This window comes from Lynx rufus, unplaced genomic scaffold, assembly GCF_022079265.1.
Source record: "Lynx rufus isolate CCGP_SWC_20201006 ecotype Redwood Valley unplaced genomic scaffold, mLynRuf1.p SCAF_4, whole genome shotgun sequence".
Classification (NCBI taxonomy): Eukaryota; Metazoa; Chordata; class Mammalia; order Carnivora; family Felidae; genus Lynx; species Lynx rufus.
In genome coordinates, this window is record NW_025814856.1 from 116,087,077 (window position 1) to 116,375,434 (window position 288,358).

General features: G+C 39.9%; 4 protein-coding genes, 1 non-coding gene and 1 pseudogene across 6 annotated transcripts; 4 read left to right on the plus strand and 2 right to left on the minus strand.

The window, feature by feature from the left end:
- Positions 1-27,870: 27,870 nt before the first annotated feature.
- GPNMB (glycoprotein nmb) lies at positions 27,871-53,305 on the plus strand. Of its 2 annotated transcripts, none has more exons than XM_047094452.1 (11): positions 27,871-27,943; positions 36,142-36,294; positions 37,421-37,564; positions 39,949-40,113; positions 42,566-42,724; positions 43,022-43,333; positions 46,773-46,907; positions 47,681-47,783; positions 49,094-49,308; positions 52,591-52,684; positions 53,130-53,305. In XM_047094452.1, the coding sequence occupies exons 1-11, from the start codon at positions 27,871-27,873 to the stop codon at positions 53,281-53,283; spliced, it is 1,707 nt and encodes a 568-aa protein (XP_046950408.1). In that variant the 3' UTR covers positions 53,284-53,305. The 2 variants fall into 2 exon arrangements, with proteins under 2 accessions (XP_046950408.1, XP_046950409.1); XM_047094453.1 differs by having other exon boundaries at positions 46,809-46,907.
- Positions 53,306-68,516: 15,211 nt separating this feature from the next.
- Positions 68,517-78,790, plus strand: MALSU1 (mitochondrial assembly of ribosomal large subunit 1). Its single transcript, XM_047095909.1, has 4 exons — positions 68,517-68,804; positions 70,527-70,705; positions 76,711-76,792; positions 78,226-78,790. Exons 1-4 carry the CDS (start codon positions 68,549-68,551, stop codon positions 78,405-78,407), a joined length of 699 nt encoding a protein of 232 aa, XP_046951865.1. The 5' UTR covers positions 68,517-68,548; the 3' UTR covers positions 78,408-78,790.
- Positions 78,791-79,020: 230 nt separating this feature from the next.
- IGF2BP3 (insulin like growth factor 2 mRNA binding protein 3) lies at positions 79,021-231,236 on the minus strand. The gene is made up of 15 exons (XM_047095908.1): positions 230,743-231,236; positions 229,317-229,377; positions 183,405-183,453; positions 124,694-124,745; positions 124,539-124,602; positions 115,010-115,291; positions 110,882-111,016; positions 109,514-109,636; positions 107,264-107,399; positions 105,566-105,691; positions 88,679-88,795; positions 85,470-85,544; positions 82,398-82,529; positions 81,615-81,728; positions 79,021-81,336 (listed from the first exon to the last, which is right to left on the minus strand). Exons 1-15 carry the CDS (start codon positions 230,915-230,917, stop codon positions 81,238-81,240), a joined length of 1,740 nt encoding a protein of 579 aa, XP_046951864.1. The 5' UTR covers positions 230,918-231,236; the 3' UTR covers positions 79,021-81,237.
- On the plus strand, positions 186,602-186,705 carry LOC124525199 (U6 spliceosomal RNA). Its single transcript, XR_006965422.1, has one exon. It is a non-coding gene; the product is annotated as a U6 spliceosomal RNA (small nuclear RNA).
- Positions 192,411-192,653, plus strand: LOC124523961 (small nuclear ribonucleoprotein F-like; annotated as a pseudogene).
- A 35,116-nt stretch (positions 231,237-266,352) lies between the features above and the next one.
- On the minus strand, positions 266,353-287,989 carry TRA2A (transformer 2 alpha homolog). The gene is made up of 8 exons (XM_047095104.1): positions 287,824-287,989; positions 277,592-277,725; positions 273,799-273,964; positions 272,075-272,263; positions 269,503-269,618; positions 268,313-268,438; positions 267,509-267,576; positions 266,353-267,351 (listed from the first exon to the last, which is right to left on the minus strand). Exons 1-8 carry the CDS (start codon positions 287,857-287,859, stop codon positions 267,341-267,343), a joined length of 846 nt encoding a protein of 281 aa, XP_046951060.1. The 5' UTR covers positions 287,860-287,989; the 3' UTR covers positions 266,353-267,340.
- Between the last annotated feature and the right edge of the window lie 369 nt (positions 287,990-288,358).

Sequence of the window (288,358 nt, forward strand, 5' to 3'; positions counted from 1 at the left end):
TAATACAAGATACCACTTCTTGCCCATCAAATTGGCAGAAACTAAAGTCTGACAACAACAGGTATTGAAGAAGATGTGATGTTGTCGAGACCTTGTGAGCTGTTGATATGAGTGTGGATTGGTGCAAGCACTCGAGGCAACAGTTTGGCAAAAGTCCACACCATTTACAGCCTAGTGGTTCCACTCCTCTTTGCTTCTCAGAAATGGTTCTAGGACCAGCAGCATCAATACTTCCTGAGAACTTGATAGCAATGCAGAATCTCAGGCCCCATCCCAGACCTATCGAATCAGAGTCTGCGTGTTACCAAGATTTGCCAGATGATTGGATGCACCTGAATATATGAGAAACAATTGCGTGTGGAGAAAAACGTGCAAATCTACGCACAGTATTGTTTGTAGTACAGAACATTGAAAACAGCCAGAAGTCCATTCATAGGATAAATATCCGGTGAAATGGCGTTTATCTGTACAGCAATTCCAGTCATATCTACAAACAGCCAAAAAAGCACAAGTACAAATTGATATGTAGGGTATACCCTTTAAAGTACAAAATGCAAGAATAATATTCTGTTATTTATGAATATATAAACATAATAAAGGAAGAACTGCGTGAGAATAAGCACCAAATTCAGACCCAAATTGACTTAGGGAGGGAAAAAAGGAATGAGATTTTGGAGGCATGTGACATTTAAAATTTTTTTTAAACATTTATTCATTTTTGATAGATGGAGAGAGACAGACCATGAGTGGGGGAAGGGCAGAGAGAGAGGGAGACACAGAATCCAAAGCAGGCTCCAGGCTCTGAGCTGTCAGCAGAGAGCCCAACACAGGGCTCGAACCCACGGACCACAAGATCATGACCTGAGCTGAAGGCGGATGCTTAACCGACTGAGCCATCTAGGCACCCCTATCTCTGTGACATTTACTCTAAACTTAATATGACAGTGGTGACATTTGAAAGTACAAATGATGAGTACATAGTTATACATTATATTATTTTCTATGTTTTTCCATATATTTGAAATAAGTTTACACATTTATAAAGATTTAATTTAGGGGGGGGAAAGGAATGCCTTATTTTCCACCCTAAATTGTGTATTATCAAGTAACTTTTAGATTTCTGAAGTGATCACTATGGATCAGCTGGTTTGTCAAACTGTATCCAAGTCTTTTGGATTAAATATGCCACCCTGATGAAGCTTGTCTTCAAACACCTAAGCACAAGAAGGAAAACTACTCTAGGAAAATGACTGTGGATAGAGACAATGTAATTTTTGCTGCCAGACTATGAAATGTTAAGGGTACACAGATTCTTATGGAGCAAAATGAAAATTATATTTGATTCACTAGTTTGGGTATGGTCATGTGCTTGTCTCTCTACTTATACCAGACAAGGTAGATAATCTAGAATCTATGTTAACTAGCTACTTTGAAGCTCTTTTCTCAACCACATGTCATCAACCAGCTGGAAGTCTCATCTTATTTCCTTGTCATTTATAATGTAAACAGTATTTAATCCTGTCATCAGTAAAGCCGTGGAATAGAGGGATTCTCTGCCATTAATACTTCTTTTGACATGGTGGTTGTCAAGCTTTTTCCATTTGGAGAAGTTCTAGTGACTGCATGACTCACATCTCCTTTCCACCAAAAAAAAAAAAAAGGTCAAGAGAAGACAGTACTGGAATTATTTATTAATCAAGAAGCTACTCAGGGACATTTACATAATTCAGTAGAGAAAACACAGTCTTGTATAAGAAAAAGATTGCCTGGTCTATTGGAATTGTTGCCCTCTGATATTAAGGACCCACCGAATGCAAATGCTACACTAAGGATTCAGTCCTAAGACCTACTGAGCAGGTTTGGAAATGACCCTGAAAGATTATGGAAAGTTTCAAAGTATCAAGTCTCTCAAGGAGCTCATCATCAAAATGAAGATGAACAAGAATAGAATCATCTATGCAAATTCAGATGGTAACGTATATTCAAAGGCGCTGCAGTGAGAACATCAAAAAGCCACAGAGTAGAGTTAATGGAGCCATCATCAGCTGGTGGTAATTTCCCAGAGGAAATGAATTTTAATAGTGTGCAGAGGGAAATGAAATCATAATGGGAAGGAGAAATAGCCAAAACAGCCAGGAGTGAGCTTCTAAATAGAGATAAGCTGAGCCTGGGAAGATCACATTAACTTTATTATATAGAGTTTGAAAAGCTTCTTTATCTCTTTAGGTAAAGAATCTTTACTAACTGGGTGAACTTGGGCAGGTTAACTTTCCCAATCCTCTTGTCCGTAGAGTAGGTAATATCCACCATCTAGTGACTGTGTGAATCAGTAATGAATGTAACATGCTTAATTGAGAAATTATGTTCAATGATTACATTATTTGAGCAAAAATAATGCTTGTACACAATAGAGAATTCAAACCACACAGAAATTCATAAAATAAAAATTATTGTCCTCTTTCACAATAGCATTGTCTTTAACATTATTGGGCAATTCTCTCATTTTTATATATATTTTAAATATTTATTTATTTATTTTGAGTGTGAGGGCAGGAGCAGAGAGAGAGGGAGAGAGAGAATCCCAAGCAGGCTCTGCACTGATAACTCAGGGCTTGATTCCACAACCCCAAGATCATGACCTGAGCCGATATCAAGAGTCAGATGCTTAACCGAGTCACCCAGGTACCCCTCATTTTTGTATTTTATACATATTCTAGTAGTTATTATCATTATCAGTGCTATATACTGTTTTTCATCTTGTTACCTTAACAAAATGTCTTGAAGAGCCTTCCAAATCAGCGTGTATAGGTTTACCTCACTCTTTTTTTTTTTTTAGTTTATTTATTTTGAGAGAGAGAATGAGTAGGGGAGGGGCAGAGAGAGAGAGAGAGAGAGAGAGGGAGAGAATCCCAAGTTGGCTCCTCACTGTCAATGTAAGGCCTCACTCAGGGCTCAATCTCACGAACCATGAGATCATGACCTGAGCCGAAATCGAGAGTCAGACACTTAACCAACTGAGCTACAGGTGCCCCATAGGGAATACTATTTTTAAAAAGAGTGGGGGGGTGCCTGGGTGCCTCACTTGAGCCTCCAACTTCAGCTCAGGTCATGATCTTGTGGTCCATGAGGTCTAGCCCCGCATCAGGCTCTGTGCTGACAGCTCAGAGCCTGGAACCTGCTTCAGATTCTGTGTCTCCCTCTCTCTCTGCCCCTCCCCTGCTCGTGCTCTGTCTCTCTCTCTCTCTCTCTCTCTCTCTCAAAAATAAATTAAAACATTTAAAAAAATTTTTTAAAGAGTGAGGTAGGGGTGCCTGGGTGGCTTAGTCAATTAAACATCTGACTCTTGGTTTACACTCAGGTCATGATTTCACAGTCTGTGGGTTCAAGCCCACATCAGGCTCTGCTGACAGTTCAGAGCCTGCTTGGGATTCTCTCTCTCTCTTTCTCTCCTTCTCTCTCTGCCCCTCCCCTGCTTATGCACACTCTATCAAAATAGTAAAGATAAAATAGTATTCCACTGTATACATTAAAAATGTATAGATAAAATAGTATTCCACTGTATGTCCGTTACTTAATTTATTTAACTATGTCTATTCATGGGCTGACAGTGCTTCAATAGGACATTCTAGAGCGTATATCTTTGCACCATTGTGCAAGCGTTTTGTCAGAAATGAAAATGCTGAGTTGAAAGTATGAATCGTTTTTTATTTTAGTAGACTTTGTTAAATTGATCTTTGACATGTCTTACTAATTTATCCTTTCTTCCCCCATCCCCCCACCATGTAGGTCCTGAGAACAGAAGACACAGCCTACTTACATTTCAGAGGTAATGAATTTGTTGTCATTGAGTATATACAGCATATGACATATATATATGCCACTGAGTATATGCAGTATATACATTCCCTACCAATGAGCCCCCTGAACCACTACTGTACGGACAGTGCTTCAGGTCTTGTTGGTTTTTTTCCCATCAAAGTTAGAAAAACCCAGAGAGGCTGGATTTCCAAGTGCTCTGAAGATGCCATATGTCCTGTAGACAGGTTTGCATAATGTGCGATGGTTGAGTGTACAAGCCTGTCATTGACCAGAGAGATGAATCTCATCAAAACACAAAGAAAACACAGCGCACCCATGGGAGCAGAATTGAGAGAGGTGATTCTAAGAAACAACTCCAGCTTCCTAACTGGCCAAGTAGTTTCTAACAAGCCAAGTCTGAGACCAAAATGGGCAAAGGGAGAGGAAAATGAGGCTCTGTAGGGGTGAGGAGAACTATCCCCAAGTGTCTGAGACACCTCCTGGCCTCACAGCTTTCTTCTTCTAGCTTAGATTCCATAGTCCATGAGTCCAACCACTCTTGAAGGTATATAATTACAACTCTTCTGCGTTCCTTCCTCCAGGCAATTCCCTGCCAACCTGAGACACTGGCCAGCTGTCTTCCATGGCCAGCACACCTGCAGAGCAGTGTAGCTGCTACCGAAAGCTACACCATGAAGTCACGACCTTCCCTCTCAGTAATGCTGCCCAGAAAGCCACACAGTTCCTCCAGGCACCTGCTCCCAACTAAGTTTTTCTCCCTTCCTTTCTTCCTTCCTCCTTCCATCCTTCCTTTCCTTCCTTCCTTCCTTCCTTCCTTCCTTCCTTCCTTCCTTCCTTCCTTCCTTCCTCAGTAATCTCTACATCCAACATGAGGCTAGAACTCACCACCGCAAGATCAGGAGTCGCATGCTCTATCGACTGAGACAGCCAAGCACCCTGACCTAAGCTTTTTTTTTTTAGCGTTTATGTATTTTGAGAGAGAGAAAGAGAGAGTATGTGCAGGTGGGGGAGAGGGGCAGAAAGAGAGGGAGAGAGAGAAAGAATTCCAAGCAGGCTCTGTGCTGTTAGCATGGAGACTGATGCGGAGCTCAATCTCACCAACCATGAGATCATGACCTGAGCTGAAATCAAGAGTCAGATGCTTAATTGACTGAGTCACTCAGGTGCCCCCACATAAGCTTTTCTATACCTTTTCTATATCATCTCATCTGTCTTCTCTCTGAAGAAATGATCTTCCTCATCATTCATTGAGAGATTAGAAGCCTCAGAGAGGACATTGGTCGTTCTCTTCTGTACTCCAAAGCCAGCCCTTCACACATGCTATGGGACACCACCAGTGGTCCACTCTTCTCTTGAGTCACCTGTTCTTTACCTTCAGTAAGTACCCCCATAAACATTTCACATGCTGTAGCATCTCCCTGCTGGGGGAAAACAAATACAGAATGCTCTTGACCTTGTCTTTCAAAAACCACTGCCCCAGCCCTCTGTTTCCTGCGAATGCCACACTTCTCTAAATGTTGTTTCACTCGACCACTCTCCTCCCCCACCCATTCTCACCTCACTCTTCAACCCGTCCCAATTTGTCTCAGACCTCATTTCACTGAAACTGTCCTTGCTAAGTTCTCAGTACTGGTCAGGCCTCTTTCCGGCTCCCTTTTCACACTGACAACATTCCTGCAGCAGCTCCAGACCCTACGTCTCTCAGAGAGTTAGTGAAGAAAAAGAGTCTCTCCCAGGATTCCCAACAGAATCCTCACAGCCTCTCACTGGCTCTGATCAAGACCATGTGTCCATCCTGGGTCAGTCACAGAATACACAGAGGCTCTTCTGATGACCTGACCAATCTCTGATACAAAGGTCTACCTTCTCCTTTTTAACAGCTGCATAATATCCAATTGCATGAATGTATCATAATTTATTTAACCTCTCCTTTGCTGAAGGACATTAGGGTTTTTTTTAGCAATTTCCTAACACAAATAAAGCCATTCCAAGTTGCGCATTCTAGGACCCTGTCCCCCTACGTACACACTCACACTCACACGGTTCTTTCTTTACCAACCTCACCAAGCACATGACTGCTGAATTGTGCTTTTTATGCTTTTAAGGAACTTTCCATCACACCACCAGCATGGCACAATGTAAGTTCCTGTGACCACTCTGAGAAAGAGGAAGGGGGAGGGGACCCCGGAGTCTGCAATGTCTAGACATTTTCTTCATTGTCTTCAGGTCACCAAAGGTAGTCCAGCTGTCTATAGAGGGGCTCTTTGAAGCTTCCCCTAAAATTAGAAGGAAAATAATTTTTCAAATTTCTATGGAAGCCTCACTTGCCTTCCGATCTTTCCGAGTCAACCTTTTGTGGGTGGTGGGGTAACATTTCTCCTAATCTGTTCTACCTCTGCTTCTACCTTAACAGTTCAAAAGAACTGTAAAAAATCTTGGAATTTCCAATTGCACCTCTTTTACCATTGTCTAAGGGCTGCTTCAACGCAAGCCATAGGAAGAGCCACTACCACGACCCTCCTACCTCCATCTTCAAAGAGGTGACATTGCCCCCAGTCCACTACGTGACTTCTCAGCTCTTCTCTTGATCCTCTGGCTTTGTGGCAAAAGCCCTTGCCTGTCCTATGATGCCCTTATCCAGCCAACCCACCACCTTGAAGCCATGAATCAGCACTTCTAGCTAAATGAATGCAGCATGTCTCAGAAGCATGTCATGTATCCTTTCTGCTTCTGATGCCTGATTTAAAATAACAACAACAACAATAATAATAATAATCACTTTACAAACCTTTCTGGGCTAACCTCACTTTTGAAGTTCTAGTATGCAGCTCTACCACTGACCAGATAGATCTCCAGTCAATACCCAATTACACTTTCCGTCCTTGTTTTGTTGCTGATAAATAAGCTTTCTCTTCCCTGACCTTGCAGAACATTTATTTTTGCAACTGTTTTCTCTTTTGCCTTTATATCCTCTATTGCGCCATGAGAAAACACCACCAATGCTATTGCCACCCCTTACAGCACAGGTCCTCTTCCTCCTGCCCTGCCCCTCCCACATCTGCAGTATGGAGTGAAAACACACACTGAAAATACTCTCTCTCCAGCCTCTCTCTGATGGGATCCTCACCCCACTTCCAGTGTGCTCAACTCCTTGGGGGCTCCCAGAGGAAGTCTCAGCCCACATTGGAATATGGTCTTCCCTCAGGCCACATTTGCCGATATTTTAAAACAAAACTTCCTTTTACTGGTGCTTGGTAAGCTGAATGAACAAGTACCACTCATAAAATAGAGAGAGAATTTATTATAACTGCTGGCATTGTTTCTAAAGGGCTCTACAGACGCTGCACTACTGGCATTAGTAAACGTATTTGTTTTAAAGACAATTTTACCCAAAGAAGCCTCGGTATAGAGGCAGGAAAGGTGTACAAGTTATAGATCCTACCTTGTGATTATTTTGATTATTTTCCAAAACCCAATTTTTTTCAGGCTATAATAACGTGTGTATGTACATCTGGTGCTTAAAACACAAGTTCTCTGCTCCCCTCAAGTCCCATCACAGACAGCACTGCTCTGGGCAGTCCCATGAGACCCGGATCAAGTTTCTCCTTCCGTGTGTCCCAGGATGTGGCATGTCTACCACTTAGAGAGATGTACGGAGATGACTTTACAGTACATTATCTTTCTATAGATAGAAAAAGACACAACTAGTGTATCAAACCCCTGCATTTGGAGTACTATTGTTCAGGATGAGATTAAAGTGTTGATGTAGATTCAAAGATAAATATTAAGTAAAAAGTACACAGAGATGATAAAAACCATAAAGGTGGTACGAGAATGAAGTTGAGGACCCTGCTCTCTCTCATGCTGCCTAAAACATGGTGCTTCATCCGAGTTCATTAATGTGATGCCTGACCGTCGTCCATGCTTCTTCCAGCAATATTCTTTTTTACATTTTTCAATGTTTATTTATTTATTTTGAGAGAGAGAGATAGCACACAAGCAGGGGAAGGGCAGAGAGAGGGAGAGAGAGAATCCCAAGCAGTCTCCAGGCTCACCACGGAGCCCCATGTGGGGCTCAGTCTCATGAACTGTGAGATCATGACCTGAGCCAAAATCAAGAGCCGAATGCTTAACTGAGTCACGCAAGAGTACCTTAAATTATTTTTTAATGTTTAAGCAATTTTCTTTTTTATTTTTTTATAATTTTTTAACTTTATTTATTTATTTTGAGAGAGAGAGAGAGAGAGAGAGAGAGAGAGAATCCCAAGCAGGATATGTGCTATCAGCACAGAGCCCGATGTGGGGCTTGAACTCACGAACTGTGAGATCATGACCTGAGTCAAAACTAAGAGTCAGATGCTTAATCGACCGAACCACCCAGGCGCCCCTATTTTTTTTAAGCAATATTCTAAATAAGTTGCTGTAGGCAAAGCACATTAACCTAGTGGCTGGCTTTCTGTGTTTGCCTGCTTCCTGAATAGCTGGTGCAACAAGGCAGAACCCACCGGCTGGAATGACTGTGCTGCACTTGGGTATCAGAAAAGGCTTTCAGGCATTTATCTGTTCAGTGGCCAGTGAGTTGATTTGGATTTGTTTTAGTTTTGAGAAAGAGGAAGAGGTTGGTAGTGATCTTCTCCCCAGGAGCCCTGGACAGCTGACTCAGTGTCACGGGCTTGTTGGCCTGGCAGCATTTCAATGGCAGGCTCAGAGTCTCGCAGAGCAAATCCCATGACTTCATGGGACTGCCCGGGTCACTGTTGTGCCAGAATGTTCTTGTGGATGATACTGTTGAAGTGAGTAGGTCCTGAAAAATCTTTTTATCTTAAAGGAATTTTATGAGAAGAGGCCACTTGATATAGGGTTTTATTTATTTTTTGTATTTCCATTTTTTAAAGGTTTTTATTTTTGAGAGAGAGAGAACAAATGGGGGAGGGGCTGAGAGAGAGGGAGACAGAGGATCAGAAGCAGGCTCTGTGCTGACAGCAGAGACCCCGATGCGCGGCTTAAACTCACAAAATGTGAGATCGTGACCTGAGCTGAAGTCAGATGGTTAACTGACTGAGCCACCCCAGTGCCCCTAGGATTTGATTTCTTTTAACAATCGTCATTTAGTTTATTGCATTACAACTTTTTTCTAGAAAGGATATGAAATGACTTATAAAAATACATACAATAAGATAAAACTTTAATAGATGAGGAAACTGGGGCAAAAGGAGGAGGAGGGCAGGAAAGATAAAATGGAGCCAAGAATGAAGACAGTCACAAATGTATGCATCAGGGGCTCCACGGTGGTGGCACAGCTGGCTCACCTTCCTCACAGCCAGACAGCAAAGGCAACAATGACGTATGTGGTCCATGGTGACCCTAACGTTTTCTTTCTAAAAACAAACCACTGCTCAGGAGAAGGCTAAGCATCCCATGTGCTGAGATCAAAAAGAAGTTTCTAGTGTACATGTGATGCTGTCAACAGGGTCCTCAATGATTTCTCTGGGATGCACCGTAGTGGCTTCACAGGGCTGTTTTGTACCACATCCTTCAGCAGAGTTGGGGGCTTCAGGCCAAAGCAAGCATTGGAAATCAATGTTACAGGGAACCAAGACTATGCCCTTTGAGGACACATCTCAGCTGGTTAGCTTAACCCCTCGGTGGGTTTCAGAGGGCCTGGCGGCACAGCCAGATGACACCTCCATAGCCATTATTTCTAAGCCAGCTCTGCAAACTCTTCAGCACCGAGGAGTTCAGGGAAACACTCCCCGACAGCCTAGGATGTGGATGTGGCCCTTCCAGGCTGCAGTGCTATGTGCTCTAAGACGCCAACTGGAGGCAGGACCCAGACTAGCTCCATAATTTGTGGGCCAAGGGCAAAATGAAAATACAAGTTTCCATGTGCAAAACTTAAGAATTTCAAGATGGTGACAGAAGAGTGGTGAAGCAGCCACAGGGCCCTTGTAAGGATGGAGCCCCGTGGGACTGCACAAGTCACTCACACACCTATGGAGCAGCCCTGGGTGTATTGAATAGCCTCATGAAAAATTGGGGAAACTAGTGAGGACACAATATGTGTTTGTGTTGGCTAGATAATAATTATTTTAATTAATAATTATTGGTTTTTTAAATTAATTTATTTTTGAGAGAGAGAGAATGTGTGTGTGAGCAGGGGAGGAGAAGAGAGAGAGAGGGAGAGAGAGAATCCCAGGCAGGCTCTGTACTGTCAGTGCAGAATGGTGAGATCATGACCTGAGCCAAAATCAAGAGTCAGACGTTTAACCGACTGAGCTACCTAGGTGCCCCTAATAATTATTGTTTTAGTTAATGGTATTGAAAATGCAGATACACAATACACTGTGTTTATTTTATTAGTTTTTGTTGTTACTGTTTTCATTATTATTATTGTTGTTATTATTATTGTTATTTATGTATCTGAAGTTTAGCACAATGGACCAGGCTGGAGATTGTTTGGAGTCAGCAGCATGCAGTAGGCCTTTAAAGCCATGAGAGTAGATGGGCTCACCTAAGGACTGCATGCAGGTAGAGGATTGGAGCACCATGACAGCTAGGGGTCAAAGAGTTGGGAAGAAACCAGCAAAAGATATTGAGAAGGAGGGAGAGGACAGGAGTGGGTGGGGTGCTGGACTCCAAGAAAAGATGGTGTAAAGAGGAGGAAGGGGATCAGCTGTGTTTGATGATGCTGTTGGGTAAAATAAGATGAAAACTCAGAATGGACCATCAGATTTGACAATATGGAGGTCACAGTGACCTTGGTAAGAGCTGTTCTAATGCCACGGTGGGATGGAAACCCTGACTGAAACGATTTCAAAAAAGAATGGGAGGAAAGGTTGTGGATGCAATGAATGTGGACATACTTTTTAGGAGTCGTGCTGCAAAGAGCAGACAACAGGGACAGCAGCTGACCAGCAAGCATGGGAACCTTCGTCCTATAACCACAAGGGACTGAATTCTGCTAACAACCACTTGAGCTTGGAAGAAGACCCTGGGGTCTAGAAGGGAGATGCAAACCAGCTAACACCTTAATTGAAGTCTGTGGGACTTTGAGCAGAGGCCCCAGGTAAGCCGTGCTCAGACTGCTGACCCATCAAAATCAGCAGACAATGAATTGGTGCTATTTTAAGCCACAAAGTTTGTAGTCATTTGTTATGCAGCAACAGCTAACTAATACAATGGACTAAGTATAAAATGATATTAAGGAATTATTAGAACTGTCACAATTTGGAATTACAAAAAATGTTCTTGCTTTTTTAGTGACGGGCACTGAAGTATTCAGGAAATGTCTGGGATCTATTTTAAAATTATAGCAAAAATAAACAGATGAAAAATATATGAAGAAAATATGGCAAAATGCTGTTAACGTGAGACCCAGGTGATGGATATATGGGAATCGTTGCACTGTTCTGTTTTCATGTATGTCTGAAATTTGTCATAATAAAATGTGAACATATAGACATAGACGTGGGTGCCTAGACAGAAAAGTTCAGGCTTAAGTCTCCTTTCTCCTCCCTCTTGTCCTCTTCCTCCTCCTCCTCCTTCTTCGTGTTTTCTAATTGTCACTTCCATTTGTCTCATTTACGAGGCTGCCCCCTACATTGGCCTGCTGTCTTTCTGAAGGATGTACCTGTTAAAGAATATTTTCATAATTCTCTCCTCTTAAAAGTTGGATTAAGCCTCTCAGCTGCAGCCTCGTGTGTCACGGAGCCCAGAGTGAGCTGACCCACAGGGACGGCCACCTCCCCGCAGCAGGTCTGCTGCAGGCCCTGGGGCTGAAGTGTCCTGGAACAATGGCCCTTATTCGCAGCAGGGCCCCCTTTCAGGAGCCTGGTGTGTTCTCCTGATGCCAGCCCCAGCTGTCTTTTTCACCATTCTGAGCTCTCCTCACCACCTCTGATGGGGGCCTTGATTCTTTCTCAGAAACCCGATTCCTTCGGCAGAAGCCACGTGTTCCCCTCAGGCCCCATCTGACAGCTGTGGCCCCTGGCCTGGCCCCACAGACACTCACTGTTCCCTTTCACAGATTTGGAGGTGTTCCTGCCAGAAAAGTCCACTTCCTTTACGCGTCTCTTTCTCATGGTGTCACTCTTTTTGGCCTTGAGTGTCATGCCAATTCCTTGCACACTTAATGAAAAGATGCAGGGGCAGAGAACTTGAATCAATGGGGTCTTTTTATTTTTGAACATCAGTAAACAGCACAAATCAGTTCAATGAGTTCAGACTTTCAATTATTTCCACACTTGCTGCAGTCTCTACCCAGCATTAAATCCCGCTGAAAATGCCTCTTGTTATCTCCAGCTAATGAAGAATGTCGCTCTTTTTTCTGGGTTTGAACACACTCCAAAACATTGGCCTGAAAGATCAATTTAACGCTGGAGAGCCCTGAACACAAGAATCTTTAACTTTGCCTTTTATGCAGTTCACTGGCATTATTCTAATCGTTTTCTTTCCTCTTCATTTTATTCTGCTCACTGACGGTATTTTTATGTTTGGTTGTGTAAAACGCAATCATTTATTTTCAAGACTAATGAAGACATGCCAGATCTTTTCCATGGACTAAGTTACAAATGACATAATTTGCAATTAAAAGCTCCAGCTAACCTATTAATTTGCCATGTTTGTAACTCCGTCAAAATGGACTCTTCCCACCGTTGTCATTCTCAATATCCAGGCCCAGGAAGGACACTTCATGGTATATTTGTGGCACCAGCAAAGAACATGGCCCTCTGTCTCTCTCTCTCTCTCTCTTTTTTAAATGTTTATTTATTTTAAAAGAAAGAAAGCACACAGTGGGGAGGGGCAGAGAGAGAGGGAGAGAGAGAATCCCAAGCAGGCTCTGTGCTATCAGTGCAGAGGCCAATGTGGGGCTCAAAACCATGACCCTGAGATCATGAGCCAAAATCAAGTCGTTAAACCGACTGAGCCACCCAGGCACCTGGCCCACTATATTTTTTATTTAAAAGTAGTCAGTGGCATATTAAGTTATTGAAAAATAAAACCATAGAGCAAGAATTTTTGAAAAAAGATTTAAGACAAAAAAAATCTATGTATTGTCCCTGGTACTACTGAATGCCCCCATATTTTAAAAAAGTTAAGCCTTTTATAATTAGACCATTAATACCAACAGCATAGTTAAGTGGTGCAAGTGATATAGTGAAACCCTCAGCACAGGAAGAGGATTCAATGGCAGATTCTGGAACCAGACTGCAGGGGATCCAAATCCCAATTCCAGTATTTACTAGCTGTGTGAACTTGAGCAAATTACCTCACCTGTCTGTGCCCTGGTCTTCTCATCTAAAAAATCAGAACAATTAAAGTACCTACCCCAGGCAGGTTGCTATGAGATGTAAAACTCTTAAGTTATGGTCTAGCAAATGAAAAGCAATCAGCATTGCCATTGGTGTCAGGGTCATCTTGGGTGAGTGATGTTAACTCTGATCTATCTGGCCTCACACCCCTGCCAGAATGGTCCTCCTGCGGCACTGCTCCAATCCTTCCTCACACACTTGCTCCCTAACACCCGCCCAAATCTCACATCTCATCAAGTGGTCCGCCACTCTCCTTAGGAGGAAGCTGCCTTGAAAACACAAATAATCCAGTGAAGAAATGGGCAAAAGACATGAATAGACACTTCTCCAAGGAAGACAACCCATCATGTGCCAACCGACACATGAAAAAATGCTCCACATCACTCATCATCAGGGAAATACAAATCAAAACCACCATGAGATACCACCTCACACCTGTCAGAATGGCTAAACATGAACAACTCAGGCAACAACAGATGTTGGTGAGGATGCGGAGAAAGAGGATCTCTTTTGCATTGCTGGTAGGAATGCAAGCTGGTGCAGCCACTCTGGAAAACAGTATGGAGGTTCCTCAAAAAATTGAAAATAGAACTACCCTACGACCCAGCAATTGCACTACTAGGTATTGATCCAAGGGATACAGGGATGCTGTTTCAAAGGGGCACATGCACCCCAATGTTTATAGCAGCACTATCAACAATAGTCAAAGTATGGAAAGAGCCCAAATGTCCATCGATTGATGAATGGATAAAGAAGATGTGGTATATATATACAATGGAGTATTAATCGGCAATCAAAAAGAATGAAATCTTGACATTTGCAACTACATGGATGGAACTACAGGCTATTATGCTAAGCAAAATTAGTCAGAGAAAGACAAATATCATATGGCTTCACTCATATGAGGAGTTTAAGACACAGAACAGATGAACATAAGCGAAGGGAAACAAAAATAATATAAAAACAGGGAGGGGGACAAAACATGAGACTTTTAAATATGGGGAACAGACAGAGGGTTACTGGAAGGGTGGTGGGAGGGGGGATAGGCTAAATGATAAGGGGCATTAAGGAATCTACCCCTGAAATCATTGTTGCACTATATGCTAACTAACTTGGATGTAAATTTTTAAAAAGGCAGGGGGGGGGGGAGGAGGAAGCTGCCTTGCTGTGGCATGATAAATTACCAAACTTTTACTTGGAAGGCAGTCATGATCAGGAAACCGCAGGTTACAACATGAACCAGGTCAGGTTTTTCAAGATGCTTATTACTTTTGTTAAAAATACTAACCTACATGAGGAGAGATCATTTTATTCCTCCTTTTGAAGCATATACTTGTCATAAATCTCCATGTAAGTCTTTTCCCTTGCTTTATTTATTTATGTATTCCCTTATTCACTTTCCTCACTACCATATCCCTCCACACACATTCTGTGTTGAAGGTGTCTCTCAGTTTCCCAGTGTTTGGTAAAGGGAGTATGCTGGTGAATGCACTGGTCTTTATGGGTCCTTACTTACATGCATGTTACATGTACCTTTTCCCTATGGTCTTAAGATCCCTGTTGCTATGAGGATTTCAAGGCTTCTGTTCTCCTTGCTGCCTGCATCCTAGATACACATCCTGTCATTTGACGTCCCCCTACCCCAGGTGACAGACACCTAGGTTGCCCCCAGCCATCCTCCACAACAAACCAGGGAAAAGAGGAGTTTCTCAGAAGATGGCCTTGGAAAATCTTGGTACTGCATGGATACAAATAAAACTGGAGCACCACCCAACACTGCATACAGAGTGAACTGCAACTCGATTAAAAACCAAAATCTCAAAGCTGGAACAGTGGGATTAATAGAAGAAAGAACGGGTGAATGCCTCGGTGGTGGGGGTTAGGGGGAGATTCTCAAACCTCAAAAACAGAAAAGCACTTGAGTATCTCTTCCATTCACGATGACTTTCAGTCCTCTCCCATCTCTGAGCCCTTCGCAACTGCCCAGAGCTTTTCTTCTGTGTAAGGACAAAAGTGGAAGAACAACAAAATTTTAAAGCTTGTCTTTTCCCTACTTTCAGCTTTCCCTTCCTCTAAATCAAAAAGATTTCTTTTCTGTAGTCCTCCCCTTTTTCCTGCACCAGGGTTGGTGATCTACAGCCCACGGGTCAAATCCAGCCCATCTTCAAGTTAAGTACAACCCACTAAGAAAGGTTTTTACATCCTGGGGGCACCTGGGTGGCTCAGTCAGTTAAGCGTCTGACTTCAGCTCAAGTCATGATCTTTCAGTCTGTGAGTTCGAGCCCCATGTTGGGCTATGTGCTGACAGCTTGGAGCCTGGAGCCTGGTTTAGATTCTATATCTCCGTCTCACTCTCTGTCCCTCAAAAATGAATAAACGTTAAAAAAAATTAGAAAGGTTTTTACATCTTTAAATGGATGAAGAAAAAAAAGAACATTTTGTGACCCTTGAACAATATGTGAAATACGAATGTCAGTGTCCTTAAACAAAGAACTTGACCTAGTATGTCCTTCTCTTATAGGAGAGGAAAATATTCCCCGAGACTCCCCAGCAGACCTCTCCTCATGGTGTGAGCCAAAAGTGGATCACACACTGGACCAGGGGCCAGACTCCCTCCCCCGAGAACTAGAGATCTCCTCCCAAAACTCAAAGATCATCAGGGAATGAGGAATAAGAGAATGGCTTTGGGGTATGCAATAAAAAGTGTCCCCTGAGGCTGACAAACAGTGAGGCTGATGTTTTACCTTGGAAAGGCAACCCAGAAGTTTGAACAACGTGTTATGAATGAAACCAAGCAGAAGCTTAATTCCCATCTTTCCTAAGACTGTGACTCGTTTTACAAAAGCGTATCTTTACCAAATATTTTCAGACGGTTTTCAAACCATAGAAGCACCAGAGTTGGCTGAGTAGCTTTTTTAGCTTTTTCTAGACAGTTCTAATAAATTGTATTGTTCCCCAGTCCCCAGGACTCTCTGCGGCTGCGCACTCGTGGGTTAAATGGCTCTTGTCCTCAAAACCCTCCTATTCCTAATGTCTGGCTCATCGGGATCGCTGGAGTCCTCTTTTGCAATGGTTAAGCAAGCAATCAAACACACTATTATGTGTAAGTGTAAGTAATGGCCTACAACCAGAGTTCTCTGCTGCATGTAGAAATGAAAGAGTAGGACAAGAACACACAGGCTTGGAGGAGACAGGAGCCGGTGCCCAGCCTGTGATCTGGGGCCTCATGAGTCAGAGCTGTGGGCCCGTGAACATGCAGTGACAGATGGCTCCTTTGATCCTCCAGACCCCGTGCTACACGTTCTGTTTATGTGCCTCTGCTCACTCGATTCAGTACATGTGCAAATGAAGGCACCGTCAAACAAGGACGAACAAGGAAAGTAATATTTTCTTATACCTTTTAAAGTTAGAAAAGTTTAAAAAGTTAGAAATCCTGAAATGCCAACTCCAGAAGCAGAGAGGTGTGATAGGGTGGGTTTTATATACTTTTAAAAACATTTGGCTGCTCTGCTTGCTCCATGGCACCGTTTCTCAATGACCGTTTAGTCTGGTGACTCTGGTGGGATCTGTGCCCACATTCTCTCCCTGTCCCGTTCTGACAACCCCACCTGCCTTAGATCCAGGCATGAACATAAAGGAGTCGATGCACACAGTCCTCCCCACGGAAACTTGGAGGGAATAGGGGTGTGATGAGAAGTTTCTAACTCACACATAGCAAATAAAACACTTTGCTTCACAAAGGCAACTGCCTTGACCAGCCCTGTGCATAGCCCTGACTTTGTAGATGTTTCCTAACGTCAGAAGGTAGTGAGGAATTGGTCAAAGGAACAACAAAACATATTTAAATATTTAAACTTTAAAGCATCGATGACTGCCATGAACTATAGTCTCTCCAAACCTCTCCCAGAAATTCAGATATGGCTATGGAGGCCTCTCTGCTTCAGTCAGACTTCCATTGTTATCAGCACCTCAACCCACTGCACAAGCAGGCACTCAAAATCGTAATCGAATTTGCATTCCGTGGCGAATGGGTGAGAAGGAAGGGAGCCAAGAGAGCCGGCACAGCTTGAAGGCGTATCCTCTTTCCAAGCTGGGATCCGCGGATCCTGGGAGAAGTGAGGATGAGGCCTGTGGTGCTGGACCTTAAATCTGATCCTGCTCAGAGGTCTTGGGCTCTGGAACGCCATCCTGTTTTATTTTGTAACTGAGCACGCTCTGCACTGAGTTGTGTTACTTTTGCATTTCCATATTTAGAGGTATTGAGCAAAACCCCGTTTCATTTTTTTTTTTAGTTTATTTATTTATTTTGAGAGGTGGGAGGGTCAGAGGGAGAGGGAGAGAACCCCAAGCAGGCTCCACACTCAGCACAGAGCCCCTCACAGGGTTCCATCTCCATCACAAGATCATGACCTGAGCTGCAATCAAGAGTTGGTCACTCAACCAACTGAGCCACCCAGGCGCCCCACCCCTGTTTCATTTTATAAAGTATGAATGAATATGTACCATTCAGCTACAAAGCTACATAAGCTTTACAATTTACATGATTAATAAAAGAAAGGTAAGTAGATGTTTTTCAAACCCAAAGAACTAAGCAAATGCTGAAGGTAAAGAGGTCAAGCTGGAAAACTTCTGGAATGTAGACTCTTATAAATATTGATCTGTTAGAATAAAGGAAGAGAGTATTCTTGTGTGTGTGAGCTATGTCTCTTTATACCCAGGTGAATGTTTTCAGTGAAATCACATTCTAAATATGTTCAGAATTTTCTCATACATTCTAACATCAGAACAAGATTGCTGCAGTTTATGTGAATGAAACTTTAATTTGTTTTATAAATTTCATGTGACAATTGGAGTAGCCCTCTCTTAGTGACCTAAAGGCCTCCAAACCTCAATCAACAATGCTCCAGGGCCTACTCCATGCCTCACCCTGTGCTAAGAGATTGCATGAATTTCTGGTTAAATCATATCCTCTTAATTTAACGAGCTAAAAGTGATCAACAGATACTGGAAGATGAGATGCTCTGAAAAGGGAGGAATATTATTTATGTGGTATTCCTATTCAGGAATACCTCAGCACAAGGAAATACCAGACAACTCCAAAGTGAGGGGCACTCTATAAAAACTTGGCCAATAGTCTTCACAAATATTAATGATATGAAAGATAAAGTGGGCCAAGGGATTGTTCTAGATTAAATGAGACTAAAGAGGCATAACAACCAAATATAGTGCACGATCTTGGATTGGATCCTGAATGGTGGAGCCAGAGGGGGAATTGCTCTAACGGAGGTTATTAGAGGGGCGCCTGGGTGGCTCGGTCAGTTAAGCATCCGACTTTGGCCCAGGTCATGATCTCACTGTGCGTGGGTTTGAGCCCCACGGGTGTGAGCCCTGCATCAGGCTTTCTGCTGTCAGCACAGAGCTGGCTTTGGATCCTTTGTCCCCCTCTCTCCTGCCCTTTCCCCACTCGAGCACACTCACTCTCTTTCTTGCTCTCTCTCTCAAAAATAAATAAACATTTTTTAAAAAGGGATGTTATTGGGGCACCTGGGTGGCTCAGTCGGTTGGGCGTCCGACTTCAGCTCAGGTCACGATCTCGCGGTCCGTGAGTTCGAGCCCCGCATCAGGCTCTGGGCTGATGGCTCGGAGCCTGGAGCCTGTTTCCGATTCTGTGTCTCCCTCTCTCTCTGCCCCTCCCCCGTTCATGCTCTGTCTGTCTCTGTCCCCAAAATAAATAAATGTTTAAAAAAAAATTTTTTTTAAAAAAAGGGATGTTATTGGAGTATAGGAAAAATTTGAAAAAAACTGGGGATTAGATAGTATATATTATGTCGATGTTAGATTTCCTGATTTTGATAACTGCACCGTACTTATGTCAACAGATTGCCCTTGATTTTAGGAAATGCTAGCTAAAGAAAAGAAGAGTAAGGGAGCGTAATGTCTGCAATTTATATTTCATTAAAAAATAATAACAGGAATAAATGTGCATATGTATGTATGAGCACATGTATATGTAAGTCAGCGCACACATGTGGCAGAATGTTAAAACTGGTAAATCTGGGTATAGGGTATATGGGAGTTACTCTTCCTGTAACTTTTCTGTGCGTTTGCGATTATTTTGAATTGAAATTAAAGTTTAAAAAGTTATGGGTGGGCACCTGGGTGGCTCAGTCGGTTGAGCATTGGACTTCGGCTCAAGTTATGATCTCATGGCTTCTGAGTTTGGGCCCCGCTTCAGGCTCTGTGCTGACAGCTGCTTTGGATTCTGTCTCCATCTCTCTCTGTCCCTCCCCTGCTCATGCATTTTCTCTCTCTCTCTCTCTCTCTCTCTCTCTCTCTCTCAAATATAAGTAAACATTAAAAGAATTTTTTTTAAGTTATAGGGACATATGTTACACTTCTGAAATCACTTGCCTTGAGAGATACCACTCTTGGCTAACACTGAAATATTCTCTTGAGCAAGGCACTGATGATTAAGTTGAAATGAACAAGTTTTACAACCAAGTTTTGCAAGATTTATTACCACTTTGAAAAGAATGCTGGAGACGGACAGTCGGGGTGTTGGGGGTGGGGAATAGTCATTAAATCAATTTTGTATAAGAAAAATCAATTATGCCTAATGACAACTCTGCCTCTCTTCTTTATCTCCACTCCTGGGAAATCAGAGAAAAAAAGACCAGATGTTCATTAAAACATACTCCCTGTTACACTCACTTTCCATCAAAACCAGACTGGACCCTCTACCCTGGCTGCTTGTCACCCTCACAGCTGGCAGACAGCAGCCCTCCTCCAGCCTCTGCTCCCCTCTGGGCTGTGGCCCCCACAACTTGCTCTGCCTGGAGCAGCACAAGTCCCAGGCCATGCCTCACCCGTTGGAGAAGCTTCTCCTGTCCCTCCAGGGTGGCGCTGTCCCACACACCAGCCCCTGGCCCATGCACCAGTGAGCACCGGCTGGTCTAAGCGACATGTGCTGTAAGTGCAAACACTGAATTTCAAAGACCACATGAAAAAAAGAATGTAAAAGATCTTGTTAAAAATTTTCTACATTGATTACAGGCTGAAATGATGTTTTAGATATATTGAGTTACATGATGCATAATAGTATTAAAATAATTTCAACTGTTTCTCATTACTTTTTTTTTTTTTATATGAAGTTTATTGACAAATTGGTTTCCATACAACACCCAGTGCTCATCCCAAAAGGTGCCCTCCTCAATACCCATCACCCACCCGCCCCTCCCTCCCACCCCCCATCAACCCTCAGTTTGTTCTCAGTTTTTAACAGTCTCTTATGCTTTGGCTCTCTCCCACTCTAACGTCCTTTTTTTTTTTTTTTTACCTTCCCCTCCCCCATGGGTTCCTGTTAAGTTTCTCAGGATCCACATAAGAGTGAAACCATATGGTATCTGTCTTTCTCTGTATGGCTTATTTCACTTAGCATCACACTCTCCAGTTCCATCCACGTTGCTACAAAAGGCCATATTTCATTTTTTCTCATTGCCACGTAGTATTCCATTGTGTATATAAACCACAATTTCTTTATCCATTCATCAGTTGATGGACATTTAGGCTCTTTCCATAATTTGGCTATTGTTGAGAGTGCTGCTATGAACATTGGGGTACAAGTGCCCCTATGCATCAGTACTCCTGTATCCCTTGGGTAGATTCCTAGCAGTGCTATTGCTGGGTCATAGGGTAGGTCTATTTTTAATTTTCTGAGGAACCTCCACACTGCTTTCCAGAGCGGCTGCACCAATTTGCATTCCCACCAACAGTGCAAGAGGGTTCCCGTTTCTCCACATCCTCTCCAGCATCTATAGTCTCCTGATTTGTTCATTTTGGCCACTCTGACTGGCGTGAGGTGATACCTGAGTGTGGTTTTGATTTGTATTTCCCTGATAAGGAGCGACGCTGAACATCTTTTCATGTGCCTGTTGGCCATCTGGATGTCTTCTTTAGAGAAGTGTCTATTCATGTTTTCTGCCCATTTCTTCACTGGGTTATTTGTTTTTCGGGTGTGGAGTTTGGTGAGCTCTTTATAGATTTTAGATACTAGCCCTTTGTCCGATATGTCATTTGCAAATATCTTTTCCCATTCCGTTGGTTGCCTTTTAGTTTTGTTGGTTGTTTCCTTTGCTGTGCAGAAGCTTTTTATCTTCATAAGGTCCCAGTAATTCACTTTTGCTTTTAATTCCCTTGCCTTTGGGGATGTGTCGAGTAAGAGATTGCTACGGCTGAGGTCAGAGAGGTCTTTTCCTGCTTTCTCCTCTAAGGTTCTGATGGTTTCCTGTCTCACATTTAGGTCCTTTATCCATTTTGAGTTTATTTTTGTAAATGGTGTGAGAAAGTGGTCTAGTTTCAACCTTCTGCATGTTGCTGTCCAGTTCTCCCAGCACCATTTGTTAAAGAGGCTGTCTTTTTTCCATTGGATGTTCTTTCCTGCTTTGTCAAAGATGAGTTGGCCATATGTTTGTGGGTCTAGTTCTGGGGTTTCTATTCTATTCCATTGGTCTGTGTGTCTGTTTTTGTGCCATCTCATTACTTTTTTTAATGTGGCTACCAGGAAGTTTTATGTATGTAATATGTGGCTTACGTTATATTTGTATGGAACTGCGCTACCCAGATGGAACAGAACAGCCACTTTTTTCTGCCCCTACTATGCACCCTGACATATTCCCCCTCTCAGCACCTACACGTGCTCCCTCACTGGGCTGCTGCCTCCAACAGGACTGGAAGCCCCAGAAAGCCAGATTCCTTATTCTTCTCTGTATCCCAGTTTCTGGTACCACACCTGGCACACCTGACAAAGGGTACTGAGGAGTTGATCATTAAAATTTTTTAAAGAATCATAATTGTTCTTTTTCTTTTCTTTTTCTTCTTTAAATTTACATCCAAGTTAGTTAGCATACAGTGCAACAATGATTTCAGGAGTAGATTCCAGTGATTCGTTCCCTACATATAAACACCCAGTGCTCACCCTTAATGCCCCTTGTCCATTTAGTCCATCTCCCCACCTAAAACCCCTCCAGCGACCCTCAGTTTGTTATCTTTACTTAAGAGTCTCTTACGTTTTGTCCCCCTCCCTGTTTTTATATTATTTTTGCTTCTCTTCCCTTGTGTTCAACTGTTCTGTGTCTTAAAGTCTTCATATGAGTGAAGTCATATGATATCTGTCTTTCTCTAACTAATGTCGCTTAGCATAATACCCTGTAGTTCCATCCATGTAGTTGCAAATGGCAAGATTTCATTCTTTTTGATTGCCGATTAATACTCTATAGTATATATATACCACATCTTCTTTATCCATTCATCCCTCGATGGACATTTGGGCTCTTACCATACTTTGGTTATTGCCGATAGTGTTGCTATAAACATGGGGGTGCATGTGCCCCTTCGAAACAGCACACCTGTATACCTTGGATAAATAAATACCTAGTAGTGCAATTGCTGGGTCATAGGCTAGTTCTTTTTTTTTTTTTTTTTTAATTTTTTGAGGAACCTCCATACAGTTTTCTAGAGTGGCTTCATCAGTTTGCATTCCCACCAGCAGTACAAAAGGTCCTCTTTCTCCACATCCTTGCCAACACCTGTCGTTGCCTGGGTTGTTAATTTTAGACAAGGAATAGTAATTTTTTTAATCAAGGTGAAATTCACATAACATAAAATTAACCATTTTAAAGCGAACATGTAGAGGCATTTAGTACATTGGGGTTCGAGCCCCATGTTGGGCTCTCTGCTGACAGCTTGGATCCTAGAGACTGCTTCGGATTCTATGTCTCCCTCTCTCTCTGCCTCTCCCCCACTCTGCCTCTGTCTGTCTGTCTCTCTCAAAAATAAATAAACATTAAAGAAAAAATTTTTGGAGGGTTCCTAGGGTTAAGCGTCTGACTTCAGCTCAGGTCATGATCTCATGGTTTGCGAGTTAGAGCCCCACATCCGACTCTGTGCTGACAGTTCAGAGCCTGGAGCCTACTTCAGATTATGTGTTCTCCTCTCTCTCTGCCCCTCCCCCACTCACACACACACAAACACACACACACACACACACACACACTCTCTCTCTCTCTCTCTCTCTCTCTCTCTCTCTCTCAAAGCTAAATAAAATTTGAAAAAAATGAAAAATATTTTTTTAAATTTCGTTAAGAAAAAAACAAATTTAGGTATAAGTAATGATCCAATATGCTTTTCTATCTTCAGTTTCCTGGCCTTTCTTCTACAGTCAAATCCCTTTTTATTTCTCTTCTAGCTTCTTCTTTCTTGGACTTACAATAGATTTCTAGTGAATGAGTGCAATGCACTTACTTGCTCCAGTATTCTGAAACATTTCTAGATAATCCCTAATTATCATAAAAGTGGAAGCCAAGTTTCCATTCAGATTTCTATCTTGGCCCCCTCCTTCCTTTCTCTTTCTATAGATCCATTCTATTCCTCCCTTCTCTGTCCCACTGCTCTGTGGGCACCAAAGGTAGAAAGGAAAGGAGCCGATTTTTCTTTGCTACTGCATTCACACAACAAACTTGTGTCTTAGTCTCCTGTTACACTAAGAATACAGAGAAACGAGGACTTCAGTAGTGTGATAATCCACACGTTTCTAAACCTACTGATGTTTTTCATTTCAAATGGGGCCAGTAATTCCATAAGAAGAGTCATGTCAAAAAATATTTGCCATCAGCACTCAAGAAGAAAATCCCTTTGGCCGAATCAAGTAGCCAATTCCTTCAGGTGCAAAATCAGGCTAAAAATACAACAGCCGTTGATGCTTTGTGATTGCTGAAGTGACCAGAAAAGAAGGCATTTACCTTGGTGGTTCATTTTCTCCTCTTTCTCTGAAAATCTAGGAAAAATATTTTGGTGGGAGAGTAATTTCAAAACTTAATAAACCTGGAAACAAGGGAGTTTAATTACTTATTCATGTGGAGAGAAGCCAGACAGGAGAGCCCAAAGAAGTAGACAGTAAACAGAAGTCTGTGAGTCATTTGTTAATGCTTAAATCTGAAAACCATGACTCTGATTATAACACGTTAAAAAGCCCACATTAGGACAAGGCAGTCACATGAGCCTTCTCTCTCTCTGAACTGATTCCTTTATCTTTAGTTTATTCTTGCCTTTCTGCTCTGCCAAATATCAAAGCCTTTGTTTCAACAAGTCTCGTAATCTTTGAGAAGTACTTCCCATGACTGCTCTCATCACAAACTCTTCTTCACAAAAAGAATTTTTGTTAAGTCACCTGTTGTATGACTGTGATAAACAGAATAATGGCCCCTAAAGATGTCTACATCCTAATCTCTGGAATTTGTGAATATGTTATATGGCAAGGGGGGATTAAGACTGCAGATGGAATTAAGGTTGCTAATCAACTGACTTTAAGACAAGGCAAGTAACTTGATTACCCAGGTGAGTTCAATGTAATCATAAGTTCCTTATAAGTGAGAGAGAAAGGAAGGAGATTCAGTGTCAGAATGATTCCATATGAGAAAGACTCAGAGGACTGGCCACTGCTGGCTCTAAAGATGGAAGGGAGTTTTGAACCAGGAAATGAGGGGAGGCCTCTTGAAGCCGGAAAAGACAAGAAAACAAATTCTTCACTAGAGCTTCCCTGCTGACACTTTGATTTGGGCCCAGTGAGACCTACTTCAGAAGTCTGACTTCCGGAAGGTAAGGTAACAGATTTGTGTTGTTTTGAGCTTCTAAGCTTCTGCAGTTTGTTACAGTGACAATTTATAAACAAAAGTTTATAAGAGTTGGGGAGAAAAAGACCTTAATTTTTATTATATTACTTAAAAACACCAGTTTGAACTGAGAAATTTTTAAAGTTTATTTTTTGGAAAGAGCAAAAGAGAGCACGAATGCGAGTGGGGCAGGGGCTGAGAGAGAAGGAGAGACAGAGAATCCCATGCAGCCTCCGCTGACAGCACAGAGCCGTAGTGGGGCTCAATCTCAGGAAGATCATGCAAGATCATTACCTGAGCAAGATAATGAGCTGAGCCAATATCAACAGTCAGATGCTTAACCAACTGGGCCACCTAGGCACCCCTGAACTAAGAAATTTCTAAAATTAAAAGTGTTAACTCCCTGCCACCTGCCACTGCCCACATCTCCCATTGGGTGGCCGCTATAGGGACTTGGGGGCTGTTTCTCAGGTTAGGACTGTGGACACCACACGAGGGGCATCAGGAACCAGGACCCTTAGAGGAAATTTAGTACATTCTCCAAAGCTGACTATTTTCTCAGCATCATTTCCAAACAGAATAATCATGTTGTTAATACCAAGTAACTGAAGGTTCCCTTTTTTCAAATAACTAAACTTAATTCAGAGTATAATTTTATAAAAACAAACAAACAAAACACTTGAGCGGCACCTGGGTGGCTCAGTTGATTGAATGTCCAACTTGGGCTCAGGTCATGATCTCACAGTTGGTGAGTTCAAGCCCCTCATGGGACTCACTTGTTACCAGTGCAGAGTCTGCTTCGGATCTTTGTCTCCCACTCACTCTCTCTGCTCCTCCCTCACTCACTCTCTTTCTTCCTCTCTCTCTCTCTCTTTCTCTCTCTCTCTCTCAAAAATAAATAAACATTAAAAAAATTTTAATAAAAAAACACTTGAGAATATTTTTTTATCCAAAATAACCCCGTATCTACATCCTACGAAGTAAACTACTTCATATGCCATCAGCTTGTGCTAATCAAGGCACAGGCGATCCATGCAATTAGTAGTGCTTTAGAATGAACAACTAACTTCTGGTTTCTTCTTCACCTCCGGCCAGCTGCTCCCGGTTTTTCCTATTGCCGTCTGCCCTGGAAGGAGCAGGAAGGAGAGAAGACATAAAAGAAAACTACATCTGTCTCCTTATTAATTAAGGTTTTATAACAGAAGACTTTGACACTTCCAATTTAGTTAGCAACAGAGGTAGCTAATGTGGCCAAACATAAAAGCTGGAATTGTCTGTAACAAAGGGCAATAATATTTAAATATCAACAGTAAATTTTCCCTAAACTGAAAAGCCTTTATTATAAAAGTTACACGTTGGTTGGAAAAAAGCAAACAGAACTATATAGATGATTCACATTACATAAAATAAGTACTTCCGTTAATTTATTCATCCGTACTTGAAAATAGTTTTGTTTCAATCATGAATATGTTCCTTGGGATTTTTTTTTTCTTTCGTACTGTCTTCCAAATCTGTAAAAGGAGCTTTAAAGAGCTGCGTTGCAGCCTTAGGGTAGGGGGTTGGCCTGCCACACCTGCTTGATGGGCTTCAATTTTTGTTTTTTTTTTTTTATTTTTTTTTCAACGTTTATTTTTTTATTTTTGGGACAGAGAGAGACAGAGCATGAACGGGGGAGGGGCACAGAGAGCGGGAGACACAGAATCGGAAGCAGGCTCCAGGCTCCAAGCCATCAGCCCAGAGCCTGACGCGAGGCTCGAACTCACGGACCACAAGATCGTGACCTGGCTGAAGTCGGACGCTTAACCGACTGCGCCACCCAGGCGCCCCTTGTTTTTTTTTTTTTTTTTTTTTTTTTTTAACGTTTTATTTATCTTTGAGAGAGACAGAGACAGAGTGGAGCAGGGGGACGGGCAGAGAGAGGGAGTCATAGAATGCGAAGCAGGCTCCAGGCTCCCAGCTGTCAGCACAGAGCCCGATGCGGGGCGAGAACTCACTAACCCTGAGATCATGACCTGAGCCGAAGTCGGACGCTTAACCGACAGAGCCACCCAGGCGCTCCTGGGCTTCAGTTTCTATTCCTTGTTAGCACAGGTGAAACGTAAACTAATACCCCGAGTTTTACCCGCACCCCCACTGGGATTTTTATATGTACTGAAGATGGTCATGTGGACGTGGCCTAGACAAACATCACATGTAGTCAAGTGTTCATGTTGCCACATTTTCTGCACACTCTATAACCAAACACGATTTGCTTATGTAAAACTCGTGTTCCAGGCAAGAGTGTTTTTTCACTCCGTGCCTGTTCTCTGTAACGTGAAATACACAGTATGTTTTATGCAGTTGGCCTTGCGTGGTATGACACAGGAACGCTTGGAGAGCAGTTACCAGAAATGATGCAGGTTGTTCCAAACGCTGTATGGAATTGCACAGATCTCCTAAAATGGGCTCATAAGTACATTTCTCAGCAACTGGCAGCCTGTGCAGCTGTTTCCAGCACCTTCTGGTGCAACATATGTTATTATCCATATATGTCATCCCCAATTTCAAGTGATGGAAGAGATCACTCCCCCACTTGTGTCTCCTCTTGGGAAGGGAATGTACAAGCACTGGGAAGAGCTGGTCATCTGAAGCACAGCAAAAGAAGCGCAATTGTGACATGGCCACGTGAGCTGTGGGTGAATGACTCAGTAAAGGAACCGCGTCAAGTTGATAATGAGGTTGGAGATTGAAATTTTGTTTGATGAAGGATATTAAAGTAGGGTCCATAGGAAAGGAAGTCCGTTTAACTAGAAACGTGGAATCACAACATTGAAATGGTGCACATCTGAAAAGAGAGAATAGATGCTAAGAGTGAGTGAGTCAGAAGCACATGAGTTGTAAGAGCTTGAACTCCAGAGACCAGATCAGGCAAGACTGCTTAATACCATCACATGATCTGCCCTGAGGCACCCTGTATTTAATTAAAATAAGGAGTGGGGCGCAGCAGAGGCTAGAAGAGCACTGTTGTTCTTAGCGGGTGGAGCCAAGGGAGTTAAAAGTTAAACCTTGATTGCCTGGGTCTGTGAGAATTCAGCATGGAATGTTTCTCTTGTTTCCTGGGGTTGCTGCTGCTGCTGGCTGCAAGATTGCCTCTTGATGCTGCCAAACGTGAGTAACTGAGTTTCTGTGTTTAACCCGTTCTTTGTCAACTAAAAGGATGGATTGCCTGAAGTATTGTTACCTAAGCCAGAAGGGGACTTCCTGAATCTCCTCAGGAAACTTTCGTGCTCATTCATTTCTTCTGGAAACACTTGGGAATGTTGAAACCACAGCAAAATGTCTCCAGCTCCAGCTTTTGCTTCCGGCTCTTGGAAAGTAATAGCCACGCAGCCCCTCTCTTAAGGAGCTTTTTTTCCATTGCACTGGTCACCTTCTCTTGCCACACTCAGGGATCAGGGAGGGTGGAGGTGTGAGGGGAAGTCTCTGGCCTGTGAACAAAGCAATGCCTCCCACGAAATTTGGTCTAGTTTCTATCCAGTAGCGTAGTCAGCTCAAATGAAATGAGGCCTAAAATCTAGATCTGCTTACCAATCATCCCAGCCCAGAAGCCGTTGCTAGTCTTGTTGAGATTTTTTCACAGACCTGCAGGAGCTCCTTTTCGAGTGAGGTTACTAAGAGCCGAAGCGCTGGGTCTCAATTCTAGTCCCACGTTAGAGGCTGGAGATTTTTTAACCTTGCTGAGAGGCTCGGATCGATGAAACCAGAATCTTTGGAGATGGGCTTGGAGCCTCCTTGCTTAAAAAGCTCCTCTTGTAATTGGAATGCAAAGCCAGGGTTTCAGTTCCCTGCACTTGTGTGCGGCCCACTTGTCTGTCCAGGGGATGGGTGGCTGTGGTGGCCCCCACACTCCTGCAGGTAGTGTGCAGTGGGAGAGGGAAGGTCTCCCAGAAGGTCCACCCCACCTCACTGCAACAGAATAGGGACATTCAGTGATGAGAAGTCCGGGGGTCCTTAGGCACCTGGGTGTCTCTGCTTGACAGCTCAGACCCTGGAGCCTGCTTCTGATTCTGTGTCTCCCTCTCTCGCTACCCCTCCCGCACTTGCGCTCGCACGCGCACTCTCTCAAAAATAAACATTAAAAAAAAAAAACACTTTAAAAGTCCAGGGGTCCTGATTGTGTCAGACCATTCCATGGGGTTTAGAGGGTGGGGGGAGGATGGTAGGCATAGGGAAGGGGCCAGTGTCTACCTCGTGCCCGTGTGTAGCCACTCTGCAGCTATTGCACTTACATCACTCAAGTACTCATCCCCACAACCACCACCGCGGAGCAGATGGTCCTCCCCCTATTCCACAGGTGTGGGAACCAAGAGCCCAGGTCTTGCTTTGCACCTGCTGGGCCCACTTGTGTGTGAGCAGGATCCTGGACACATGGGCTAGGCGCCCACACAAACCCTCTTTTCTCTCCCCTTCCTCCTTGTGGAGGGAAAAGTCCTTTAATTAGGTTGTCCTTGCAGGGTGGGATCCCGGCAGGAATGCTGAGTCTAGAGAGAGGAAGAGGGGGAGCTGCTGGTACCCGTAGAGTGCAGGCAAGGTTCCCCAAGACTGGAGAGGCTCAGGAAGGGGTGAGGCTGAGAAGGGGCTGCTGGGGGCCACAGGGCCCCCCAGGTGAGGGTGAGGCGCAGGAGCAGAGTGGCCAGAGGCACAGTCCATTTTCCTAGTGGCTGAGCTCTCAGGCTTGGGCTGTGCTGGTCCCCAGAGACGCCAGCCCTGCCATCTCTTGTGACTGGGTCGGGGAAGAGGCACCCTGTTGTTGATGAGGGAGTCCAGACCAAGGATTTTACAGGGTGCCGAGGCTGGGAGGCTGGCACTGTGATGATCGTGTTTCCTAGATATGGAGCCTAGCCACAAAGAAGGCAAGTAACTTGACCCAGGCTACACAGCAATTAAGAGGAAGAAAGCTCAAGCCAACCATGGTCCTTCCTGCTGTTGGACAGACTTGGGTTCCCTACCAGCTGTGGGACTGGGCCACAAGTGACTTAGCACCATTGAGCTTTCATTCCCTCATTTGAAAAATTGGGTAATGGGGTTCTTGTGACATTAGCTAACAGAAGGGGGTAGGAGTCCTACAAGGTAGCAATTGTATTACCTCAATGTAGCTCCCAGGACAGAATTCCCTAGAGTCTGCAGTCATAGGAGATAGAGGGACAGAGAAGTTGACAGTCAATGGAGACCCTGTGCCTAATTCTAGCCTTCTTTCCATCAGTGCTAATTTGTTCTGCTCAGTGAAACAGATTAGCCTGATCTTAAATATTGGCTGTGGGTTTGAGAAGAGTCCCAACTTATTAAGCAAACTGTAACAAAACCTGTCATTCCTGTCTTCACCTTGCCCTAGACTAAATATTCTGTCCAGAAAAAAATAAGGATGGGTAGAATTTACCATTGTATCAAACACCACGGGATTCCTTGCCCCTTTTCAATCATAGCCCTGGTAAAAAGGAGGCAAGAGTAGGTATCAATAAAGTTGTTAACAGCCAACCTGGCCACCACCTGTCTGCTGGTAGACACAGCAGAGATTCTAGAGTGGAGACAGAAAAGCCACAGGGGTGCTGCGTGGAATCCATTTCCCTTCACTTCTAGCCCTGCCCTCCCCCCCCCACACCTCTTTTTTTCTTTTAAAACCTGCTTACTGTTAAGTGTGTCTTATTTTTTAATTTTTTTTAATGTTTATTTTTGAGAGAGTGTGAGCAGGGGAGGGGCAGAGAGAGAGGGAGACACAGAATCTGAAGCAGGCTCCAGGTTCTGAGCTGTCAGCACAGAGCCCAACGCAGGGCTTCAGTTCACAAACCATGAGTTCATGATCTGAGCCGAAGTTGGACACTTAACTGACTGAGCCACCCAGGTGCCCTGAGTGTGTCTTATTTTTTTTTTAATTTTTTTAATGTTTATTTTTGAAAGAGACAGAGCAAGAGCAGGAGAGGGGCAGAGGGAGAGGGAGACACAGCATCTGAAGCAGGCTCCAGGCTCTGAGCTGTCAGCACACAGCCCAATGCGGGGCTTGAACTCACAAACCATGAGATCATGACCTGAGTTGAAGTCGGATGCTTAACCATCTGAGCCACCCAGGTGCCCAAGTGTGTCTTATTTTTAATTTCACCTCTTGAGGTCCTTGTAAAGTCACATGCAGTTTTAAGGAATAATGCAAAGAGATTCCCCTATACACTTTATCCCATTTATCCCAATGGTAATATCTTGCAAAATGATTATACAGTATCACAGGCAGGGTATTGATACTGATACAGTCAAAATACCAAACTGTTCCAACACCACAAGGGGCCTTCATACCCTTTTAAACCTACAACCCTTTCCTACCCCACCTCCTGCTCTGGTAACTGCTAATCCATTCTCCATTTTTATAATTTTGTTACTTCAAGGATGTTATATAAAGGGAATCATTACAGTATGTAATTTGAGGGCATTGGCTTTTTTTTACTCAACATAATTTACTGAAGCTGTTGCATGTATCAGTAGCTCTTTTTTTTATCACTGGGTAGTGGTCCACAGTATAGGATATGCCACAGTTTAAACATTGTCCCATTGTGGGACATCTGGATTGTTCCAGTTTGAGCCACTATGAAGAAAGCTGCTATGAACATTCATGTACAGGTTTTTGTGTGATGATAAGTTTCCATTTCTTTGAGACAAATGCCCAAGAGTACAATTGCTTGGTTGCATGTTAATTGCATGTTTAGTTTTACAAGGAACTGCCAAACTGTTATCCAGAGTGGCTGTACCATTTTATGTTCCCACCAGCAATGTATGAGTGATCTGCTGTCTTTAACCCATGCCTACGTTTGATATGTTACCATTTTTTATTTAGTCATTTGGATAGGTGTATAGTAACATCCCATTGTGTTTTTAATGCACATTTCCCTACCGTTTAATGATACTGGACATGGTTTCATGTGTTTCTTCTGTCATCTGTACATTCTCTTCAGTGTAATATTTGTTCAGGTCTTTTATCCATTTTTAAATTAGATTTTTTTTTAATGTTGAGTTTGGGGAATTCTTTATATATTCTAGATATCGGTCCTTTATTGGAAATGTGGTTTGCAAATATTCTCTCCTAGTTTGTAATTTGACTTTTCATTTTCTTCACATGATATTTCACAGAACAAAAGTTTTTCATTTTAATGAGGCCTAACTTATCTCTTTTTTTTCTTTTATGGATCATGTTTTTAATGTCAAGTCAAAGAATTCTTGCCTAGTGTAGAGACTGAAAATTTCTCCTATGCTTTTCACTTTTTCAGAGCACCATTCATTGAAAAGGCTGTCTTTCGAAACTCCATTGGGTTGTTTTTGCATCTCTGTCAAAAATCAGTAGGGTGTATTTGAGTTGGTCTATTTCTACATTCTCCATTCTGTTCCATGGACTTGTGTATCTATTCTCTGTCACTCTTTGAAGTTTGTATTTTTCCTTGACTGCTGGCATTTAAAATCAGAGGAGAAACCCATGTTTTGATTATGTTTCCGGAAACACCGACTTTCTTCTGGATCTGAGGAAGAGAAAGACTCTTTGGAACATTGAGAGAAATAGGTCCTGGGAATCAAAAGATGTGAATCTTCATTTCCACTCCATGAAAGGTGACCTGAGTGAATCCTGTCACTTCTCTAGGCCTGAATTTCTTCATCTATAAACTGAAGTGATTTGAACAAATGTTAGTTCTTTCCACATTGAGTATTATAGTACTCCATGACTCAATTCAAATGAATATCCACTTATAAACATTGATTGATAAACCTGCCTTCACCTAGTATCTGTTTCCAAATAAAAACAATCTCACAGACTCACAAGACATTTGGGTTTTGTCTTACTTGTTTTTTCTCTGATTTGGAAGTCTTTAGAAGACCTGGCCTGAGGTTACACAGCCTGTTTAGTAACAAAATCAAGACTGGAAACCAAGTTTCATAACATTCACCCATTGTGAGACATCTGGATTGTTCAGTATTCATTTCAATATTCTTTTCCATTCCATCCGCCTCCCTTATAAGATGGAAACAACAGGCTGTTCCCTCCACCTACCAAAAAGGAGAAATAAAAGACAGAGGTTAGTGGCATCCATTCAAAATGGCTTCTCTTAGCACCTACCAAATACCACACCTTCTGAAAGTTCTCTTTCAGTATTAAAGAGAAGACAGGATTTCTGGTCCAGATGATACAAGGCCATATGAATTGATGAGAGGAGAATTTAAGACAGTGTATGATTAGGGGCTGGCTGTGAGTTATAGACAATTAAGCTTTTGGTTGTGAATAACAAAATACTAAAAGGGTTTGAGCAAGACATATGTTACCTCAACCAGTACAGATGCAGGCAAGGCTAGATAGATAAAGAGCTCAACAGCATCAAGAACTCTTTTTGCATCCTCAGTGTATTGGCTGCTTCAGATCTGTGCCCTCATGATTAAGTATGGTTGTCACAGCTCTGGGCCTCACATTATATTACCAACTCCCAGATCACTTCTGATGTGAATAAAAATGGAGGCTGTTCATTTTTATTTTATTTTATTTTATTTTATTTTATTTTATTTTATTTTATTTTATTTTATTTTATTTTATTATTTATTATGAAGGAGGAAAACCTTTCCCAGAAGCCCTCAGAAGGCTTCCTCTTAGCTATGAATGGCCAGGTTCTAATCACCTGCTCCTGCCTGTACTGTAAAGAAAGCTAGGAAAGTGAGTGTTTGGAATTTTGAACTGTTAGGATAGAAGCTCTATAACAAGCGGGGGAGGACAAGCAGGGGTGCAGGCTGGAATGGCTGGTAGGTAGGCAACCAACAAATCTGCTACAGTCCTCAAAGAAAGGAGAGACCACGTGAACCCTGGAATTGTCAGGCAAGGCCAAAAGACCAACTCAAGATGAGAAAGAATTTCAAAAGAATTAGAATTTTGTAAACCCTGGAACAGCCACACAAAAGGATATAGCTAATAAGTCAGAAGAAGAGATAAAATAAACTTAAAAAGTAACCTCATAATAAAAAAAAAAAAAAGGAACAAGGAACAGATAGGACAAATAGAAAAAGAACAAGATGGTAGATTTAAATCCCACAATATCAATAATTACATTAAATGTAAAATTACCTAAACATGCTGAAGATTAAAAAAAAAAAACCCAATATGTTGTCTATAAGAAACCAACTTCAAATATAAAAACATAAATCAGTTAAAAATAAAAGGGTAGGGGGCACCTGGGTGGCTCAGTCGATTAAGCATCTGACTTCAGCTCAGGTCATGATCTCACAGTTGTGTGAGTTCGAGCCCCGCATCGGTTTTGCACTGACAATGCAGAGCCTGCTTGAGATTCTCTCTCTCTTCCTCTCTCTCTCTGCCCCTCCCCTCTTTCTCTCTCTCAAAAATAAACTTTTAAAAATCTTATAAAAAAATAAAAGGATGGAGAAAGATGTACCAGTTAATCACTAAACATTACTATCAAAGAGTTCTTCAGACAAGGAATATTACCAGACATAAAGGGCAATTCCTACTGGTAAGAGGATCAATTCATGAAAAAGACTGCACAATTCTAAACCAAGCTTCAAAATACATTAAGCAGAGGTGCCTCGGTGGCTTAGTCAGCTGAGCATCTGACTCTTGATTTTGGCTCAGGTCATGAGATCGAGCCCTGCATCAGGCTCTGTGCTGGACATTGAGCCTGCTTAAGATTCTCCCTTCTCTCTCTGCTCATTCTGTCTCTCTCTCTCAAAAATAATAAATAAGCAAAAAGTGATAGAACTGAAGAAATTGGCAAATCCCATAATTATAGTTGAAGATTTCAACAATCCTCTCTGAGTAATTGAAATAACAAGTGGACAGAAAATCAGTAGGAACATAGAAGTCTCAAAAAGCATTATCAGGGGCGCCTGGGTGGCGCAGTCGGTTAAGCGTCCGACTTCAGCCAGGTCACGATCTCGTGGTCCGGGAGTTCGAGCCTCGCGTCCGGCTCTGGGCTGATGGCTCAGAGCCTGGAGCCTGCTTCCGATTCTGTGTCTCCCTCTCTCTCTGCCCCTCCCCCGTTCATGCTCTGTCTCTCTGTGTCCCAAAAATAAAATAAACATTGAAAAAAAAAAATTAAAAAAAAAAAAAAAGCATTATCAGTGTGCCTGTGTGCTCATTCGGTTAAGCGTCTGACTTCGGCTCAGGTCATGCTCCCATGGTTTGTGGGTTTGAGCCCCGCATCGGGCTGTGTGCTGATGGCTCAGGCCTGGAGCCGGTTTCACATTTTGTCTGTCTCTCTCTGCCCCTCCCCCACTTGTGTGCGGTTCCTCTCTCTGTCAAATAAATAAACATTTTTTAAAAAGCTTAAGCATTGTCAACCAGCTCTTAACGTAAATGATATTTAAAAACCAACAACCGTAGTAGGGGCACCTGGGTGGCTGAGTCATTTGGGCATCAGACTTCGGTTCAGGTCGTGATCTCACGGTTTGTGAGTTCGAGCCCCATGTCGGGCTCTGTGCTGACAGCTCAGAGCCTGGAGCCTGCTTGGGATTCTGTGCCTTCTTCTCTCTCTGCTCCTCCCCTGCTCATGTTCTCTCTCCCTCTGAAAAATAAAGACGAAAAACAAAAACAAAAAACAAAACCCCCAACAACTGTAGATTACACATTACACATGGAACATTCACCAAGTCAGACCATATACTGAGCCGTAAAAAAATTAGGTCGCTCAACAGTGGGCTCTCCAGTACTGGTATGCATCTCTTGAAAACCTGGAGGCATTCCTCATCCTGGCATTCTTTTAGCCAAGAGAACATTTATCATTGGCAGCAGTGTTTTCCTAATTATATTGTATCAAATCCAATATTCAGAGACTATGTACTGAGAAACCAAATAATGGCTAAGAAATACTGATTTTCAAAAATTTTCCTTTAAATTTTACTCATTTAAACTTCAGAAAGAGGATCTGATTAGTTTTATTTAAGCTATTTCCAGTAGAAATTAAAAAACAAAAACAAAGAACAGGAGTGCTTGGGTGGCTCACTTGGTTAAGCATCCAACTTTGGCTCAGGTCATGATCTCACAGTTCATGAGTTTGAGCCCCACATAGGGCTCTCTGCTGTCAGCTCAGAGACTGCCTCAGATCCTCTGTCCCCCTCTCTCTTTACCCCTCCCTGCTCACTCTCTCTCTCTCCCCCTCTCTCTCAAAAATACATATTAAAAAATAATTTTAATACAAAAATAACTTCTATTTGTTTGACATATTGGAAATATCAAGTATTACTTTCCAAGCTTATGAAATGAAAAATTGCTTTATTTTAAGATAAGTAGTAAATGAAGAATTAAATAGACAAAATAATTTGTTTTTCAAATATTGATATAGGATTTCATGATGTGCTGAGCAATGAAAGAACTTCTGGTTATATGGGGGAGTACAACCAACTCAATGGTTGGTCTTCAGATGAAAATGAGTGGAATGAAAAACTGTATCCAGTGTGGAAAAGGGGAGACTCAAGGTGGAAAAACTCCTGGAAAGGTAAATCAGAAGATTCAAGGCAAACAACTATCATTTCCTATCTAAGTCAGTCTCATAGATTGTAGACTTGGAGATCCCATGGCTTGTGTTGCTTCCATGAACTACAGTACTCTAGTAAGTGGGAGGAACCTGGATTTAGCAATCTTTATCTGAACATGATCACTTTCTAAGTCACACACAGAAAAGTTTAATCTCCTCAGAAACTGGTAAGTTTGTAGTTCTTTTTTTTTTTTTTTTTTTTCAACGTTTATTTATTTTTGGGACAGAGAGAGACAGAGCATGAACGGGGGAGGGGCAGAGAGAGAGGGAGACACAGAATGGGAAACAGGTTCCAGGCTCCGAGCCATCAGCCCAGAGCCTGACGCGGGGCTCGAACTCACGGACCGCGAGATCGTGACCTAGCTGAAGCTGGACGCTTAACCGACTGCGCCACCCAGGCGCCCCGGTAAGTTTGTAGTTCTTGGAAGATTTTGGAGAGCAAGCAGGTTTAGCCTCAAATCTATTTACCTAATATGGGAATGGTCCTCTTCAGAAGATCTGAGACTCTGGAGTAGTTTTTGACCATCTCAAAAGTGTGGTTTATCAGAAAGTATCTTGCCATTTGCATGAAAGCATGAGTCCTTTTGAGTTTAAAAAATACAAACCTTTAAAACTTGTTTTTGTATAATCAAACAGGTTTTTTTTAAATTTTAAGTAAATGTTCTTTCTATGCTTAGATAATTCTTTAATTGGCTTGACTTTTTTTTTTTTTTTTTTTTTTTTTTGTCTTCTAGAATGTTGTGCTCTGAGAGCAAAAGTTAGGAATCCAGAAAATAATTGATCGTAAAGAGGCATAAAGATGGAAGGGTGCCTGCTGACTCAGTAGAGCACAGGACCCTTGATCACAAGAGTCACAAGTTCACAAGGTCACAAGTTCAAGCCCCACACTGGGTGTGGTCCTTATTTTAAAAAAAAGGACAAATATAAAATAAAATAAAATAAAATAAAATAAAATAAAATAAAATAAAATAAAATAAAGGCATAAGGATGCTCTGGTCCTTATTAGTGGATTTAACTCTTCTTTGTTTACTTATCAGTGAAAGGAAAAAGGTGCTTGATCATTAAGCTGCACTTTTTTATGTCCTAGGTGGCCACGTGCAGGCGATTCTGACCAGTGATTCACCAGCACTTGTGGGCTCTACTATAACGTTTGTGGTAAACCTGGTATTCCCCAGATGCCAAACGGAAGATGTCAGTGGCAACATAGTTTATGAGAAGAAATGCAGAAATGGTAAGGAATGTCACTCATGCCACAGGAACAGGCTAGTTCTCCTATTGGAGACCTACCTCATAAACCTAAAGGCTCACAGGTACTTCTGTACGTGCAAGATGCTATTATCTCATGTCACCCCCTACTCAAATTGGGTAACAGGGAGGGGTTCCCACATCAACATTAGCCAAACCCACTTGAGCAAACAAACTAATGGCTTTCTGCCTCCTGGAACTTTCTTCAAAAGTTACATTATCACGCTCAGCCTTCTCTTAGTGTCTAGTTGATTAGCCAGAAAATACATTGTTGATTCTCAGATTTTGGTTTGATTACTTGGAATTCTTTTGGCTACTCGGAGAATAGCCAGTTTGACAGATATTTACTGATGAGATTAATTTCTGCTCACAAGTATCACTTATGCAAATGTGTGGCTAACACGAATGCTCAGATGTGTATATTTTGGTTTTGCTTTGCTCTTAAAGCAGGTGAGCTCTTTGTACATGTTAAAGAGCACAAATGAACACAAATGCATCAAGGGAAATTATCTGGAGAACTGCACAGTCTCAAAAACTCTGAGCTAATTACTGAGACTTTGATCATTGACAAGACTGTTAAATGCACTTATGATCTGATTTATTTATTTATTTACTTACTTACTTACTTATTTATTTTGAAAGAGGGAGCTTGTGTGAGTGCAGGGGTAGGGGAGAGGGGCAGAAGGAGAGAGAGAATTCCAAGCAGGCTCTGTGCTGACAGCATGGAGCCCGTTGCAGGACTCAATCCCACAACCCTGGGATCATGACCTGAGCCAAAACCAAGAGTTGGATGCTTAAATGACTGAGCCACCCAGGCGCCCCATGATCTGATTTTATTACTTACAACTTCTAATAGATTGTCAGTGTGTTCATTCCTTATTAAGTTATCATCTTCCTATTAGGAATTGTACATTAGATTCTGTACAAAAGGGTTTGATATTTTTAAACTGTTAAGTGCTTAATATTTTGTAGTAATTTTTCTCTTTTCTAAAAAAGCTGATTTTTATGAATATTTCAAATGACAATCTATCTTTCTGAGCATTTTTATATAAAGGAGTCTCAGTGACTTATGAAAATTTTTATGTAATATCTAATACCACGAAAAGGAACTAGGGGATGGGGCGCCTGGGTGGGTCAGTTGATTAAGTGTCCGACTTCGGCTCAGGTCATGATCTCAGGGTCCGTGAGTTTAAGCCTTGCATCAGGCTCTGTGCCGACAGCTCAGCTTCAGATTCTGTGTCTCCCTCTCTGTCTGCCCCACTCTCGCTTGTGCTCTGTCTCTCAAAAAAAAATGAATAGATGTTAAAAAAAAATTTTTTTAAAGGAACTAGGGATCTTTGAGGAAAATACTAATTCCAGGTCGAGGACAGGGAAAGTACCAGGTGAGCCTGCCCCAAAGTGCGGAAATGCTCAAGGACCAATGGGGACACATCACAAGGACACAGGAGCTAGCTTGAAGGGACTCTCACTAGCTATTTGGGACAATTTAAGAATTAAAAAACAATAATAGATTGATAAATAAAAAGTTTCTTCAAAAATATCAGTGACATAAAAAACCAAGAGGGTGAGGAAACTATTCTAGGTGAAAAGATATTTACCATAACATGTTTAAAATGAAATATGTTGGGACACCTGCCTGGTTCAGTCAGTAGAGCATGCAACTTTTGATCCTGAGTTTGAGCCCCGCGTTGGGTATAGAGCTTACTTTTAAAAAGAAAAGAAGAAATATATCATATATACAAAAAAGTTGAAATCAGGGTATACTGAGTACACAAATACCTTCTACCTAGACTCAACAATTGTAACTTTTTTCCATATTTACTTCTATCTATTTTTTTTTCTGATCATTTGAAGAGACAAAATAGCCAAATGTTGTATGTGACCCTTGATTAGACTTTAGTAGGAGTTGTAATGATACTGAGGTTATGTAGGAGAATGTCCTTATTTTTAGGAGAAGCATGCCAAAATCTTTAAAAGTAGAGACTCATTTGATGCCACATGACTCAGGAAAGAAAAAAAGAAGAAGCTACAGAAAGCAGTACTAACATAAAAAGATAAAGAAAGCATCCTTCCGTTTGGTTTGAATACAGTTGTGATTCAGAGAACCAATATTAAAAACAAATATATTGTGATATCTCTAGATTGAACCTTTCTAAATAATTCCTTTAGATGAAACTTTTACTGAAATGTAACCTATCTGCAGGAAACAGGCATACATATGCACCACCAGATGAATTCTGAATTTTAGGGTTTTAGTTGTCAAACTGTATTTATATTTATGAAAAATAGGAAAAGATGTTTAATTCAGTGATGAGCATTGAGCATTCTGAGCCCACATGACAAGCCTGGCTTGTGTCTTTCTCTGTTTAGATACTGGTCCATCTTCTGACCAGTATGTTTACAACTGGACGGAGGAGGTTGACTCGGGAAATGGCAACAGCCCAGGCCATCATAACGTGTTCCCTGACGGAAAGCCTTTCCCTCACCACCCTGGATGGAAGAGATGGAATTTTGTCTACGTCTTTCACACACTTGGTTGGACTTTTTACAAAACTCCCTTATCTGCTTCTTAACTTTCCCTCGAAAGTTTACCTTTTTTTCTCTTTTCTTATTCCATAATCAAGAATTCTAACACTAAGAGTTTCACAACAGTTACTTTGTTAACTTTTCTTAGCTGGGGTGGAGGGTATGGAATAAAAATAAAATCTTGTTTAGCCTTAGCAAATCTTTGGGACACTATAGAATTGAAAGATGGAAAAAAATGAATTCAGCTTTCTTTTTTAAAATAAAACTACTCAATTTATTTCTGCCTAAAACAGCAATATGAAAAAATATTAGTATTTCTTTGAATGGCACACAGATGGGCATTTGATTTTTTCTTTTTCTTTTTTTGTCAAGAGAATTTTTAAGAAGGAAACTTATGCTCTTTATAGGAAATTTGGAAAATACAGAAAAGTACAAATGAAAAATGCAAAGTACATAATTAACACCAGGTGTTACCACTGTTAACACAATGGTGGGTTTTTTTTTTTTTTTTGCTAGTATTTCTTAAGATTATACTGTATACACATTTTTGTTGAATATCATGAGCATTTGGCTATTATTAAAATTTGTTATGTACATTATTTTAATGACTGCATAATATTCCATTGTGTAAAAATAACATAATCTAACTACTATTCTTCTTCTTTTTTTTTTTTTTAATTTTTTTTTTCAACGTTTATTTATTTTTGGGACAGAGAGAGACAGAGCATGAACGGGGGAGGGGCAGAGAGAGAGGGAGACACAGAATTGGAAACAGGCTCCAGGCTCCGAGCCATCAGCCCAGAGCCTGATGCGGGGCTCGAACTCCCGGACCACGAGATCGTGACCTGGCTGAAGTCGGACGCTTAACCGACTGTGCCACCCAGGCACCCCACTACTACTATTCTTCTTTGACATAGTCTACCTTCTTTTTTTTTTAAGCACAAATGTTATCCACTTTTGTTTTATTATTGTTGAAATGATTGTTTTTAGGAGGAGCAAATTTAGGTTACAATTAGCAAAACCGCTAAGTTCTTAGTTAAAAACATCACCAGGTCCCACCTCGCTGTGACGTACAAAGACTGCTACCAATCGTACAGACTCTAAATTTCTAAATGTTTTGTCTTCATAAATTAGAGAAAGTTTCTTTGTCCAATTAACTCATTTATAAATCAAAACAAATATTAACAATGCACATCAGTTTAATGAAGTACAAAATATAGATCAAATATTATGCCCATCTAGTTAAATCAGGGGATTGAAGGCTGGCTTTGTTTCACTGTCTTCACGGCCCTGGCAATCAACTCACCAAATGTCATCATTTCTTTGACTTTACCATTTGCATGGAGTCGTGTATGCTCACTAACACTCCATTCTCTTCTTAGCCCAGTTAACATCCATTAATTTAGCTAGTTAGGATGTCTTTATTAAAAATCAGCTTTCAGCCCAGAAATTGCCATTTTTCTAACAAGACTTTTGAATTTCCATAGTCTGATGTCTCTGAGTTAACTGATAATCTCCTTCAACTACCAAGTGCTTCTGTGGTCTTTCAATGCCCAGGCTAACATTTTCCTCACGTATAACTAACTCCCCAAGAGATACCTTCTTCCCCTACAACCTCCAACAGAACTACCCCTGCATTTCAAGATAAAGGGGATCCCACATCACATCTCTATGAGAAGATTAGTGTATTTTTCTGATACCTTTGACCATGTAATAAATATGGTCCTTAGTCATCCCCACAAGCATCCATCTTACCATCTCTGTTGTTCCAATCACACATCTATGCTGGGTGCTTCAATGGGATTAGAAAAACATCCCTGAATCCTGAAGGACAGAAATTACCTTCACTAGCTAGCCAGTGGTAGTTAGATTTATGTGAGGGCTGGAGAAAGAAAAAGAGTGAGTCAGGAGTGTCCTAGGAATGTGTTTATAGAACCACTGCATTATTTTTTATACTCTTTTTAATCACTTACTGACTGCATTTTTATACATGACTACTATTAGAAAGTGGAAGATTCTAGTCCCCTAAAAAAAAAAAAAGCTGATCAATAATAGAGCTGAAATAGTAATATTGTTACAACAATAAGGTAGATTTTTGGATAATTTGTTTTAACTCCCTTGGACACTTTTCTATGGGAAACATATGTATTTCAAGTGCCTGATCACTTATAAAACCTTTTTATTTGTAAACTAAGGACTAACTATATTATCCCACCAAACAGCTCTTTTCATTTTGACCAACTACATACAATTATATTTATTTAGTTGTGGGTTTGTTATAGAAGGTTTTACATGAAATAAGCACTATCTTCCTTTCTGAACCAGTTAGGACCACATCCCCATCCTGTTTTTCTTTTTCCAGAGCACTCTCTAAGTGGCAGTCACAAGTGGTTAAGAAACAACAACTTCCTAAAATGATCATGTAATGTGCCAATAACTAAAAATTTCCATCTTTTCAAAGGTCAGTATTTCCAGAAATTAGGACGGGGTTCAGCAAGAGTTTCTGTAAACACAGCCAATGTGCCACTTGGCCCTCAACTTATGGAAGTAACTGTTTATAGAAGACACCGACGGGCATATGTTCCTATTGCAAAAGTGAAAGATGTGTACGTGGTAACAGGTGAGTCATGTGAACTCTAACTGATGGTGAAGCACTTAGTTCTGGTGACTAGTTGGTTAAGAAAGAGTTAGAGCCAAGTGTTTGGGTTAGGTTGTGATTCATATAGGTTCCTTCCCAGACTTTTATATTGTACCCCATCTATGATTCCAGAATAACTTGGGAAAACTTGTGTAGGAAAAGGGAAAATGATGCTGAATTATCCCTAATTTTAATTTTTTAACCTGAAAACATTATTGAAGTCATCCACTTAAAATCAAGCAATCATGTGTTCTTTCTATTTTTGGGTGTATTTTTTAGATCACATTCCTGTGTTTGTGACTATGTACCAGAAGAATGATCGAAATTTATCTGATGAAACCTTCCTCAGGGACCTCCCCATTATGTTCACTGTCCTGATTCATGACCCCAGTCACTTCCTCAATGAGTCGGCCATTTACTACAAGTGGAACTTCGGGGATAATACTGGTCTGTTTGTTTCCAACAATCCAACTTTGAATCATACATATGTGCTCAATGGAACCTTTAACCTTAACCTCACTGTGCAAGCTGTGGTGCCTGGACCCTGTCCTTCACCTTCACCCAAACCTCCAAAACCCACCTCTTTTCTACGTAAGTGTTTCCAGGTGATCTTTGAGTGGGGGGGGGGGGGTTCCTTAACACCTAAGAAACACACACACACACACACACACACACACAAGAACATAGGTTACATAATTACATCACTAGTTTAAAGGATCGTGTAGAAACTCTGCAGTGATGCCATTCTGTACCTGTTTTTCTTTACTTTATCACCATTTTAAGCTGTTAGAATAGAGAAAACAGGAGAGCATGTTTAAAGTCATTTTGCAAGTAGAATTTCATGACTTGTGCACAGCTCTTTGAACTTCCTAATTTGTACTGGTCCTCGTTATGTGTAGAGATGCTTTCCTGGTCTGGCCCATCACATTTCTGTTACTCTCCCATTTTTTCTAGCTATGAGAGGCCACCTTGTCCCCTTATAAACATTCAGGGCATCCCCGCTTCCAATCTCCTCCCTGCCCTGCCCACATCCACCTAGTGTCCCATGAAACATAGCCGTGCTTGAAAGTAGTTTCCAAATGGCCCAAGAAAGAACGTACCTTGAGAGTATTTCTCAGTGAGCAAGCTGGACAGACTCCAGACATAAAAATTGTTCTGGATATAAGGCATAATTAATTAAATCCCACGCTCTACTGATAGTATATAAGGACATTCAGGAAGTTGTTAAGAGGCTACTTTGGAAAGTGTTAGCTTGCATCTGATGCCCCATCCTACCCTACATTATTACATCTTAGCATCACTTTATCAGGGGAAGGGTAATAGACTGGCATCCCCCTCACTGGTCACAAGAGGGCGCCATCCCCAAGCCCAGAGGAAATACTCCATCACGACGTCCAGACTTGTTGCAATTCTTTTTTTTTTTTAACCAAATAATAAGCGTTATAATAGTGTGTTATTAATAAAATTAAATCTTGTTAAGTCTGGCCTAGCTAAATCAAGACAATACAAGTCATTACTGTTTTTGATTCATTCTTCTTTGAAACGTTTTAAATTACAAAATTAATGCATGCTCCTTAATAAAAATTCAAGCGATGGAGAAGTCTAGAATAAAAGTGAAAGTTCCTATTCACGTTCTCCTCCCAAGCATTAAACCTTGTTAATAGTTGAGAGCGTTTCTTTCCAGATCTTTCTCTATGCATCACAAACATATTCTATAAATATACATAGGTGTTGTTGGTTTGATTTTTATGTAAATGAGCTCATGCTATATATATGGTTCTGTAATTTGCTTTTCTTCACTTAACAAACATCATAGACATCGTTCCCTTGTCAGTTCATATAAATATAACTCACTTTATTCAACGGCTACACAGTATTTCGTTGTAGGTATAAACACAGTATATAAGTACATAGGGTGTATAAATGTATAATTTATTTAACCATTCTCTTATTGACACTTGATTAGGTTAATCCTAATTCCAGTTACAAATATAACTGCACTGAACAAATCTAATCATATAGCTTCATTCTGGTATTTCTGTAAGAATATCTTTTTCTGTAATTATTGACAATCTTCTTTATAAGTGAGGAGACCAGGTATAAAATTCAAAATACATTGTAGATGCCTGTAATTTTAGAACTGTCCAGAAATTCCTAAATGGTAAAGGATTTAATGTTAGTTTATTTAACATTCATTTTTTTAAGTTGCATTTTTATTAAGCTGTTTTTCTTAGAATGTATTTATATCATACAGCATTTGTAAAAAAAATATGTTTTAAGTCACTGAGAGGGTATTTCAAATTTTTGTTATTATTTCCATAGGTTGGATCACTAGATATAAGGTAGTAACCGTATGAGTTAGTTACATTTTATAGTGAAGGGAAGCTTCACTATAAAGCCTGGCTTTATCTAATTGGTCCTTTAATTATACCTTGATTTTACAGATACATGGATATAGACTTGACCTTATAGATATGTCTACAAAATTCCATATGCGTTTTTACAAGCATTCTACCAAAGGTAGAATCCTTAACTTTTGTCATTTGGGCATTTTTTTAAAAGAAGTTTTATTTTAAAAGATGGCAGGGTCATGATTCCATGTTCTAACTTGATAATTTCTGCCTGTTAAGGGGTCCAGCCATCTTTAATACCCAACGCAAAAGAAATCTCTTGCTGTGTCTCTTTTCCAAAGCGTGTGCCATGCAACAGTTGTTTCCAGAGAAGCTCTGGGAGTCACTCAGAGAAGGCCCTCTGAACAAAGGAGAGTCACAGGGCACATCCATCTACCCACTAAAGGCTCAGAGGAGCCCTCGAGAAATCTCCCAACCAGCTTCATACCTACATGTCACTACGTTAGGGTGCAGCTCATCTGAAGTTCTGATATCCTTCCCACCCCCCAGCTAGGTTCACTTTCATGCCTTTTGAAATTTTCAATATCCTATTTTCCTTCCAGTCTTTTTATTTTAGTAAAGGAATACCAACATCATAATTAGAGCTTTTAAAATTGTAACTAATAGAGCATTAAATTCTTTGCCTTAATCATGTTCAACAAGTCATTTTCTTTTTTCAATGTTTATTTATTTTTTTTGAGAGAGTGTGTGTGTGCACAAGCAGGGGATGGGACAGAGAGAGAGGGAGAGAGAATCCCAGGCAGGCTGCACACACAGCACAGAGCCCAGTTCAGGGCTCAATCTCACGACTGTGAAATCGTGATGTGAGCCGAAATCAAGAGTCACCCGCTTAACTGATTGAGCCACACAGGTGCCCCTGGGTTATTTTCAAAGTGTCTGGTATTCATTCCTTTCCTTCCCCACACCTCAGCCCATCAACTGCTGCAAGACTTTTAGAATGTAAGCTTTGGAGCTATGAAACACCCAAACAGGAAAAGAACTACCTTTCTCTTTGTTGCTTGCTTCTTAATCTCTTTTGCACCAAACTTCCCGTCTGTAATTATGTATCTATATATGTTATAGCATATCTACATCTAAATAGATGTATGGAGACACAGCTTGGGACAAGGAAACATATTTATTAAGGACTTCCTATATGGCAGGCGTAGTTCAACCTCAGTGGATCAGGAGGTGTTGTTCCTATTTTATAGATGAGCAAATTGACGCAAGGACAAGTTAAATGATGTGCCCATGGTCTCAAACAGCCAAAACCAAGAGACCTGAAGTCGAGCCCAGAACACCTGCCTCAAAAATTAAACTGTGCTTTTATCGATTACAGCCTGCTTGATTTAACCATGATTGCTGTATCACACATTTTAATATGGCTTCTACCTTTCATTTGATTCCTGTGTTTCAAGAAGATACAGGATTTGGTTTACTTATATAATTTAATAATTGTAATGCCTCAAAGCTTTCACATCTACATGAATCATTACATGGTTCAAATTTCTGCAGTGATTTGATAGTATAGAACTCTTGATGTTTTTCTAAAGGGCAGGTAGATGTTTAAATTTTTGGTTGTCATGTACCTGTTTATATTTTTGGTTATTATGAATTATGTACATCTTTTACATTCTCAGCAACTAATCTAAAATCTTATTATTCCAACTCTCCAGCATCAGCTAGTGACAACCCTCTGGAGCTGAGGGAGAGTCCAGATGAAATGTGCCAGATTTACAGATACGGTTACTTTAAAGCCACCATCACAATTGTAGGTAAGAGCAGCAGGGGGAAGGATGTTAGAATCTACCTTGGGCCACCCTCCTGCTCTGCTGAGTCTGGAGAGATGGGGGCAGGGGCACCCACTCTGTTCAAGGTGACATCACATGTGCCCAGGCAAAGACTGTACTAGTGTCTAGATTCCCACCTGCGTCCCTGGCCTTCCTTAGACATTCTGGTGGAAATGAGCCCAGGATAAGGCCCACATGCTAAGGAGCCTGATCCCCACACTGTGGAGTCCAGAAATTTGAATGAAGGTGCTTTGAAGAAAGGGCAGTAGCAAGTTCCCAAACATCCACTTTGTTCCTCTAGCTGATTTCACAAAGTCAAACTTCTCGTGTGTAAGAAAGGGCCACCAGAGATGGCTGTGCACCATGGGCACTGCCCACAGGTACCCCACAGAGAAGACAGGTGGGGGCTGAAGCCCAAGTTGCGCACGTGGGGCTGAGAGAAGGTGGCCAAGGCCTGAGCCTGAGGACTACATCTTCCCAGGAGGTAGCTTTTTCTGAAATTCTTGCCCAGAAGGAGTGCTGCCTTCTGACACATCCACAGATTCCAGAAATGAAGAGCTGGGTTGGAACGAAGAACAGTTCAGTTCAGTTCAGTTCAGTTCAAGCTATGGGGTAGATTCCCAGGTCTGGTGTGCTTCTGGTGTGGGGAGAAGGCTGTGTCTCCTCCATTTTGTGTGGCTTTCTGGTTTATTAGGTAACAGTTTGGTTTGGCATCTGTTGTATTTTGATTTGTTTTTCTCTGGGGGCTGTTTTGTTAGAGGGAATTCTAGAGGTTAACATCGTCCGGATGACAGATGTTCTGATGCCCGTGCCACAGCCTGACAACTCCCTGATGGATTTTGTCGTGACCTGCCAAGGAACGTGAGTACATGTCAGCCAGAGGAGCGGGTCAAGGCCTGAGCAAAGGCCTTAGCGCCGTCTCCCCTTCCAAGTTGATTTAGATTCCTGATTTATCAGTCAGCTACAACAAGGAAGGGCCCTATGAGGCGCTCTGACGCGCACAGTTTTGCTGGAGTTAAGCGATGCTCATTACCTTTACCTGTTGATGAAATTGAATAATAATGATTGATTGAATACTTAACTGTGTTCTTAACATTTTATATCTGTTTTCATATTGAATCCTTACCCAATCCCGAGTCTCCTCATTTTACAGATGGGCCCACTGTGGCAGGCACATGGTGCCCCGAGATGGTGGGTACCTGCAGAGCATGGTTCATAGGCTGGGACCTGGCTCGGAACCCAGCTCTTAGGTCCCTGAGGCCCCTCTGAGTGGTGGGAAACCAGTGTGGAATGGCCATGTCCTAGTGATAATTAATAAGAAGGGACAGATAAGAAGCTTGGGAGAGGGGAGGGATGAGGATGGCAGAAAATTGGGAAAAACCTAACGGAGGAATGAAGCCAGCTGAGAAGAGTGCTTGTCCTCCATGCCACCCATGCCTCACCAGCCCCGGCATCAGAGCTTGGTCTCTGCTTCCGGGAGGGCCACTCACGGGTGACACAGTGGCTAAGACAGTAATGCATGGCCACTTTGCCTCATGGTTGTCAAACCTCACTTATTCAAGTCCCAGGTCCACCTCTGCTTGTGTGACCCGGGGCCAGTCTCTCCCCTTCCTGAGCTGGTTTGTCACCTGCTACACTAGGCTAATCTTACTTTCTTTATCAGGTCATTGAAAGGAATAGGCAAGGTCATGTCACACATCTGCAGCTCTGTGCCTTGCACGTAGTAAATACTGCATAAATAGTTCCTGTTGCTGTCACTGTTGTACCTCTACAGGGACCCAGGCAGGGCCAGCTCTGGCATTTAATAATAGATTTGCCAAACACCTAAGCCGTCTGTATCTGCAGGCATTCTAGGGAGCTCAGATGTGGAGGAATGACTTGGGCTTCACACAGTTTCCAACAGCCCCTTGCCTTGGGGGTCATGATTTTCTTCTCCTCCACCCCCAGGGCCACACCTTTCTGAGGATACAGGGGAAGCAGTAGCTCACACCCAGGCTTTTTAGGAATAAATTATATGTGACAATTTGACATCATATAGTTTGATATTCTTATACTGTATGCAAGAATAAAATAATAAAGTGGAATTCAGTTTTATAGATGCGTAATGATTGTGATTGTCCCTTCTAAACTGACATGACATCTCTCTCCCTTGGTGCCATTTGTACCCTCAGAATCCCCACAGAGGTCTGTACCATAGTTTCTGACCCGACCTGCCAGCTCGCCCACAGCACAGTGTGCGACCCTGTGGATGTGGACGTGGCTGGTATGTGCTTGCTGACCGTGAGAAGAGCCTTCACCGGGTCTGGGACATATTGTGTGAACCTCACCCTGGGTGATGATACCAGTTTGGCCCTTACGAGCACCCTCGTCTCTGTCCCTGCAAGAGGTAAGTTTTGTTTTATGTTGTATGAACATTTCATATTGCAGGTAGAGTGTGTGTCTCATACTAAAGCCATTCAAGTCTTTGTTGTCACTGTTTGATATTCAGTGCAAAAATCATTGAACTATCGTTAATGTGGATTTCAGAACTGGCATTAAAGTCCAACAGCAAATCTACTTAGGTCAGGGATGAGAGAGAGAGAGAGAGAGAGAGAACGAGAGAGAGACCCAATGAAATAATGACCAAAGGAAAATCGTTTGATGAAAAAAATCAGCTGTGATCATGGACCAGTAATAATGGGATATGATCACTGCATGTTCAAAGAGATTTATGTTTCAAGGGAAAAGTGTAAAGCCCAACATCAAAAAATAACAATGTTCTTCAATTAAACTATAAAAGGGGGAGACTTGTGTCATGTTTTCATTAGAATCCACCTCGGCAAAGACATGAAGCCGAGAAGAAAAATGAGAAACCAAGTGGGCTCCTGGCTCCTTTCTAACTTGCCATATGTCTCCTCTTTCCCTTCCCAAATTCTAGCAAGCATTACAGCGTGACAGTGACAAACCAACCTACGTAGTCCTCACACGTTCACCAGCAAATCTCCTCTCCTCTCTGCCCCCTACTGCCTGGAGAGCTAAAATGGTAGCAGAGTGGACTAAAGGATTTCTTTGAGAGATGTTCATTTACTGGTGGCTTCTAATTTTCCCCAACCACAAATTAGAACTCCACCTGGTGAGCCCAACTGAATTTCACTTGTAATCGACTTTGTTATAAGATACTGCTTTATCTCCTAGAAGAAATGCTTTGTGGTGGAATGGAAAGAGAGATTAAATTGTGTACACATTACAGCACTTATTTTGCTCCTTAATTTGAATCTTGCCAGGTACAATCTAATGACTCACAAAGAACTCCTTTGGGGGGGTGCCTGGCTGGTTCAGTTGGTTGAGCATCCAACTCTTGGTTTTGGCTCAGGTCATATCCCAGGGTTGTGGGATTGAGCACCGCATCAGGCTCCATGCTGGGCGTTGAGCCTGCTTGGGATTCTCTCTCTCTCCCTTTGCCCCTCCCCACACCTCACACGTGCTCACTCGCTCTCTCTCTCTTACAAACAAAAACAAAAAACCAGACAAACAAAACAACTCCTTTGGATCTGGAGCCTATCTCATAAGGTAAAATGTACTGAAATATATATTTGCTCATTAACCATATAAAAGGCAGCTTTAACTTCCTTGAAAGAAGAACTTAAGTAGTCATACATATAATTATTTGTATGAGAGCTTACAGTTGGTGAGATCTAAGGTATAGATTTAAAAGAAAAAACAAGGATACAAAGGTACCCTGCTTCCTCCAAGACAAGATGCACTGGGACCGGGGTGGAGAGCGGGGAGGGCAGGGAAGAAGGAGGCATGCTGGAGGTCCTGGACCCAAGTGAGCCCCTGTCTTCAAAACTATTGCCTCCAGGAGCTGCCACGGTTACTCCTCTTGTGCTGCTGCGGGGTTTTTTTAGAACAACGTTTTAGGGTCATAACCTATTCTATGAAGCTTCCTCAGTGCTGGCAAACCACTGTTCTCTTATCTGGATTAGATGTTTAGATGTTTGCTTTCCTTTAATTCTCCTTGCAGTGAGTGATAACTTTAGGTGACCTGAGCCATTTTCAAAATCTAAATAAAGGAAGCTCAGAAAGAGAGCCTTTAATCCAGTGGGGATTGTAACTTGATGGCTTGGGTTTCAAAGTTGGAATTTCAGAAATATCCTTGTTCAAAGGCAAACCCATATACTTTGAGCAGAAATGACTTTTATTCATTGATCCCATGAACATTTGTGAAGCACCTGCAATTCTTTCAACAAATATTCATTGAGCATCTACTCTGTGTCCAACAGAGATCTAGGCAGGAGATACACAGTTCCAGACGAGTGGGGGAACCAGATGAAGAAGATTCCCACTTTTGTGGGCAGAAAGAGCCAACAAATAAGATGACATTGTGAAGAGGGGTGCCTGGGTGGCTCAGTTGGTTAAGTGTCTGACTTCAGCTCAGGTCATGATTTCACAGTTTATGAGATCAAGGCCAGCATTGGGCTCTGTGCTGACCTGCTTCGGATCCTCTGTTCCCCTGTGTCTTGGCCCCTCCCCCATTCTCTCTCTCTCTCTCTCTCTCTCTCTCTCAAAAATAAATAAACATTAAAAAAAAAAAAGTAGAAGAAGACACTGTGAAGAAAATAAAACCAGGTGGGGACATGGAGAGTAATAAGTATGGGAGAGAAAGGGGTCAAGGTCAGCTCTCTAGATTGGAGGTCAGGGAAAGTCCTGCCCACCCAGCAGCATCTGCTTGGTGAAGGGCCTCCTTTGAACTGAAACCTGAATTTCAAGAGTGGGCAGCCCATTTAGATCACTGTAGACCAGCGGTAGGGCTTGGGTCTTGTTCTGTGTGTGAGGGTAGCCACCGGCAACTTTGAAGCGTGATCTGATTGATGCTTTTAAAGATCATTCTGACTGCTGAGTGAAGCAAGGATCCCTGGAAGGTAAAAGTGGAAGTAGGTAGACAAGATGTCCTCTTGGGGAGAAGGCTGGTGGCTGGGACGGCAGTGGTGGCTGAGGAGATGGAGGAAAAATAGATAAACCCCAATCATACTTTAGTGGTAGTGTATTCCAGGAATACAGAGAATACATAACCCCTGTTTTGTGGCTCTTGTAATCTAGTGGGAGAGAAACATGGGTAAAGCAGTAATTGCAACACAATGTGATCGAGGCAGAGGAAGAGAGGCAGGTAGAGGAGTGACACAGCCAGGTGTCGTGACCCAGTGCCCTCATGAATGTCTGGAAGGCACCCTGAGGGGTGAACACTTGAGAGGAGCCAGGGGAAGGACAGTCTTGGCAGAGGGCATGGGGATTTGTAAGAGCACGGGGAGGATAGGCAACTCCCAAGATTTTTAGAACCGCTGGAAGGGAGGTGGTGGGAGATGAGGCCAGAGGAGTGGCCAGGAGGGGCATGGAGCCCTTCACCTTGTGGGTGCTGCAGGGTCAGCTGAGACCTGAACAGGTGTCTCCAGGACATGACATCTCTCTTCGGAGCCCTTTAACACGGTGTTCCAGACATGCTAACTCATTCTCTAAATGGAAGATAACCTGACCCAAAGACTATGTATTATTTAATGGAAAAGATTACTGAAAGCCCAGAGGGAGCCATGTATCTTCTGATAGCAACTTTCCTCATTTATTTAATTGCATTATAAGTAGCATGTCCTCTAGGTGGAAAATGTCACTAATACTGTCTTGCTTCTGTTTTAAGACCCACCTTCCCCTTTAAGAATGGCAAATGGTGCCCTGGTCTCCGTTGGCTGCTTGGCCATATTCGTCACTGCGATCACCCTTTTGGTGTACAAGTAAGTTGCTGCTTTTAACACTTTAAGTTCCCATATGATATTGTCAAAACTTCTGCATATTTCTGCATAAATGGGCCATTTTCCCTATTTTTTGCTTTTAAACATTCTGTGTAGGCGAGGAAAATCTTCCATTGAATGATGAATACCAAACTAGATTATTAATTTTTCTATGGTTTATTTTTAATCCTCAAAATGCTACCAGACATGAGTAACTACCAAATTGTGTCAGCTTAATGTTTAACATATAATCGCAAATTATAGTAGGCAGGCATATTTCTTGAATGAAGAAGGGAAAATAACTATACTTTCATAAGACATCAGTGTTTTAAAAGCTGTGGATTCGGTTAAGTGGAATTAACCCTTTTACACTTGGCATGTAAGATTGTAGAAAGTAACAATTCCAGCTGGAGATCTATTTTTAATCTGTCTAACATGTTGTTTTCAGAAAACGCAAGGGATACAAACTGATAGAAAACAGTACTGGGATCGTAGTCAAAGGCAATGGCCTCGGTGTTTCCCTCAACCGTGCAAAGGCCATGTTCCGCCCTGGAAACCAGGAAAAAGATCCACTGCTCAATCACCAACCGGGAATTCTTTAACTCTTCAGCTTTATTTCTGACCAACAGCTTACTCCAGTGCCATTTATGTGAGCTGTGCCAGAATTGATGACTATTAACTTTTTTTCCTAAAAATTATTATTAGAATATATATTGTGGCTTAGGGAGGTCCAAAGGTTTTTTGGGGTTTCATTTTGTTTTGTTTTGTTTTATGGGCTAAATGACATTTTAGAGAAGTAGAGAGGAATTATACTGTGCACAACCTCAGCCATGTTACAGAACTGATAAAACCAGTTAGCAGTGCTTTTTTTTTCATTATGATGTATGTTTCAGTTATAATGTGTTAGGTGATTAGTGGGATAGATACACTCTGTCCAAAGAATAGGGGGAGAAGATACTATTCATTAGAGTCTTGCCTAGGTTCACTGGAAGGAGAGGCTGGACACTTTCTAGCTATCCGTATAACCAAATGCATAACTCCAATGTATTCCTGTCCTTAAGATCATGTTCCAACCTAACTGAATTCTACTTCAATGAACATGCATGAGCTCCCAGCAAAACAGTAACAAGCCAAACATGCTTCTTATACTAAAAAATGTGTATATACTAATCTCATAAATAGGTGTGAATATTTTTGTGACAACCTACCTTGCCCAGATGTGTAAAGGAATGGTATTCACCCAAGGGGTACCTGGGTGGCTCAGTCGGTTAAGTGTCCGACTTTGGTTCAGATCATGATCTCATGGTTCATGGGTTCGAGCCCCACGTCAGGCTCTGTGCTGACAGCTCAGAGCCTGGAGGCTGCTTCAGCTTCTGTGTCTCCCTCTCTCTCTCTGTCCCTCCCCCACTCATGCTCTGTTTCTGTCTCAAAAATAAATAAACATTTAAAAAAAGTTAAAAAAAAAAAAAAAAGGAATGGTATTCACCCATTTATTCCATGGAAATTTATTTAGCACTTTCTGTGTGTCAGGCATGTTGCTAGGTACCCGGCCCTGCACTCAGAGTGTTTATATTCTTGTGTATATATCTGGATTTCTGTACACTCTGGTGCATGTATTTGAAATTATACATTATGATTTTCCAAAAAGGAGGCCCATGCTTTTCCTGTTGGTTTTCCTATTTAAATGATATAGTAACTTGATCAGTAAGGGTTTTACCTCCATTTGTAACTAAAACTACCATATGTCAGACAAGGCCTTCTTTTTCTCTCCTTCCTGAAAAATAAAATGTGAAAAGAGATAAGATCTTAGAATTGTAATTATTTTTCCAATTTGTTGTTTGCCTTTCTATTGCATTATAGTTTTGACACATAAAAAGCTGTTTAATGCTGCCCCATGGAGTACTGATACTTTCATAAGTATTTTATATTTAAAAATATATAGAGTATGTTAAACTTCAATAAATTTAATACATAAATGTATATAATCAGATAAATCCAAAAAAAGATTTTCTGTGAGTAATTGTCCTGGATTCTTTAAACAGTATTAAATTAAAAGTAAAGGCAAGGAGAGGGAGAGGGGAAAATGGGTGATGGGCATTGAGGAGGGCGCTTGTTGGGATGAGCACCGGGTGTTGTATGTAAGCAATGAATTATGGGAATCTACCCCCAAAACCAAGAGCACACTGTATACACTGTATGTTAGCCAACTTGACAATAAATTGTATTTAAATAAGTAAGTAAGTAAATAAATAAATAAATAAAGGCAAGAGGATAGTTCTAGGTCACAGATCAAACTTTTTCTGTAATGGGCTAGGGAACAAATATCTTAGGCTTCATGGGCCATATAGTTTCTGTTGTAACTACTCAGTTCTGTTCTTGCAGCACATAAGCGATCATATATGTAAATGAAAGAGCATGCTGTGTTCCGGTGAAAGCATATTTACAAAGGCAGGTGGTAGGAAATTTGGTCCACGGGCCATAGTTTGTTGACTAATGTTCTAAACTAAAAAAGACCAAAGAGACACAGCAACCAAAAGCAATTTAGGAATCTAGACTGCATGTTAGCATCAAAAAAACAAAAAAAAAAACAGTTATGAAAGATATTCCTGTGATAACTGAGGAGAATTTGAATGCATAATGAATACTAAATGATATGACAGAATTGTTATTGTTAATTTTCTTAAGGAGTAGTCAAGATTTTCTGAAACACTTGGTGTACAACAACATTTAGTCTAGTTCCTTCACTTCATAGATGTCCTGAAGGCCAAAAAGAAGCTATTTTTTTCTGAAATCATCTCCAAAGAATGCAAAATTTGCAGAACATGGACCGTGAAACTTCTCTCCAATGATGTGCTGGCCATAAGTCAGTGGTCCTCAGCCAAAGGTCACTGTGCCCCTCGGGGGCATTGGCAATATTCGGAGACATTTCTGGTTGTCATAGTTAAGGTGGGGGTGCATCTCGTGCGTAGAGGCCAGAATCTACAGGACAGCACCCCACAACAGAACACCCCATGGTATCTGGCCCCAGATGTCAGAAACCCTGTTGTGGACTAAGTGAAGAGGTCCCGGACCTCTTGTAAATGTGTGTAAATGGATATAAAGATAGAAGACTTGGATTTGGATCCTTCCCTGCCACTTAGAGCTGAGTAGCCCTGGGCAAGTTTTTTGGCCTTTCTTGAACCCCGGTCTCCTCATCTATAAAATGCACATGTGATCCTTCCCTTACTTACTTCGCAGGGTTGCTCCAAATCCACCTGAAAGAACAAATGGACATGAAAGCACTTTGTATATGGCATAGTGGTATATTCTCCAAGTGAGGCCTCGGGCCACAAGCAATGTGAAGAGGCTGTATCATTTTGATGGTTAGGAGACCAGAACGTTAGTTCCTAAAGCAGAAACAGAATAACAAGTTACAGCAGAATCACTTGCAGGTTTGTTAAAACACAGACTGCTGAGCCCCACCCCCAGAATTTCTAATTCAGCGTTCCGGGGTGGGGCCCCATAATCTGGAGTTGTCACCAGTTCCCAGGTGATACGGGTCCTGCTGGTCCAGGACCTAACTTTGAGAAATACTGGTCTTGAGATCCGCTCTTCCCTTATCATATCAACAGGGGATATCGGAGAGCCACAAACACACAACCACCTAGGAAGCCAGTGGAAATCCTCAAAACTCCCTCCATTCCAGTCTAACAAATGGCACAAGAGGGGGCTGAAATCATGATTTTTTTTTAGATTTATAGTCTCCATGTGACCTTGGCAACAAGTCATTTAACTTCTGCTGAATCACCGTCTGTAAAATGGGGGAAATAACCTGAAAGACAGTGAGATGACTTGATTAATGTTTGCTGAGAATTAGAACTTCCAAAGAAAATTGAAATGCATAGGTCATAAATTATTCTGGGAATTCCTTATTCCGAGGACTTTTTACAAATGCCTGCACTTTGAACACTTCCAACTCATCCATAAACATTGGTTGCCGTCATTGAATTTCCAATTGTTGAAGAGTTTAGAGGGCAATACTTTCAATGCATTCATTATATCCAAAAGGGATAATAACTCTAGACCCAAGTGACAGGCTAAGAGCAGATGAGAAGATAGTCATTCAGGGGGTGAAGGTGACCACCTTCTGATGAGGCTCCTGGTGGGGAGGAATCCTTTAAGATTTTTGTTTGTTTGTTTGTTTTGTGTTTTGTGTGTGTGGTTTTTTGTTTGTTTGTTTGTTTGTTTGTTTGGTTTTTTGTTTTTTTTTTTTACAAAGAAGCATCCCAAAGCTTCTGGAATATGTACTCTAAAAATTCTGAGGTCAGTTCTCAGGTAATATTCTTTGCGGACTGATTTAATCCTTCAACCATCATTTACTGATCCCCAGCATGTTCCAGGCTCTGGTCTGGAGGGGATACAGCTATGAACAAGAGATAAGGACTCTGCTGTCCTGGGCTTGGGTTCCAGATGTTCACTGAAATGAGGGCCCTCATCTCTGGCCTGGGGTCCCCTCCCCCCATCCTGGCCAATCCCCCATTGGTCTCAGTCTAATCTATGAAACTATTTCTCTGCTACTTATAACTGAACTGCCATTCCTTTTTGAAATTCAGGAATAAAATTTGCGTTGGAGATCATCCATTGGCTTTTTGGAATTTGGGTGTCTTAGTGATATTTTAGAATATCACCAAATTTAATTCTCTGTAATTTCCCCACAAGTATCATCATGTCATCTCACTAGGCAAAATTTCTAATGCAGTTGTCACTGCTGTTTGCATTGTATAGGTTTTAATGATACAAATTCAATATCAGGACTTGAGCTTGGTAAGTCCTTAATTTTAAGGTGTTTATTAGAATAAGTTCTTTTGGGATTAAAAAAAAGATTGATTGCTGTTGAGAAGTGGTGGAAGGATTTTGTGGCTGTGGATATAGTTTTAGGTTTTGTAATTGAGTTGAGGAAGGTAGTTAGGACTTAAATCAAGACACATGAGCTCCAGCCTGGCCTTGTCACTCACTAGCTGTGTGGCCTGAGGCCAGTGATTTTCTCTCTCTGCACCAAAACCTACTCATCTATAAACTGGAAGAGAGGGAAACTAAACTGGATGAACTCTAAAGTCTAATGCTCTACTGTGGGAAATGCGGAGGATGATATTACCCAGTTTCCTACAGTGATGTCAAGGGGATTATATTCTAAGTCAGAAGTTGGTGCACTATGGTCTATGGGCCAAATCTGGCTTTCTGCCTAGTCTCCAATGGCCTGTAAGCAAAACTTGGTTTTTATATTTCTTAATGTTTGGGAAAGATCAAAAGAGAACATTATTTTGTGCCACATAAGAATTGTATGAAGTTCAAATTTCTGTGTTTATAAAGTTTTATTGGAACATAGCTACACTCATTCATTTATATATTGTCAGTGACTGCTTCTGCGTGAAAGCAACAGAGTTGAGTAGCTGGGACAGAGACCTCCGGTCTGCACAGTCTAAAATATTTACTGCTTAGTCCTTTATAGAAAAAGTTTGCTGATCTTTGCTTCAAAGCATTGTTCAAGTCTATTCTGAACCCAATTGAGAAACAAGAATTCTTCAGAGAATTTCAATTACATGAATGTAATTTTCTTAACTGAGGACTTTGAGGTCTTACCCTCAATTTCATATCACATTATTCTGTAATGACAACAAATCTATATTTTCAGACATAGTAAGTTAAGTGTACATTGCATATCAACCACTGTGGGGAAATATCAAAAAAAGACCTTTCTGGGGAAAAAATATCTAATAATCCTCTCAGAAATTTCAAATCAGAGAATCACAACATGAAGAACCAAGTGATGTAGGATTTCATAAATCCCCAAAAGCATCAACCATAAAGAAAAATATTGCTGTATTGGATAATGTTACAATTTTGAAGTTCTATATGAAAAAGGCACCACAAACTTCTTGTTTAAAAACAAAAACAACACAGAATTCTCCTATACTGCTGGTCGAAGTGCCAGATGGAAAATAATTCAGCTGTTTGGAAAAACAGTTAGACAATTTCTTATGAAGTTAAATATACACATACCATATGAATTGACCCTTTTACTCCTAGGTATTTATCCAAGAGAAATTGAGACATGTTCACACAACATCCTGTACTTAAATGTTCATAATAATGTTATTTGTAACAACCTAAATTTCCATCACTTGGTGAATGGATAAACCAATGCAAAATGTCCATACAATGAAATACTACTTGACAATGAAAAGAAATAAACTATTGATAGATGGAGTAACATGGATAAATCTCAAAGTATTATGCTAAAGGAAAGAAGCCACACATACTGAGTTATGTATTCATAAGACATGTATTCAACAGGCTCATACTTATGACTCTGTTGATATGATATTGAGGAAAAGGAAAACTGTAGTGACTGAGAGCAGATCTGTGCTTGCCTGGGACTAGAGGGGAGGGGAGACGATTGACTGGGGGCACAAGAGAACTTTGAGGACAAGGGAAACTTTTTTTTTTTTAACGTTTATTTATTTTTGAGAGAGAAACAGTATGAGCAGGGTAGGGGCAGAGAGAGAGGGAGACACAGAGTCAGAACAGGTTCCAGGATCTGAGCTGTCAGCACAGAGCCGGATATGAGGCTGGAACCCATGAATTGTGAGATCATGACCTGAGCCAAAGTCAGACACTTAACCAACTGAGCCACCTAGATGCCCCACAAGGGAAACTTTTTATACCATAACTGCTGTAATTACATAACTGTATGCATTTGTAAAGTATCAAATTGTAGGCTTAACTTGATTACGTGTGTTTTATATAACTATACCTCAATAAAGTTGATTAACAATGGAAAGGTACAGGGGCGCTGGGGTGGCCCTGACAGTAAGCGTCCAACTTCGGCTCAGGTCATGAGTTCGAGCCCTGCGTCGGGCTCTGTGCTGACAGCTCAGAGCCTGGAGCCTGTTTCTGATTCTGTGTCTCCCTCTCCCTCTGCTCCTACCCCACTCACACTCTGTCTCTCTCTCAAAAATAAATAAACATTTTTAAAAAATTTAAAAAACAATGGAAAGGTACAGACTAGAATATGTTTGCAATACATGTAACTGATGGAAGATTAGTACCCAGATTATACAAAGAACTGTTAGGGAAATGCAAATCATCACGCAATGAGACTTCATTTGCCAGTAGATTGGCAAAGATGAAAAAAATCTGACAAAGTTAAGTGTTGGCAAGAAAGAACACCAGAACACTTCTACTTTGCTGCTGGGAGTTTAAATCAGAACACTGGTTTTTGGAAACAATCTGGCATTATCTGATGAAGCTGAAGATGCGTATACCTGCGATCCAGCAACCTCACTACTAGGTATAGTATGTTCCAAAGAAACTCTTGTGCATGTGTTCCTGAGGACAAGATGAGAACATTCAGAGCAGCATGAGGAACAACCCAAATGCCCCTCAACAGTAGAATGCATACATCACTTGTGACATACAATGGAATACTAATCATCAGTAAAGATGAATGAATCTACAGCTATCAACACCAAGAAGACTCACCAATGTAATATTGACAGAGAAGAGGAAGTTGCAAAAGAATACATGCAATATGATGCCATTTACATAAAGTTTTCAAAAGCAAGGAAAACTAAACAGATGGGAAAGTATAAAAACATGTCATAAACCTACAGGAAGGAAGCAAAATAATCATTACATGAAATTCAGCCCAGTGGTTGTCCCTGGGGAAGGGGAATGAGGTGCTCTAGGGAGCATCAAAAGTGCTAGCTGTGTTTGATTAGTTAAGCTGACTATGGGTTTGTTTTATTCTTCTTTATATTTTATCTACATTTACGTGTATTCTTTAGCAGTTCTCGAATGTTTTAAGTGGAATAAAATAACTTCTAAAAAGAATTTTAAGATAAAGACAACTTAATAGAAAAAAATTGGTTATGAGCAGATAATTCACAATAGAAAATCTAAATGCCAATACACATGTGAAAGGATGGTCAACCACACTAGTAATTGGGGAAACACAAATGAAAAGAACAAAGCTATGTCCATAATAAGCCATTGGTATAGTATGACAAATAATCAGGTAAAATTTAAAATAATACTGTAAATTGTTTATGCATATATGGAGAGATAAATAATAGAAATGCATTGGAATGGCACACATCAAACTCGGGGCAGTGACTACAGCTAACGATTGAGAAAGAGAGACATGGAATTAGGGAAGATTGTAAAGGGGCTTGAGCTGGATCTCTAACATGTCTAAAGGGGGAAAGATCTGAAACAAATATAGCAAAATGAACATCTGGTAAATCTCAGCTCATTTGTTTTTCTCTCCTCTCTTCTATAGGTTTGAAATATAACTTTATAACTTATTAAAAGAGTGAGTTATTAGCAATCTTTTCATTCCTCACATGTAGTCTGGACAACCCTGTAGAAATGAAATTTAAGCCATTGTATTCAAAACTGTCTAGAGTTTTGAAACTCAAAGCCCTGACTTCCTTGTCTTTTCCTACAAAATCTACCCTCCAACTTAAAGATGTTATTTCTTGTTGGATTCACATTTTTCGGTGGCTAACCCAAAATATTACTTCACCTCATATAGGCATACCCCAGAGAAACTGTAGGTTCAGTTCCAGACCACTGCAATAAAGTAAATCAAATTGATTTTTTGGTTTCCTAGTGCATATAAAAGTTATGTTTACACTATACTGTAGTCTATTACGTGTGTGATGGCATTATGTCTAAAAAATAATATACATGCCTTAATTGAAAGTAGTTTGCTGCTAAAAAAAAAAAAGTGCTAACCATCATCCAAGCTTTCAGCAACTTTTTGTCATCTTTTTGCTGGTAGAGGGTCTTGTCTGGATGTTGATGGCTGCAAACTGATCGGGGTGCTGGTTGCTGAAGGTTGGGGTGGCTGCGGTAATTTCTTAAAATAAGACAAAATGAAATTTGCCACATGAATGAACTCTTTCTTTCATGAAGTGCTATGGTGTTTGAGAGCATTTTACCCACAGTGGAACTTCTTTCAAAATTGGAGTCAATCCCCTCAAATCCTGCTGCTGCTTGATCAACTAAGTTTATGTCATATTCTAAATCCTTTGTTGTCATTTCAAACTTTGTTGTTTTTCAAGCTTTGCAACCAGCCACTGAACTCTCTCTGGCTCTGAAAGTCCTAGATGGCATCTTCTTCCAATACTAGGCTGTTTTGTATAGACTGAAAGTCTGTGGTTTAGTGCAGCCACTGTCATCAATTATCTGAGCTGGATCTTCTGGAGAACTTGCTGCAGCTTCTGCATCAGCACTTGCTGCCGCACCTTGCGCTTTGATGGTATGGAGACGGCTTCTCTCTTTAAACCTCAAGAACCAACCTGTGCTTCAAGCTTTTTTGTGCTGTTTCCTCACCTCTCTCAGCCTTCACAGAACTGAGGAGAGTTAGGGCCTTGCTCTGGATTAGGCTTTGGTTAAAGGCAATGTTGTGGCTGGTTTGATCTTCTATCTAGACCACTGAAACTTTCTCCATATCAGCGTAAGGCTATTTCGCTTTCTTACTCCTGTGTTTACTGGAAAAGCACCTTTAATTTCTTCTAGTAACTTTTCCATTGCACTGACAACTGGCCAACTGGCAGAAGAGGCCTAGCTTTCAGCCTACCTCAGCTTTTGACATAGCTTCCTCACTAAGCTTAATCATTTCTAGCTTTGGGTTTACAGTGAGAGACGTGTAACTCTTGGTTTCACTTGAACACTTAGAGGCCATTGCAGGGCTATTAATTGGCCTAGTTTCAATATTGTTGTATCTCAGGGAATAGGGAAGCCCAAGGAGAGGGAGAGAGATGAGAGGGACAGTCAGAACACACACATTTATTAAGTTTGCCACCTTGTATGGAGGCAATTTGTGGCACCTAAAACAATACAATAATAACATAGAAGATTGCTGATTACAGATCACCATGACAAATACAATAATAATTAAAAAGTTTGAAATATTTCATGAATACCAAAATGTGACACAGAGACGTGAAGTGAGCAAATGCGGTTGGGAAAAGGATGCTCCCGGACTCGCTCAACTCAGGGTTGCCACAAACCTTCAATTTGTGAAGAAAAAAAAAAGCATTATCTGAGAAGTGCAATAAAGGGAAACGCAATAAACTGAGGTATGCCTTTATAACAAAACCGTCAAATGCTGTAAATGTTATTGGTCCTTAAGCAATTATACATTTGATGCTACCACCTTGCTCCAGACAGCAGCTTCTTGCATCATCAGCAGGAAATGGCTGAAAGAGCCTGGAGGAAATGTGGTGTCCCCAGAAGCCACTCATATCATGGCTAGACTTGGCCTGAGACCTTTCCCCAGGGAGCTAAGAAAGCCTCTCGGGGGGCGCCTGGGTAACTCAGCTTGTTCAGTGTCTGACTCTTGATTTTAACTCAGGTCATGATCTCACGGTTTGTGAGATCAAGCACCGAGTGGGGCTCCTCCCTGACAGAATGAAGCCTGCTTGGGATTCTCTCTCTCTCTGCCTCTCTCTCTCCTCCTCCCCCCTTAAAATAAATAAACTTTAAAAAAAAGAAAGTCTCTCTGTATCTTAAGTGGCTTGAATGGACCAGCCCACAGGGCTCCTAATAGTTGTGTGTGTGTGTATATATATATACATTTCTCAGAATTCTATTCAACACGGATTTGTGAAGCTCCCAGGGACATAGGAGAATGGATGTACCACAATCATGGCATGAATGCCTATTGTCAATTGCTTTCCTTAGGGGTGGTCTAAAACTGCAGTTGTGGGGCGCCTGGGTGGCCCAGTCAGTTGAGCGTCTGACTTCGGCTCAGGTCATGATCTCACAGTTCGTGGGTTCGAGCCCTGCATCAGGCTCCGTACTGACCGCTTGCTAAGAGCCTGGAGCCTGCTTCGGATTCTGTGTCTCCTTCTCTCTCTGCCCCTCCCCCACTCACGCTTTGTCTCACTGTTTCTCAAAAATAAATAAATGTAAAAAAAATTTTTTTTAATAAAAATAAAAAATAAATAAAACTGTGCAGTTGTAAGGATGAGACCCTAAGTTCAAACTTGACCAATCGGTAAGCTGTCCCCTCACTGCCTATGAGTACCCTCCTGTAGTGGTGACTTGGCACCAGCCTGGAAACAACCCAAAGCAGAGACCTAATCAGGTCTGCTGAGGAGGAAGTCTGTTTGCTTTGAACCCACTGTCTGAAGTATAGCCATCAGAGGCTACACTCATCTGCCCTTGAGAATTACTGAAGTCTTGTAATAATTATGAAATACAGAAAATTCATAAAACTGGGATTATTATAAGGAAAAGCAAACAGAATTTTTACTGAATTGTCAACAGATCTGAACAGAAAAAATCAGAGTCCAGTCAGAAATTGGGTTTTGGCAAAAAGAAAACAGCCCAAGGTATTGTTCGTGGGGGGTGAAACTTTGATTTACCTTTTGGGTCAAAAGGGCCACAGAGCTTCTGAATCATTATTGAATGCCACCAGAGAAAGTCCATGGATCTGCAGTTCAATTACTCAGAAGGGTCGTGGGGTCTGGGGAGAAACCATGTCCTGTTAGTAATGTTGTTTTAGGTTCCATTAGGGATGTCACAGTTTCATTACCAGCAGAGCTGAGATGCAGACTCAGGGGGCTTGCTCCCGAGAAATGTAAAGTTGAGATAAATGTGGAGAGTTGTGTCTGAAACCCCTTTATCTAAAGTGTTGTACCGGGGATGGAGAGAGAGTTATCAAAACTGCTTCTCAGTGTGAAATGACCCATGTGCCTCTGATGCTTCAAGCAAGCGTGAGGTCATGATCAGCTCAGGTCATGATCTCATGGTTTGTGAGTTCGAGCCCCGCATCGAGCTCTCTGCTGTCGTGGAGCCTGCTTCAGATCCTCTGTCTCCCTCTCTCTCTGCCCCTCCCCTTGTCACACTCTCTCAAAGATAAATAAATACTTAAAAAAAAAAAAAAAGAATTCCAAACAGCAGTTTCTCATAATCTATGATTTCATAGGCAATATTTGTCAGCTCTGTGTCCTTAATGTTAGTTAACACAAGTTTTTTTTCACAGATTTTCCTTCCTACCTGAGGTAAAGACTTGGGGGGGGATATTAGCCATTAGCGGGGCCCACAGAAATACAAAATGCCCCCACTTGAGAACAGGGCTATCTGCTGTTAGGCTTGGATTTTGTTTTCATTCTGTGGTTGCTTCTAAAAGGCAGAATCAGAAGGGGATGACGGCTTGGTAATCTCTACCTTTGAGGTGCTGAGAACAGAGGGTTAAAGCAGCTTACTGAGGGATTCAGGAATTATAAATTAACCAGAGCCCATGACTAAAAGGACTTCCTAAGATTATAGACCCTAATAACATCCTTCGGGTGTTGATTCAGGAGCCTCCTGTTTGCCCTGTTTGCCACAGTCAAAAGGCTCCCAAACTTGTTTCCTGAGGCTTCGTGGGAAGTTAGGACAGTGGGAAGCAGCAGTCACAGGGATGTCCTCTGCAGTTAGTCTCAGTGGCTGGAGAGGGTGAGGGTGCTACTTGGGGCGACAACACCTGAGGGGTCTCAGGGACCTGCTTCAAAGAGAATAGAGAGGAAAGAAGAACAGAGCAAGTTGGGACAAAGCAGGGCCCAGGGGCTAAACTAGAGAAAGCCTGAGCAAGCTTCCCTGATGTACACACACATGGGGCACTTAACATCACATCTGACATATAATTGTTTAATAAATTAATGATTGAGGGGCACCTGGGTGTCTCAGTTGGTTAAATAACTGACCCTCGATCTCAGCTCGTGTCTTGATCTCAGGGTCGTGAGCTCAAGGCCCCCATCGGGCTCTATGCTGGGTGTGAAGCATACTTGAAAAAAAAAGTTAATGATTGAATTCATATAGTTTGGGGACTGAGAAGTTTATCAAGTCCAACCTTTGCTGATTCTATGCGTTAATTTCTTACACATCTTTGTTTCCTAATCTGTAAACCATGAGCCTCCTGTTGGTTGCAAAGGATCCTCAAATCCACATATGGATCAAACATTGTCTTCGGACAGAATAAACATGTTTCCCATAGCAAATGATGTTAATTGGAATTCAATTCCAATTGGATGCTAATTGGAATTCAATATGATTTTAGTTAAAAAATGTTGCTTAGCTCATAGCAGCTTTTTGTCATGCATGTATTCAAAGAGCCACAATTTTTCAAACAAAAGTTTATTAAAATTTAAAAAGTTGGGACCACTACTTTCCAGACTCAGCTGTCCTTCCTGAACTCATAGGGCAGTTCATTTCATCGCTGAGCAGTTGTGGGTGAATATTCCTGCCTCATTTAAGTGTCATCCTTTCCCCCAGATTTCCACTTTCTTTGTACTAATCCTGCCCTCAGGAGACCATGCAGAGAGAAGGGCTAGGATTAAAATTACCTCTCTTACAAATCCCATTAGTTATAGCTACTCTAAGTTTATGTATTTCTATTTAAAAATTGTTTTGTCTGGGTGCCTGGGTGGCTCAGTCGGTTGAGCATCTGACTTCAGCTTAGGTCATGATATCACGGTTCGCGAGTTCAAGCCCCGCGTTGGGCTCTGTGCTGACAGCTCGGAGCCTGGAGCCTGCTTCGGATTCTGTGTCTACTCCTCTCTCTGCCCCTCCCATGCTCGTGCTCTCTCTCTCTGTCTCTTAATAATAAGTAAACGTTAAAAAAAATTTTTTTTAATTGTTTTGTCCTCCTGTTTGTAAACCTCCTAATCGGAAGGGGGAGCAAATCCTTTTAAAGAGAATAGGAGCACTATGGACTCACTATTTTATAAATGTAGGGATAAGGCACTATCTTTTTTCCCCAAAGTCCCCATGAAGCACAAGTCTGTGTTGCATGCTTTCTCAGATGTTTTGTGTGTTGGTTTGCCTGGCATGATCTTCCTGCTGTAAGGACAGGGAATCCAGTCGGAAGTGGGCATCAAGGACTGCCATAAGATGAAGCACTGACCCTGTGGTTTAGGGCATCCCAGAGCACTGCCGGTGGCTTCTCACATGATGGACCATCTGAGAGAGTGGGGGCTACACCTAAATGTTTGAGGTATGTCCTACAGAGTGAGTCTGAGTTCGTCATGTGAAAAGGTGGAGGAAGGGCACGCTAAACAATGGAATAGCATGTGCAAAGCTCAGCATTGAAATGTTTTATGGTATTCTTGGAAAACAGCAGGTAGCAGATGAGGCTAAGATAATTCTAGTAGACAGCATGGCATCATGAAGAATGGAAAAAGTAGAGATGGATTGGTGATAGGAGAGCTAGGTAGGAGGCCGTCTTGGTAATTAGACAAGAGCTAATGGGGGGCTCAGACTGAGGAAGTGAGAACGAAGACAAGAAGTTAAATTAAAACCAAAACAAACAAACAAAAAAAAACCTTTGGGTGGTGCCTGGGTGGCTCAGTCAATTAAGTATCTGACCCTTGGTTTCGGCTCAGGTCATGATCTCATTGTTCATGGGTTTGGACCCCACTTCAGGCTCTGCAGTGCTTGCTATGCACAAGTAGTTTTTCCTCCCTAGGTCTCTTTTAGCTCTCAAATCCTATGGTTTAATACTATAACTGGGCCTCAGCACTCCTTGTTCTCACAGAGGTGGGCACCACAGTACAGGCCGTTGTACTAAACACTACAATATGGGGAGTGTACATGAAGGGCGGATCTGCTAAGAATGTTTTCCAAACGGTCCTTTACACCTCTGCTTCCCATCCCACCTGAGCCCAGAATAACAGATTTTCCTCATGAGATTTCAAATTTGCTAGGGAATCTTGATAATTTTCTTGGTAATAGACGTTTTATGTCCTAATTCTAGTGTAATTGTCTAGCACAATGGTCAAGAAAGAATTCTTGAAATGTTTTACAGTGCACCTTATTAAGTCTATTTAAGTAGCATGGGGACAGGACTCTTGGGCAGAAAGAGCCTCATTTTTGCTGTATGAAACTGGTGGTTATATGCTTAGTGCTGGAGGTGGGGAAGGGGATGTACAGGGAATATTAGATCATAAATGTCTTCTTTGAACTTTCACTCATAAAATTACTTTCATAAGATTTCTCTGCTACTTATAATTCAGCCAGATATTAACCATGGGTGAGAGGTACAGGCAGTCATGAGACCCTTTAAGAATGTAGCAACTAGTTGGGGCGCCTGGGTGGCGCAGTCGGTTAAGCGTCCGACTTCAGCCAGGTCATGATCTCGCGGTCCGTGAGTTCGAGCCCCGCGTCAGGCTCTGGGCTGATGGCTCGGAGCCTGGAGCCTGTTTCAGATTCTGTGTCTCCCTCTCTCTCTGCCCCTCCCCCGTTCATGCTCTGTCTCTCTCTGTCCCAAAAATAAATAAACGTTGAAAAAAAAATTAAAAAAAAAAAAAAAAGAATGTAGCAACTAGTAAGCATTTCATCCTTATCAGAACTGTACAGGCCATAGTCAGCCTTTTGGGCTAAAAGTAAACATTTTTCTGCTTCCATCCATCAACAGCAGCATCTTCTAAACATTCAGCCTGTTCCAGGCTTTGTGGAGACAAGAGTTCAAAACAAAAAACAAAACTTTCTGCCTTCATGCTGTTTACATTGCAGTGAAGGAAGATGGACTTTAAAAAAAAAAGGGGGGGGGACAACGTGGTGCAATGCACTATGACGAAGGTCACAGCAAGGGTGGGCAGTCAAATTGTCCTTAGACTCCTACAAAACCTAATCCCAACAATCCCTTCCGGGTCATCAGCGTCCCCACTGGCCTTCAGACTCCGCCCATGACCCCCGTATTTGGGTCCTGGTCCCGCCCACTCTCCTTACGTCAATTTTCCAGGCCTTCGCGCATTGGCCTAGCCAATCGAAAGCCGAAGAACCCACTCGGGCTCCATTAAGGCCCGCCCGGTGAATCGTCGCTGGGCTACAGCGATGGGCTCTGGCGGGCTTGTGGCGCGGCGACTCGGGTCGCTGCTGTGGTGCAGGGCCCTTTCCCCGGGAGCTGGGCCTGCGGCGGGCGCGGGGCCCCGGCTTGGGCTGCTGGCCGCGGGGTGGCATAAGGCGGGACAGGCGCTCGACCGGGCCTGCCTGACTCCCGATCACGCGCGCGGCCTGCACGGCGGACCCGGCCTGGAGGAGCGGGCTCAGGGGGCAGCCGGTGAGGGGCAGCCGGAGTCAAGCACAGCAGGTACGGGCTTGGAGGAGGGCGGCGGCGACCCTTCCGGGCAGCCGGGAGTCGGGTCCCAGCGAGGAGGCTCTGAGTTCCCCCGTTTATGCATTTCTCTTGGAGTCACAAAACTCCTACTGCTCTAGAGCTGGAAGGGTTTTCACAGGTGTTGGCGCCAACTGTGTGTTTAACAGGCCAGGAGATGAACTGACGTCTCCAAAACCCCAGGCGTCCGAAAGGCCGCACCGTACCTTTGGCATCACAATCTCACCATCCTCAGCTCCCCTCACACTCTTCTTAGGGTTCCCGAGAATTGGACTTCCCGGAAGTGTTAGGGAGTAAGGATTTTGAGGAAGAGCAAGGGGCTGGGGTCTAAGAGGTGCATAAGAATCGCTAACAGGAGGGGCGCCTGGGTGGCGCAGTCGGTTGGGCGTCCGACTTCAGCCAGGTCGCGATCTCGCGGTCCGTGAGTTCGAGCCCCGCGTCAGGCTCTGGGCTGATGGCTCAGAGCCTGGAGCCTGTTTCCCATTCTGTGTCTCCCTCTCTCTCTGCCCCTCCCCCGTTCATGCTCTGTCTCTCTCTGTCCCAAAAATAAATAAACGTTGAAAAAAAAAATTAAAAAAAAAAAAGAATCTCTAACAGGAGACGGAGCCAATAGAAGTCCTCTAATTATCGCAAGTTTTTAGAAATTTGAGTGGTTGTAAATAGAGTACGTCTGTGAAAAGTTAGGGTGTGAGAGGGAGAGGTCTTAGTGGACTTAGATACTGGATTCTTGGGAATCAGCTTTGGAATGTAAGAGAAAGCAATAAATTTACAAGTTCTTTTTTTTTTTTAACGCTTATTTATTTTTGAGACAGAGAGAGACAGAGCATGAACAGGGGAGGGGCAGAGAGAGGGAGACACACAATCCGAAACAGGCTCCAGGCTCTGAGCTGTCAGCCGAGAGCCCGACGCGGGGCTCGAACTCACTGACCGCGAAATCATGACCTGAGCCGAAGTCGGCCGCTTAACCGACTGAGCCACCCAGGCGCCCCTAAATTTACATGTTCTAATACTCCAAGGTAAAGAACAGAAAATATGCACATCTGTACAGAAAAAAAGTTAAGTCTGCACAGATAACAGTTGCTGCATAACCCAAAGGCCTTTCTAAGAAAAACTTGAGGATTCAAAATGAAAATCACTCTTAAAGTTTTAACTCTTTCAAAATGCAAGAGACATTTGCGTGATCAAAGTTCCTCCAGAGTTGAAATATACAGATTACTTTGTGATTGGTAGTGGAACTTCTGCCTGACACTTGGATGCCATGGCTTGGGCTGGTGCACTAATTCTACCAGGGCTAGTTTTCTTCATCTCTCAAGTGAAGGTTGTGGACCACATACTACCTAAGAGCTCCTCCAGCTCACAATTGTAGTTCTGTGTATGTTTGAGGTGTATCGCTCATTTCCTCAAGTATTAGTGAACAGAAAGTCATTTGTGGTGGATGTATGGTTTTATTGCAAACGGTGACAGCAAAGGATGTATGGTGGCTCTGTGTAACCGGAGCACTCTTCCCATGAAAGTTGAGCGGTGCTGTGTGAAACCACAGGTTTAGTTTCCAGGAGGTCTGGGCCCTGCTGTCTTTCAAAACACTTTAGATCTAAACACCCTCATAGAGGAGCAGTTTCATTGTTAGCTGCTGTGTCTCCATGCATGTAGTGTCGTCTCCTTGGCCACGTGACACAAGTGAATCTTTGTGCATTTCAGATCATACTGGCCCCAAGTTTGACATCGATATGCTGGTTTCACTTCTGAGGCAAGAGAATGCAAGAGACATTTGCGTGATCAAGGTTCCTCCAGAATTGAAATACACAGATTACTTTGTGATTGCTAGTGGAACATCTACCCGACACTTGCATGCCATGGCCTACTACATTGTGAAAATGGTAGGATGCTTTCTTTCCTCTTTGGAGTCATTGACTTAACGGAATAGTGCCAGTGCATCATGTTGAGGAGTAACACTTAAAAAAAGGAAAGCCATATGAGATCATATAAGAAGCCCAAATTCTCAGAATTTGCATGCTTGTTTTATGTTTTTGATAGTGAAAGTTATGGGGATAAATGGATCAGGGTGTTTCTGATCCCTGTCTCTTGTGGTCATAAATGAGTGATGAATGAACAAATGAATAAAAAGTACAAATAAAAACATAAAAATGAAAATAAAAATAAATAATTTGAGGCAGGCTAGATGACCCAGGGGGATTTCTAGAGCAGCACTGTGCATCGTGGTAGCCACTAGCCATTGTGGCTAATTATAATTTAAAATTAAAAATTCACTTCTTCACTTATATTAGCCATATTTCAGGTGTTCAGTGACCACTTGTGGCTAATGGCTACCATACTGTGCAGCACAACTATAAAACGTTTCCATAATTGCACAAAAGTTCTGTTGGACCTTGCCGGCCTGTAGTTTAATTTAAATGTTTGAATGTATCCAGAGTTTCCAAGTACTATGCTGGGTACTGGGAAGATAAAAATGAAAAAGATTTAGTCCTTACCCTCCAGATTCACAGGCCTAGTTGAGGAAGGGGAATGCCCTTCTTATTGATTGATTCAGAGAGAGCACAGTAGGGGAGCGGCAGAGAGAGGGGGAGAGAGAGAATCCCAAGCAGGCTCTGAGCAACCATTGTGCAGAGCCCGACACAGGGTGCAAACTCACAAAACCGTGAGATCATGACTGAGCCAAAATCAAGAGTTGGACCCTTAACCGACTGAATCACCCAGGCGCCCCAGGCAGTTCATTTTCTAACTGGACCGGATAGGCATCAGAAATGAGGAAGAAAATGTACTTGGAGGCCTTTAGCCGATTCTGATAACACTCTACAGGAGAACATAACCTCTCTGACCTTGTTGAAAACTCGTCATAGAGGGGACAGTTAAGACCCAAACAGTAGCTAGGGTGGCAAAATAAGAGGGGGACCTTTGATGCAATATGGCAAAGCAAAGGAAGATTCCAAAAAAGTAGTAGTTGGAGAGACAGAGAGGGAACCAAGACAGCATGGAGAAGAGTTTTAAGACAGTCCCAGGGTCTCTGTCCCGTGTAATAGTGGGACGGAGTAAGATGAAGACTTGGAAGTGACTGTTGGACTGAGAGATCTAAGAAGAACGAGAGGTTTTCCATTTTAACCATTTTTTAGGTGTACAGTTAAGTGGCATCAGTTACATTCACATCATTGTGCAGTCGTTACCACCATCCATCGCCAGAAGGTTCTTCATCTTGCGGGACCGAAGCTTTGTACGCATGAAACAGTGATTTCCCATTCCCTCCATACCCTGGCCGCCACCGTTCTGCTTTCTGTCTCTATGAATTCAGCTACTCTAGGTACCTCATGTGAGTGGAATCATACCCTGGTTGTCCTCTCAGGACTGGCTTATTTCACTTAGCATGTTTTCAAGGTTCATCCATGTTGTGGCATGTCTCATAATTTCTTCTTTTTAAGGCTTTTTATCTTATTGGATGCGTATATCACATTTTATCTATTCATCCCTCGAGTTTCATTTGGGTTGCTTCCACCTTTGGGAGACAACGATGCTGCTGTAAACAGGAGTGTAGAATGTTCATGTCTCTGCTTTTAATATCAGAAGTGGAATTACTGGGTCATGGTAATTCTGCTATTAATTTTTTGAGGAACCACCATGATCTTTTCCATAGTGGCCACACCACTTTACATTCCCACCAACAGTGCACAAGGGTTCCAATTTCTCCATATCTTTGCTGGTATTTCTTATTTTCTGGGCTGTTGATCATAGTAATCCTAGTGGGTGAGAAGTGGCAGCACTTTGTGATTTTGATGTGGATTCCTTTAACAATTAGTGATGTTGAACATCCTCTCACGTGTTATTGGCCATCTGTATATCTTTGGAAAAATGCCTAATCAAGTCTTTTGCCTATGGTTTAATCAGGTTGAGTTTGTTGTTGTTGCTGCTGTTGTCAAGTTGTAGTTGTGTATATATTCTGGATATTAATCCCAAAGCAAATATGTGATTTGCAAATATTTTCTCCCATTCTGTAGGTTGCCTTGTTACTGTTGATAGTGTCCTTTGATGCACACAAGTTTTTGCTTTTAAAAATTTTTTTTAACATTTATCTATTATTGAAAGAGAGAGACAGGGCATGAGCATGGAGGGGTGAGGGGCGGGCAGAGAGAGGAGACACAGAATCCGAAGCAGGCTCCAGGCTCTGAGCTGTTGGCACAGACCCCGACGCAGGGCTTGAACTCCCAAACCGTGAGATTATGACCTGAGCTGAAGTCAGATGCTTAACCGACTGAGCCACCCAGGCACCCCCAAGGTTTTAATTTTTTTTTTAATGTTTATTTATTTTTTGAGGGAAAGAAAGAGAGACAGAGCATGAGCGGCAGAAGAGCAGAGAGAGGGAGACACAGAATCCGAAGCAGTCTCCAGGCTCTGAGCTGTCAGCACAGCTCAAACCCACAGACTGCTAGATCATGACTTGAGCCAAAGTCAGACACCCAACCGACTGAGCCACCCAGGTGCCCCAAGTTTTTAATTTTGATAAGGTCCAGTTTATCTGTTTTTGTGCCTGTGCCTTCGGTGTCCTATCCAAGAAAGAATCGCCAAATTCAGTGTCATGTATCTATCATCTGTCATGAAGCCTTTCCACTGTTTGTGAAGGCTTTCCTATATTTAAGCCTGAAATGTGGGTCATTTGTTTAAATCTTAGATCCATTTTGAGTCAGTTTTTGTAGATGGTATAAAGTAAGGGTCCCACTTTGTTCTCTTGCATGTAGATATCTAGTTTTCCCAGCACTGTTTGTTGAAAAGACCGCCTTTTTCCTATTGAACAGACTTGGCACCCTTGTTGAAAATCATTTGACTGACTATATGGGCTCTTTTTTTCATTCTGTAAGTCTGTCTTGCTCACTGTTTTGATTACTGCAGCTTTGTAGTTCGTTTTGAAATCAGTAAGTTGAGAGCTCCAAATGTGTTCTTCCTTTTCAAGACTGTTTTTGGCTTTTTGGGGTCCTTTTATACATATACATTTTAGGGTGGAATTTTCTATTTTCTATTTCTTTGCTGAATTCATTTATTCGAACAGGTTTTTTTTATGCGGAATCTTTAGGGTTTTATACATTTAAGTCATGTTGTCTGTAAACTGTGATAATTTTATTATTTTCTTCCCAATTTGGGTACCCCCCCCCAACTTGCTCTAATTTCTCTGGCCAGAACTTCCAGCACTGTGTTGAATAGAAGTGGCCAAAGTGGGCATTCTTATCATGTTCCTTATCTTAGAGGACAAACTTTCATTCTTTCACCATTGAGTAGGATAATAGCTGTGACCTTATCATACATGGCCTTTATTATCTTGAGATAGTTTCTTTTATTCTTAGTTAGTTGAATATTTTTATCATGAAAGGGTGTTGAATTTTGTCAAATGCTTTTCTGCATAAATTTGAGATGATCCTGTGGCTTTTTTCATTTTGTTAATGTGCTCTATTGTATTGATTGATTTTCATGTGGAACCATCCTTACGTTACAGGAATAAATCTCATTCAGTCATGGTGTATAATTCATGTAATATGCTGTTGAAATTTGGCTTGCTAATATTTCATTGAGGATTTTTGCATCAGTATTCATCAAGGATAATGATCCATAGTTTGTAGTGTCTTTGGCCTTGGTTTCAAGGTAATGGTAGGAAGTGTTCCTTCTTTAGTATTTTGAAAGAGTCTGAGAAGAATTTGTGTTAGCTTTTGTTTACATATTTGGTAGAATTCACCAGTGAAACAATCTGGTCCAGGGCTTTTCTTTGTTGGGAGATTTTTTTCCCTCTTTGCCGCCCCCACCCCCACCCCCGGAGCTTTTTTTTTTTTTTTTTTAATTAAAAAAAATTTTTTTTTCTTAATTTACATCCAAATTAGTTAGCATATAGTGCAACAGTGATTTCAGGAGTAGATTCCTTAGTGCCCCTTACCCATTTAGCCCATCCCCCCTCCCACACTCCTTCCAGTAACCCTGTGTGTTCTCCATATTTATGAGTTTCTTATGTTTTGTCCCCCTCCCTATTTTTATATATTTTTTTGTTTCCCTTCCCTTATGTTCATCGTTTTGTCTCTTAAAGTCCTCATATGAGTGAAGTCATATGGTATTTGTTTTTCTCTAATTTCACTTAGCATAATACCCTCTAGTTTCATCCACGTAGTTGTGAATGGCAAGATTTCATTCTTTTTGATTGCTGAGTAATACTCCACTGTATATATATACCACGTCTTCTTTATCCATTCATCCATCGATGGACTTTGGGCTCTTTCCATACTTTGGCTATTGTTGATAGTGCTGCTATAAACATGGGGGTGCATGTGTCCCTTCGAAACAGCACACCTGTATCCCTTGGATAAATACCTAGTAGTGCAATTGCTGGATTGTAGGGTAGTTCTAGTTTTAATTTTTTGCTGTTTTCCAGAGTGGCTGCACTAGCTTGCATTCCCATTCCCACCAAGCTTTTTTTTTTTTTTTTTAATTGAGATATAATAATGTTTGGAGGTTTTCAATTAGTGATTCAAACTCAGTTCAGTCTTAGTTCTATGTTTTTAGGAATTTGTCTATTTTGTCTAGATTATCCAATTTGCTGGTATATAATTGTTCATAGTACTCATAATCCCTTTTACTTCTTAGTAATGTCCCCTTGCTCTGATTTTAGTTATTTGGGTCTTCTGTTCTTTTCTTACTCTAGCTAAAGATTTGTTAAATAATTTTGTCTATTTTTTTCAAGGCCCAAATCTTGGTTTCATGAATTTTTGTCAATTTTAGTTTTCTCTTAACATTGTTTCCTTCCCTCTGCTAGCTTCAAGTTTAATTTTTTCTTCATTTCCTAGTTCTTTAAGGTGTAAATTTAGGTTGTTGATTTGGGAACTTTTTTTTTCATGGAAGCATTTAGCTATAAATTTCCCTCTTAACACTGCTTTCACTGCATCCCATTAAGTTTTGATGTGTTTTTAATCTCATTTGTTTCAAGAGCTTTTCTAATTTCCCTTGTGATTTCTTGACTCATTGTTTTTGTGGCTTTTCTAGTTTTCCTTCTGTTGATTTCTAGTTTTATTTCATTGTGATCAGAAAATATACTGTGTGTGATTTAAGTCTTTTTAAATTTATTGAGACTTGTTTGGTGGCCTAACATAGGATCTGTCCTGGAGAATGTTATGTGTGCCCTTTAGAAAAATGTGTATTCTGTTGTTGGGTGGAATGGTCTTTAATGTCTGTTAGGTCCAGTTAGTCTCTAGTGTTAAGTCATCTACTTGTTTATTGATCTTGTCTGTTTTTTAAATCCATTACTGAAAATGGAGTATTAAGTCTATATTATTGTGTTGTCATCTGTTTCTCCCTTCAGTTCTGTCCATGTTTGTTTCCATATGTTTAGGAATTCTGGTTTTTGGCACATGTTTGTAATATATTCTCTGGGTTATATGACCCTTTATTATCATATAATATTCTTGTCTCTTGTAATAGTTTTTGATTTAAAGTCTATTTTGTCTGATATTAGTATATCTGTTGTTTTAGACCATTCATAAGACCTGTTGGGAATAGAGACATGGGATGGTAAAATCCAATTAACATTGTCATTTAGGTGGTGGATATAGGTGAGGACTAGATGTTGAGTGATCTTGGGTCTCTCTGCCTCAGAGATGAGGCATCACCTTGGTGGATGAGTATGATGGCCCTCTCAGAAGGGTTTGGGCAGGAGGATTCAGTAGAGAGGTATAGGTGGTAGGTGGGGTGTAAGGGGAGAAAGTTTCCTCAAGTTATTTATTATGGAGTATAGTTAAGAGGAATGAGTAAGCTAGTTCCAAAATTAAGATCAAGAAAATTATGCCAACAGACCATCCTTGGTGAGAACAGAGACTTCCTCTTTAATATGTAATCTGGCTTTTTTCAGTACAAATACTTGAAATGTAAAAGCAAACCTCATGTTAAGATTGAAGGGAAGGACACTGATGACTGGCTGTGTGTGGACTTTGGTAAGTTATTTTGACATATTTTACAGGTAAATATTTGGTTTTGTCCTAATCTGGAACTGTGTTCACTTGCAAAAGGGTATCAGATTGTGCTTTTCATGTAAAAATTTTTGAGGTTTATATTAAGTTTTAATTATAACCCAGGTGGTCTTATTCGAATGTAAAATTCTCACCTAATGTGATGTGTCTCTAACTAGTCATGCAGGTCAGACAGTGGAGAACTGAGCAGATAACATGGCAGAGATGGGAGAGATCCCTTAGTGGTAGTAGAAGGCTTGGGGAGTACATATCTTGGCCCAGGATGACTCAGATGAGGTCAAGTTAAAGGGCATTCCAGGTACTGAGAAGGACAAGAACAGAGGACTGGAATTTTGAAAAGACCTAACAAATTTGGGTATTAATATATACATAGTTTCAAAGTATTTCCCCCTAAGATACTTAATTACAAAGGGAAAAACACTGTCAAGAATTATGAAGGGTCTGAGATTCTTATTCTTAACTAACAAGTTAGCGGCCCAGTTTCATGGGAATTGGTGAAACTCCAGGCTAGTCCTGGGTTAGAGATGAAGGACGGATGATTTTATTACTCATCACAGTAACAGCCAGTAGTTTTTTTTGGTTTTTTTTTTGGTGGGTGTCGGGGGGGGGGGGGGTGGGCAGGTTCCCTGAGGCCATGTCTATAGAGAGAGCAGCATAGGGCCAGATGACATCTGCAGACAATGTTCTGAGAGAGGAACCCGTAGGTTAGGGTAGCTACATCTTTTATGATGGGCAAGAAACAGACCCGCCATTTGCTGTGATGGAAGACATTTTTTCTGCCAAGGTCATTAAGCCAGGGTTTCTCAGCTTTGTCCTTCATAACATTTTGGACCAGGTGATTCAAGTGGGAGTAGGGACATATACCCTGTGCATTGTAGGATGTTTATTAGTCTCCCTTCTCTCCAGCCCCAACTGTGAAAATCTGAAAGGTCTTTGAGATCCACTGCTGTAAGCAAGCCTGTCCTTTGCTCTAGAGGGAGATGGTATGTTTTTGTGACACTATTCACTGCACAGTCATCCTTAAAAGACCTTCTAGAACAAAAGGCAGTCTGTGTTTTGCTCACAGGATGTGCAGAAATGTGACACCCATGGAGAATTGTCTTCCACTAGCCCACCTTTAATTACTAGGATGAAGTTAATTAACATCACTAGTAATGTTATGTATCGATATCATGTACCTCCTGTATGATGCACGGAGAAAAGCACAGCATCATTTCTATGCTATTTTTGTTGGGATGGCATCCAGAATTTGCATTTCGGGCAAGTTCTCAGCTAATGCTAATCTAGGGCCCGTACTTTGAAAACCACTATTCTATCATAGAGGTGGGTGAGAGCACAAGAATAAAAACAAATGAACTGCTTCTTCGTCTTAATTCTTATCTGTCCTTGATTGATAGGCAGCATGGTGATTCATTTGATGCTTCCAGAAACCAGAGAGACCTATGAATTAGAGAAATTATGGACCCTACGTTCTTATGATGACCAGTTAGCTCAGATAGCACCTGAGACATTACCCGAAGACTTCATTCTTGGAATAGAAGAGGACACTTCATCCCTGACTCCAGTGGAGTTCAGATGAGAATAAAATGATATGAACTGCTTTAGTCATTATCAGATTTGGATTGAGTCACTTAAAAATGTAACTGAATGAAACCCCACCTACTTGGTCAGGTTGTTGTCAAAACAAGTCTTATTTATGGGCACTCATGCTAAATGAATGTGGAAATTGTAGGTAAGTGAGCTAATCCTCACACCAAGAATCAATACGTTCAAATTAAAATTTTAATATATTGTTTTTATTCCTGAGATCCCAGCAGGATTTCTGGGAGCTAACACTGGCCCCGGCCTCTGTGTTCTCTGTTCACAGTTTAATTTTGTGTAAGTGTAAATCTTACTTGGTAGAATGGAATAGCCAGGTTTTGGTTTTTTTTTTTTTAATAAAGCAGAAAACACATAACCGCCCCATTGGTGTTGTTACTTAAAACCTACAGTTTTTAGTTCATATGTACCAATATTATAAAGATCCAAAGTAAGTACTATGGAATGTAGAAAATAATGTACCACTTGATATTGGTACTTGGCTTGAGACTGACGTAGTATTACTAAAAATCTGTTTATAGTTTGACCAAATTTGAACATTCATGTTTATTTGAAAAACCAGAAATAAAAGATACCATACACCAAGCTGCACCTAATGATGAAAAACTTTATTCTGCATCAAGGTATCTGGAAAATGAAGCTGCATTTGGGGCACATTACAGATGAGGAATGATCCATGTGCGGTGAGTACAAAACTCAATTACAGAATTAGATACTCCATTACCATTGCTTAATTAAAAGTAAAACATGATTTGCCACACTAAAAGGCTAGAAGTGAAATATGACAAAATTTTAAACCAGCAGATATAAATGCAGCACCTATCTGTGTGTGTGTACACACACACACACACACACACACAACAACAACAAATATGGGAAAAATCAAACACTGAGGAAGAGCTCTGGCCTAACCACATCTCACCTGAAATCCAACCAGAAAGCCAGTCTGATTTTAATTTTTGCAATTAATTGTATGAAAACATTATGAATGCTATATGAATCGTGTGACAAAGGGCACTTTTTGGCTAAAACTACAAAATAAACTGGTTTTCTGGAAACATTTAGGAAAACATTTCAAGTCATTTTCAAAATGTCTAATTGTTAACAGTGATCTTCAGAAAAACTTACCTAGTTTGTAGAAATTCATCTTGAAATAGAAATGAGGCCATTTTCTAAAAGGTTATATATATGCCCTTCAGATCAGTGTAATATAATGACTGATCATTTAATGAACAAAAGCAACACAATTCTGAGAGCAGAATGGCCTTGGAGACCACCCACACCCACATAATTGTACATACCGGGTTTTGCCATCAAGTTAAGGAATGGGCACGTGAGTTCAGTATCAAATATCAAAGGTCAAATGTGTCCTCATAGTCAAATTATATTTCAAAAAGATTTCTGGTATCCTCCACTTTCTGACTTATTTTCAAATAAGTGGTTGCAGAGAACACAGAAATCCTGCTGTATTGTACATAATATTTTAGGTGGCCTTACATTTTTCTTGATTTATCATTGTTTAAAAATCCTCGAAATAGCTTAGCGAGGCTCATGACAGTGCCCGGCCCACGGAGATGGAGCCTGTGCATTGCCTTTAAACACTGTCACACCATCTGAGTGCCCCATTGGTCTTCACAAAGCAATCCTTTTGGGGCCTGCTCCAACCCTAGACCAACTGGTCTGACATGTGTTGGCAAACTAAGCACCCCGTAAGACAAGCTGAAACTTACTTTTTGCCAGTCAGTTCATGGTCCACGGGCTGCATCTCTTGACTGACACGCTTCCTTTAGGTAGTGATAGTCTCAAGCACAAAGCATTTTTCTGCATTTAATCACAGAGCCAAACAAATAACCGGAGTCTCCTGAAGCCATTTAAACTAGCCGTTCCAAAACCTCCTGCAACCACTTTGCTCTGTTAGTACCATCAAAAACGTTCCCTACCATAAACGAAAAATTAAATGGTATTGCTGCTCTCCAAATATAGGCACTGCTCCATATCACTGAACGTTTATTGGATTTTCCAACTAATGATGTCAAAAGCCTCAAAAAAAACCTGAAATTAATTTTCCAGCTTTACTGTCACCAGTCAGGAGTAAAATTTTTCTCAGTTATTTTCCTGTCAGCTAATTAAATTTTAAGTTTTTTTTTAAAAAACTGTTGGGCTTTTTCTTTATAAAGTATATAAAATTCTCCAAAAACAAAAACAATTTTGCTTCCATTGCATCACTGAATACCTGAGGTAGTTGAGTAAAAATGCACATTTAATACCCCTGCCAACACCATTCAGCACTTCCCTTAGGTTATTCGTGTTAGTGTTAGGTACAAATACAACTGAGAACGTTTTTTCTATGCTAATAGCTTAACACTTAAGTTCCCGTAATAACTCTATTCTGATCCAATTTTAACAAATTGGATTTGGGAGCAATCTATATTTTATGAATTTAGTGAATGCATCATTAAGCCAATTTCTGGCATCAGGGGGTATATTAAGAAAAATTAGAATATTTGTTACACTGAGAATACAACAAAAGGGAAGTGCAGAGCTCCTCTCTTTCCCTCCCTCCCCCCTTATTTTTTTTTATTTTTTATTTATTTTTTTTTTAAAGCTGGGTGTCATACATTTCAGAGAGCATAAAGTATACATTCTCACAGAGACAGGAGTTCAAAAGTTGCCTGGTCCTCAGAAACAACTGGCTAGGTAAAAACTTGTGCATGTAATTCTGGATATTAGGGGTTCAGCGCCCGTCTGTTGGTTAAGCAATCTGTCTTTGGTTTGGCATCTGCCTCTGTGATGGGCTGTTTCCTGAGCCTTTATTTCCGTCTTGACTGAGGTGGTCCACTTTGCAGAGCTTTCTGCTGTTGATGCTGCTTTACCTGAGTCAAAATTTCCTGAATTTTTCTCTGGGCAACCTGCGAAAGGAGAAAGCTTTGAAATTTCTACCCGATCAAAAGTTACTAAAATTTATTTTACCCTTCCGTTTCAACAACTTCAGATTTGTAGATTAAAGATCCGTACTAGTTTAGTTTGCTAGTAGAGTCTCTGAAATCACCTGCTAAAAAGGGATTAGCATGTTTAGCACCAAATGACTTTAAATATTTATATGTGGTGAGGGCACATCCAGGGGGAAGACTGCTTCCGTTTGTCAAAGAAGCAAAACAGCTTGTTTATCACATGAGAGCCCACTTGCCTGGCAAGCATAGAAGTGACCAGTTATCTTGACAACTACTTGGTCATTCTCATCAGGTGTCTGGTCACGAGGGACAACTACTTCTGCACTTGACAAATTCTGGAGCTCATTCACCTGGAAAAGATAAATACAGATCTTATTAAATCAAGGTTATTAAAAAAAAAAATTACCATTTGCTGAGCACTTACTATGTGCCAAACACTAAACTGTGGCTTTACAAATTTCTTCTAATCCACCAATAATTCTATCAGGTTATCAGTATTATGCCCATTTCAAGATGATTAAACTAAGACTTAGCCAAGGAAATTGACCAGTTAAACAAGTGAATGGCAGAACCAGATTCAAACCCTGAAAGTCTGATTCCCAATTGTATACTCCCAATTACTTCAAAATTATAAACAGCTTTGAAAACAACTTAGACGTTACAGGTGTTAGAGAAACTGGAAACCATTTGCTTGTTATAGTAATATGTAAAGGTAGATGAAATTTAAAAAAAAATTCTTTCCATAAAGCGTGCAAAAATAGCTGACATTCCATCAGCTGAAAACTGCCAACTGCCCCTACTACGTTAGCCCTCTCACACAGAGTGGTCTCAAGGGGCGTTACTTTTCACTAGTAGCGGATACCAACACTCAGGAAGGACAAAAGGCAGTCTTCTCCAAACCTTGGCCCAGATGATCCTGCTTTTTATTAATTAGCCAAAATTCAGGGACTTGGAACTCCTAAGTACCTTTCAACGCTTTCCCTTTCATACCACTGCACAGGTTTTGCTGAAGTACTTGCCGTTTTGCCTCCTTTTCCAATAACTCTGCCAGCAGCAAAGGATGGCACTCTGATATGAGCTTCAAGTTTCACCTCTTCTTTAGGACTAACAAAGTTTTCTTCTTTAATTTTTCCATAAATTCTTCCCTGAGCCTACAGATGAGAACATATCCTATCAGTGTCATTCATGTAGGAAAAAAGGTCTATTAACTTTTAAGACGGCTCATATCCACTGGAATAGCCCCCTTTGCAGGGACACATCTGCATTTAATAGACTGTTGCAGATGGCCTAAGAGGCAAACTTAGGAAGGTTCACATTAACAACCACGCACCACAGAGGTGGCAACTGAATGAATAAAGAATATGGTTTATTCTTTGAACAAAAAGAGTTAAAGGCAATTAGTAGTCAGCCTACCTAGGGGCTCCTGGGTGGCTCAGTCAGTTGAGCATCCGACTTCAGCTCAGGTCATGATCTCACAGTCCAAGAGTTTTAAGCCCCACATGGGGCTCTGTGCTGACAGCTCAGAGCCTGGAGCCTGCTTCAGATTCTCTGTCTCCCTTTCTCTCTGCCCCACTCCCCCGCCCCCCCCACCTGCCCTCAAATAAACATCAAAAAATAAAAAGTAGTCAGCCTAAGTAAAATTAAATCATTTCTGTGGGCAAAAGGCCATTTGCCCTCCTATCCTACTAAACTAGCCAACTAAAAGGTAAAAAACTCTCCTACTGGAGGGAAGAAAGTAATTGCATATTACTTGAGTATAAGAGATGGGGAAAACTACAGAGTGAACTGTGGCAGGCTCATACCTGCTGAAAAGGTATTTTTTTTATTTAAACACGTTTCTTTATCTTACCCATGTGGCTTCTACTTTTTGTAATAAGGCTACAAAATCAAGTTAACACACACTTCAGATATTTATAGTCAACACATCCTGATACCTACTGCATATCTAGACACTATACCTAAGAAACTTCTCCTATAGGGGTGTGTGGGTGGCTCAGTCAGTTAAGCATCCAATTCTTGATTTCGCTTCAGGTCATGATCTCACAATTCATGAGATCAAGCCCTGTGTCAAGCACTGTGCTGGCAGTGCGGAACTGCTTGGGAGTCTCCCTCGGCCCCTCCCCCGTTTGTGCACACAGGCTCTCTCAAAACATCAATAAATAAACATTTAAAAAAACCACAAAACTCCTATTACGTACAACCATTAATTTGCTCTAGTATATACCAAAGGATAAAGAAGTCAGAGTTGGTTTAACTTGACAGGCTACCAGGGCAAATCAAAACAAAAGTACCCAACACATTTTCACTTTTGCAGAAATGATAAACTCATTACAGGGTATTACAGAACAAACAGAATTCATCTTGGTACCCTATATTTCATTCATTCTCAAAAGTCTCAGGCCACAGATAATAGGTATTAACATAGTCGAACGACATAGGGATATATATGCCTCTTTCAAAACAAAAGTTTTTGAATTCTTAAGAAAAAATATGGGTTAGGAAGTTTACCACTCCTTAGATGTCTAAAATAATTCATTTGTAATTATCATTGATCACATAAATGATATTTAAGCATTACAGTTTTTAACTGTTCCATTTAAGATGATTATACCACATGGGCACTGAAGGATGGAAGGAAACAGACTGAATTTCCCAGCATACAATCATAGGAATAACAAGACAGTAGTCCCACTTATAAAGAAGTAACAGCTCAGCACCAAGAAGAAACATGCAAGAACTGATGTTTACATTTATCTTTTAAGATTTCCAACCAAAGGTGACTGATCCTGTAGGTTCAGGATACGAAGCAGTTTGTAACATTTGTGAGTTAGGACTTGAACTGCCTGGACCAGAAGGCTGGTGTGAGGGAGGAAATGTCTTCACCTGAGTTTGAGCCTAGCCAACTGCACCCACATCTCAAAGCACCTCCTTTTTGTTTCCTGTTCTTCCTGTAAAGGAAGTGAAAAAAGCTTTGGATTTTTTGTGGAAAATGTCCCACAGCGGAGAGGTCAAAGAAAGTGACAATTTAAAAGTGGGGAGTTAGGGAGAGATAGACATTGTTACTAGCCACATGTTAGAAGTGAGGGAACTAAGGCTTAAGGTTGAAGAGTTGTCCTGTTACACAGCTACTACTAGGTGCTAAGAAGAAGACATGGGTTTGGGATAAAATAGTTACATTGTAATTCAGTAGTCGCTTTTACAACATTTGTACTAAGTTTTATGGGAGAAATCATGTACTCCAAAGTATTGAGAATTTGGCAGAGTCTTAGTCTGATTCACCCTGAGTGCTGAACATTACCACCAGCATATTCATATTATGTGATAGTCTAAGCACTGGATATATTCTCTACACTTTACAATCTTGTTTCAACCTTTTGGGTATTCTAATCCCTATTTTATAGCTAAGTAACTAGCCAGTCAAAGTTAACTTGCCCAAGGTCATACAAAGGCAAATAACAGAGCTGGGATTTGAACCAGCAGCCCAGCTGGCCAGTCTCTGCTCTTCATCAACTCTCAGTATGCAGGGAGGGGCATTCCAGCTGCAACGGCCCCAAACTCGAATAAATATGAGCAATGGTTCACATCAGGACAAATGCCACAAGAGTTCCTATGATTTTTACTTCTAAAACTGGAAGGATTAGAGTGATTTGTGGTTAGACTATGAACAAGGGCTCAGAATTAACCCAAGGGTAACAAGAAAAGGAGGGCATTTATATTAAAAGTTAAGGTCTTTCAAGAACAAGATGAAAAATTTGGGGTAAGTTTTCTGAGGCATATTAACCACACAGGTTTGTAAATTTCAGTCTTAAAAGTCTCACCTTCATATAGTAACAAGGCACTGAGCACATTCTCCCTTGGGAGATAGTAAACCCAGCAACCATTATAAAATTCTCAAAATTAAAACAAAGTCTGGTTGATTTTTGAAAATTAAATTTGGGTTCTAAGTCTTAGAAATTTCCATTGGGAGATTCCTTCTACTGAGTTTTAGATATATTTAAGGGAGAAGCCAGGTTATGGAGTTCCTGAAAAGAAAGCATTAACATTCTTCGAATCCATTCATTTGTTACCTGTGCACACAGTAGAGCACATACCTTGAACTGAGCCTCTGGTGGCCCGGTGATAATCACCATCCTCACTTTAGCATCTGGTGCTTCAGCTGGAGCAATCTGTAACAGACATAACAAGGGGAAATGACACTTTCAGGTGACACTGTAATATCATTACACAAACCAGCCTGACATCTGTGTAGGACTTCTTGAAATGTAGAATTAAAGTCTTGTAGAAGAAAGTGTAGAGCGGCAGTGATTAATCTGGGTTCACTGGTTATGGCTACTGTGGTCAACTATGCACTTAACACCATGACTAGCCTGGATATAAATGTCCACCCCTAACCTCAGCTAATCCTCACTAGATAGTAATGAGGTGCTGCCTCTACAGAGGGCAAAGTGAAGGCTGAACAAGTTCAGTTACGTGGCCCATCCATAATCTCATAGCTAATACAGCTGGAGAGAGCCGGATCTGTCTCCACTACCCATGTTCCTTCCTATACACTAAAACAGTGGTGCTCAAAATGTGGTCTTTGGCCCACATGCATCAGAACCCCCAGGCTTTCAGTATTTGCAAGAAGTTGATATGTTCACAAATCTAAGACAATTGGTAAATTGCCCTGAAGAATATGCTCATTAGAGTAACATACAAAATTAACATTAATTTGGCAGAAGCAAAGTAAATGACTTTAATATTTTTGCAGAATATATGAAATCACACAAACAGCCTGAGCTGGGGGAAATGTTGAAAGGAGAGGAAATGAGCATTCTTCCAGAGTTCTAGGATTTGGGGACCCAGCTGGTAGGAGTTGTTCTAAAAGAAGAAAAATTTCCTAGGGGTGCTTGGTTGGCTCAGTCAGTTGAGCATGTGACTCTTGATTTTGGCTCAGGTCATGATCCCAGGGTCATGGGATCAATTTCTGCCATCAGGCTCTGCACTGAATTTGGAGCCTGCTTAAGATTCTCTCTCCCCCATCCCATACCCTCCCCTGCTCAATCTCTCAAATAAAAAAAAAATTGCTAGACATAATGCTGTGCAAGAAGCAAATTCTTATTTATAAAATATATTATTACTATGTAAGAATAGGAAGCAAAGGATATGATAAAAACTACTTCAAATTCTACCACTCAATATGATCACTTTCAGTTACTTATACAAGCTACTAGACACTTTTCCACATATTTACAAAAAAAAAAAAAGGGGGTTTTTTTTTTATACAATTCTTAAAAATTTTAGAGCATGCACACAAGCAGGTAAGGGGCAGAGAGAAAAGAGAGAGAATCCCAAGCAGGCTCCATGCTGTCAGCACAGAGCCCGATATGGGTTCAGACTCACCAAGTGTGAGGTCATGACCTGAGCCAAAATCTAGAGTTGGGTGCTTAATCAACTGAGCCACCCAGGTGCCCCAAGAATGTTTTTATTTTTAATGGAGTCAGTGCTTTCTCCCTTTGTCAACTTAGAGCCATGCTAATATTATTCCTACTTTATGAGGGACACTTACTAATTTTTAGTCTAAGTTCTTAGAATTATTCACAAGAAACCCCTGGAAAAAAGATAGCATTCTTTATCTTTCTGACTAGATTTCTTTTGTTAATACTGGTGATGGAGGCCTGGGCCTACTCTGAGAAGCCTGAAAACACATGCCCTTTGGCTCACCAGATCTATTTTTATCGACTTACAGAATAAGGTTGTTTTTTTAACAATTTGGCAAATTTTGTCCATCACTGCACTATGTGCAGGGTAAGTTAGGAACAATCTTCATGTCCAACAAGTGAACACAAGTAATTATATTAACAATACCAAATATATGTCTGTTACTTAACAGACATGAAGCCCAAAAGAGAAACAAGTGAATACCTAAATACTCAATTCTTGTTCATAAAATGTTCATTGCAGGTTTTCCCCCAAGCCAGTCTACTACGTTCTTTTTGCATGTGTCCAAGATTTCTTTTTAATCAGGAAACTAGCAGGATAGTAAAGTTGGTTCATTACTTGATTGTCTACCATCTCTTTTCCTTTACCTGTTTATTTTGGCCCCATTTCCTGTTCATGTATTTTGTTATCTTTTGCTACAGGAGAGCACATGAGGACTATTTCTGTGTTTTGCCTTTTTTATTCACTATTTAATTTACATCAGTAAAATTCATTCTTTTGTAACAAATGCATAATAGGCAGATCACCACATCAATCAAAATAAAAAGTTCCGTCATTCTCCACAATTCTTCCTGCTATCTCTTTGTATTCAAGCCTCTCTTCCACCTCTAATTCCTAGCAACCACTGACTTTTTCTTTATCCCAGTACTTCTGCCTTTTCCCATATTTTCATAAAAGTGGATCGGAGAGTATGTGGCCTTTTGAGTCTGATCCTTTCCCTTAGCATGTGTCATGAGATTCAACCATGTTCTTATTTTTCAATAGTTTGTTCTTAATATTTATTGTATAGCTTCACCACAGTTTATCCATTTGCCAGTTGATGAACATGTGCTTCTTCCCATTTTGGGACAGCTGGAAATAAACACGCTATTAACATCTGAGTGTAGCTTTGTTGTGTACTATATTCTTTTAAATAAAATTTTTATAAAACAGTAACAAAAAACACCCCAAAAGATTGATAATTTTCATGAAAGAAACTGTCACTGTATCCAACTTTTATCAACTTGTGCATTCCCTAAAACACAATGACCTGTACGTCTGATATTATACTATTTCTCAGCATATCAAAACACAGACTCTTCAGAGCACACAATTATCTATTTGGTGGATACCATTAGTTGTTCCCTGATAATTGTTATCCCACTTTCCGCAACAATAAAACCTTTAGGTAAACGTACATGGACTGCATTTCCCTTTGGCAGCTAATAAGAAGCCTTTATAAGAGAAGGGGTCTTAATGTTGTCTTCTCCAACTGGCTGGACCACAGACTGATTGGGAGAGCGGTGAATAGTGTCATCTGTGAGCTTGAGGGACCAAAGCCCTGCCTAGGGATGATCAGCTGGAAGCAATCTAGGTGGAGGACTTGGTGGGGCAAAACCACCATTATCAGTCCTGGATTACTCAACTCCTATTTTTCCTGGAGACAAAATTCGACTTACTATGTTGAAGCTACTATTGTTTGCGGTTTTGTGTCACACCCTACATGTAACCCCAGCATACACTGCAATATTTAATTCCAATTATGAAGTGGCAGGACAACTCATGTTTCTGTAACTTACTGTCATTAAGGCACTAAGAGCCACAGCTGGCAAAAGGGTACCTTAATAGAAGCTCCTGCAAATCGAGAAAGCTGCTTGATGTGCTGCCCCTGCTTGCCGATAATGGCGCCGACAGACAGGGCTGGGATAAACAGGTGAACAGTCTCCGTTTCTGATTGCTGTTGGAAAGACAGGACATACATGTGAATTGGGTACAAGTCAGGCTGTTATCATTGGCATAGGGATGGGGCGTTCTCATACAGTAAAAATATTAGGAAGTTGGCAAGAGTTTACCTAAAGTTGAGAAGATCTCCTGTCCAACCTGAAAGCACTCAATTTAAAAGGTCACTTTACACTATTTGCCTCAACTTTAGAATGTCACTGGTGTACAGATTTAAAAGATACGTAAATGTTGTAAAGTTTAGGTTCTTGACAAGTAAATGAAATTCTGGGCTACACATCAACAAACAACTGTATCCAAGGACACCTATTCTACACCTTATCCATGTAGGTTTTGCTTCGTAAACACACACCTATTCTCAAAGGGAACAACTCCTGAGTGTCATTACATAGGACTAAATAGTGTAAAACCTTACCACTACCATTCAGTATGCACCACACCCAAGCAGAGTACAGGACTAGAAGAAAACTTTATCACTTTAATAGTAAACTGCCCTAAGATTCTCTCCCATATAATTCTTTATTCCTTTTATCTCTGCCCTTCCTTTGCCATTTACACATGGACAAATTGGAAAATCTTTTCTTAAAGATTTGTTTCGAGATAGAGTGTGCAGAGGAGGGGCAGAGAGAGAGGGGAGAGACAATCCTAAGCAGGCTCTGCACGACCAGTGTAGAGCCTGGCATGGGGCTTGAACCTATAAACCGTGAGATCATGATCTGAGCCAAAACCAAGAGTCAGTTGCTCAACTGCATGAGTCACCCTGATGCCCCAGAAAACATTTTGAAGGCTACCTCCTGAAAGATTTTTCAAAAATGGATTTTAACTTCCCCCTTCAAGCCAACTATGTCCTTCCTGAGTTGTCTCCCTTCAAATGGTCATTCTTGTAAGGTTAAAGGACACACTCAACAGACACAGTGGACTGGGTTCCAAAAAAATAGACTAATCCAAAATTCAGTGATGTTATGGTGAGCTACAGGTTCTAAGATGCCAGAAGCAGTGCACATGTTCACACATTAATACTTACTTTCTAACAACATTAAGAAAACATGCTTCCAGGGAGAATTCTAAGAAATTCATTCCAAGAAATGTTTTTTTAAATATTTTATTTTCTAACACTTAAGAGCAATTTTCGGTTACAGAAAAATTGACAAGCAGGTATAGGTTTCCTACATATGCCAAGAAATATTTTTTATTTATTTATTTGAAGAGAGTGAGAGAGAGCACAAGCAGGAGAGAGGGAGACAGAGAATCCCTGGTAAGGGAAAACAGCTCAATGTGGGGCTCAATCTCATGAACCATGAGATCTTCACCTGAGCCAAAATCAAGAAGCAAACATTTTTATCTGACTGAGCCACCTAGCTGCCCCTATGCCAAAAATTATTTTAAGATGATACACAACTTAATAAACCAAGTAAAATTTAATACGCATTTAAAAAAATACAGCTAAACTAAGATTTACAGAGATATTAGAAGATATATTGCAATAAGAAATGTACACATTAACTACTTGGTAAGAAACACTTCACAGAATTCTGTCTTAAGTCTTCCATTCCTATTATGTAGTATACTATAGATTCCATTGTCCAGTACTCAAGTTGGTCCCTCAGTACTGTCATATGTTCACATACAGCCATAAAACAGCTTCCATCTAATTTCTAATTTACAAAACTCTTCCCAAATTGGTAAAAAGTCTCAAACATGCCAAAGTTTTGCTTTCAAGCATCCCAGGAACTAGGAAAATCTTTAGAATGTTCAGTTTCTGAAAATCTTAGTCAAAGAAAACAGCAGTACTGGGCTTATTCATTTTTACTGTAAGTGGATACAGATTTTGTGCTATGTAATATTGGTCCACCAGATGACCATCACTCTCACAACACAAAAATTACCAGTAGCATTATCAACTCCATCTTCTCCCTATTAAGCCCAGAGTGCAAGCAGCGAGAATGGAGCACTCAGTACCTTGGGTCTATGGGGAGATAACGATGATCAACAGCAGAAACACATATGGATGCATCAGCCATGCTACTTGGCCCTCAATACGCACTTACCAGAACGCTGTTCCACAGGACAGTTTACTCACATTATTTGGTAGGAATTTTTTTTTTTAAACATTTTTTTTTTCAACGTTTATTTCATTTTTGGGACAGAGACAGAGCATGAACGGGGGAGGGGCAGAGAGAAAGGGAGACACAGAATTGGAAACAGGCTCCAGGCTCTGAGCCATCAGCCCAGAGCCTGACGCGGGGCTCAAACTCCCGGACCACGAGATCGTGACCTGGCTGAAGTCGGACACTTAACTGACTGCGCCACCCAGGCGCCCCAGAATTTTTTTTTTTTTTTAGAAGTCTTTATAGTTTCCTTCCTCCAAAGCAAAAAAAATTTTTTTATTAAAAAAAATTTTTTTAATGTTTGTTTTTGAGAGAGAGAGAGTGAGTGAGTGAGTAGGGGAGGGGCAGATAGAGAGAGGGAGACACAGACTCTGAAGCAGGCTGCAGGCTCCGAGCTGTCAGCACAGAACCCGATGCGGGACTTGAACTCACAAACTGAGATCATGACCTGAGCCGAAGTCAGACCCTTAACTGACTGAGCCACCCAGGTGCCCCAAGAAGCAAAGATTTTTTAAACACTAAATTAGTAGGGGCGCCTGGGTGGCTCAGTCAGTTAAGTGTCGAATGCTTGGTCTCGGCTCAGGTCATGATCTCACGGTTTGTGAGTTCAAGCCCTGACTTGGGCTCTGTGCTGACAGTCCAGAGCCTGCTTGGGATTCATTCTCTCTCCCTCTCTCTGCCCCTTCCCTATCCACCACTTGCACATGTGTACACACATGCTCTCTCTCAAACTTAAAAATAAAACTATTAAAAAATAATAATAAATTAGTAAACAGTTAACAGTCTGGAAATAACAAAAAGGCCAGACTGGTTCTTTAAAGGAAAACCTTGCCTATTTACCAGTTAAACTGAAATGAGAAAAAGGAAATATTAGGTAAGATAAAAGGTCATTAAATCAGAAAATGTAAAAAACTTTTCTTCAAGTTATCAATCAGGAAAATTTACACTGACCCAAATAACTATTACCTCTACGATCAACTCAATACCCAATGAAGTGCCATGCCCAAAAAGTTCAATTCTTTCAAGCAAAACTCTCTGGAAGAATGACTTAAACCCAGTGGAAAAGATGACGTGGAAAACGAGGTAAGGACAGGCAGACCCGTTTCATGGGGAGGAAATAGATTTAATGAACCGAAAATAGTAAATAAATGGGAGCATCCTACAAATAATGTGTTCTAGTTTGTTTTTTTACCATAGAGATACACTTTGCATCTCCTCCTCCCACGTCATTCAGATGCCCCTCCCTCACCTATTAGTAGGGCATTCCTCCAGCTAGACTCGACTACTGATTTATCTTGGTGCATGCGTTCGTGTGTACTTAATTTTCAACTAATTCATGTGATGGTGCAATCAAATCTTTGTACAAAAAGTTGTGCCCTTGTATACCTCTGTTACATAAACTCATAGATAAAATTTAGCTGGAGACAAAGGGTCTGAACATTTAAAATTGGTAATTATCAAGTTATACACAAAGTTTCCCACTCAGAATGGTGGGATTCCAGTTAAGCCATTCATGTAACATCTGAGTGCTACCTTTGTGTTTAACATGGTGGGAGATGTGTAGAAAGCCTGCAAAACTTCAGATTTAAGAAGGTATGATCAGGGAGTGTCAAGAGTTTGTGTTTCCTCTGTGAAAGGTGCATTACCTCATCTACACCTCACAACCCATCCGACTAACATAAACTAACAACATTCCCATTTCTAAAAACATTTTTGAATGTTTATTTTTGAGAGAGAGACATACAGACAGAGTAGGAGTTGGGTTGGGGCAGAGAGAGAGGGAAGATACAGAATCTGAAGCAGGCTCCAGGCTCTGAGCTGTCAGCACAGAGCCCCAAGCAGGGATCAAACTCATGAACCGCAAGATCATAACCTGAGCCGAAGTCGAACACTTAACCAACTGAACCACCCAGGTACCCCAACATTTGCCTTTTAAAGATGAGAAAACTGAGCCAGAGAGATGCACACAGTAATATACTGACTGGTATTGTAACCAGCATTCAAACCTGGGCTTCTCTAGCTCTTGAGCCATATTTATTCTTTTAAAATGGAGGGCAGGGGGGTCCTTGGTGGCTCAGTTTAGAGTCTGACTCCATTTTGGCTCAGGTCATGATCTCATAATCATGAGATAAAATCCTGCGTCAGGATCTGTACTGAGCATGGAGCCTGCCTGAGATTCTTTCTCTCCCTCTGCCCCTCTCCCCACTTGTGCTCTCTTAAAAAAAAAAAAAAAGAAAGAAAAGAAAAAGAAAAATTAAAGGACATAACTCTACTTCCAGCAGGTATAGGATGTGCTTTGAGAAAAACAGCCCAACAGAACTTTCATTTGAGGAGGTGCTGCCTTATCACTCTTCCATCTGCCTTGGTATGATTTCCTGAGTCAAAACAAATTTCTTATGTTGGCAAAAGCTTAAACCTGTGATCATCAATGTGTAAAAAATGGCATCAAAGACTATGTTATGACTATTGTTAATTCTCTATTGCACATTTGAAAGTTGCACCGAGAGATCTTAAAAGTTCTCATCACGAGGAAAAAAAGAATTATGGTAAAGGCTGTTGACTTACTGTGGTGATCATTGTGCAATATATACAAATATCCAATCATTGTGCCCCTGAAACCACAGTTATAGGTCAATTATACCTCAATAAAATTTCTTTCAAAAAACCTAATGATTAAGTAGTTTAATTGAATCACCCACCAAAAAAAAAAAAAAAAAAAAAGATGCTCCAAGAGAACAAGCATCTGAAAGCATCAGGTCTGTTGTCCACTGCACACACCCATCTTATGCCTGTTTAAAACTTTATAACTTAGAGTTTCGATGTTTGTTTCCACTGTTGAGAATAAAATAACCACATCTCTGAGAAGTTCTCAAGAAAAAATTCAAAATTCCTTCATCTTTAACTGTTATTTTGTTGCAGCTGAAGGTGATACTTTCAAGATCTGCAGAAAGTTTGGTTTCCCATTTTTTCACTAATTTATATAATACTGTAATCAAATCTCTAACATAAATCTTGTGCCCCTGTACAAATACTTCTAAGATTTTATGTCATGGAAGCGATGATCAGAGTATTAACATTTAAAATTGACAGATGGGGTTGGGGGGCACCTGGGTGGCTCAATCGGTTAAGCATCCAACTTTGGCTCAGGTTATGGTCTCACAGTTCGTGAGTTCAAGCTGTGCTGACAGCAGAGAGCCCACTTCGGATCCTCTGTCCCCCATCTCTGCCCTTCCTACCCCCTCATAAATAAACAAACCTGAAAAAAATAAAATTGACAGGAACACCTGGGTGGCTCAAGTTGATTAAGCATCTGACCATTGGTTTCAGCTCAGGTCATGATCTCACAGATTGAGCCCCTCGTTGGGCTCTGCGCAGACAGCACAGAGCCTGCTTGGGATTCTCACTCCATCTGTCTCTCTGCCCCTCCCCTGTTCACGTTCTCTCTCTCAAAACAAACAAACAAACAAAAAGATTCTCAAGGGCACTTGGGTGGCTCAGTCGGTGAAGCGTCCAACTCTTGATTTCGGCTCAGGTCATGATCTCATGGTTCATGAGTTCAATCCCTGCATTCGGCTCCACACTGGCAGTGTGGGGCCTGCTTGGGATTCTCATTCTCTCTCTCATTCTCTCTCTCTTTCTCTCTCTCTCTCCCCCCCTCCCTCCCTCAAAATAAATAAATAAAGCTTAAAAAAAAATCTATTAAAAAAATTCTCTCCTCCTGCCCCTCCCGTGCTCACATGCAGGCTCACTGTCTCAAAATAAATTTTTAAAAAGTCAATATAAACAAACAAACCTACCTGACAAGTTATTTCCAAGTTCTCATACTAATAAATTTATCTTATGGTCAATGGATATATTAAGGGAAAGTGAAAATCATTTTATTTTGAACCACGCCTTTCACACTTATGAAAAGTCCAGCAACACAGGATTCTAGACCCTATGCTTAGTTTTCTACAAATGAAAATCATCTAAACTGTGCTCTTCTGTGTCTCTTCCTTGATCTATAACCCACATGTACCTAATATTTCCAGTAAGAGTTAATCTAAAATTCAATTCCAGGAAATATTACTGATGAAAATCATTGGGTTTTGTTGCTTTAGCATATGTAGACGTACTTATATTCTTTACAAGCTGGTATTCCCGGTGTTTCCCAGGACATCCTAACACAATGCAGGTCTTAACACAGCTGTCAGCTAAACGAAGCCTCCCTTGTAGCTCCGTAAGCACTCTTAGAACACATACACGAGAAGAGGGTTTGCCTTCCCACTGAACCCTTGACTGTGGAGACCTGTGAGAGGGGCCTGTCCAGCACAGCTTGGCCAAGTCACTTCTGTTTCTATTCACCAACGAAGAACACTAAATAAAATTATTTCATTCTTTAGCATTTCCCAGTCCTAAGAATAGTGCCTCTGCGTGCAAAGCACTGTATCTCACAGCCTGCCAGTGTTTTATGCAATTACCACGTACCATTTATTCCACAGGGACACTTTAAGGCCTTTCTTATTTTTTAATAACTGAATTAATGTGGACACTGACCATAAACTGTGCTCAATGTTAATACTTTTTCATTCTGGTCCTTATGGTATAACAGACACATTAATCTTAACCAGTTTTTGTTGTTGTTGTTTTTTTTTTAAAGTAAAGATAGGACCTAAGTATTTTATCTGAGAACATCTACATCATGTTCTTCTCAATAATATACTTTTGTTTTGAGACTGACAGTCATAAAGACCTTTTTAATGATCAGACTAACCTAATGTGCAACTTGCTCAGATCTGCCCCATTGTGTTTTGCCATGACTGCATAATTAATTGTTTTCTGGGCCTTGTTCCAGAAAGATTTTAGGCTGCTTAGAAAATACAAGTAATCCAGAAGTAAAACAGAGGCAACGAAGAAATGAGAATATAAAGACCTGAATCTAAAACATGAAGCCAGGAATGTTGTTGTTATATACATTTAGCTCTAAGCTTTCCAGCAGCTAATTTTAAGACAAATCAGCTGCATAACTCAGTATACCTCTAAGAGAAAAACTATCCATCTGCTTAGTAAAGAACACTCTTCCTGGGACTGATCCCAGAGAGCAACTTCTGTACGTCTTGAGAGGACCAGCATTAACAGGCATCATCCTTGGAGTGAAAGTTGCAGAGCCTCCCTCACAAGCACAGCATACGCATGTGTCTTCGCCTAGAAGATAACTCAAGACGGCTCTGTGAGGAGAAAAGCTCCAAGGCAAAACCTATGTTGCAGCCTCGAAAGCTGAATAAAAGCAAAATAATCTTTCTGACACAGTGAAGAAAGGCCATCAATGCTTTTTTTGTTGTTGATTTTTAGGAGCGGAAATTGAGTAGGAGATAACAAATCCAATACTAAGAACAAATTTAAAAGCTGTGTGAGGCTTTGGAAAAGGAATGGTGGTCAGTAGAGAAGGGCCGAAAGGACTATTAACAAAGAGGGGGTGAAGACATCAAGGGAGAATCTGTATGCTGACAGAAAAGTATTCTGTGCTGGGATGAAAACAGAAACAAGAAAACCTATCAAACATAAAAAGCAGTGTTAGAAGCAAACCAAACAAACGAGGAGGTGGCACCCCAGATCGATGGGCAGTGCTGTGTCCCTGGCAATAGCACATTAATAAAAAGTTGACTCACCAGACGTCTGAACATCACCCATTTCCCTCTGTGCCAATTCCTTATTCACCAAGCATCTCCCTGACTGTAGGTTACTTTTCAAGGAAATTTTCCTCTGGGAATATAAGGTACTTTGCATAATCATCCTGTCTATTTGATAATCATTAAACTGTCTCTGTGGTACAAATTACTGCTATACAGACATCTGCACAGTAAGCCATGTTTCCAGGATTTGGATACCTAACTTTTACTTACAAAACTAAGTAGCCAGAACAATGGGTTTTGATAAGCCTCTTTCACCTGTGATTCTTAAGTCTCTGAGCTCAAGCTTGAAAAAATTCATCAGCATCACCCTTTGTTACACATTCTTTGCATTTAAGTTAATGTTCAGCTGCATTATCCTGAATGCTTCTTACAAAACCTTCAGAGGTGAAGGACAGTCACATGACCCAAGCTGCTTCCCAGTGGATTTCTGCCAGATGCCTATCGGCAAAACTTCCTTTGGACTTCTTGGCAGACTCTGTAACTTGAAGTAACGTAAGAACAAAGCTGCTCAATTGAAGTTTGCGTAACTGGTAAAGTCTGCCAATGAGTAATTCCTAATCATCTATCATGAGGAGATACAAGAATGAGCAAACAGTAGGGTTAAGTGCATTTACTTTGTGGGGAACAGAATCTAAGACATCACAAAGGCATGGAGACATGCGTGCCAGCCAACAAAACCAGCCTTCAGGAACCTGGAAGGATGCCAGTGTTTCCCTTTGGTTTGTAAAATAGATACTCCTGGGTTTTTTGTTTTGTTTTAATGGATTTGGGTTTGGAACTGAAATTAAGTTTACTCAACTCTATGACCTGAACAGAATACTGAAGTCTTTAAAAAAAAAAAGGGGGGGGGGGGAGGGCGCCACAGAAAATTTCTCCCATAGCTACATAACCAAGGCCTCTTAGAGGTAATAAGTGTATACAATGAGTGATTTACTTTCAAATATTTTACTGACAAAAGACCTGTACCTACAGTAAGAAATCCTAAGGAGTAGAGCACTAAGAACTGATCTCAAAACTAGCTAAAACCTAAGAAAATGTTTATCTTTCTTGCCTCTTTGATAAACAGAAAGTTTGCGATTTTAAGATCACGCTATTGTTTTGGAGATTTCTGGGAAGATTCCAAAGACGGTATCAAAATTATGAAGACAACAGCACTTGAGCTAACTTCTGCCAAACCAAACGCCAGGAAATACCATTCAGCTATGGATGCTGTTCTGTGCTATGCCAATTTCAGTTCTTGCTCTGTGCAGGAGCTGCCAACTGCCTCTTCCCTACTGTTTGAGCATTTCTGAAAGGAGCATTTCTTGTCATTTCTGAACTCAAAGTTTGCCAATTAAGTACTGCATGAGCCAGCTGCTAGGCAGGAACTAGAGACTTTTTGTCTGTTGCAAGAACCAACTCTGGCTGTATTAGGAAAAAATCTACCTGGCAGGTTCCGGTTAGAATACGTTGAGGGGGGAAGGGTGGGCCAAGTCCTGGAATGGAACAGAGGCAAGGGATTTATCCCAAGTCAAGGCGCATCAATTCTCCTTTCATGTTACAAAGCAGCAGTCGGAAAACATGAGTAGCAAAATGAAACAACCCTAAAAGAGAGAGAGAGAGCTATACATAAAAAGAGAGAGTCTTTGAAACGTTTAGTCATCAAAACCTACTTCTTACCAGGCAATGTACATTGAAAGTAAAAGAGATTCTCTGCTCACCTACAGGCCATCAAGCATAGAGAGATGATCTTGGTAAGTAACCGACTTCCCTGTGAGAACTTCTAAGGAGCAACAAGCTTCTCATCAGCAGCTGTAGATGCCGAATGGCAGCTGCGGTGCATCCTCACGTGCTGAGAGCAAACACCTGCCAACCTTTAATCCTCTAACCCAGTTTTTAAATAAACGTATCATAGACCCCCACAGACCTACAATACTAGGTTCTTCAGCAAGAAGAAAAGTGAAGCCAACGGGAATAAAGGGAATATCAGAAGAAATGGTAAGGAGGAAAAAAAAAAAAAAACAACCCATAAAGCTTTAGTAAAGTTAATTATTGCCTTTATTTTTTATTAAAAAAATATTTTTTAATGCTTATTTATTTTTTAGAGAGAGGGAGACAGAGTCTGAAGTAAGTTCCAGGTTCTGTCAAGCACAGAGCCAGAGGCGGGGCTCGAATTCACAAACCTCGAGATCATGACCTGAGCTGAAGTCAGACACTTAACCAACTGAGTCACCCAGGTGCCCCTAATTATTGCCTTTAAAAACAACAGTTCGCTTCTCAAAGTAGTGACTACTAGGTACATTTAAGACTATTAGTGATCGGAGTTTAGAAAAAGAACAAAGTCTAATAATATACAGTGAAGGCAAAGCTATTCCAACTAAGTACTCCCCCACAAAGAGGTTATATACTACAACAGAACTTGGTAGAAGAATTGTTCCCTTAAAACATTAAATCAGAAAACTGCCTGACAGCTATCTGGAAGTACAGTTCACTCTAACTGGTATCCAGAAACACAACAATTCTCTGAAAATGGTGTTTTCCCTTTAATTTTCAATGAAAATTTTCTGTAGGAGTGGAATCTGAATCATGGAATTCTGTGCTCTAGAATTAATTTAGATCATTCTGGGTTCTTTTTGTGTCGTTTTTGTTTTGTCTCTGATTGAACTTAGAAGCTCACCTCCACCCTCCCAAAGCTCTGTGAGACACCTTTTACAGGTAATACTGCTCAATTCAGTAGGGCAGATTTGTTCATCTCTTCAGTTAGAGACACTGCTTCCCAGCTTCTCTTGCAGGTAGACGTAACAGACATTATGTTCTGGCAAACAAGACACCAGTGGAAGTGTAAAAAGCTATCCTCAGGCAGTGTCCTACGAGGTGGCTGCTGATTTTTTTATCCTTCATCCTTGCTGGCTGGAATCAGACTCAATGGCTGAAACCTGAGCAATCATCCTGGGCTGGGAGGCGGCATGCCAAGCCAATAGGAGCACCTGTCCTAGATGATACAACATAACTACTACCAGCCTTGGATTGTCTACCCTTCAACTCTTCTCATGAAAAAGGAAAACTCATTTAAACCATTTCTTTTCTTGTAATACATAGCCAAAGCTAATCTTGATACACATAGTGTGCCAAAATAGATTTAGAGGCATGAAAACAGACATATGGCAGCATCCCACAGACAGCTTGGCCTGATATTTGCCTGTGAGTTGGAATTAACAGGTGATCCAGAGAAAGGGAGTAGGTTTTCGACCACAGTTTAAAATAAAGCACCAAAAAACCTAGAAAGAGGGGGGCATGCCTGAGTCATTATGTATTTACATTTATCCCAAATATTATCTATCATGCATTAGCCTTGATATTTTTCCAACATTTGAGTCCATCTTCCATAGAATAGTATCTGTTGCTTGCACAGTAGCAGTTTGACAATGAACGGACAACAAAAAAACTCCTGATGACCTTTACAAAAATCACAAATTTCTAGCTTCCATCTGTTCCCACTGAGATTTTGATTCGTAGAAGCCCAAGGGGAGGTACAGGTTCTTAACCAGTTAAGAAACAGAGCAGCTGGGGCGCCTGGGTGGCTCAGTTGGTTAAGCGCCTGACTTGGGCTCAGGTCATGATGTCGCGGTTCATGAGTTCGAGCCCTGCATCCAGTTTTGCGCTGACAGCTCAGAGCCTGCTTCAGATTCCTCATCTCCTTCTCTCTGCCCCACCCCCGCTCTCATTCTCTCTCATAAATAATAAACATTAAAGAAGAAGAAGAAAAGAAACAGACCAGCTGTTGTTAACCTTGGCTACCTCCACACTCGGGTCAGTCAGAGCTTTCCAAAATAGTGACCCCTGAGAGTTTCATCTCCTCCCCAACCCCTACCCTGGGGGATTCTAATAAAAAAGGTCTGGGGTAATTCTAATGTAAAGAACAAAAAACCATTTTCCCTCACAAAGCGCAAAGTAGAGAAAGTCTTCTTTACAGAACATTGCCAACTAATAAATGTAAAAAAACAACAGACATAAAAATAGTAATAATGTGATTGGGCAAATAGCAGCAATGGATATTATACCCACTTTGAGAAAGACTGGAGGAGGCAAGATACATATTCTCTTTTAAAGTATTTTGTTTTATTTTGTTTTTTACATTTATTTTTGAGAGACACAGTGAGACAGAGCACAAGCAGGGGAGGGGCAGAAATAGAAGGAGACACAGAATCTGAAGCAGGCTCCAGGCTCCGAGCAAGCGTTCAGCACAGAGCCTGACACAGGGCTTGAACCCATGAACCATGAGATCATGACCTGAGCCAAAGTTGATCACTTAACCAATGGAGCCACCCAGACGCCAGTCTTAATCATAGGTGGGAAAGGTACCTTTACAATGTGGAAACTGGACAGACACTACCTTAGTTGTACGATCAAACAGTATGACCAACAATGAGGCACAATGACATCATCTGCTTCCCAGTGAGACACAGAGAAGGTATTCCTTCCCGGAAAAAGGTATAACCTGAGCCTAATCACACAGAGGCATCCGTCAAATCCTAACTAGGCGACACTAACCACTAGCCTGGGTTTTTCAATGCCATAAATAAGAAAACAAGTGGTGGGTAGGGAGTAGGTGACACCAAATGGAACGGATGATGCAGGGATGGACTCCTGCAAAGATAAGAGGGGACTAGAGAGACGTGACAACCAACTGCAATGCATAATCCTTAATTGGATTCTTTACTGAAAACACAGCTATATAATAGAACATTACTGGAGTAACTATGAAATTTAAATACGGGCTGCACATTAAATAATGGTCTGGTGCCGAATTTCTTTTTTTTTTTTTTTTTTAACGTTTATTTATTTTTGAGACAGACAGAGACAGAGCATGAACAGGGGAGGGTCAGAGAGAGGGAGACACAGAATCTGAAACAGGCTCCAGGCTCTGAGCTGTCAGTACAGAGCCCGACATGGAACTCAAACTCACGGACCACGAGATCATGACCTGAGCTGAAGTCGGCCGCTTAACCGACTGAGCCACCCAGGCGCCCCTGGTGCCGAATTTCTTAAAAGTGAGGATACTGTGCTTAATATCAAGATGAATGTCCTTGAGGTGAAAAGTTAAAAATAGTACAATGCTCCCATTAATAATTACCTCCAAAGTTTGTAAAAACGTGGGTGCCTGGATGGCTCAGTCAGTTAAATGTCCGACTTCAGCTCAGGTCATGATCTTGCAGTTCGTGGGTTCAAGCCCCACATCAGGCTCTGTGCGGACAGCTCAGAGCCTGGAGCCTGCTTCAGATTCTGTGCCTCCCTCTCTCTCTGCCCCTCCCCTGCTCGTGCTCTCTCTCAAAAACAAATGAACATTAAAAAAGTTTTTTTTAAGTTAGTAAAAATATATACCCAATTTCCAAGACAGAATTATATACCTATGTATTTATTTCTAAGAGGAGAGGCAATTGCAAACATGTTAAAACCCACAAAAGCACAGATTTCTTCCATTCTGGAGAAAAGGGCAGTTGTCCTTTCCCTTTTAAGTTTTCTGGATGATTCCTGAAATATTCTTTAAGGTCTAAGACTAATACACAGAGATAAAGTTAGTAGTAGGTTTAAATCAAGAGAGAAATCACAATAACACATTCATCCATAGAAAACACATGCATTATAACCCTAATTTATTAATTATACCAACTAGACAGATGATAGATTTGTCTTTTTTCTTAGCTTTTTGTGTTTTGAATGGTACCTCCTACACCAATTTAGAGAAATGTCCACATATGAACTTGGGGATTCCATTATATCACTACCCAGCATACATGTAGAATCAAAAGCCTACTTGAATTCTGCAAAGAATGCAGGCTAAGATTATCCACATTTCTTCCCTTTAAGACGAGAATTCCCTTGTCCTGTGCACAAAACCACCAGGTCCTTAGGGGGTTCTCAGCTCCTTCCCTTCAGCAGTATTTCTACCTTTACTGCCGGCAGCTTCTCCATCTTCTCCTGATCTCACTGGCTGCTTCTAATTATACCTACTCAGTTTAGTTTTAATATCTCAGGGAAAACCAAGACCATGTGTTCCAGTGAGATCTTCCTTACATTTACTCATGGTTCACCGACCCCTTTCTCCCATTCTTAAAACAAAATCTTTACTTGCTTAAGTCACTAAATATTTAAATCATAAAAGTCCTTTGGAAGGGCACCTGGGTGGCTCAGTCCGTTGAGCGTCCGACTTCAGCTCAGGTCATGATCTCCCAGCCCGTGGGTTCAAGTCCCATGTCGGACTCTGTACTGACAGTTCAAAGCCTGGAGCCTGCTTCAGATTCTGTGTCTCCCTCTCTCTGCTCCTTCCCTGCTCGCACTCCGTCTCTGTCTCTGTCTCTCTCTCTCAAAAATAAACATTTAAAAAAAAACTAAAAAAAAAAAAAGTCCTTTGGAAATGTTTTAAATACAATCTCACTTTTCTTAAAACAATCCTTATTTTCCTAAGAACACAAGAACCCATTACACAAAACTATATCACTACATCACAAAATTGACTAACTCTAGGTAATATTTATGTATTTATGTATGTATGTATATATGTATGTATCTATCTATCTTAAAAATAGACACCTAGCAATTCACTTTAGGAGTTTTTGCTACTGAAGCAGCCAGAGAAGTGTAAAAGACAGATGTCCAAGAATGTTCTATAATGTTACCACTCATAATGTGAGAGAGTTTACTGATAACCAGTAAAGGCCTTACCTGTAGCCAATAGAGAGGAAAGAATTTAAATGACACCTCAATTTACAAACTGGAAAGTGAGGAACAGAGAGATTAAGGAGTGTGCCCAAAGACAAAGCTAGTTTAGAGCAGCTAGCAGAGATGTAGTTTAAATAAGAGTTTCTTCAGGGAAGCTCAGTCAGTTCAGCGTCCAACTTTGGGTCAGGTCATGATCTCATGATTCGTGAGTTAGAGCCCTGCATCGAGCTCTGTGTTGATAGCTCGGAGCCTGGAGCCTGCTTCAGATTCTGTGTCTCCCTCTCCCTCTGCCCCTCCCCTGCTCATGCTGTCTCTCTCACTCTCAAAAATAAACAAGCATAAATAAATAAATAAATAAATAAATAAATAAATAAATAAATAAATAAGAGCTTCTTCAGCAATGAGTTGTTTTAAATAATCAGCTCCTTGGGGCGCCTGGGTGGCGCAGTCGGTTAAGCGTCCGACTTCAGCCAGGTCACGATCTCGCGGTCCGTGAGTTCGAGCCCCGCGTCGGGCTCTGGGCTGATGGCTCAGAGCCTGGAGCCTGTTTCCGATTCTGTGTCTCCCTCTCTCTCTGCCCCTCGCCCGTTCATGCTCTGTCTCTCTCTGTCCCAAAAATAAATAAACGTTGAAAAAAAAAAAAAATTAAAAAAAAAAAAAAATAATCAGCTCCTTGTAGATTTTAATCAATGCTGCTTGACACAGAAATGTCAGAGATACATGTGCCTTAAACTCAGTAATATGACAAATTCATCTATTTATAATAAAGAAATAGGCAAATTAGACCTTAAGTCCATATTTTCTCAAATTCCTATTTTAGGTTCACTTTTACCCTCCTCTTAAACTTTTTATATTATTAAATTTTGTAAACACTAGTAATGTCTGATTTGAGAGGAGAGAGAGAAGAGTCCTGGTTCAGTTTCTTCATTGTGCGAGAAGACAAACCCAGGGGGAAGAGGAGAGTGACCTATGGTGATACAAAGCGCAGGCAGAGCTGGGCTGAACCTGGGCTCTCATCCCAGAGATCCTTCCCTTAGCCCCTTTAGCATCAAAGTACAAACATGTCAACTACTTCACATCACCTTTAGCTGTGGTGGAAAGCTTCAGATAATGCATAATAGATCTATTCACACTATCATGGGGTTGAAATTTTGATGCCTATCCATAGATGAATGGGCTTTGTTATATGGTTTCCAGGACCAAACGTGTTCAGGGTGGCTGGTGAGTTGTAGGGGAAGATGCAAATGTTGCTGACCATAAAAGCAGAAACACTACAAGAAGAGGCCAAAAGTAAACAACACCTAACACAGGTGGTTCAAGACAGGCCTAGGAAATTCTCATTCATACAGGGATAAAATATGAACAATCTCAGCAATCTGTTATCAGTACAATTCCAGGAGCATTTTACTCTACATGTAGTCTAGGCACTGTTATGTTGGAATCCCCAAGCTGTTCCAGCTGGACATTTCCCTGAATTGGAATAGGAGGTACTACTCAAAGCATATAGAAGGAAAGAGTCAAACAGGAAGGGAGAGATGTAAAAACAAATCCATAAGGGAAGATCCTAGAATGTTGTTATTTCCATGATGATTCTCTACCTCTAATTATCATTGATAACGCAACAGAACTGTGAACTACTTTAAAAAAAAAAATTACAAGGTATATGTTATACTGCAATTATTTTTATACTATCACTGGTCTCCTATTTCCAACCTCAGAAAAAAATGCTATTTTTAAGAAATAAATATAAAAATAAGGTTCCTTAATAGTCTACCTGTTTACAAAACAAATAAAAGCTGTCTAATGGTTGCACACATACACACGCACAAGAGACCCATGAGCACAACTAGCTGGAGCTCACTGTTCAAAAAGCACAAAGTGGAAAACACACTTTTATTGACCTTTCAAAGCATTTGACTTCCAGGTGAAGTTTAAGATGAAGGAAGCCTTTTAAAAGTCCTATCTTTCAACATTTAAAAATAACTTCTTTCCCCTTCCCAAAGTCTCAAACTTTTCTTTGGAGATTTAAGAGCCCATGGTGACAACCCTACTACCCAAAAACTTCAAAAGAGTATTTCACGTGTTCCTTCTACAAAGGGGTAGGTAGGAAGGTTCTACTGATATGAACTAGAGAGCATGTGTTGGCTCTCAACTGATAGATCATATGGGGACCAAGTTTTACAATCAGCATCGAATGTCACCCTACTCGAGAGCAACAAAGTCTAATAACTATGTCCCTCTGACTGCATCCCGCTCACCCATAAAGAAAGCCAAGGTACATTATCTTACCTCAAACTGTGGGTAAGGAGGAGTCATAGCTGAAGGGGGCCCTGAGGTGGGAGGTGGCATCCCTGAAGTGGGTGGGAACAGACCCAAGGCATTCAGATTTAATCCAGGAATTAAATGTGCTTGAAGCTGCAACAGTAAAAAGGTCCCTCATTTTACATTTAAAAAAATCAAGTGTAATTATAAGTGACAATATTCAGATTGTGACCTTGTCTAGTAAAAAAAAAATTAAAAAAATCATTTTATGACTCAAATTTTAGAACAGAGCAGATGTTCCATGTTATTATACTTGAGCACATATCTGTTTATATTTCTTGATATGTTAAAATCTGTGTGCTCATTTGCCCCCTCCTTGATCTGAAGCTACACTAGCTTTCTCAAAGCAGGCAACATACCCTCGCTTTCCTTAATGATCAGCTCACAGTGCTTAGACAAATATGTACTCTGTGTGCTATGGGCACGCAGTAAATACAGACTGAAAACCTTGCATTAGTTGAAGAAGTAAGCAAACGAGATTTGTGCACTGAAAAGCAAACCAGATATACAGAAAAAGGTATTATTAAGAGATCTTTACTCCTTGGATAAAATTTGGCTGTCGTGGGTCTAAAAGTCTAAAACAAAGTCAAGATCTTTGGCAATCAGGTCCCATCCCATACAACTATGGCAACTAGACATATCTTTGGAGTGTATCCAGGAGCCAGAAAGAGGACTTTGTGTTGGCTGAATTTTATAAGGGCTGAGAAAGTGAAGTGGAGATGACAGCTGAGACGTGAGCATTACCTGGGAATCTCTTTAAAAGGTGTATGGTTGGATTAACTCGCAACTGACTCTGAAACATCAGATGAGCAGTTATAATGGGAAGGTAGATAAGGCAGCCAGTCATGGGAGGTAAAATGATCAGCATATTTCTAGGTTCCTCTAACAAAGGTATTATTTTTATATTTCCCTTCTTTTACATGTAGTGTTTCAGATGACAGGCCCAACCGAGGAGTGTTTTTTTCATTTACTTGAAAATTCAAAATGGACTACAGACATGTTACATTTTCTGCACCATTCCATCCACTCAGGAAGGTCAGCAATTCACTTTAATTGCCTTCATTGCTCTACACAGATTATTTTGTCATTTTTAGTTGTTTTAATGCCAAGGTTTATGACTAACCAAATTAAAATTAAAATTTGAATTCTTAACAGTTGCTTTTATATGCGTGGTATCTATTATAATCCCAGTCCTAATAAGCATTCAATGTAGGCACAACAGCCCCATTTCACAGATGAAGAAACCAATGCTTGGAGAACAGGTAAGTTGTCCAAGAGAACAGAGCTGCAGCTAATCAGTGGTTGAACTAGGACTCAAACCCAGTTCACGTACCTCTTAAGCCCACGTTCCTACTCTACTAATCTTCAAATTAACATTGTGCAGAAGATACTCATCTTTTTTTAGGAAAGTATTAGCCTTATTTAACAGATAAGGAAGCTAAGGCTCCAAGACTATACCATTTGCTAAAATCACAGAGAGCCAAACCTGATGTCAAAGCCTGTGGTCTTCCAAACTATCCCACGGCACACTCAACTATGGTGCTAAAAATCAATTAGAAACTACATCTAATGCTGCCACCATTAACGACATCAGGATTAATGCAATTGAAAACATCTTTTAACTGTTCATCAAAATAAAGGCATGTCCTCCATATTAAAACTAACATTCATAGAAGCAATATCATTTTCATAAGACTCCCTGATTTTCTTCATGATCTCTTCCTCAGCTTTGGCACATGTTTCAACGTTGCCTTTAACTGTAATGGTGCGCTCTGGATTATACAGCGTCAATTCCTGCAATCTGCAGAATGAAAAAGAGGGAAAAGAAAAAGAATGGAAATTACAGGAGGAAGACAGTTAATAACAGTCCAGCCACAGATGGCAATTAAAACCCAACTGTGGTGGCTGGCAGTATGTAAAAGTGGGTGGTCAGACATGATGAAAAATGAGTAAGCCCCAAAAGATAGGAATCCAAGAACTGTAAAGCTGCCGAAGAAAATACTTCCCCTCCAGTCTTCTCAACAGAAATTACTGGGTGTACACAGTTCACTTAAGTCCATGTTTGAAACACAGTGTACTTCTTGACCACTTAAGTTAAGTGAACTTTTTTCACAACAATTCAACAGTGAAATGTAAAGAAAATGATCACAGGGGTGTACGGTTTTAGTGGAAACCAAGAACCAGATGTACAAAAACTTTAATAAGGATGTTCCTAGACTGCGTGGACCAATTCTAAACATAATTGGCAGTCTCATGCAATTGCATTTTCTGGGTCACCAGCAAGAAATAAACATGGAAATATTCCAAAAAGGCAAACCAGAATTCATGTGTCTAAACTTACTTTTTGCCAGTAATTTTAGAGTTTAAAGTAAGCTGGAGAAAATAACATAAATCAATGTGTCTTGACTAAATTAAAAACATGATCCCTTGATGACCATATAGACCCTACATTAGAAGGCCTTAGCAGTATTCAGAAACCCTCTGCTTGACCAAGATTCTGCTGAAGCTTCATAATCCACTGAGATGACAATTGAGACTGCCTGAGCCTGAGCCACTCAACAGCCTTGAGAGGAAAGCAATGGAAGATTCTTAACCATGGAAAACAAGACTAAGTACATAGATTGAAAGGATACGGAAAACTGGTAGAGCTCTCCTTCGTAATTGTAGAGTTAAAATCCTCATTTTCACTACTTAGCAGAATGCCGTAAGCTCAACTTGAGCCAGATGAATGGGTTATTATTCCTTAACCTTTTCTCTTATTTGCTAAAAATGTAAACATCTACATAAGGAAGACTATTTGTCTTAGACGGAAAAAGTGTATTTCTCATCTCTGGTCTCAACCCACCTCTCCCTGCCAAGCATTTTATATTAGCTTTTTTCTAATAGCTGCTTTACAATAGCTTTTAAGATTTTTTTCTCTGAAAACCCTCTCATTTTGGGGTGTAAAATTCAAGACACTCTGTGGTTTTTGTTTTTTTTTTTTTTTTACAATCAGGCAGGACTTTCCTAGCACTCCCTTCTTTGAAAACTCCTTGCTGCATGAACATGCTGCCTGTCTTTCCTTAGCATTTTTCCTTAGTTCATCAATCTCCTCTCACCTCATCTTTTTTGGGTACTGTGATGTAAAGAATAGTTACCCCCAGAAAGGGAAACCTTTCCATACAATTTCAGAGCATTCATAGACCCAAGGTGTGACAGCCAGCTTCCAAGATGACCTACTCCCCAGTGGGCCCAGTCCTCTCTCACACTGAATAGAGATGACCTGTGTCAATTATACTAGAAAAATGATAGAGTGTGACTTCTGAGGCTGTGTTATAAAAGACATTGTCACTTCCATCTTGCTCTTTCTTGGATAATCCACTCTGGGGGAAGACAGCTACCACTGTCCTAAAGACACCCAAGCAGCCCTGGGGAGAGGACCATGTGCTAAGGCCTCACATCAACAGTCAGTATGAACTTCTCAGCAACATCAAGTGACCCCAAGCCAGAAACACCCAGTTAAGCTGCTTCTGCATTCTTGACCCACAGAAACTAGGTGAGCAATAAATGTTTACTATTGTTTCAAGCTGTCAAATGTTGGGATAATTTGTTACACAGCAGTGGATAATAAATTGGGTTACTTATTTCAACTGTGGGAGTAGTGATCAGTAAATCTGACCAAGACTTCAGCCAGAAAGTATGAATGTAAAGTATTTAGTAGTGCTTTCTGCCTCTTTAGGAGGAAAAGATAATGCTTTCAATATGGGTTAGACACAGATAGTAGGTAGTAGATTAAGTTGGAGAAACAAAAAAAAGTATGTTGGTACAGGGTAGCTCAAACTCCTGAAAGATGGGAGTGGCTCTGTATAATACACAACCCACAGCTTCACAGTGCTAGAAAAATTTCTAACTCAAAGAAAGCAAGGCAGCACTTACGGAGATATCGTGATTTTAGTGTCAGTGTCTTGCTCAATTTTTTTAAGATTTCTTCCTTCCTTACCAATAAGACGGCCTACAAAGTTATTATGGGCTAAAATCTTCAAGGGAATCTCTTCTGTGCTGTAAATAAAAAAAGAAAAAGGTCATGCAATCAGGAGAAGTAAACCTTCTCTTGGGTAAAAAGACAGTATCCATTCATTACACATTTACACTTCTTACCTACGACATAGGAAGCATTATGCTAGGTTGAGTTTAAAGTCCACTGACCTCCATTCTAGCAATGCATGAATAGAGGGGACAAAAAAACAATAACAAGTATTTGAAGGTAACTTTTAAAACCATTTTCTTCCACGCATCTCAGGGATTATCTTCGTTAGCTCATTGAAAACACCTCTTACTCAAACCCACATCCCTAAATCCCCAATACCAGAACACAATGTACAAATGCAAAACAATAGGATTTTATTATGAATTGTGAACTACATTCCTAGAGATACATGCACAATTTACAGAAGGAAACAGAAGAAACTCAACAGTGATTACTCTTTAGGGGAAGAGTATAAGAGCAGGAAGGGGGGCTTTCACTTTTCATTGTGTACCTTTCTGAATTTCCAAGTGATACATATCACTGCTGAAAAATATCACCGGCATTATCTGGATAGTGAGACTTTCCGAATTTTTTTTTTTTTTAAAGAATTATGAACTTAAAGCTACATGTAACATCTTACAACTAAAATACATTTAATACATATTAAAGGTCCCTACAAATTAAGTGCTAGTGATTAGGTCCCCAGGCTAACTCCAGTACCTTAGTCTGCTCTCTCCTTTTAGGAGAGTGTTGTGCTATAAGCTCAAGTGGCATAGAACCTAACCTCTGTTCAAAGTTCTTGTGGAACAGGCATTTAGAGTTTCAACCTCAAACACCCAAATAAATCTCCAGTTTCCCTTAGCACAGGATTAGAGATTTCTCCACCTCTATACTCCCCGCTGCTGCAGAGTAGGGCTGGGCAGAAAATAAGAACAGAGCTCCCATGGGCTCCGAGTAAGGGAGTCAGGGTTTGAGGCCCATTTTCGGTAAATCCCAAGAAGATTTCTTGGTTCTCAGGTGGGCTTCCTATCCCATAGGTGCCTTCTCCTACAGCTAGACTCTCCCCATTAATACCAACCACCCCATATCCAAACATGATTGAAAATAAAATACTTAAAAGACTTCTACTTTATAACCAACTCAGGAGTACCTACCACCACAGCTCTTCAGGACAGCACTGCCCTGTTTGTTGACAATGCCTAAGAATTCTGTCATAGAAGTCCAAAATAAAGCAGCATGAGTATCAACCTCTTCACAGCTTAATCCTCTTTACTCACAATTTTATATCTTGAGCTTCCTTATGCATAATCTCCAGAATAGATTTACAAGCCGCAGAGGTCCCTTCAGGGGTAGAGAGGATAGTAATGGACTTCTCAGCAGCACCTGCATTCTCTTTACGATGGACATCGATTCTTACAGTGAGCACAAGGAGAAAAGGAAAACTGTAAGCATGTATTCACATATACAGAGTCTGGAATATCAACTTCAAAGTAACAGGAAAGCAAACTGGTGCAGCCACTCTGGAGAAGAGTATGGAGGTTCCTCAAAAAACTAAAAATAGAACTACCCTACAACCCAGCAACTGCACTATTAAGTATTTATCCCAAAGGACACAGAAATAAAGATTTGATGGATGCATCCTAATGTTTGTAGCAGCAGTATCAACATTAGCCAAACTAAGGAGAGAGCCCAAATATCTATCAACTGATGTAGGATAAAGAACATGTGGTATATATATACACAGTGCAATATTACCCCATCAAAAACAATGAAAGCTTGCATTTGCAATGACGTGGATGGAACTAGAATGTATTATGCTAAGCAAAATAAGTCAATAGACAAATACCTTATGATTTTCACTCATATGTAGAATTTAAGAAACAAAACAGATGAATGTATGGGAAGGGGGCAGGGAGATAACAGAGGGAAACAAACCACAAGAGACTTTTTTTTTTAATTTTTTAATGCTTATTCATTTATTGAAATAGAGACAGAGCACGAGTGGGGGAGGGGGAGGGGCAGAGAGAGAGAGAGACAGACAGACACAGAATCCCAAGCAGGTGCCAGGCTCTGAGCTGTCAGTACAGAGCCCGATGCAGGGCTCGAACTCACGAACTATGAGATCATGACCTGAGCCGAAGTTGGACGCTTAACTGACTGAGCCACCCAGGCGCCCCATAAGAGACTCTTAATGATAGACAGCAAACTATGGGTTGATGAAGGGCGGTTGGTGGGGGATGGGCTAGACAGGTGATGGGCTAGACAGGTGATGGATATTAAGGAGGGCACTTGTGGTGATGAGCCACCAGTGGGTACTGTATATAAGTGATGAATCACCAAATTCTACTCCTGAAACCAATACTGGACTGGTTAAAGTTTAAGTAAAAAAATAATTTAAAAAACATGTTGTGAAGTTACAGATACCAACACAATAAGAGGTCCTTCATCTTACATGAAAGAAGAAACAATACATATGATAAGGTTTCTTTTTTTTTTTTTTTAATGTTTATTCACTTTTAAGAGAGAGACAGAGGGCAAGCTGGGGAGGGGCAAAGAGAGAGGGAGACACAGAATCTGAAGCAGGCTCCGAGCTGTCAGCACAGAGCCCGATGCGCGGCTCAAAACCACAAACTAAGATCGTGACCTGAGCAGAAGTCAGACACTTAACCGACTGAGCCACCCAGGCACCCTAGGATTTCTCTTTTAAAGCTACCCATGTTAGCAGATACAAGGAATAAGTCCTATAAAGACAGATTCCCAACTTAACAATACTTCCAGGGATAAGATGAAAGGTAACCGCCCCCTTTTTAAAAATGTGCACGCTTATTTTTAATTAAATACAAAGTGAGTCTTCTGTCGTTTAAGAAGTACAAGAAAGAAAATTATCTGAAAAAGTGTGTTTGGGGAAAATTAAATACTTGTGAGTCCCTCTGGCCATTCAAACACTAGAAGAGCTACACAACTCCTTGCCTTAAGAACGGCTGCTTCACCACACCAATAAAGTCAAGGTTTGCATTTCATTTTTCTAAATGTTTGAAACCTGAAGATTCATCTCTGAATTTAAATTTTTTTTTTTCAACATTTATTTATTTTTGGGACAGAGAGAGACAGAGCATGAACGGGGGAGGGGCAGAGAGAGAGGGAGACACAGAATCGGAAACAGGCTCCAGGCTCTGAGCCATCAGCCCAGAGCCCGACGCGGGGCTCGAACTCACGGACCGCGAGATCGTGACCTGGCTGAAGTCGGACGCTTAACCGACTGCGCCACCCAGGCGCCCCTCATCTCTGAATTTAAAGGGCAATGAGTAGGCGGGGTGATGGGTGAGATAAAGGAGTAATATTAAGAATATATTATCATGATAAGCACTGAGTAGTGTATACAATTGCTCAATCATGGTACTATACACCTGAAAATAATACTGTACCTTAATTATACTTAAATTTAAAAACATTTCCAGAACCTTTAAAAAAAAAAAAAAGGCAATGTAGAAATTAAACAAATAAGAGCTGTCTAGAAATAATTTAAAAAAATATTTCAGGTTAACTCCCAATCTCAGGAACTATCTTTCCAAACCACTATTTCAATTCCCAATCACTGTTAAGTATTGCTTATGTTCTAGTAGGTAAAATGTTAATCTAGTTTATTTCCACCCATTCACCCGTGTTAAGGATTACTAAACTCTGATCCTCTGAGAGAAGGGAATATTGCTTTATAGATCAGGGTAGCCCTCTGAGACCATTCCAGAAACAGAAGATCTAATAATGACTAGTTTCAATGGCCAAGAGTTAATTAAATCCACTGGCAGAACTCTGCAAATGAATCATCGGATATAACAAAAATTGCTTCCCTTCCCTTTCCATCCTCCATCTTCCTGCCTTAATAAAACAAACAGTTCAATTTAATTCATAGAAGCTCTTTCCTCTGACAAGGAAATGAGTAGCTTTAAAAGAGTAACTCTAATCTGCCACAGGACAAGGAAGGGAAACCATTTAATAATTAGTTTCTGCAGGTAACAGTGGATAAAGGAAAGCAAGGAGCCCTTCCATTTCAATATTAAAACCAGGCAAATTTAAGATTAAAACTTCCCCACTCCCTACATTATGAAGTCAAAGACCACTGGTTTAACACAAAGGTTACCAGTATCCCACATTTCCTGCTTCAAAGCAGGGGGAGGGAGGGCAGGATCAGACATCACCGTGCAGGTAGAGTGGGCATGCAACCACCACCAAACACAGCTCATTTCGCTTCTGCAGGAGAAATGAGTCAGCTAGTTCAACACTGGCATGGTGCCTGCGATAAATATGAATATCCTGTTAAGCTCAGGGGAACAAACATACATAATCAAGACCTACATAGTACCATAGCTGTACTTTCAGAAAAAGACTGCTTAACTCCATGGACCACATAAAATAAAGTCATTTTCCTTACTTTACTTACAAATTTAAAACACAAAATAATCCATTCATCTTCGTAGCTGGTCCAAGGACATTTCCATTTCCATTGTTGTGTACAATGACACAGCCACCTCTCTCCAGTGCGCTATGGCAGCCACTGTCCCCAGAGAGGTGCTTAGTGCACTTTACAGAACAAGGGGTGAGGACAGTTCATTGTCAAGCTCCTTTGGGTCAAAAGATCCACATAGAGCCTAACAGGATGGTTAATAAGCAAATCAACATATAATGCACTGAAACTTTTAAAGAGTATCTTAGATGTATTTTAAGGGCACTAAATGTAATTTACATACAGTCATTTCATTCATTTGATAAATATGAGAGTCTTCTACCTAGCAGACCATGTGCTCAGCACTGGGGCTACCGTCATAAATAAAAACACACAGCTCTTGCTTTCTACTGCTGCAAAGCTAGCTCCAATGTTTAATGGACAATCTCCAATCCCTTAAAATTTGCATATTAAGACTATCAAATTAACATCCTAAAGAATAAGCCAATCCAACCACATGGCTTAATTATGGGATAAATTTGGACCATAAACTGAATGATTCTTTACCGACATAAAGCATGATTGAAAAACTACGTCTGTACTGGACCCAGAAAATTACTTCCAAAAACACTGAAGGCAGGTATCACTGGGGGTAGGACTGGGGACAGGGATAGGGGAGTAGAGAATAGGCAAGTAGTGGCCCTTTTATTCGCCAGTGCCTCCCGCATCAGAAGTGGATTAGGTATCATTTGTTTTCCATTTATGTGTGCAAATTTGAAGTTCTCTTTGAGATTAAGGTTTTGCCTCAGATTATCAAATCACAAGGTTTTTCCAGATTCCCAAATACTGTACAAGGAGGAATCACGGCCACACTCAGAAGGACATCAAGTACCAGAACAACTTACTGTTATTAAAATTCAAAGGGGAAAATATTAACATCCACTGCAGCCTCACCAATACTCACTTTGACTGAGTCTGTTTGGTAATGTTCCGAATGGTGGCACCTTCTTTTCCTATGATGGCTCCAACAAATTGGGTAGGGACCAGCAGGCGCAGAGGCAAGTCACATGGTTTCTGCTTGGAGATGGATCCTGGAGATCCCTGCCTCGATGAGCCCCTCTGCCCAAACCCACGACGACCCCGGGGCTGCTGTGAGGGGTTCTGCTGGGCAGCCATTTCATCAGGGATGTAGGCCACTTTCAATGTGAAGCTCTCCAACTGGAATCCATTTAGTTTGTCTAAAGCTCTGGAAGATGACAAGGAGCAGAGTATGGGAAGAGAAATTGAGTTATATATAAACCTTTCAGCAAAGCAATACCCATCTCTTTCCACTCTGGATTACCACTTCTAAAAATTCTGAACAAAGCCACTGAGCAAGTAGTAAACTCTGAACACATACAATCCAACCCCCAAACACACAGACACACGCGCACGCATAGAAGACCAAGTTTCCAAAGGGAACATATTTGCCACTTACCAATGAAAAATAGAAAAAAGGTTAATCAACAGAGTTTGATTAAAAATGGTGTTACGCGTGAGGTTAATAACAGCTTATGAGTACCTAAACTTCAAAGAAGTGAGTGGACAGTCTTTGTCTTGTCTGGTTTTCCCAAATCAGAATGGAAAAGATGTTAGAAATATGTACATCCCCCACTTCACCCTCTTGAAAAATAAAAATATTAAAACATTTTAAGAATTGCAGGACAAATATCCCTAAAGCACTCATGGGAGACACATACAAATTAATACTTAGGCTAATCAGTCAGTCAATAAATTCTCAGCAGTTCATGAGCAAGTCTCTGAGAAAAAAGCAGTCCCTGACCCTGTGGAATTTATGATCTGATTTGCGGCAGAGGCAGGGGTGCTAGTGAATCAAAAAAAGCAAATGAAGCTATTTTCTACTTTATCTATCTATCCATGCATGCATCCATTTACCCACCCATCTCTCTATTTTGAGAGAAGCTCTATTTTTTTCTTCATTTTTAAACCTCATTACAGAAAAGTACCCACACTTAAGCATACATATCCAGGTGAATGTACATATCCAGATCCAGAACTAGGATGTACCAATGCCCCAAATGCCCCATCAGGGCATTTTTCAGTAATTTCCCCTCCCCTAGATTTCTAACACCATAGATTAATTCTGCCTGTTTTAAAATTCTATACAAGTAAGTACATATGAGTACACGTTATATAGTATCATGTCTCGCATCTCATGAGACTCATCTACATTTTTGTGTTGTACCTTACCTATTTTCTAAGTGGATAACTCAACAAAAAAATTGACAGAAAAGATATGGCCAAGATTTCAAAAGCACATAAACACTCCTAAGAATATACACTCCCCAGTACACAACAAAATTAAAAACAAAGATCCCACACTTTTTCTCTAGGGTTACTTCAAATTCTTTGCTCAGATTCTGTCCCAATGGGCACGGAGTTCAGCCCTGGTAAGGGAAAAAACAAAACCAAAGAAACAGGAATGAAGCAGTTTCTCTCTAGTTGCCCAGAGTTATCATTTCTGGTTCACATACTGCCTTCCTTATCTGCAGATTCAGTTTCTGACGTGAATGGAAAGGGGGAAAAAAAGAAGAAGAAGAAGATGATGATCCTAGCACCAAAAAGGGCACCAGAAGCACGGAATTGCAAGACAGGCCTAGGCAACCAGACAAGGCATGCTGCTTGTTCTCAGGACCCAGAATTCTGCCCTCTGTTCTTACTTGAATCCCATTTCATGGCTATCCCACAGTGCCTAGCACACGAGTGAACTCATAAGAGATCACAATCGAACAGAGCTTTGTCTGTCCCCATCACCACCACCCCCCACCCCAGACACTTCCCAGAATCATTGTTAACTATGATAACATCTGCAAATGGACCAGTATTTTCCATACGTTTATACATGTGTGTCTGTGTTCAGTGCCCTCTTTAAAAGCATAACTGAACCTGAAACTAATATAACTTGGTAAGTCAACTATACTCAAATTTTTAAAACATCTTTAAAAAGAGGTAAATATTTCCAGTTTTAAAATAAGTACTAGGAGTATAATGTACAACACAGTAACAGTTATCTGTGCTTTTGGTGTATTTGAAAGTTGTTACAAGAGTAGATTCTGAACATTCTCATCTCAAGGAAAAACCTCTTTTGTGTATGAGATGACAGGTGTTAACTAATTTACATTGGTAATCATTTCATAATATATTTACATCATTGTGCCTACACCTTAAACTTACACAGTGCTGTAGGTCAATTATTTCTCAATAAAACTGGTAAATAAGAAAATTTATGAATTATACCCACAAATACACACATATATATCTGAACACACATAGAGGAAAGAACAGAGTGTGGCTTCTAGATTATCAATTAATACTGCACATTCATTTTTTAATTAAAAATTACTTTAAAATGCCTACAAAGTAAAAGCATAATTGAGTTAATATAGTTTTAGGTCTTGCTTTTTTTCCCCAAATACAGTATATCTTAGAATATTTCTCAGTGATTTCTATTTCACAGGACATTCTTTTCTTGAGTTTCACAGGCTGATGGCAGATACACAGCACAAATTCTTTTATCAATGCTTTTGTAACAGAACCTTAAATTAACACATTGTTTCCTTCCTTCTCCCTCTCCTCTTTTTTCTTAAGGAAAATGTGGATTAAGGACCATAAAATATTTTGGTTATTTCTAAAGGATTACAACAGCTGAGAAATTTTATCAACAATTATGATGTAAACTTATAAAAGTTGGAACTGCCCGTTTCAACCAATTTAGGTATTCATTCAAAGCAACTTTAAACCTTTTCAAAGGCCATGGTAAAATAGATCACTGAAGGTTCTTAAAACCTAAGAGAAGCTGAACCTAATGAAGGAATCAACGATATCTATGGGCATAAAGGCAATATAGTTTGCTGTAATACCCTTTTTCCCACTATACACTTGAGTATTGCCAGCTTCAGAAGAAAATAAGTAAAATTTGTGGAAATAAGTCAGTAATGTTACAAAAAAAGGTAAAGAATTGATTTTTGGAGAGAGAGGACCATACAGACATAGACCCCTTTTCTAATGGGGTTAAACAGATATATATATATATATGTAAATTACCAGCCACTTCTAAGTATAGAGCTATCTATACTTGTATGGCCCCCAAGAAATCACTCTCTCAACTTAGCAGAAAATAACTCCCAAACTTCTATGTTTTACTTTAAAAGGAGATTTTTCTCAGAGGGAACAAGAAAAATTCTCTCACTCAGAAAGCCAGACAGCACAGGGCTCCAGTAAATCTGTGTACGGCCTAGGTCTCAAACACTCCAGACTCAGACTGCTCCCAGCAGGGAGCATTCAGCACATACTCTATGTATCCTACTGTCTAATTGCCAACTAAATAGAATCCTGGACCCCTCAAACCACAGTGCTCCAAACTTGGACACAGCCAAAAAGGGATAGGAGTAACCTGTGAGCAATGGCTTCCTTATGATTAAAGATTCTAAGTGAATTTTAGGTCAACTGCTGTCGTCTTTTTATGCCTGAAGTTTGAATTTCAGCTATGTCATCTGGTGGTCTGCCGAGTCCATGGGGCCAACATTATGATATTTTCACCAAACCTACTATATATGTAAGATGTGTGATAAACAATTATCATAATTATTCAAAACACATGTATTTCAGTTCAACTGAAATCAAAGATGTTTATCCAACAAGTACATTACTCAGGATCCTGTTTCCCATCATTACAAGACTGCTCTGATGTGGTTTTAAGGGTTATTCAGAAGGTCCTAAGTAGTTTTGCTAGCTGGTAGCACTTAATTGTATGGATAAAAAGTTTACCGGGGTGGGTCACAGCATAGAGCTGAAAGGACCATGAGAGAGAGACTAAGTGGTTTAAGTCAATGATGAGGAAGAGAGAGAAAGAAGAATTGAGGCCCAGAGAAGTTCAACTTGTCCAAGGGTAAATACATACAGTTCTGAGCAGTACAAAAGAAGATGGACCAGGGACCAGAATTCTATTTCAACTTAAACAGTAAGTAGCCAAGTAACTTGGAAAGGTCTTTTTCTTGTTTGGCATTAGCCTTCTCACTGACAAAACTAAAAGATTAGATTTATGGTCTCCTTCAACTCTAAAATTCCAGACCTCACTATTATATATCACACAGTTCCTAACAAAATGAGGTTTAGCCGTTATGAAAAAGTCACACAGTTCTGTTTTTTCCTTGTAGCAAGAATAAGAGTTTGAGGCACAATTCACGAGTAACTACTACACTTTGGGGTGCCTGGGTGGCTCAGCTGGTTAAGCATCCAACTTCAGCTCAGGTCATGATCTCACAGTTTTGTGAGTTCAAGCCCTGCATCGGGCTCTGTGCCGACAGCTTGGAGCCTGAAGCCTGCCTCAGATTCTGTCTCCCTCTCTCTCTTGCCTTTCTCCTGCTCGTGCTCTCTCAAAAATAAACAAACATAAAAAAAATTTTTTTTAATTACTAAATATCTGGTAATAACATTGCAGGGATGCAACCTAAATATTTATCTGCAAAGGCATTTATTACTAAAATGGTTCTAAAAGGGGAAAGGTAACTGCAAGCAACCTAGATGTGCAGTAGAGGACTAGATACATAAGACTACAGCAGGGACAAAAATACTACACAGAGATTACAAATGGTATAAATACAGTTAATGGCAAGACAATCTGCAAAACTCTACAAAATTACCTTTGTCACTTTTTAATTAAGTTAGGACATGGGACAATGTCTGCTAAACTTGATGGCAAATTTAACAGTGTTATCTCTGAATGGCAAAATGACAAGAAATTCCACTGTCTCACTGCTTCATCAGTCATTTCTTTTCCCAAAATCTTCTATTTACATAATTTTCATAAAGATAAATTTCCTCCCCCTTAGCCATCAGTCATATTATTTCAAAAACTCCTTCAAATGGATGTAAAGCATCTGCAATGACAGCTTCAAACTATAGACTGTATTCCTATTCTCTAACAAACAAATAAACATCAGAAATAAGAACCCTAGGAGCACCTGGGTGGTCAGTCGGTTAAGCATCCGACTCGATTTTGGTTCAGGTCATGATCTCGAGGTTCTTGAGTTCACACCCACATCAGCTCTGTGCTGACAGTGCAGAGCCTGCTTGGGATCCTGTGTGTGTCTCTCTCTGCTCCTCCCCTGCTCCTGCTCTCTATCTCAACAACAACAACCAAACAAAACAAACAAAAACTTTTAAAAAATCCTAAAGAAAAGAAAGCATAAGAACTAAATGCCTACAAATTCTGAAGGGTTATTTTTTTTGTCACACGTTACAAACCTTCGAATGAGTAAGGTCTGTCCTTGACTGTGTTATCTAAGTGTCCCCAGAACACAGAGGAAATAGGTGATCTAGAGACCCAGATCTAGAGATCTTAGAGCTTGTTTTGCTCCAAGGAACAGTACTAAAATATGTACTTCTGTTTTTAATGGTTTTTTAAAAGTTTTCCTCATTTTTTACCCATTTTAAAAATTATTTTAACGAATCAGTAAAGACTTAAGATTAAAACAAATATATGTGGGGCGCCTGGGTGGCACAGTCGGTTAAGCGTCCGACTTCAGCCAGGTCACGATCTCGCGGTCCGTGAGTTCGAGCCCCGCGTCAGGCTCTGGGCTGATGGCTCAGAGCCTGGAGCCTGTTTCCGATTCTGTGTCTCCCTCTCTCTCTGCCCCTCCCCCGTTCATACTCTGTCTCTCTCTGTCCCAAAAAATAAATAAACGTTGAAAAAAAAATATTTAAAAAAAAAAAAACAAATATATGTATCTCCTAGTAATGTATTAATTATTAACCTCCATTTTTCTTAGCCAGAAGGTGGCAGAGATTTCCATGTTAAATTTTTAGAGACATAGCCTTACTGAAGAATCCTCTTAAAAGTGGCAACCATAGAGGTTTCAGTAATAAAGAGGCAGTCACAGACCTTTTTCAACTAGGATGCGAATTCCTGAGTGTCGGTGGCCAGTTCTGTTTTGGAGGCATTCTGTTGGTTTTTCTCAACAGCCTCATTAGCTAAGGATTGTAATTATTCCCCCTTTACAAGATGGGGGTGAGCTCAAACAGATTAATCTGACCAGAGTCACAGCGAGAAAAGTGGTGGCGCAGAGTCCATTCTATGGAACTGGACTCCGGAATATATCCTCTTAGCCTCTGTGCTCTACTCATACCACATCAGCACATCCCAGTTATGTGGACTCTGAGTAACAGATGATAAGGAATGAAGTCAAATGAGATTATCAATTCAGCTCTGATTACCTGAAGGTGTGAGCTCAGATGGTTGCCAAGGAAAAGCTGTGGAGAAATCATGCCAGGCTAGTGTAAGCAGCAGACAGTCATGCTAGAGCCCAGAGAGCAGGTGTCCAAGGTTCAGTGGGGCCAGTCCTAGAGGGACCAACCTTCCCCAGCTCAAACCACTTCAAGCTACTCTAGAAGCAACCCAGAACCAGAGGGCTGAATGTGAGGTCCTGTTTACTGGGTGCCTATGTGCCAGGCCATTTGACGAGACCATTTTCTGTTAAGTACGATGTGTATATGCATGAATATATTTGGTTTTTGTCAATTCTCATGTTGCAGCTGAGAAAACTAAAGATCAGAGAAGGTTATAGTCAGAGTCCTGTGACCCCAGAATCCATACTGTCTCCATTATATCCAATGTCTCTCAAATAAAATTCTCACAGAGAACGTAATCCACATCTTTTTTCAAAACTTAATAAAGAAGTTCAATAGACAATCTTCACAGCATTGCTTCACAAAATTGGTTTTGTCCATTTTTTAAAACTATTAACTTTCTCTAAATACACAATTGTTTTCTAATTCTCTTTGATTTTTTAGGAATTCTTGATGGGGAGAAAACCCAGTATCTTATAAAGAAACTCAACTTGGTCAGGAATTAAAATCAGGTGATCCCCTTCCATTACTTTTATCACAGGGAGGCCCATCCTTGAGGTCAAGGACTTTGCCTTTATTCATTCCTATCTTTTGGTCAATAGCTGGTAATCAATAAATGTTACCTGATTAACTATTAGAATAAGGGATATGATGACTACTTCCCTCACTGAACTGCCCAATTTATTTGTTTAGGTTACCTAACTACCTACATTAGAAATTCCTAAACATTTTTTCCTCCCTCCTTGGGATCAACAGGACCCTGCCAATTTCTAACAACCACTACAAAGTACCTTTAGATTAAAAAAAATGTCTCCACATTCACATTGCTGTCATGTTAAGATTAATGTCCACAGTACTTCTGCTTTGACTAGCCAGTCTATACTTCTTGTGCTTGTACTCTTCTTAAGAAGTTGGAATTTTTTTAAGGGGGAGGGGAGTGCTAAATGTCAACTTGTCTCTACTTAAGGTCCTTCTATGTCTCTTCAAAGCTATGTAAGTTAAGTCTCCTTATAAGTAACTAACTGTTGGGGCACCTGGGTGGCTCAGTTGGTTAAGTGTCCAACTCTCAATTTTGGATCAAGTCATGATCTCACAGATAGTGACGGGCTCTGCACTGACAGTGTGGAGCCTGCTTACGATTCTGTCTCTGTCTCTCTCTGTTTCTCTGATCCTCTCTCATTTGTGCTCTCTCTCAAAACAAATAAACATTAAAAAAAAAAATAAGTATTAAGTATTTCCGCCTTTACCTAGCCTCACATAAGTTTTCAAATAAGACAACTAGGAAAGGCCTCTATCTCTGAATATCCTTAGATTTAGATGTTATCTCATATATTCTGTGTAACAGAGAGATGACTCTACCAAGTATTCATTACAGATCTTTGTAAAGACTGAAGTATAGAAGACAAAATGGAGCTTCTGCGTTCTTACTGCCCTCACTTTGATACCCCAATCTACTTTCCCGTTTTTCCCCTAACATGATTTGGTTGAAGAAAAAGTTTGTTTTACAACTTGCATCATAATTCCTATAATATCCAAACACCTTCTATGAACTTGAATTTTTTCAAATGAAGGACGGATACAAACAGAAGTAAAAATAATATACCTTTAAACATATCCAAAGTTTCATTATTAAAACATTAAAGGTGAATCCCCTAGGTCAGCAAAGTCTGATGAAGCCCCGTGTTAGGGAGAATAAAGGGAAATGGACTTTCATAGTGCTGATGAAAATTTAAAGTAGTTCAAACTCTATGAAGGCTAACTTGCCAGCTTTGGTATCCAACAACAAAAAAGTACATACATCCTGACTTAGTAAATTTAACTCCAGGAATTTAACCCTACGGCGATATTCACATATATGCAAAATGACATGCAAAAAGGGATTCACTATACCACTGTTCATAACTGCTAAAAACTTAATAAACAACTTAATATCCATTTTGGGACTAAGTCATTCCATATCCATACAGTCAAATCCTAAGGTATCATGTGTGCAAAAAGGAGGAAATATTCACACATCTGTCTTCTGTGTTGTTAGTTACCTCTGAGAAAGGAAACAAAGTAATTGGGGACAATACTGGAAGGAAGATTTGCACTGTATACATCTTTGCACCTTGTAAAATTTTGAACCATGTTAATATCACCATTTAAAAAAATAAAGCTCCATTTGGGTTATGCAAATTTCCATCTCCCCAGCCCTATCTTTCCTTTCATAGTCCCTCCCTGAGTGGGTACTACTTTTGGTAACCTAGCTCTATTCCCACCCTTGCAGGGGAGGTTTCATCTTTTCCTTTTAGGGCTCAGGGTCAGCCAGCATGGTCTTTCCTCTCACTTTTCCACACAGAGACAACAGGCAGTCTGTTCCTGCCTGTACTTTATCTGGAGGTGGTTAAGACTTCCATGGTCTATTGACACTCAGCACTTGCATGCCATTCCTAGGCATGTTTGTGCTCTGAGTAGCTCTATCCAAGGCAGTGTGTGTGGCATCCTCACCTTCTTTTCTCTAGTGCTCAGCCAGTTCATTAGATCACTCCCAAGCCTACAGAATTATCTTTTCCTAGGGGAGATTTTTTGATCTGCAAAGTTTTGCCTCTCTCAATTACACTGGAATATGTTTTTCAAATCAAAAAGCAAATTACATTGATCCAATGTCTGCATGCTCCTAAATTATAATTGTCATCAATAAAAAAAAAAAATCAGTGACCAAGAAAACTTAACATTTAACACTGGTGGTAGTTTAACACACGATCAACTTACCCGCTTTACATAAAATAGCAATGTTATGTATCATATCAATAAGAACAACAAGTCTTTACGTAATTTGGCAAGGATACCCAGGCCCAGAGCTTTTTGCAAATAGGATGTAATGCAGCGTCATACAATACCACTCTATTATTGGCATTAAAGACATATGAAAAATGTAGTAAAACTTTACTAATACAGATTCTTATTAGACATTCAAATTTAAAAAGAATTCCAGGGTCAAACTGTGCAAAATAAAATTTATTTCTGCTACCCAACAGCCCAAAATGTAAGCACTAAACTTAACCTAGTTATTACGTATAGATTAAAAGTTTCAAACTGCTTACTGTCTAGCTTGGTCCTTACTGGAATAGGTTACATTTACGACTGCAGTTTCCGAGTCAGTGTTCACTAGAGGAAGAGAAAAGTGAAGAAAAAAAAGTTAGTTTTCTTTCTATTTCCTTCCTTTTAAAAATTTGAACGCAATTGAGAAGACATGTACCTTGCTCACAGCTTTCCACCACTCCATACTGGACTAGTAAACTATCCAGCACCTATCAGGAGGGGGAGAAAAAATTACAAATTTTCAATTTCCCAAGTTATTAACAAGGGGAGAAATAGGTTTTAAAATCACAAAGTAACTGTGATGGAAAAGAGCCAAAAAAAAAAAAAAGAAATTAACTGGGGTTTTGGGACTAAAGAAGCAAGGGAAGGGCACCATAGAAAGTTCGTAGAGGGCTTCTCTCTCCTGCCTACTTCCAGATCCCTGACTTTAACCTCATTTCCTTTGGCGAAACAAGAAGTTAAGTGGCTCAGCAAGGTGTTCAAAGCCATAACCGCCTGATTCCTGAGGCTGGAGAATAAAGAAGCATGTAATTCTCATACATTTATCAACACATCATCATTTGAGACAAGGCCCCAAGTAAAATGTTCCTTTTCAAAGAACTTCCTTTTACAGCTACTATGGGCACATCAGAACAGACTACTCTCAAGGCAGACTGGTAGTATGAAGAGAATAGTTGATATTCTACCTGTCTTAAAGATTAACCTAAATGACCTGAAATTAATTTAACACTGTTGGAAAATGTACAATTTGAAACTATGTTTTGACCATTTTTCCTGTAGTTGCATTATTCTGAGCATGTTATTCTAAAGAGAAGCTGTTAAAACAGTAACTAAATTTTTTATAGTATAAAATGTAGATGTACATCTCATCGTCCCATCAGTATAAACCAAATTTGACTGTCCTTAGCTTCCAAGAACTGTAAAAAGTCTTTCTTGAAAAGTAAAACAAGTTTTTATTAATTTATAGTGAACCACTTATCAGTTTAATTGCAAAATTAAAGGACAGCCCCTTCAGAATGTTTTCTGCCTCCAAGAACATAGTAAACCAGTGAGAAACACATTAAATAAATTTTTATGTTAATTCCCAACTTTATGCAATTTCTTCTAAACAAACGTTCATCTCATGTGGTATCTTTCAGGCATTTATTTTGTCTACAGATTCCAGTTTGAAATTTATAGCAAGGTTTGTCTAGGGGTGAGCTTTAATTTTTTCCCCCATTTTAAAATAGGGTAAATACTTATTTGTTAATGGAATAGTTACCTATTTTTATACTGCATGTGGTGAATTTTGATGTGGTGAATTCCCTTTGAGTGGGGCCTATCACAGAAGCACACTAATCTTTGCCTCTAATTATAGCTATTGTTAAGTCATAAAGCTCAATATTTTATTTTTAATTCAGACTACTTAGCTGACTACATAAATTTTCATTTGCTGGGTCTTGGCCACTAAAATGCACAGTCTGCATCAACAGGAATTTTTTTGTACTATCCCTAGTGCCTAGAATGTACAGGCACAAAAAGATATTTAAATAGTTCATAAGTGAAGTGAACACTTACCCAGAGGAAATCCTAGTATAGCTTATTAGAAACAATACTCTTTATAATAGTGCTTACGTGGTTTACAGGTGAATTTCCTGTGCATGTAGTATTGATCACCGACTATTTTATAAAGGCCAAAAAACAGGACACCTCTCACAATGCCATCCAAAGAGGTAATAAGCAGCATATAATGCCTTTGAAAACATTTTTTAAGGCAACCTACTTATAATTTTAAATCATAAATTTTTCAATACCAAAAAATTATGGTACGTAAGTTAACAGAATTCTAACAAGGCACTTTAATTCATTCCATCTTAAGTAAAGCAGCAGGAAAGGTAAATCCAGAATTTAAGATTTAGCTTTTAAGTGGAAGGCACTCTAATAGTAGAGATTTATAGTAACTTGGGTATGTTAAAGGGCAGGGTTGAAGGTGGAGATGGTGGTGGTAGTGACACAGAAGGGGTGTAGGCATTAGGAGTGAATGCCAGTTTAATGTTAATTTAAATAAACATCATTCTTAATTCTTTCTAAAAACAATTTGTTCAGTAATACATTAGTCTCAATATAGTTTAGCTTATACCACCTTAACTTGTACTACTATACATATATATACATACATATATTTATATTTAAATATAGAATATATACTTATACACAGGCATAAAATAAATACTTTTTTTTTTTTACTTACAAAAATCAAGGAAATAGACCTCAAAATTTTCAATGCATATATTGTAGAAAGCGTAATATGTTCAAAACAAAATTGCTTGGGGGCACCTGGCTGGCTCAGTTGGTAGAACATGCAACTGATTTCGGGGTCATAAGTTCGAGCCCCAGGTTGGCTGTGGAGTTTACTAAAGAAAAAAAAAAAAAAAGAAGAAGAAAGAAAAAAAACACCAAAATTGCTTGTAGTTGCACCTTCTATTGCTATAATAAATGCTACTGGTTGTCAACGATGTGTTAAAATGTGTAACATCTCTATCAAAGTAATTAGGAACTACAATCTAAAACTAGTGAACTTTATTATATGTAAATTATAATAAAATTAGTGAATTTTATTGTATGTAAATTATACTTAAATAAACCTGACTCTAAAAACCAAAAAAAAAAAAAAAAAAAAAACCAAAAACAAACTCTAATCCTTCAAAACAAAACACAAAACCAATCAGAGGTGCCTGGGTGGCTCAGTCAGTTAAATGGTTAACTCTTGGCTCAGGGCTTCGTGGGTTCAAGTCCCGCATCTAGCAGCTCCCACACTGGCTCTCTCCCTCTCTCTTTCTGCCCCTTGCCCAATCACACTGTCTCTGTTTCTCTCAAAATAAATAAATAAACTTAAACAAACAAAACAAAAAACCCAGGCCCAACATCAATAATTAAGAAGTACTAGTTAAGAAACAAGTTAACAACACAACCTGTAGCTGGATTTCAATGGGTCTTTGTTGTTTTAATTCAAAGCTTTATACACAAATTTGGGGGCTAATCACAAGTGAGAGATGAAGGAAGGACTGTTAACAGCCCAATCAGATTTCCAAATCCCAAAAGGGTTTCCATCCCCCAAATGATTAGGCAGTGCTATAGCAACCCGTTTCCCTTCAGTCTATTAGTTAGTCATTTATTTGAATGTGCTATGTCAAGCAGGACTACTGAATTCAATCATGCCAGTTCAACCCACTCGAAGAGTAAATACAACTTACCCTTGATAAGTTCTGACATTTTGATTCACCCTGCATTAACTAGGAAGACAGACATTCCAGTTATCTGTCACTGAAACCACCCACCCCCTAGGTTCTGGTCTCCTCTCAGGTGTTGTTAGAACATCTTGTATTTTCTACCTCTCCCATCTATTTCGGCTACAAATGTTTTAAATTAAACAGCCTTGTCTAAAGGTAAAAAATAAAATAAAAACTTCCATTGCCCATTTCCAGCGTTTCCACAAATCTCTTAAATTCCCAGTCCTAAATGAAATTATTTTACTCAAGCCAGAAAGGAAACATTTCTCTCTGCTTCAGTAAGTTTTAAATTCCAACTGGAGGGGAAAGAAGGCATCAAAACAAAGCCCCAGAGAAAATGTCTTAGTGGAATGTCCCTTTTTTATATATTTAGGACTTAAAATTAAATCTCAAATATTCGGCCTTTTTAAAAAAAGTTCCTCCAAATGCAGAAATAGAATCTCATGATAAATGCAAAGATTAGCATTGTCCCTTCACACAGCTGCAGAGAATTAAGATCATTCACAATTGTGTAGGGTGGAAACAATCTAAATGCTCATCACCTAATGAATGGATAGACAAAATGTAGTACAGCCATACAATGGAATAGTATTTGGCCACAAAATGGAATGAAGTACTGACATATGCTACAACATGAATGAACATTGAAAACATTATGTTAAGTAAAAGAAGCCAATAACACACACCCACACACAAAATATGTATTAAGTGATTCCATTACTAGGAAACATCCAGAAAAGGGAAATCTAGGGGCACCTGGTGGCTCAGTTGGTTAAGTGCCCAACTCTTGGTTTCGCTCAAGTCATGATCTCACAGTTTGTGAGATTGAGCCCCATGTCAGGCTCTGGGCTGACAGCATGGAGCTTGCTTGGGATTCTTTCTGTCCCTCCAGTGGTCATACTGTCTCTGTCTCTCTCAAAATTAAATAAATTTAAAAAAAGGGGGGGGAATCTATAGAGGCAGAAAGTACATTAGTTGTTGCATAGCGCTGGTGAGTGGGAATGTAGAGGGCGGTAGCAGAAGAGGTTGCTTTTTGAGACAATTAAAAAGGTTTAACATCAACTATGGTGATGGTTGCACTTATCCATTATACTAGAAAACACTGAAAAACACACTTTAAGTGGGTGAACTGTATGTGAATTATATCTCATTAAAGCTGTTAAAGAATAACTAAGATCAGTATTACTAGATAATAGCCTAGGTTTTGGTTTTTTTTTTTAGCACTGAAGAACTACTGAAGTGTAATTAAACTGCACAAAATTTGATCAGTTTTGCCATTATGTATACTCTCCTGAGACCATCACCATAATCATGGTAAGTTTCTTCATGCCCCTCTTCAATCTAGTAGGCTGGTCTATTCATACACAGAACACTGAGATAAAGATAGTTGAAAAACGATCTTGTCTCACACATGATCAGATTTCGTCTGCCACAGCAGCACCACATCCACCACCACCACCCTTGCCCCCAACGAAACTAGCTGTGACTCAGCTGATCCCCTATGGGCGTGGAGTAATTCATGCTCTGCAGACAGACCTTCTGCTGACTACTTATTCTTTAAACCCGCTGCTCCTGAGGTCCTATCAGCTCTGAACTATCTGAACTGAGAGTCTGACTGGTATCTTACCTCCGGTCCACCACCCCGTGACTATTCTCCTGGTACAAGTTACTACTCTTCAGTGGCTTCAAACTACTGACAGAAACTGTCACAACTTCAACATGGTACAGGAGATCATCAGTGATCTGGTGCTGCCTACCTCTCCCATCATCTTCAATATACTTCCCACACACCTACTGCTCCAGTCACACCCTGAAGACTGAGTAAAGCACCCTCGTTTCCATAGCACCTGAGCTCACCTAATCCTATAAATGAAAGCAGTGTCATTTTATAATCTCTTCACTGATCTTCATTTTCCCACTAGACTAGTCATTATTAACCATAGTGATGTGATCAGTTGTCAGGTGTGTCACAAATAATCTTTTCCTAACGGTTATACTGACTTCCATACTTAAGCTATTTATGATACAACAATAGAATCTAAACCCTCCTTGTTTGCTTCCTGTGTTTCAAAAGATGATGGGACAGTGCTGGGGTTACAGTCTAGTGCACTAATCTCTTCTCTTAAATTGCCTCTAGAAATGCCCCACCACCTTCATTGTGGTTCCTCCACAAAGAGCTATACTAGCCTCTAAACTTTAGAAGGAGAGGTTCCTGGGTGACTCAGTCAATTGAGTGTCTGACTCTTGGTTTCAGCTCAGGTCAACATCCCAGGGTCGTGAGATTGAGCCCCATTTATTGGCCTCTGCACTGAGCGTGGAGCCTGCTTAATATTCTCTCCCCCACCCCTTTGCCCCTCCCCCTGGCCTTGCACACACTCTCTCAAAAAAAAATTTTTTTTTTCTAAAAAGAAACTATGTACTTGCAATAAAAATTTTTTAAAAAATAAACTTTATAAGGAAAGGGACCATGTCTTTGTTATCTGAGAACTGTGTTTAGCTCAGTGAGGCACAACAAAAACTAAAGGGTTAAAAAAGAAGCCACAAAATAGTTTTTGTCTAAGAGCAAAGGAAACTAATTCCAACTTCCTTTAGAAGTCCATAGTGATTGATATAAGCAAACAAGTATTTATTATGAATTCATATAAAAAAGATAAAGAAGTGTAAAGCCACAGCCATTATAAAAACCAGTTAGGGCCCCCCCCCAGGTGGCTCAGTCCTTTGAGCATCTGACTTCAGATCATTGTCTCACGGTTCAGGAGTTTGAGCCCCACATCAAGCTTTCTGCTGTCAGCACAGAGCCTGCTTCGAATCCTGTACCCCTTTCTCTCTGCCCCTCCCCCTGCCTCTTAAAAATAAACAGGGGCGCCTGGGTGGCTCAGTCAGCTGAGTGTCTGACTTCGGCTCAGGTCAGGATCTCACAGCTGGTGGGTTCAAGCCCCATGTCAGGCTCTGTGCTGACAGCTCGGAGCCTGGAGCCTGCTTCAGATTCTGTGTCTCCCTCTCTCTCTGCCCCTCCACCTCTCATGCTCTGTTTCTATCTCAAAAATAAATAAGAATAAAAAAATTAAAAAAAAAAAAAGAATAAATATTAAAGAGGTGCCTGGGTTGCTCAGTTAAGTGTCTCTTGGTTTCAGCTCAGGTCATGACCTCTTGGCTCGTGAGTTCGAGCCACGCATCAGGCCCGCACTGACAGTGCAGAGCCTGCTGCTTAGGATTGATTGATTGATTCATTCATTCATTCATTCATTCATTCTCTCTCTCTCTCCTCTCTGCCCCTCCCGCACTCGCTCTGTCTCTCAAAATAAATAAACTTCAAAATCAATAAAATAAACATTAAAAAATGTTAAATTAAAACTCAAAGCAGGTATTTAATGCTCTCTTGCCCTACTACACACCTTCCAAAATACATGCACATGCATCCACACTCACACACCAATAAAGCTTCCAAATACCAAAACCAGGCTCAGACTTTGGGGAGGGGTTACCAGAAAGGAGTTATTTTTAACTATTCCTTATTCAACAAGAGCAAGGGGGGAAAAAAAACCCTCCACAAGATAATCTCTGGGGAGCCAGGCTTGTGGAGGTCAAGGGAACTTCCTTCAACTACAGGTCAACAATAACTCGTTGCTATTTATGGATAAAATCACTCGAGTAATTTTATTCTTTTATATCATCTATAAGAAGACTACCTACATTAATAAACAAAGAACACCTCTATGTTACAGGTACCCCAAAACGTTTGTAAAATTGGTACAAAATACAGATACAAAAAATTTTAAAGAAATATCCACCTTGAGGGGAGTGGGGCGCCTGTGTAGCTCAGCCAGTTAAGCCCCCAACTCCTGATCTCAGCTCAGGTCATGATCTCATGAAGGTGAGATCAAGCCCTGCGTTGGGTCCCTTGTGGGTGTGGAGCCTGCTTAGGATTCTCTCTCTCTCCCTCTGCCCCTCCTGCACCTGCTCTATTAAAAGAAAGAACAAAAAGATGCACCTTAATGTAAATTTCCCGAAACTGTTATCATCATACTTATTTGAGTAACAAACCATTTTCTCACATCCAACTCTGTAAGCAAATTTCAACTTCAGAAGGCCAACACACAGACCCAATCTTCCACAACCTCACAAGTCATGTTGCAAACATCTTTATCACTGATAAAACCCAGAGGGCATCTCTGCCTCCATCATCCCACAAAAACGTCCCAGCATTAGAGGCACACAGACCAAACTCATAACTTTCTAGCCACCCTCAACTTCCGCAAGTTAGATCCCCTAACATGAGGAAGAAACAGTAATTTAGAATTTTATAAAATCATGTGATCAGAGCAACTAAGAGAGACAAGAGGCCAGGTTACCAAAGACACACACAGAGCTCAAAGTCAGAGAAGCTCCTACCGGGCTGGACTTTATGATTGGACATCTATGCCCAAACCCAATGCTGTGTTCACTTCTCCTGTTACTACCTTTTAGAGTCAATGGTGACCCCGTCTAGAGTTACAAATATCAGAAACCTTGCTTTAAAGCCTCGAAAATTTCACCTCATCCCCAAGAAGCTCATCAGTAAAAGTCCACCTACACATTGCTCTGGGCCTGCATGCTGCTCTCTTCTGCCACACTAGACCAAGCCTCCATGACCTACCTCTCTGCACTACTGTAGAATGCTCCAAGATCGTCTCTCCATACTCATTTCTGATTTCAATGGTTTGTTCTCAAACAGTGAGGCTTGTATTGTCAGTGTGCTAGCCACTGACTACATGTGGCAACTGGGCACTTGAAAAGTGGATTAGCCACATTTGATTAGTACAAAATACATAATATTTCAATTTTTTAAATAATTGATTACATGTTAAAATTGTAATATTTCAGATATATTAAAATACTATTAAAGTTAATATTCACCTGTTTTCCTTTTTACTTTCTCAACACGGCAATTAGAAAATTTTAAATTGCGTAAGTGGTCTGCATTTTCTTTCTACTGGACCGTACTACCCTAAACTGATTTTTAAAAGTTGAGCTAATCAACTTACACCCTACTATTAACTCTAAGAGCTTCCCTTTGTATTGGGGAAAGGATCCAAAATCCCTAACAACTGCCCTGAAGGCCCTGTGTGACATGCTCATCATCTAATGCCACTCTCTCCAACTACACTGGCCTTCTTTCAGTAATGAATTATGGCTGATAACATTTGGGTGCTTTCCAGTAGAAGCACTGTCTTAAATATTTTATCTATTTTAACTCATCTCATTCCACAAAATCCCATAAGGGAACATCCCATTTAATAGATGCGTTAATTATGACAAGGGGAAGTTAACAGTGTTCCAACTTGGGTAGTTAAGTGATAGACAAATGATTTAAAACCCCCACTGTCAGATTCCAGAGCCCACATTGTTAACCACTTGGTCAACTACATTGCCTCATTTTCCCCACACAAAATAAAATATAGTGACACATACTGAAGCCAGTTCAATCCTTTCAATGCTGGAAGATGAAAATCAGCCTTTGATACAAAAGACCTTTATCAACCCCAAGGGTCACCAAGACTACGTAGCCCTCGTTCCAAGTGCTAAATACTGTATTTCTATATATCTCAATCAGATTAAAGTATTAACCAGCATTAATTTGTTCTACATTTTATTAACAGCAATACTTGTAAAACACTCCAAATAATATAAAGTTAGGGTCCCTTTTGACCACCTGCTTCTAAACCAGTTACTTCCCCCAAACATTTAAGGAAATCACTTTCAGTCTGATGCGTCTCTCCAAATGTTTTTACAAGTATGTGTCACATGAAAAGATGCTCAATGCCACCAATCATTAAGGGAATGTAAATGAAAGCCATAGTAAGATTGCTTCACACCCATTAGAATGGGTATCATTTTTTTTTTTAAGGAAAATAACAGAGGTCTTGGCAAGGATGTGAAAAAAATTAGAATTCTCATACTTTGCTGGGAGAAACGTGAAATAGTGCATCCTCTATGGAAAACACTATGGCAGTTCCTCAAAAAATATTAAAAACAGAATTACCACACGATCCAACAATTCCACTTCTGGATATATACCCAGAAGAATTGACAGCAGGTACCCAAAGAGCTATTTGTACACCTATGTTCCTAACAAGCATTGTTCACAATTGCTGAAAGGGAGAAGCAACCCCAGTGGCTAACGTAAGGTTTACATACAAATGGAGTATTTATTAGTCAACCATAAGAAGAAATTAATACAGACACCTGCTATAGTATGGATAAACCATGGAAACATTACCCTAAGTGCAAGTTGAGCCAGACATAAAAGGTAACATATTTATACAACTCCATTTATCAAAATAGGTATATCCATAGAGATATATCCAGTGTTTTCCAGGGGTTGAGAGAAAGGAGAAATGGAGTGACTGCTTACAGGTAGGGTATTCTTTCTGGAGTGATGAAAATGCTCTGGAATTTGTGGTGATGGCTGTACAGTCTTGTCAATATGCAGAAACCCACTGAATTACACACTCTAAAATGATTACTTGCATAATTCTGTCAATGGTAGCTCAAGTTTTGTTTTTGAAATATTTATTTGAGAGAGAGAGCACAAGCCGGGGAGGAGCAGAAAGAGAGAAAGACACAGAATCAGAAGCAAACTCCAGGCTCTGAGCTGTCAGCCCAAAGCCCGATGTGGGGCTTGAACTCATGAGCTGTGAGTTCATGACCTGAGCCGAAGTCAGACGCCCAACCCACTGAGCCACCTGGGCACCCCTCGAGTTTTTTTCTAAGTATGTGTGGATGCTTAGTCACACATCCACCCATAGAAGAGAATTGTTTTAAGTTAATTTTCATAAAATATATTACTGTTCTAAACACTTTACATATACTTTCTCAATTACTCCTCACAGTGTAGCTATTTTCCACATTATGAAGATGAATAAACTGAGGCAGATTTTAAGTAACTTAAAGTAGGACATTACTGATCTTGCTTTTTTTTTCCTCTCATCTGTCATCTCAGTGGTCAGTCTATGTTGGTAAAGACAAAATTAGCTTATTCTTTTTAACTGCTGCATGGATTTCCACAGTACAGGCTATTACCCTGCTGTCTTTTCTTCAGTCCCCTCAATCACAGCAGCCTCCAAACCTTGAACACTAAGCTATATGTGGCCTACCCCAACATGCCACAGAGTCTGGAGAGAGTCCAGCAGAAAACTAAGACAGCAGTGACTGCCTGGTTATCCTGCCAGGCCTCAGCCCCCAGCTCTCCAAACAAACATAGAAAGACTAAGGAATCCCAGAAGTAAACACAAGTCTCAATAACTCACTAATTTACTCCTTGAGCAGAAAGGTAGGGATTATTACTCCAAACAGCTACAAATTACTAGAGGGAAAAAGAGGGCAGTTCTAAATCCTCATTACAATTCCAACATTATCATGGGTGAAGGCACTAAAGGGGTGCCTGGGTAGCTCAGTTGGTTAAGCATCCAATTCTTGGTTTTGGCTCAGGTCATGATCTCATGGCTCATGAGATCAAACCCCAGCATCGAGCTCTGTGCTGACAATGTGGAACCTGCTTGGGATTCTCTCTGCCTCTCTCCCTTTCTTGTGTGTGCACGCTCTCTCTCTCAAAATAAACTTAAAAAAAAAAAAAAAGAGGCGCAACTGGGTGGCTCAGTCAGTTAAGCATCCAACTTCAGCTCGGGTCATGATCTCGTGATTTGTGGGTTTGGGTCCCAGGTTGGGTTTTGTGCTGACTCCAGCTCAGAGACTGGAGTCTGCTTTGGATTCTGTGTCTCCCTCTCTCTCCCCTCCCCCACTTGCACTCTCTCTCAAAAACAAACATTAAAAACAATAATAAAAAAGAAAAAGGGAAAAAAAGTGACTCATCTCATGAGGTGAAAAATACCCAAGATTACAGTGGCCTCCAAAAGTGGTAGATCATCCCAGATGCTGGCATTTTATCCACTGCCCCTATTTAAAGTTTCTTTTAAAATGAAAAATAAAAACAGCTGGAGTAGAAAAAAGAGGTTGGTTCCAAAGTCAATACTGATAAAGACTATTTCCCCTAAGAATTAGTCCTTCAGATATGCATTAGTTATTCTACTGGGTTCTATAGGGCCTTACAATAAAATACCTGCAATTGATAAATGGATAAACAATATATAGTATAATCATACACTAGAATATTGTCTGGCCATAAAAAGGAATGAAGTACATACTATAACATGGATACACCTTCATAATGTTAAGTGAAAAAGACCCTATAATAATTCCTTTTATATAAGGTCTCCAGAACAGGCAAATCTATAGAGACAAAGTAGAAAAGTGGTTGCTAAGGGCTGGAAGAGGCTGCCAAGGAAAGAAGGTCAGTGACTATTAATGGCTATGGAGTTACTTTTTGGAATAATGGAAAATGTTCCAGAATTACACAGTGGTGGTGATGGTTCTTTATACCTCGTGAATATACTAAAAAACACTGAAATATCTGATTTGAAATATGAATTGTATGGGGTAGCTGGGTGGTTCAATCAGTTGAGCGCCCAACTGTTGATTTTGGCTCAGGTCATGATGTCACAGTCGTGGGATTGAGCCTCACTGACAGCACAAAGTCTGCTTAGGATTCTCTCTTTCTCCCTCTCTCTCTCTGTCCCTCCCTGACTCATGCACCCTTTCTCTGTCTCGCTCTTTGAAAATAAACTGTAAAAAAAATATGAGTTTTATAGTATGTGAATTATAGCTCCATTTTCTTAAAAAGAATGTTTAAGACATAACAGTATAAACTTCTACGTATAACACAATCCAACCATGTTGAAAAATGCTTATCCTACCAGATTGAACTAGGAGTCATTTAACAATATTGTCATTGGGAAGAAAGACTCTTTTTCTTCTTTCCTTCTCTCTTTCCAAATATTGTACAATGAACATGTAATCCTACAATCAAGAAAAAAATGACAACATCAAACTGGATTATATTGGCCTTTAAATTGTTTAAAAAAAAAAAAAAAGTAATGCCAGGAAAATAGTGTTCTCCCGTATCCTTAAGGCTCTCACTTAGAGACAGTTCTAGAGAAACAAATGAACAAAGGGCAGAGCCAAATGCATGAATTATTTGGGCAGAGGCAAGAAAGATCCTTACCACACCAACACATTATAACCGACCCGAACCCTGCTAAGACAGTGCTAGAAGAGAGAAAAAGTGGGGATAGAAGCGGAATCCTTCCCTCCGTTGCTATTTGTTTCCTAGGACAGACATACATTTCCTAAGTTTAGTTGCTTTTCAACAGTGGGGTGGACAAATCATCACAATATTGCCAAGCTATTGATAAAAGACACCCAAACAAATGTTCGTGGGATTTCTTCTTTCTGAAATTTACTGGTCCAGTGGGGCAAGAGTGTCTACGGGGCAAACCGGAGTTTCCCCACGCTCACCCATTGTTCTCAGTCACTGGTAGTGTGTATTATTCAAGATCAAAGCCTAACCTGGAGCCCAGCTATATATTTGCTATACTTAAAAACTGCTAATTAGCTCTTGAGTACTACTTTTGGTCCAAAATTTTATTGCACAAGCTTTTCACCCAGATCTTACCCCTCTGATTGTAACATAATCCTGCTATGTGCCATTTAGAAAATATTTTATTTCCAACTTGGATAACGCCTATTACTGAAGAACTGGGACTAGAAGTGGGTATGCTCAAGTAATTTTAAACCTTTTAATAGTAATGAAGGTACACATTAACAGTAAAAAGTAAAAGTTAGAAGACAATGTAGTTAATGGCAAGCTTTTTAGGAAATCAAGTTCACCTCTTAGCAGCTCTATTTACTTGCCAACCAAGTTCATCTAAGATTTTTAAAGACGTTGCAAATAAATAAAATCTCAGTTTTCTAGTCTTCAAACCACTCCTCCCTTAACTGCTTCCATCTCCAACTGCACAGATTCCCAGAGTCCGGTCTAGAGTTTGCCACTCCCAGCACATAGTTGGTGTGGAAACCATACGTTCTTCTGGCTTCTACCTGGTCACTTCAAAACATACATCTACTGTACGGAGTTGTTCAATCACTATATTGTACACCTGAAACTAATATAACACTATAAAGAATATAAAACAAAATAAAATTATAAGGGAGACTGGGTGGCTCAGTCAGTTAAACATCCGACTTCAGCTCAGGTCATGATCTTCAAGTTTGTGAGTTCGAGCCCCACATTGGGCTGTGCTGACAGCTTGAAGCCTGGAGCCTGCTTCAGATTCTGTGTCTCCCTCTCTCTCTGCCCTTCTCCTGCTCATGCTCTGTCTCTCTCAAAAATAAATAAATGTCAAAAAAAATTTTTTTAATGAAATAATTAACAAAATATACATTCACACACTTGCCATCCACATGGTGATGCCATATCTCTATTATTGCTCACAAATGAATCAGTCTGAATTTATCTAAGAAGCCAAGCCATGGGCATCTCTCTACATCCTAGCAGCAGGTGGGACTGGAAATCTGAGCACCAATTTCTAAGAAAGATTGGAATAACTTGTTAAGTTCCTCAATTATATAAAGGCTATTTCCATGTATTCAGCCAGGAACATAACAAAAATCCACTATATTACATGAATTTTTTTTTTCAACGTTTATTTATTTTTGGGACAGAGAGAGACAGAGCATGAACGGGCGAGGGGCAGAGAGAGAGGGAGACACAGAATCGGAAACAGGCTCCAGGCTCTGAGCCATCAGCCCAGAGCCCGACGCGGGGCTCGAACTCCCGGACCGCGAGATCGTGACCTGGCTGAAGTCGGACGCTTAACCGACTGCGCCACCCAGGCGCCCCACATGAATTTTGAATGTAAAACCCTTGAGTTTACCCAGGGCTCTCAGGGAGAAAAATCCACACAAACTACTGTTTTTATTTACTATTTAGTTCAAGACTATTAGCATGTACCGCTCTCCAACCTCACCTCTCACCCACTCCCAACTACAGGCTGTCCCTAACTCACAATGATTAGATTTATGATTTTTCAACTTTACCAAGGTGCAGAAGTGATATGCATTTAGTAGGAAGTGTAGTTGGCATTTTTAATATTGATCTTTTCCTGGGCTAGTGATATGTGGTAGGACAGACACTCTTTTGTGATGCTGGGCAGCAGCAGCACAGGCGGTCTCATGATCAAGAGGGTAAAACAACTGATGGACTTCAAACTATTCTGTTTTTCGGGGGTGGCTCAGTCAGTTAAGCATCTGACTCTTGATTTCTGCTCAGGTCATGATCTCACAGTTTGTGAGTTCAAGCCCCATGTCAGGCTTTGCACTGACAGCATAGAGCCTGCTTAGCATTCTGTCTGTCCCTCTCTCTGCCCCTTCCCCTGCTTGCTTGCTCTCAAAATAAACAAACTTAAAAAAATTCTATTTTTAACTTTCAGTATAGTATTCAATAAATTACATGAGGTATTCAACACTTTATTATGACACAGGTTTTCTGTTAGATGGTTATGCCCAACTGTAGGCTAATGTTAAGTGTTCTAACACATTTAAGGTAGGCTAGGCTATGCTATCGTGTTTGGTAGGTTAGGTGTATTTTTCTTTTAAGTCTATGTATTATTGTTTGAGAGAGAGAAAGAGCGCGCAGGGGAGGGGCAGAGAGAGCTGCTGACAGCAGCAATCCTGATGCAGGACTCGAACTCACGACCATGCATGACCTGAGCCAAAGTTGGCCACTCAACCGATTGAACCACCAGGCACCCCAGCATGTTAGGTGTATTAAATGCATTTTTGACTCACGATATTCTCAATTTATGATGAGTTTACTCCCACATAATCCCACTGTAAACTGAACAAGATCTGTAATTGCTTAATAACCACTTTTAAAATGAAGCACATTTTAGATCGTATTACCTGCTAGATTGCTATTCCTGATCACCCATAGTCTTGGTTAGCTCCCTGTACTATGTGTGGAATTTAAAAATTCAAGTCCACCAGTATCTGTGAATGTGGTTCTAACTCAGTGAGCAGCATCCTTATAAGAGGGAAGTTTGGACACAGGGAAAACACAATGTGACCACCTAGGCAGAGACTGGAGTGATACATCTACAAGCCAAACATACCAAAGACTACTGGCAACCACCAGAAGTGAGGAGAGAGGCTTGCCAGCAGCTTGATTTCAGACTGCTTGCCTCCAGAAGTGTGAGGGAATAGATTTATTGTTCTAATTCTCACAGTTTGTGTGAATTTGTTATGGCAGCCCTATGAACCCTAGTACACGTGTCCTCACCCCATCCACCATAGTAAGCACCTTGTATTTAATCCTAGGGCTTGTCTTTTCTATTCATAGGAAACTATAGAAGAGAACAGAATGGCCATCCGTCTGTCTACGTCAGAATTAGACTCTACCTCACTGTTAGATCTACAGTAGGCCTCAGCACACAGTTACAGACTGGAAATCCAGCATGGCAACGGTGATCCCATTCTCAATGGCAGCTCTATGTTCACATGCTATAATTAGCAGCAAACATTCTTTTGATTCTCTGCATACATTAGCTCATTTAATCATCCAGACAACCTTTGGAGGTAGATATTAAACCTGTTACCAAGATGTGAACACTGAGCTTCTAAGAGGAAAAGGCCACTTGCCCAGTCAAGACAGCAAGGACATGGGGAGTTGGGATTCAGAACCCCCATGACTCTAAAGCCAGTGATCATTACACCAAAATGTGCATTTCTTGAAAGGTCACCACACTGAATAGAAAATTATTCTTCAAAAGCTCTTTAACACCAACAAAAAGGGCAGAAAGTGGATAAATGCTGAATGAAGCTGGTTGACAGGTGTAGGAGGATTCATCATCTACTCTCTACTTGGATAAGCTTATATATTAGTAGAGAAAATAGGAAAATAGAAGTTCTTTGTATTCATTAAAGTGATGACTGATTTTTTAAGTTTACCTCAAAAGTCAAAGTTACGAATTAACATCAGATTTTCTCAACAATTTTAACAATCATTCTTGGGCAAAGATGTATTATTTGTGCCATTCATTAAAATTTCACCACATAGGTCATAATCTGTAAACACAAGAACAGGTCCACAGAAAAAATGTTCCTCTATTTCAGAGAACAGTGCAGACTTTCTGAGCAAAATGAAATTTAATCTCACCACATTTTTTCCAAGACTAGATTTCCCAGGATTTCAGCTATGCCATAAGGGGGGGGGGGGGGGGGAGGGAGGGGGAGTTCTTATTTTATAGACAAAAAAACCAAAATTTTTTAGCAATTTTTCTAAAATTAAAAAAACTCAAGCACCATATCTCTCAGAATTTCATTTATGACCAGAAGTCAAGCTAAATACACACTCACTTATTTCACAACCAGTGCATCATCTGCCACCCCAATAATTATCCCCCACCACTTTTTGTGTGATTGTTGTATTATAACCTCTAAAGTTAAACAAAAATGGCCCTGTTCATTAATGACACCTAAGACAAGTATAAAAATCAAAATTCAGAACCCTGTAACAAAACGACTCATTTTCCTTAAGCAAAGCCAGGTGTGGAAACACTAAGTACATAGATCACTCTGATAAGCTAGTCATTAACACTAATTATTCACATACATTCAATGAATACTGATGGAGGTATAGGACAAATATTAGGACAAGTGAGTGGATGGGTTTACGTGTTTACATGCAGGCCAACATGGAAACCATATAGCTGGTAAGTGACATGTCTATAATATATAAAGAACTCCATAATAAAAGACAACCCAATTTAAAAATGGGTAGAGGGTGGGTGAGTGAAATGGGTGATGGGGATTAAGGAGTAGACTTGTAATGAGCACTGGGTGATGCATGGAATTGCTGAATCACTATATTGTACACCTGAAACTAATATTACACTGCATATTAATTAATTAGAATATTTAAAAATAAAATAAAAGTGAGCAGAGGACCTGAACAGACATTTCCCCAAAGAAGATATACAAATTGCCAAAAGCACATGAAAAGATACTTGGCATTCATCATTAGTCACTGGAGAAATGCAAACCAAAACCACAATGATAGATCACTTTAAATCCACTAGGATGGCTATAATCAAAAGGTCAGATAATCACAAAGACAACCGACCAAAGAATGTTAAGAAACTGGAGCTCTACTGCTAAGAATGTAAATTCCAGAGCGGTACAGCCACTCTAAGAAAACAGTTTGGCAGTTCCTCAAAACCTTAAACAGTTACTTCAAGACTCCCAAGAGAAATGTAAACATGTTCACACACATGAATGTTCACAAGAGCATTATTCACAATAGCCAAAAAAAAGTAGAAACAACCAAAATGTCCTTCAATGGATGAATGGGTAAACACAATGTGGTATATCCATACAACGGAGTATTATTTGGCAACAGAAAGGAAGCCAGTACTGATAGATGCTACAACACAGAGATGCCCTGAAAACATTCTGCAAAGTCTAAGAAGCCAGACACAAAGACTACAACGATGGTGTTTTAATAAAATGCCCAGTATAGGCAACTCTATATAGACAAAAAGATGAGTGGTTGCTTAAGGCTAAAGGGTAGGTGAGGGAAAGAGGTGACAGTGATAGCTAAAGGGTACAGGATTTCTTTCTGAGCTGAAGAAATATTCTAAAATTAACTGTGGTGACAGTTACACATTATCTGTGAATATACTAAAATCCGCTGATTTGTACACCTTAAACAGAAAATTGTCAGACATGTGGTTATCTCAATGAAGCCATAAGAAAAGGGGGGCCTACTTATAAGAATGAGAAACTTGAAACAATCTATACACCGACAAAAGATAAATAAATTAGTCTCTTCCAATTATATAGCTATCAAAAGAGGATGGCCATGAAGGGATCTCTACAACACACCTGGTAGATACTGAAAACTAGGTCTGCAAAACAGTGCTGATTAGGTCATTCCATGTATGTCAATAACCACATGTGTATAGCCAAAAACTAAAGCATGTTCAGAAACTTCTTCACTAAACCTCTTAGTCAATGGAAATATTCACTTTGTTTGACCTGTTATTTAAGCAGTATGTATTTTCTTTACAAAAATGAGAGTAACTTTTAGTTTACACGTTGGTGTCGTTTACATGTAGTTAGCTTCTTTGCTTTCTTCACACAGGTGTACTGGCGAAAGGACCCAGGAGTCAACCTGAAAGAGCTCCCACCAGCTAAACACAAGACAAACTATCAGTAAAGCTAACAAAAATAGACTGAGACACAAATCAATATTATAAACTCAAGTACTGAGTATATAAACTCCAATATTTGTAAGTCTCCATTACCACTGAAGAACCCAGAACTGGTAAATAAACAGAATCAAACATTGCCTTTATTGCACGAAATGAATCTCACAGTAACCAAAGAGTATCTCTGCCAAAGTTTCTCTTTATAAAAGTGTCTCAATTAACAAATGAAAGGAGAGAACTGAAATGTCCCTTTTTGCCTCCCTTCATGAAATAATCGATTACTCAAAAACTACGGATGCTCAATTACAAAAAGAAAACCAAGTATGTGCTTCCTCACACACATTTGTACTACCACCTATGAATTATTCTTGCTTTAAAAAAAAAGAGGGGGGGCAGTGAAAAAGAAAATCCTGCATATGGCCCAACTTTTTGTGGGCAACCCAGTGGAATCACTCGGAGAAGCTAAAATAGCCCTAACCCTGGAGTTATGATTTAATCAGTTATGTTTAATTTAAATATGGCCTGGACATTCAAATTTTTTGTGAGGCTCCCCAGGTGGTTCTAACACGTAGCCAACGTGAAGATCACTGCTCTAGATCTAACTACCACTTCACAAGAATACAGAGGACTGAGAAACCAAACTATAAGCGTAAAATCAACTCATCTATTGTAACAGCATAAAAAATCCAGTTTCTTGCACAAATAGCAAGGTAACAAAATGGAATGAAAATCCAAAGATTTAGGGCTTAAAAGCGGGACACTGGCTGGCTCAGTCAGTGGAGCATGGAGACTCCTGATCTCAGGGTTGTGAGTTCAAGACCCATGTTGGGTGTAAAGTTAACTTAAAAAATAAAATCTTAAAAAAACGGGGGGGGGGGGCACCTGGCTCAGTCAGTTAAGCATCTGACTCTTGATTTTGGCTCAGGTCATGATCTTGCAGTTCATGGGATTGAGTCCTTTGTCAGGCTCCGTGCTGACAACATGGAGCCTGTTTGGGATTCCCTGTCCCTCTCTCTCTCTCTCTCTGCCCCTTCCCTACTTGTGCACATATGCACACTCTGTCTCAAAATACATAAATTAAAAAAAAAAAAAAGGCTTAAGAGAAATCAACCAGCTGCAAAGTATGGACCTTATTTGGATCTAATGTTGGAAGGGAGGGGTAGCATATAGAGGAAATAAGATTGGCCATAAAATGATAATCGAAGTTAGGGGATAGGCTCATGGAGTCAATCATTATACTACTCTCTTTAAATCTGTATACATTTCAAACTACCCATTTTAGAAAGCTTTAAAGATATGAAACATTTTTTCAAGTTAAAGATCTACCAATATGGCTAAAGAATGAGCATACTGTTGACACAAATCGTAAGAAAATGAAAATTACTTCCTATATTCTTTAAATGACACTTAAGAAAATGAGGAGACACACAAATGACAAGACTGGAAGCAAATATTTGCAAAGTACTTACTTATCTGATAAAAAGCTTGTATCAGAATACATACTTTATAGATTTATATACATACGTATATATATATATTATATATATATATATATAAAAAATCAGAAATCTCAAAACTCAGTAGGAAAACAAGTTTTCAAATGTTCAAAAGATTTAAATAGAACATACCACCAAAAAAAAATCTATGAACAGCAAATATATGAAAAAAATGTTCAATAATTTTAGTAATTAGGGAAATTCAAATTAAAACTACAATGAGATATCTATCACTTTGTATCCTTTTAGGATGGCTAAAATAAGGATGGCAAAGATGCACAGAAATTGGAACCCTTACTAGTAGCTAGTGGGACTGTATAATGATCTAATCACTTTGGAATATAGTTTGGCAGTTCCTCAAAACATCAGACATAGGGTTACCACAGGAGTCAGCAATTCCTGATGGAATTGCTATACTAGGTCCCTACTCAGGGAAATGACAACATATGCCCACACAAAAACTTGTACACAAATGTTCACAGCAGCATTATTCACAATATTTAAAATGTGGAAACCATCCAAATGTCCATCAACTGATGAGTGAATGAACAAAATGTTACAGCTACACAATGGATTATTATTTAGCAACAAAAAGGGATGAAGAACAAGTAATATTTAGTTTACTCTAATTACAAAGAGATATATTCACAGAAGTGTATATATACAGGTCAGTAAGACAAATGTCCATGGAGAAGAATTCCAAATAATTTATGTTAGATATTCTGCCCTAAGGAGGTAGAACATAACTCCCTACTCTCTGAGTGTGGGCTATATACACAGTGACTTCCTTTCAATGAATACAATATGGAAAGAGGATTGGGACAGGGGTCGGGAAGAGGAGTAGCTTTACAGTGAAGCAATCCAACATGCACTATTTCATCCAGGTGATCAAGCCTTAACATCAACAGTGATAAGTCATGTTGACAGTATACATTCTTAATATGATGTAACAGGTACAGCATCTTACCTCTGTGGTTTCCCTCCCCAGAACCCATATATCCAGTCTAATCACGAGATAAGTTTTAGATAAGTCTTCTAGAAACATTCTGCAAAATACCCTATCAACACTCCTCAAAACTGTCAAGGTTATCAAAAATAAGGAAAGCCTAAAAAACTATCAGCCAAGAGGAGGCTAAGGAGGGATGACAACTAAATGTAATGTGATATCCTGGATGGGATCCAGGAAAACATGAGTAACATTAGGTAAGAGCTAAGAAAATCTGAATAAAGTATGAACCTTAGTTTATTATAAACTAGAACCTCAAAACACTGGTTCATTAAATGTGAACAAATGTACCATACTAATATAAGACGTTAATAACAGGGGAGACTGGCTGGCATGTACATGGAAACTTTCTGTACTACCTTCGTAATTTTTCTGTAAATCTACAACTATTCTAAAATTTAAAGTTTACTTTAAAAAGAAAAAAAAAAATGAAGTGGGCTCCTGGCTGGCTCAGTCCGTACAGCATTTGCCTCTTGATCTCAGGGTTTTGAGTTCAAGCTCCACACTGGGCGTGGAGCCTAACTCAAAAAGGCAGCAGCACTGATATATGTTACAATACCACGCATGAACCTTGAAACATATTAAGTGGAAGCAGTCACAAAAAGCTGCATATTGTATGATGTGTATTTCAAGTGCCCAGAATAGGCAAATCCACAGAGACAAAATAGATTAGTGGTTGCCAGGGGCTGGAGAGGTGTAAAGAGAAGTGAGTCTACATGAATACAGGGTTGATTTGGAGGTGATGGAATGTTCTAAAATTACATAGTGGTGGTGTTCCACAACTCAATGAATATACTAAGAACCACTGAATTTGTACATTTCAGGAACAAAGCTTTCATAACTTGTTGGTGGGAACATAACACGGTACAAATTTGGAAAGCAGTTTGGCAGTTTCTTAAATGTTACACATATATTATGCTCACCTACTGAGAAATGTGTGTACTGAGAAATATTTAATAAAATACACTTTATGAAGCTGCACTAATGATATTTATTTAGCTAATTGTGTACAGGGATCTAAATATGATTTCAAGTCAAGTAGACTGTTGGCCATATAAATAAGCCTGGCACAGGTGTGCAGAGTTTTAAAAGAATTAGATAACCTTATGACCCAGCTATTCCACTCCTAGAATTCACCCAAGAGAAATACAAGTGTGGGAGGAAAACCTCTTTTCCTCTACCAACTTAGGTTCCATGACTGGGGAGCCTGTGAATTTAACTGACAACAGACAGATTAATGGGGGGGGGGGGAGTTTATTCATATACACATGTGGAAACACAGAAGAAGTGTTTCTCCAGTAAATCTGGGGATTTATATGGCTAACTTGATGGAGAATAAGGAGGGATGAGAAAAGGCTTCATTGCTGGAACCCGTGGGAGCTAAGGCTTGTGATAATGTTTGTTTATAAAGGAGCAAATGGTCTTTTTTCAGGCCAGTAAAACTCCCCTGGAAAGGTATTTATGTCAGCCTCCAGAAGTTTCTGTCCTCAATCAGATGAAGGAAACTCTCAATAGGCTTCTTTCGAAATCTGTTCAGTCTCGAATGTCTTTAGGTTAAAATCATCTTCAAACCAACTCTGGAAGTCCAAGTGTGTCCCCACAAAAGTACACATCCATACAGAGCCCTGCACATGAATTTTTCTATCACCTTTATTTATAATAGTCAAAAACAAAACAATCCAAATGTCCACCAACGGACCAATACACAAATTGTAGTACACCCACACAATGGAATCCTACTTGGATATAAAAAGGAATGAGCTACTGATTCACACAGTTTGGGTAGATCTCCAAGTAATTACGTGGACTGAAAGAAGCCAGACCTAAAGAGTACATAGGACTCTTTATATAAAATTCTAGAAAATGCAAACTAACATAATGACAGAAAGCGGAGCAGTAGGTGCTTGAGGGGAGGAATGGGTGGTACTAAAAGGGCATAAGGAAACTTTTGGGCAATAGCTAAGTTCATTTTTTTATTGTGGTGATTGTTTCCCAAGTATATACCTCTGCCAAAACTTAAATTGAATGCTTCAAAACTTTAGGGGCACCTGGTCAGTCAGTTAAGCATTCAACTTTGGCTCAGGTCATGATCTCATGGTTCATGAGTTCCAGCCCTGAATCACGGCTGACAGTGCAGAGCCTGCTTGGGATTCTCTCTCTCTCTCAAAACTAAATAAACATTAACCCCCCCCCCAAAAAAAGAAAGAAATCTAGTAATACGGTTTAAGTTGTTATAAATCAATAAGAAAATGAGAATTACCATGAACGTTTGACATGAGAAGAGGCTCAAACGTTTAAGAGGGAAGAACAAATGGGAGGAAATTACATGGAATAGTGTCAGTACTGTTTTATAAAATTATAAGCCTACACAGGTGGGGGAAAAAAAGAAATTAGATGATAAATCTTTACTATCTACACATTATAAATACTGCTTGCCCAGGAAGTATGAAAAGTCCTATCAGACATACACTGAGTAAACAGGCCAGAAATAGAACTAACAGCCAAAGACAGACAGTCAACATGCATTTAAAAAGTTTCACTACTGGTCAAAGTTAGGTAAATATGTCAACTGAAATAATACTATCAGTTTTTGCAGATAAGCTTGGCTAAGATTTTAAATTATTTGGCACAAATTATGCTGGAGAGAATAAGGGTGAACAATTATTCTCATCTATTACTAGCATAAGTATTAAGAACTGCAAAATTTCAACAGAAGTTTTGTAACCACAAAGGGCCTAAAAATTTACACTCCAATATGCTAATTCAACTTATGTGTATACCTACATAGAAATGAGAACACACCAAGACTTTTTGTCATTTACTTGCCAAGTTTTATCTAACATATCTTTATTACTTATAATGGGGGCAGAGAGGCATTGTAGGTCATTACTTTAGTCAGGGCTTCTGAAAAAAAGCAGTTCAAAACCAAAGTACCAACTAAACAAAACCTGACCTGTCCTGACTGACCAATAGCTAAAGATACAGATAAAACAACTGAGCCAAAGGCAAGCAAAGAATACCACTTGACTGAGTAAACCACTACACCTGTGCCAAGTAGGGCTGGTTGGAAGATTTGGGAAGCAGGCAACCTCCCTGTGACAACCCCATTCTTGCACAGGAATGAAATCTCTCAGGTGCCAGCTAGAATTAAACACAGAATCTCTAAGTACACCACCATGCCTTATCCCTTCCCATCCCTCCTCTTGGTCAAAGGTATACAGCACAAAGATGCCAAAGCCACAATTACATGCTACGTAAGACTCTCACTTTGGCAAAGAAGCCTAATCACCTTGGGTTCATCTTTGCCTTTCTTTAATCTCAATTTTGTGCCTACTAAAAGAGCCTCACCCCTCCGTAACACTTTCACTCTGTGCAAGGACAGCTAGGATAGCTGTGATGGGCTTTGAAAGACACTCAGACATTCTGACCTATTACTGGGGGCCCATGAAGATCTATTTTTAACTTCTTGAGAACTGAGACCCAAACAAAACACCAAACTAAGAACTGTGTCAACAAAGACCAAGGTACAACAGAGGACTTCCTTTGGACCAAGTATCATCAAACCAAGGCAAAGTAACTCAAATGTTTCATCCAAATGATTTTAAACAAACACATACTGTGGGTAGAAATAAAATAAACACTGACAGTTGTCTGTAGACATGACCGATACATACTCTTGTTGAGTAAACTGTACCATACAGAAGGCAAAATAAAATCATGGTAAGAACTTGCACAAGACAAAGGAAAGTTACGGTTTGTACGTCAATGTTCATTAACCACCACTTCTAGCCCTTACTCTTAAATGCATTCAGGGGCGACTAGGTGGCTCAGTTCATTGAGCATCGGACTCTTGGTTTTGGCTCACAGGGCATGATCCCAGAATTGTGGGATTGGGCCCCATGGTGGGCTCGGCAATGAGCTGGATGGAGCCCACTTGGGATTCTCTCTCTCACCCTCTCTCTCTGCCTGTCCCCACTCATGCTGTGGCTCTCCATCTTTCTCAAAATAAATAGACATACATTAAAAACTGCATTTAGTGGGGTGTCTGGGTGGCTCAGCCAGTTAAGCATCTGACTTCGGCTCTGGTCATGATCTCACGGTTTGTGTCTTTGAGCCCCATGTTGGGCTCTACACTGACAACTGCGATCCTGGAGCCTGCTTCAGATTCTGTGTCCCTCTCTCTTTGCCCTGCCCATGCTCACACTCTGTCTCTCTCTCAAAAATAAACATTAAAAAACATTTTTTAATGGATTTAGTTCAAGAAGCAAGTACATTCATTGCTAACCATCTCAAAACAAAACTAAAAATTGAACCCAGTAAATTTCATTTATAGTCATTCTAGGATATCATGGCATAAAATATAGAGCTCTTACATTAAATGTACAACACTGGTGTCATCTACTGTCCTAACCAGCTTGGCTAGCCCCATAAAAATAAAAAGACGAGGTATCTGGGTCCAGAAATTATTTGGGGGGAGGGGGTGGAGGGAACATACCAAAAAAGGAAGAGATTGCTCTTCTCTACATTCACAGTTCCTGCTTGGTAGTAAATGGATGGCCAATACTGCCCACGGTATGGCAGATGTGGCCAAGAAGGCAGGACCAGCAGTCCCTACCCTCATTGACCTATAAAAAAAAAATTCCCAACGCTTGGCTAAACCTCAAATGAGAAAAGAAAACACTGTCAGTAAACTTTACAAATTTTTTTTAATATTTATTTATTTTGGGGGGGGCGGGGGGAGGGAGACACAGAATCCGAAGCAGGCTCCAGGCTACGAGCTGTCAACACAGAGCCCGATGCGGGCCTCAAACCCACGAACCATAAGATCATGACCTGAGCTGAAGTCAGACACTTAACCAACTGAACCACCTAGGTACCCCTCAGTAAACTTTTCAGAGTCCCAGATAACACAAAGGCTCAGCTCAAGAAATAGCTGATATTGTAAGTATCACAAATGGAAAACCTTTTTAAAGGAAAAATCCAAAGACACTTAACTAGCTCACCCTATACACAGATCAACAAAATACACAACTATCAATAATGGTTACTTACGGATAATAGCATTACAGGTGTTTTAACACTGTGTTTCAACTATATTCAGTATTTTTTTTAATTAAAAAATAGAATTAAAAATTTTTTAAAATTTAAATGAACTCCTCATAGCTCCTTGTTCCTTTAAGATGGTGAGTGGTCAATTTCTCAGGAGTTCACAAAGAGGATAACCTGATATCTCAGTACTTTAGGGGGCACTCAGCAAGTCACATCACCTTGCTTAGAGCTAACCTACTTTAACTTCCAGCATCAAGGAGAACTTGCTGCCATCCAATCCAGCATATTCTCTGCCCACATGGTCTTCCAGAAGAGCCCTTCCTCTGCAGAAACTCTGTGCCCATCACCTCACTACTCATCACCTTGATTGGTTCTTCAAGTTAGCACCAAACAGCATAGTTAAGAAGGCAGAACCTCATTCTTAGAAACCTCTACACCTTTTAACATGTAACTCAGTAATACTTTAAAATTCTTAATACCTAAAAGCTAGTTCAACTGTAATCACAGTGTCATGTCCAGGGAACACGGGCATGTCCTCTCTACTTCACTGAACAAATGTCAAGAAGAGGACAAGTCCTACACTGCAACAAGTGCGGTTTAGATCCACGTAGGATACTATACTCAGTTGTGAACCCTGCCCTCTCAGAGACTCAAAAACCATACCCCCAAAGGAAAACAAGCTGTGAGAGGTCAGAGGTGTAGAACACAGGCAGGACCAATGAATGATCTAGACAGGTACATCTCAGATCAACACTGTACTCCCTGTGCTCTCTTCACACAGTGGGACAAGCTGTATCTATGAGCAAGGTAGCAGATATCTCAAGGAAACAGAACCTAATAGAGATTTATAGAAGTTGAAATGGATAAGCTTTTAAAATATCATTTACCTAAGGAGACGAATAATGTTCTTTGTGCATTTTAGCTTCGTGCATTTAGCTTTTGGTTGTGATTATTTCAAATATTGCTTAAGAAGGAATCTGAGGCTTAATCTAGACTCAGCAGGAAAAGAGTCGCTCTGCTGCAGAGTCCCCCTGCTGTGGTAGGAAGGAGGCATGGCAACCCAAGCACCTTGGACTTCACACCACTGATCCTTGACCAATGGATCGGATCCTTGAGAGGCCACAGTTACTGTAAGGGGTATACACATCCATTCACTCTTTCATGATTTTTTGTTAAACTGAGTAATGAATTTTACATATGTGCATACCACAATTTCTTGGATGTATTGGATTTTAAGAACTAACTAGTCTTATTAAGAGTCTCGTTTTCAGGGCATCTGGATGGCTCAGTTGGTTAAGCATCTGACTCTTGATTTCAGCTCAGGTCATGATGTCATCGTCGGTGGGTTTGAGCCCTGTGTCGGGCTTTGCGCTGACAGTGTGGAGCCTGCTTCGGAGTCTATCTCTCCCTCTTGTCTCTGTTCCTCTCCGGCTCATGCACTTGGTGTCTCAAAATAAACTTAACAAAAATAAAAAAGGCTAATTTTCTAAAAGGAGAGAACCATCAATCTAGTTCATACACCAAGGTGTTTTAGATACAAAAAAAAAACCCTACATGACTTACAAATAACTACTTTCCAAAAGGATGAAACAACTTACAAGAGACAATCAACACAAGAGTTTTTTGTTTTTTGTTTTTTGTTTTCAGGAGAAAAATAAAGCCAGAAGAAATTCAGGGTTAAAAAAATTAAGTATGAAGTCAGGGGTAAAGTTAAAACTCTATACCATAAGATAGAGGTGACCCTTAAACTCAATAAAAAACAACACTGAACCCAGTCAGCAGAAAATAACTGTTCCAAGTAGAAAGGCTCTATCATGTACTACAAAGCTCTGTCTCTAGCAGCAGAGGGAAGCATATGAGCAAAGGTCCTCTTATTAAACACACATTAATTAAACAGCAAGTCAGGGTAAAATTTTTAGCTTACGGAAACAAAGATGTAGGTGATGAAATATTCGCCCATGTTTAGTTAAGCAAGAAATTAACATGATTTTGTCATGTTTTTTATGGAAAAGAAGTCATGAAGATTATCTGAAATCAGAAATACTTGTTCAGCTAGCCAACTTCAGGTCATGTTCAACAATACTGGAGTATCGGAAGTACACAGAACAGGCTCAGATTTGATGGGCATGAGATTTGCTGAGAAAGGAGAACATAGAGGTAATGATGGGTGCAAACTCAGGAGAGCTTAACATTAATCTATCCTAATGAGGTGAGCATCTGGGGGCACAGCCTGCTCAATAACACAGCCATAAGGAGCATCATTCGATGCTTCTGAGTTCTTTGTGACTCATTCCTTCGACACTAACATTTCTGAGGTTTTTCTTTAAACAAGAAAAAAAAAAGAGGGGCGCCTGGGTGGCTCAGTTGGTTGAACGACCGACTCTTGATTTCCACTTGGGTGGTGATCCTGGAGTTGTGCGATCAAGTCCTGCATCAGGCTCCACACACTGAAGATATTCATTCACTCACTCACTCATTCATTCATTCATTCATTCATTCTCTCTCTCTCTCTCTTCCCCCCCCTCCCTGGCTCACCTGTGCTTGAATGCTCTCGAAAAGAAAAGAAAAGAAAAGAGAAAAGAAAAGAGAAAAGAAAAGAAAAAAAGAAAAGAAAAGAAAAGAAAAGAAAAGAAAAGAAAAGAAAAGAAAAGAAAAGAAAAGAAAAGGGCAGGGGGCATCCAGATGGCTCAGTTGGATTTAAATGTCCAACTCTTGATTTCAGCTTAGGTTATAATCTTGCAGTTTGTGAGATCGAGCCCAGAGCCTGCTTGGAATACTCTCTCTCTCTCTCTCTCTCTCTCTCTCTTTCTCTCTCTCTGCCCCCCCCCACTCGTGTTCACTCTCTCTCAAACTAAATAAAATAAAACTAAAAAAAAAAAATTAACAAGAATTAAAAAAGAAAAGCACTTCCCCCAGAACACAAAGTTAAATTTTAAGTCAAAATACTATTAGAGGCTGGCTCAGTTGGTGGAGCATGTGACTCTTGATCTAGAGGTTCTGAGTTCAAACCCTATACGGGTAGAGAGATTAACTTAAAACAAGTAGCCAAAGCAAGATAAAATATCTGCAAGGTATCTTTTTATTTCCTTTTAGAGAAAGGAAATGCAAGCAGGGAAGAGGGGCAAAGGGGGGTAGGCAGAGAATCTTAAGCAGGCTCCATACTCAGCATGGAGGCCAACTTGGGCTTGATCTCACGCTTACAACCCTTGGATCATGACCTGAGCCAAAATCAGGAGTCAGATGCTCAAATGACTGAGCCACTCAGGCATCCCACTGCAAAAAATCTTTCTAAAAGCACAACCTGTTCCCCACTAGTGAAGAGCCCAACATAGTTCCCTATAGCTCTTCAACTGTATCAAGATTTCAATTTTCAATTTACTCTCAAAAAAATAAACACATCATTTAAGAAAAGAAAAACTTCAGTGAACTGATTTTTACTTCAATAAAACTCAGTGACCTGGGACAACAAATTTACACTTTTTTTTTTAAGTTTCTCTAGACCCAACATAGGTCTTGAACTCACAACCCCATGATCAAGAGCCACATGCTCCTCTAACTAAGCCAGCCAGGCGCCCCTACATTCTACTTTCTTTAAACCTACCTTCTCTACCCCTTAAATCCAGTGAGATTATTATTTTTTAAATCTATTACAGAGTTGAGTACATTTCCCACCAATAAATGTTCAGGGTGTGGATAGTGATCAGCTAGTCCACACCAAGGAATGTTCTGGTTCTTTGAGAACAACATGTGGGGGACTGGGGGCATGTCCTCTGCCCCCAAAGTTTAGGGTCTGATGTGGGAACAGAAAACAGTCAGAAGGGGCATCTGGGTGGCTCAGTAAGTTAATCATCTGACTTCAGCTCAGGTCATGACCACACGGTTCGGTTCCTGAGTTCAAACCCCGCGTCAGATTCTGTGCTGACAACCCAGAGCCTGGAGGCTGCTTCAGATTCTTTGTCTCCCTCTCTCTCTGCCCCCACTTGCACTCTGTCTCTATCTCAAAAATAAACATTAAAAATTAAAAACAAAAATAAGACAAAATATGAAGTGCTAAGTGGTACTATAGTGCTAAGTATGGGAGAAATATAGGAGACACACCTAATAATGCAAATATGGCAGAAAAATGGAAGGATTTGTAGAAGAAATGACATCTGGGGCACCTGGATGGTTCAGCTGGTTAAGCATCTGACCTCTGCTCAGGTCATAATCTCATGGTTCCTGAGTTCAAGCCTTACATCAAGCTCCCTGCTGTCAGCACAGAGCCTGCTTTGGATGCTCTGTCCCCCTCTCTCTCTGCCTCTCTCCCACACACCTTCTCTCTCTCAAAAATAAACATTTAAAAACAAAAAAGAAATGACATTTAGTTAGATGGCTAATTAATAGGAATTAAGAAAGAAAGAAAGGAGAGAATGGATTCTTAGAAAACACGTGTGGCAAAAGCTCTGAAACTAAATGCGTGGTGGGGTTAAGGAAGGAAAGTAGTTCACTATAGAGGAGGATAAAAATTCCAGCCAAAGGACATATCCCTTGCATAAGTGCATTTATAATAAACTATGGGGTGAGGCACTGGTTCTCACAAGTATCCTCAAAGGACCACAGATGGGCAAGAGGCTCTGAATGGGAATCATCTTTACACAAAGTCTCAGTCTGCAAGGAGCTGCCCGCAAACTTCCCAGTCTTTCTACTCTGTCGTTCTGGGGCTTGCTTGATGTTTGGTAATGGAAACCCCATCACTTCTGTCTTATATTCTATGAAAACACTTCCCCACATTTATATGGAAAGTAAGCAAGACATTGGAAAGATTTAGGGAAAATCAGGGCAAGGAAGAATCCCATTTTTTTGTAGAGTCCAGAGAAGTTGACTTGATACAATACAAAGCTGCTCCATGCAGCAGATCCAGCTGTGGCACACAGCGGGGACTCCAACAGTTTCAACAAATGCTTATAAAAACAGGTAGGAGCAAAGAAGGGGAAGGGCAGGGCTCAGCAGCTCTGGGAAGGGAGATCACAATAGCACTAGGCCCAAGAGAGCACCGTTTTATCAGCTAGCCAAGGTCAAACATGAGATGAGGCACATACTGGCATCATCTTGAATCTGATGCTAGACCACAGCAGTCTTTTCTCTTATGTCTCAAAAGGCACCAAGCCTGACACAAACATGTGTCTCCTTCTTCCTTGTTATCTGATGGGGATGCCACATACTCTACACAAAATGATAAGCTATGTTCTGAATAGAGATCACCCAGGGAAGCCTATGCGGTTCAGTCGCTTAAGCGTCCGACTTCATCTCAGGTCATAATCTCATGGTTTAGGAGTTCGAGCCCCGTGTCAGGCTCTGTGCTGTCAGCTCACAGCCTGGAGCCTGATTCAGATTCTGTGTCTCCCTCTCTCTCTGCCCCTCCCCCACTCACACTGTCTCTCTCAAAAATAAAAACATTAAAAACAATTTTTTTTGAAGACTATTTGAATAGAGATCCCTCCAGGTTTTAAGGAATTTAATCTTCATGTTTTTCCCTGTGATTAGAGTCCTCACTCTTGGGATTGTAGCCCTGCCATTTATTTGACATTTGAGTGCTGACCACACCGCGTCCTATTGTCATAGTTTGAATAATGGTTCCGAAAGTGTCTGCCTCCTAATCTCTGAAACCTGTGAATGTTATTTCTTATGGCAAAAGACACTTTGCAGATGTAATTTAAAATCTTGAGACAGGGAGATTTTCCAAATGGGCCTAATGTATTCACAAGGGTCCTTATCAAAGGGGCACAAGAGGAATCCAATTCAGAAGATCATGTGACAAAAGAAGCAGAGCCTGGAATGATACACTCTGAAGATGGAGGAAGAGGCCACAAGCCAAGAAAACCAGGTGGCCTCTAGAAGCTGGAAAACACAAGGAGATGCATTCTCGTCTAGAGTCTCCAGAAGGAACCACCCTGCCAACACCTGACTTTAGCCCACAGAGACTGATCGCAAACTCCTGGCATCAGGAGCCAGGAGCCAATTCTAAGAGCATCAATTTCTGTTGTTTTAAGCCACCAAGTCTGTGGTAATTTCTTACAGCATAACAACAAACTAATATCCCTATGTTTATGTGTAATATGTCAAACAAATTTTCTGTGCCATCAGTTACCCTTGAATTGCTTTAAAATAATACAGAAAACGGGGCGCCTGGGTGGCGCAGTCGGTTAAGCGTCCGACTTCAGCCAGGTCACGATCTCGCGGTCCGTGAGTTCGAGCCCCGCGTCAGGCTCTGGGCTGATGGCTCAGAGCCTGGAGCCTGCTTCCGATTCTGTGTCTCCCTCTCTCTCTGCCCCTCCCCCGTTCATGCTCTGTCTCTCTCTGTCCCAAAAATAAATAAACGTTGAAAAAAAAAATTAAAAAAAAAATAAATAAATAAAAATAAAATAATACAGAAAATAACAATAAAGTTAAGGGATACAGATGAAACAAGAACAGAATGCTGATCATCTCTGGAGCTGAGTACCTGAGAGCTCATTATACTATTTTCTCTAGGTGTGTAGGTTTGAAATCTTCCCCAATACAGAATTTTGGAAGTCATTTTTAAATTCCTAAGGAAGGTACCACATTCCTACAACTTCATCACCTTGGGATGCTCTAAGAAATACCATACACTGGGTGGCTTAAACAACAGAAATTTTCCATAGTTCTAGAGGTAGTAGTCCAAGACTAGGGTGCCAGCATGACTGGTACCTTGGTGAGGACCCTCTTCCTGGTCTATCTCCCCTTCTTGGGTCTATCTCCACATAGCAGAGAGCAACCATCTCTCGTGTCTCTTCTTCTAAGGGCTCTAATCCCCTTCACAGGGCTCTACTCTTTTGCTTATTATCTCCCAAAGGCCCCACCTCCAAATACCATCACGTTGGGGATTAGGGCCTCACCATGAACTCTGGGGAGACACAAACACTCAGTCCACAGTACCCACTAAGACCAGATGAGCCAGTTTTTCTTTTGACATTGGAACAAGTTGTTTCTGTGGTTTAAGACCACATTGGGTTATTGACTGGTGGTTATAGGACACATGATATAAAAAGTACACGTCTTTAACCAAGTTCTCAGTATGTAGGAGAGGCACACAGAAACTGAGCAACTGAAGAAACATTCCTATTGCCCATATCCTATTTCTCTAGGATGGAAGATCATGGAATAAAATGATGTATAGTAATTCTCCACCCAGTATTACTTTGGGTTTTTGTTTTTTGGTTTTTTTTTTTTTTATCATGTATACATAAATCCATCTAAGATGAATACATTTCTAACACAACTCAATTCTGCGAAAGTCAAAAACCAAAACAGCCTCTGAGCCATATGTGAATAGGGTTTTGGCTTCAGAACTACAGCTGGCTTTGTTCTGCTCCTCCAGGGTACACATTTTGAGAACAAGGCTTCTTCAAAGCATACCACCACCTCCATCACACAGACATCACAACCAAAGGAGGCCATCCCAACAAAGCTCACCTAGCTTGGCAAAGCAAGGCAGGCAATAAAATCACATCCTTCAACCAAATTGCGTTTGTTATACACACCACCTAAAGGCCTCAATACTTCCATTTCACTTGAGAACAACTTCAAAAGCCACCTTATGACTCTGTGCCTAGGTCCATCCCATAAATACTTCTACAAACACGCCAAAGCCAACCCTATGTATCACAGTAGAAAGACAGCATGTGAATTGAGTCAGCTGGAAGAGGGTAGGTATTCAAGATGCTATCAAAATTCAGATTTTTAACCCACGTTTGGAGGAAAGATCCCTATGAAAACCCGATCATTGTTCTGCTGTTCTAGAGGAACCCAAAAGTTAAGAAAACGAAGTTGGTCACAGCGAAGACTGCGTCACTCCAGCAAAACTGGCTCGTTTCCACAGCAGTGCTTACTTCCCACGTGCTTACTCCCCAGCTGAAGGGCTCTGCCATCAGCGTCACCAACATGAACTGCTGAAGCACTTTAGGATCCAGGACCCTTCCTGACTTGTTATGTGAATAATCTTCAATCACTATGACACTCACAGTATGAACAAACAGAGCAGGAAGTCTTCTGAAATTAAGGTTAGAAAAGTCACTACTTCCCTGTGGATTTGCATGCAGAAAGCAAAGTGGATTTTCAGTACATAAAGCTAAAGTGAAATCAAAAACAGTTTGAGTTACGCCTGTTAAACTACATTGCAAATTTCTATCCTGGAATAAAAAAGCATCCCTGATAGTAAGGGCAGTTAAGCTCATTTCCATTATTACACACTACAGTAGCTTGGTAAAAAGTAATATTTACAGGCAACCGAAGAGGTGCGGGGTATGCAGCATTTGACTACGGAGAATGGGACCAAAATCTTCTAAGAGGAATAATTTTTCTAGGGAGAGAAAGGGGACAATAAAGAGACCACACAGTGATAAGGTAAATTTAGAAATGGAGATTAAGCATTTAGAAATTTTATGGCACATTGCCAGAGTGCATTTAAATCTAATAATAAAAATCAGTGCTTGTCTTTTTGATGAACTTTAAATTTCATTTCCCGGGGCACCTGGGTGGCTCAGTCGGTTGAGTGTCCAGACCCTTGATTTCTGCTCAGGTCATGATCTCACAATTTGTGAGATCAAGTCTCACGTTAGGCTCTGCAGTGACAATGCAGAGCTTGCTTGTGAGTCTCTTTCTCTAAAATAAATAAACTTAAAAAAATTTAAAAAAAAACCAAAAGGGTATAGTTCCAAGGGCTGAAATCCAAGTCTATGTATTTAAATATCCAGGTGCTCATTACAGGTCAAACATAGTAAGAAATTATAGTTTATCTATATAAAAACATACTGGTGAGTTTGGTGTTCAAAATTCTATGTAGACTTGCATGGGAGTGTAAAGTAAAGGTCACTCTTAGTTTTACCTAAGAGATGACAGAACTACAAAGTTTATATATAGCACTGGCTAACAAAGGGGGCTTCACCCTCAGGTTCCTGGTATGAATCCCACTCTGTGTTAGCTCCAAGACCTTGTCATGTATCTCCATTTCTCATTCATCTGAAGTGTTTAGCACACTGCCCTGCCCATGGTCTGGACTCCCCATGTGAATGCTAAGTTGACCTAACTTAAAAGCAGAGGAGTAAAGAAAGAGGGGGATGTTAAATAAAAACATTTTAAAATTTAAAAAAAAAAGGGGGCGCCTGGGTGGCTCAGTCAGTTAAGTGTCTGACTTCAGCTCAGGTCATGATCTCACAGTTCGTGAGTTCGAGCCCCGCATCGGGCTCTTTGCTGATGGCTTAGAGCATGGAGCCTGCTTCAAGTTCTGTGTCTCCCTCTCTCTCTCTCTCTGCTCTTCCCCCACTCATGCTCTGTCTCTCTCTCCTTCAAAAATAAATAAAAACAGGGGCGCCTGGGTGGCGCAGTTGGTTAAGCGTCCGACTTCAGCCAGGTCATGATCTCGCGGTCCGTGAGTTCGAGCCCCGCGTCGGGCTCTGGGCTGATGGCTCAGAGCCTGGAGCCTGCTTCCGATTCTGTGTCTCCCTCTCTCTCTGTCCCTCCCCCGTTCATGCTCTGTCTCTCTCTGTCCCAAAAATAAATAAACGTTGAAAAAAAAATTAAATAAATAAATAAATAAATAAATAAATAAATAAATAAAAACATTAAAACAACTTTAAAAAAAGGGGGATGAGGAGGAAGAATAAAAAAATATGAAATATCAACTCATTATCATCAACTCAACTAAGCTAATTACACAACTCCAATATTTTCTTATGTTTTTAATTTTTTTTTTAGCGTTTATTTTTCAGAGACAGAGACAGAGCACAAATGGGGGAAGGGCAGAGAGCAAGAGGGAGACACAGAATCTGAAGCAGGCTCCAGGCTCTGAGCCATCAGCACAGAGCCCAACAGGGGGCTCAAACTCACAAATTTTGAGATCACAAGTCTGAGCCGAAGTTGGACGTTTAACTGACTGAGCCACCCAGGTGCCCCTTATTCCAATATTTTCTTATAGATACTTGTACACAGAGAAGGGGTGACAGAAAACAACCTTAGACCAATCAAGAATCTACCAAGGTGAACACAGAGATCTCGATTTGGCTTATGATCATGTTCTGGAAAGCTCAGACTCAGCTCAACCAGTGCTTACTCAACACTATCTTTTGTTCACCAGACAAGAACCAAAAACTGAGGAATCCTGAAAAGATGTCAGTGCCTATATACTCAACATCTAGGAAGGACCACAGAAAATTACAGTCTTTCTCATCCCTACATGGGTAGGAATTCTCAACTTAAGTAAGACTGTGTTTTGGTTATGACAAAGTAGGGCACTGAGCCATGCAAAAACACAAAGGAGGAAATGCCCTGAGTACTGAGGCAACCTTGCCTTTCTGGTTGCTGATGCTAAAATTACAATTAGGATTAAGAATGCCCTGCCATTCCCAACTGGTTTACTGTTCTAAACCCCTGCCTGGGCCCTCTCCCTCCCCGATGTTGACCTTGTATGTTTTGTTCATTAATTTCAGCGGTAGGAAGCAACAGAAAAAGAGCAACAAGTGGAGTTTTTTTTGGTGGAGTTTTGGTTCTTTTTTTTTTTTTTTTTAAACGTGTAGTTATTTTCGAGAGACACAGACAGAGCACGAGGAGGAGAGGCACAGAGAGAGGGAGGGAGACACAGAATCCAAAGCAGGCTCCAGGCTCTGAGCTGTCAGCAGAGAGCCTAAAGTGGGGCTTGAACTCACAAACCATGAGATCATGACCTGAGCCTAAGTCGGACACTTAACTGACTGGGCCACCCAGGCGCCCCAACAAGTGGAGGTTTTTGCACACACATCTCTAGTGCTGAATCACATGGACGGTTTGAATAGGTTTCTTTTGTTAAATGATAGCCAAGGTTTTGTTCAGCCTTAATTCATTTCAACCAACAGCTACCTTGATCCTAAGTATATGAGTAGTTATTCTATTTTTGAGAAATAAGTGATTCAACTCACCACTTTTAAAATTCAAAAGGAACAAAAAACTCCATTCAAAGGAACGATTTAAACTTTAGTTCCAGGTTCTGGATCCAGATAAAATTGAGTAGGCATATTCTGCCCTGTTTCTCTCATGAAATGCTTTGAGAAAAGCTGGATAGAATGTATGAGGCAACTATCTGAAGACTGAAAAGTAAATGGTAGCAGATGAATAAGGGAGTGTGAAACAACACTGCACCTGAGGTGATTTATCACTCCTCCCTCCCTCTGGTATGCTTCAGCCTGGACTCAGGACAGTTCAAAACTTGGAAATTGTTTGAGCACAAAGTCAGAACTTTAAGACAAGCCCTGTGGCTCTGGCACGAGGAACAGGAAAGCGGCACCCAAAACTCTGGAGGAGAAGAGTGTGGTTCTAAGAGGGTAGGTTGAATTACATTGCTTTTTTTCTTCTGTCCTCCTACCATTTAGCCCCAGACATGGGTGCAGTTACAAGTGCACAACTAAGGCCCTAGCTTCTGTGGCTAAAGAACCAAAGAGAGAAGCACTAAGGACTCAGCTCATGGAAAGACGCTAGCTCAGGAAAGCAACTGCATGACGTTGTTTAAGGGTTCCTAGGCTTAGTCTCAATATATGCATGCTTGTATATGAAACTAAACAACATACCTAAGCTTCTGAGAGCTGAGACCTGGGAAAGGTCACCACCCAGGTCCCAAACTGGCCACCACTGGATGGTGTACACGTGAAACGGATCCAAAGAGTACTTCAAAGGCTTCAAAAATAGAAGTGAAATTGGAACCATAATCCACAGGCTAGTTGCAACTTTCAGCCTGAAGCCAACTGCGTCAACCGCATCTAAAATGAAAATTATTAACCCTCTCCATAGAATCTGAACAAGACCCAGAGTTCATAGTACTGTATGTTCAAGGTGTCCAAGATACAATCCAAACTTAGTTGGCATAAAAAGTAGAAAAATCTCAACTCATATGGGAAAGGGCAATCAACAAATGTAAATGCCGAAAATTCCACAGATGTAGAAATTATGACTTAAAAAAAACTATTATAAAAATGCTCCACAAAGGGGGAGAACTCTTGAAAAGGAAAGATAGAAAATGTCCCAAAAGTACAAAATATGAATACAATAAAAATTTAAAACCTAAATACAATAACCAAAGTAAACTCACTGGACAGATTCAACAGACAACTAGAAACAGGAAACTGCCACTGCTCAGGAAGACAAATCAATAGAAATTATTCAATCTGAACAAATGAGAGAAAAAAGGCTGAACACATGAAGAGGCTCAATGACCTATGGGAAAACATCAAAAGGCCCACTTTCATGTTATCAGTATCCCAGAAAGTCAGACAGGGAAAAGTATTTGTAGAAAATATTTTTGACTAAATGATGGCTGAAGATTTTCCAAATTTGGCAAAAGATATAAACCTACAGATTTGTAAAGTTCAGTGAAGCCCTGTGACGTAGAAAATATTATATTGGTTGGTCTCTGCCTCATAGCCCCTTCCTGGCATAGAGCTCCTAAAGCCCTTATAGTTTCCTAAGTGATGAAAACACTAGGAGCAACTCTTGTTTTAACATATGGTCTTTGCCACCACGGACACAAGGCTCCTGAAACTCTTGTAAATTTCTAAGTGGTAAGAGCGCTAGGAGCACCTTCGACCTACGCAACTCTGGGTGAGCTCCCAGATGGGGGCTGTTCATTGTAGCAGACCACACCAAGATTAGAAACTTGGAATTTTTATTAATGTTTATTTATTTTTACAGAGAGAGTGGGGAAAGGGCAGAGACAGAATCGCAAGCAGGGTTCGCACTGCCAGCACAGAGCCCGGGGCTTAAACCCATGAACTGTGAGATCATGACCTGAGCCAAAACCAAGAGTAGGAAGCTTAACCAACTAAGCCACCCAGATGTCCCTAGAAGCTTGGAATTTTTAGGACCACTCCCCATCTTCAAGAAAGGGGAGAGAAGCTAAAAATGGGGTTAATAATTCATCATGACTAACTTTAAAACAAAAAGGGGAGGGGGACACCTGAGGGGCTCCGTGTGTCGGGCTCCATGCTGACAGCATGGACCTTGCTTGGGATTCTCACTCTCCTTGTCTCTTTGCTCCTCCCCCAGTCACAAGCACTCTCTCTCAAAATAAACTTAAAAAAAAAATTATTGATCATGCCTACATGAGGAAGCCTCTATAAAATCCCAAGTGCAGGGGGTTTTGAGAGCTTCCGAGTGGGTGAATATATCCTTATCAAGAGGGTAACAGACCCCAACTCCATGGGGACAGAAGTTCCTACACTTGGGTACCTCCCAGACCTCACCCTATGTATTTCTTCATCTGGTCATGGGTAACTTTATCATGTTCTTTAATAAATTAGTAAACACTTAAGTGCTTCTTTCCCTGAGTTCTATGAGCTGCTCTAGAAAATTAACTGAACTCAAGGAGGGAGTCTTTGGAACCTCCTATAGCCAGCTGGCCAGAAGCACAAGTGATTGATAGCCTGGGCTTTCAACTGCCATCTGATGGGGTCAGGAGAGCAGTCTTGTGGGACTGAGCCCCTAACCCTGTTGGATCTGACACTACCCCCAAGTAGACAGTGTAAGAATCAAGTTAAAATTGTAGGCTACCTAGCTAGTGTCACAGAGAATTGCTTGCTGTAGGACAAACCACCACACATTTGGTGACCAGAAGTGTCAGAATAGAGGTCTTCTATTAATAAAGCAGACATATGAAGAAGAAAAACACACAGTAGGGAAGAACTGGGGTTTTCACTACACAGTGAAAAAACTGTGTCGTTTTCCTTCCACAACCCCAAACAATGTGAATCCAACGAAATTTATCTCCAGACACATCATAAACTAATTGTTGAAAATCAAAGACAAAAGCTGGGGCACCTGGGTGGCTCAGCTGGTTGAGAGTCTGACTTCAGCTCAGGTCATGATCTCACAGTCTGTGGGTTTGAGCCCCGCATCAAGCTCTGTGCTGACAGCTCCGAGCCTGGAGCCTGCTTTGGACTCTCTCTCTCTCTCTCTCTCTCTCTCTCTCTCTCTGTCCCTCTCCACCTCATGCCCTCTCTCTCTCAATAAATACATACATACATACATACATATTAAAAAAAAATCAAAGACAAAAGAAAAATCTTGAAAGCAGCCAGAGAAAAATAACACATTACTTACAGGGCAGTATTTCTCAGCTGGGGGATTATGCTGTCCCCAAGGGGGTATTTGACAATGTCTGGTGACATTTTTATCTTTTTTAAAAGTTTTTATTTAAATTCCAGTTAACATACAGTGTAACATTAGTTTCAGGTGTACAATATAGTGAATGACTCAACACTTCCATACAACACCCAGTGCTCACCACAAAGTGTGTACTCCTTAATCCTCACCAGCTATTTAACCCTCTGTTGACATTTTTGATGATCACAACATAGGGAGGCAGGGAGGTGCTGGCGTCTAATAGATGGAGACTAAAGATGCTACTAATGAGCTTACAAAACCTGTCTTTAAGAAACTCAATGAGGGGTGCCTGGGTGGCTCAGTCAGTTAAGCATATGACTCTTCATTTCAGCTCAGGTCATGATCTCATGGTTAGTGGAATCGAGCCCCACACCAGGCTCAGCACTGACAGCACAGAGCCTGCTTGGTGTTCTCTCTCTCCCCCTCCTCCAATTGTTCCCTCCCCACCCCCACCCTTTCTCAAAATAAATAAACTTAAAAAAAACTCAATGCGACTATAATGTTACAGGTAGCCTCAAAGTAAAAGGATACAATAAGATATATCATGCCAACAGTACTCCAAAGAAAGGTGAAGTGATATTTAATCTTGAAGTAGGCAGACTTCAGAGCCAAAAAAGTTACCAGAGATAAAAGGTTCAATTCACTTTGAAAACACAGCAAACCTAAAAATATATATACCTAACAAAAGAGCTTCATAATACATGAACCAAAAAATGACAGAACTATAACGAAAAACTGAGAAACCCACGATTATACTGACAGAGTTCAATACTCCACTCTTAGGAATGGATGGACTAAAGACATCAAAAATAACCAAATACACAAAACTGATTAGCATCAACCAAATGCAACTATTTGACTTTTACAGAACACCCTACCCAACAACATGAAACATTCACCAAGACAGACTGTATCTGTCCTAAAACAAAGACATAAAATAAAAATTAACAGATTTTAAAGAAGCATAAACATACAAGGTATGTTCGCTAGTCATAATAGAATTAAACTTAAAGTCAGCAACAAAAAGATAACAGGTAAATCTACAATCATTTGGAAATTTAAACTACATACTACAAAATAAACAAAAACAACAACAAAAACCATAAGTCGAAGAGGAAAAGTCTTAAAGGAAATTAGAAAATATTTTTAAATCAAATTTTAAATTATACCAAGATTTATGGAATTCACTGTTTAAAGGGAAATTCACAGCATCACATGCTTGTATTAGAAAAGGAGAAAGGTCTCAGATTAATAACCCAAGCTTCCACCTTAAAAAAGTAGAAAAAACACAAAATAAACCCAAAACAAATAGAATTAAATAATGAAGAGCAAAATCAGTAAAACTGAAAACAAAGAAAGCAATCAATGAAACAAATGCTGGTTCTTTGTGGGGAGGGGGACAATAAAATGGATAAACCTCTGGCAAGACTGACAAACATGATGACAGAGAGAATGAGAGAGAGAGAAAAACAGACAAGGCAAAATTATCAATAACAAGAATAAAAAGAGACAGCACTACAGACCCCACAGAATTTAAAGGATAACCATACTACAAAACTTTATTCCCCTCTATACAACAATGTGGGTGAAATAAATCAATTCTTCAGAAACTACAAATCACCAAAACACACCTAAGATGAAAACAGCCAGAGAAGTCCTATAACTATTTAAAAAATTGATTTTGAGTTTAATAAAACAAAACAAGCAAGCAAACAAAACGAAAAACAAAAAACATACCAATAAAAACTTCTGAGGAAGAAATTTCTTTGCTCAGGTGGTTTCACTGGCAAATGCTATCCAACATTTAAAGAAATAATGCCAACTCGGCACTCTCTCTTGCAGAAATATAAGCACAAATACTTCTCAACACATTTTGAGACTGTATTATCCCAGTTACAAAACTAAAGGCAACACAAACGCACAAACCAGATCAATATCCCTCAGGAACAAAGACACAGTAAGTCATCAACAAAAGTGTTAGCAAATTGATTCAAGCAATATATCAAAACGAAACACCATAGGGGCACCTGGGTGGCTCAGTCGACTGGTTAAGCGATCAACTCTTGATTTCAGCTCAGGTCATGATCTCACAGTTGGTGAGCTTGAGTTCCACATCAAGCACCCCAGGACAATGCAGAGCCTGCTTGTGATTTTCTTTCTGCCCCTTCCGTGCTCGCGCTTGCTCTCTTTCTCTCAAAATAAGTAAAATAAACTTTTAAAATAAGTAAAACACCACAAACAAGTAGAGTTTAGCCAAGGAATGCAAAACTGGTTCAATATTTGAAAATCAATGTAATCCATCATAATAACAGCCTTAAAAAAACTTTGTGATTATATCTATTTATACAGAAAAGGTATTTGACACAATCCAACACTCATTCATTATGAAGACTGTCAACAAACCAGGAATAGAAGAAAACATCCTCAACTTGATAAACAACACCTACAAAACATCTACAGCTAACATTTATCTTAATGGTCAAAAAGTGAATATTTTATCACAAGGACTGAGAAAAAGCCAAGGATGTCTATTTTCATTGAAAGTCCTAGGTAGGGGCACCTGGGTGGCTCAGCTGTCTGGGCGTCTGACTTCGGCTCAGGTCACGATCTCACAGCTCTTTAGTTCAAGCCCCGCATCGGGCTCTGAGCGGACAGCTCAGAGCCTGGAGCCTGCTTTGGATTCTGTGTCTCCCTCTCTCTCCTCCCTTCCTCTACTCGCACACTCTCTCAAAAATAAACATTAAAAAAAAGAAATTAAAAAAAAAAAAGAAAGTCCTAGGCAATGTAACAGACATGAAAAGGGAATAAAAGGCATAAAGATTGGAAAAGAAGTGTAACCATGCATTGTAATGACATGATTGTTTAATTAGAAAATTCCAAGCAATCTATTAAAAAATACACAACTTTTAGAACTAGTCATTTGGCAGTGTTACAAAATATTAAGGTCCATATGCAAATTAAACATTTTTGTACATATTAAAACAAATAAAACTTAAGAAAAAAGTAACCTTGGTGTGCCTGGGTGACTCAGTCAATTAAGCACCCAACTCTTGATTTCGGCTCAGGTCATGATTTCATGGTTCATGGAATCAAGCATGAAACTCTCAGTCATGAGGTTGTGAGTTCAAGACCCACGACAGGCACAGAGACTGATATATATATATATATATATATATATATATATATATATATATATATATATATATACATATATAAATGTCCAACTTCGGCTGAGCTCATGATCTCCCAATTCACAAATTCGATCCCCGCATCGGGCTCTGTGCTGACAGCTTAGAGCCTGGAGCCTGTTTCAGATTCTGTGTCAATCTCTCTCTGCCTGCCCCCCACCCCCCCTGCTGCCTCTCTCAAAAATAAACACTAAAAAAAATTAAAAATAAAATAAAATACATCAGTAACCAACAAGTGTTGGCAAGGATGTGCAACACTTGAGCAATATTGGTAGAAACATAAAATGGTGTAGCTGCTATGGAATATAGTACATCAGTTCCTCAAAAAATTAAAAACAGAACTGCTTTATCATCCAGCAATTCTACTTCAGGATATACCCACATGCACCCCAAAAAATGAAAGCAAGGTCTCAAAGAGATATTTGTACGCTTAGGTTCATAGCAGCCTCATAGTCAAAATAGCCAAAAAGTGGGAGCCATACGAGTATCCATCAACAGATGAATGAATAAAATATGGTATATACACACAATAGAATGTTATTTAGACTTCAAAAGGAAATTCTGACACATTCCACAACCTAGATGAACCCTGAAGGCACACTAAGTAAAATAAGTCAGTCACAAAAAGGTAAATACTGTATGGTTCCACTCAGGTGAGGTATCTGGAGTGGTTAAATTCACAAAAACAGAAAGATAGGCGGTTGTCAGGGGCTGGAGAAAGGGAAAAATGGGGAGTTGTTTAATGGGTATAGAGTTTTAGTTTCGCAAGATGAAACAGCTCTGGAGATTGGTTGCACAACAATGTAAATACACTTAACACTACTGAACTATACACTTAAAAATGGTTATATGATCATTTTTATGTGTATTTTACTACCATTAAAGTAGCCTGGAGCCTGCTTCAGATTCTGTCTCCATCTCTGTCTGCCCCTTCCCCACGCGCGAGCTCTCTCTCTCTCTCAAAAATAAAAATTAAATTTTTTCAAATGAAAAAATTAAAAACCATATACAATGATACAAGACCCCTCCCCAAATTTAAACACGTAAGTATGACTCTCACAAAAAACATATAGGATCTGATTGCTCCAAGCAGGATTTTTGTGTAGATACATAGACTCCCTTGTTCTAAAATACATACGTAAAGGCAGAGTAACTAGCACTACTACAACAATTTTGAAAAAGGATAGGGGCGCCTGGGTGGCTCAGTTGGTTAGGCAATCAACACTTGTTATCGGCTAGGGTCATGATCTCATGATCCTTGGGATGGAGCCCCACATCAGGCTCTGGGCAAACTGCTCCTGCTTGCAATTTTCTCTCCCTCTATATCCGCCCCTCTCCTGCTCACTCATTTTCTGTTTCTCTCTAAAAATAAATAAGTATTTTAAAAAATTAACTCAAGGGGCTCCTGGGGGGCACAGTCGGTTAAGTGTCTGACTCTTGATTTCGGCTCAGGTCATGATCTCACCGTTTATGAGTTCGAGCCCCACATCAGGCACTGTGCTGACAGCATGGAGCCTTCTTGGGTTTCTCTCTCTCTCTCTCTCTCTCTCTCTCTCTGCCCCTTCCTGCTCTCTCTCTCAAAATAAACATTTAAAAAGTAAAATATTAAAATTAAAATAAAAAATTAACTCAAAATGCATCATAGATCTAAGTGTAAAACTTTACCACAGGAGAAAACATTCATAACCTGGATTTAGACAGAGTTTTTAGACAAGACACCAAAAGTACTATCCATAAAAAGGTGGTGGTAAAAATCAGTAAACTGAACTTCATTAAAAATTTAAATTTTTTTGATGTAACAATGGTAAGAAAATGGACAATTAGTCACTAGGAGAAAATATCTGTAAATCATATTTGACTACGGATTTTTATCCATAACATATGAAAAACTCTGAAAACCCAATAAGATAGCAGCCCAATAAACAGCTAAACACTTAACCAGACACTTCAAAGAGAATACGTGTAAGGTAGGAAGCTCTAGGTTTAACATGGGGCTGGAACTCACGAACCCAAGATCAAGAGTCACATGCTCTACTCACTCAACCAGCCAGGCACCCCTGATTACACTATAGTTTACATCATGGCGTTAACAGACCCAAATTCACATTTGATTCAGTTCCACTGCAGTCTGCTTAATTAGCTTTATAAGCAGTGAAAACCTAAATATGGTAAATTAATATGGTAAATTACTTAAGTAAAAATTTAAAATTTTGCTTTGTTTAAACATATTTCTGTGTTTTCACCAAAAGTAATTAAAACAGAAAGCTGAGGAGAAGAGAATTCGACGGGAAGAAGCTCTGTGGCATACCCTGATTTGCATCCTTTATAAGTAAACCACTAACAGTACAGAGAAAGCAAGAGGGGAAGAAAGGTTAGGAAGGGGAGGGGGCCCAAAGTGCTGTACAGGACACTGACATATGGCTTTTAACCACTTTCATCTCACCACAGATCATTTCTTTTGGCCTCTTTTTTCAACTCATGCTACCTGGTAATCTATTTGATTTATGAATGCTTCCTTCTAAATCACCTGAACACACCTCTAGAATAAATTACATGGTTACCATTAGACTTCTTATTCGACCATTCATTCTTTGAAAAGTTTTGTGTCAAGCGATGCCAGGGACTGAAGACACGACAGTCTCCTGAGGCATAATAAGAAATATATTTGGGGGTGCCGGGGTGGCTCAGTCTGCTAAGCATCTGACTCTTGATTTCAGCTCACGTCCTGATCTCAGGGTAAGTGGGACCGAACCAACCCCTCATCGGACTGCGAGCATGGAGCCTGCTTGGGATTCTGTCTCTCCCCTCTTGTGTGCACTCACCCCCTCTCTCAAATAACTTAAAAAATACACACACACACACACACACACACACACACACACACACACACACACAATTTGGTCTTTGTCCCTGGTTCTTGACACAGAGTTTCTAAATCCCTTAGTGTTTCCTAAATGATACGAGTGATCAAAGTGTCTTTTGTTCTGATGAGGCAACTCTTGGTGTACTCCTAGATAGCTTTAGGATGGGGCTGGTCACCACAGAGACCAAGGCACGATTGGGTTGTTACAACTTATAAGCCCCACTCCCCCAGTCACTGCAAAGAAGAGACGTGCTCGAGACTGAATCATGGGCCTGAGTGATTAATTCAATCAATCATGCCCATGTAATGAAGCCTCCATAAAAACCCCCCAAAAAATGGGTTCCAAGAGCTTCTGGATTGGTGAACACATGGAGATGTAGAGAGAATGGCACACCTGGAGAGCATGTTAGCTCTGCAACCCTTTCCCCCTATCTTGCCCTATGCATTTCTTCCATTTCTTGAGCTGTATCCTCTATAATAAACTGATGATAGTAAGTGAAGTGCTTTCCTGAGTTCTGTGAGCCATTCTAGTGAATTATCGGGGTGGGGGAGGGCATGGCACTGTGAGACCCTCCAAATTTGTCATCAGGCATAAGTGTCAACAACCTGGGCATCCCATTGCATCTGGCATCACAAGTGGAAGCTGTCCTTGGGGCACCTGGGTGGCTCAGTCAGTTAAGCGTCTGACTTCAGCTCAGGTCATGATCTCATGGTCCGTGAGTTTGAGCCCCGCGTCAGGCTCTGTGCTGACTGCTCAGAGCCTGGAGCCTGTTTCAGATTCTGTGTCTCCCTCTCTCTCTGCCCCTCCCCCGTTCATGCTCTGTCTCCGTCTCAAAAATAAATAAACGTTAAAAAAAAAAAAAAAAAAGAAGTGGAAGCTGTCCTATTAGACGAATCCCTTAACCTGGAGTTGTGGTACACTTCATTGGTATTGAAGAGTTAGGAGAAGTGGTATTGGAAGAGACACCATTTATTTGGTATAAGAAGTGTTCAAGTAATGAAGACACATATCTCCCTCTCTCAGCATTCTTCAGCTGACAACTTCTTTTTTATTTTTAAAAAAAATTTTTTTTCACTTTTTTTAATTTATTTTTGAGACAGAGCATGAACGGGGGAGGGGCAGAGAGAGAGGGAGACAAAGAATCGGAAGCAGGCTCCAGGCTCTGAGCCATCAGCCCAGAGCCTGACATGGGGTTCGAACTCACGGACCGCGAGATCGTGACCTGAGCTGAAGTCGGATGCTTAACCGACTGAGCCACCCAGGCATCCCAGCTGACAACTTCTTAGCTCACATTCAGGGTACCAAGTAGCACAGAAAACAGCAAGGATATGGGTATTTTGAGGGCTCCTGAGGGTTTAGAACATAAAGATCTATCAATCCCATGCAAAAAGAAAAAAAGGTTATAGTTTTTAAATAGGCTTTGTAAAAGTTACTTTATTTAGCTGTGTGGTCATAAAGCACTAAAGTTTGGATAACTCTTGCCTTATCTCCTACCCCTAGTAGTTAACTTCTTTTCCTCAGTCTTTATTCATAGGATCACACTTATTCCTAATCACCAAACTGAACTGTGAAGCAGTATGGTAATCATGTAGAAAGCTCTGCCTGAAACCCAAATAAATGAAAGAGATTTATTTACTAATTATTCCTTCTTGGATCTGCCAGGACTGCAAGTGAATAGTACTGAAACCAAAGACTCTCTTTACAACCTTTCCTGTTTACAACCATGAACGATCTGTTTGTGGCTGTTGGTAGTTTAATAGGACTGAAACAGAAAGACCAATTGTTTTCATCTGCAGAGTTGCAGGACTCATTTGCAGATTATGAAACTGAAAGAGCAACTTCACAACTTGGCACTAACACTGAATCCTAAAATTAGTGCTCAGGCACTTCTAAAGATAGCTTTAAAGCTTGAGAACACAACGCAGGAGCCCTCATGGTCAGACCTCAGAGGGTGGCTGTACCTACATTCTGTTTTCTCCATTTATACATGGTAAGATGCTTTATAACGGTTGACTTAGGACTGGATCCTCTACAGGGTGGTGGCCATTGGTACAGGAAAGAACACCAAAGGAAGCATTGCAGGGTGGGAAGGGACAAGAGACTATGGACACTCAGTGTCCTATGGCCAGAAAGCAAAAGGGAGAGAGAACAAAGGTGACCACAAGACCAAGCCTTGAGCAGTATTAAAATTCACAGAGAAAGCCAAGAAATGATTTGAGAAGGAAAGAAACTCAGTTATAGACACCTTAAATTCAAAGCATATTCCAGGCCATGTTTGCTTCCAAGCAAGAAGCAAAGCAGCAGGTAGAAACAAGTAGAATTTCTAAGAAAAAACAAGAGTAAATCACAGAGAAATGTTCACATTTAGGAATGGAAAAACATATGTCAGGGCACAGAAGAGTGGCTATAACTAAAACCTTCAGGGAAAGGAACTGAAAGCATAAATGTTATAAACAAAATCATCAATGAAGCAAAGGCCAGTGACTCTGGTCCCAAGAGGGGCATGATCATTCTGTGGTCTCTCAACACCACTTCCCAAGGAACCAGGCTCCTGAGAGAAAGGGATGATTCCAGACTGTGGAGGAGAAAACATACAAAATGAACCAGGGGTTCTTGAACCCCAAGTCAAGGAAGACTATTGAGATAGCATTGAAAGGACACTGGCATGGTCCCAAAGCATTTTCAAGTCTCTCGGGACTAGAATAATACGAGTGTCCATATGAATGAGTCCAATAATTTTGAAACCCAAATATGTTTAAACCCATGAGCTCATAAAAAACTCATTGGTAAAAACAAAAATCCTCAGTGGTCACCAAGGCACCCATATTTTATGAGAGAAAATAAATGGAAGAACTAAGTATTTTTCCTGTCTCTCTTATAGGGACTTTGTGTCAGGGTGATCAAAAAACTGATGACAACAAGTCTACAAAGGCATTCCAATAAATAAATGAAGCAACTGTAGAATTAAAATGTCACCATCCTATGACCACACAATAACGGATCTAAGCAACAATCAAATGGCATGTCATATCATAGAGACAGACATTATATACCTCCTAATGGAAGAATACATAACCACCTATTATTTCGTTTTGTCTAAAGAAAAAACTGAACTTACATCTAATCCAAGTCCATAAGGGTCAAAGGAACATCGTAAGGGATCACACACGGATGTGGTTCAGCAAAATACAAATGTGTAACATTCTGCAGAGTAAGTCAACTTCCACAAATACACAACACCAAAAAAAGGGGAGAGGGAGGTCCTACTGATTAAATGTCTTAAAAAAGATCTTGTTTAGGGGCACCTGGGTGGCTTAGTCGGTTAAGCATCCAACCCTTGATTCTGGCTCAGGGCTCAATCTCGCGACTCACAAGTTTGAGTCCCACACAGGGTGCTGCACTGACGGCAGAGCCTGCTTGAGATTTTCTGTCTCCCTCTCTCTCTGCCTGTTGGTCTCTCTCAAAAATAAACAAACATAAAAAAAAAAGTCTTGCTTAGACCTTGATTCAAACAAACCTTTTAGAAATTGACATAATTAAATACAAATGATTAGATTTGTATCGGATATTACAGTTACTATAAATTTAGTATGTGAATTTTTAAGAGACTCTTATGGGTTAAAATGTGTATCCTCAAAACTCATATGATGAAGTCTTAACTCCCAGTACCTCAGACTGTAACCATATTTAGAGACCACATCTTTATAGAGATCAAGTTAAAATTAGGTCATTAGGGGACACCTGGCTGGCTCAGTCAGTAGAGCATGTGACTCTTGATCTCCAGGGTCATGAGTTCATGCCCCACACTGGGCATAGAGCTTACTCAAAACGAAACAGAACAAAAAAAAAAAAAAAATGAGGTCATTAGGGCGGATCTTAATCCAATAGAACTGGTGTATGTACAAAAAAGGAGAAATTTGGGGGTGTCTGGGTGGTTCAATCAGTTAAGTATCTGATTTTGGTTCAGGTCATGATCTCATGGTTTGTGAGTTCGAGCCCCATATCAGGCTCTGCATGGACAGTGCAGAACCTGCTTGGGATTTTCTCTCTCCTTCCCTCTCTGCCCCTGTCCCACTATCTCTCTCTCAAGATAAATAAATAAACTTTTTTGAAAAAAGAGAAATTACTTGCACTACAAGGGATACAGGTATGCTGTTTCAAAGGGGCACATGCACCCCAATGTTTATAGCAGCACTATCGACAATAGCCAAAGTATGGAAAGAGCCCAAATGTCCATCAATGGATGAATGGATAAAGAAGATGTGGTGTGTGTGTACACACACACACACACACACACACACACACACTGGAGTATTACTCAGCAATCAAAAAGAATGAAATCCTGCCATTTGCAACTACACTGATGGAACTAGAGGGTATTATGCTAAGTGAAATTAGTCACAGAAAGACAAACAATATATGACTTCACTCATATGAGGACTTTAAGAGACCAAACAAATGAACATAAGGGAAGGGAAACAAAAATAATATAAAAACAGGGAGGGGGACAAAGCATAAGAGACTCTTAAATATGGAGAACAGACAGAGGGTTACTGGAGGGGTTGTGGGAGGGGGGATGGGCTAAATGGGTAAGGGGCACTAAGGAATCTACTCCTAAAATCATTGTTGCACTATATGCTAACTTGGACGTAAATTTAAAAAATAAAATAAAATAAAATAATAAATAAATAAATAAATGACAATCATGTCATTATTGAAAAAATAAATAAATAAAATACTAAAAAAGAGAAATTTGAATGCAGACATACCCACAGCGAAAAGAGCACATGAAGATTGAAGTTTCACCACCACAAGCCAGGGAACTACTAGAAGAGAGAAGCCTTGAACAGATGCTTCCCTAACAGCACTCCCAAGAATACAAGTGCACTAACACCTTGTTAGACTTCTAGCCTCCAGAACTGTGACATTAAAAGTTTCTGTTAAGTCCTGCAATTTGTGGTTATTTTATTACAGCAGCCCTAGTCAACTCATAGAGAGACATTATCTTTTGGAGATACATATTGTAGTATTTACTAAATGAAATCACATCATGTCTAGCTTCAAAATAATCTGGAAAAGGGTGAAGAGAGCAGAGCTATCAACAAAACAGGACTGGCTCACCATATATTAACAATGGCTGACACTGGGTATCAAGTCTGGGCATCAAAATTCTTTTAAAGCTCTCTAGATAATTCTAACGCACAGCAGAATTTGGGAACACGAGTCTAAGAATAAGTAAAATTGAGTCCAATGAAGACTGTCCTAGCAGAGGAAATAGCACATACAAAGACCCTGAGGTCAGAAAACGTGGTGCCTTATCATACTAGCCTATTTTTATTTTTGATATTGTTTAAATAAAGGTTTAATTTATTATTTAAATAAACCTTTAAATAAAGGTTTAAATAAAGGGCCTGGAAACCTTTGAGATAACCATCTCAGAAGATCCATGGAAGCACAGGACACAAGTTCAGGCAACATAGTGCATGGACATTTGTAAACACAGGGAGGTAGAACCTTGGGACCAGAAATACTTGCCTCAAATACTGTTCATATACAGGCAATAGGTTAACTCTGCCTGTATGCCTGTAACATTTCCCTGCGTGCCTCTCACACCAAGTCATTTCTAATGAGGCCAAGTCCAACCCATCCCAGAGCATTGATGCATAAAGAACGCCGCTGTCCACGGTTCTCTAAAAGTTTACCTGTAACTTCTTCAAATAAGCCGTTCAACCCCATTCATCACTCATCACCATATATTTCCTCCAGGCCTGGTAGAATCCTTTTTCTATTGAGTTCACTGTCACACTTTCAGAGGCATGCGGAAAGCAAATAAATGATGATAATTGTAAGAAAGAGAAACTTACCTTTTGGGGGAAGTGTTCTGTTTGAGTAACCTGATTAAGAGCAGAAACTCTACCACTTTCCAGTTGCGTGACCCTGGGCAAGTTACTTCACCTCTCTGTACCTCAGCTGCCTCATCTGTAAAGTGGGGACATGGGACTGTTGTGAAGATAAAACGGGTTAATTCAGCACCTACCACGTAAGTGTTCAACAAGTGTCAGCTATTTATAGGCTAGTGCTCAGAGTCAGGCTGTGGTGAAAAAAGATCACCTGTCTGTGTCAACGGTCTCCACTTGCCTCTTATGGTCCTTCAAAATTTGGTAGAGATCAACTAGCTCTAACAATTGTCCATACTAATTGTCATAGAGATTTTCAAACAGTCCCACAAAACTTCCCCAGGGGCCAAAGAGGGAACCAACAGACAAGGTTCTATGCCAGCTTTGAAAAGCTTGGTCTTTATATTTGTACACCAGGATTCTGCCATACCATGTGCTTTGAAGAAAAGAGAAAAGCCTGAAAATCACCTACCAAGAGAACACTGCTTATCTACTACTACTTTATTTACAACGCTAAGATATCTGCTGCAAAAGCCAACATTTAAATGGGTTATTTGTAATAATCAACATCAACACCTCCTGTGACTTTTCCTTCAGTTCATGGCTAATGTCAACCCCACTGTGTCTAGAGAGGTATCTTTCTGTTTGAGTATCTTGTATTGTTAGCTTTTCATTGTCAATTATACTTAAATGCTTTGGTCTCATCCAATTTCTGCTCATCATTAATTCACGTATTCACCATGGACCAAACACCATCTGACCAGAGCACCAAACACACATCAGCACTTGGACATATAAAGATGAATCACAATTCCTTCTGCTAAACACATCCACCAGGGACTTTGCCTGACTGACTCCATCCAGGGCCTTGGCCTAAATCTCTTTACTTGGAAGTCATCCCACCTCCCTCCATCTCCAAGACAGTCTTCCAATTCTCAGGACACATTCATCCAAGGCTTACTATAAGGGCTTTTTTTGAACAATTTTAGGTAACTATGCTATAGTTTTGTTGTCTTCCTCCCAGACTAGATAACATGGCATCACTACTTTCTTGCTTACTTCTTTTTTTCTTTCTCAATGAAGACTCCTTTGGTTTCCCTTTTGCTAGAGCCTAGCTTAACAATATTGCTATTTCTACTTCCTAGTAGAACAGCCAAGGTGTCCTCCTGTAATCATTCTTTCTTACTACATTCAGAGTCCATACGGAAAGAAAGTAACAGACTTCACTGAGATGTTACTAGCTTTACAAAGCTAATGGAAGCTAATCTTATGGAAATTTCTGACTCTACAACTTGCCTCCATTAAGCATTCATCTAAGTGCAATGTGAATTTCTCCATTCTGTAGTACTTGCCTCAGCTCACAAAAGGTCCATTTTCTGAGGTTTCTACCTTGTTTATAGTAGAGTAGGTCTTTCATTGTGGTCTGAAATGCAGGCAACTCTCTAAAGCTTTAGCCCTTCTACCACACAATAAACACTACTAACATGAATGTAATTTATTCGAAGTTCTGCTACATCCTCCTACTATATCTTACTATTAACCCAACACTCCCCACCACCCAACTACAAAGGAATAAACTTCTTTTCATCACGAAGAAAGCCTATAAAGTTCTAACATTCCCTATTACCCTAGAAGTCAACTTTCCAAAGCTGGTCACTAGGAATGAGGCTCAAAACAAACTAGCCAAACAGTAGAGTGTTCTGTTAAGGCAGTGCTGTGGCCCTACAAAAGCAGAGCCTCCTAAGATTTCTTACAAGATACACTCACTTCCAAAAAATTGCTTCAAGCTCATATGAAGCACCACAAAGACCTCTGAAAGATAAAATTAAGAACTCTGCTCGGAGAAGAAAACCAAACAGTATTTTATGCTGCATATTCCAACTTACACCTTTGGTTTTTCATTTTTAGTATAATAGTTACTTGTTTTCCATGTCAAGAACCTGAGATCAACTCATAAATGTCGGAAGACTGGATGCAAATGCAGGATGCTTTTAGTTATAAAGAAACTCCCTTTAATCCCCTATGTTTAGCCTGCGAGACAGCTTCTGCTTCCTTTATTCAATCACACCAGACTACACACATGGCAAAAACAGACCTTACACTGTGGAAATCTCTTTAGTTTCTTCTCAAGATACTCATCTTCCCAGCTCAGTTAAGTCCAGGAAAAACTGGATATCCAATCCCTGAGGTAAAAGCCAGCATACATTCTGGATTTTCTACCAAGACTGTGATTTCAAAGTATGCAATCCTGCTAAGTATTTGTCAGACCACATACATATTCAAATCTTTGCCTTAGAAAATACAGTGTCTTCAGTCATGGCCAATGTCAGGGCATCGTCATGTACAACACCTCAGATGAAGACAACTAACTGTAGCTCAGACTGTTTTTCCAGACAGTAAACCAGTAACTCTGGGAACATCATTCTACTATTACTGCCCAACCCCAAATTGAGAACCTAACTCAACCTTTAAAACATTTCATTTACATAATTATTGAGTCTTACATTTCTTTCAGAGAAGGTACTCCTTTTTGGAGTTCTGTGAGTACTTATTAGGAATTTTGATTATTTAGATTGGACAGTAGTAAGACAATGAAATTGGAAAAAATTCTCCTTGAAAAGTCCTTTCCTGAGGCTTTGGCAATTTTTTTTTAAATGCAGAAAAACATTCTTTAAATTTAGGAAATGGGGCCCATCTGAGACATTGAGTAAGAAGAAACCGAGTGTTCTCAAAGGCTTTTAAAGTCCGGGGTTCTGCTGGGACTCTAACAATCCCACACCTCCATGCTGTTTGTCCAAGAAGGCATCCCCTCAAATCCTTAGCACTCATGTCCACGTCCCTCTGGGCATCTGAGGACCCAGGCCTGTAGGCCATCAGGACTCTTTGTAGATGTGGCCCTTCTAGCATTTTGGTCACACCAAAAATCTTCCAAGTATCTCAAGCAAGGGGATGGGAGGTGGAGAAACAAAATTTTCTTCTATTTCCCGTCTACTGCTACATTCCACATACTGGGGGGAAAACAAAACCACCTAATTCTCCAGCAGTAGGTCCTTCACAAAGTTAGTTTCCTCATATTTTTATCTGCCAAAAACCCTTAAGCAGTCAAACAGTTGGCCAATCCAGGGCCCCTAAGTGCTTTATCATTAACCATAACTACATAGTTAGAAACCATTTAACCTCTGCCTGGCATACCCAGGATGCAAGATGCACTACACAGAGAACTTGAAAGGAATCCCCTTCTGATCATTCAGTATATGGCAATATAAAGAAAAAATAAACAATACACGAACACAAATATTAAAAAAGTCATAATGGAATAAAATAATTAACGATCCAGCAACGGATTTAATAAAATGCCACAGAGCATCACATCCAGTGTTTCTACCAAGGTCCCAGATTCTGTCACCTCTGCAGTGACCTCACAGAAAATGGCTTACAACAGGACTGGCAGAACAGGGGTGGAATTTCACTTGTGGGTTAGAACTCTGGCTGGATATTAAGCTCTTGGTTCCAGGTCCACCTTTCAACTTTTCAATGCTGAGCTTAGGACTCTGCACTCTTTAAAAGCACTCCTTTTGGGCACCCAGGTGGCTCAGTTGGTTGAGCGTCCAACTTCGGCTCAGGTCATGATCTTAGTTTGTGGATTCGAGCCCTGTGTCAGGCTTTGTGCTGACAGCTCAGAGCCTGGAGTCTGCTTTGGATTCTGTGTCTCCCTCTCTCTCTGCTCCTCTCCCGCTCATACACTCTCTCTCTCTCTCTCTCTCTCTCAAAAATAAACAAACATTAAAAAAAATTAAAAACAAATAAAAACAAAAGCACTCCTTTGCCTATGGTTCTGTTAGCTTCACAGACTGGAAGACAATGGAGGAGATAAGACAGGCTCTTCCCCCATTTGTCAGCAGTTCGTATCAGCAGTGGGTTTCAGTCTCTAAATGCCATGGGCACTCCTAAAACCAGCTTTATCACCTCCCTTCTTTCTCCCCTATGCCAGGGAGCAGCTACAACCCTTGTTCAGAGTCTCAACTACTCAGGGCTCTCTTTCCAAGCTACAAAGATCTAATCATCTCAACTTCTTGCTTCGACACCTCAGCCTTCAGGGTGGTAACTACTCCCTGCAGCCACCGCCTCTGGATCCTCTTTTTTCCCTTGCAGTCTTCCAGCACCTGTGTAATTCTTTACATTAAATTTCCCCTGATGAAATACCTAGCGTTTGCTGGCTCCAGCCTGGACCTGACCGAGATAAGCACCAGAACTCAAGGTTAAGAGGAGGTGAATTTGTTGTTCATTTCCTAGCTAAAACGTAGCGTGCATTTATACATATCAAGCACTTTTTAAGGGCTTTAGTGTACATCAACCTATAAAGGTTTACAGCAACCCAATGAGGTGGCTACTATCCTCATCCTGATGTTAGAAATTAGGAAAATGAGGCTCAGAAAAACCTGCTCAGAGATCACACAACTATAAAGTAGTGAAGCTAGGATACAATTCCAAGTCTGACCCCAAAGGCCACCTACAAAAAAAACTAAGGCTTTTCTAAATACTTCACACTGCTTCAAGGGACTATTTACATGATTCACCAATCACTTATTCTAAGTATACACTTGCTTTTTTGTTATCCTTTTAAGACTTATTCCTTACCAGTTGCCTTCCGTTTTAACATGCCATTGTTTGACTAGTAGAACAGTATCTTTTGTCCTGTGGAATGTCTCACATTCTGGGCTTGACTAGTTGTTTCTTCGTGGCATCATTTAAAGTTGTGCCTCTATCCTCTCTAGTTTTGGTAATTCAAAGTTAGACTGAAATTGAATACAGTCAAATCTCTATTTTTTAGACAAGAATATTTCACCCGTGTTTCTGTGTATTTGCTATTTCATCAAATCAGGAAGTACACAACATCTGGCCATTCCATTATCAGTGAAACTAAGATTAATGAGTGGATTCAAAGTTTAAACCCTCCATTATAAAGGCAATCTGGACTTTTAAATCCAAAATTATCACTGCCTACGATAAGGCTTTGGCACAAGACAGACACCATACTCAGTATGTACAAATAAAACGTTATAAAAAGTGACTCATCTCAAAAAGGAAGTAACAGATGGTGTTCATTCAAGTCTTCAAGGAAAGGAAACATCACAATAACTCATTCTATTCCTCACCAAATTGGTTTTATCAGTATTTCAAACATTTTTAAAAAATTTAAGAGGTCAAAGGTCAAGAGTTTCAAAGTCTAGTTCCAAGCTTACAATTTAGTATTCATTCCTACTTAATTCTTTGAATCCTGTGCCCATATTTGTCCATCTGAAAATGGAGTTAACATCTCCAATTTCACCTTACCTCAAAAGATTAGTGGGAGGATAAAATGAAATATAAAAGAACAAGTTGTACATGGCAAATAAAGATTTATTCTCATAAATTAAATTTTATCCAGAATGAGAAATACAGTAAACTAAAAGCTTGAGAAGCCACCAAAAATACAATAAAGTAAATGCTTCAGAAGTCACTGTAATCTAAATTTGAAGAGATCTTATGAATGAACTGCCACTTGCCTACAGCTGATGTGCTAGTACGCCAATATTCACTCACTTAAAATTGACGACTACCATTTTGATGATTTCATTGAAAGCTACACTAGATTCAGTTCTCAAACAGAAACTCATATTTAACATGGCCCATGTTAAAATAAGGGGATCCAATCAGTAATCTTGATTACCATGACACTTGATTTGGGTACGCATGCTCCAAGCTACTCAAGTTCCTAAACCAATGTTACTCTAAAACAGGAAAATCCATTAGGTTTAATCTTAAAAGTCACTGTTTCCATCTACAAAAATACACTTTCTATGCATTATATAACTTGGAAAATATTCAGTATATATCAAAGAACCACCTCTTCCAGCAAAGTTTAAACCAAATTATATTGTTCTGAAAATAAATGCTGTATAAAATATCATGAGCATAAATGATTTGTTACCAACTGGGACATTGGACGAATCATACCTCAGACCAACACACCTTAATTGACCATAAAAGAAACCTTTCAACCATCCTTTGCATTTTGGTGAAGGTTCTGGTTTAGTGACTGACTCATCAAATGTCATTTCAGAAAACTAATATGAAACACACAAAGCTAGTTACTCTTTGTTTTTATATTAAAAATACATGCAAGCTGAGGAGTTTTCCCTGCACCATCTCTCCCAAATAAATTTTAAGAACTTTCAGGTTCCATCATCAGCAAGAGTCAAAAGACATTTTATTTCTTCAACCACTGATATCTCAAATTCTCACCATGACGTCATTGTTATCCTTTGGAAATTACGGACACTGGCTATTCAACTGTGCTAAATGGTTTGTTTATACAGTTACTACAGTGCCACCATCTGAGCAAAAGAAAGCTGAGCTCACATTTTAAAATAAAGTATAAATAGCAGGTAGGTGTCTTTAAAAAATGTGCCAAGGAGGGAAGTTCATATTTAAATATAACTGGGGAACTCATCAGAAAGATCCCAAACAAGATTCTGTTAGGATGGGACTGAATGAGGAAAACTACCCCATTAAAGTATATCAAAGAGCAGATTTTTTTTTTTTTTAATGAGCAGATTTTTAAGAGAGACACTATGCTCCTGCAGAGAAAAGCCCACAGCAAGACATACACAAGAGAGAAGAATTTTGTGTTTTAGCACAATCCAGAGTTGAGGGAACGAGAAAAACCCTTCGAAAAACTAAAAACAATAAGCTTAAATACAGAAATCTTAACTTTAAATATAGAAATTCTTACCTCCCACTGTAAGTGAGGCGGAATATTCCTTATCTGAAGTTTCCGGATCCTGCAGAAGAATTAAAATGTTTTATAAAAGAAAAAAGAGTATGAAAGCCAAAGACATCAATAGCCACCATGGATGCTTTAAAATATTTACATTAACTACAAGGCAATACGCAGTAAGAAAACACAACCAAAGAAGGAAAAAGGAGACAAAGTTAATCACAGAATGCATACTGAGACCATTTGGAGATCCAGCAGCATTGGATTATTACAGCTTATTTTAAAAGCCACACTGGGGCGCCTGGGTGGCTCAGTCTGTTTCCAACTTCAACTCAGGTCATGATCTCACAGATGGGGAGTTCAAGCCCAGCATTATGCTCTGTGCTGACAGCTCGGGAGCCTGGAGCCTGCTTCAGATTCTGTCTCCCTTTCTCTCTGCCCCTCCCCTGCTTGTGCTCACTCTCTCTCTCTCAAGAATAAATAAACATTAAAAATTTTTTTAATTTATGGGGCCGTACTACAAATGTTCTTAATCTGAGATCACAGCCAAGGGGACCATAGACAGATTTGGGAAATCTGGATGGGTGGAGGGGGAGTAAAAACCACTGATTTATTTTTTCACTATCCCCTACATGAAATTTAGCACTCCTTTAATTATGAATGTTGGCATGTAAGTTTAGTAGAATCACACTACTTGTAATTTTGACATTAACATCAGATATTTTTTCATCACTATAACTTGTTGCAGACCTTTATCATCTACACCCATTACTGTGAAACTTAGACATGTTGCTAGAACTTACTATGTTAAGTACATATTGTAACTATGAGTTTTAACATTTTACTAAATGTATTTCAAAATAATTAACTTCCTATCATCCTATGTATTTTATGCCTTGAAAAACATCCTAAGATATCCCTAACTTTCAGGCTACCAAAGGACTCCATGGTACAAAAAAAAAACCATTAAAATCCTGACCTTACCACTGTATGTTAACTAACTCAAATTAAAATAAGAACTTGAGGAAAAAGTCGTTTGAATTTTCTAGCTAGTAGTTATATAAAAGATCTTAAATGAAATATGCATTTAGCTAGATATTACTTTTTGATTACACTTAAATTGATGGTTTCTATTGTCATTGCATAATACTCAAAAATATATTTAAGATTTCTGCCTTCATCAAGTTTATGGACTTTGTTAGGCCTAAAACCTTTCCAAGTGAGGTTATTTTGGCTGCCATTTGGAAATGTGCATCATGTCTTTATTCATCAAAAATGCTGTCAATTTGTCTCCTTACCTACTCACACTTGCTAGTAGAGTTATTTAGCATTCTTTATATTCACTTGTTATATATACAAAATATTACTACATGGTTTTACTGACACCTAACACAATTGTAAATGTCTCAGCATCTTACATATATGAATCTTTGTGTTGTCCATTAAAGTCTTTGGTATTATATGTATGTAAATCGTTTGGATACTGCTTAACTCATTGCATGTGTTATTATTATTAACCACTCTGATTCATTAAATTTTCTTATCGCAATACCAAAAAAAAAAAAAGACCTCAGTTCACATGCCCACATATGTAAATATGTAGGTCACATAATATTGATTATATACAATATTTACTGTAATGTATATATCCTCTCTTCTACCCTTTTTTAAATGTTGTCAGAGGGAAGGGAGGAAGAGATATCAATTATGTGAGATTGTACCATAGGTGCCACACACAAAATCACCTCCTTAGAAGGGAAAGGAATTTATAGTCAACTAGGTATTAAAAAAAAAAAAAGAAAAAAGAAAAAGAAAAAGATTAGCAACTGGGCTTAACATATCAAGTGAAATAATTAAATTACTTAACTTCTAAAATTAGAAGTTTCCTTCCTGGTCAAATAACCCACTTATTTTGAAGTACCACAGCAAACCACAAGATCAGATTCATAACCTAGTCCTTTGTCTCTTGCATTCCCCTCAAAGCACGAGAACAAACACCAGATACCACCTATCCCTTAGGGAACTATAAACAACATGTAAGTTAACCCAACTCAGGTACATCCTGTTTGTAAACTAAGGAGGAAGAAAAAGCAGTTTTAAATTATTTTTATGGGACTGTAAAGCAAAGCACAATCATCAGGGACAATACACCATAGAGATGGTAAGACAGCAGGTCAATTTAAGAGAAAAAAATTTCAACTACCACCTTAGTCTCAGAATTTACACATGAAATGCTAAGCCTAGGATTTCTTTCATAGTAACTCATGTGCTATTAATTGTTAAAGCTGCAAGACACATGCGCTCTCTCTGCTTCTGTATATATAAATTTTATATTTCCCATAAAAGCCTTTAAGAATATACTCTACTAAGGTGTGTAATACACAGATTACACAATTGCTATATATTGCTGTAGGGAGCAGAAATATTACTCAACATTATGTAATTATTTATCCTGAGTAACCAAGGAAGTTAAGATTTACTACACACATCCAACTACACATATGCAAGTACTAAGTTTTATTCAAGCACCTGACAGTAAGAATTAGCAGCACAGTTTTAAGTAACTAAGTATTCATCCCCATTGGACTCTTTTGTGGGTATACGTATTACCGAAAATTTTCTCCACAAGTACACCTGTAAGTGTACATACAGAGTTTAGGTCAACTAGCAGGTAATTATTCTTATCACAAAAACAAGTATCTACCTCACAGGGCTCCCAAGAAATTCTGTGAATAGAATACCATCTTTCGTATATTAGAAGTAATCCGTTAGCCATGTTTTCTCAACGCATTCTTCAAAATGTATATCCAACATCCATTTACTTATTGGTAGTTACTCCAAAATAATTCTTTTTCCTAAACGGCTGTCTAGTTTCCATTATCGGATTCTCTCAAGTTTCATTTTAGACAAACATCAGGATTATTTTCATATAGTTACTGTTCTCACATCTAGAGTTGTTCTTTCCCACTTAATCAGTCAGTAACTTATTTAAAACTCTGCAGTTTCTCCTCTGCTCCTAACCCCATGCTCCCTTCTTACCAGTTTAAGAGTCAAAAGGCTCAAGATTACAAGCGTCCCAGCAAAGGTATGAATTCTCACCATCCAGCACAAAAAAACAAACTTTTGACCTGGGAAGTACTTGAGAAAATCCATCCCACCCCACTGTACTTATCAGGTCGGCTGTACACAAAGCCCCATCACTTGCGTGATCCATGCTCCCTTCGGCAGCACATACACTAAAACTGAAACAATAGAGCAATTAGCATGTCCCCTGCATAAGGATGACATGCAAATTCATGAAGCATTCCACATTTTTTATATGTAAATTTGCTATATATAAGTTTTCCAAGTGATTTTTCTTTTCTTCCCCCCCCACCTCAGTATTAGGTTTTCCCCCCTATTAATACAAGTAAATCCAGAGGGCACCTGGCTAGCTCAGTTGGTAGGGCATGCAACTCTTTATCTCAGTCATGACTCTGAGCCCCACATTGTATGTAGAGATCACTTTAAACCAACAAATAAATAAAACAAGTTTAGATTTTATGAAAAAATAATATAAGTAAATCAAGTTCATTCATTTTTTGGTTTTTTTAATGTTTATTTTTGAGAGTGAGAGACACAGAATGTGAGCAGCCAAGGGGCAGAGAGAGAGGAAGACACAGAATGCGAAGCATTCTGTCAGTGCAGAGCCCGAAGCAGGGCTCAAACTCACAAACCAAGAGATCCTGACCTGAGCTGAAGTCAGACGCTTAACCGACTGAGCCACCCAGGGGCCCTCTCAAGTTCATCCATTTAAAAAAGAAAAAAAAGAAAAAAAAAGAAAAAAAAATATTATCACTTGCTTCACTCATCTCCCATCCCAGCTTTTAACATTAGGTTATATTTAGGTTTGATCCTAAATAGTTCAGAGTCAAGAAAATAGATATTGATACATATCTACCGTATGATTACCTAATCATTAAAGTTCAGTTTAACTATCAGGAAGCAAATTAAGTTGGTGTTCTACCTCCACCTGACATACACCTGAAAAACAATAGGAAACACACACTTTGAGAACAGAGACCAATTAGAGCGTCTCATTCTCAGAAACTGGAACAGTGCTTGGCACCTGAGAAGCAATCAACTGATAGTTAAACAATCAACTGATACTTAAATCTATATAAATATAGATTATAGGGGCGCCTGGGTGGCGCAGTCGGTTAAGCGTCCGACTTCAGCCAGGTCACGATCTCGCGGTCCGTGGGTTCGAGCCCCGCGTCAGGCTCTGGGCTGATGGCTCAGAGCCTGGAGCCTGTTTCCGATTCTGTGTCTCTCTCTCTCGGCCCCTCCCCCGTTCATGCTCTGTCTCTCTCTGTCCCAAAAATAAATAAAAAACGTTGAAAAAAAATTAAAAAAAAAATAAATAAATAAATATAGATTATAGAATTTATTATCATCTATAAAGGGGAAGAAAAACACAAGAATTCACAGATCTAACCAGAAACTACTAGCATTTCCAATGATTTTCTTACACCTCATAAGGAGAGAGAAAAACCGGAACATTTAATCAACTATTGTTTAAAAAAAAAAAAAAAAAAGCCTTAACAGAATTTATTTTATCATATAGAATTTAAAGGTTTCCCCCCACAAGGAAAAATGAGGTAAAGTTTAAGTTCTCAGATAACAGATAAAAATCTTCAAAAATGCTTACTGTGCTTGAAATATTAGTTATAATAACAATTCAATACTCTTTACTAGGAAAAAATACTATTAGAAGCAAGTTTAATTACAGAATAAAGGAGCAACAGAGAAGCTCCCATAGATTCCAAAGAGCATCTTCAAGATCTTTAGTAATCAATGCAACTGATTTAAACTGATTTTGTAACAATTTTCAAAATTACATAAAACTAGAAAAATATCAACCTCCATATGCCATACCAGGTTCATTTATTAAGTACGATCACCTTATCTTGTTTATCTATAACTCAAACCAGTACCAACCAAGTTCCACTTACATGACCTGTCATGCAGAAGTACATCAGTAAACAGCTATAAAAGGACTTTTAAAAATAACCATAGAGGTGTCGTGATGACTCAGTCCATTAAGCTTTTGACTTCAGCTCAGGTCATGATCTCACAGTTTGTGAGTTCAAGCCCCGCATATGGCTCTGTGCTGACAGCTCAGAGCCTGGAGTCAGCTTCAGATTCTGTTTCTCCCTCTTTTTCCCTCTGCCTCTCTCATGAAAGCATGTGCATGCTTTCAAAATAAATAAAACATTAAAAAAATTTAAATAACTATAAAACTGGCTGACTGGCTGACTCAGTCTGTAGAGCACACAACTCTTGATCTTGGGATTTTAAGTTCAAGCCCCATATGGAGTGTAGAAATTACTTAAAAATAAAATCTTTAAGGATGGCTGGGTGGCTAAGTCGGTAGAGCATGTAACTCTTCATTTTGGGGTTTTAAGTATGAGTATAGAGATTGCTTAAAAATAAAACATTTAAAACTTAAAAAAAAAAACTATAAAGCCATCACTGCTCCTCAAAGTGTTTAACAAAAATTCCTTGATATCATATATCCATTCTATTTCCAGTTGTTTAATAAATATCTTTGTACAGCTGGCTTATTCATATCAGGATTCTGATGAGAGTTAAGGGGTGCATGGCTAGATTAGTTGGTAGAGCATGTGATTCACGAACCTAGGGTTCTGAGTTCAAGCCCCACATTGGGTATGGAGCTTGGGAGGGGAGGGGAAGGAAAGAAAAGATCCCAACCAGATGTACATATGTGCAGAGTTCTTTTTGCCATTTACTTGACAGGTCATAAATCCTGCATGATTACTCATTCTGAATTTTATCCACTGTATTCCTTTTGTGTCGTTTTCAGTAATTGTTTAGTATGTTGAATTTCATGTACAATGATATGTAATATTTTTATATTATAAAGCATAAAACATCTAGGAACACAACCACCCAAATAATTAGAACAAGACAATTGAAGCTACCCATGCTTCTCTCCCACTCCAAATGCCTGCCTCCTGGAATGTACTCATTGCACCAAATTTGTCATTCTTATGCCTTTTATTTATGAATATTCATCTCTTTTAAAATGATTAAGTAGGCAAAATACTATTATCAATCCTTAAAAATGAACAAAAATTTAATATTAAATATCTAGTCACAGTTCTACAATTTAAAAAAATTAAATTTGTTCAATCAGTATCCCCAAAGAGCTATACACTGCATTTGGCTGATTATGATTCTAGTCTCATAACCCATGTTTCCTTTTTTTCCCCCCTTGCAACTTATTTGGGGGAGAAAAAACCCAAATCCTGTCATTTGTCCTATAGATTCTTCACTGCGTGGATTTTGCTAATTACACCCCCATGGTGCTGTTTAGTATTCTCCTCTGTCCCCTGTAAATGTAGTAATTAGATCTGAAGATTCAATTTGTTTTTTGTTGTTCGTTCGGGGAGATACAATAATTTATCACAAGCAGTGTTTTATACTTCCACAAGGAGATGTGTTATCTCTAGCTGTCTTTCTGTGATGCTGCAATCATGAATGATCACTACCTAAGTCCATTATTTCATTCAAGGTTGAAACTAACTTTCTCATTTTATCATGGCTTCTGTATTTTTTTTTTTTTTTTTTTTTTTTTTTATTTAGCTTGAGTTCTTCTATTAAGAACAACTTTCTCAGGTGCCTGAGTGGTTCAGGTGTTAAGCATGACTTCGCTCAGGTCATGATCTCATGGTTCATGAGTTTGAGCCCACTGGGTGAGCTCCCACTTCGGGTAGAACTCAAGCCCCATTTCGCTCATGCGTGCTCTCTCTCTCTCTCTCTCCCTCTGCCCCTCCAGGGATTAACTTGTGCCCTCTCTCAAAAATAAAATGAATGAATAAATAAATGAACCGATCCATCAGTATTAAAAACAAAACAAAAACTTTCTCTTAGGGTGCCTGGGTGGCTCAGTCACTTAAACATCTGACTTCAGGTTATCAGGTTATAATCTCACAGTTCATGAGTTTAAGCCCCACATCGGGTCCTCTGGTGTCAGCGCAGAGCCCATTTCCAATCCTCTTTCTTTCTCTCCCCCTCTCCCCCTCTCCCCCAAATAAGTAACAACATTAAAAAAAACCAAAAACCTAGCGTTATTTAAAAACAAAAAAACACTTTCTCTTGTCAAATATTTGGAACTCTGAAGCACAGAAGGTACAGTGAAGACAGGATAAATAATTATTTCCCTTCTGCAGCGGGTGGTTTTGTGCCCCTTATCACAACCCCTCACTTGGGTCTGATTTCATCCACAGCTGTGGCAGACAGGCCTAGGTACAGTGAGGTTTGTTCTGCCTCCTTCCACCCCTAAGCACACACTCAGGCATCTCTGTTTTACTTCAGGGCTCTCTCCAACGCCTCAGAAGAGTAGAAGAGCAGCCTAGAAGCAAAGGAGATGAAACCCTCAAGACAATACACAGTCTACAGGGGAAGGGTACTAGCCAGGACATAAATGCCTCTCTTCATCTGCAAGGCATTCTGTACATTTCTCTAAGGTACCATTTCGTTTCAGCAATTTCATTAAAGCACCTTTCGTTAAAGCACTTTTCGTTCCAAAATAAATCAGCTTCATGAAAATCCTCATCTCCATCTCTTCTTTCAGCAGTTCAAAGGCATTGTTATTTCACAATTGTATTTTCAGAATAAGGAATTGGCGTTCTGGCATTGTCCAAAGAGGACCAAATGTTTACTTCTTTTCAGTATCATAAATTCACAGTCACAGATATTTTGAGTGTATCAAGCTAATGCATTAATTCCTTTTGATGCTCCAAATACCTCATCTTTAGTCAGTCAATGCAAGCTTCTTCATATTGACTCCTGCATCTTGAGACAGGACTCCAATAACCTAGGAGAACTCCTTTGCTTTCTGTTACAACAGAACAATCCAGGTTCTGTTACAACTGAACAATCCAGCTTCAGCCGGCACAGTTCCTAGCCCCATCTGCAATCAGCTTTTTCTACATAAAGTGCTAGTCCTTTTTAATCAGAAATAATACACTGAGACACAATCTAGTCACTAGAGTGTTCATTATTATTGGGTTGGTCATTACTCCTAGGCCACAGCTGGAAAATATATACATTTTGTGTGAAAGAGAAATAAACCATGTGTTCATGCTGATTACTTTCAATTCAAATTTTAGATTACTAGGTTGTTGCCAAGTGTCTTTGATATTTGCATCTTTTCTTCCACTGTAAGGTCTGACAGCAGGTAAGAAAGTAAACAAGAGGGGCCTAGATGGCTCAGTCGGTTAAGTGTACGACTTTTGATTTCGGCTCACATTACCATCTGACAGTTTGTGAGTTCAAGCTCCACCTTTGGCTCCAAGCTGACAGCAGGAAGCCTGCTTGGGATTATCTTTCTCCCTCTCTCTGCTCCCCCCACCCCCCAATTGCTCACCTGCTCTTTCAAAATAAATAAATAAACTAAAAAAAAGAATTTAAACAAGAAAACGCTTCATGTCTGTTATGGACAGAATACTTTTGTTCCTGCACCTCCCACCTCCCAAAATTCCTATGTTACAGCCATAATCTCCCTTGTAATGGTACTACGTACGAAAGGGGCCTTTGAAAAGTACTAGGATGGGGCGCCTGGGTGGCGCAGTCGGTTAAGCGTCCGACTTCAGCCAGGTCACGATCTCGCGGTCCGTGAGTTCGAGCCCCGCGTCGGGCTCTGGGCTGATGGCTCAGAGCCTGGAGCCTGTTTCCGATTCTGTGTCTCCCTCTCTCTCTGCCCCTCGCCCGTTCATGCTCTGTCTCTCTCTGTCCCAAAAATAAATAAACATTGAAAAAAAAAAAAAAGTACTAGGATGTAGATGAGGTCATGAGGGTGGAGCCCCCATAATACAAGTATGATCTTTTTTTTTTTTTAAGAATTTATTTATTGAAGCTCCATGATTCGCACCCAACCATAGCTACTCCAGTCATGAGGGACAGACAACAGCTGGATAGGCAGTGAGTGGCCCACAGCATTTGCTTATAGTAGCGATGAGTTTGCCCCTCGACCCCAAACATTTCCTGAATGGATTAACAGGAAGGCCGGTAATGGTGAAACTTAAGGGGGAATGGAGTACAAAGGCTACCTTGGTATCCGTAGATGGCTATATGAACATGCAGCTTGCAAACACAGAAGAACACATAGATGTGTCTGGACATTTGGGTGAAGTTTTTTAAGTCCTTTATATCAGGGGTGTTGAAGAAGAGGAAGAAGATGGGGAAATGAGAGAATAGCATCTTTTGTGGGGAATTTTTTATATTTCTAGACAACAAACTTTTTCCAAAAAAAAAAAAAAACTTATTTATTTTTTAAGTAATCTCTTCCCCCAGTGCAGGGCTCACACTCACAACCCCGAGGTCAAACTCACAATCCCGAGATCAAGAGTCACATGCTCTTCTGACTGAGCCAGCTGGGCACCCAGGATTGCGATCTCTGCAAAAAGAAAGACCAGGGGTCTCTCCACCGGCACATGCTGAGGAGAGGCCATGTGAGCCACAGCAAGGAGGTATCTCTCTACAGGCCAGGAAAAGCAGACCCTTATCAAGAACAGAAAGAACTGCCTGCACTTTGAGGGTTTCCCAGGCTCTAGAACTGTGATGAATAAATGTCTATTGTTTAAGCCCTGCGGTCTGTGGTATTTTGTTATAGCAGCACACACTGCTTATGACAGTGTCTGCATTCAACCCTCACAGCATTTTATCGATTAGGAAACAACAGCTTAAGTTTAACTTGTCCAAACACACACTGCTGATGTGTAGCAGGGTCAGAATACACCTCTGGGCATTCTAGCTCCAGAGCCTATCCCCTTAATTACACTATATTCCATTTTATTGATTTCACTTATAATCCAACCAATAATGTAACCACATCAAATGACCTCAGAAAAATTACAGGCTATAATTTTTGTTAAACCCTAAAGGTCAAGTATAGGTTAATCCTACACAAAACTTTCACTTCTCCCTACAGCTTTAAACCATATGATGATCATTTACACATCAAGACTCAATACTGACATTAAAAGGACAAGGTTACATATTAATAACAAGAAAGGAAGGCAACAATGCTGAAAACTTGGCTAACTCAACTGCCCAGGACAAGTGTATACACATGCCATCAGGCACTTCTGAAGCCAGTCATTTCACAGTAAGTACTAATGCAAGAAACAAAAATGTATTAAGGCTTGCAACCTTCTGTCCAAACTACCTACAGATCCTGAATGTGTATTTTCTTCATCTTATTTCTTCCAAAAGGCTCTATCACACCCCTTTCCATCAATACTTATACAAATCAAGGGAATCACTAAATTCCCACTTCATAAGGAGACTCAGGCTCTCATCACAATCTAAGGGGCTAATACCAGCAGAAGGCAGGAAGAGAAAACCAAGTCTAATGTTAACAGGTTTCTCTTTGCCTTGTTTTCTTATTCAAACAAGTGGGACACATCGTCCACATTTGGACCATTTTTAAGCCTCTTAAATCCACCACTTGGAGGCACTCTGTACTAGCTCAGATTTTCATTCCAGTTGTGCCCAACCAATTCAATCTATATGTAAAAAGCAGTTTTACTCAGCCAAATTCAAAACTGCTAATTACCTGTATTAATAGTATTCAATATTTACATACAAGTATCTCCTTTTTTATTTTATACAGTTAAGAATTTTAAGTAGCTCTTTAAAAGGTCAACCTCAGGGGCGCCTGGGTGGCGCAGTCGGTTAAGCGTCCGACTTCAGCCAGGTCACGATCTCGCGGTCCATGAGTTCGAGCCCCGCGTTGGGCTCTGGGCTGACGGCTCAGAGCCTGGAGCCTGTTTCCGATTCTGTGTCTCCCTCTCTCTCTGCCCCTCGCCCGTTCATGCTGACTCTCTCTGTCCCAAAAAATAAATAAACGTTGAAAAAAAAATTTTTTTTAAATAATAAAAAATAAAATAAAATAAAAGGTCAACCTCAATTTTTAAAAAGTTTAATATACCTTGCTGACGCAAAGGGGCAACTGGCATAAATAACCCTGACTCATCACTGACTTGGTCATCTCTTATCAAAGCCTCTGACTAGAGATGTAGCCTCTAACGCAAGTATTCTCTTTTTGGTGTTGTTATTTCCTTATATAAAGCTGTAACATGCTCAAAGACCTTAAACTTGTAAATAGAGAAAACTACAAAGAATCCAGAGATCCAGGTAAAAGGGATCATTACACACTCTGGCTGGTAGAATCATGGGCAGTTTTCAAATTTTGTTTTTGTTTTATAAAATAAACCTTACTAATTGTTATGGGGGAATCAGCCTTATTTCCAACCTGTAGTATAACATAAAATGAAGCAAGAGAAACCAGTTCTAGATTCCAACAGTTCTAACTAGTGTTGTAATACCTGTTTTCTCTTTCCCAAACATTTTACAGTCTAGCAAAAGAAATCAGACATTTTAGGACAGTCTTAAAAAATGGTCAGTAGAAACAGGAAGGAGGGAGCAACATGGAGATTTAGGGGTAAATCAGGTACATCTCAGGTAAAGAATTTCTGTGAAAGGGCTCTATACTGGTCATGGAGCCTATTTAAAAAAAGAAAAAAAAATAATCTGTCAAAAATTGAATTCACTTACAGAATTGACAGAAGGTCACAAGTACTGTAAAGAAAAACATATTTGCTCCAACAGTTAAAGAGGATGCCAGATCCGTGAACTGAATACTGGATGGAAGAAAGGAAAATAAGACAAAGTATGTTGTCCCCTCAACTATAAAGGTAAAAAGATATGATTCCAAGTGCGGTCTAAGGATCAATTACGTTAGACCCAGGAGGGCTTTCTTGAAGATTTCAGGGCCCCAATGAAGACCTCCTAAATCAGATTCTCTGGGGACCACTGATAATCTACTGATATCAGTAGGGGGCAAGTTCCAGGAGGGCAAAATTATTTCCATCTTATTCACTGTTGTATGTTCAAGTGCTTAGCAAATCGCCTGGCTCATAATTTGCAATTTACTCAACATTGCTCAAACAAGGAATAAACAAAAATTCTTTTTTGCGTTAAGTTTATTATTTTGAGAGAGAATGCACACACATGTGAGGGGGAGAGAGTGTGCATGAGAGACAAGACAAGACAAGACAAGAGAAGAGAAGAGAAGAGAAGAGAAGAGAAGAGAAGAGAAGAGAAGAGAGAAGACCCAAGCAAGCCCCACACTGAACTGACACATGGTTCAACCACACAACTACGAGATCATGACTGAGCTGTTATCAGGAGTCACACGTTCAACCAACTGAGACATCCAGGCACCATCAATAAAAATTCTAAGTAAAAATCTCAAGTGTTTCTTCTGTCACCCCCTCACTCCCAGATCCCCATGGGAACACATCCGTGTTTTAGTCCCCTCAAATAAAAGAGGTGTATTTGTGTTTTAAAGTTGCACACCTTGGGGAGCCTAGGTGGCTTGGGATTCTCTCTCTCTCTCTCTCTCTCTCTCTCTCTCTCTCCCTTTCTGCCCCTCCCCTGCTTGCGCACTCACATTCTCTCTCCCTGTCAAAATAAACTTTAAAATAAAATAAATAAAACAAAACAAAACAAAACAAAACAAAACAAAACAAAACAAGGTGGCTCAGTCAGCTAAGCGTCCAACTCTTGATTTCAGCTCAGGTCATGATACCAGGGTTGTGGGATCGAGAGTCGCACCTGGCTCCGCGCTGAATTTGAGTCTCTCTCTCTCCCTTTCCCTAAAATACTAATACCAATAATAATAATGTAATAAAAAAGTAAAGTTGCACACCTCATCATCTTCATCTACGTACAACAGTCTCATAGCCCTAAGTATATGGATGGGGTCCATATACTTGGTGGGGTCCAAGAAAGGCTGAATGTCTATTACTAATGCTTGCAAGTACACACTGCTCATAGGAGACAATGTCCCATCAATAGGGGACAATGTCCCATCGATAAAGGAATACAAAATTCTTACACTTCTTTAAGATACATCCAAAGCAATACGACAGAACAGTTCGAAAATTGATTTGATCCTTGATTCCTGAATAACCAAAGATTTCTGTAGTCTTCATAACTAACTTAATCTGAAAATGAGCCTTTAACCAAAGAGTCACCACCAGTATTTCAACCAACCATAGGAACACATGCAGTTGAATATTAGGGAGTCACTATTTAAACAAAAAGCTCATGGCCTGTATAACTCTAAAGTACATTAACACAATAAAGCCTATTACACATATCTTCCTTGAAAATTAGGGTGATCACAAGGGAATACTTAGGTACAAAACCTGTAATATGTTTGAGTCACACTGAAAATTAATCCTTCTCTTAAAAAAGAGACAATCATTCCATATTTTTTCACAGTTAAACTAATTTTATAAATACCAATGCATTTTTTCCAGCAAGACTCATTTTTAAAAAGTTATTTTAAAAGCTGTAGGTCTTAAAACAACTCTGTCCAATGTAATAGCCACTAGCCACATGAGGCTTAAAATGTGGCAAGTCCAGTCTGAATTATTCTGTGAGTATAAAATGTAACAGATTTTGAAGATTTAGTACAGAAAATATAAAATTTCTCAACAATTTTTAATACTGATCACATGTTAAAAGATTAAAATTTTAGATGAATTGGTTCATATAAAATACAAATATTAATTTTACCAGTTACTTTTTACTTCTTACTGTGGCTAACAGAAACCTTAAAATTGCATATATATACAGTTTACATCTTTCAGCTGGACTGAGCTGTTTTAAAATTTGGTATACTTGAAACTGAAAGGTAAAACTAATTTACCAAATTTTGCTTCTCAATGTAATTTCAGGATCAAGAAACAAAGTTTCATATAGATTAGTTATTCCTCACTTAAAAGTCACCATCACTAAGTGAACTATAACTGTATCTGCAAGAAGAGGTGTTTTAAGGTGACTAAACTTTTTTTTTTTTTGCAAGTAAATTGTACCCTCAATGTGGAGGTTGAATTCATGACTCCAAGATGAAGATTCACATGCTCCACTGACTAACCCCAAGGTGATTAAACTCTTAAGCATTGTATTTAAAAAAAAAAAAAAATGCTAGATTTTGAATATATGGGTATCTCTACTTTAACTTTTTTTTTTTAATGTTTATTTTTGAGAAACAGACAGATTGTGAACAGGGGAGGAGCAGAGAAAGAGGGAGACACAGAATCTGAAGCAGGCTCCAGGCTCTGAGATGTCAGCACAGAGTCCGACGCAGGGCTTGGACTCACGAACTGTGAGCATGACCTGAGCTGAAGTCGGACACTTGACCAACTGAGCCACCCAGGCACCCCTCTACATTAACGCTTTTTATTTTACATTACTGCGAACTGGATGTAGTCCTTATCTAAGGTAAATCCTAAATCCTTGGATTTTTTTTTTTTTAAGTGAAAAGGTTAAAGTTTACTGTTATTAAGTTCTATCCCCTACTCATGAATTTTAGAAACTGTAACAATCCAGGGCACCTGGGTGGCTCAGTAGGTTAAACATCTAACTCTTGACTTTGGCTCAGGATATGAGATGTCACAGTTACTGAGTTTGAGCCCCACACTCAGAACCTGAGTGAGGTTCTGCACTGATAGCACAGAGCCTGCTTAGGATTCTCTTTCCCTTTCGCTCTACCCCTCCCCTGCTCCCGCTCTCGAGCTCTCACTCTCTCTCTCAAAAGAAAAAATAAAAAGAATTCTTATGTAGCAAGAAAATGAAGATGCTAAGTTTGATGTAAATACCTTGATCTGACATTCCTTGCCCTAGGTAGGCAACCCAACTCTTGCTTTTCTCCAAAGATATAACCTTACTCAACTTTGCAGATAATCAATCTTTCTCTGAGCAGGGAGTACAAACAACAAATAATATAAACACGATGCTATCTTGCCAACCTGATAGTGGCCAATTTTTTCCTGCTTAATAAGATACTTTTCTTTCTGTTTAGACAAAAAATAAACAAAAAAAGTATGTTTATACTACTTAAGGAAGAATACATTGAAGAATCTATGGTTCACTTCACTGCAACATGCTTCCTCATCTATATCTATCCTTGAATTCACAGGAAAAAAACTATTTGAATCTGTTATTCCTTTAAACAAATAAAACTTGGCCAAGATATTAAAACATTCTCATGTCTTGCCTATGACATGTTTGCCAATTAAAAAAAAAAAAAGGCATACTGAATATGATTAATTCTCTAGAGCTACGGTGTCCTCTGCAGACAGAGGTACATGTTAAAAGACACTACATCAGCAAAAATCAAGACCCTGGGAAACTCTCCAACACAAGTATCTAAGTTTTCTAACAAATTTCAAATAAAAGATGGGGAGCCTAGACATTAAAAAAAACAAACAAAAAAGACAAAAAAAAAAAAAAACCCCAAAGACATATCAACCAATCACAAATGTACAGAACTTAACATAAATCCTAATTCAAATAAATTCTTAAAAAAATATTTAGGGGACACCTGACAGGCTCAGTCAGTAAAGCATGTGATTCTTGATCTCAGGGTCTTGAGTTCAAGCCCCATGTTAAGCTTACAGCTTACATTAAAAAATAAAATCAGAATGGAAACTTAAGGCTGGCTCAGTCAGCAGAGCATGAGACTCAATCTCAGGGTGGTGAGTTCAAGCCTCAGTTGGGTGTGAAGCCTATTAAAACACACACACACACACACACACACACACACACACACACACCCCTGGGAAAAATGAGACTTTTCATTATCAGTGAATTAGTGCCATTGTTTTTTATAATTATGGTATTGTCTATTTTTTTTTTAAGTCCTTGTCTTTAAAGATGCAATCTGAAGAAATTAGGAACATAATATACTTGCTATCTTGAATTTGCTTCAGAAATCATCAGAGGTATTAATATCCAAAAAGGCTGGTCATCAGCTGGTGATTCTTGAAGCCAGGTGGCAGGTAAGGAGGATTTATTATATTGTTGTTTCTACTGTGGTAATTTTGAAATTTCCACATTTTTTTTCTGCTCTCTAGTATCTGGAAGTCACTATCTTCGAAAATGATAAATTCCATCAAAATCAAACTGTGGGCTTGTTAGTACTTGTAACATGAGAAAGGACGTTTTAGATGAAAAATATGATTTAAGTTGATATAACTGTCTGAGAGTAAAGAAACTTTAAGTACTTTTCACTCACATGACCTTCAACCACACTAGCATTTCCCATACTTCAGAAACACTAAAAGGTTCTAAAATTGTTGCTTTAGACAACAGTCTCTTTTTGCCTCGGGTGGATAGTGCAAGATTCATTTTGCTCTAATAACTACAGTTAAACTTCAAATATAGAATAACCACAAAACTATCTTATAACAATGTATGTTAATGAAATTATCTGTACTATTCACTTAAAAAGAATCGCTGCACTGTGCAAAAATTTTATACAATGTGCATTTACGCCAATTCTAATACAAACAAGAGATGCTACAGATGAAATAGAACATTAAAAAAATTTTTAAGTTTATTTTATTTTGGGAGAGAGAACATGCACAAGCGGGGGGGGGTGTGAGAGGGGGAAAAGGAGAATATCAAGCAGGCTCCACACTGACCATGCGTAGCCTAATGTGGGGCTCGAACTAATGAACCCACAAGATCATGACCTGAGCCAAGATCAAGAGTTCAACACTTAACTGAGACACCCAGGCACCCGAAAAAGTTTCATTTCCTAGCTAGCCAGACTAAAGTCAGAAATACCCAGGGAGGTTAATCATTTCCAGATTACTTCTGCCCCAAGTACAACTTAAGAATCAATTTTTAAATCTCAACAATATTGATAATTAAAATAACAGATACCATTTATTCAGTTACTCCTAAGGGGTAAAAGATCATGTCAGGCACTTGAAATATATTTATGCTGTGTCCTTATACCAACAACCAAGCTCAGTAGGCATTAATACTCCCACTTTATAGATTAAGGAAATTGTCTCAAGGGATTCTTTTAACCAAGGTCAAAAAGCAGGTAAATGAAAAGCCAAATTCAAATTTGAACTCCAATTTCCATGCCATTTATACATTAATTTTACAGGTCTACTATTTAGCTTCTGTGTAAGAAAAAATTCACACAGATCTTCAAGAAAACTGTCCAATATAATCATAATAATATAAATCTCAATCTCTTGAAGAAAATACTCGAAATTGTCTAGTTTACATCCACCTTTCAGAGGAGGACCAAGGAGGTCACACCAAAACAGAGTAAATCATTTCAAGGTAACCAAAACATCCAGCCTCATCCAGCAGCTAACAGGACACATGAGTAAGACAAATAACTCTGACAATAAAAGATGTAATGAATTTGGCATTTCAAGAAGTTCCCTTCTTCTGGGAAGTCCCTTCAAGGGACCCATATGCTTAGATGGGATAGTCGCTTGATAAAATAATATTAAAGTATTAGGCATTAGTCTTTTAGGGGCACCTGGGTGGCTCATTTGGTGGAGCGTGCAACTCTTAATCTCAGGGTTGGGAGTTTGAGCCCCACACTGGGTGCAGAGATTACTTAATAAAACTTAAAAAAAAAAAAAAAGCTCTATGATAATCTAGTTGTGTTTTTTTTCTTTAAAACTTCAGTAATATATTTCATGTTTCCAAAACATATTCAGACTTCCAATTATGTTCTGAAAAAAAAAAGAGGACAAATTTCCAGCAGCAGTAATGGTAAAATCTACTTAATAAACTTAAACCAAGATGCTAGAAAATTCAATAGCTCCACTTTCAGCATCATAGTTAGAAAGTAACATGTTAAAACTGTCTATCATGGGCACCTGGCTGGCTTAGTCCTGACAATCTAGGATGTAATATCATGCTTATAATCAGTGCTATTAGGGGCACCTGGCTGGCTCAGTCATTGAAGCATGCAACTCTTGATCTCAGGATTCTGAGTTTGAGCCCCACATTGGGTGTGGAAATTACTTAGAAAAATAAAATCTTGAACAATAATAACAGGGGCACCTGGGTGGCTCAGTTAAGCATCTCACTTTTGGTTTCGGCTCAGGTCATGATGTCACAGTTCTTGAGACTGAGCCCCGCGTCAGGCTCTGTGCTGACAGCACAGAGACTGCTTAGGATTCTCTCTCCCTCTCTCTCAAAATAAACACATTTTAAAATAAATAAGTATCAGTGTGATTATCTACAAAAACACGGTACCTATGACTAACATCTCCAAATCCATGGAGGACATAGTCTCTCAAAGGTTATTTGGTCCTCTTTACCACATTAATGTAACTGGCCAAAAAGTTTAGCATAAACCAAAAGGAGCCGGGGCACTGAGCACCAAAGGTATATAAGGCTCTCACCTTTGCACAGAACATACCGTCAAACGTACCCACAGCACATCTACCTACCCTCAGCCTTTCTCTATAATATAGACATCAACAGTTTAAAATGGCCCTTTCCTCCCCTGCACCCCCAGCCCTTTCCTCAATGCTCTAATCCTTCTGAAAGCTTTTCTAGTAGAAAAACCATCACAAACTAAATCTGTCGTTAACAATCTGCACAGAGCATTAAAATTTTAGTGGGCTGGGCTTTAGACTTTAACACCTTGTAAAAATGTTGAAATAAAAGCTTATGCATTTTCAAAACACTTAAGAACGTGTTAAGCAGCCAAGCACTTTAATTAATTGCCTCAAGACTGACTGGTAGAAACAAATGCAAATAAGCTATCAAGACGGACTATCCACCAGGAGGCAGCACGCCAGAACACAGACACACCACCCATTTCTCCACACATCAGGTCATTTTAATTTTTACCCAGGCTTCAGAAGGGCTGGGAAAGAACCTAGGTCAAAGTTTTAATCTTTTATTTCTAAGAGGTCCTACATCATACACATACACTTACATTTAGCATACTCTACTGATGATTAAAACCCCAACACATCTTAAATTTAAAAATACAATTTCATTTACAAATATTTGGGATTCTAATTCCTTTCCCTGCAGAATTGTTTGTTGGATATCATTTAAATATTTATTTACTGCTATGTTTGGAACTGTATTTTGGGACCTGGCAAGGATTTATAATAAGTAACTAAAAAACTAGAATTATTTTTAAGTTTATTTATTTTGAGACAGAGACAGTTTATTTATTTTGCCCAAGTCGGGAAGGGGCAGTGGAGAGAGAGAATCCCAAACAGGCTCCACACTGTCAGCACGGAACCCAATGCAGAGCTCGAACTCATGAACCATGAGATCATGACCTGAGCCAAAACCAAGAGTCAGACGCTTGACCTATGAGCCACCCACGTGCCCAAAACTAGTAGAATTCTATCTTTATTCTCATACAAGTAGAAGTAAGCAACAGGAAAAAAATGCTGTATGTGCAATTTGGTCTATCTTTTCAAGAGCCTATAAGTTCAGAGTCATGACAGGAATCCAAACAAATAGCATGAAAACAACCAAACAGAACTAAATCTGATTTACTTAGAACACACACACCTTAAAATCCTGTAGACTAAAGAGATTTCCAGAATCTTAATAGCTCCCACCTCCTCCAGAAACTGCAAAGTATCTAATCAGTCTGAAAGACTAAGTCCAGCTATGCAATTATAGTTACTGCCGATTATGGACAATGGCTAAAAAGATGTTAATGTACGTTTCATATAAATTTGTTTCAAATGAATAAAATTACCATAAAATGTTAATTCTTCTCTTTCACAACTGTAGGTTTAATGCTTTTCTATCTCCCTACCATCTGGGCACATTGGTTACCATTGGCAGGGCTCCACAGAAAAGTTGAAAGAAAAAAACTGCAAATAAGTCAGGAAGTCAACCTGCAAATACCAACAGCCTTAAAACAAACAAAAACTTTTTTTGTTGCTTGTTTATTTTTGAGAGAGTGCAAGCAGGGAAGCGGCAGAGAGAGCAGGAGACACAGAATGCAAAGCAGGCTCCAGGCTCCAAGCTGTCAGCACAGAGCCTGACGCAGGACTCAAACCACGAGATCATGACCTGAGCCCAAGTCGGACACTTAATTGAAACTGAGTCACCCAGATGCCCCTAAAACAATCTCTTGAAACAGACTTATTATCAATTGGCTATGGGTTCATGTCATCTTGGGAATTTTAAAGTTTTGTTCAAATAATGAAGAATTGTAGTTTCAAAACTTTTAACTCAGCATTATCCTGTTTTCTTTATGACTGTAATAACAAGGATACATAATACATACTCAAACTTTCCTGACACCCAACCCCAGATTTCAAGAAGCTGTACTATTTCAAGTTAACTAAAAGGTTTAAGTATTGGTGTCTGGCTGCCTCAGTCAGTAGAATATGCAACTCTTGATCTTGAGGCTGTGAGTTCCAGTCCCACAGTGGGTGGACAGATTACTTAAAAATAACATCTTTAAAATAATAAATAAATAAAATATTTCCTTCCTTAAAATCCTTCCTTTAGGCTTACAAATCAAATTGCAGTCTTTTCCAGTTATGTTAATAAGATTTTTCTGCAAAAATTCTAATTTTAAAAATAAACAGTTTAGGAACCCAGAAAAGTAGTTTAAGAACACCATTAGAGGGGGGGAAAAAACAGATTAAAAGTAAAATATTTCAACTCCTTTTAAAAACAAGAATTTGGAGGGTGCCTTGGGTGCCTTAATGGTTTAAGCATGTGACTTCAGCTCAGGTCATGATTTCACCCATCCTGAGTTCAAGCCCCACATCAGTCTCTGTGCTGACACTGAGGAGCCTGCTTTGTATCATCTGTCTCCTTCTCTCTCTGTGATCCTGTCTCCCTCTCTCTCTGTCCCTAATAAACATGCTTGAGCATGTGCTCTCTCTAATAAACATTAAAAAAAAAATTTTTTTTAAACAAACAATTTTGGGGGGAAAAAAACACTAAGAGAATTAAACTTAGAACACTGAACTAGTTCCAGTTAATGTAATATTTTATGTACATGTTCTTTAAAAGGCCTGCTCTGAAATTTTCAGAGGTTTGGGGGATTTTTGTTCTTTTTATATTTTTGGTAATTATTGCACAAAAAATTTCTTCCTTCCATAACTGATGATGGAAATAAACCACATGCTGGAATTTTCAGAAAAGTAGAATGATCTTGGGTACCTGGGTGGCTCAGACAGCTAAGCATCCAACTTCGGCTCTGGTCATGATCTCACAGTCCATGAGTTTGAGCCCTGCGTCGCTTTGTGCTGACAGCTCAGAGCCTGGAGCCTGCTTTGGATTCTGTGTCTCCCTCTCTCTCTGCCCCTCCCCCACTAGCACTGTCTCTATCTCAAAAATAAACCTTAAAAATAAAAAAATTAAAAAAAAGAAAATTATAATCATCTGTAACAAATACTACTAAGGAAACCTAACATATTATTAATATCCTACTAGTAAACAAAGACCTTTAAACAAGTTTTAATGCATTATCAGGCCAGATATAGGTAAATATATTCCTCAATCAAGACTCCACTATTTTGCAGGTGCCTGGCTGGCTCAATACACAGATCATGTGACACTTGAATCTTAGGGTTGTGAGTTCGAGCTCCACGTTGGATGTAGAGTTTACTAAAAAAAAAAAAAAAAAAAAGACTCCACTATTTTTAGTAGTATTGAACATACTGTATTACCACAACTTTCCCTCCTTCCAGCTTCCAAAGCACTCTAAAAACTGCTTTTTAAGGAGCAACCGGCTGGCTTAGTCTAGGGGAGCATGTGACTCTTGATCTTGCGGTTTTGAGTTCAACCACCACATTCAGTGTAGGTTACTTAAAAAATAATAATACAATTCTTAAAAAAAAGAACTGTTTAAAACTTCTAAACAGTAAGGGGCAGAACTAAGTCGTTTTTGTTTTCTTTTCTAAAAAGTGCACATTCATAGATGTTTATGTATATGTATACAAACCTCTCCTCCAAAAACACAAGAAACTACACAGTGGTTGCATTTGGAAAAGGGAAAAAGATCACTTTAATCATGTTTATGGTTTCAACTTTGCCATGTGTATTGTCTTTGTTTTTTTAATCTTCCAACCTCTTTAAAGATTTTATTATTTTTTAAATTTTTATTAATAAGCTCTATGCCCAAGGTGGGGGCTTGAACTCACAACCCTGAGATCAAGGGTCACATGCTCTACCAACTGAGCCAGCCAGGCACCCCTTAAATCTTCCAACCTTTTTAATTAGCATAGAAAAAACTAGTTTTACCTAATTCTTGTGGGTGTTCTGTATATGTTATCTAAAAAAAAAACAGCTTAAGATTATACTTGATTTCAGTGTGCTCATCACTCACCAAGAGACATAAGATTAAACAGAAACACTGAAGAAATGTATGGCAATGTTCTACCAATTTCACACTATCAAGTTAGCACATCAAAATTTACCTGACTGGGAAAAAGGAATGATCATGAGCTAAAATTAAGTTAGGCTGGTATGGAAAAAAATAACATACATCTGATTAACAGTTTTTATAAGTGATGTGTACATTAGACAGTACTTATTAACACATTTTCAGGGGACACAGTATCTGAATTTAGACTTAATGTGTCCTATACATGAAGAATGACCTCATTTTCACTAGTTCTTTTTTTTTAATTTTTTTTTTTAACATTTATTTTTGAGACAGAGAGAGACAGAGCATGAACGGGGGAGGGGCAGAGAGAGAGGGAGGCACAGAATCGGAAGCAGGCTCCAGGCTCTGAGCCGTCAGCCCAGAGCCCAACGTGGGGCTCAAACTCGTGGACCACGAGATCGTGACCTGAGCTGAAGTCGGACACTTAACCGACTGAGCCACCCAGGCGCCCCTCATTTTCACTAGTTCTAAGACATCCCCAGTAGAGAGAATCAAAGATATTAGATTTATTGCATTTAGGCACTCAAGTGTTCAAAATTAAGTACAAAGCTGCTCCTCTAATGAAACACTAGACTAGCATGTAAGATTTCATCTAGTATTTTGGACATTAGATTATCAAAATCATTTTTCCATCTGTGCTGAATCATGCCTTTAGCATACCACCACCATGCTAATACCTCTTAACCTTAAAAACCCTCACTTCAACAGAACAACAAAGTAAGAGTAACATGCTATAACCTGTAAAATACAAACCAGTGAGTCCATATTACTGGAAACAAACAAATGAAATGAAGAGGGGAAAACTCTTCCTTAGAGTAAAACTCCAACTAACAAATATAGGAAAAGTAACATTTAGAAAGCCATTATAAGGCAGTCACTACAGTAATAATGGTTTCAAGCGAGAATCCTCATTGAAGGCTAAAACTAGTGAAAGTATAAACTGAAATACGATCTTTTCACAGTCTAAAAAAACCCCCCACAAGATTCTTAATACAAAGGAGAAAATATTAATTTTACACTAGAGAAGCCTAGCAGACATAATTACTCTCACGGTATTCCACCAAAAACCCATAACCTGATGCTAACAATGGGAGGAGGGGCATCAGACCAACCAATATTGAGGGACATTCTACAAAATAACTCACTTATACTCCTCAAAAACATGAAGGTCTTAAGAAAACAACAGCAACAAAAACATACAGGAGAGGAAAGACAAAAGACTAGGGAATTGTTCCAGATTAAAAGAAACCAAAGAGGGGCACCTGGGTGGTTCAGTCAACTCGGATCGTGATCTCAAGGTTCCTAAGTTCAAGCCCCAAATGGAGCTGTCAGCACAGTGCCTGCTTCAGATCCTCTTTCTCCCTCTCTCTCTCTTAAAGGGGCACCTGGGTGGCTCAGTTGGTTTGTGGGTTCGAACCCCGCGTCTGGCTCTCTGTTGACAGCTCAGAGCCTGGAGCCTGCTTCGGATTCTGTATCTCCCTCTCTCTCTGCCCCTCTCCTGCTTGTGCTCTCTCTCAAAAATAAACAAACATTAAAAAAATTTTAAAAATAAATAAACATTAAAAAAATTAAAAGAAACCAAAGACACATCACAATTAAATACAATATGTAATCCTGGGTTCAATACAGGATCAAAGAAAAAGACATTAGTGGGACAATAGGCAAAATCTGAAGAACATCTACAGATTAAACACTATTGTATCAGTGTTAACTTTTTTATTTTGATACTTTTACTATGTCATGTAACAGAATGTTGAGGGTTTTTTGTTTGTTTTTTAAGATTTTATTTTTTAAGGGGCGCCTGGGTGGCTCAGTTGGTTAAGCATCTGACTTCAGTTCAGGTAATGATCTCATGGTTGATGGGTTTGAGCCCAGGTCAGGCTCTGTGCAGACAGCTCAGAGCCTGAAGCCGGCTTCAGATTCTGTGTCTCCATCTCACGCTCTGTTTCTCAAAAATAAAAAATAAATAATAAATAATAAATAAATAAATAAAAGCGTTGTATGCTCCACCAACTGTACCAGCCAGGTGCCCCTAGAATGTTCTTGTTTTTAAGAAACACACACTGAAGTACTTACAGGTGAAGAGCAGTAGTTCTGCAACCTACTCTTAAATTTTCCAGAAAAAGTAGGGGAGTCAAAACCAACATTTGAGAAAACTAGATAGAGGGTATATGGATAATCTGTACTGTTTTTACATCTTTCCTGTAAATTGAAATAAAATTTTTAAAGCCTTCCCTTTAAACCACAACTCCTCCAACTCCCATCCCATTCCTCTGATGTCTTTACAGCAATCTACTTGAAAGCCTACCCATGTTTACTGTCTCTACCTCTTCCCCATCTATCCATTCACAAACCCACACCGTTCAGGGTTTCAGTCCTAACTGCTCCATCAAAACTCCACCTATCAGGACTCCAATAATGGTAACATTGCCAACTCCATTCTCACCCTATTCTACATTATCTGTCACAGCTGATGACTCTTACTACTTTAAACACTATGGTAAGTATATACCTCCAGGTACTTTTTCAAGATTCTTCTCCTACCTCATGGGCCTGTCCTCAGGCTCCTTCACTGGTTCCCCCTTCCTCCATTTACTATCTAGTCACTGTCCTATCTCCACGTGTCTAATAGGTATCTCAGAATTAACCTGGCAAAACTGAACTGTCTCCCCTATCCCTCATCATACTGCTCCCACAATCTTGCTCATCATGATTAGTGGAAACTTCATTTTTCCAGGTGCTTTAGCTAAAGCAATTTATAAACTGTCGAGGTATCCTTGGTTCTGTCGTAACTCCCTACACCCAGCCCCTGTTACTTTGCCCAAACTTTTTTTTTTTTTCCTCCGAAGTAGAAGATTCTAACCACTTGGGGTACCTGGGTGGCTCAGTTGGTTGAGCATCCGACTCTTGATTCCAGCTCACGTCATGTTCCCAGGGTTGTGGGATCAAGCCCCACATCAGGCTCCACGTTGAGCATGGAGCCTGCTTAGGATTCTCTCTCCTTCCCTCTGCCCTCCTCCCCTGCGTTCTCTTTCTATCTTTAAGGAAAAAAAAAGTAGATTCTAGCCATTCATCGCTACTACCACACTACTACCACCACACCTCAATAGCTGTGGTCCCACTACCACCATCTCTGACTTGTACAATTATAATCTCCTAGTCTCCTTGATCCCATTCCATCCCCACCTCCAGCATCAACTGTTCTGAGAGAATTCCCTTTTAAAGATAAATCTCATCAGGGGCACCAGGATGGCTGAGTTGGTTAAGCACGCAATCTTAATTTTGGCTCAGGTCGTGATCCCAAGGTCGTGGGATCAGGCTCCCCACTAAGTGTGGAGCAGGCCTGAGATTCTCTCTCTGCACTTCCCCCACTTGTGCACACATACACTCTCTCATTCCCTCTCAAAAGTAAATAAACATATAAAGATAAATTTTATCAGAACTGTCTCTTCTAAAAACCTTTCCATGGCATCCCCTCATTCCATTCCTATCCACCAACATGCATACTCATCTACAGCTCTCCTGCTCTACTCCAGACACGACGGCCTCCTTATTGACTTAAAGGCAATGAGAATGCATGGGCTTTGGCTGTTCCCTGTGCTTAGGTCACTCTTCCCCACTTGGCACCTACCTGCCTGCTCATCTCACTCGCTTAGCTCTAATAAGCCTCTGTTCATGCAGCACCATATTGGTGAGGATTTCCTTTACCATCTGATATGAAATAATCAAAACCAACCCCCTGCCAATTGTTTCATGCTTCCTTACCCAGGTTTATTTTTCTCTGTAGCCTTCAACACACTTCACATCTGTCCATCTCTCCTCTCTACATCTGTGCTGTCCAACAGAAATAATGCAAGTCACAAATGCAAGGCACATACATAATATTAAATTTCCCTGTAGCCACATTCAGGTAAAAAGCAGTAAGTGAAACATAAAAATTATCAATGAGGGGCACCTGGATGGCTGAGTCAGGTAAGCGTTAGGACTATCGACCTTGGCTCAGGTCATGATCTCACAGTTCATGAGTTCGAACACCCACATCGGGATGTGAGCTAATGGAGTGGAGCCTGCTTGGGATTTTGTCTCTCCTCTCAGCCCCTCCCCCACTTGTGTGCACGCGCGCGCACACACACACACTCCTCCTCTCAAAATAAACAAACTTTAAAAAAAATTACCAACAGAGGGATGCCTGGCTGGCTCAGTCAGTGGAGCATGTAACTCTTGATCTTGGGGTTATGAGTTCAAGCCCCACATTGGGCAGAGATTATTTAAAAATAAAACTTAAAAAAATTCTCTTTTTCAACAAAGTCTTCAAAATCCAGTATGTATTTCACACATACACAGTATCTAAATTTGGAGTACACACATTTCAATTGCTTAGTCACTGTGGCCAGTGCTGCTCCAGTGGGCAAGACAGCCCTACACCTACACCTATGCTTCACGACTGTTTGTATGTTCCATCTAATTCTCTCTCCCAAGAACCTAAAGCAGTCCAGTCCCTAGTAGTAAATACTCAAAAATTTGTTGAATCAATCATTTAAAAACTGCTAAGATCCAAGACCAGCAAAACAGAACAATTTGCAAAAAGATAACATAACAGTAAGCTACTGAGCTTTCTCAAACCAGAAAAAAAATACACAGAATGGAAAAGACTTAGTGAAATACACGAAAGGTCATTCGTTGTATTAAAATTCTTACAAGAAAAAAAAAGAAAAGTATCTCTCCTGTGACAGCAACACAAGTAGTTATTTTCTAAATTTAACCCACAGTTACTTCGGGCAAGGAAAGCTGGCTGAAATAGGTCAGAGGCAGGACTCTTCACTCGGTCATCACTACAAACACAATGAGTCACCACAAGCTTCTAGCTTCAAAACACCCCAACCCTCAGAAGAAACTGGGAAACTGTGATGATGCCCTGAGATTCTAACAATTCTATTTCAATGTTTTAGGAATAACTAAGGTACTGAGATTATTCATTTCCTGAGATAAGCCGTGTAGCCAACATGTGGGGTTCACTTTGGCTTAAACAACTTAAACCATGACGGAGGGTCCCTAAATGTCCAAACACACTTCATTTTGCTCATATGCATTTCTGTGAAGTGCTCCCTATTTACGCTAAATATTCTATCCTTCGTGCACCTGGATTTTTCCTTTGTGCTTAGTTCCTTTTGTTTTTTTGCTCTTCCCACACCTGTTTGTCACAAACTGACTTGTGTAAGACTCCCTATCGAGGCTCACGTGCCATGGAGTTGCACAAAGTCCTCACTTGTTCCTGCCATCTGTTGTGTTATGATATAAATACATATTCACAGGAGAACCTAATCCAAATAATTTCAAACATCACATTAGTGTACAGCAGCCATTCTCAACGTACGATATGTGGACCCCTTTTGGGAGTCCCTGAGGGTTCCCTGAGACACTTTCAAGAGGTCAAGAAGTCAAAACGATTTTTATTACACTAAGATGTTATTTGTCTTTTTCACTATGTTGACATCTGCGCTGAAGCAAATGGGACAAAAACAATGCTGGGTAAACTACTGGCACCCTAGCATGAACCAAAGCAGTGGCACTAAACTGTAGTCGTCCCTGCATTCACAGGCACTAGCTGCAAAATACAACCCAAGTTTATTTTTTTATATGTATACATGTTTTTTTTTGAGAGAAAGAGGTAGAGTGAGCAGGATAGGGGCAGAGAGAGAGGGAAAGAGAGAATCCCAAGCAGGCTCCCTGCTGTCAGTATAGAGTCTGAGGTGGGGCTCGAACCTACACACTGTGAGATCATGACCTGAGATAAAACCAAGAACTGGATGCTTAACCAACTGAGCCACCCAGGTGCCCCAACACATGGTAGTTTTCTAAAGGCTAGCTGAGATGTGGGTTATCACATTAATGTGAAATCATGTCAGTGAGGGTTTTTTTTTATTTTTTATTTTTTTTAAATAAACTTTCACAGGGGCACCTTGGTGGCTCTGTCAGTTAAGCATCTGACTTCGGCTCAGGTCATGTTCTCACGGTTTGTGGGTTCAAGTCCTGCGTCGGGCTCTGTGCTGACAGCTCAGAGCCTGGAGCCTGCTTTGGATTCTGTGTCTCCCTTTCTCTATGCCCCTCCCCTGCTCACTCTCTGTCTCTCAAAAATAAATTTAAAATGTCAAAAAAAATTTTTTTTAGTTAAAAAAATAAACTTAAACTACCACTTGAGTTTTGGTGTAGGAACAAAAAATATCCACAATTATCTAAAAAGATGATTTTTTTTTTAATGTTTATTTTTAAGAGAGAGAGTGAAAGCGAGTAAGGAGCAGAGAGGGAGACACAGAATCTTAAGAAAGCTCCAGGCTCCCAGCTGTCAGCGCAGAGCCCTACATGGGGCTCAAACTCATGAACCAGGAGATCATGACCAGAGCCAAAGTCGGATGCTTAACTGACGGAGCCACCCAAGCGCCTCTCTAAAGAGATGATTAAAAATATTCCTTTCCTTTTCTAATTACACATCTGTGTAAATTCCATGAAGTAATTGAGTACCCAGCTATTAGGCCAAACACTAAAGAAATTTGCAGAAATTGCAACTAATTCCATTTTCCTCATTTTTATTTTGGTTTTAGAAGTTTTTTTAAACAAAATTCGTATGTTAATATATAATGGGTTTATTAGTTATTCGTTTAAAAACAGTAATTTTAAACATTATTCGGTTTATTGCTAATGAATTATATATAGATCAATAAAAAAAACAAACAAGAGCTCTTTGGGGGTTCTGAGTTTTTAAGTCTTAAAGGGTCAAAACGAAAAACCTGACAAGCATTAGAACAGGGTATAAAACCAAGGGTCCACCATTAGCCTCTCCCCTCAGCGATTAGTTTCCTTTTGAGGAGATAACCACTCTTTATGGTGGGCAATCTTCCAGACCTCATTCTATGTTTTTACACCATGTGTATATCAAAGGTTTGTTTCCAAAAAGCTGTTTTTAAAAAAAATTTTTATGTTTATTTTTGAGAGAGAGGAGAGAGAGAGAGAGAGAGAGAGCGAGCGAGCGAGCAAGCAAGCATAAGCAGGGCAGGGGCAGAGAGAGAGGGAGACACAGAATCTGAAGCAGGCTCCAGGCTCTGAGCTGTCAGTACAGAGCCTGATGAGGGGCTTGAACTCATGAACGGTGAGTTTATGACCTGAACTGAAGTCAGACGTTTAACCAACTGAGCCACCCAGACGTCCCATCAAATACTTGTATTTTACGAGTTATCCCATAACTGACTTTTCAATTTCTTCTTCCAGAGTCATGTCATATAAATCTTTATCATTCTTTGTAACTGCTACAACATGTGCCACAGTATAGTTTGTTAGAATACGTACGTTTTCAGGGCACCTGGGTGGCTCAGTCAGTTGAGCATCCGACTTCAGCTCAGGTCATGATCTCATGGTTCGTGGGTTTGAGCCCCATGTCAGGCTCTGTGTTAACAGCTCAGAGCCTAGAGCCTGCTTCAAATTCTGTGTCTCCTCTCTCTCTCTCTGCCCCTCCCCTGCTTGTGTGTGCTCTCTCTCTCAAAAACTAATTAAAAAATAAAAGACAACAGTACATTGTCTTTGGATGGACATTTAAGTTACTTCCGATTTTCCATTAAATACTGCAAAACTGGGGTGCCTGGTTGGCTCAGTCAGTGGAGCATTCAATCTTGATCTTGGGGTCATGAGTTCAAGCCCCATGTCTGGTGTAGAGCTCTAAAAAACAAAAACAAAAACAAAAAAAACAACAAGGGGCACCTGGGTAGCTCAGTTGGTTAAGCATCTGACTATTGATCTCAACTCAGGTCATGATTTCACAGGTTTTTGAGTTCAAGCCCCTCATCAGGCTCTCTGCTGTCAGCAAAGAGCCCGGCTTTGGATCCTCTGCACCCTCCCCCCCCTTTCTCTCTGCCCCTCCTTCCAATCATTTTCTCGCTCTCTCAAAATAAACTCTAGTATATGTGCTGCCGAAGCAAGCACTCTCAAAATAAACTCTAACAAAAAAATCTACCTTCTAAACCTCAGAAATGGTTAACTGTTAAATGTCCCAGTCAAATTAAGGCTAGAGATCCTCTCTGCTTGAAAAGTAGGCAATGTTAAAAGATCCAGATTATCTGTATATAATACCTATTAAAATGTAATGAGTGATATAATAAAACCAAAACATTTATCTGCAAGTAGTCTGGACTCCTACCCAGAGATTTTTTCACCAAGACCTGTGATTTGGAGATCTTTTACAATATTATTGAAAACTATGCTTACAAATTGCAGAAAACCATGAGAACTGGGTTGTTTTCCATGAGATTTGGTTGAGAGGTATTCCCATTTTAAGTTCTACTAACAGATACTGCCAAATAACAAACCAAGAAGTCTCTGCCAATTTACTCTCTAGCATTCCTCCACACTCTTGCCAACACCAGGCATTATCAACCTTGTTTTCTTCCCAAACTGACAAGGAAGTGGCCATTTTAATAGGCAAGTTCTGCCTATTAATTACCAAGATTAAGCGTCTTTTTAGATATCTCCTTCTGAACTGCCACTTTTGTGTACTTTATTTTTTATACATTTTTTGTACTATGTTTTCTCCCTCTTTGAAAATAGTTCTTTATCTCCTAGCTATTTCTGTTTTTAAACAGTATCTCAAGACAAGTTCACAACTAGATACAGATCTTTAGGGATCCTAAAACCTATACATCTAGATATAAAGTACAAAGTCTTATTCACAACACACAACTCATTCTACAAAGAAACGTGAAACCTTTCTATGTGCGTATGAGACATTAATCATGGGATTATGCAAGAATAATTACCTTTTATTTTCAATTGCCATATGTTAACATACAAGCTTATTAATATGAGACAATACCACTTAGGTGTCAGATACTCCAAGGAATCCTTTACAAACATCAGTTAATTCCCAACAACCTTGTGCAATAGGTTTTACTGCCCCTATTTATAGATAAACTGAGAGGCTCGGAAAGTTTAATCAGTTTGCCCAGGATCACAGAGCTGAGCAAGGATTCCAACTGAGGTCTTGGTGATTCCAAGCAAGATGTCACTGGCCCTCCCCACTGTTGTGCTTTACTGCGGCCCCTCATTTTGCTTAACAGTATGTGCACACAGAAAGGTCTCATTTTTCTCCAATGGTTCATTCTATCATTTGATGCCTTAATAAAAATCAAATACCAGGTGCTTTAATCATCGCTACTCAGGACTATCTTGTCATACATAACCTAAAAAAGGTAGTAACAACAACACTGGCTCAGACAGCCTTACTAAGGGTTCCTAGTCCTATCATGATTTACCCTATTACCCCATCAGAAGGCTAAAAACAGCCCTAAATCCCATGGAATGTGCTGGGGCACAGTTGTTCTCACAAAGCACTTCAGAGGTAAAAGCATTTCTAGATGATCTCCGGTGAGCAGAACCTAACATTAACCTAGGCATCAAGTCTTGCATAATGATCCCAAATAACCAACTGAGCCCCTAAAGTTAAACACATCAAAAATTAAATAATGGTCGCTCCTCGAGCACACAGACTGCTCTCAGCACTCCTGTAGGCTCAGTCTCCATCACTACGCTGCCTCACACTTGAGCCTCTCTAATCCCAAACAGCTTGTAGTTCCCCTACACAAACCAAGATATTTCACACTTACATGCCTTGGCTCCTGCTGTCCCTCCTGCCTCTTCCATCTCCACTGGACACAGTTAGCCTCTGTCTACCTTAACGTCTCTCCCTGAACTTGTCTCTGGCTGGCTGTACCAATACCCAGCTAAGCCTAATACCCCCCATAATTCTGGGGTATACCATATATACCCCGTGACATATTTACACCTTCTCTTTACCTGCAGAGGTATTCATCCACCCTCTGCCATAGTGAATCACTGCTGGTGTCCAAGACAAAAATATCACCCAGGCGCTGAAACAACAAAGCAAAAGCTACTATGTTCCATGTACTTTTTTCTTCAGAACAAGTATCTTACTCTTCTTTCTAGCCCCTGAAACCCAGCACTGCACTAACCACGAGCCCAAGTGCTCAATCTATGCTTGTTAAACTAAAAATTTGTAGAAGCTGAGGCACCTGGGTGGCTCAGTCAGTTGAGCATCTTGACTTTGGCTCAGGTCATGATCTCACAGTTTGTGAGTTAGAGCCCTGCATCAGGCTTGCTGATGTGATGCCGGCACAGAGCCGGCTTCAGATCTTCTGTCCCCCACCCCTCTCTGCCCCTTCCCCTCTTGCACTCTTTCTCTCTCAAAAATAAATAAATCTTCCAAAAAAAAAAAAAAAACAAAAAACCATTTGTAGAAGCCACGGGAAATAAACTCATTTCTGAATCTCAAAAGAAAAATGCAGAAATAGGTCAACTAGGGGCGCCTGGGTGGCTGAGTCGGTTGCACACTGGACTCTTGATTTGAGCTCAGGTCATGATCTCACAGTTCCTGAGATGGAGCCCCCAATGGGCTTCTCATTGACAGCAGGGATCCTGCTTGGGATTCCCTCCCTCTCCCTCTGCGCTTCCCCCACTCACATGCTCACACTCTCATGCATACTGTCTCTCAAAATAAACATAAAAGAAAGGTATTCTAGCACCCAAAAATACTAAAATTACATTAAAATTTAAATTCTAAACCACACTTATCTCAAAAAAAATCAACACAAGAGCCTCTGTATTTTTGCAAAAGCAACTGTTTTTAATTTTTTCCTAATGTTTATTTATTTTTGAGAGAGAGAAAGAGAGCACAAGCGGGGGAGGGGTAGAGAGGGAGATTCAGAATCCGAAGCAGGCCCCAGGCTCTGAGCTGTCAGCACAGAGCCCAGTGTGGGATTCGAACCCACCAACCGTGAGATCATGACCTGAGCTGAAGTCGGACGCTTAACCGACTGAGCCACCCAGGAGCCCCTGTTTTTAAAACAGACATTTGGGAATCACAGGGGAGAACACAATCATTTCTTGAACAGCTTTACCATCACAGGTTCTTTATTTGCTAATTCATTATATTTGACGCACAATGTTACATTAGCTTCAGGTGTACAACATAGTAATTCAACTAGTCTATACATCATGCTCTGCTCACAAGCACAGCCATCATCGCTCACCATACAAGGCTATCAGAGCACCATGGACTACATTCTGTGTGTTGTACCTTTCATCCTCATCCATGACTTATTCCATAGCTGAAAGCCATCACAGGTGTTTATGGTCTGTTTTCTGTTTTGTTTAGACAGAGGTGGGGAAGAGAGGAGGGGAGAGGGGGAGAGGGGGAGAGGGGGAGAGGGGGAGAGGGAATATGAATCTTAAGCAGGCTCCACACTCAGTGTGGAGCCAGACACAGGGCTAAATACCAGGACCCTGGGATCAAGACCTGAGCTGAAATCAAGAGTGGGGCACTTCTCCCTCTCTCTCTGCCCCTCCCCCGTTCATGCTCTGTCTCTGTCTCAAAAATAAATAAATGTTAAAAAAAAAAATTAAAAAAAAAAACTTGAATGGGACAAAAAAGAAAAAAAAGAGTGGGACACTTAACCCACTGAGCCACCCAGGTGCCCCATCATCATAGGTTCTTTTCATCAAGCTCTCCAATCATCATCTGCCCAGCTAGTGTGGCAAGATGAGTAGCACTTGGTTTTGGAAACTAATTTTTAATCAAAATTTTCCTCAAAATAGGTCTTAGTCAAGTTCTCACAGATTATTAGTCTCTGAGGTAAAACCCAAACTTCAAAATGCTATGGTTCTAAGTCTAGGAGAACATAAACCCTAGGTGTTCAAGCTACAAGCTGTCACAACTTAATCCTCATAACTTTTACCTTAATTTTTACAAACATTGGGCTCTGTGCTAGCTGGCCACCCGGAGATTGCTTGGGAGTTTCTCTCTGCCCCTCCCTGACTTGCTCTCTGTCTCACTCAAATACATAAATAAACTTTAAAAAATGTTTATCAACACATACATAGAAGAATTTCTGTAAAATAATAAACCAAATTGCCAGCTGGAAGACCTGGGAAATACATGGAGATGGAGAGGATTGAAAAACAAGTCTTTTCACATTTTATTTCATGTGTTCTGAATTAATTTGAATGTATACACATGTAAAAATTCAAGCTGTTAATATTGTGTCTAGGTTACACCGTGATTTTTTTTTAAAAAGGTCATACATCACCAAAAACCATAAAATACCTAGGAAGAAATCTAACCAAAGAGGTGAAAAATCTATACGCTGAAAACTATAGAAGGCTTATGAAAGAACTGAAGATACAAAAAAATGGAAAAAGATTCCATGCTCCTGGATAGGAAGAATATTGTTAAAATGTCAGTATTACCCAAGGCAATCTACATACTCAATGCAATCCCTGTCAAAATAACACCAGCATTCTTCACAGAGCTAGAACAAATAATCCTAAAATTTTTATGGAACCAGAAAAGACCCTGAATAGCCAAAGCAATCGTGAGAAAAAAAGCCAAAGCAGGAGGCATCACAATCCTGGACTTCAAGCTATACTACAAAGCTGTAATCACCAAGACAGTATGGTACTGGCACAAGAACAAACACTCAGATCAATGGAACAGAATAGAGAACCCAGAAATGGACCCACAAACATATAGCCAACTAATCTTCCACAAAGCAGGAAAGAATATCCAATGGAATAAAGACAGTCTCTTCAGCAAGTGGTGCTGGGAAATCTGGACAGCGACATTCAGAAGAATGAACCTGGACCACTTTTTACACCATACACAAAAATAAACTCAAAATGGATGAAAGACCTAAATGTAAGACAGGAAGCCATCAAAATCCTCGAGTAGAAAGCAGGCAAAAACTTCTTTGATCTTGGCTACAGCAACCCCTTACTCAACACGTCTCTGAAGGCAAGGGAAACAAAAGCAAAAATGAACTACTGGGACCCCATCAAAATAAAAAGCTTCTGCACAGCGAAAGAAACAATCAGCAAAACTAAAAGGAAACCGACAGAATGGGAGAAGATATTTGCAAACGACATATCGCATAAAGGGTTAGTATCCAAAATCTATAAAGAACTTATCAAACTCAACACCCAAAAAACAAATAATCCAGTGAAGAAATGGGCAAAAGACATGAATAGACACTTCTCCAAGAAAGACATCCAAATGGCCAACTGACACATGAAAAAACGATCATCACTCTTCATCAGGGAAATACAAATCAAAACCACAATGAGATACCACCCTACACCTGTCAGAATGGCTCAGGCAACAACAGATGTTGGCAAGGATGTGGAGAAATAGCATCTTTTGCATTGTTGGTAGGAACGCAAGCTGGTGCAGCCGCTCTGGAAAACAGAATGTAGGTTCCTCAAAAAACTAAAAACAGAACTATCCTGCAACCCAGCAACTGCACTACTAGGTATTTATCCAAGGGACACAGGGATGCTGTTTAGAAGGGGCACATGCACCCGAATGTTTATAGCAGCACTATCGACAACAGCCAAAGTATGGAAAGAGCCCAAATGTCCATCGATGGATGAATGGATAAAGATGTGGTGTGTGTGTGTATATATACGTATATGTACATATACGTATGTATATATATACACAATGAAGTATTACTCGGCAATCAAAAAGAATGAAATCTTGCCATTTGCAACTACGTGGATGGAACTGGAGGGTATTATGCTAAGTGAAATGAGTCAGAAAAAGACAATCATATGACTTCACTCATATGAGGACTTTAAGAGACAAAACAGATGAACATAAGGGAAGAGAAACAAAAATAATATAAAAATAGGGAGGGGGACAAAACAGAAGAGACTCATAAATATGGAGAACTGAGGGTTACTAGAGGGGTTGTGGGAGGGGGGATGGGCTAAATGGGTAAGGGATACTAAGGAATCTACTCCTGAAATCATTGTTGCACTAAATGCTAATTTGGATGTAAATTTAAAAATAAATAAAACTAAGTAGTAAAAAAATAAAATGTTCCTCCATTTGCAAAAAAAAAAAAAACCCCAATAACACACGACTCACAGATTTCTACTTACATTTCTACTTACATGAATCCACATTCAAAATCAGAACAAAAGTTTTTCTTATTTCTGTTATCACTAATTGTAATCTACATCCAGCATTCATATTTGAATCTCAAGTGGAAAAATACAACATCAACCACTGAGGTTACTACTGAATGATAATGTACATTGATGCTTTAAACATTGTCCCCAAGATCCTATCAGGCATCCTTTACTATTATTCTAACCTCCCCAAGCTTCAATTTCCTCGTCCTTAATCATCAACATGCATTTAAACTTTTTTTTTTTTTTAACGTTTATTTATTTCTGAAAGACAGAGTGTGAGCTGGGGAGGGACAGAGAGAGGGGGAGACATGGAATCAGAAACAGGCTCCAGGCTCTGAGCTGTCAGCACAGAGCCCAATGCAGGGCTCAAACCCACAAACCACAAGATCATGACCTGAGCTGAAGCTGACCGAGCTGAAGTTTAATCAACTGAGCCACCCAAGCACCCCTCAACATCATGCATTTAGAACATGGAGTTGGGATTCAAACCCAGATCTTAGACCTCATGTCCCACATTCTTCTGGCGATGCCCTTCAGTTCACCAAGGGCACATGGTAAAAGCATCAAGGCTCCTAATCAGAAAGTTCCAGCACAATTCCTCCCCCAGTCTCCTAATTCTTAACAATATCCCAAGTTTAAACAACTTCCTTCTGCAAGCCAGGATCCTACTAAACTTGGTGAAGAGCTGGAACAACCAGGCACCATGGACGCCATTCCGGACACTTCTACCTCTTTTGCAATCTAAAACATACCCCAGGAGTCACGATCACATGGCTGCAACAAAGCCATGGCATCTACCTCCTCATGCCCTCTGTTCTACTCTCATACCTCATTGGGCCCTCCTCCAACTTCTCTGCAGTTCATTTATATCAAGATGAAGCTGCTAAAAAAAATTTAAAAAAAAATACCTTCAAGGAAGAAGCAGTTCCTCTTTCCACCTTGAAACAGGACACCCAGATGTTTTTACTCTATAGTAAGACCCGGTTTCCAGAATACCTATACTTGTCTTTTTCCTACAGGAAGACAATAAATCAACCCTTCAAAGAAGCCAAACAAGATTTCTTTTTTCTTCAGAGAAAGTAAGAAAACAGGACATCTCTGCTCCAACATGCCACTGCAAACATGAGCAAGTTGCTGTGTAAGCCACTTTGAGGATTTGACAACTTAAATGAGAGGAATGAAGGCAGGGCAGAGTCAAAGGATGTGGAAAATGGGTTCCACTAATTACCTGCAGTGCCCTGGGCAAGTCACTTCTCTCAAATCTTTATGGAGAATCCTTTGGTAGAATAACTAATACCACTAAAAAATCTATTGTGCTATCTCATTTTCATTGGTTTTCCTTTCTTAAAATAGAAGGTATTGGACACATTCTGAAAGTAGTACTTTACTGATCAAACGACTTGCATAAACCAAGTCTTGGGTGGTTGCATAAACCAAGGGGTGCCTGGGTGGCTCAGTCAGTTGAGAGTCCGACTCTTTATTTTGTTCGGCTCAGACCATAATCTCACGGTTCATGGATTCAAGCCCTGTATCAGGCTCTGCACTGACAAGTGCAGAACCAGATTGGGATTCTATGTCTCCCTCTCTCTCTGCCCCTCCCACCCCTCCCTCTCTCAAAAATAAATACACATTTTAAAAAGTTAATCAGATCAAGTCATCTGTCTCCAATCAACTGATCTAACACATCACCTGGTTTTGGTGACTTCTGTGGCCAAAACCAGGATTCACAATTTGAGGAGAAAGCTGCTTTACTAAGGACCGGGTTTTTAAATAAGCGAAAATGAGGCAATTTAGGGTACTTTATACAAAAGGTTTCTTGTATTTCTTATAGCTAAAATTGTATGAATAAAATGGAAGGAATGCTTTACTTATTCAGCATCCTAAAATAACAAAGTGATTCAAGTATTTTAAACTCAGCCCATGATATCCATAAATGTTTTGGCCAATAGTTTCAACCCTGCTTGTCAAATCAAGTCTTTTTGTTTTTGTTTTTTAAGTTTTTATTTTAATTCCAATTAGTTAACCTCCTCAAATCAAGTCTTTAGAAAACCACAGAGAAACACTGGACTTGGTCTACGCTGCCTTGGAACCTAAGCCAGCTTCACAGAATTTTCCAAATGCATATTAATAAAAAGTAGAATGGGTTATCTAGAAAGTGAGCTCAGTCACCACAACTGTTGAAACAGATGCCAGAGAGTAGGTCAACTCAAACAAACAAGTCCTGTCCACGGGCAAGAGGACCTACTAAACTTAGGACTCTTCCATCTCTAGCAAGTTATAAATATAACATGATCAGAGTCGTTTCTGGAAAGTTAAAAAATTAAGATAATGACTTCTGAAAGAAAGGCTACAGTCCAGGTTGCTCCAAAATTTGTAAATAACTCTCCATCTACCTACTGCCCAACGAGAAGATGGAGACTTAATACCAATCCCATTCACATTCATCCATCCAAATCACAAACTCTCACTGATATTCCACAGTGTTGATTACACCTTCCTATCCACAGGCTTTCTCCACGAATCTCCCTCCCAGAAGCAGTTCACTCTGCTTGCTTTCCTCTACCTTACTGGCCTCCCTCATTCTCCTTTGCTGGTCTCTCCTCCCTCCTAAAGCCCCATACTCAGTCCCTTAGTAATCTTGTCCAATTCTAGGATATTAAATATCACAAGCTAATAACACCTCTAATTTTCACCTCCAATTCCTACGCTCCAGATTGATATATTCAACTACCTACTTGACCTCTTCACTTAAATTTCTAACCAGCATTAGAGACATAATATGCCAAAAATGAAGCTCTTGATTTCTACCCAAGAATTTGCTCCTTCCCCAATACTCTCCATTGTGGTAAATGACACCACTCTCCATCTAGCTTTTCTGACCTCCCCACCCCCGCAAAAAAAAAAAAAAAAAAAGGTTTTTATTGAGATTTTTTAAGTTTATTTATTTCGAGAGAGAGAGAGAGAGCACAAGCTGGGAGAGGCAGAGAGTCAGAGAAAAAGAATCCCAAGCAGGCTCTGCACTGACAGCAAATAGCTTGACACAGGACTCAAACTCACTAATCAATAGTGAGATCACAACCTGAGCCAAAACCAAGAGTTGGATGCTTAATCAACTGAGCCACCCAGGCACCCCGACCAAAAAATCTTATCATGCTTTACTTTTCTCAAAGCTTTCATCTAATCTATCAGCAAATCCTCATAACTGTTTCTTTCAAAATACACACTGACCACTATTCATTACCTCCAAAGCTAATATCATCATCTCTTGCCAAAATATTACAATGGAAACTGGTTCCCCATTTCTAGTGCTAAATGCAATTTTCAGATATTTTAGGTTCCCATCACTTTGAAGCCACTACTCCTCCCCTCCTCTCATGTATGGAAAACAATCTACAAAGACAGTCACACTATCAATTCCTTCCCCTCTGTACATTCATACCACTCTACCATCAAGAGATGGAGACTACTTCCATATCCCCCTTGAATCTGTGCTGGCCTTGTGACTTGCTTTGGTCGACAGAATGGGATAGAATAATGTGCCAATTCTGGGCCTAGCCTTTAGGAGGCCTAGCAGTTTCTACTCTCACTTGGCAGCCAAGGGCTACTACCAAGCGTTCAGGTATCTTGTGGAGAAAAGTCACGTAGACCAGCACGAAGAGGCCAGCCATGTTAATGAAGCCTCCTTAGACATTTTAGACCAGCTCAGTAAATGACCCAAAATGACACCACATGGAACAGAAACTATCGCCAAGCAGACCCAGAGAATCATGAGGAAAAATAAGTCGTTTTGAGTCACTAAGTTTTGAGGTAGTTTGTTATGCAGCAAGAGATAACTGGAAACACCAAGATAGCAGTGGAATCAACTTCTAAACAACTAAGTGATAATGCCAGCTATCCTAAGGACTTAAGCCTCTCTTAACTTAGAGAGATCCACTTGGGGGAGGGGGGCTGACTGGCTCAGTTGGTGGAATGTGTGACTCTTGATCTCAGGATTTTGAGTTGGAGCCCCACATTGGGTATAAAATAAAATCTTTACAAGAAATTTCTAGTTCGATTAGATTTCTCAAAGAATCCATGTATAGTAACTTCAAACTACCTCCTAATCAAATTAAATGGTTTCAAGATACCTCTCTACAATGCATAATTTATGTACTATGTATTCCCCTTCAGGGCAAGAAAATCCACATACTATATTAATGTTTACAACTGTGTTTATTTACCAATACTTGCCCAACAGCAGTTTCAGACCGCAATAAATTACACCCTCAGTTTTAATAGAGCACTGAAAAGTATTTGCCACCAGCTTTCAAGCAAAACCCTGGCGATTCACGCCAATTTTTTAAACATCAGATTTATGGGGCAGAGTTCTAACTAAAACGCCAATCCTATCCCTTGGTCACTGCTACCACACTGCCACCTCCTGTCTTGTGACTCTAGAAGCTTGAATCAGAGGCAACAGTTAATAAAGGAAACTTGGCTAAGAATAGCACAGCCTTTCTCCATCCTCCCAGACTAAACCAACTGCCAAAGTTGGTGGATACATAAATCATATAATAAAAAATAGATAGATCCTACAATTCAAAAATTAGTCACCGCTAGGAAAGTTTATATCTCAACACTGTTAAACACAATTACAAAGAGTTGCTTCAAATGTATATCCAGGTGGTTCAACAGCTTCACTTTAATACAAAATCCAAGACCTATAACAACACATTAACTGCAATGGTATGGCTCACAAAAGGATTTCAAAATATGACAAAGATCATTTCCCTCTTGCTGACTGCCCTAAAGGGGTACACACGCAAAAGTAACTGAGCTACCAAACAACAGCAAATACAAGCTCCTTACAGGGAAAACCTCATATCTAGTTCCAAAAGGTATTTTTAAGCCTTAGCTGGTAACTCATTTCAAGCAGAACAGCAAACCTCAGAACTATGCCCCGTTAGTTTATTATAGTGGCATTTGACATGGACAGAGAATGTAAGTGATCACACAAATAAATCAAAAGGAAAGCCAGAAACAGAAGCCAAGATTCTCAATTCCCACTGGCTCCAGGCACATGTCATGTTTCCATAATGTCTTCCTTGTTACTGTGGACAGCCACACAGAAGCTGCTTATCAACATTCACTTATACGTTTTAATTCTAACAATGCCAAAGTAAGAAATCTTTTACTCTCCCTCAAGCTGTACTGAGGAAACAACATGAAATCAAGAAAAATCTTGTTGGCTACTATCACTTAAGCAGTCATGCACTACTGACCTTAAACTGAGCACTCCAAAGACACTGCTTATGATTCTTTACCAGCCATGAAGAGTTTCCTAACATTCAGAACCCCACATCTCTGTAAGAGAAATCTAACTCACAATATTCACCTATATGAAACTAATAAGCAAGGACCAACACAACTGTTCATGCCTACGTTCAAATGTTCAGCATTAAAGAACAAGCTTTTGGGGCACTCTGATTTTGGCTGGGGTCATGATCTCACAGTTTATGAGTTCGAGCCCCACACTGGGCTCTGCGCTGATGGTGCAGATCCTGCTTGGGATTCTGTCTCCCTCTCTCTCTCTCTGCCTTTCCCCTGCTTGTGCTCTGTCTCTCAAAATAAAATAAATAAAAACTTTTAAAGAATTAAATTAGAAAGCAACTTTTCTTGGCCCGAGACAACAGGATCATATGCCCTAGCTAATGTACACACTGCACACCATCCCAGTCTATACCGAACAATGGTTAAAATGCAGCACTAGCTTTTAAATAGCCATTCAAAGTAAGATACATTTAAAACTCCAGTAACTTTTTTTTACTATGTCTATTTGGGGAGCCTGGGTGGCTCAACAGTCGGTTAAGCGTCTGATTTTGGCTCAGGTCATGATCTCGCGATTCAGGAGTTCGAGCCCCCGCATCAGGCTCTGTACTGACAGCTCAGAGCCTGGAGCCTGCTTTGGAATCTGTGTCTCCCTCTCTCTCTTCCCCTCCCCTACTCGTATTGTCTCCAAAAAATAAAAAAATAAATCATTAAAAAAAGTTTATACTATGTCTATCTAATTTACATGTTAACCTCAAGATTGTAATATGGAAATAAGTTGTTCACTTCATTTTCATTTTTTAAGGAAACAAAAAACACCGACATGTGAGCTGAGACACCAGTCTGGTTTAATGGATCCTTCCTGGAAAAAATATTAACTATAATATCCTACTATTTTTTATCCCTTATTCACATGTATTTTGCCTTCACATAATCTTAATACTGACAGCTAAATCATAAGCAAGTTTAAGCTATAAAAAACCAAAAATGTGAAAAATTTTCATAACTTAAAAAAGTCATCACAAACCAACTAAAACTACCATCCTCTCTGTTCCAAGAGTGTCAGAAACTTTCCTATTCCCTCTCCCAGGCCCAACAGCCCACAATATAAAAAAGGAAATCGGTTCGATTTACATCACAGATGGGCACCTATGAGGTCCCATAAGATACCAGTGGTTCTTCCAATCCAAGAGAGCTACAGTCTTCAAAGCCACACAATTTTTACACCCACCCTTATCCAACAAGGCAGAGCGGGGAGGAGGGAGTGTTTAGGATTATACCTCAGAGGGAAGCCAAGTATTCATGTGCTAGAGCTTTTATTTTAGAAATCGAAAGCGCAACACTATCACAGATACTCAGTGCAATTTTCTCTTCATTCTGGACACGGGGCTCTCAAACTCTGTGAAATAGTGCTATAATCCTCCACAACTGAGGGATATCTGAATGCAGCAAAGCAACATTCCTTCCACATTCCCTGGAGACTTCAGTAAATCAGGAGCTAAGCTTGGTCAGAACCAAACTCAACAGTGCCCCTTCCTGAAAGGTTCCTTACCCAGCTCAGCTCCCAGTCAGAGTTGGGCCAGCACGTCAAAGCTTCAAATTGCCTCCTGGGCCTTGTTTAGTTGCTGCAAGCCCATTCATCCATCTCAGAGTGCTGCCATAAGCATTCTTCAGCACCAGGCTCCCAACATGCCTTGCACAGCAGGTATAAAGGTCACTACTGCACATGTGGGTGTGCCTGCCTCAGATGCCCACATGGTGATGGGATGGAATGCAAGGGCTGCTCAGCACAAAGAACTCCACCCAGAAGTCCAGCAGGCTCACTTGGCAAGGACTGGTCTGCAGCATTCAACGCACGGTCACCAGTACAACTGCTTGACCCTTATAGGGGCTAAGCATGACTCACCAGGGTGTCTTCTCAGCCCTCTCCCAAAGCCTATTCAGACAGGGGAACAGTCCAGATAAGGGAAACTGTATCACAGTTCCAAGGTTCAGTTACAAGACTGTAATACAGATTTCCAGCAAATTTCCCTCAGAAAAAGAAACCTCTACTTTTGTTTTTCACCATCTCAACACTAGAAAAGGACTTACTTGATTGTTCCCCCTATCTGTAAATAGTTGTCTCCAATGTACTCATTCCTACTTGCTACTAACATAGTTATTTAAAATCCTGAGCATTTTAGGGGTGCCTGGGTGTCTCAGTTAAGTGTCCAACTTTGGCTCAGGTCATGGTCTCACAGTTGCTGAGTTGGAGCCCTGCATCTGGCTCTCTGCTGTCAGTGTGGAGCCTACTAAGGATTCTCTGCCTCTGCCTCTCTCACAAATGTTAAAACATTTTTTAAAAAATACTGAGCATTTTAAGGTAAGCCAAAATAAAGCCTGAAATTTTAATCTACGTTGTTAATGAAACGAAAAAGCATCCATTGATATAAATACTTGCTGCCACTGGTGGCATTTAACTTATATGCTTTCCTAAGAGGAACCCCTGTTCGTTATAAAGTAACAAGTACGTTTTTTAGGTTGGGCAAAAGTCTTTAAGAATAAAACAGGCTGTTACCAGATGTTTTTAATTTAATTCACTACACATGGGGAGAAATTCACACCAGGCTAGAAAAGAAAATCAGGAGAGCAAAGCTAAGTAATCTGCATTTACATGCAGGTCCATAAATTGTATCTGAAAAATGCCAGACATTTAACGTTTAAATTTAGAAACTCTCAAATGCTCAAATGCCAGTCCGACACAACCATTTGCCTCTTTTTTATTCAACATTTAAAGAAAATTAGGACACACAGGCTAAACATGAAACCAATTAGAATTTGCAGAATGTACTTACATTTTTTTCCCTTAGGTATACAATTTAGACTATGTCTTTAAATTTTTTAAAGAGATAGGACTTTACCCTCAATTTTCTAATTCCTATTAAAGAGAAATCAATTTAGATACTTTTCAGTACCTTTCTATTGTTTTAGAAACTTTTAACAAAGAATACCCCTCTATATGTGAAATAACTTGACCCCACCAAAATTCCCAACTGGAACTAAACCTATCTCATCCAACAAATGTCTTTTCAACTGTCCTAATGAAAATTAAGTACATGAACAAGAGAAATCCACAAAATTCCAGCTAACAAAAAACAAGGTTTGTAAAAATGCTTTACCTGAAAGAGAGCTCAATATAGAAATAAGCAGATGATGACATTTTATATAGCCATCTCTCTCTGCAGAGCACCAGAGAAATGCACAGCAAACCTCTCCTGCCCTCCAGCACACACACTCTCCTATATCCAACCAGACACATGCAGTCCTAGTTTATTTAGATTAACTTTCAGCTTATTGCTTAGCCCAGGTTTAGAAGCGGGGAGAATGGGAGGAGAAAAGCAGAAACTCTAACCTCACCTTGTAAAACCCAGAAAAGCACAAGCTAAACCCAGCACCAGTTAGGGAGCAGCGCCTTTCCAGTTAGCGACAGAGCGAGAATCTGGCCTGCTCTTGAGAAAGGAGCCATTTCTTCAAAATACTCCAGAGGTTATAACAGTCTCCAAACGTTTTGTAAAGTGACACACTACACATGCTCTCCAAAAAATGCAATCCCAGTACGTTAGTACAGATCTTTAGTCTTCGCTCTCTTGGTGGTTATTTCTAAGCAAAAATATTGTGCGGGGGGGGGGGGGGGGAAGAAGGGGCGGGAAACAATAAGGCAGCAACCTGTGTAACTCTAGAATGACTGAAAAGGCGCTTCTGGGCAGGAGAAGCCCAGGCATTCACTCACGTGTTCCAATCAGCAAATTTCACTCTTCTCAGATACACAGACCGCCTCCGAGGCCTCTCTGACTCCTCGCCGCCAACTGGGGGCAGAGAAGAAAAGGCACTCCACACCCACGCGTGTCTGCAGCGGCTTTCCCCTATCCTGTACTTGTAGGTGGGTAGTGGGGGTGGAAGAGGGTCACCCACTACTTCCTAATTCCTACAGAGTCCCCAAATCACCCTTCAAGACTTTGATTTCCTATTGCAGCACATTAGAAGAACATACAGCTGTGAGGGCTTCTTTGAGAGACTTCTTCACCAGTAATAATCCAGTGGCAAGAACCACACACAAGACCTTTATTCCTTAGCAGCGCGCACGCACACACCTGCCATAAACTTAAATGCAAGGAATAAGAAACGCCGAGCCATCCAGCATAAAATAAAGCCATCCAAAAAGCATGGGAGAAAAAGAAGTTTTCAGCTGTGTTGAATCTTTCCTCCCAATAAAAAAGTGAGAAAAGAATTAATGAGAACATGATAAATAAGCTCACCTTTGTCTTTTTGGGACTGAGTGCTCAACTTCCATAAATTTCCCGTGCAGTTCCACTTTACCTGCGGACAGACAAGAGGTGGAAGACAGTTGGCCGGGTTTAGCCGCTCTTCTCGCAATAAGGACCCGCCCAGCCTAAGCGGCGACACAAGTGACCAGAGACCCCCACGGCACGGATGCGTCTCAAGGCCGGAAGGGAAGCCCGGACCCGCGCGGGTGGAAAGCTGACCCCTCGGGGCTGTGTGTACAACTTACAGTTGGGGGGGCGGGGGTCGACTGGCTAGCCCACCACCTGGGTAACATTCTACCCCCAGGCCGCCTCCGCCCACCTCAGGGGGTCACCCAACCCCACGACAGCCGCAGAACCGACGGCCCTTCCACCCACCTCCCTGGACACTCCCATAAGACAAACTCCGAAGAGCCGGCTACGCTGGCTTTTTTCAGGGAGGGACGCCGGGCCCTTCTCCGGCCTCAAGCCCAGGCCCTCTAGGAACAGGGTAGGCGCAGAGTGCACCGCCAGAGATACACCTCCGCACAAAATGAACAAGGCGCGAAGGACAGCGCGGCGCCCGCCACGCAAAAAAACACGGGCTCCTGGAGGGACTTGAGCGCAGACCCGCCACGCAAGGTCCCGCGCGCGCGGAGCATGCCCCGCCACCCCCCGAGGCCGGGGCGAAGAGAGGCCGAGGCAGAGCGCCGCAGCTGGGGCTCCCTTGCCCGCGACCACCCGCCGCCCTCGCCCACCTGCCCCTCTAGCTCGTCGGACGCGGGGAGGTTGAGCGTGGAACCTAGGTCGCACCAGCCTGCGTCCCGCAGGATCTAGAGGAAGCGCCGGGCCGCCTGTGTTTAGGCACCAGCCCGCGGCCTCACTCTGCAGCAGGGTCGAGGCCACTTTGTGTTCTCCCGCGCCTGGGGTCTGGGGGGAGACGGGGGAACTGCGAAACCAACACCGTAAATAACGTGCAAAGAGAGAAAGGAAGGAAGGAAGGAGGAAGGGAGGGAGCGAGGAAGAAACGGGCGTCCGCGCTCGGCCCCCAAGGCCCGGCGTGCCGGAGACTGGAGCCCGCGCCTGGGCCCGGGCGGGGCAAGCGCTGAGAGTCCGGCGCTCGCGGTCGCGCCTCCCCCAGCCCAGCTCCCGTCCGAGCCCGCACCGGGGCTTTCTGGACAGCGCGTCCGCCGTCTGCCCGCAACGCCCGGGAGGAGGGGAGCCGGGTTGGAGCCCAAGCTGAAGAAAGCACCCTGGACCTCACGCGCGTGGGCGCCCGGGCCTCGCCCCACCTCCCCGCCCGCTCTCGCCTGGGCCTGGGGCCCTGTGTGGACGTCCCGGTGGCAGCCGCGGGCCTAGCTCTGGGTGCGCGACCCTGGCAGGCCCGGGCGGGCTGCGCGGGGCTGGAGCGGGCGCGCCGGCGGGGCTGGGGCGGGCCCACCTGAAAGCGCCTCGATGGCCTTAAGGGCCCAGCTCTCATCCGGACAGTCCACGAACGCGTAACCAGTCTTCACCAGGAAGGGTCCCGACACCGGGATCTTGGCGTCCTTGAAGATACTTTCCAGGTCCGAAGGGACCGCATTCTCGCTGAGGTTTCCGATATACAGTTTGTTCATTGTGAAGAGTGGTTGTTATTTAAAAAAATTTCACAGGAAAACGAAAAATTAAAACCACCCACAGTGATGGAGGGCTCCGGCGGGTTTTGTTCTCTTCGTTTTCTCGCCGTTAAAACACACCAACACAGTTACAACCAAGAACAAGAACGACGAGCGAAAAATCAAATCCGAAGGTTCTTGTTTTTCCTTTTCTGAATATTAAAAAAAAAAAGAAAAGAAAAAGCCTTGCTACAACCCAAACGCATCAACGAGTCTTCCTAACTCTGAGGAGGAGGCGGGATTAGCGAAAAAAGGAGAGGAGGAGGAGGGGAGAAGAACTACTTTTTGTCTCTTCCTCCCCAACCCCTTTGGCATCGGCCAGCGGACTGTGAAAATATCACACTACGTGAGGGCAAGCGCCGCCTCCCCTTAAAAAAAAAAAAAAAAAACCCAGAAGGGTGACTGGCAGGAGGGAGGGGGAAGGGGTGGGGGGGGAGGAAGGCGCAGGAGGCGGAAAAAATCCGCTCCGAGTGTCCGGCTTTTTGAATGAGCCACGTGTTCAAACTACAAATCAACGTCTCACGTGAGGAATCCCAGCGCCTGAATTAGAGTGGGTTTCGGGGGAAAAAGGAGGAAGAGAGGGGGAGGGGAAACGAGCTTGAGCGAGAGACCCTGAGAAGGGAGGAGGAAGAGGGGAAAAAAATGCTAAAGGAGCCTCAGCCGGGGCGCGGAGGGGAGCGCGGCTGGCGGCGCTGATTGTCACAACAGAGTTTAGAAAGGGTTATCTGGTCGGGGCGGATCCTGAGGGGGAGGGGAGGAAGGGAAGATTTTTTTTTTTTAATGAGATTCGGGTGGAGGTGCTAATTAGGCAATTTCTCAGCTCTAGTTACCAGAGTTTTAAATATTCGATTTTTTTAAATAGGTAATTAACAAACCCAAAGAGTCGCAATTTCGAACTCGCCTTGTGGCTTTGATGACATTTGAAGTATAACCTCTCCAAAGCCGCAAGCACGTTTCCAGAGCTGGCAGGGGCGGAAACGCAGCGAGGGGGTGGGATGGGAGGGGGCGAGAGAAGCGGGCAGACGCGCCCCACCTTATGCATCCTTCAAGGGCCCGGGCACGGGGGAAGTGGGGCGGCCCCGAGCCAGGGCGGTGGGGGATGGGAGCCCGCGGCGTCCTGGGCGGGTGTCTGGGCGACACCTCCTCCGCCTGCGCTCGCGTTGGCTCTCGGCTTCGCGTTTGCGATTGGTTGCGCGATTCAGAAAAGGCTCAGAGATAAATGAGGCCGGGGGCGGGCTTGGCCACCAGTGGGGGAGGGGAGCGTAGGGGCGGAGGTATTTGGCGTGGGGATGGGGGGGTGGGGGTCCCCGAGCCTCGGAGGCCGGAGGAGAGAAGTCATAGTGGGACAAGTCGGTATCTAAACGGAAACCATTTCTTCCTGTAGTTTCCAGAGGAGGAGGAGTGGGGTAGGCTGGTACTTTTATTTAAAGAATTTTAGTTGGAGAACTTGGGACTCTTAAAACAGGAAGACCGCTCTGCGTTACCCCTAGGTGATATTTGCACTTGAAAAATTGTTGAAATCTTTTTCTGCCTCGTTTTTGCCGGCATTTGGCCATGAGAACCATTCATAATTTCCCCTGGATGTAACGAGTACAATGGTGGGTGTGTGGGGGAGGGTCTGGGCCCGGTGAAGCCTTTACTGGGCCAACAAAATGTAGACTGGAGAAGAGGAATACGGAAATGAACACAGTGCTCGGGTTCTTGTGGAAATCTGCAAGTGCCGTTTAATGATTGTGCACTCTACTCAAAAGCTTCATTTCCACCAGTTACTTGTGGTATATTTTTCACAGGTATTCCATGGAAAAGACGAAAAATGATTAGTTTTAAAAAGCGAATGAAATTCTATGTAGCAGGGAAATATAAACAGGAATCTTTAATGACCTGGTACTCTTAGTAGAAAATATATTGTGTGATAGAGAAAATATGATTTAAGTGGAAACATTTCAGTATTTAAAATTGATGAGTTCGTTTCTCTGTCAAATCTGTGTATGGCATTTAAAAGTGTATGTTTTCCAATTAAAAGATGAATGACATAATTTTTTTCAACATGTGGGAATTATTGCATGAAGCATTTACATCTTTTCTTTTAAAAGGAACTTCTAATTTTGTGTTAAGGAACCGGAAGGTGTCAGATCATCCATTTTAAATGCAACTGTTCTAACAGGTTTTTCTTTTCTGCCAAGCAAATCCAACTTTTTAAATATAAAAAATATAAACTCACTTTCACAGTATTTTCATTGACATTTAATTTAGTGAAATGTTTTTACTTTGAGATCGATGTGCTATTGTGTAATAATACTTAGAACTATATTATGAGTTCTATAAAGAACATTTGGATGGTGAGATTTTAAGTTTATGGTTAGGTTTAACTTTTAAAAAGAGCTTAATTTTCCTTTTCATGTTTTTAAAAAGAAGCCCTTTGCTCTAAAAAAGCAAAAAATATGTATTCTTCATTTAACTTACATAGTACTCAAAATGTAAATATCAAAAATGATTAATTTTTTTTCATGTACCTGTCGCATGTGATCAAAAGCTATTTGGAGAAATGTGTTTTCACTCAGTAATATTTGCTTTTCTAAGTATCTCTTTAAATATTGCAAACCAGTCTTTTGATCATTTAGCTTTTAGTAATTTTTCATTAAGAACAAATCTTCTATATTCAGCTTGCTTCCAAAGTCATTTGAATGGTGCCTTCTGGATTGGTCACTGTATTTGCTCTTACTAAAACTGCGACCTAAGGAAGTATCTACTTCTAAAGCATGGGATAAATTGTTTATTTTCCATAAATACTAGCCCGTGCTGTCGGTCACTGTCAAACACATCTAACAGCTGGAATTTAAGACAACTGTGTGCTGTTTTGATGAAATATGTTCCTGGAACTCGTGAACTTAATCTGTGTATTATTTTAACAAACTGGATACTCCGTCTTGGACCTTAGAAACATAGAGGAGTTCTATAAGCTCAGACATCAAAGGGTGGTGAATACAGTGCACTCCACTTCCAGTCTTCCAACCATTTAAGGGGTAACTATGTATTCACTGGCTGAGTAAAAAGAACATGGGTAACTGTCTTTTTACTGGCATTTCAAGTGCAAAAGTATCTTTAGTGGATTTTCAAAAATGAATGTAAGGTTAGTCTAACTTCCAGTCTTCCAAGGAGTCTCACACAGGAAATTAACACTGCATATGGGCTACTCGAGTTCTTGCCGAAGCAGTTGCAGCTCCTAATTTTAACCCCACGAGAGAATCCCACCTATTGTGTGTGCTCTGATACGGCTGAGTGTCACCAACTGCAGCCTGTTTACTCTTTGGACAGCTGCACCTACTCCTTATCTCCTGAAGGCAATAAAAATGTTTATGGATCAATGTACTATTAAAGGAGAAAAACTGTTTAGAAGGTCGGTTACCGTTGCTGTATCCACAGGTTATGAGCGAAGGCTGAGCAGGTAGAGGCGAAACAAAGGGCATTCTTAATGCTACCCCTCCTAACACCCGGCCGCTTCTGGGACCACCGGAGAGCCGAAGTCCTTACCGCGGGGTGGGCACGCAATGCCCGCCGCGTCCTCGCCTGGGCCCCATAGGTGTTTTTTAACGTACTCTTGCTCCTTCAAACAGCTCTCCTGGACTTACGTGTTTAAACCAGATGCATGATAAGTGATAACCTAACTCTGCTCTCCAGAATCTGCCTTCAGTAATTTTTGTTTAAAATCAGAAATAGTGCCCCAGGAGATGAGAAGATGGGGCTGTTTCCTTTTGCCCCTGGCTCTGCCCGGAAAAAGAGGGCGGGATTCTTGCAGCTCCCACTGTGAAGATCCTTCGTCGATCGCCTGTTCGCCTCGGAGGGCCTCGATCACTGGCCCTGTGGCGGGACAGGCACTTCCTGGCTCCGCCTCGGGGTCTGTTCCTCCGCGCCGAGCTATGGACGAGTTGGACGTAGGGGTCAGGGGAACCTCTACAGTTCCCCTCGCCACACATCACCTGAGGTCCTCCTCCTCCAGCGTGCGCCCGCCCGCCCGCGGGCCGCGGCAACCGACCAGGCAGCGTGTGTTCAGGCCTATTTCGAGTGTACGAGAGGCTGCCTGGCGCTGGGGGAGGTTTGGTACCCACGCAGAGAGACTGCAAGTAGCCCTGGTTCAGCCCTGAGCCTCGGTCCGGGGCGGGGCGGGGCCGCGAGACGGGGGCACGCGGCGCGCAAACGCGGCCCCGGGGCGGAGTTTCGCGCTCCGCGGGGCCGACTCGCCGAGACGGAGTTGAGCAACCGGCGTGGAGAGAGACACCGCCCCTGGCTGGGGAGGGGGCGGGGGGGCCTTCTTCGCTCACCCGATTGGTGGACGGAGGGAGCCTATCACCGTCGGCTGCCTCCGCCGGAGCTGTTTGCTGGTTTCCATTCATTGGACCCCGAGCCTCCCTTGGATTTCCATCTTTTGTGGCGCGAAAATAACTCTTTGCTCCCTCTCATTGGTTTTGTTGTTGAGGGGTGGGATTGAGTTCTCTTCGTGTTCTCATTTTTCCTGCCCTTTAACTTCGAGCCCCCAACCCCAACCCCCAAGGAGGAAAAAGGGAGGTAACTAAGGAAGAGTAGAAAATAGTTCGTGTGCGTGTGGAGCCCGCCCCTTGGGCTGACCGCGTGGTGCCCGCAGAGTCCCCACCCTTCCCCCAACGTCCAGCACCCGGAGGTCCTCGGTTTGCGCCATGCTCACCGGCTGGAGTCACATAGGCTCCCTGCCCCTTTCCAACATCTTAGAATTTATACCTCTTTTTTAGTTAAAACAAGAAAATACGTTTTCAGATACCTGAATTTTCCTGGGCTTCTAGAAAAACCGACTCTTTCTGCCCCCTCCCTTTCTAACCCCCTTTTGTGGTCCACAGGGTTGTTTTAAGCAAAACCAAACAACCCCTCCAAAAAAAGCAAACGAAAAATTCCGGGTAAAGTCAACTATGCCGAGACCACGTTTTCGTTGAAGCTGCCCTAAGACCAAAGAAGCTGAGACCGACCTTGTAGGATTAGCGATTTCTGTAACTGAAATGTTCTAATTTTACTGAGGTTTGGTAGAGACGGTGAGAAACATAAATAAGCGTTTGTCTTGGAAAAGGACAAAACAAACGAATAATCCTATTTAATTTGGTTAACTGAAAGAGCTAACAGCTGTAGTGCTGTATTCTAGGTAGTGGTGTCTTTGGTGCGTTTGTATTTGTATACATAAGTTGCTATTGTTCTTCTCAAAAATAAAGATCAGAACTCTGGCCATGACAGAAAAGAAGGAAGTGTGAATTTGTTTGTTATATCTAATTTCATAACAGACTCAAATTATTTCATTATCTAAAGAAAATGAAATGTACTAATCAGAAATACAACATAATTTATTCACAAATAATTGTTCATTTTTTAAGTCTTGACAGAGTACTTGATTTGGTTAAAAAAACAGTAAAACAATAATTGCTCAGTAAAAAAAACTTTGAGAGAATCGGTTTAAATCTGTGAGTTCAAAATTTGTCTATATTGTTAACTCTTAGCTAGTAGGGATGTTACATCATCCTCCTAAGTTCTTTTGGAAAAACTATTATTTGTTCTTTCGTTTTAATCTCTAAAAGCCAACTAATTTAAGTAATGTAAATGACTACCTACCATAAAACTAAAAGGTATTTGAGCAACTCTTTAAAACATAATTTTAAAAACTGACTTAATCAGGAAAGAAAAACTTCTAAAATACAGACCTATTTTGTTTACATTTTGTATATATATTTTCACTACATTTCAATAAAGTGGTTAATAGATATGTATTTTTGAAATTTTCATGTAAAATTATTTCTCAGACACTGAGTAACTTACAAATGGTTTCTCTTGAGTTGAACAAATTAAAGCTTAGAGGCTACATTTATAGTGTAATGCTGAAGATTACAGAGTTAATAATTTAGATAACCCTTAAACACCTAAAAAATGTTAAATCCGAAGAGGATTATTTGTAAAGTGATTTTGAGTTGGGACTTACATATTCTGTAATATTTATATTTTGAAAATGACACAGTAGAAAAAACATTAAAGAATTTTTAGAGAAAATTTCAATTGTAAAAAAAAGTTCCAAATTTAATCTGGACAAGTCAAAACTCTAAAACCTGAGATATTTTCAAATGTTTTCTTGAATTCAAAGATTTCTATAACCAATATTTTTCTTTTAATAAACTTTGTTCTGGTTGGGAGAAATTGATTTATTAAATTTTCAACTATTATGTCAGGAATGAGAATTTTAATCTATCTGGTAACTTTATACATGATGTTAAAGTGGTAGATAAACATGATTCCTTTTATTGCAATTATGTCCTTTATGTTATTGCTTCACTTGAGCGAAACTTTAAAATATTCATTATTATTACTATTCTCCTGGGAGGAAGGAGGAATGAGACCTTTAGTGGAAAGAGTCTTTGGTAATTGGTGTGTGTACATAACTATTTGCTGACCGGCCACAGAAAACAAAGAAGATAGGCATTTGTCTGTGGGGGGAGGGGTGTGGAGAGGCTGAGAAGAGTTGGGCATTTAAATTGGTTTCTGGGTTGTAACTCATTTATCCTGCAGGTTTCCTTGCTAAAGGTGGAGGGAAGGTGGTAGAGAGTATGTATTAACTAATGGAGCAAAATGGGACAGTAATCCAGGCATGAAATCCCACTGGAAAGAACAATAAGAACCTACTCTCCTCTCAGATAACCGGAAAGCAAAGCACATGCTGAGGTTATGGCTAGTGTTCAGCGTTTTCTAACACGTGCATTTAAAAGACATATCTTAAGTTACCATTTTCTTATTAGAACCCTTTGTTTTCCTGACCAGTTCTTTTCCAGAATCCCATTCCACAAAATTTGGGAACTAAAAGTCCCTTTCATGAAACAGCAGGTTTTGTGACCTGTATATACAAATCAGCTATAGACAAATCAGCTCCTAGATGATTTTAGAGATAAACTGAGGAATTCCTCATGTTGTCTATAAACAGAAAGTTAATTTTTAGATTTTAATAAGGCAGAGTATATTTGTAAATTCCTTACTTGCAGGAATAATGGTATAGACCATTATTACCATTTCCACTTTGACTCATTAAAATTCATTTCCTCTTGAGTTCAGTTTACATTTTGGTCCTGAGCTTCTTAGTACGATGATCCCAGTTTTAAAGATGGAAACAGCAGGCTAGGTGAGAATTATCATTACTTCAAAGAACTTCAGCTGAAGTTCTTAAGAATCTGAAACCATGAGACATAGCAGAAAAGAAAACAAAACTAAAGATCTGAAATCTTTATCAAAATTGACACTATAAAGATTTGTCCTAAAATTTGTACCTAACACTTGTTTGGAAACTTTTAACTCTTTTTTGGGGGTAGCTTGCTTAAAAACAAAAGTTGGTGGTATTTTTTATTGCTTTTTTCAAATGACAAATTTACAATAAATTATTTTTAAAATGACAGTTGCCACTGCCTTCCCTAAGGCAAAGTTTTATTTGAGCTGAGGTTTAATATCAATAATTGGACCTGTGTGATAGTTTTCCCTTATTTAATTTTGGCAAGGGGGTGTCCTGTGCCGGTCATTGAAGTAATTTCTCTATTTTTAATGTTATTTTTCTTTGTAAACGATTCATATCTTATTTATAATCTAAAAATGTTTTTCCTAGCACTTTCCAAGACTTGGAGAATAATTTAAAACTAACTAAATCTTACCCCCCAAAATATTAGTAAAGACTTCTTAAAATGTGTATAATTTGATACAAGTTAGAAATATATTACTATTGAATATTTTTCATTAAGCTAACATAACTGTATGATTCTTTCTAATTCTAATATATTCTATTTCTAATCCAGCTATTAAAAGTCTAATTCATGAAAGGACACTAACAAAGGTCACCAAAAAAAAGAAAAAAATATCAATTCTATTACTTCAGAAACATGTATGGTCTCTGTTATGTTGACATTTTGTTCTGGGACAATTCAATGTAGAATGCTGTCACCTTGTTTTGTTTTCGTTTGTTGAAAATTGCCTAGAATTTTGCTCCTTGATTCTTTTACCATACATCTTATGGTAATTTTTTTGCTCTTATATTTCTTTACTACCAAGAATAAAATGACATTTTTGGTTTTGATTTAAGTGAATGGCCATCTATAAAAAGCGCAATAAAAAACAAACTAAAAAATCTAAAATTTTAGTGTAATGCATTATATGTGCTTTCCCCTGGCAACAATAGTTCTATTCAAATTTTATTTTAATTTAGAACCAATATTGTGAACTTTTAAAACAAATTAATTTGAATTTTGTTTTAAATATTAATAAACAAAAAAATTGAGTATTTTCATCCATTGAAATAGATAATAGAGTTACAGATAACATTGCTCTTTCCCCTGGACAGCAACAAATCCAGTTGAGGGCAGTTTTGTTGGGTATGGAATGCAGTCAGTGTGTGCAATTGGACATGAGAATATATACACATATTCCTGCTGAGAAGCCTTTTGTGGAGATTTGTGAAGCAAGATAGAACTTGTGTTCAAATTCTGAGGCTGCAGGTTAAAACAGGCAAAGTAAGCACAATTTTATCATTAAACTTTTTTCTTCACCATCAGAATTCTTCAGTTTATTTTGGAAGCTGGAGAGAGAAGAGTAAGTACAGATTGAACTGGAATTAGGATGCTATTAGTACATCAACATTAGAATTTAAATAATTCAAAATGTTTTCATGTTTCTGTGCCTTCTTTTCTATTTTTAAAAGACTATTTTATTATACATGTTAAATACCCAATAACATCTTTAAAACATGTATGTGATCAATTTTAAAAGTTACAGAATAAGATGATGACCTGTTTTGAAAGTGGTGTTGAATTTATTTACAAAATATGAAGTTGTCACAAAACTCTTCTGTTGGATTGTCTACCACTTCTGTTTGTACACACAATCTATATGTTGATAACTTGTTTTAATCAAAGTAGCATTATTTGACAAAATGTCTTTACAAAAAAAGAGCCAAAGATATGGTCTGCTGCTGTTTTGAAACATGTTTTGAAACCTCAATGTGGAGAGGAAACTCAGATTTTAAGTGAAAGCTGGGTCCTGTTATTTACTGCTCTTTTGATATTTATTGACGGACAAGGAAATGGATTAAACTGTAATGTTGCTTCAGAGATGACCACCAATAAAGTTCTCAGTGGCTCTAAGTTAAGAATGTTGTTTCAATCAATGATAGTCCATTCCTATTACTATTTTACTATTGTTGTAAGATATTCTCTTTCTTTGATTATTAAATATCACTAAATTATTTCATTACCAAGAAGATAGGGTAGGGTCACGTTATGTTAGCATAGCCAAACATTTTAACACTTAGAGATTTTAAACAGATGAAGAATAACCATTGCTTTTTAAATAAACAAAACAGTTTATTATCATTTATTTTGCAATAAGTAGTGCATGTATTTTCTTATCTATACCAGTGTTCTGCTAATGTTATAATAAGCTGAATTACTCTCACACATGGCAGTTAATGGAAAAATCTCTTACACCCAAAAACAGAAGATACATAAGCAAGAAAAAAGATCAAAATCAGCATGTTTGTGAAACTCTTTTTGTTTTGTTTTTTGTTTTTGTTATTTGTGGAACTCTTGATTAAGCCAAAAATGAAAGTATCTTCCCACAACAAAATCTAGTAATCAGGTTTCTAGTTTCCATTGATTAAACAGTTAATGGTTAAAACTTGAATGCATGGTTAGTATCCAGATATTACTAATTAACTTGGGAAGAATCTCTTTAATAGTTTACAGTTTCATTTAATGTAACTTTGTGATATAAAAAAATTTTTACTTAATTTGCTAAAGGTTTTTTTTTTCATGTTTCCTTGAGGAAAAGTCAAAAACACGAAAGTTAAGCTGAAGACTATTAATTATTTTGTTAAAATCTATTATCTATAGGTTAATATACGTTTATTTTCCTTCTAATTTTTCCATGAAAGCTTGAAATGTAACCTATTAAAAGCCAATATATTAGGGGTGCCTGGCTGGTTCAGTAGGTAGAGCATGCAACTCTTGATCTCCAGGTTTTGAGTTCAAGCCCCACAATGGGTGTAGGGATTACTTAAAAATAAAAAAAGTCTTAAAAAGAAATAAAAGCCAACAGATTTAATGGCATTTATAAACTCATAAAACAGGTTTTACTGATATTTTAAAAAATAAACCAAGAATTTAAGAATATTGGATAATTTGATTTTATGTATATATAACTGATTAGAGGTTGTATATTCAAACAGAAATTTGAAAGCAATACAGTTCAAGCACCTTGCCACATAGTGGCATTATCAAAGTGATTGTGCAATGTAATATGAAGTTATAGGATTTTGAACTCAACTATGGATATACCAATATAATATGCAAATTAATTATTGTTTTCAAAAATCCAGGCTAGAGTTGATGTAAAGTTAAGAAAGCAGACTCTGTGGTATAGAGTGAAGTCGAAGTGTTTACAGTGCTTGTAACAGGAAAAGGCTGTATGAACCAGAAGATCTAGATTCACTATTGTTAATAGTTACAGTTTCTCTAAAGTATAATTTTGGTAGCTAACATTTTGTCTTTGGAAGTATAAACTAGTAACACATTTTATTTAATAGAAAGAGAAAGAGGTTGAGGCAATGTATGTTGCAGGCTAGCACTATAAGACTCAATATAGGAAAACATTTCCCCCGTTTTATATATATATTCCGAATTCTTGGATACGTTGTATAAATAAATTTGGATTTTTTGTTTGTGTTTTTAATTAGGGAATTATACAAAGTATCTTTTTTAATATGACTTTCAGTAGAAGCTGTTTCATAGTAAAACAATTCTATAATTTGCAGACTGGAAGGATTATTAGGTATTAGGGATTATTAGGTAAAATAGTTTCCCATTTTACAGTTGAGGAAATTGAGGTCAGGGAAGGTCCAATGCACATAGACACACAGCTAGTTCAGTGGCAGGGCTGAGATGTGTTTATCATGGAATGAAACCATTTAATAGTTCTGAGTGGGAGATAATAGCAAATACTTTTTTCCCTATTTTTGGTGGTAAGTAAACAGACCCAGGGGGAGGTTTGCCCAGATCCAATACATTACTTTAAAACAAACAAACAAACAAAGAAAAAACACCTACATTTATCCTAACAAGAAGTTCTATACATCATTGAAAGTTAAAGCAAAATCCTTGAAGTAAAAGAGATGTTGGGGGAAAAAATAATGGCTTATCTTAGTAATTTTGCTCAGAATCTCATTTAAACTATCCCAAACAGGTAAAAATCAGTTCAATGTAAAAGGCTGGTAAGGAAGAAGATCCCATGATTTCTTTCACCCAGGATTTCTTTTGTGTGCTCTCAAAAACTGGATCCAAGACCCAGCTAGCTACATCAGGACCTCTAGGGGTTAATAACCACCTCACATATTCTTAGCAGCAAGCTAAGAAATTCCTCCTCATATTAAACTTCAAAAATGGGATGTTCCTATTTACTCTATATTAACAATACTTTAACAGTGAGCTTGGATTTTTTCTTTTTGCCTTAGGGAAATTTCAGGGGTGGGGGGAGCTGTGTATTACCACACACACACACACACACACACACACGCACGCACATGCGCATTCACATCTCCCCATGGTGTAATCCAAACTCTTCCCTCTTCTCCTATGTATTGGATCCTTGGAGAACACTTTGCAGAAGCACAACTGCCATGAGCTCCTATTTGCTGACACCAGTACAGAGTGTGGTCATTGGTGATAAATGCTCCTGGCTTCCCACTCCTAATGAGATGCATGAACCTAAGAGCACAACAACCAGTTGGCTGTGTCTTTGAATGAGAAGTGGCCCTGGGACGTCTGGGTGGCTCAGTTGGTTAAATAGCCTGACTTCTGCTTAAATCATGAATCCATGGTTTGTGAGTTCAAGCCCCACATTGGACTCTGTGCTGACAGATTTTCTGTCTCCCTCTCTCTCTTCCCCTCCCCCACTTGCTCGCTCTTTCTCAAAAATAAATAAGCATTTAAAAAAAAAAACCTGTGCTTACACTTAAACTTCTAAATCTGTTGATCTTCATAAATTGTGGATACTACACTGGCACCTGTTTTCTATGTATATAGCTGAACCTCCTGTGACCCTGGGTCAGTTTTTTGTTTTTGTTTTTGTTTTTAACCTCCTTGGCTTTTGTTTCCACAGCTGTAAAGACAGTTTAAACTATTTACATCATTCACCATCCTTTACCTTTTTCACAACAACAGAGCACTGAGTAGGCTTTCTACAAATATTTTTGGAATTTCGTTTTCAGGAAAAGGAGTAAGACCAGATACATCAATGAAATTATTGGACCACTTCAGAAAGTTCTATAAAATCCAAGAGGGGGAAGAGATCACTGCTGGAAAATAATGCAGAGAACCGTATTTTGTGTACATGTAACCAGTTTCAGAGAAAAGAAAGCTTATTCAAATACCACAGATCAGGGGCCCCTGGGTGGCCTAGTCAAGCATCTGACTCTTGATTTTGACTCATGTCATGATCTTATGGTTCATGTCCTCACTGACAGCACAGAACCTGCTTGGGATGCTTTCTTTCCCTCTTTTTGACCCTCAAGTGTGCAACACATGCTCTCTCTCAAAATAAACATTAAAAAATATTTTTAATAAAGTCTTTTTTTTAAAGATTTTATTTTTAAGCACTCTTCATACCCCAAAAGGGGCTTGAACTCACAACCCCAAGACAAAATATCACATGCTACACTGACTTAGTCAGCCAGACACCTCCACAGTCTTTTATAATCAATGGTTTCCTTTGTTAGAATCAGATCCTCATGCTTTATATGAACTTAGATAAGAAATTATTACCATTTTACAGAATTTATGGGCTAAAGAGAGTAAAAAAAGGAAAAAAAAGGTCAAGAATTTAAAAATTGATGAGTCAAATGTCAAATTAGTAGATGATCAATCGGTATGAATGTTTACTAATAACTATAGTTGGCTTTTGAATTAGTTTTCTAACTGCTTCCTTTAGATTTCTGAAGATATATCAATTTAGATATTTTAATTGTATAGAAACAAATTATAGATAATTAGAACAACAACTGGAGCCTCTTCATGTCACTCTTGATCTTGGGGCTCTGAGTTTGAGCCCTGTGTTAGTGTAGAGATTACAGAAAAAAAAATAAAATAAAAAATAAAAACTTAAAAAAAATAACTGCAGCTTCTTGAGACCAATTGGAAGATATTCTAGATCAAATTAAAGGGAAACGAAATATCATTACATTTAAATCATATATACTGAATTTAAATAATTTAAAGTGCTCGGCTTAAATACTTATGTTTACTTGTATTCTTGGTGGTTTCTTGAAAAATTCTGCAAGAATAACTTAGGAAAAAGACATAAAATTTTCATTTGTGCTGTAGTGACTATCTCTGGCTTGGGCTTTTCCCCTTTAGAGTTGAAACATTCATCTGTGCAACTTTCAAAAGGAACTTTTCCATAGAATTAAAAAACTTCAGCATGGTTGCTCCTTGCAAAATAGCTTTAGCAGTGGTGCATTTGAAAACCTAGCAAAAATAATGGCAATAGCAGGACTCGAAGGAAAAATTCTGCCGATGAAACTTGATTTTAAATATTTAACATAAGCACAGTTATAGGACTCAAGCTTTAATATCTGTGATTTGAGTATCCCTGTGCACTTTATGTGTTTAATTCATTCTCATGAAATGAAGGAGGGAGAAGTTTGATGGATCAAACTGAGTGATTTAGAAAACATTTTTTAGTTTTCACTTGCTTAAAATAATAAAATTTAATGCCCTCAAAAAAGCAGTTAATTGGAATTTATCAAAAGAGATTTCGGTGGTGCTTTCACCTATGACATGTCCATTTTTTTCAAAGACTAAAATTTTTAAAGTCTAGGCAAATTGAAAGGGTATTTCGTTAACACAAATTTTTAAATGTGAAAGTAGATGAAGACTTTCAATGATAACTTAGCAGAAAAGATTATTTAGCTTATTTAGTTTATAGTTCCCAGTGCTTACCAAAATAAAAGCCTTTAAAAAAAATAAAAGTCTCTTAATCTGGTTCTGCTACTTTGGAGTTATTAATAATGCAATATAAGAGATTTTTATTTGATAAAACTTTTATTTCACTGCAAAATTTTAAATATGTTTTTAATGTGAGAAGTCATTATGGTTAAAATCCAGAACTAATAATTCTTTGAAAACAAGGAAGACAATCAAATTTGTGTTTATTATTTTTTTCTTTTAATTCATAAGCTGTTATTTTTTTCAGGTTGAAAATGTTTCACATTCATGACACATTCAAAGGTAGACATATTGTGCACTTTATATTTTGAACTTACCTCTTTTTTTCTGTTCTTTTTGTTATGTAATATAATGAACTTAAAATAATTATATATTGATTATTCAGAGCTTAGACACATATAGGTTTGGCCTCAACTGAAACATTATTTTCAATGAAGGTGTCTCTGATCCTTGAAACTAGAAACAATCTCTCTCTCCTCTGATATGAGAACTTTAAAGTATGAATTTGGGGGTGCCTGGCTGGCTCATTTGGTGGAGTGAGTGACTCTTGATTTTGGGGTTGTGACTTCGAGCCCCACGTTGGGCAGAGAGATTACTTACAAATAAAACATTAAAAAAAATAATAGTCAAAGGCATGTGGTGACGGAGTTTCAAAGAAAAAACAAGCCACTGTGGGATTGAGATTATAAACTAATTCTGAACCAAAATATGTTGGAGCTCTGTACTTTTCAGTTTTATAAGGGTGATGAAAAATCTTTGACCGTAATTCATTATCAGTACAGTCAGATCAGATAAGGTATCATGAAGTTTATTCATACATAAACTGGTAAAAATTAAGAATAGAGAGAATTTAGGGGTGCCTGGGTGGCTGAGTTGGTTGAGCGTCTGGCTTCGGCTCAGGTCACGATCTCACAGTAAGTGGGTTTGAGCACCGCATTGGGCTCTGTGCTGGTAGCTTAGAGCCTGGAGCCTGCTTCTGATTCTGTGTGTGTCTCTCTCTCTGCTCCTCCCCTGCTCATGCTCTGTCTCTCTCTCTCCTTCAAAAATAAATAAAAACATTAAAAAATTAAAAAAAAAAGGGATAGAGAGAATTTAATTCAAAGGAAACCTTTTAAAGGCTTAATATGAATGATTTTCATCACATTTGGCAAAATATCCTGAGTAAACATGAAGCTTTTATGATGTAGTCCTAATGAGGTAGCCCTATATGAAAAGAGGAAATGGCAAAATTTTCAGAAAAAGAGCCAATCTGATTTAAACTCCTTAAACAATAGTTCTTGGGTTAAAAAATTAAAGTTGCTGAGAACTTCATATAAAATATCAAATGGGGTTCTAGGAAGTTACAGTAAACTCATTTTACCTTTCACTTTAAAATAGCTATGATTTTCAGATGGTGAAATATATGCTTTTATTTTTATGGAATCCTTCATTTTTACATTAAAAATTTTTTAATTAATTTATTTTGACAGAGAGACAGAGACAGAGCACGATTGGGGGGAGGAGCAGAGAGAGAGGGGAGACACAGAATCCCAAGCAGGCTGCTCAGAGTCTGACATAGGGCTCAAACTCACAAACCGTGAGATCATGACCCAAGCCAAAGTCAGACGTTTGACCAACTGAACCACCCAGCTGCCCCATTTTATGTTTTTTTTTAAGTAATCTCTATACCCAAAGTGAGGCTTGAACTCACAACCCCAAGATCAAGTGTTGCATGCCTTACCAACTGAGCCAGCTAGGCACCCCAATTTTTACATTTCTTATTTTATGATAGGCAATATCAAATAGTTAGCATCATCCAAAATGTAGTAGTATAATGTCATAAGGTTTCATTGTTTGGCTAGCTTTTAAAAAAAAATTACATATATAATCACTACATTCTGAAAATGATGTGTATGGCAGATACATTTTTCTGTAAAGACTTTTATGTATTGGGTACACTTTGAACTGGATTTGTTCAACTCTGCAATTCTCTGTTTAATAGTGTCGTTAAAAGACATTTGAGAGGTGCCTGGGTGGCTCAGTCAGGTTAAGCCTCTGACTCTTGATTTTGGCTCAGGTCATGCTCTCAGGGTTCATGAGTTTGAGCCCCATGTTGGATTGGGATTCTCTCTCTCCTGTCTCTCTGCCCCTCCCCCTGCTCACGCAGGCACTCTCTCTCTCAAAATACACAAACTTAAAGAAAAAAGCAACATTTGGTGAAGTAGTGTTTACTTATTTTTCACCGAATATTTCGGCCCCAAAATGTGTAGGGCACTGTGGAGTATAGAGATTGATGCATACGGTGTGGTCCTTGCCCACCATCCCTTAAGAGGCAGCATATAAATGTCATTCATGCAACCCTTAAAAATGTCAGTGATGTGCCCAAAATGCCCTTAATTTTCTTTAATGGCCCATTTTAAAGCTTTTACTTAGGAACTTTTGTAAACCCTTCTTGAACATATCTGAAATGAAAATACCAAAGTGCCTTCATTAAAATAAAAGTGCCTTCATAAAACAACACTTCTTTATTTTTATTATTATTATTTTTTTTAAGTAAACTCCATGTTCAACATGGGGCTTGAACTCATGACCTTGAGATAAAGAGTTGCATGCTCTATGGACTAAGCCATCCAGACACTCCATAAAATAACTTGTATCAAATAAAATATATATTTTTAATGTTTACTTATGTTTTGAGTGAGAGAGAGAGACAGAGTGTGAGCAGGGGAGGGGCAGAGAGAGAGGGAGACACAAAATCTCAAGCAGGCTCCAGGCTCTGAGCTGTCAGTACAGAGCCCAACACAGGGCTCAAACCCATGAACCACAAGATCATGACCTGAGCCGAAGCTGGACGTTTAACCAACTGAGCCACCCAGGAGACCCTCAAATAAAATATTTCTTAATTTTTTCTTGTCACCCAGAGGTTTCTTGGTTTTTCTTGTCATAACAGAAATTGGCAGTCAAGGGACCACAAGAACTTCACTATGTACTCTCTAAAGAACTCCCCCTGAGGTGCCTGGGTGGCTCAGTCGGTTAAGCATCTGACTCTTGGTTTCAGCTCAGGTCATGGTTTCACGGGGTCGAGCCCCACATTGGGCTCTGTGCTGGCAGCACGGAGCCATCTTGGGATTCTCTCTCTCCCCCTCTCTTTGTATCCCTCCCCTACTCGAGCTGTCTCTGTCTCTCTCAAAATAAATAAATAACACTTAAAAAAAAAGAAAAAGAATGCCCCCTGCCCCCCAAACATCTCTCATGATGGAAAGCATGCTTTCTAATTTTAAATATGTAAGCAATGAATCATGAGAATCCACTCCCGAAGCGAAGAGCACAGTGTATACACTGTATGTTAGCTAACTTGATAATAAATTATATTAAAAAAAAAAAATAGGGGCTCCTGGGTTGCTCAGTCAGTTGAGCGTCCGACTTCAGCTCAGGTCATTATCTCATGCTTCGTGGGTTCAAGCCCCACATAGGGCTCTGTGCTGACAGCTTGGAGCCTGAAGCCTGCTTCGGATTCTGTGTCTCCCTCTCTCTCTGACCCTCCCCCGTTCATGCTCTGTCTCTGTCTCAAAAATAAACATTAAGGGGCGCCTGGGTGGCTCAGTCGGTTAAGCGTCCGACTTCAGCTCAGGTCATGATCTCACGGTCTGTGAGTTCGAGCCCCGCGTCGGGCTCTGTGCTGACAGCTCAGAGCCTGGAGCCCATTTCAGATTCTGTGTCTCCCTCTCTCTCTGCCCCTCCCCTGTTCATGCTCTGTCTCTCTCTGTCTCAAAAATAAATAAACATTAAAAAAAATTAAAAAAAAAATAAACATTAAAAAATTTTTTTAAATAAAAAAAAAAAAAAATACCTGGATTTAATTAACTAGCTCACACTTGTCCCCCCCTGTTCTTTCAGCAATTTTTTGAAACTCAGTCATATATCCTCTTATTTTGACTTTCTAGATTATAAATATCCTGGTTCTTCCAGTCTTATCTCTTAAAATTATTCATTGATGGATGCCTTTGATCCAGTGTTGCCTTCTCCCAGACTTCTGTCTTCTTTCCATTGTTTTGGAAGTAATATTCAACATCCAGGCATGGATTCACTATAATTTGTGAAAGTAAAAGTTGTTGTCTAAAGGCTTCTTCAGTAATTTGTGAGTATCAGCCAGGGTGAGTAAATTTCAGGCTTCTTGGGACTGCATTTCAGGCTGCTGTTTAAATGCAATTATATATGATAACTCCTCAGTCTCTTTCCAGGGTAATGGTTATTGGCTCAGAGCAAAGCCCCTCATTCTTCCTCTTCACTCTTACCTAGGCTGAAGCTTATTTTGCACTCTTTATGTTCTTGAGCAAATGGACGGAGAAAAAAAAATAGAAAATTGTTGATCGGTGTGTTGATTGGTGTGTAAAGTGGTTAAGTAGAAATTATCATATCAGCATGTTGTCATATTCCCAAATGTAGGATACTCTTACCTAATGATTAATTACTCTTATTAATGATTAAATAAATTGAACTCACCTAAATGATATCACACAGAGGTTTAGCCTTATACGTTTTTATCTAGCTGTTCCCTAATTTGAAAATGAGTGGGCTGGACTAAGTGATCTTTAAAGAAAGCCCTTTCCAACTGTAAAATTTTACTGATTCTCCTGAAACAGGAAACTGCTGCCCCAGGATGACTTTCTTTACTGCTTAGTTTTTGCCATTTAGTATTTAAATATTGTTTGGAGAAACATATGTCACAGCTAACAGGGAGATATAGATCGTAATTAAGTTATTCTGCTGGGAAGAAATGCAGAATATGATAAGGATAATACATTTCCATCTAAAGTTATACATGTGACAGGACTCATGTTTTCAAAAACCTCACTTTTTGAAAGGTGAGAGGAGGGGTGAGTGGATTTTTGTCCTCAGGCACCAATCTTTAGAAATTCTAGCATCAGGGGTGCCTGGGTGGCTAAGTTGGTTGAGCATCTTTTTTTTTTTTTAATTTTTTTAAATGTTTATTTATTTTTGAGACAGAGAAAGACAGAGCATGAATGGGGGAGGGTCAGAGAGAGAGGGAGACATACAATCTGAAACAGGCTCTGGACTCTGAGCTGTCAGCACAGAGCCCGACGTTGGGCTCGAACTCACGGACCGCGAGATCATGACCTGAGCCGAAGTTGGATGCTTAACCAACTGAGCCACCCAGGCGCCCCGAGCATCCAACTCTTAATTCACTCAGGTCATGACTCCAGGGTCGTGGGATCAAGCCCCATGTCACGCTCCATGCTGAGCATGGAGTCTGCTTAATATTCTCTCTCTCTCTCTCTCTCTCTCTACCCCCCCTCCTCCCACCTTGCGTTCTCTCTCTCTCTAAAAATAAAAAATTATTTAAAAAAAGAAATCCTATGGGTGCCTGGGTGGCTCATTTGGTTAAGTGTCCGACTCTTGATTTCAGCTCAGGTCTTGATCTCGTAGTCGTGAATTCAAGCCCTGCACTGGGCTCCAGACTGGATGTGGAGCCTACTTAAAAAAGAAAAAAATCACATGGGGCACCTGGATGATTCAGTTAATTAAGCATGCAACTTTGGCTCAGGTCATGATCTCACGGCCCTTGGATTCGAGCTCTGCATTGGGTTCTGTGCTGACAGCTCAGAGCCTGGAGCCTGCTTCAGATTCTGTGTCTCCTTTCCTCTCTGCCCCTCCCCACTTGTGCTCTCTCTCTATCAAAAATAAATAAACATTAAAAAAAATTTTTTAAGTCACCATTTTGATCATATTAAAATGTACATGTTAGTGGTGCCTGGCTGGCTCAGTTGGTAGAGCATGCGACTCTTGATCTCAGGGTTGTGAGTTGGAGCCCCACGGTGGGTATAGAGATTACTTAAAAATAAAATCTTTAAGAAAAATAAAATGTACATATTAAAATGTACAATTCTGTGGCATTTAGTATATCCACTATGTCTTGTGACCATCACCACTATCTAGTTCCAGAACATTGTCATCACCAAGAAGAAACCCTATTAAAGCATCACTTTTTTTTTCAACGTTTATTTATTTTTGGGACAGAGAGAGACAGAGCATGAACGGGGGAGGGGCAGAGAGAGAGGGAGACACAGAATCGGAAACAGGCTCCAGGCTCCGAGCCATCAGCCCAGAGCCCGACGCGGGGCTCGAACTCACGGACCGCGAGATCGTGACCTGGCTGAAGTCGGACGCTTAACCGACTGCGCCACCCAGGCGCCCCTAAAGCATCACTTTTAAGGAGAGAGGGAGCAAACATATTTCATGGACCTTTGGATATCATTTCCTCTTCTTTTTTTTTTTTTTTTAATTTTTTTCAACGTTTTATTTATTTTTGGGACACAGAGAGACAGAGCATGAAGGGGGAGGGGCAGAGAGAGAGGGAGACACAGAATCGGAAGCAGGCTCCAGGCTCTGAGCCATCAGCCCAGAGCCCGACGCGGGGCTCGAACTCACGGACCGCGAGATTGTGACCTGGCTGAAGTCGGACGCTTAACCGACTGCGCCACCCAGGCGCCCCATCATTTCCTCTTCTGATTCTACTACCTATAAAATGAAACCTGAATTCTAGTCAAAGGTTCAAAAAAATCAAAACTAATGAAACTAGTCCTTAAGAATACATAGAGTATTCAATAATGAGACACAGTGCTAAGATCAGTGTATTCTTGTCTAGTATGGTATAGCTGTATCTTATAGGTGATCTTTCAAAATCTTTTTAACTTCAAAATCTTTTTAACTTTTCTGCCTATGTACTAAACAATATGACACTAGTTTCTTTTTTCTTACAATATGATGCCATGATTTGTTTTCCAAAGGATTAATCTGCTGAAAAGTATTCTTTTTGTTTGTTTTCTAATGTTTATTTTTGAGAGAGACAGAGTGCGAGCTGGGGAGTGGCAGAGAGAGAGAGGGAGACACAGAATCTGAAGCAGGCTCCAGGCTCTGAGCTGTCAACACAGAGCCCAACACAGGGCTCGAACTCACAGGACTGCAAAATCATGACCTGAGCAGATGTTGGACACTTAACCAACTGAGCTACCCAGGCACCCCTGCTGCAAAGTATTCTAAGCCTACTTGCACTGTAGTTAGCTAAGTGGTATTCCATATGCTCAACAAGCCCAGGAGTAGTGATTCATACGACATACATTATAGAAATGTTCTTATTGTTGGGGCACCAGTTAAGCGCCCGGCTTTGCTCAGGTCATGATCTCACAGTTCGTGGGTTCCAGCCCTGCATCAGGCTCTGTGCTGACAGCTTGGAACCTGGAGCCTGCTTTGGATTCTGTGTCTCCCTCTCTGTCCCTCACCCACTCACACTCTGTCTCTCTCAAAAATAAATAAACATTAGGGGTGCCTGGGTGGCTCAGTCGGTTAAGCGTGTGACTTCGGCTCAGGTCATGATTTCATGGTTTGTGAGTTCAAGCCCCGCATCGGGCTCTGTCTCTGACCCTCCCTCCCTCTCTGACCCTCCCCCCACTCGCATTCTGTCTCTCTCTCTCCCTCAAAAATAAACAGTGAAAGGGCGCCTGGGTGGCTCAGTCGGTTAAGCGTCCGACTTCAGCTGAGGTCACGATCTCGCGGTCCGTGAGTTCGAGCCCCGCGTCGGGCTCTGGGCTGATGGCTCAGAGCCTGGAGCCTGCTTCCGATTCTGTGTCTCCCTCTCTCTCTGCCCCTCCCCCGTTCATGCTCTGTCTCTCTCTGTCTCAAAAAATAAAAAATAAATGTTAAAAAAAAAAAAAGAATGGACTGTGAAAATTAAGTCTTCTTTCAATATGCGACCTGCAATAAACTTATTTCCTTCCCCAGAGGAAACTGCCGTGTCCATTTCACATGTATTTCCAAAGTATTTACAGCAAATATGTACACATCTGCATTTCATGCATGTACGTATATACACCACACACAAAATCATAAATGGCAGCATAGAATACATACTACTATACACTTTGATGTTTTTTTTCACCTTATGAATATGAATATGTACTGGTTTTTTTTCAACATTTATTTATTTTTGGGACAGAGAGAGACAGAGCATGAATGGGGGAGGGGCAGAGAGAGAGGGAGACATACAATCTGAAACAGGCTCTGGACTCTGAGCCATCAGCCCAGAGCCCGACGCGGGGCTCGAACTCCCAGACCTCGAGATCGTGACCTGGCTGAAGTCGGACGCTTAACCAACTGCGCCACCCAGGCGCCCCGAATATGTACTGGTTTTATCAGTACATATAGATTGTATCGTTTAAAAAAAAATTTTTTTTAATGTTTGGGGCGCCTGGATGGCTCAGTCAGGTGTCCGACTTCAGCTCAGGTCATGATCTCGAGGTCTGTGAATTCGAGCCCCACGTCTGAGCTCTGACAGCTCAGAGCCTGGAGCCTGCTTCAGATTCTGTGTCTCCTTCTCTCTCTGCCCCTCTCCCACTCACACTCTGTCTCTCTCTGTCTCTCAAAAATAAATAAGCACTAAACAAAATTATAAAAATAAAGGAAATAAAATTATTAAAAATTTTTAATGTTTATTTATTTACTTTTTGAGAGAGAGGGAGAGAGAGAGCAAGTCAGGGAGAGGCAGAGAGAGAAAGAGGGAGAGAAAATCCCAAGCAGGCTCCAAACTTACAGCCCAGAGCCCAAAGCGTGGCTTGAACTCACAAACTGTTATTTCATGACCTGAGCCGAAAACAAGAGTCAGACGCCTAACAGACTGAGCCACCCAGGCACCCCTTTAAAAAAATTTTTTTTAGGGTTTATTTATGCATCTTTTTTTTTTTTCAAACTAGGTTCCGTGCCCAGCATGGGGCTTGAATTTTCGTCCCTGAGATCAAGAGTCACATGCTCCATAGACTGAGCCACTTAGGTGCCTTAGATTATATCATTTTTAAAGTGTTTTTCTTTTGCAAGTTTTTTTTTTTTAATGTTTATTTTTGAGAGAGAGAGACAGAGAGTAGAGTGGGCAAGGGGCAGAGAGAGAGGCAGACACAGAATCTGAAGCAGGCTCCAGGCTCTGAGCTGTCAGCACAGAGCCCAAGGCAGGGCTCCAACTCACAAACCTGGAGATCATGACCTGAGCCAAAGTTGGATGCTTAACCAACTGAGCCACCCAGGCGCCCCTGCAAGGTTTTTTTTTTTTTTTTTTTTTAAGTAATAATCATGCTATTTTTTTGTTTGTTTATTTATTTTGAGAGAAAGAAAGTGCTCATGTGAGTGGGGGAGGGGCAGAGAGAATCCCAAGCAGGCTCCCTGCTGTGAGCATGGAGTTTGACATGGGGCCCAAACTCCCTAATGGTGAGATCATGAGCTGAGCCAAAATCAAGAGTCAGACGCTTAACTGAGTGAGCTACCCAGGAGCCCCTCTTTTGCAAGTTTTAGTAACAGTATTCCATTGAATGGATTGCCATTATATGATTTTACTAGTCTCCTGTTGATGGACTTCTACGCTGCATTGATAAGGAATGTTATACATATTTTCATACATACTTTATACATGTAAACATTTTTATACATATTTATGTATATTCATGTATATGTGCCCACATGCATGTATATCTAAGGTATATTCCTAAAAGTGGTTATTTAAATTTAAGACCAAATAAATAAATTTAAAACCAACCTTTTCATACTAGTTTGGCTATTATTAAGTAAAAAAAATATGGTTTAAAAAAAAATTTTTTTTTTTAACGTTTATTTATTTTTGAGACAGAGTGAGACTGAGCATGAACGGGGAGGGTCAGAGAGAGGGAGACACAGAATCTGAAACACGCTCCAGGCTCTGAGCTGTCAGCACAGAGCCCGACGCAGGGCTCGAACTCACGGACCACGAGATCATGACCTGAGCCGAAGTCGGCCAGTTAACCGACTGAGCCACCCAGGTGCCCCAAAAAATATATGTTTTGTGTATATTCTTTTTTTTTTTTTTAATTTTTTTTTTCAACGTTTATTTTTGGGACAGAGAGAGACAGAGCATGAACGGGGGAGGGTCAGTGAGAGAGGTAGACACAGAATCGGAAGCAGGCTCCAGGCTCTGAGCTGTCAGCACAGAGCCCGACATGGGGCTCGAACTCACGGACCGCGAGATCGTGACCTGGCTGAAGTCGGGCGCTTAACCGACTGCGCCACCCAGGCGCCCCTGTTTTGTGTATATTCTAAGATATATAAATAATTTAAACTGTCAATTAGGTTTTTTTTTTTTATTTAACATTTTATTTATTTTTGAGACAGGGAGAGACAGAGCATGAACAGGGGAGGGTCAGAGAGAGGGAGACACAGAATCTGAAACAGGCTCCAGGCTCTGAGCTGTCAGCACAGAGCCCGACGCAGGGCTCGAACTCACGGACCATGAGATCATGACCTGAGCCGAAGTCGGCCGCTCAACCGACTGAGCCACCCAGGCGCCCCTCAATTAGGTTTTTAAATGTATTATTAGCATTCTGTTGTCCAAGAGATGACTGAGAATTCTAAATCTAAATGTCCAATTCAGATTTGAAGTACTATATAATATCAACATAACTTCAACTCAAATTTAGGGCTGTTTCTATGAGCATTCATGTTGAGATAGTAAAGTTTAGATCATGTGTTGGAGTGATCTGGTTAATTGAATTTTCTCAATTGACTTTTGGTAAGAAAGTCCTTTTTTTTTTTTTTAAAGTTTATTTATTTATTTTTGAAGTAAAGAGAGTGGGATGGAGGGAGGGGCAGAGAGACGGGGAAAGAGAGAATCCCAAGCAGGCTCTGCACTGCCACATGGAGCCCAGTGCGGGGCTCGAACTCACACACTGCGAGATCATGACCTGAGCCGAAATCAAGAGTCAAATGCTTAACTGACTGGGCCACCCAGGTGCCCTGAAATAGTATTTTCTTTTCTTTATTTTACTTTTTAAATGTTTAGTTATTTATTTTGAGACAGAGAAAGAGCCTGAGCAGCGGAGGGGCAGAGATAGATTCCTAAGCAGGCTCTTAACTGACTGAGCCACGCAGGTGCACTGACCCTTTATTTCAACTCTTGATGTAAAAATTTTAAATGTGTTAGCCTCCAACTTTTAATCTAATAAACAACTTTTAACAATCTTCACACACCTTAAAATTAAGTCTAATTGTAATTTACTGTGGAAATTATAGGACCTTTACTAAATCTCTACAGACTAAAAGGCCAAAGAATTAAAATTATTTTACTAAATAAAATTTTGGTTATCACTGTTATCACTTTGTTTTGTTATGACACATCTGTTACCTAAGAGTAGATTAACCCTTAGTTTGCCAAGGACTTCCTTAACTTTTAAGATTAAATTTAACATTCTTTTCACACCAATTCAATCTGTCTGGAAAGTTGATTCAAGAATTAATAAGTACTAAAGAAGTACTAAGCGTAATTGATGATATGAAAAAGTTTCTGTACAGCTCTCTGTAACTGTTGAAGTAGATTATAAAATTAATGTAAACCCCAGCTGTATACATTGAGTCAAAAATCATATTGTACACTTAAATATGGTGAACTGATTTTGTGTAAACTATACCTCAATGAAACTGATTTTAAGAAGTGCTAGAAGAATGATTAATAGTATGAATCCTTTTGAGTGAAAATAAACCACTTATACTTTTTAAATTTTGTTAACATTTATTTATTTTTGAGAGAGAGATAGAGTGTGAGCGGGGGAGGGACAGAGAGAGAGACACAGAATCTGAAGCAGGTTCCAGGCTCTGACCTGTCAGCACAGAGCCCGACGCGGGGCTTGAACCCATGAACCATGAGATCATGTCCTGAGCCAAAGTTGGATGCTTAACTGACTGAGCCACCCAGGCGCCCCCACTGAAAAATATTTTAAAAACAAAATAAGACAAATCATGGCTTGCTTTCGTGTCTTTTCAGTCTCCTTTAATCTGGAATCTTCTGCAATTTTTCTCTTTCATGACATTGGGAATTTTGAAGCATACAGATCAGTTACTTTATAGAATGTCTCTTGACTGGTAGTTATCTGTTTTTCCTTATGATTAGAATCATTATGTATTTTTATGGAATGCAACAAGTGATATTGTCCTTAGTTCATCCCATCAGGAAGCATATAATGTCCATTAGTCCCACTACTGGTGATATTAATTTTGATCACTTAGGTAAGGGGAGTTTGCCAGGTTTCCCTGGTATAAAACTATACAGATTTTTTCCCTTAGTAATTAGCAAGTAGCTTGCAGGGAGAGGTTTTCAGACTGTGTTTCTCATCTTTCCTTAAAACTTATACCTTTGGGGTGCCTGCGTGTGGTTTAGTCAGCTAAGCATCTGACTTCAGCTCAGGTCATGATCTCACGGTTTGGTTTGTGACTTTGAATCCCACACTGGGTGAGCCCTAGCCCTGCTTTAGGGGGGCCCCATTCTCTCTCTGTCTCTTTCTCTCTCTCTCCTTTTCCTCTGTCCATTGCTCACTTGCGCCCTCTCTCTCTCAAAAGAAAAAAAAAACCTTATACCTACTAGTTTTAGCAACCACTGAGGAGTCTTGCTTGTTTTACTACTATTGTGGTTGTCAAATGGTTAATTTATAGCTTTATTTTTTATATTTACACATTTAATTCACCTGTCATTTATATTACTGTAGTATAAGGCAAGAGTGTAAATTTATTTCCTTCCAAAGAGTCAATTGTACTATCTTCTGTCCTTTTTCTACCAATATGAAATGTCACATTTATCATGTACATTCTCATAGGTACTTGCATCTATTCTGGACTCTATTCCTTTAACAAATCCTGCCCCCTCCTGCATGAGAATTTGACCTTTCAAATGACCTTTCATTGCATTTGTTTTGTTGCATTTGTTTCTCTGGCACCCTGATAACTGTCAAATCTATTATTTATTTATGGCAAAAATGACCTGATTAGTAAATTGGACTTCTAGACTAGAACTGTATCTGATGGGGACACTGTACTGTGAAGCTCTTCCAAGTGCAGTAACATAACAGGGCATGTTTTCCAGGAATTTTGGAAGCTATACCTATGGAGTTGTTACAAGAGATATTGGGTGCCGATGCATAAAACTTTCAAAGCGAGGAGAGTCCTGCACTTGCAGGATGTGGATTTCCTTTTTTTTTTTTTTTAAGAGATGTATTTTTTTCCCTTTATTTAAAAAAAATGTTTATTTTTGAGAGACAGAGCACAAGTCGGGGAGGGGCAGACAGAGAGGGAGACACAGAATTAAAAGCAGGCTCCAGGCTCTAGCTGTCAGCACAGAGCCCAACACGGGCTCCAACCCATGAACTGTGAGATCATGACCTGAGCTGAAGTCACCTGAGCCACCCAGGTGCACCCCTCCCCCTTTTTAAAATTTTTTGAGAGAGAGACAGAGACAGAGATACTCACAGAGAGAGAGAGAGAGAGAGAGAGAGGGAGCATGGGAGGGACAGAGAGAGAAGATGACAGAGAATCCTAAGGAGGCTTCCTTTGTGCTGTCCGTGCAGAGTCCAACCTGGGGCTTGAACTCAAGAACCAAGAGATCATGACCTGAGCCAAAATCAAGAGTCAGACGCTTAACCAACTGAGCCACCCAGGTGCCCCACACAGTGTGGATTTCATCACCTTGCACCAAGTTGTACTGCTGTGTGGACGATACATGAACTTGTGGAATGCCATACTGCCCTACTGCATTCTGCTTCCCACTCTATATTTTCCAAAGTATGATGCCAAATGTGGGCTGATAGAATTTTCTGTATCTGAATGTCTGCCGGAATTTAAGATGACACCTTGATGAATGTAACAAGAGCATTCTGAAACTCCATTTAAATGTATATATAAATTTGGGATTTATTTATTTTTTATTTTTTAAGAAAAAATTTTTTTCAACGTTTATTTTTGGGACAGAGAGAGACAGAGCATGAACGGGGGAGGGGCAGAGAGAGAGGGAGACACAGAATCGGAAACAGGCTCCAGGCTCTGAGCCGTCAGCCGAGCCTACGCGGGGCTGGAACTCACGGACCGCGAGATTGTGACCTGGCTGAAGTCGGACGCTTAACCGACTGCGCCACCCAGGCGCCCCTAAATTTGGGATTTATACTGTAATGTTTGTATCAGGCTTCCCATTCAGTAGTGCACAAATGGAATCAGGATCCATGTATAGAAAACAACAAATATTTTTTCCTCATGTCTTATACTTAAATTTATGGTATTAATGGGGCACCTGGCTGGTTCAGTTGGAATTCAACTCAATCTCGGAGTCATGAGTTTGGGCCTCACGTTGGATGTAGAGAAGACTTAAAAATAAACTTAATATAAATTTATGGTATTTAAAAAAGTGTAAACCCTAGGGGCGCCTGGGTGGCTCAGTTAAGCATCCAACTCTTGATTTCTGCTCAGATCATGATCTCATGGTATGTGGGTTTGAGTTCCCATTAGGTTCTGTGCTGACAGTGTGGAGTCTGCTTGAGATTCTCTTTCTGCTCCTCCCTGCCTCAAAATAAATACTTAAAGAAAAAAAAGGGTAGGGACACCTGGGTGGCTGTCAGTTGAGCGTCTGATTTAGGCTTAGGTCATGATTTTGCAGTTCATGGATTCAAGCTCTGCATTGTGTTCGCTGCTGTCAGCTCAGAGCCTGCTTTGGATCTTTGTTCCCCCTCTCTTTCTCTGCCTCAACGCCCTTGGGTTCTTTCTCTTAGAAGTAAATAAACATTAGCACTGGGTGTTGTATGGAAACCATTTTGACAATAAATTTCATATATTGAAAAAATAAAAAAATTAAAAAAAATTAAAAAGCTTCAGTATGAAAAAAAAATAAATGGAACCCCCCCAAAAAAAGTAAACATTAAAGAATGTATTTTTTTAAAAAAGGGAAAACACTAAATCCTGAGGAACCAGAGCATATAAATAACTTATATTGTATTAAAAGTTAAATTACAAATACATGTATGCCTTTACAAAGAAGTTAGTGAAAATAACTTTTTAAAAAGATTTTTATTTTTTTAAGTTATCTCTACACCCAACGTGGGGCTTGAACTTACAAACCCAAGATCAAGAATCCCATGCTCTACCAACTGAACCAGCCAGGCACCCCCAAAATAATTTGTTTTTCAAGTTTACTCATTTTGAGAGCAAGAGCAGAGAGGGAGAGAACTGCAAGCAGGTTCTGCACCACCAGCGTGGAGCCCCATGCAGGGCACAAACTATGAGATTATGATGTAAGCAGAAACCAAAAGTCTGATGCTCAACTAACTGAGCCACTCAGGTGCCCTGAAATTACCCTTTAAAAGATTTAATTTTTACTCCCGACGTGGTGCTTGAACTCACAACCCTGAGATTGAGTCACAACTCTACCAACTGAGCCAGGCAGGTGCCCGCTTGAAAATAATCTTTAATATACAGTACTCGGAAAACAAAATTCATGTCTTTGTTTTCAAAAAAAAACATTTTGGAGACGCCTGGGTGGCTCAGTCAATTGAGCGTTGGATTTCAGCTCAGGTCATGATCTCATGGTTTGGGAGTTTGAGCCCCACATCAGCTGTCAGCCCAGAGACCTCTCTGCCTCTCCCCCCTGCTTGTGCTATACCTCTCTCAAAAATAAACATTAAAAAAAATTTAAAAAATTAAAAAAGGGGCAGCTGGGTGGCTCAGTCTGTTAAGTGTACACCTTTGGCTCAGGTCATGATCTCACAGACTGTGAGTTCAAGCCCTGCATCTGGCTCTGTGCTGACAGCTTGGAGCCTGGAGCCTGCTTTGGATTCTGGGTCTCCCTCTCTCCCTCTGCCCCTCCCCCACTTGCTTGCTTGCACGCACTATCTCAAAAATAAACATTAAAAAAAATTTTAAAAAAAGAACATTTTCCACTGACATCTCTGCATTTGATTTTGTAAATATCAGAATGCTTCACTTATCTGACATCAGGAATCTCAGTGTTCCATACAAATGAACTTTCAAGGTGACTTAAGCACTCAATCCTTTGCATAATTGTTAAATTGTCATTTCTCTTCCTTTATTAGACAAGTTCATAATAAAACCAATTCTTTTTTTAGGGTCATTATGACTGAATATACTTTCAGCCTAGATCCCTTCTGTATACTCCTTTTATGCTTTAGTTCTTTAACTTAATGGAACTTTTTTTTTAATTAAAAAAATTTTCTCTTAATGCTTATTTTTGAGAGAGAAACAGAGTGCAAGCAGGGGAAGGGCAGAGAGAGGAGACACAGAATTGGAAGCAGGGTCCAGGCTCTGTGCTGTGAGCACAGAGCTCAAGGGGGACTTGAACTCACAGACTGAGATCATGACCTGAGCGAAAGTTGGGCACTTAACAAACTAAGTCACCCAGGCGCCCCTAAAAAATATTTTTTTTTGTTTAATTGTGAGAGAAACAGAGTGTGAACAGGGGAGGGGCAGAGAGGGAGTCACAATCCAAAGCAGGCTCCAGACTCTGAGTTGTCAGCACAGAGCCTGATGCAGGGCTAGAACTCACGAACTGTAAGATTATGACCTCAGCTGAAGTCAGGCGTTTAACCAACTGAGCCATCCAGGCACCCCTAACTTGATGGAACCTTCTGACTGGTTATGGACCCAACCAATCTTTTTCCCATGTGGAATGGGAATTCATAAAAACATTTATTGGGCACTTACTCCACACCAGGCACCGTTCCAGGCACCAACCATGCAGCAAACTTCATGCCTCCTTGGCTACCTAATCATTTTATAACTATCAAATGGCAGGATACATCAGAGAGAAATAATACCAAATTAGATATGTGTGGATCTTTAAGGAGTTTCAATTTTTTACTATGTGTGTGGTAAACTACATATTTTTACCATTTTTTTTAACAGCTTATTTAGAGAGAGAGACAGCACAAATGGGTAAGGGCAGACAGAAAATACCAAGTAGGTTCTGCACTGCCAGTGCAGAGTCCAATGCAGGGCTCAAACTCATGAACTAGGAGATCACTGACCTGAGCCAAAGCTGGATGCCTGACCCACTGAGCCACCCCAGGCACCCCAATACTTGTTAACAGTGCACAGATCTATGGCATTAAGTACGTTCACATTGTGCAAACTTCACTACCATCCATCTCCAACCTTTTCATCTTCTCCAACCAAAACTATACAAACACCAACACTCCAATGTCCCCTCTGTACATACTTTAAATTTTCCCAAATTGACATGATCAGAACACCACTGTTAGAAAACTGTAGCACCTGTACCCATGTGCTCATGCTCGCCTCTGAAGGGAGAGGATAGCCTATTTAGGCCCCCTTTTTATACATATTTAAATAAAGTAAGCTCCACTCCTAACATGGGGCTTGAACCCACAACCCTGACATCAAGAGCTGCAGGGTCCACCAACCTCATGAAGTAGCCAGGTGCTCCTAGGCCCTCTTTTTGATAGTCTGAATTTTCCCAAATTTGTCAACTTTATCCCCAATTCACTGTTCAATGCATCTTGACAGTTACATTTCCTGCATCAAGAGAGTATCCTCTCCTCTCAGATTTACACACAAAAATGCAGTATTTATATAAGCCTGAAAATTATGCCATAAAAATTTATCCCTGGATTAAATTACCATCAGAGACATGTAAATTGCACAGCACAGTATACCATTGGGACTCATGACTGGTTTGTGCTAAGCAATAGCTTTCTTTCAAATTTTATAAACACCATGTGTGGGTTTCTCAAGTGGATAGGCTTTTGGGGATCAATTACCCAAATGCACAGAATTAGTGAAGAATCATTGCAAGTATACAGGATTCCACAGTACACATTTTTGTCCTAGCATCATGTAGTGTTACTTTCTCCCTAGTTTCAGTAGTTTTTTCATTAGCTCTTTCTTTTAAACTGTATGCCCAACCTAGGGGTCGAATGCACAACCCTGAGATCTGGAGTCACATGCTTTACCGAGCCAGAGGAGTTCCTCCATTAGTTCTTCTGGCCACATTGTTCATGTTTTTATAAAGTGGTAATTTCACTTTGAAACAATTTTGTTGTGTAAATAATTCAGAGTATAGCTTATTTTCCCTTAGTAAAATTTCAACATTTTGTCTCAAGACCTCTCTCTCTCCTATATTGTTGATGGGAGGTTAAATTGGCAAAGCTTGCTATTCTATTTCCACCTGTTTGCTTTCTTGAAAGTTAAAATTTTCTTGTTGTCTATACTCATGACTCCCATCAATGGTACATTTGAGAGAGTGAATGTGCTCCAGCTTAAGCTTGGGAGGGTCAGAGAGGAAGAGAGAGAATCCCAAGCAGGCTCCACGCTGTCAGCACAGAGCCTGATGTGGGGCTAGATCCCACAAACTGAGATCATGACCTGAGATCAAAAGTCAGATACTCAACTGAGTGAGCTACCCAGGCGCCCTCATCTTACTTTTCAATGTATACTTCATAGCACAAAAATGGAGACTTTTTTTTTTTCCTAATGTTTATTCATTATTGAGAGACAGAGACAGTATGAGCATGGGAGGGGCAGAGAGAGGAGGAGACAAAGATTCCGAAGCAGGCTTCAGGCTCTGAGCTGTCAGCACACAGCCTGACGCAGGGCTTGAACCCACAAACCGTGAGATCGTGACTTGAGCCGAAGTCGGACGTTCAATGGACTGAGCCACCCAGGCGCCCCTAAAAATGCATATTTTGATCATTCAATCCACTTAAATTACTTGGGTGGGAAAAAAAAATTCATACATGCAAAGCATTAAGTTTGGCATTGGTATGAAAGTTTTTTGTTTTGTTTTTTAAGTTTATTTTTGAGAGAAAAAGAGCACACAGAAGGGGCAGAGAGGGAGAAATAAAGAGAATCCCTAGCAGGTTCTGCACCGTCAGTGTGGAGCCTGAGGCAGCGCTTGAACTCACCAACTGTGAGATCATGATCTGAGCTCAAGTCAGACACTTAACTGACTGAGCCACTCAGGTGCCAGCATGGAGCCCAATGTGGGGCTCAATCCCACCAACTGTGAGATCATGACCTGAGTGGAAATCAAGCCACCCAGGCCCTTTAAGCATTATATCTTTTTTTTACACCCAATGGGCTTGAACTCACAACCCCAAGATCAGGTTACATGCTCTATCAACTGAGCCAGCCAGGTGCTCCTAAACCTTTTCTAATTGTACATTTACACAATTTAACACATCTACCCTTTAAAGTCCTTGAACCTAATATCTATCCTAGTATTCAATACATAACATTACACCCACGCACTCACTACTTCTGATAGAAGTTCCCCTTTTGCAGCACCTGGGTGGCTCAGTCGGTTAAGTCTCCAACTTTGGCTCAGGTCATGATCACACAGTTTATGAGTTCAAGCCCTGTGTCAGTCTCTGTGCTGACAGCCCAGAGCCTGGAGCCTGCTTCGGATTCTGTGTCTCTCTCTCTGCCCCTCCCCTGCTCATGCTGTCTCAAAAATAAAAACATGAAAAAAAAAAGTTCCCTTTTCTATAAAGGAATTTGCTTCTTGACTGTTGAAACCACCCCTCCCACTCTCTTCCTCTCTCCAGCAGCATACAGCCCTTGGTTACCATCTTGGCCTTCTCCGGCCTCCTCCTCCAACATTTTGGGTATGCTACTGCCTTAAGGCTATTATATTTGCTATTCCCTTTACTTAACATGTTCTTCCTCCAGGTATGCACAAAGCTCCCTCCTTTATCACCCTTAGATTTTACTCAAAATTCCACCTCAGGGAAGCCTGCAAAGACTACCCTATTTAAAATTGTGTCCCCCTTGGGGCGCCTGGGTGGCTCAGTCGGTTAAGCGTCCGACTTCAGCTCAGGTCACGATCTCGCACTCCATGAGTTCGAGCCCTGCGTCAGGCTCTGGGCTGACGGCTCAGAGCCTGGAGCCTGCTTCTGATTCTGTGTCTCCCTCTCTCTCTACCCCTTCCCCGTTCATGCTCTGTCTCTCTCTGTCTCAAAAATAAATTAAAAAAAAAAGTTAAAAAAAAAATTAAAAAAAATAAAATAAAATTGTGTCCCCCTTACTCCCCTATTCTCCTTCCCATTAGCATGTACATAACATCTACATGTTTTGTTTCTGATGTTTACTGTCTCTTCCCCAAGGTTTTTCTCTAACAGATTGTGGCTAATGTTTTTATTTTTGTTGGTGATAATGCTGCTTAAATCTTTAAAGTACTTTTACAGTCAACAGATTAATGGTTCTTTCAGGGCAATTCCAAGTCTTTTAATAACCTTGCTTAAGGGCATCTGGGTGGGTCAGTCCGTTAAACATCTGCTTAGTCTTGGCTTAGGTCATGATCTCAGGTTGGTGGGTTTGAGCCCCGCATCAGGCTCTGTGCTGACAAGTGTGCAGCCTGCTTGAGATTCCCTCTGCCCCTCCCCTACTCAGTCTCTCTCTCTCTCTCTCAAATTAAAAAAGCAGTAACTTGAATTAAAAGAGCTAAATTCTCTAGGAACCAGCAAGAGATTGATCTCTGGCTATTCTTTATTGGCAAAAACTTTTAAAAAGACATTTTGAAAAAGCTTAAAAAAAATTTTTTTTTAACTATTTACTTTTGAGAGAGACGGGGAGGGAGGGAGGAAGGGAGGGGCAGAGAAAGAGGGAAACACAGAACCCAAAACAGGCTCCAGGCTGAGCTGTCAGCACAGAGCCCAATGTGGGGCTCAAACTCACGAACCGCTAGATCATGACCTGAGCCGAAGTTGGACGCTTAACCAACTGAGCCACCCAGGCACACCCGGAAGTTTTTTTAATAGGGACACCTGGCTGGCTCAGTTGGTGGTGTGTGTGACTCTTGATATTGGGGTTATGTTTGAACCCCATGGTGGGTACAGAAATTGCTTAAAACAAAATCCTTAAAAAATAGCCCAAGGCCACTTCAATCTCATAGATTTCACCAGTCTATTACATACATTAAAATAATCTAATTTTATCTCCACTGTTTGAGGGAGAAAACAAAGCTCACGCTCCTATCCTTTTTTATAAAAGTTGCCTGAAACATAATCCACCTCTTTGCTAAAACACTTTCACCTAACATTAGAATATGTTCCCTATTAGAATGTGGGCTTCTTGAAGACATAAACCATATTATCTTTCCTTCACCACGGTGCTTGGTATTGAATACTGTTAATATCAACAACTTGGCTGACAGGAAGGGAAGCAGGAGGAAGAGGAAGAGGAAGCACCTGGGTGGCTCAGTTGGTTAAGTGTCTAACTTCAGCTCAGCTCATGATCTGATAGTTCACGAGTTTGAGCCCCCAGTCAGACTCTGTGCTGACAGCTCAGAGCCTGGAGCCTGCTTCAGATTCTGTGTCTCCCTCTCTCTCTGCCCCTCCCCAGCTTGTACTCTGTCTCTCTCTCTCAAGAAATAAACATTAAAAAAAATTTTAAAGACTGAGGAAGAGACAGAATTATACAATCAGGTATAGCAAATATGTTAGGAAAGGGACTGGTTCCCAAATCAATCCAGTTATAGCTTCCCATTCTACCACAATAAAAGAGACAGTCTCATTTTCAAAGAAATTAACTTTTATTTGAAAGGAGACTACTTTTCCTCACACTTATCTTCTAAAGACTCTATACTATACTATACAATAATAGCCTGCTTAACCATTGTCCCAATACCAAAATTTCTAACAGCAAAGTATACAATTGCTCTAAGTAATAAATAAGAGTTGTCCTTCACTGATTAAGGGAATACTTAAACTTCAATAAATTCAACACAAAAATCACACTTTAAATTTTAACAGATGTATTTTAAATACAACATGTTTTGTAGGAGTCCACAAGCTTTTTATCTCTTAAAAACAAAAAAAAAGAAAAAAAAAAGACATAATTTTTAGGGTTCAAAAATTTCGTTCTTCAAAAGAAATGACCAAGTGTTTTCTTTTATAGCTTCAAACTTTCTACACTATTTGACTGTTCCATGCCACCCCAGACAAACTTGACATGACTGAACTACTTTATGTGTTACTATCTTTCCCAAAAGAAGTTAAAAAAGGAGTTTGTTTTAAATGCAGGTCTCTAGTACAATGTCTAATACAATATCTAACACAAAAGAAGCTTTAAAAAGATCATTTCTTTCCTCATTTGATTAGCCAGGAGTTAATTTTCTGTAAAAGCAAAGCAAAGGAAAAAAAAAAAACATTTACAAAGTGTAACACTGGGGATTCCTTTTTTACTTAAGATGTTTAACTACTCAAAATGACAACAATTACATCTTTAAGAGTATACTAAAAGGGGTGGAAACAGCAATACAACTGACAAAGTGTAGATGGTAAATAAACCGAAGATTTTTTTTTTTTCCAAAGGTTCTTTTTAAAGGAGTAAGAAGGATTAGAAGCTTGGGGAAATCCAGAATTAAACAAAACAAAAACCAAACCAAAACCAAAACCAAACAAAAACAAAAAACGAAACACACCAAACTAAACCAAAAAAAAGAAAAAAAAAAAAAAAAAGAGAGAGAGAAAGATGTCCTCATCTGCAACCATTCTGTTTATCAATAGCGTCCTGAAAGAGAGCAAAAAATAAAAGTCAAAATGACAATTATAGTTTGACTTGCCTAGTATTCGTCAAACTATGAACAATCTCCATATATGCTGATTTTCTAAAAAAAAACCATTGATTACGAATGGTTCTTAATGCCACAAAGTAAAAGTGTACATACGTGGACTGTAGGAACGAGATCTTGATCGTGATCTGTATCGACTATAGTAAGGAGAAGGTGATCTTCTTCTGCAGGAAATAAAAGATTACTTTGCATACCACATAATCACTGAGGCAGATGAAAATAACCATTACATTCTCTGTGTGCCAATTAATACTAGAACAGCAAGCATATGACACAACAAAATATTGGCAAATACAGATTACTGACCTCTGTTCTCAATCTTGAGAAAATAATTTCCCCTTCCTCAAGAAATCATCATATAAAATCTATTTTTTTTTAAAGTTACTTAATTTTGAGAGAAAAAAAAAAGCACAAGTGGGGGAGGGGCAGTGACAGAGGGGGAGAGAATCCCAAGCAGGCTCTGCAAAAGTGCAGAGCCTGGGGGCGCCTGGGTGGCGCAGTCGGTTAAGCGTCCGACTTCAGCCAGGTCACGATCTCGCGGTCCGTGAGTTCGAGCCCCGCGTCAGGCTCTGGGCTGATGGCTCAGAGCCTGGAGCCTGTTTCCGATTCTGTGTCTCCCTCTCTCTCTGCCCCTCCCCCGTTCATGCTCTGTCTCTCTCTGTCCCCCAAAAAATAAATAAACGTTGAAAAAAAAAAAATTAAAAAAAAGTGCAGAGCCTGAATTTATAAATTGAGATCGTGACCTGAGCTGAAGTCAGTTGCTTAACCAACTGAGCCACCTAGGCATGTCCCTGTAAAATCTATTTTAAATTTTTTATTAATGTATACGAAACAAAAATTAAAAGTACTAAATACTATTATAATCTAATTTAGAATGAAAATTACAAATTAAAACATTACCTGTACCGGTAATCATAGTCTTCATATCTGTCATACCCACGATCATATCCTCTATCATAGTAAGAATCCCGACGCCTGCCACCTCCTCCACCTCCACCACCACCTCCGCCACCGCCACCGCCACTACTACAGAAAAATATAAAAATTTTACATCAATGTGATTTTCCAGTATCATTTAATACCAACTGGTGCTTAAATAAAACGGAGGAAGGAGGGAAGACAATGTAGAAAGAAAGATTATCCCTTTTCGCGTCGGTTACCTCCACATCTCACTTTGCTGACTCCCATGGTATTATTCTGCTTTGGCTTCCTATTCATTACATAAATAACCAGGAATGATTTCCCAAAACTCTCCAAATTATAAACTGCTCTTTTATACTACTCAAACCAGCAGGACCTTTTCTTTTCAACAAGGTGAAATAAAGCACTGTGCTAGGAAACAGTACCAAAATGCTTAAGATGTGAGTCCTTAAGACTAATTCAGATGCAATTAATAAACATCATGAATTAAAAAAGGTTAACCAACCCGGAACAGCAAAAAGAATGAACTACCTTACATTGAGGTGCATCACTACAACAATTTTGAGATCTGGTTTATAAGACTTTGGCAGTGAATTTAAACTCTAAGCACTTTCTCCTGTACTTTTCCCAACTCCTAACCATAGGTACATTATTTTCACTTTAGTTTTCTGTAGGCTCTCCTTGCCAAACCCTACATTTTCCTCAGCAAGGCTTCAAAATAACTGAAAGTAATTCCTTCTTTCATTCTTAGCAATACTGTTTTTGGCTGTATTATATTAAAAAAAAAATATAAAAGCCTCTGTTTATTTTCTGCAATGTGAAAACTGACTTAAAAAAAATAGGTATCACTATCCAATAACCCTTCCCTATTCACAAGGCTTCCAAAGTCACGTAAGAATAGAAAGAGAATAAATGCTTAAAAGCATACACTATTTTTCTCATCTTTAATAAATTTTCTATTTGTATTAGCATCAAGCAGAGTCAGGAACGACTTTGATGGCTTTAATTTGTCCCCCTCCTCAAATAGATATTAGAATATGTACAAATTAAGCTTTCCATTCTAATTATAGGAAAAAATCATTTTATCTGCTAATTAATAAAAAAATTTGCATGCATTTTTGGTGAATTTCTGGCTCTTACAGTTTAGCTTAGAAAACATGTTATCTTACTGAGTTGGTCTGCCCATGTAGATGCCAGGTGTAGGTGTGTGCGCTCTCTTGGTAATAGAATAATCCACACGAATTCTTCGACCATCCAGCTCCATTCCATTTGCTCTTTCCATTGCCTTTAACAGAGAACAGGCACAGAAAGTCATGCATATTTTACTAAGAAGAAACTACTAAAACTGCCAACAAATTTAACACATTTTCCATTTGAAGTTAAAAAAAATTAAAATTCTCTAAACACTTCTTTCCTAAACAATAGGGACCAGGATTTTAGATTATTAATTCTTGCTCTATGCATGTCAATAGTATTGAGTTTTCTAATGTACACACAGACACTGAAGCATCCCTCTACTGAAACACTGGGGGCAGCTACAGAGAAAAAAACCACACAAGTTGGGAAGCCTGCATAACTCTTGAGGCTGCAGTTACTAGTTTCAGTCTAGGCAACTCAAAGCAGAAACTGCCATTCAGCTCACCTAAAACTATTTCTTAGGTAACACACCGCCACCTAGTGAACTCCAAATATAAAAGAACTTTTAAACCGGCCAACAAATGCTCCTGTCTTTATACCTGTGCTCACATACCCTAACATTCTGCCCTTTGGCAAGAATACCAATAAATGTGACAATAATTCAAGTACATTACAAAGTTCTTTGGAACTACAGTAAAGTTGCCAATTTCATTTTATCTTATAAAGGAAATAAACCAGGCAGAGTGGTAGTGGGAAGAATCAAGAGCTAGGACAAATAAGTTTCATACTTAAAAAAAATCTTAATTGTGGTATTGTTTTATACTTCACAACCTTCACTTCAGGTCAGATATCCTAGTATTTTTGTTAAAAAAAAAATGTTTACTAATTTTTTTTTTTTTTTTTGAGAGAGACAGAGCATACACAAGAGGCAGAGAGGAGAGAGAATCCCAAGCAAGCTCCATGCTCAGTAAGGAGCCCGACACTGGGATGAACCAGGTGATCACCAACTGAGCAGATTATCAAAGAGCAGGCTGCTTAACCAAGTGAGCCACTCAGGCACCTCCTCCAACTACTTTTTAAGTTTATAACTTTATCCCTGGAGACCAGAAATAAATCACAAATATGTAACCAAAAAAGGTAATACTTGACAGATTAAAACATTTAGAGAATGCTAACTAGAACGTCTATTACATAAATGATTTACAACCTGGAGGATTACTTTGTTAGAATTATCTGGGGTTTTTCAACCTTTGCACTTTGGGACTGCTAATTCTATGTTGTGGGTGGCTAGCTTGTGCACTATAATTGTAAGATGTTTAGTATCATTTTTTGCCTCTATCCACTAGATGCCACTAGCATCTATTATTTTTGAAAAATATGCGAACTTTTATTATGAGTGTTTATGTCGCAATCAAATACTGTTGATACATAGAGCAACAACCCATATCCAACTACTATCACATGTAAAATAGTAATTGGATAACTACTATAGGTAAAATAGTACCAACATGAGGCTCAAACTCACGACCCTGAGATCAAGAGTCACATGCTCTACCAACTGAACTAGCCAGGTACCTGACATTTATTAAGGTTTGATAAGAACAAAAAAAGTTTTGATAAAAACTCAACAACGGGCTTCAAATTCCTTAAAATGGAATTTTCTAACCCGATCACTATGAACTCTAGTATAGAGAATGTAAGCCTACTGCTCCCTTTATATTCCACTATCAAATACATTAGAATAGCACAACTTCAGGGCTGCCTGGGTGACTAAGCTGGGTAAGCATCCGACCATTGGTTTCGGCTCAGGTCATGATCTCGTGGTTTTGTGAATTCAAGCCCAACATCAGGCTCTGTACTGGCAGCGCAAAGCCTGCTTGGGATTCTCTCTCTCCCCGTCCCCAACTTACATTGTGTCTGTCTCTCTCAAAATAATTAAAAAATAATTAAAAAAGCGATTTCTTAAAAAAAAAAAAAAAAAAACAGCACAATTTCAAATCATTGATATTGATTATGATCACTGTTAGGAAAATGAAGAATGGCAATAAAAACAAGAAATGAAAAAAGACCAGTTTTTTCTAGGTATATTTTAATTATAGAACAAAAATAGATGAGTATGAATGGAAACACACTCTATACATGGAGAGCTCATGTGACACAAAGTTAAACAGATTAACCTAAATATTACATAGTTTCTCTTTAACTTTTTAAAAAAAGATTTTATTTTTAAGTAATCTCTACACCCAGCATGAGGCTTGAATTCACAACCCCAAGATCAAGAGTTGCACGCTCCACCAACTGAGCTTGCCAGACAACTGAAAATACCATAGAATTTCTAGAAAGTTAGTTTAATCACCTTCTTGGGAGTATGAATAAGACTTAGTCAAAGAAGAATATTCATATGATTTTTTCTATTAACTCAAACACATACATCTCACTTTCCAAACTGTAACACTGAGAGGAAGAGTTTGAATAGACTCAGGTCAGGGAATGAAAGAGAACATGTTATGGAACTGGGAGACTATCAGTCAACTTTTAACAATAACCTGACATTATAATTATGTACCTCAAAAATGTCAAGTTGACAGATAATTATAAAATTACCTCCTTTGAGTCATCTATTCTTTCAAAATAAACAAAAGCAAATCCTCGTGATCGTCCAGTTCGCTGATCATAAACCACATTGACACCACTCAATGGTCCGTATCGAGAAAATACTTCACGAAGATCTCTCTCTGTTGTGTACAAACTGAGGCCAAACACTCCAAGGCAAGTGTTGGGATCTGGATTTGCCTGTTGAATATTTAAGATGTGATTTAATTTCAAGCTCCAAACTGAAGTAAAAATTAAGCCACACAGAAATACTTTGAACACCTCATCTAATACACAAAGACTATACACTACTTCAAGTTACTTGGAAAGAAGAATTTAAGAGGAAAAAACCCAGATGAGTAATATTTTACAGTTTACATACAGTACACTCACCCCTTCTTTGGAGTATACATCCAGTTGTATCCTAAATAAAAACATCCCTACTTTCTATTTCTAGTCCTGCAATTTTCAGAATGTATCCAAAGAATCCATCCTAGTTTAAATTTAAAGCCTTATTCGTGGCTTATTCAAATGTTTTATACCTTACAGATTTGTACTTAATATGACTTCATCTGTAAGTGCTTTCTCCATTTTCATTAAGGATATTCTTTCAATTTTCCCACAATCCTAATTTGAAAAATGTATTTACACATTTCAAAGCATCATTAAATAACAGCAGATTCCATTACAGTTAAATGATTCAGTATCACATAGAGGGAAAACACAGCACCAAAATTAAGCACAGGAAGTTTGAGGCAAGCAGCCTGGTTGAAACCTGGACTCTGCCAGTTAACCAAAATCCAAACATCAATGTCACATATCCAAGGCTCAACTTGCTTATCTATTACATGCATTGAAAACCTCTGCACAGTGCTGAATGTGTGTTAGCTATTATTATTACTACATGTATTTCCCTGCCAGCTTCCCTCAGCCTCCACCAAAAGTTTTTAATCTCAATATTTTCAGCTCAGTTTTTCATTTTAATTCGTAGAACATATATTTTCTTCACAAATTTCAACTTTTCACTCAAAAGTCAAGAAAATAAAATATATAAAAAATATATTTTTTAAATATTTAATTTATCTTGAGAGACAGAGAATCCCAAGCAGGCCCTGCAGTTGGGGCTGAAACCCATGAACCATAAGATCACATTTTGAGCTGAAAACAAGAGTTGGACATTTAACTGACTGAACCACCCAGGTACCCCAAGAAAAGAAAATATATTTAAATGAATATAAATAATATTCATATGCTTAAGGATGTTTCTGGAATATCACTTTATTTATTTTTTATTTCCTTAAGTAGTCTCTACACACAATGAGGGGCTCTAACTCATAACCTGAAGATCAAGAGTTGCATGCTCCACCGACTAAACCAGCCAGGTGCCCCCTGAAGTACCACTTTAAAATAATGGTCTAGGGGTGCCTGGGTGGCTCAGTCAGTTAAGTGTCCAACTTTGGCTCAGGTCATGATCTCGCTGTTCATGAGTTCAAGTCCTGCATCAGGCTCTGTGCTGACAGCTCAGAGCCTGAGCCTGCTTTGGATTCTGTGTCTCCCTCTCTCTCTTTCCTGCGCTCATACTATCTCTCTCAAAAAAATGAATGAATGTTAAAAAAAAAACAACAAAAACCCCAAAAATCCAAAAAGATGGTCTAGTCTCATGAAATCAAGATGTTATGCTATAACTAAACACCTAAGACAAAATAAGTTTTCATTAATTTTTTAAAACTACATACCCTGCTGCCTGTATGTCTTCTCCGGTTAGACATTGGAGAGTGACTTCGGCTTCTACGACGCCGGTATTCAGGTGTATATGACCTACTTCGAGATCGTCTCCTATGAGAGTGAGAATGGGATCTGGATCGAGTGTAACGTCTATGAGAATGCCTCCTTGACCTCGACCTGTGAGAGAAATAAATTTAAGTGAAAATACTGAAGCAAATGGGTAATGCCAAGGATTTATACATGTACCCCAGCTCCTTTTTACTTTCTGAGGCAAGTATATTCTTCTTGTTCTCTTAATCATACAATCATCTTGTTCTCAGTCTATCCCTTCTACATTCACTCTTTCACACTATACCTTACAAGCATGTTACACCTCTATCTTCTCTTAAAAGAAAAACACAAAACAAGCACTAAGGAAATCCTGCAATATTCTGAGACATGGATGAACCCTGAGGACATTATGCTAAGGCAAACAAGCCAGCCACCAAAAGACAAATACTGTGATTCCACTTACATAAGGTTCTTAGAGTAGTCAAAACCATATAGCCAGCAAGTAAAATGGTGGCTGCCAAGGGCTGGGAGAGGGGGAAAACAAGGGGCCACTGTTCAATGGGTATAGAGTTTGTTTTACAGGATGAAGAGTTCTGGGACAGATGGTAGTGATGGTTGCACAATGTGAATGTATTTAATACCACTACTCAATAGCACTCTTAAACATGGTTAAGATTGTCAATTTAAAAAAAAATTTTTTTTTTAAAATGTTTACTTATTTTTGAGAGACAGAATGTGAGTGAGGGAGGGGCAGGCAGAGAGAGAGGGGGGGAGAGAGAGGGAGGAAGGGACAGAGGGAGAGGGAGAGGGAGAAAGAGACAGACAGACATAGAATCTGAAGCAGGCTCCAGGCTCCGAGTTGTTAGCACAGAGCCCGATGCGGGGCTCGAACCCACAAACTGTGAGATCATGACCTGAGCCAAAGCTGGAAGCTCAACTGACTTGAGCCACCCAGGTGCCCCAAGACTGTAAATTTTGTTATATGTATCTTACCATAACAAAGACCAATCACCAACTGCCATTATCACCACAGTAAAATCCTTTGATTCTTACCATCTTCTCAATATAGTTCTACATTCCCTTCACTGTTAAGTGTCATTTCCTTTCCAATCTTTCTTTAGCCCACTGCAATCCAGCATCTCCTAAATTAATCCAACAACCTAAATGCCCATGTAATAGTCTTCATGTCTAACAGTCTTCATTTCTTCAAGTTTACTACAGCATCTCACTTGTCTTTCCCCTGCTGATTCCCTAGTTCTTCTTTATTTCCAGCCACTCTGATTATTTCTTTGCCTCTTAATGTTAACTATTTATTGACTATTCACATGACCCATCTTTGATAAACACACAGACCAGGAGCGAGCGATCACAGTCTTTTTTTTTTTTTAACGTTTATTTATTTTTGAGACAGAGAGACACAGCATGAGCAGGGAAGGGGCAGAGAGAGAGGGAGACACAGAATCAGAAGCAGGCTCCAGGCTCTGAGCCATCAGCCCAGAGCCCGACACAGTGCTCGAACTCACGGACCGCAAGATTGTGACCTGAGCTGAAGTCAGACGCTTAACCAACTGAGCCACCCAGGCGCCCCATGGAGCGATCACAGTCTTACAAAATAATTTGTTTAAGGCATTCAATAAATGTTATACATGCTAAGGGCCAGAGTGTCTAAAAAGAGAGCACATGCGTGAAGAGAATTAAACTAACAAGGGAAGATTATTCAAAACAAAGAAGGCTAACAATAAAGCTGGGAGACATATTTTACTAGGTAGACAGGGGAAAAGTATTCTAGGAACAGCAAAAGCAAAAGTTCCTTGGCAAGACCTGGAGATGTAGTTCCTAGCACATTTAAGATATAGAGATTTCCCATTTTCCTTAACACTAATTTACAGCCTCACTGTAAAAGATAAACAAACATTAATAAGAAATCCTGTCACTTAAAGTATCAATTGTTGGGGCGCCTGGGTGGCTCAGTTGGCTTAGTGTCTGACTTTGGCTCAGGTCATGATCTCACGGTTCATGGGTTCGAGCCCTGCATCAGGCTCTGTGTTGACAGCTTAGAGCCTGGACCATGCTTTGGATTCTGTGTCTCCCTCTCTCTCTCTGCTCCTCCCGTATTCATACTCTCTCAAAAATAAATAAACGTTAAAAAAAAAATGAAAAATGTTTATTTTTTGCGGGGCGGGAAGGGGCAGAGACAGCGAGGGTGACAGAGAATTCAAAGCAGGCTCTGTGCTGACAGCAGAGAGCCTGATGTATGGGTAGAACCAACGAACCTTGAGATATGACCTGAGCCTAAGTCAGACACTTAAGACAACTGAACCACCCAGGTGCCCTTCAACTGTTATTTTTAAACAGTAATGATAAATGACATAAATTAAAAACCCTTCAGGAGTGCCTAAGCTTTTCTCTGAACCAGATAGTGGTAAGTATTACGAAAAAAAATTAAGAGTAAGGCAATAAGGTGTGTATGCTCTTTAACGTTCTCAGGTGGCACACAGAGAATGAATTAAGTGATTGAATATCTGAGGGAGGAGAATTCTAGGCCGAGAACAACAAGTGTGAAGGTCCTAAAATGAAAACATGCTCATTTCCATTTGCACACCCAAATTCTACACAGTGCTATTCTGCACATGATTTAATTAGAGTGGTTAGTGAATCAAGTTGGATCATGGATATGACAGAAAAGATAGCTGTGGACTCAAGAAAAGTATAGCCTTTTAATGGATTTTTTTTGTCTCCTGCTCCCTTGCAAACAAACTCTACACAAAGAAATTATGTCTCCAATTAAGAAATTATAGGGGCGCCTGGGTGGCTCAGTTAATTAAGCATCACTATCTGACTCTCAGTTTTGGCTCAGGTCATGACCTCATGGTTTCGTGAGTTTGAGCCCCACATGCAGCCTGCACTGACAGTGCAGAGCCTACTTGGGATTCTCCCTCTGCCATTCCCCGACTCATGTTATCTCCATCTCTATTAAAATAAATAAACTCAAAAAAAAAAAAAAAAGAAAAGAAAAAAGAAATTACATCGACAAGAGTTCCAACCTGGACCTACTGAGTCACATCTTCAGGTAAAGGATGTAGCTGGAATATGAATCTTGAAACAGCTTCTCAAATCATTGTGATAGCCAGTACAACATAGACAAATCAACCTTCTCTGCTCTAAATTACATGCCAAGTATCCAATGGAGAAATTTACCTTTTGGTTGTACAAATACTGAAATAAAATAAAAAACCAATCCTCAGATGCCAAATGCATTTAAATCAATCAACACATATTGAATCTATATTAACAGCCAGCATCTGATAGGTTAACTGGGCTAAGAGATGACTCTGCCTTATCTAAATCTTTATCTAGAACACTCATTAAAAAAAAAAATCTTTTATTTATTTATTTTGGGAGAGTGTACATGCATGAGAGTAGGGAAGGGGGTAGGGAGAGAGAGAATCCCAAGCAGGCTCCACACTCAGTGCAGAGCCCAACAGGAGCTAGATTCCATGACCATGAGATCATGAGCTGAAACGAGATCAAGAGACTGACACTTAACTGACTGAGCCACCCAGGCACCCCTAGAACATTCATTTCTAAACTCCACAGTTTGAGAAAAACTACTTCATGTTTTGGGTGAAATTTCTTTGGTCTTTGGTCTAACCTCTATACAAAATGCAGCAAAAACAAGGAATTTAGTAAAAAACCACTTTGCTCTGAAAAATCCAAGGAAAGCATCTTAAGTACTATTTTAAGCACACTTACCTGGATTTTGATCTTGATCGAGAATGGGATTCAGAGTGTTTGGAAACCCTTGATGGACTACGAGATCCTGACCTGCTCTCCGATTTTACACGAGCAGGAGTTCCCGTTGGAGATTTTGACTGAGAGCGAGACTCCTAACAAAGAAGACAGTATTACAAATGGCACTGGTCACGTAGATGCCTAACACCTAACATTTAAAGTACCGTAATTATTTATATTGATTGCTCCTGAAAAACAAATGGTTAGGCAACACCCTCCAGAAAAAATTTCAGCTCATTAATAACCCATTGTTAATACTGCTAACTGTCCTCAATAATTCCCTACTTGAACCAGATCACCAATTCTCTATTAACTAAGTAATCATGCAAATTCATCTACAACTTGATCATACAGACACTGGAACATAAACCATACATTTACTTAACCTAGGACCCATTCATTCTTCCAGATTCTTTTAATTCTACTTCACTCTTGCTTTCTACTTCTCTTCATTCTTCATTGAGTTTTTCATTTTTCATACTTCGTGTATTCTTCCCCAATTCAAACAATTCAAAATAGCCTTAAAAAAAATATTCAAGTGCTTCTATCTGACCAATCTTCTGTTCAATTTTTTCCCCCATTCAATTTTAATTTTCTGATCTTTAATACTTTTCATTAGCCTTCTTTTATCTTGATTTATCTTCCACATTCTTGGAAAAAACTCTTCAATTTCTTCACGAACATTAACCTTAATGGAAAAAGAACATTTAGTATATTTAAGCACGTGGGGATTATAAAACTCTGCTGGAGTTCAGAATGTTATCTACCAAATGGAAAAGCCAGCAGGTAAAGTGCAAATAACTAGTTTATTAAAAAACAATTTTATAATCTTTAAAATTTTTCAAAAGTCTAGTTTCTAACAATTAAAGAAAATTTACTGAATTTCTCTAAATGTTTTTTACCATATTCTTCACCCTCCTCCCCTTTCATGTTTCATCCTATTTCCTAAAATGTGAACAATTTTAATATAAATAATTAATCCAAGCATAAATCTAACATTAACTGTAATCCCCCCCACGTATGTCTTAAGTATTTACTAATTTATAACTTGAAGTCTTAGTTATCTTAAAATGAGCTTTCACTAAGCCATGCTAAGATACCAAGATACAGTTAAAGCAAAGCATTCTGGGCTGAAATTTGCACACATCTACCTAAACTCAATTATTAGAGAACACATGCTGATGTTCAAAGTGTAAAAAAAAAAAAAAAAAAAAAAAAAAAAAAAAAAATTAGCGAAATTACTAACATCTTTTCCCAATTATGTTTGACCACTATCTTTGCACACTCCAACTTAATCAGAAACATATGTTCTGAAATAAAGCACAAAGATAAACTTACGGGGAAAAGAGGACATGAAATTCTTAAAATGCCCCCTTTGGCTTATAAATTACTAATACATGTAATTTTTCAACTGTGCCATTTTAATATTCTGTATTATCATGAAGTATCATAATGTACAAAAAATTATACAATTAGTATCATGGTCTTTATTTTTTGATCCCACCAATTTTATTAATAGTTTTCCATATTTTATGCATACACATACATATATTCCCTTCAGTAACTATATCCTATATCAGAAAACTGACTGGCTTCTGAAAAAGTTGGATATAAATCAAAACTTTCCAAGTCAAATGATTTAAAACTGAATAAGAGACTGTTTCTTAATCTGACAGATACATGATTATGACCAAAGTAGGATGGGACAGTCTAGTTTCTCTGTCCATTTACGCCTTGATTAGCATTGTAAATAATTACCCCAACCTCACACCCGTTTTCATTTATGCCATAAGACTATCATGCAACTTCCTTAAAACTTTCTCTTTGAGTTTAATGTCCAAAGATTTAGTTATCAAGAACTGTACAAATGCTGCCAGGCCTATTTATTTTTTCAGATGCAAACAAAACTGAAACATATAGCTACCTTTTCCTTCAATATCAACCTTTCCCATTTAGCTACCTGTAAGTCTTTCACCACATCTCTCTAAATTCTCTATAGTCTCTAAATTCCTGGACAGATGCCTGGAGCAGGCACAGCAATTTAGGCTTTTTCATTCACTGAAACTGTAAAAGCAGCATATTCTGTACTTCAAAAAAAAAAAAAAAAAGTATGGCCAATTTGCTTGTAATTGAAGCATTACACAGGCTGGTTCATTAAGGTGAAAAGAGTATCTTCCCCTCTCTGCTTTCCCTTCTATAACACAGATCCTATGTTATTCATTTATGCTGTTGAACAGCAGTAGATGAAACACTATGAATATGACCACAGTTCATGTTTACATACATATCAGAATGCTCTATGACACCGTAAAATGTTTAATTTTACAACTGTATAAATGAGTCTTATATTAAAATCTAAGTTTTTTCTTAAATGCTTATGTGAAGCTTTCTAGTACATGGTAAAAATATTATAGTCCAAATATGTGTATGTTTGATTTTCAAGTCTTCCCTCATAAATAAACATAACTGAAAATTATTCAATAGTGCTGAAAATCGCCATTTCTTAGAAATTAATGTAAACAAGCTAACTTAGTAACATCTTAAAATTTAAAGTTTCAATCTCAGTTCTGGCACAGAACTTACTGGAAAAAACGAAACTTTCCTTTTGGTTTGTTAAAACATTAAGACACGACAGAGTATTTTTTCAAAAGACATTAGGCTATTTTAAAAGAAGTCTTGCTGGGGCACCTGGGTGGCTCAGTTGGTTGGGTGGCCAACTGTGGTCCAGGTCATGATTTCCCAGCTCATGAGTTCCAGCCCCTCTTCGGGCTCTGTGTTGACAGCTCAGAGCCTGGAGCCTGGTTCCGATTCTGTGTCTCCCTCTCTCTCTACCCCTCCCCTATTTGCACTCTGTCCATCTGTCTCTCTCAAAAATAAATAAACATTAAAAAAAAATAAAAGAAGTCTTGCTTTTTAATTATCTAAGGTTTCACAAACACCTAATACCTCTTTTGTTGCCTATCCTTCAGTTTTTCTATCATGAAAACTTAAATCTGCATAAATTTCTTCATGGAATCATTCAAGGTTAAGAAACAGTCCTCTTACCTCCCTTGTTAACAACTGGTTACAAAGTTGTCACTATCATTTTAACCTCTGAAAACAATTTAGATACAATCTAAAAAGGTAAAATTAATAACTGTCAGTGAACTTGAAGAATAAACTAATTCTTCAGAATTTTTACTGTAATGCAAAAAAAAAAGGCCCCTCATTCTAAGAACTGATATAGTTAATAGTCTTCACAAAGAAAAAATGGTCATATCAATTAATATTTGCCATTTTTAAGTAACTTATTTGTCAAAAGCTGGTACGAAGTACCATTTTCACTAAATTGTGCATTAGAAACCAACCTACTACCTTTGTGGACAAATGCTAGATTATCCTTTTCTACCTTTGAGACTTATCTTTATTACAAAATCATAACTTCAACTTTTCCCCCGGAGAAATACATCAAACTTAAATAAAATACTGGGAAGGGCTGTTATCTGTCCTGTTTCACTTGATTACACTGAATCGACTCTTAAAGCTGCCCAGTCAAGAAATTCTGCAAATTCTTCAGTAACCTGCATTAGGATCCAACAACCATTAAAATAAAAAAAATGGACAGAATGACTCAACCAAGTCATATCCAAAATTTTATAAGCAATCTTAAACAGGCTTCCAGTCTACCTTACCTACTATAAACCAGAAGCCAGGCAGAAAGTTCTCATAGTACAACCTGCTTAAACGGTGTCGGTTCTTTCAACTATTCTTTATTATCAAGGTACCTCTGGTGGCAGCTGAAGGACACAGCCAAAAATAAAAACGAGAGAGCTAACCACAATACTAGGAATGTACCACGGTATATCCAATTCAAGCAATCTGTGTTAAAATACAGCAGCATTTTACACACCGTACATAACTACAACAACCATGTACTATTCTTTTAATCAAGAAAAAAAGGTTATTAAATATATGCACACATTGTTGCAGAACATGAACAATTCCTAAGGTAAGCAATAATTGCAGTCTTTTAATACAGCTAGTATCATAATAGATGGAAGAAAAAAATTTCAACATATATGTTTAGTACTTGAAACCCCATTAAAATGAACACATCACAATATAAATGCTAAGCTGTAACCCATTCTAATATTATGGCAATGCAAATTCCATACCAATAGTGCCAAGTTTATACAAATTCAAGTTTCTATGATAATAGTATAAACTTTAAAAAGCAAGCTCTCTCAAAATATATTTTCCCACTACTTTATGAAACTGGAAATCTATGTCCATAAAAGTACACTAGTGCATTTAGGCAAATTTTATGTCCCAAAGCAGGGAGGGGGGGTGTACTTAAAATACTCAAATAGCTTATAATATTTATTGTACTAAGAACTTCATTCTTTAGGGCTTATTGGAAACCTGTGTTTATCCAATTCTTTAATTTCAGTCTACATAAACAGCTGTTCTGCCTCCTTCCTCTTGAGTATGATAGGCTGCTTCTCTTAGACTCTTAAGCTTATAAAAGAAATACTTTCACTGTCTTAACCCATAACTGCTATCAGAGTAATTCCTTAAAAAGAAAACACTTGTGTGCTGCATTCTAAGTGAGGTTAAAGTGGTCTTTCCATCTGCAAAGGCTCACAGATATACTAACACTTTGTCTTTACATTCTCTACAGTTTGGAATAATTTTGGAGATGCTTAAAGAAATTTAGAATTGTTACTTATGCATAAATAATGAAATATAAACTAGTCACAACCATGAAATCACCTGAAATATTTATAGCCTTTTCTACAAATTTTAAGTGTGGTCAATAAACTGGCTAGCTGATATGTCATGACCAATTTTAACATGCAAAAAATTTAGTTATATTAAAAGCCAATAAATAGCTAAAAAATTTTACTAAGAACCTGCTATAGAATTTCTTAGGTTCTCATCTTCTAATATCATGGGAATATTTATGAATCTTGAGTAAACTACAGGGCCTTAGTTTAAAAAATAACTTTTCTTCTACCTCAGATTGGTCAGGCCTAGTCACTCATAATTCAAAATTTCATTTTGGTGAAAATCATGAGACAATAAGGATTATATACAACTACATATTGGCAATAATCTAGAGGAGGGAGGGGAAACCACATTTCCTTCATTATTCCCCTCTTAACTTTTTTTTTTTTTTAAAGTGTTTCCAGATTCTTTTCCCCATCTGATCATTAACACTTCCTCACCTGCACTTCTGTCCTGCTAAATCTGGTAGGACAGGTGAACAAATAACAATCAGTATTAACTAATTTAGCATGTGAATATATACCTTTTCCAAAGGTCCCAGGGTTAGTTATTTGATGCCTGAGCACCCAGTGATAGTATCAAAGAGTAGGTTTTCACACTGTCAGGAAGGTTCTAAGAAACTATTGATTATCCTTGGCCATTTCGCACTTGTTACACTACACAGACCATAGGTAAATAAATTCTGTAAATCCATAAACAAAGCTCATTCCTAAATATTTAAATCCCTTCACATTCAGATCTCAAGATTTTTTATTCTCGTTTTTGGAATGGCACAAATCATTAAGCATCTGTGACAAATCTGTGCACTGGGGGTACAATTAGTTACACTGCTCCCTTTAGAAATCCTACCTTCTACCTCTATTGAGCAGCGAAAGAATCTCAAATATTAAAATTTGAGCATTAAAAATGTTTCCTTAAGTTTAGCAATTCCTTGCTTAAAAATCCACAGAGGGAATAAAAAAAAGCATTAAAATTGGATGAAAGCACTTAACTTTAATAAATAAATTAAACCTAAAACAAGACTGTCAAGTTTAATACTGTCACTACTATGGGAAAGAAAGTCTTACCCTTTTGTAACAAGTTGATGTGATGATATATATGAAATTAAATTGCTTAAGAAACTGAACTAAGTATTTTTAAAAGCTAAACGCTGACATTCTTATCTGTAAAATAGAGATTCTTTTTTATTCGTATTTTTTTAAAAAGAAGGGAGAGCGCAAACCTCCCTTGTACTCCCACATTTATTAAAGTTTCATCAATAGAAAAATTTTAAGCCCAGTTTTATTTTATTTTTAAAAAGAAGCCAGTCACCAAGATGGGTTTTGAATAGCTCAATCATCACCCCAATTATTACAAATCAGGATTCAGAGAAGAAAAAAGCTTCCGCTATTTCTGCTATTCTTTAACAAAATATCTTAACGCACACACATTTTAATTCCAAACTGGTACAGACGAATTTTTATTTTGCTCTTTGCTTCTGTCATCCAAACCATATCATGTGTTAAGAGGAACACTAGGAGTCACTTAAAAATATTCTAGCTACTCAAGAAGCTCTAACAAACTCTGAAAAGGAGACAAGTAGCATTTTTCCTCTTCAACTGTGGAATTATAAGATAGACCCTACATGAAAATCTTTAACCTCTATTAAAAACCATGGGCCAATGAATGAGAAAAAAATGGACTTAACGTTATTCTAAGTTACGTTAAAAAAAAAAACTAGGGGTAGAGGGTGAGTAAGTAAAATGAAAATTTCCATTCCCCATTATTTCTATGAAGAAGTCTAAACATTTTTTGGAGACCTAAATCCTAACTTTAATCGAAGCTGTGTGAAGCAAACAACTTTTTATGAAGATGACATGGAAAGGCACAGCTCAAGTGCCAGCCTCACTCTCAGCTCAGAAAGACATTTCCATTTAAAATATTTCTGTAAACTTAATATACATGTCCCAAGCAAATTGTTTTAAGGAACCTACTACTTATTTTAAAGTAAAAATGTCTCATTCTCTACATCCCACTGCTGTCCTGTTTGGACCAGAGTCTTCACAATTTCCTTCCTTAAATACCTCGTGTGCCTTGCTGCTCTTCTTGTACCAGTCCCTCTGTTCTTTGCTAAAATTCCTTTCATTATGCCACTCCCAGAATTAAGAATCCATACATGCCTTCTTATAGCATATTGGATTAAGTCCAAATCCCTAAATCTAGAATTCAAAACCCTCCGTTATCTAACTGCATATCTAGTCAAATCTATCATCTATTACTGCACCAGCAACCTCCTCATTGTCATCTATTCCTTAACTGTAAGATCCAGTGTTAGGTAAAGCTTTCCCTTTCCCCTACCTCACAAAACCACCCAGCTTCATTTTCTGAATTCCTTATTACTTCTATCACAGGGAACGTGATTATATACTTTTACCCAGATTTGAGCTGACAGTCATCTCAAATTAGAATCCAAGTTCTATTTCCCTCAAGAACACCTGACCTTTACTTAAAAGGCAGCAGATGCTCGACAGTTTTACCTTAGGCAGAAGGGAATTTTGATTGGGTTAACTATTAGGGTTACTTATAACAAAATTCAGTCAGTTATATTTTCCTTCCCCAAGTTCTTTTATTCCAGTCCTCTACAATGGAAGAAACATTAATCTACAGTGGAAAATTAAGCTCCTGTAAACTGTTTCTCACAAACTCTATTAATGTCTGAGATGCTCAAGTACACGAGCTCCTTTTTAAAAAGTAAATCAAAATATATACAGCATAATGTATGCAATGAGTAATGGACTGGGAACTGTAAATCTCAGATTCCTGGCATGGTCTTCTAGGCCTGCTTTACTTTCTAAAATGGCTAAGAATACTCTAGCCCTCACAAAAGTATTGTGAGGAATAAGAAAACATCAAAAATCGGGGGAGGAGGTGTGGCGTGGTTAAGATTCTGAAATGCTATAAAAAAGTTGCCCTCTAATTCTAAATACCTTTTCAGTAACATGGGGTTAATATGTGCTATTTATTCTAAAGGTAAAGCAAATGAAATCTCAACTGACCCGTCAATGTTTTCTCTACTTCATTTTAGTTACAAAATTTGAAGTATAACTACTTAAAAACCTCAAAAACATCATTTGAAAATCCTTTTTTAGAGTGTTTCTAAGTGGTCATTACATTTAGATACAAAGATAACATGACAACTATATTCTTTAAAAACTTTTTTAAACTGCTGGTTTGTGGCTAGCAGTTAAGAAATCACAACAGTTTAGAAACCAAAAGCACTAGTGAATGTTAAACTGTTGTAAGAAACAATTTTAAAAAAGAAAAAAGCACACCCTCAGAAAAGCTTCTGGCATTCTTCTAATTCTTTAACCAATAACAAATAAAGACAATTACCCCAACCTACAAAAGAAAAAAAAAAAAGATGTAACAGATAACGGTGGGCGAACGCATTATTCAATCTACTGAGTTCATTTACACTAACATACACTTGGCTATCACATGTCAAAAAATATTTTCTATGACAGTAAACACTGTAAGGGGCAGGGAGGAGGAAGAACCCGTTTTCTATTAACATAAAATGTTAATGCCTACATACATTTTAGCTTAAAATTGGGTGGGGATCTTACATATACTGCCTTCTTAGGTGGGTAAGGTGTCAAATACCTCAAACTTGTTCCATTCCTCAATTTGATGACTAATTAAAAAGTAAGAACTTAAAGGACAACAAGGTCCCAGATAGTAGTCCTCTTCACTTCCCCACAAACCAAATCAAAACAAACATTAACAAAATAAATTTCTGTACTAAAGTCAACGGAAGGAAAGATTAATGGGCAGCCAGATTTCTTCCCACAACTACCTAATGTTATCAAAACAATCAGCTTATAATTATCACCACATATTTTTATTAGAAGATTTTTAAAAAGTTTTGTTGGGACAATCAATACGCCACACTAAAAAATAAGCAGGTTCGACTACTACTCACTTGTATCTGTGACCCAGATTTCATTTTAAAAATCCAATCTTACAGGCATTAAAAAAGTTTTGTTTCTAACCTATTTAAATCTCTTTCCTCACAAAGAATAAAAGCCTAAATCAACCTTCCGATTTAACTGTCTGCTTCTAAGTACTTTTATTACGAACTTCTAAAAAAGCCAAAATTCATTCCAACCAGCACACACCTTAAAGGCTTTTATGCGTTTCCCCTAGTAACTAGAATACCAACACAACAGCAAGAACATGCTGCCTGGGGATTTTCTTTTCAGGGTTTAACACTAAACCACTTCCACCAATTACCACTGTAAGGTAACTTCGGAAGTAGAACTCAAACACTGATTAACGTTCTAGTGTATTTAGGCTGAGGATAACGTATCTTTGTGATGTTTATATTCATCGACCCCAAATAGTGAAAATCCCTGAGGCCCTCTTTGCTGGGGGATGCGGTGAGGAGAGAAATGGGAGAGGGCCTGTAATTTTCAGGTAACGTTTTGAGTAGAGAACAGTATAAACTGACTAGCTATTTTCAAAATACTGAGCCACAAAATTTGTTCAGTTATGTAAGATTTTTTTTTTTTTTTACCGTAAAGACCTGTAAAGAAGTGGTTTTTAGATGAAAGATCATAGGAAGGAATCATTAGAAGTTGAGATATAAAGAAGAGAGAAAAAAAACCCAACATCAAGGAATTAAAAAATCAGGCGTTATAGCATTTCCACATTCATTTTGAAGTGAAAAGAAAGTAGAAGGGACATTAAGGGAAAAGGGCTCCTTGCGTAGTTTTCCCCTCACAGCTCTCGTCTTAAGAACGCTTAAGGGTCGGTGCGGTCGTTGACTAACCACTTCATTAGGCTCGTCCCACCTTCAACCTCAAGGCTTTCGCCTTTATAGACGCAACGCCGCCGGTTCCAACAGAGACGCGGCCGCTCACTGCAATAGAGAGCCAAGGAGACACAGGCCCCAGCTAGTCCCACGCCAGCTTCTCCCCGCCCGGACAACAGCCCCGCGCAGTTTCGACCCCGAGACCCTCTACGATGCTCGGGGTCGCCAGAAATGCCACCGCAGGAAGCACCTACCACTATCCGGCCGGAGGGGAATTCCCTGCCGTCTCCTCCCGCCCCACCGCGACGGGGACCCACTCCTCGGAACAGAGATAAGGAAGCCTCAGGGGTGGGGAGAAGGGAGCGCGCCACTGCGGGGGGAAATCGGACCTAGGAGTCCAGGTATCAGTCAGTCTCCAAAAAAAGGGGGAGAGGGGGTTATCCGTGGTGTTTGGGGGAAAGAGTGGAACCCAGAAGCCATCTTGGTATGTGAGGAAACAACCGTGATGGCTCCAGAGGCTGCTCCCCGCGGGACCCCGCAGGACTCCCCGCAACCCCGCCCGACCGCGCTCGTCCCCGTGAAACCCCGAGCATCGGGCCGCCGCCGAAGACGGCTCCCGCGGCTTTGTACTCACTCTGCCCTCGAAGTTGTTCTCCTCTACATCACTCATGTCGGCCAGACGCTCCCCAAAACTAAATGAGAGACAAGTCTCGGCTTGAGGGCCGATGGCCTAATCAACCGCTGACTGGACCGTGGGGAGGAGGAAAGAGTCGGCAACAACGGCCGCTCCACTCCACTCCCACTCGGTCGCAGGCTCCGGCAAAATGGCGCCGGCCCCGCCAGAAACCCTCTGGCCTCCTAGTGCGCGACGTAAGGGGGCGGGACGTCTCTGTGACGGCATGGCCCCGCCTCCCGCGAGGCTTTGTGGCGGTCCCGGCCTAGCGGGTGGGGGAATGGCGTGTATTCTGAGCCTTGGCGCGTTGGAATCGAATCCTTGGCTGAGTGGTCTCAAAACTTAGGACCCCTTTTTAACGTCAGGTGTTTTGAAGATTTTCAGTCGCCAGATGAGCTTTTATTGATCTTGGGCCCTTTAAATATTTTCAAAATGGATTCTGATGGTACAGAAAAAAACTGGGAGCGTATACAGTATTTAATTAATACGGTTTTAT

What these genes read in the sequence shown, in the direction of transcription:
- TRA2A (XM_047095104.1), bottom strand. Translation starts at nt 287,859, where the DNA reads ATGAGTGATGTAGAGGAGAACAACTTCGAGGGCAGA. An exon ending in CGATCAAGATCAAAATCCAG is followed by an intron (nt 273,965 to 277,591) that starts GTAAGTGTGCTT and finishes TTTCTCTCACAG; the next exon opens with GTCGAGGTCAAGGAGGCATT. An exon ending in GAAGACATACAGGCAGCAGG is followed by an intron (nt 272,264 to 273,798) that starts GTATGTAGTTTT and finishes AATATTCAACAG; the next exon opens with GCAAATCCAGATCCCAACAC.
- GPNMB (XM_047094452.1), top strand. Translation starts at nt 27,871, where the DNA reads ATGGAATGTTTCTCTTGTTTCCTGGGGTTGCTGCTGCTGCTGGCTGCA. An exon ending in CTACGTCTTTCACACACTTG is followed by an intron (nt 40,114 to 42,565) that starts GTTGGACTTTTT and finishes ATCTTTTCAAAG; the next exon opens with GTCAGTATTTCCAGAAATTA. An exon ending in GTCGTGACCTGCCAAGGAAC is followed by an intron (nt 47,784 to 49,093) that starts GTGAGTACATGT and finishes TTGTACCCTCAG; the next exon opens with AATCCCCACAGAGGTCTGTA.
- MALSU1 (XM_047095909.1), top strand. Translation starts at nt 68,549, where the DNA reads ATGGGCTCTGGCGGGCTTGTGGCGCGGCGACTCGGGTCGCTGCTGTGG. An exon ending in CCTACTACATTGTGAAAATG is followed by an intron (nt 70,706 to 76,710) that starts GTAGGATGCTTT and finishes GGCTTTTTTCAG; the next exon opens with TACAAATACTTGAAATGTAA. An exon ending in CTGGCTGTGTGTGGACTTTG is followed by an intron (nt 76,793 to 78,225) that starts GTAAGTTATTTT and finishes CTTGATTGATAG; the next exon opens with GCAGCATGGTGATTCATTTG.
- IGF2BP3 (XM_047095908.1), bottom strand. Translation starts at nt 230,917, where the DNA reads ATGAACAAACTGTATATCGGAAACCTCAGCGAGAATGCGGTCCCTTCG. An exon ending in GGCCATCGAGGCGCTTTCAG is followed by an intron (nt 229,378 to 230,742) that starts GTGGGCCCGCCC and finishes GTCTGTCCGCAG; the next exon opens with GTAAAGTGGAACTGCACGGG. An exon ending in CTCCTTACCCACAGTTTGAG is followed by an intron (nt 88,796 to 105,565) that starts GTAAGATAATGT and finishes TCTTTCCAACAG; the next exon opens with CAATCAGAAACGGAGACTGT.